Source organism: Stomoxys calcitrans, chromosome 1 (genome assembly GCF_963082655.1).
Source record: "Stomoxys calcitrans chromosome 1, idStoCalc2.1, whole genome shotgun sequence".
Classification (NCBI taxonomy): Eukaryota; Metazoa; Arthropoda; class Insecta; order Diptera; family Muscidae; genus Stomoxys; species Stomoxys calcitrans.
In genome coordinates, this window is record NC_081552.1 from 52,982,779 (window position 1) to 53,271,136 (window position 288,358).

A 288,358-nucleotide genomic window follows, 5' to 3' on the forward strand; every position below is an offset into this window, starting at 1 on the left:
TGACGAGTTCTTTTCCCGGTATCACTTTCAAGGAAAACAAAGGATAAAAGAGAAGAATTGCTCTACTAAAGGGTGATTTTTTTGAGGTTAGGATTTTCATGCATTAGTATTTGACAGATCACGTGGAATTTCAGACATGGTGTCAAAGAGAAAGATGCTCAGTATGCTTTGACATTTCATCATGAATAGACTTACTAACGAGCAACGCTTGCAAATCATTGAATTTTATTACCAAAATCAGTGTTCGGTTCGAAATGTGTTCAAATTTTGACAAATTTTGTTCAGCGATGAGGCTCATTTCTGGTTGAATGGCTACGTAAATAAGCAAAATTGCCGCATTTGGAGTGAAGAGCAACCAGAAGCCGTTCAAGAACTGCCCATGCATCCCGAAAAATGCACTGTTTGGTGTGGTTTGTACGCTGGTGGAATCATTGGACCGTATTTTTTCAAAGATGCTGTTGGACGCAACGTTACGGTGAATGAACACATTTCGAACCGAACACTGATTTTGGTAATAAAATTCAATGATTTGCAAGCGTTGCTCGTTAGTAAGTCTATTCATGATGAAATATCAAAGCATACTGAGCATCTTTCTCTTTGACACCATGTCTGAAATCCCACGTGATCTGTCAAATACTAATGCATGAAAATCCTAACCTCAAAAAAATCACCCTTTATTAGAGCTATATCAAGGTATGGTTCCATTCGGAGCATAATTGAATTATATGTCGGAGACAATATTCAAAGTCGCTGTGTAAAATTTCAACCAATAAGAATAGAGCCCTTTAGGGGCTCAAGAAGTAAAATAGGGAGGTCGGTTACAGACTATTAACCGATTCAGACCATTTTTGACAAATTTGTTGAAGGTCATGGGAAAAGCCGGTGTTTAAAATTTCAGCCAAATCGGATAAGAATTGCGATCGTTAGTGGCTCAAGAAATCAAGATCCAAGATCGGTTTATATGGCGGCTATATCAAATCATGCACCGATATGGCTCATTTACAATCAACCTGTACTAATAAGAAGTATTTGTGCAAAATTTCAAGTGGCTCGCTTTACTGCTTCGAAAGTTAGCGTGCTTTCGACAGACAGACAGACGAACGAACAGACGGACGTACATGGCTAGATCGACATAAAATGTCATGACGATCAAGAATATATATACTAATATTTGGAGGAGTTACAAACAGAATGACGAAATTAGTATACCCCCATCCTGTGGTGGAGGGTATAAAAATTTAAAAACTAGGAGATGAAGATAGATAAAGATCCGAAATTACACAAGAAAATAGTATGTTAAAGAGTCTTTCCTTCAACCATGCTCTTTAGACCAGCCACCCTTAATTTTACTCAACTCCTGATGGCCTATTTTTCATAACGAACATAAAAAATTTTTAATAAAAATTTCTGTGTGCCACGATCACCACATAACGTATTGTGGAAGAGCTCCACCATTCAGTCAGTCAATATTCAATGCTTTCCTTGATATAGATTTTTTAATAACCCACAACTGTGATGAAGCAAAAGTTGAGCGTAAACTAAAAATGTAAAGAAATCACATAAAAATATGGTGTCAAATTCGTTAGGGCTTGATTTCATTTAAAAAAAAGAGTTCTGCGATTTTGCCCACTTGAAATCTAAGTATAAACAAAAACCCAAACAAAAAAAAAACAATGAAAAAGAGTCCAGAGCAGAAGGAAAATGTGGTCTCAGACTCAAGCACAAACCTCACACCAACACAGTGCACTCACATACCCTAGAAAATTTATATAAGAAAAGACGTCTGGACAGACGAATGCGCGGACGGACACATTTCCATGTGTTGTGTTTTTGTTCGTTCTTCAGATTGACCATTCGAAAATCGAGCGATTCTAAAATGCGGACTCCCTCCGTAGCTCGCAGATTCAATTGAGAGTTCACAAGAGCAACAACGCCGCATATATAACAGAAAAAACATAAGACAAGCAACGAAGCGGAGGCATCCAGCACAGCATTAGCATAGTTTGAATTAAAGGAAACTCTTTAATTTTAGTTTCTTTTCGTTGTTGTTGGTTTATTTTCTATAAATTACTTTTTTGGCTTTTTTTTTTGTTGTCAATGATAAGAATTATTTTAAAAATAAAATCATGGATTTTGCAAAAACACATCTGAATTCAGACGTCATCCGTCATGACAGTGACAGTGACATATCGACAAAACTGGCACTAACGCCGCCCAAAAAATCGAGATCTTTAAGTCTGGAGGCTAGACATACCAAAACCAAGTAAGTATTTTGGAAAAGCATTCAAGAATATGGCTAAGTTTAAAAACGAATTCAAAGTAGTGGGAACTCTTTCTCTTGCCATGTGTATACGGAGAACTCGTGTTTTATTTACTACACAGAAACTTGTATTTATTTAGATTGCAAAATTCGTATAAAATCCCACATTTGTGATTTTTACTAAACGTTGAAGCCATAGGAAATAAGGTGGATTTATGGCTGTTGTTTTTCGATAAAGTGACCGAATTATTACAAAACAATAGTGACCCACATGGATGAGATGAAGAGTGGGTGGGAGTAAAGCGGGCGGATTTACCAACCACACAGGAAAAAATATTATAAAAAAAAACTAATATGTTAAAGTTCTGCCGGATAACCATCATTATGGATATATACGTAGGCGATCCCAAAGTAGCCTGCCTAACAAAAAAAAAAAAAAAAAACACAGCAAAATTGGGAAAATTTTTCCTTATTTGTCAACATCTCCTTTAAGCTCGACACACTTTATCCAGCGTTTTTCAATAGCTTCGATACCCTGTTTGTAGTAAGAATTGCCTAGCTCCTCAAAATAGTCAACAACCGCAACCGCCACCTCTTCATTACTGACAAATCTCTTTCTGTTGAGTCTTTTTTTAAGTTTGTTAAAAAAAAATAATCCGAGGGAGCTAAATCTTGCGAAAAAAAAGGTGTGTAGGTGTGAAGGAATTCGAACTTTAATTCATGGATCTTTGGCATCGCAATGGTGAATTTATGAATCGGTGCCAATTTTTTTTTTCATATTTACAAATTCACTGAGATCGTTTATTTTTATACCCACCATCATAGGAAATTTAGTCATTCCATTCGCAACACATCGAAATATCCATTTCCAAAGTCCGTGTGTCTGTCCGTCCGCCTGTTATAATCGCGCCACAGCCTTCAAAATCGATATATTGAGCCCAAATGTGCCTTTTTGGGTTTTTGAGTTGATTTAAGACTCCTGATATCCGACTCAAATATGGTTCTGATCGGACTATATTAATATATAGCTGTCATATAGACCGATCTGCCGATTAATTGTCTAAAACCCATTACTCGATTTCTCTGAAATTTGAAACAGTGAGTTGTATTTAGACTCCTGATATCCGACTCAAATCTCGTTCTGATCGGAATATTTTAAGATATAGCTGCCATATTGACCAATCTGGCGATTAAGGGTCTAAATCCCGACTTTGCTGAAATTTAAAGCAGTGAGTTGCATTTAGACTCCCGATGTCCGACTCAAATATGGTTCAGATCAGACTATATTCAGCATAGCTGCCATATAGACCGATCCGCCGATTAAGGCTCTAAAACCCATAAAAGCTGCATTTATTACCCGACTTTGCTGAAATTTTAAGCAGGGAGTTGCTTTTAGACTCCCGATATCCGACTCGATTATGGTTCAGTTCAGACTATATTTAGATATAGCTGTCATATAGACCGATCTGTCGATGAAGGGTCTGAAACCCATAAAAGCTGCATTTATTACCCGACTTTGCTGAAATTTGAAGAAGTGAGTTGCATTTAGACTCCCGATATCCGACTCAAATATGGTTCAGTTCAGACTATATTTAGATATAGCTGCCATATACATCGATCTGTCGATTAAGTGTTTGAAACTCATAAAAGGTGCTTTTATTTTCCGATTTCACCGATTTCGGTGAGTTGTGTTATGCCTCCTGATATCCGACTCAAATATGGTTCAGTTCAGACTAATTTAGATATAGCTGCCATATAGACTGATCTGCCGGTTAAAGGTTCAAAACCCATAAAGGCTGCATTTATATTTCATATAATTTTGGAACAGTGAGTTTTTTAAGTCCCCCGAAATTCAACCCAAATATGATTCAGATCAGACCATATTTAGATATAGCTGCCACATATACCAATCTTTCGTAGTTCCATAAAATGTGGATTTATTGCCCGATTTCTCTGAAACTGTGACTTGTATAAGAGTTCTCGGGACGTGAATCAAATATGAACCAGACCAGCTCCTATTTAGGTATAACTATGGATATGGTAATGGAGTTATAATAAAGTAGGATGATTAATATATCCATGGTTGTGGGTATCCAAAGTTTGGCCATTCCGAAATTGTTGAGTATGGCCGAAAAAAATATTTTTTTTTTCAAATTTTAGATCGAAACCATTTTAGGCTGGGATAACAAGGCTGGGAAAAAACGCCTTTTTTTACTAAAGATCCTGAATCGGAAGATAGGTCTATGTGGCAGCTATATACAAATATGGGCTGACCATAGTAGTCAGGGATGTCGAGGGGTAAAAAGCAATTAACTGTTCAACATTGAGCCTTTAGAGGCTCTATACACGCAAAAAAATAAAATGCTTGAAACATCTTTGCGACGAATAAATCTGTTTTATTGCGGAAGTACTATTTTTATGGTAACCGTGTAAAATTTCCCTCTCCTGTTGAATGTTAGTTGTGAATTTGTCACTTTTTGATTTAAAGTCGCTTCTTTTATGGTAAAACCTTAAGAAACTTCGTACGGGGACGAAAGCGCATGCAGACGAGGCTTTTACTAAAAGGAAGTAAGAAGGAGGTCAGTACAGCTGTGGTGTCATAACGGACACATACTACGAGCTCACTTTTGTAAAATCGGTCCGGCAAGTGATAGCATATGTAGGGCATGTGGGAAAGATGATGAGACGTTGGAGCATTTCCTTTATCATTGCCCGGCTTTCGCATCTAAAAAATACCGGCACTTAGGTGGGGACACTATACCAGACATGAACCAACTTAGGGGAGTGGCATGGAAAACAGTAAAGAATTTAGCAAGTTGCATGGAATTCCTAACTTAAAATTTTCTTTTTCGAGGTTACTTTTTTTTGTATTTAGAGCGCACAACAATCCGATTAATGGTTTAGAGGTATGTCCATAGTGGCATGGGGCGGATTGATATCTGCACCCTCTTTTCAATCTAACCTAGCCTCGTACGGGGCAAAAAATGTTTTTTTAAGCGAAAATACCATAAATTCTTTTAAGCCAAATATGTGTAGTTTACAGCAAATGATGCTTTGTTACAAAGAAGATTTGTTTGCTTTGTTTGGCTCTTGTGTCTCTCTCATTTGGCAGAGAGTGTGAGCGTATAGAGATCAACGCTCAAACTTCTCATTTTTACATTAAGTAATGGTAAATCAGCCAGGAGTCAAAATTGGAAGCTACGCAGGTGTGGTCGGATATAAAATTAATTTTGCAAAGTTCACTTTAGATAGAACAAGTAAAAGCGTGCCCAATAGTTTGGCCGAACCGAATCTTATGTACCCTCCACCTTGGATCCCATTTCTCAAGTTCTTTGCTGGGTATCTCTTTATAAGCAAACAAAAGATAATGAATAAGAATTGCTATGCTTATTATGAACCAATTCAACTTATGAACCAATTCGGGCCATACTTGGCTTGGAGGTGGGAGACCATAGTAGATACCAAATTGGATAAGAATTGTGCACCCTGTAGGGGCTCAAGAAGTAAAATCAGGAGATTGGTTTATATGCCAGCTATATCATGTTATGTATTATGTTAGTGGTCATAGATATAGTGACTGTGCAAAATTTCAGCAAAATCGGAAAAGAATTACGACCTCAAGAGGCTCAAGAAGCAAAATCGGAAGATCGGTTTATATGTCAGCCATGTCTGGTTTTACACCGATTCAAGCCATACTTGGCACCTATGTTAGAGGTCATAGAAGAAGTTATGGTGCAAAATTGCAGCTTAATCGGATAATATTTGCGTCCTCTAGAGGCTCAAGAAGTCAAATCGGGATATTGGTTTGCAATCCCAGCCGACCTACACCAATAGGAAGTATTTGTGCAAACTTTCAAGCACCTTGCTTTACTCTTTCGAAAGTTAGCGTACTTTCCACAGACGGACGAACATGGCTAGACCACTTAATGTTTCATGATGATCAAGAATATGGGGTCTAGGACGAATATTTCGAGATTTTACAAACGGGTATTAAAATGGTCTTAAAATACTACAAAAAAAAACAAATAAAAAGGCGTTAAGTTCGGCCGGGCCGAACTTTGGATACCCACCACCTCGGGTATATATGTGAACAACCTTTCGTCAAAATCCAGTGAAAAATGCATACCTTATTCCCCATAGCAGCTATATAGACATATCAAACGATTTAGATCAAATGCTTATAAGTACAAGTCATTGTCCAACCGAGAGATCGGTCTATATGGCAGCTATATCCAAATCTGGTTCGATCCAACACACCTCACTGTCCCAAATTTCGGCGACATCGGACAATAAATGCGCTTTTTATGGGCCCAAAACCTTAAATCGAGAGATCGGTCTATATGGCAGCTATATCCAAATCTGAACCGATCAGTTCCAAATTGAAGAAAGATGTCGAAGGGCCTAAGGCAACTCACTGACCCAAATTTCAGCAAAATCAAATTTTACCCTAAATCTGAGGATCGGTCTATATGGCAGCTATATCCAAATCTGGACCGATCTGGGCCAAAATGACGAAAGATGTCAAAGGGCTCAACACAACTCACTGTCCTAAATTTCAGCAAAATCGAATAATAAATATGGCTTTTATGGGCCTAAGACCTTAAATCAGAGGATCGGTCTATATGGCAGTTATATCCAAATTTGGACCGATCTGAGCCAAATTGACGGAGGATGTCGAAGGGCCCAACGTAACTCACTGTCCCGAATTTCATCAAAATCGGATAATAAATGTGGCTTTTATGGGCCTAAGACCCTAAATCGGAGGACCGGTCTATATGGCAGCCATATCGAAATTTGGACCGATCTAAGCCAAATTGACGAAGGATGTCGAAGAGTCTAGCACAACTCAATGTCCAAAATTTCAGCAAAATCATATAATAAATGTGGCTTTTATGGGCCTTAGACCCTAAATCGGAGGATCGGTCTATATGGCAGCTATATCCAAATTTGGACCGATCTGGGCCAAATTGACGAAGGATGTCGAAGGGCCTAACGCAACTCACTGTCCCAAATTTCAGCAAAATCGGATAATAAATGAGGCTATTATGGGCCTAAGACCCTAAATCGGCGGATCGGTCTATATGGGGGCTATATCAAGATATAGTCCGATATAGCCCATCTTCGAACTTAACCTGCTTATGAACAAAAAAGTCTGTGCAAAGTTTCAGCTCAATATCTCTATTTTTAAAGACTGTAGCGTGATTTCAACAGACAGACGGACAGACGGACGGACATGTCTAGATCGTTTTAGATTTTTACGCTGATCAAGAATATATAGAATATAAATATATACTTTATAGGGTCGGAAATGGATATTTCGATGTGTTGCAAACGGAATGACAAAATGGTGGGTATAAAAAGTGGTAAAGTGGTAGAGGCCGAGACGCCTTGGTAGTTATCCATCATTATTTTACAAAAAATATATCAGCAATTCATATTAAAGTGCAAGGCGACAACTGTGATAAATACAATAAAAAGCTTTTTTTGTAAAGCGAAAAAGAAAAGAGTTGCCACTCTTTAAATTAACTTAACCGAAGTTCAGTTGAGGGACTAGAACAGTAACTCAATTAACTTCAATTAACTCATTGACTTCATAGTTCAATAGATTTTCTTAGGACTTGAACTATAGTTTTAACTTAAAGCTGTTGAACGAGGTTGGACACATGTCAAGCAAAAAAACTTCATTATTTTCCTATCCTTGCTCTATCCTTGCTCTATTTTTAGCGAATCATCGCGGCAAATCAGATCGACCTTAAAACCCTGCATTTTTATACCGGTAAGTAAGAAGAAAATACGAGTATACATGTGTATGTGAGCCAAACAAATTAAAACTCTTCTTTTCTCTCTCTCTCTCTCTCTTTCTTTCAGAAAATACCCGCCAAACCATCCAAATTCCCATGGATCTCAGTGAGAAAACCCCCCAAACAACAGCAAAACCCAGTCAATTCAATTGAACTCATAACTCAATCGGTAAAAGACTCAGTAAGCTTTAGCGGTCTCATCGATTTGCAGAGAACTTTGCATAGAGTCAAGAGAAAATTAAAATGCCCTAGTCAGACGACGTTCATTAGAGCCAAATATAAAATAAATTCTAGAAAAATTGAAGAATATCGCAAACGATTACAAAAGGACTACCGTAGAAATGGCATAAAGACCAAAATGAAAACCATAAACAAAGATAAAGGGGAATGTGAGCAGAAGGATTCCATAGAGGATGATAAAATAGAGGAGGCTTTAAGAAATATGGGTTTGGAAATTACCTCTTGCGAAGTATTGGAATTTGCAGAACGCAGAGTAGACTCTCAAGATAACATTTTGGAATCTTTAAAAGCTGAAAATAGGATAGCGAGTGAAGAGAAGACCACAGGCCACAATGTGAATTCAAAAGTAATAGAAATAATTGACTTGGCTGATGCGGATGCTGAAGAACATAGAGACAAAGACTTGTTAGAGCATATAGAAACCACGGAACCAATTATTAGTTTGGAAGATGACCCAGACGAAGAAGAAACGGAAGATGAAAGTTTGAATATATCCATAGACGAGCCTATAGGCTATTTTACCCAGAATACAAATGAGGCTTCAGAAACAACTACTACAGAGACTATTCTTTTAGATGATGAGGATGACGAAGACTATGTAGTAGCAAGTACAAATACTAAAAACAAAGAATGTCAAACCAAGCATAGATTAGAAAAACCTCTTACTGAATTCAAAGTGACTCCTCAACTCACCCAAGATGCAATAAAAAATTCTAGTTGTAGTCCAAGTCATCATCACCAGACTAAAGAAAACTCCTCTATAACCTATATTGACTTATGCAAAGATTCTAGCTTGGAGGACCCTCAGAGGACTAGCTCAACTTCCTCACCAGTCCATGATTTCCATGAATCTCTACATGCTGTAAGGGAATTACAGCATATGCTCCAACCCTACAATAGTGACCAAGATATTTGCTCAAACCTTCATGGCATACAAGATTCCATAAATGACTTTGCAAATTTTCTACAAAAGACCCACCAGAACATAGAGCTGCTCGAGCGGGAACAAAGGTAAGATAGAATTGTAGTTTTTATATCCGCCACCATAGGATGGGGGTATGTTAATTTGTATACCCTCCACTACTCGAAATATTCGTCTAAAACCCCATAAAGTATATAAATTCTGGATCGTCTCGATGTTCTGAGTCGATCTAACCATGTCCGTCTGTCGAAATCACGATAGTGATCGAACGCGTAAAGCTAGCCGCTTGAAATTTTGCACAGATACTTAATATTGATGTAGGTCGTTGGGGATTGCAAATGGGTCGGTCAGATTTAGATATAGCTCCCATGTAAACCGATTTGACTTCTTGAGTCCTTACAAGCCGCAATTTTTGTCGGATTAGGCAGAAATTTTGCATGCGATGTTCTGCTACGACTTCCAACAACAGTGCCAAATGCGGCCGAAATCAGTCCATAACCTGATATAGGTCCCGGTTCGGTTCCTAGAAGTTTTAATTTTTGCTGGTTCAACAGATGTTTGGTTTGTGGAATAAAATTATGCCCTACAACTAAATTTATTTTGTATAAATTTTTAGCAGATTCCATGATGGTGGGTTCCCAAGATTCGGCCCGGCCGAACTTAGCACGCTTTTACTTGTTTTTGCTTTAAAACATAAACTGCACAAAATTCTAAGAAAATAAAATCATAATCCGCGTATCTCATGTTGAAAATGTACAAACCCGCCTTTGCCAAAAAAAAAAAAATAGATCCTAGAAATAATAGCTTTTTCCAAGACAAAAGTCTGGGAGTAGGATTTGATTTTAGATCCATGGTTTCTTCGGAGAATTTTCTTTGAATTCTATGTAGATTACGTTTTTGCTATACGATGTTTAATTTGTTTATTCATCCATACAAATCAACCCTCCTTAATATATATATTATGGATCTTTGTTTGTCCGTCCATCTGTCCTTCCGCCCGTTTGTCCTTTCGTCCGTTTGTCCTTTCGTCCATCTGCCCTTCCATCCATTTGTCCCTCCGTCCGTCTGTCAGTTGTTATCACGCTAGAGCCTTCGAAAATGTAGATATTCAGCTGACATTTTGCACAGATTCGTAATTTGTCCATGCACAGGTTAAGTTTTTGAACGAATCGGACTATATTTAGACTGACCTGCCGATTTTGGGTCTTGAGACCATAACTGCCTCATATCCTACCCCCATTTCTTGCCATATGGAGCATAGAGCTGCACTCGGCCCCCGATATCTTGTTATTGTAGCCACATTTTCATGTAGAGGTGGCGATTCTCGTCAAGCTTCTGTAGGTGAGCAAGCTCGTTCCGGTCCAAAGAAACGATCGCCGCGGGAACGGGGTGGCCATTGGTTATTTAAAGGCGCCAATAACTTACATTGTTATATCAACCATCATAGGCACTCAGGATTTGTGCAAGAGCCGGTGCCTATCGGCCTCTTACTGAGACTCCCCGGTCAATAGTGCTGATTGTTCCAGCAGTGGCGGTGCAGCTATTCTGTATAAAGCATTCTACTATTCTGTGGACGCGCCCGGTAGCTCGCAGCTAAGCTTCTCGTGACAGCAATGAACCACACGGATCGAAACCCAATTTTCACCTCACAGCCATCCCGTACCGCCCTCTTATTTTCTCATAACAAAAACCTATGCGCTTGTGTGTGTCTGTGTGTTTGCCCATGCTTTTCTAAAATCAAACTCGTTGCCTTCGAACGAATTTCGTACACGAAAGTAGACGAGAGGAAAAATACTTTATCTGAAGCAAGATGTATTGTACATCGTACACTCACTGAAATCTGAATCAATTTCTCATTTTGCTGAAGGTCTCTTTTGTTGCGTTCACTCATCTCGTTGTCTTGGTGTCTTGTTATCTGTTTTACTCAGTTCTCAATTGTCTCATACGATGTTGTATTTTTAAACGAACAGTTCAGTTCTTGAAAACTCTATGGTTGTTAGTGCGTCTTGAAAGCAGAAGTGAATGGTCTTGTGCAGACCTTTGATACATACCATACATATATATACAGGCATTAAAGGGCATATAAAACAAAATATATATTCAAGAGCTATATCTAAATCTGATCCGATGTTGTTTTGTACACATATTAATACCTCCTATGCTTATGGAAAATTTTGTAAAGATCGTACCAAAGTTACGTCGACTTACGTCGACAGCCATAACAAATAAAAGCGTGCTAAGTTCGGCCGGGCCGAATCTTGGGAACCTACCACCATGGATTCTGCTAAAAATTTATACAAAATAAATTAAGCTGTAGGGCATACTTTTATTCCACATACCAAACTTCTGACAAACCAGCAAAAATTAACGCTTCTACGAACCGAACAAAAATAATCGAGAGACCGGTTTACATGGGAGCTATATCAGGTTATAGACCGATGTTCGTACTTAGCACAGATGTTGGAAGTGATAACAAAATACTACATGCGAAATTTCAGCCAAATCGGACAAAAATTGCGGCTTGTAAGGGTTCAAGAAGTCAAATCGGAAGATCGGTTTATATGGGAGTTTATGGGAGCTATATCAGGTTAAAAACCGATTTGGATCGTACTTGGTACAGTTGTTGGAAGTCATAACAGAACACTACTCGCTCAATTTCAGCCAAATAGGTCAAAAATTGCGGCTTCCAGGGGCTCAAGAAGTCAATCGGTTTATATGGCAGCTATATCCAAATCTGAACTGGCCATACCAGTAATCCCCAACGGCCTAAATTGATATAAATATCTGTGCAGAATTTCAAGCAGCTAGCTTTACGCGTTCGATCTCTATCGTGATCTCGACAGACGGACGGACATGGCTAGATCGATTTAGAACGACGGGACGAACAAGAATACATATACTTTATTGGGTCTTAGACTGATATTTCGAGGTGTTACAAACGGACTGACTAGATTAGTATACCGCCATCCTATGATGGTGGATATAAAAATGTAACCGATTCTATGAAATTTGGCCGACGTATTGGGACGTGTCGATCACTCGGTTTTAAATGACTTTTATTTTCTAAAATACTACGCAAACAAAATGAAAACACTAAGCAACTGAAAATTTACTAATTTGCCCACGGGTCATATATAACTTTATATTTCGCTAAAATTTGAAACAGTGTATTGTTTTAAGCATTCCGACATACGACTCAAATATGGTTCAGATCGGACTATATTTATTAGATATAGCTGCCATATAGACTGATCTGCCGATTTAGGGTCTAAAACCCATAAAAGCTGCATTTGTTTCCCGAATTCGATAGAATCTTTAAGCCTCCCGATTTATTACCCAATTTCGATGAAATTTGAAACTGAAAGTTATTAAGAACTATATTTAGATATAGTTGCCATATGGACCGATCTGCCGGTTAAGGTCTGAAGCCCATAGAAGCTGTATTTATTATACGATTTTTCTGAAATTGAAAAAGTGAGTTGTGTTAAGCCTCCCAACATCTGACCTAAATATGGTTAAGATCGGACGATATTCAGATCAAGCTACCATATGGACCGATGTGCCAGTTAAGGGTCTGAAGCCCATAAAAGCTTACTTTATTACCCAATTTTGTTGAAATTGGAAATAGCGAGTTGTTTGAAGCCCCCCGACATCCGACCCAAAAATTATCCAGATCAGACTATATAAATATACCTGCGCTTTAGAACAATCCTCCAAAACTGATACTTGTATAAGAGTTCTCGGAATGGACAACCCTTGTGTTGCAATCTGCCAACTGACAGCTCCATCGTAAAACTTGACATTTTTGAGGTTGTACGTACTCAGAACGCTTAGACATATGAGCGCTATTTGTGTTGTTTACAGTAACTTGAAATATTCATCTCGCCCAAAAAATGGAATTAAATCGTGAACATTTTCGTGAGATTACTTTTTACAACTTTCGACGTGATTTAACTCAACAACAGTGCACCGATAAAGCTCCATCAAGGACCAGTGTTTATTGATGGTATGGTGATGTCAACCGAGGTCGTAGTTCACTCCAAGATGAATTTCGTGAAGTTCGTCCAAAACCAGTTGTTGTTGTTGATGAATCGTGAATTTCACGATTTCACATTCACATTCAAAACATCGATGACCGAATTACTTCTTTTTATTCCCGTACGTAAAAAATAAAATGAGAAGTCAACGTTTTTAAAACCTGAAGAAGCGGTTGATGAAAACATGCATTCTGAACGCATGCATGTTTTGGAGATACATCAATCAGAGTGGCAAAAGTGCTTCGACAATTGGTTCAAACGCATGCAAAAGTGCATAGATCTTAAAGGAGAATATTTTGAAAAACAATAGAGCGATTTTCGATGATTATATTAAAAGGCAACCCTCGTATAATAAAAAAGGATGATTAATATATCCATGGTGGAGGGTATCCAAAGTTCAATTCGATAAAATTTGGAACAGTGAATTGTATTAGAGCCCTTGACCTTCGTGTCGGGTACACTAGAGACCAGATTATGAATACGGATATATGTAGTTGCGACATGAACACGATCTTCCGATGCAATTTTGAATTGTGAGTGAGTAGCCCCCTCGACATCCTTACTTGATTTGATAGAGAACGCATTATATTTGACTGTATATTAGCTGTATATAGAACGATACCCCGAAAAACTTCTTGGCTTCACAAATGTTCATGAAATTTATATATGTAAGTTACATACATACATATTTATATCCATGGCGCACATATACCCATAGTTCGGCCCTGCCGCATGTGTTTATCATTATTCCAACAAATTTTAAACCTTATCTTTTGTTTTTTTTTTTAGAAAAATTCTTCGAAAATATGCTGCTTATCATACCTCTCACACAGAAGTTCCCTCAGAGATTGTGGTAAAAATTGAAGTGCCTGAAATGCCTAGACAAATTTTGAAATTCCCAACAACAGAAATTTTAAAATGTAGCCTGGAAAATATGGAGAGAAATCAAGAAGATGAAGAAAAGAAAGAAAGTACAGCAAAAAAAAGTTCCTCACCACCAGTAAAATCCTCTTATTCAACTTATTCAGTTACACCAAGTTCCGCAGAACATGCCATTACAACTCAAAGACATGCAAATTTCTTATTATCGCCTTCTAACAGACATTATGAGGCTGGTAGTGAAGCTTTCTCAACTTCTCAAGGAGAAGAATCCTTCTTTTCATCACCTGCTTACAGACTTTATAAGGCTCGGAGTGAATCATCAATACATGAATCTCAAAATCCCACACACCATTTCCAACAAAACATTTCATCACACCCTTGCAACTCCTTAATATCAAGAAATCAACCACAAGAAGCTGCTACACCAAATATGCAATCTCATAACAGGCCCTCAACTTCTTCAGATCGGCCTATGCCAGCTGTCTCAAATCCTGCCAGGATTTCCTATAGTTTAAATATAAACTCTACGCCAATCAGAGAAAATCAGCTTCAAATTCCCATACAAAATGTCACATATCACGATCCCAGAACCTTCCACCAACAAATTTCTCAGGATAAAGATCGCCAGCAACAAATTCAAAATCAGGATTTGCAAACAAAGATAAGCCCGCACCCCAGTACATCCCAAAACTCTTGGAATCAACCAAATCCTCGCCCAGATCATCTTGGTCCTTTAAGGGCCTCACCAAGAAATCATTCAATTCATATCCACAATTCACAAATAGGTGCATCACTATCGTCGCGAGAATCTTCTGATGCAGGTGCTACAACATCAAATTCTGGCAATCCACCATATTTTCCAGCAAATGATTCACAAATAAGCTTGGCAGAAACTTTTTACACTTTTTCTACAGATCCCAGATGGGCCCAATGCGCTCAAGATCAGCACCCAGAAGCGTCCACTGGTACAAATTCTGAACAAAAGCAAAGAAATTCTGCAAGTCCCAAAACTACTTTAGAAGCCCAAGGCTATTCTATGCCATCCACATGTACCCCTCAGCAAATCGAAGGTTCAATACTCAGACTACCCTCAAATAGTCATCTCCAGAGTTCTCGTTCTTCAAAATTGGCAAAAATTGTACAAAATTCGGAGCATTATTCGCTACAAACCGAAAGCGCTAACCCTAGAACGTGCTTAAGGACTCCAAGTAAAAGTTCTACACACTCAGGATCGGTTACCTCTCAAGCTACATCCAATCGTCTATCACCCACATCTTTGCCTACCAACAACTATCCCCCCGAAGATGCTACTGAAGCCAAAAAGAGAAAATTGGAACCTGAAAAAAGAAGTTATGTCTATGGTGGCAAACCCGAATCATTAGAGAGTGAAGCAAATCGCTGCCGTTCCTCTGTTATTCAAAGATGCAGTAATCAAAAAGAATCATCTCTGGAGAGCAAACACCAGGAGTTAGCAGGCTCAACAGCATCTCAAAGACAGCAGCCTAGAAAACCTACTACATCCTTACATACACATAAAGAAAAAATCGTAAAGACTAAGAAAATCTCAGCCAGCCGGCGAGAGCCTTGTAATCCTTCGACTAAGAAAAATATGGCAAACACTTCTGCAACAGCTTCCCCAACTGATCATCATGGTTGTAGGGATTTAGGTAACCCTTTACCTACGAACAAAATTATCAAAAATCCCCCAAATGATCATCATGTTGCTCTTAGGGACTTTAGAAAACCTGAAACAAGCTTCAAAGAGCAATTACCAAAGATAAGTTCTACTTTAACCATTCCATCAGCTATAGCAGGAAATTCTTCTCCTTCTTTTACACGGCCATATGCGAACAGCGAAGAGCCATTAACGACTCCTAGACATCCCCATGTCACACCATTATCCACAAAGCAACCTGAGCCACCACAAATGATCCGCCATTCAACATCCTCCTTTATACCTCATGCACCTATACCACCTATAAGACCTCATGCAATACATCCGCATCCATCCACACATGCAGCAAATCATTCACCAGCCAATCTTCCCAGACCCACTTTTGCACCATACACCATGCATCAGCCTAGCTCGCAAATGAGGGAGCATGCCTGGAATTTTCCTTCTGCCCCCTACCTTCATCATCAAGCCATGGATCATCGCTCAAATTGGTGTTTGAGGCCTAACTTTATGACAAACAATCAGCAAGCTATTCAAAATTCTTCCATAGTCAGTAATCCTTTGCTAACACCCCCACAATCAATGGATCAACAATCCTCAACTTTGTTTCGACCTCTGCCCTACCATCCATATGCCACTTCTAATGATCATCTATCAGCTGGCATACCCATGACGCCACCCGCCGATGAGGGAACTTTTCCCGTTTCTCCAATGAATACAGCAGGCTACAACCAAAATATTCCTAGACCTTATTTCCTTAAAAATATGGAATATCAAACATATACGTTCCCTCCACCCATGTCGGATGTTTATCATCATTGAGGCAAAAGAAGGGTCCCCACATATCGAATGCCTTCTCATGTTGATTTACATACGACCGATCCCACAAATTTTATGTCACTCGATTGAGCGATTGTTGTATCAACATCAACAATCGCTTCGAAATCAGCTGATTTGTTAATGGCAAACACATGTTACAATGAATCAAGTCGAGTGAACACAGAATAAGATGATTTGGCTGTTGCTTTTGTTTTGAGTTTCAAAGACTTTTTTAGATTTTAAATGTTAGCCTGACTGTGATGATGCACTGCACCAATGATTTATCTGCCTTTTAACTAAAACAAATAGTAATTTCTAAGTATTCCTTAGTACAAAATAGAATAAGTTTTTCTTAAAATAATAAAAATATGAGAATTTCTACCATATATATTTAAATTTCTTACCAGATTAAATTTATAGAAGGTAGCGGACCATTGAAAGTTGTTATGTGTGCGTACTTTATTTGCCAGCAGAAGAGAGCGGGAGAGTGCGTGAGAGCAAGCTAATTTTTGAGAGTTTGATATTGAGAGCTTCCAAATTTCTACTAGAGGTTTTTTTCCTGCAGCAATTGGTAGCATCGAAAAGCTGTTTTATTGAAATGCATAGCAAAAAAGAGTAAAGGCTGTTCTTACTCTCCTGCAAATTTTTACTGGAAAAATACGCGAACAGACCTATTATCGTGTTGTTTCTTCACGTTTTGATGACAACTAGTTCTCTTTCTACGTTCATACTTTGAGCGTGTGTCGAATGGTAGCAATCTCCTAATGTGAGATGTAAAAATGACGTAGTTTTTTTTTTACACTGGTGAGAAAAAAAAATCATTTTGCTGTGCCAATCGACCATTTTTTCTAACACTGACAAATTTTGACGTTTGTCAAAAATCAAAAGTAAACAAGATGTGCGCGTCACATAATAATACAGGAAAAAGCCAGACAATAATAATAACTTGCGTAATGAAAATTTTTCAAAAATATTTTCCATTACTGCTAGCAGTAATATTGCAAATGCGAGCGTTGCAATATGGAGTTATTTTAGGTCTTGCTTTGGAAAAGAGGAAAACACACAGTAAGCCAATATGTGGTTTTGGCAACCACAGAATCTCCAAGCAGACTAATCAAAGTTGGTTTAAATGAAACAAATCATTTGTAGGTTTATTTATTCAAGAGGGGATGAGATGCTCACCAATGGATAGATAACGCCAAAGTGAACAAGTTCTTAAGCCTAACTTGCCAAATTAGTTACTTTTTTTTTAAAAAAAATTCTATGTCTTCTAAATACTTGTTTAAATTAAAATAGTCATTCACAATAATTCAATCAATTTAATTGATTACAATGACTAAGGCAAGTACATATATGTAATAAGGGTAAAGGAAATTCAGTGGTGCTAAAAAACTAAGTCCAAACTCGAAGTTTGGACATTAACTATTTCCCAATTTTGGGAAGTTTTTACATGGAACCTTCATCACGAACCATTACTTCACGAAAAATAAATGCAAACGCTTCTATTTTTTATTGTTTACATGAAAATGATAAACGAAACTCATGCCAGGTAAAGAAACTATTGACGCCGTTATAGAAAAATCTCTAAACCACGGCGCCACCATTTCAATAAACTACAAACACAAAACTGTACTTCTGTCCATTATTGTTAAATAACAACCTTTTAGAATGATAATAAACAATAATTTTACTTATTTCATGCCAAATAAGTCGTTTGAATTTAGTGACGTCTGCCCACAATGTAGGCGGCTACGTTATGCCGCACGCAAGTTGGTTACCAAAACGCAAATGAATTTACAATTACTGACATGCGACTTTGCTTAATGCTCAGAATTTGCTGTGCGGTCAAAAAATCTTACTAGCCCCAGGGCTACTCAAAAATTATTCGCCACACTTAACATCATATTTGTACTATTCCTACAACTTTGCTACCATTCGAAATACAGCCATTGTTTATGTTTGCTCTTATTTGCGTCATTTTCAATCGGCACATTTTGACGTCCTAAATGTTCATGGGGCCTTTCCACTTTTAGATGTCGGCAAGCGACATAGCCTTCTATTCATTCGGCGGTATCCAATGGAGAGTCTCAGTGAGAGTCCGGACGGCTTCGGTTCTTGCTTAAATACTAACCCCAACTTCGTCGCAAAGTTCCTAGATATGGATAGTCAACAGAACCCAGCCAGGACATACAATTCATAATAGTACTTGGCATTGAGGATGTCAACTTGTTCCCTTTTTACATTCATTCCTTGTTTACGTTTTCTTTTATTTGTGTCATTTTCAATCGGCACATTTTGACATCCTAAAGGCCATAACAGAATGAGCGCGTTGAACTTTGGTTTTGAACATCGCGTTGCAAAAATGCGCACAAAATCCACAAAAGTAACGCGAAAAAGTTAAAAAAATGTCAACTGTGTTGCCACACGTGAAGTAGGGATCACAAAGTCGACATTCGACTAATCGATTAGTCGACTTTTTGGGTAAAAAAGTCGAAAAGTCGAATATCGGATTTCAACCATTCTAAGCCCAATCTTTGGAAGTCATACCAGAACACTTCATGCAAAGTTTCAGCCGAATCGGATAGAAATTGTGCCCTCTAGATGCTCAAGAAGTCAAATCGGGAGATCGATTTATATAACGGCTATATCAGGTTATCAACCGATTTAGACCATACTTGACACAGTTGTTGGAAGTGATACCAAAACACCACGTGCAAAACTTCTGCCAAATCGGATACGAATTGCCCCCTCTAGAAGCTCTAGAAGTCAAGACCCCAAATCGGTTTATTAGGCAGCTATATCAAAACATGGACCGATATGGCCCATTTACAATCTCAACTGACCTACACTAATAAGAAGTATTTGTGCCCCAAGAGCCTAGCCTTACTCCTTCAAAAGTTAGCGTGCTTTCGTCAGACGGACGGACATGGCTAGATGGACTTAAAATGTCATGACGATGAAGGATATATACTTTATGAGGTCTTTGACGCATATTTCGAGATGTTACAAACGGAATGACAAAATTAATAGAACCCCCATTCTATGGTGGAGGGTATAAAAATGGGAAAAATAAGTGGGAATGTGGAAACTTTTGAAATTTAGTAAAAAATATTAGCCATATTGGCTTTAAGTTGGCAGTGTGGTTTGATACAAAAATTATCCAATTTTGCATTTAAATTTTCTCTTAATACCTCCCCTTTATGAAAATTCAAAGAAATTATCATATTTTGATGGCAAAAGTTTACAAGAACTTGTAGGAAATGAAAGTATCTTATTTATAAAATTTTGCAAATTTTTGACAAAAAGTCAAAAGTCGACTTTTTGCAAAGAAAAGTCGACTTTTGCCATTTTGATAAAAGTCGAAAAGTCGACTTTTTGTCCCAACTTGAGATCCTAAAAACTAAAATCGGACTGCACTCATTGATATGTGAGAAGTTTGCCCCTGTTCCTTAGTAGAATGTTCATGGGCAAAATTTGCTTTTTGCTCCTCGCTCATTCTGTTTAGGCCTTTGATGTTTGTTCAGCTTTGTTGAAAAATAAATCAGGAATTGACCAAAACTCTAACTCTTCCCATCTCTTTAAATCCTATATTGTAACTTGGAATTATTGTTGGCAATTTTACTTTGTTGTCCTCTAAACTATACCCGACTCGGCCTCTTTTGTTAACGTCAGCCGAGAAAACATCGCATCAAAGGAAGGTGAAAATAAAATGCTCGTCTCAAAACATTATTTGGTCTTCCCTCTCCCTCTTCAGGCCAAAGGCAGTCATTTCCTACATTGGTTGTTAGGAGTTGTAGTAGATCTCTACCCTCTGAAATCTACGCGTCATTGCACTCCTTTTGGTAAATGAAAGTGCCTTGCTGCTTTCTGCTAGGTAAAGTTTTATTTAGAAAGAAAGTTTCCACTCAACTTTCTCCAAAGTTTATGGAGCCACTTTAAGAAATTGGCAAGTGACATAGCCATCTATCAGTGAGCCCTTGAACCCAGTAGACGAACGGACGAAACACAACACACTGATACAACAACAACCAATGCGGGCTTGTGGCCTCAATTCCCACCAGAGCCTTCGGTCTGTCGTTGCTAAACTAATCCATGTTAGGTATAAGGCATAGAAAACTTATGGATATACCATAGCACAGTACAAACTAACGCAAAAGAAAAAAGTAAGGAGAGAGCATGATCCAGTAAACCAATCCAGGTTCCTACAGAACTCCAAAATGCTGCGAAGGCTCAGCTGAGAGCTACCGGGCGCGGATAGTAGAATGTTCCATAGGTATAAGAGTCAACTGCAATTGCAATCGGGGACAATTGGCGGTATCAAGTAATGACTGTGATTGGGAGGCGGTGTTTATGGCCATAGTGTTCCAGCGGCTATCTGTCCATGGACCGTAATGATCTAGCTCACCTATGGAGCTTGATGAGGATCCCGAACCCCACATGCAAATATGTGGCTACAATAAAATTGAGATCGAGAGTGCCTGGAAGAAATCCAGGCACAGAAACCATTATCATGTCTTCCTCTCGTAATTGCGGGACAGTGACACAAAAGTGGTTTGACCGTTCGGAAGTTCGCTTCTTCCTGTGTCCAGCACCGTGTTGGATTCCTGACATTGCAATCATTAGTCAGTACCTCTATCAGTAGCTCGTGGTCATGCTTCTTAAGCCCTAGGATAAGTGAGGTCCGGTCCCGCAAAATGCTCAGCCACAGGGTCTTTGTCAACCGGCAACCAGTGCCTCAATCGCACGGTCATCGTAGAAAACGTCTCCCCTAGCTAGAAGCTCACACAGGGCAGTAACAATAACTTGTTAGCACGATCTTTGCTTTATAGTGATCCATTCCCGGCAAGCTCGTCGGCATCTTGTTCCCTGTCACTCCTTGATGCCCCGAGACACAGCAGAGCCTGACATCCTTCCCCATAGTTCGAAGAAGCACATTGCATTTTCTAAACAGTTTCGACCTCACATGGACCGACGATGGAGCCTTCGGCAGCGCGTGATTATTCACGTATATCGTGACGCCTTGATCTTTTGAAATCCACGTCAGTGCCTTCAGGATAGGGAAGATATCCACCATAAAGAAGCTACGCCCGTCCAAAAGCTTTTATAATTGCCTGAATCCAAGGCCATATGGCATGTGATAACGGGTAGGTATTTCTCATTGAAATTTGCAATGATTAGATCTGAGGTGTTAGCAAAAATTTGAGGTGTGCAAAATTTCAAGGCCCTAGGTTGTCCGGGCGCCTTTTGGCAGGCCCCTAAATTTGCTCAGCTCGGCCGCCAAATCTTTGTTTGTTGTTCGATTTTCAAAAATTTTTTTGCTGTATAGTGCTTAATATCTGTACAAAAAAGACAGCTAGAGGTCTACAATATCTTCGCTAATTTCGAAGATATTCGTCTTTTTTTTTGCAATTTTGACCGAGACTTGCTTTGTATTTTGCTGCAATTTACAATGGCATATGTGATTCGATTTTAAATTGAAATCTACGCAATTCTCTGTCGATTTGGCTGAAATTTTGGCAGCTTCTCCCTTCAACATACGTGTCCAATATGGTCTGAATCGATCAATAGCTTGATAGAGCTCCCATATAAACCGATCTCCCGATTTTGCTTCTTAATCCCCTATAAAGCGCAATTCCTATCTGAATGTACTGATATATTACATAATGACTTCTACAATGTTCAGCATTCAATTCATTTATGGTCCGATTAGGACTATAACTTGATATAGCTCCAATAACATAACAGGTCCTTTTTCATTATTCTTTGTTTGCCTTAAAAGAGATTCCGCGCAAAGAACTCGACAAATGCGATCCATGGTGGAGGGTATATAAGATTCGGCCCGGCCGAACTTAGCACGCTCTTATTTGTTTTTACTGCATATGTCTCTTTATATTAATCCGCCTCATGACACTATGGACATACACCTAAGCCAGTAATCGGCTTGTTGTGCGCTCTAAAAACTTTAAAGTAACCTTGAAAAAGAAAATTTTAAGTTAGGAATTCCGTGATACTTACAAAATCCTTGTTTTCTATACCACTATCCTAAGTTGGCTCCGGTCTGGTATTGTGTCCCCATCTAAGTACCGGTGGCTGTTGGCCGCAAAAGCCGGGCAATGACAAAGGAAATGCTCCAACGTCTCATCATCTTCCCCGCATGCCCTACACATGCTATCACTTGCCGCACCGATTTTAAATAAGTGAGCTCGTAGTCCTATGTGCCCGTTATGATACCAATAGCTATACTGACCTCCTTCTTACTTCCTTTCAGTAATAGCCTCGTCTTCTCACGATCTGTATACGGAGTATATGCAACTGCAGTCGCGGACACTCCGCCATCACGTTCCCGCAGGGACCGATAGCTGCGGGAACGTGTTGGACCAGAACGAGCTTACTCATCTTCAGGAAAAAAAAAAATAAAAATTGAATTGAAAATAAAATCGTTTTTAATTAAAAATTAATTTTGAATATGATTTTTTTTCAATTACAATCGTGATTGAAAATTTTGCCATTTTCAATTAAAAAATTCAGTTAATTTAATTTTAATTTTTTAATAGAATCTGAACATTTTTTCAATCATATTCGTGATTGAAATATTTTTAATTTTCTTTGCAAATGCAAAACGAAAGCCAGAGATCGCAACAAACACCAACCACCATGGCGTTTCGTCTTTGGTTAGAAGACTTTTCAACCATATTAGGTGTGATGGCTTCAAGGGCCGTGCGTTGGTATGTTGTATTTCAATCGTATTTATTGCGAAAACGCCTCTATGATACAAATACCACATTACTGTACTTTTCCCAATGCAAGTGTTTTCGTGTAATGACAGATTTTTTGTCTGCGACAATTACACTACTTCCATGGGGCACATGATTCTGTGCATCTGTTGGATGTATATTGATGGCTTTCAATTAAAAAATTAATTGATTTAAACTTTTTTTTTAATCGAATCTTAAAAAATTTTCAAATATGGTGCTTAAGTAAATTCAACTGAAGGCTATTTTGAACAACACAAAGGGAAGGAGGTTTCAAAGACCCATACATGCCACATTTCGACAAACCTATAGCAATATCATAGTAGCCGGTTCTACGTGCCGGATTAACCTGGTGGATTCCTTTGTCAACCAAAGGCTACCGCCTCAGTGCATAATACACCGCTACACGCCACGGGTGCCCACGGATCTTTAACCAAACAACGCATCTCAAGTTCATGTTCCGGGAGGTAAACATCTGCGTACCAAATATAGAAATTAAATCGAATTTTCAAAAATTTCAATAATTTTCTACTTGGATCAATTAATTGAAAGTGTTAAAAATTACAATAACTTTCAATCATTTTTTTAATTGAATATGCAATTTTTTTTTAATTGATATTTTTTCAATTACTTTCCCAAAACGGTGGTTGATATTATTATTTATGTGATTGAGGCAGTCTCAATTGAAACATTAATTGGGTCAATTAATTTCGTGATTGAAAACCGATTTTTATTTTTTTCTCTGCGGGATAACTCGAATCCCGGCATTCCGTTTGTTACACCTCCAAATATTGGTGGAAGACCCTAATGAATTCTCAATCGTCCTGACATTTTAACTGTCCATATATCTGTTGAAATCACACACAATTTTTATCTAGTACAGCTAGCAGCTTCCAATATTGTCCAAAGTACTTCTTATCGAAGTGAATCAATTGGAATTGAAAATGAGCCAAACCCAAATCGATCTTCCCATATGATTTCTTCAGCCCCTAGAAGGCGCATATCTTATCCGATTTAGCTAAACTTGTGCCCAGAGACTTCTGTTTAAACTTTCAATCTATAAAACCCGGTCTCTCAATTCGACTTGTTTAGAACCTGCAATGAGCTTAAATGAGCCTTTAATTTCAAAATATATTAGTACATTGAACATAACAAATGCTATCCTTGATAGGAGTTATGTACATAAGATTCGGTCAAGCTAAACATAATCCGATTTTATTTCAATGAAATATTTGTTCTAATACTAAATTAGGTTTTGGTATATTTGTTCAAATTAAAATCTATTTTGGTGCTGGGAAATGGTATTAAATACGCCATCCGTCCTAACGATCGCAAATCTATGAACTATTTCTGGCGCGAAGAAGTCTAGGCCGAGTATAACAATTAAAATAGGAATCTTAATTTACATTCTTACACCGATTAGGCGATCGTTTAGCACCGACTTATGCGATCGACTTTGGCGATTTTCGCCAAGAAACCATAACAAAGTATGTACCCATTAAGAAAAAGCATGGAGTGCAAATTGCAGGTGAACTATTGTAAATAATACTTGCACTCCATGCTTTTTCTTAATTACTCATTTGCCTCTCTTAATTAAGTTATTGAACTTGGTTTTAAGATGAATTAATTATATTCATGTCTTTTAACACTTTAATAAAACTACGTTTTTTTTTGCAAAACTAATTTGTGAACTTCGCGCTCGGGAAAATTGCTACTAACTAAACACGTGCACAGCTTTGCAAATGTGCACAAAATTTTAGTGGAAATCGTTCGCGTACTTTACATGCAACAGAAGAGAGTGCGAGAGAAAGCAAACTTTGACAGTTAAAAAATAGAGAACTTCTGGGACTTTTTTTGCCAGCAGAAATTAGGCCTTTTCGCATACATTTCCAGTAAAAATTTGCAGGAGAGTAAGAGGCATTTTGGGCGCCCCTGTAGCCGAGTTGGTAGCGTGCTTGGATTACCAGTGCAGGGGTCGTGGGTTCAATTCCCGCCAGAAGCCTTTGTCGCTTCTGTGGTATCACAATGGGCTAAACTTGTCCAATTGAGCCTGTAAAGGACTGCCACTCTTACCTAACATAACCTAAGAGCCATTTTATTCTCTTTAAAAAATTTGCGAGCAAAAGTACGCGAACGACTTCCAGTGAAAATTTGCAGAAGAACTGCTGATTTGTGTTATGGTTGATTTTTTAATTGCTTGCTTGAAACATTTTTTTTAACATAAAAAATGCTGGCGTTTCTTTTGAGGTAATTTCCTTAGATAAACGTCAATTTATTGATCCGAGGGTGAAAAGGCTAGAAGAGGAGCCATTCGTATATCCATGATATCTGTGCCGCTGGACAGGCATCACAAATTACAGTGCAATCACACACGTAGGATTTATTTACGGTCCTCGTGGCACTTGACCTATCGAAGGCATTCGACACGGTCAACCATGACAAATTATTTGACACGTCCCTCCAGCCAGGCCTGAAACGATGGGTCGCGAATTATCTGTGTGGTCGCCAGTCATTTGTGGAATTTAGGGATAAGAAGTCGAAACACCGTAGAGTGAAACAGGGAGTTCCCCAAAGTGGGGTGATATCTACGGCACTGTTTAACCTCTACCTATCCTCCATTCCACCCCCTCCAGACGGCATAGAGATCGTATCATATGCGGACGATTGTACGATCATGGCATCAGGCCCCCCACCCATTGATGACATCTGCGATAGGCTGAACGTCTACCTCAACGAGCTTGCCTCATATTTCGCTGCAAGAAATCTGAAGATATCCGCCACCAAATCTTCAGCCACACTGTTCACTACAATTGAATTATTGAAATAAATATTCAGATCTGTCACAATGCCGCCCTCCGAACTGCGACGAGCTGTCTCCTCAGTTCCCATGTGGACCACCTCCATCAGGAGACAAAGATCCTACCAGTGCGAAGACATAACTACATGCTGTCTAAGCAATACCTTTTGGCCTGTTATCGCAGAAACCATCCAAATCATCATCTTGTGGATAGATACCCAAGCCTTAAGGTAGATCTACACGATCTAGAGCGTGAGGTTCAGCGCTACAAGAGATAACCTCTAGATCAAGCGGGTCTGAACAACATTCATGCAGATACGGTAGCAGACGCGGTAATTGGCTACCGGGTGAATGTAGTCCTTGGAGAACGACCGCCACCCATTGCACCCGAAGAAATCGACCTCCCCCGGCAAACCAGAGTGGTTCTGGCTCAATTACGTTCCGGCAGATGCAGCCGCCTCAATTCCCACAGGGCTAGGATTGATGCCGACGTGCAAGATGTATGTCCCGATTGTAACCAGGGACCGCACGATACACGTCACCTGTTTAACTGCCCGGCCAGACCCACTCGACTCATACCCAGATCCCTGTGGACGCACCCCATCTTAGTCGCAAAATTCCTGGGTCTTGAAACTCAACAGAATCAAGCAGACGAAAGATAGAACACAATAAACTGTTACAACAACAACAGTGCAATCCCATGGCAGCCGGTTGTACGTACCGCATTGGCCCGATGGAGCCTTTCAGTGTACAACAACTGCTACAACATTAACCCTGCCCGAAGCTACAAATGTCATCCGTGGCGCCAAGTCGCACAAAGCGGAGTCTTTCATCGGCCCGATGGAGCCTTTCAGTGTACAACAACTGCTACAACAATAACCCTGCGAAGCTACAAATGTCATCCGTGGCGCCAAGTCGCACAAAGCGCTGGTTCCAGACAGAATCTCTACACTGGTGCTGAAGAATCTGGATTTGTCTGGAGTCGATTACCTTACAACTGTCCTCAGCCTATCTGAACACTATTATAGTACCCGATGTTTGGAAGATGGGCAGTCTGATCCCGCTACTGAAACCTGAAAAGGACACGAGCAAGGGGGAGTCGTGCAGACCGATCTCCCTCCTCTCGTCAGTAGCCAAGACGCATGAGGCACTACTCCTCCCGCTCCTCTCGTTGGACAATTTCCATTCGCCCAGCATCAGCATGCATTTCGAAGGCTGCATAGGACAACAACTGCTTTCCATGCCATCACCGTATACAAAAGTGCACTTGTAGTGCTGACAAAGATACCTTGGACTAAACATCTAATGCTTTTGGATATTGAGGCTAGATAAATTGCTACGACCACTGATGTGAGGCTAAGGGAATTTTCTATTTGGTCATGTGGCGGCTACGGACACTTTGTAATCATTGAAGTTTTCTGTATCCGTTCACAATTGGCAGACTAATATGCACAATTCTTTTCTAATCCCTTGCGCCACTTGTTTAATTGCCCAGCTAGAACCAACAACTTCAAAGGAACGGTGTTGGTTTCATCGTAGCTCTCCAATGAGGATGATTCCATCAAAACACTTAAGAAACCGATAATTGCTCTTTACTTGGTGTCTGGAAGGATGTAATGCTTTAATTTGTCCAGATTTTCCAAGATGCACTTACCTTCTAATGTAGAACAACCGACTTGAGGTAAAATTACAACTTCATTTGTCGAGTTTTCTGTACCTGAACACTAGCTGCTGCCATTAATCTTCATTAAAAGTACATAAAAATTAACCAAATTTAATAATTACCAATAAACAATATTTAAATTTTTTTTACTAACCTCTGCCTTTTTGATCCATTTTAGCGTTAACTTTAGTATTTTCATGTAACGGCTGCTTTTTATAAAACATCTGACCTTTACAAAACATTTGTTAAAAGTTGCAAATTTCTGCTGGCAAAAAAAGTCCCAGTAGAAATTTCTCGCGCTCTCTTTTGCTGGCAAATTAAGTACGCGAACGACTTACAGTTTGAGTTCCCGAAAGTTCCAGGAAGACTCCATCGGGCCAATGCGGTACGTTCAACCGGCTGCCATGTAATTATACGGTAATTTGTGATGGCTGTCCAGCGGCACGGTGGACAGCCATCACTCTCGGGTCAATAAATTGACGTTTATGTAAGGAAAATACCTCACAAGTATCGCCACCATTTTTATACCCTCCACCATAGGATGGGGGTATACTAATTTCGTCATAGAGCGCGCAATTCTCATCCGACTTAACTGAAATTTTGCATGAGTTGTTTTGCTATGACTTTCAATAACTGTGCTAAGTATGACGCAAATCGGCACATAACCTGATATAGCTGCCATATAAACCGATCTGGGATCTTGACTTCTTGAGCCTCTAATCCGATTTGAAAGAAATTTTGTAGAACGGCTTCTCTCATGACCTTCAACATGCGTGTCCAATATGGTCTGTACCGATCTATAGCTTCATACAGCTCCCATATAAACCGATATCTCGACTTGGCTTCTAGAGCCCCTACAAGGCGCAATTCTTATCCGAATGAACTGAAATATTACATAATGACTCCTACAATTTTCAGCATTCATTTACGGTCCCAATCGGACTATAACTTGATATAGCTCCAATAGCATAACAGTTCATATTCAATATTCTTTGTTTGCCTAAGAGATGCTACACATAGAACTCGACAAATGCGATCCATGGTGGAGAGTATATAAGATTCGGCCTGGCCGAATTTAGCACGCTCTTACTTGTTTATTTTAAATTATTTTTTTTTTCCTAACAAACAAATAAAAAACTAACCAAAACAAAAATCAGGTGTTTTTCTGCAAATTTTCACTGGAAGTCGTTTGCGAAATTTTACTTGCAATTTTTTTAAAGATTTTTTACTCTCCTGCAAATTTTTACCAGAGAAGCATGCGAACATACCTCATATTTTTGCAAAAGATTCAAAGACCAAGTAAAAAGAACTTTGAATACCCACCACCTCGGGTATATATGTAAAGAAGCTTTCGTCGTAATCCAGTGAAAATGCATAATTCATGGAATTAAATTTAGAACAAATTCGGCACGGACATTGAGTGGTCTAATAAATACAAGTCACTGTTCAATTTTGGTTTTTTTGGCAGTTATATCCAAATCTGAACCGATCTGTGTCATATTGCAGGAAGATGTCGAGGGGCCTAATTTAACTCACTGTCCCAAATTTTGGCGAAATTGGACAATAAATGCGCCTTTTATGGGTCCAAGACCTTAAATCGAGAGATCAATATGACAGCTATATTCAAATCTGAACCGATCTGTGCCGCATTGCAGAAAGATGTCGAGGGGCCTACCTTAACTCACTGTCTCAAATTTTGGCGACATCGTATAATAAATGCGCCTTTAATGGGCCCAAAAACTTTAATCGAGAGATCGGTCTATATGGCAGCTATATCCAAATCTGGGCCAAATTCAAGAAGAAAATCGAAGGGCCTAACGCAGCTCACGGTCACAAATTTCAGCAAAATCGGATGATAAATGTGGATTTTATGGGCCTAAGACCCTAAATCGGGGGATCGGTCTATATGGGGGCTATATCAAGATATAGTCCAATATAGCCCATCTTCGAACTTTACCTGCTTATGGACAAAAAAAGAATCTGTGCAAAGTTTCAGCTCAATATCTCTATTTTTAAAGACTGTAGCGTGATTTCAACAGACAGACGGACGGACATGTCTAGATCGTCTTAGATGTTTACGCTTTATAGGGTCGGAAATGGATATTCCGATGTGTTGCAAACGGAATGACAAAATGAATATACCCCCATCCTTTGGTGGTGGGTATAAAAATGTATAAAATAGCGGTACTAAGACGCTCATAACCACAATGTTGCATATAGGCGACATCGGGCATGAGAGGGTTAACCTGAATCACCCTGAGACTTTTTTACAAATAAAACACAATAGTTTTTTCTAAATAATATTTATGATTATTTTTTAATATTTCATTTTGTTTTATATGATTTCAGTTGTTTATCTCTCTATATATCCGTATGCATATATAATAATAATAATAATAAAATAATGGTACGTACTAGATTCATTATCATAAAGTATGAAATTCTCTTCTGGTAGCCAAAACTGCCTATCATCAATATGGAGATATTTTCGAAAGTAAAAAAGTTTGAAGAAAACAAAAAACTAAGTTTTTCATATTTTCAATATTGCAACATAACAAAAATAAAAAGAAAGAAAGGAAAAAAAACGTTCGCTTATGTTCTCTAGTTTTAAATTGAGGAAGAGATTGTTTTTGTTATGGTTTTTTTTTTTGTTATAGAAAAATAATACAAAAAAAAATATATAACTTAATTTAGTAAAATTATTATAAATAGACAGTTGGTGATATAATCAAACAAAGGAAAAAAAACTAACAATGAAATTTATATAATTAACTAAAACTTAGGCATAACATCATGATATAAAGATTTTGTTGTTTTCAGAAAAACGCAAAAAATCTTCCTTCAAGGCTTCGTCAAATTAAGAATTTACAAAGGGAACACCGATCTAAGGGTTTTTAATTATTTTCCATTTTTTTTTAATGAAGCCCAAACTTTCTATACATGTTTTGTATGCCAAATAAATACATAATCAAGGAATTGATTTGAGGGTGTGTTTGGAGTAGGGGTAGGCGCTTATGGACATGTCCATCAATCAATCAATCTTTAAAAATTTTTTTCACTATCCTTTGTCAGCTATATTTGTTTATGGAAAAGCACAACATTCCATGAAAATTGTTTTTAAATATTGTATTTCAAAAATAATATTAAAAAAAAATTGAATTAAATTGAAATCTAAATATTTACATAATTGGGCTTAACCATGGATTGATTCATTGTAAGGTTTAGCTTCAGTTTTTCACATGATTTCCCCAACATAATTTTTTAATAATATTTTAGGAAAACTATATTTACTACTAATACAATAAAATAATAGAGGACAAGGAGAGATGGGAAAAACGCATCACATTAATCAATAATTTCTTTCTGAAATCCTTTCTCGTAAATGTAATTTCTAAAATATATTACTTCAGTTTTCTAAAGACGGGGGTTTTCTAAGTATTCATTTCATGCTTAAAAGTAAATAAATTTTGATGCTTTTGGATTTTGCTTTTGTTCTTTTTTTCTATTTGTGTGCTATGATGATGAGTTTCTACGACTCGAAGCGTATTTAAGAGTTTTCATCGGTTACGTATATGTAGCCCTGTTGTTGTAGAATATTTAAACGTTTTTCCACAGCATCACGATCTAGAAAGACAAGAAGAGGAAAAATAATAAATATTAGATTTATTTTGAATCTGAATTTTTTCCACGGTAAATTATTTGAACTTTTAAAAATCTTATTTCTATAGAAAATTTTGTCGACCAGGGCTGCGGAGTCGGAGTGGAAAAATTACCTCGACACCGACTGCGGACAAAATAGAAAAAATGTTTCAACATAAAAAATTATTATATTGTATTAAACAAAAACAATAAATTCATTAAAATTTAGTCTTAGAAAAAAATAATTTGAAATTTGTCTATAAAAAAAAATTATTAACATTTTGCCTTTAAATTTTGTCATTGAAATTTTAACTCTAGAAAAATTTCTTAGAAACATTGTCTTAAGAAAAAAATTTATTGACATTTTGTCTTTAGAAACAATTTCACTGAAAAAATGTCATTAGAAACTATTTAATTGTTTGTTTAAAAAAAGTTCTTTTAAATTTTGTTTTATTGAAGTTTAGTTTAAATTTGGTCTTATTATTATTGAAGTTTTGCTTATAGAAAAAATACTATGGAAATTTTGTCTTTAGAGAAAATTTGATCGACATTTTTTTCTTTGGAGAAAGTATAACGAAATTTTGTCTTTAGAAAAAATTTAATTGGAGGAGTTAAGTCTTTAGAAACAATCCCATAGAAATTTCGTCGAAATAATCTTATTGAAAGTTTTTATTTAGAAACATTTTGGAAAAATATAATAAAATTTTGTGTTTACCCAGCAAAAACTTGGTAAGTACATTATTTTTGGCATGTAAAATAATGGATAACTCATTATCCTTAGATTTACTAGCTGCTAAAATATAACGAGTTACCAACAGGAATACCATCTGTGTTACCGTTAGTACAAATGTCATTACATATAACATTCGATGAAGCTCAAGAATAAGCACTTATTTGTAATAATAGAAAAAAACCATTATTATAACCTTGGTATTGATTAAAATGCCATTAAGAAACTGTGGACAAAATTATCTCATACGCATGAGTGCTGTCCGTTAAAAGATTAAGCTCAATGATAAGGGACCTCCATTTTACTGGCGAGTCCGAGTGGCTTGCGATACCACTTAGTAGCACTAGGAGGGAAATATTGTGGCGTTATAAACAATATTTTTAATCTTTTCTACCTCCCCACAAATCCGTTGATTGTTCCGCATGCTGTGGGCGTAATTTGAAAGAGTTCGAGATTCGAACTCGGGACCTTTGTATTGTAAATCTTCTGGTGTACGCTCTGTGCCACAAAACTATTAAAATCACTCCCATGCGTTAGAAAATTGTGTCTATAAACAGAATATGTCGAACATTAACACAAATGCCTGGCGATCTTTGATCAAATAAAATTTAAGTTTGCTTTTGTGTTGTTAGCTAATACTGAAATGAGAAAATAGTGTATTATTCAAACAATAGTATTGTGGATGAATGCGTAGAGCGTCTGCTTTGAAAACGGAAGGTTCTTGGTTCAACTCTCGGTTATGATGAAGGTAAAGTTTTAATGTCATTTATAATTTGGATTATTCATATAAAATTTGCTTGTATGCTTGTGCGGAAGGACTTTCCTCCTAGGACATCGCCATGTAAAAGTAATTAGAAATGATGTCTAAAAATAAGTAGTTGGAAAAAATTTCATTGAATTTTGTATCACAGGACTACAACTTTTTAGTTTTTCCATATTTATCCAACATATCCTGCAAGGGATACTTAAAAATTTTAGAAACTTGCAAACATTTTTTGAATAAGCTCAGTTTTCGAACAGTTTGAAAGACCAGTTCAGGGAAAAGTTGGCCCATTAATCACTTTAGAAACGTACGCAGTAGGAAACAATTAGTTAATTCTTTTTAGTTATTGTATGAATTAAAATCAATCTACCCAATAAGGCCTATATTGGACAGCAAACGACCCACAATAAGAAGTATCTATGCGAAATTTCATGCGGATAGCCTATACAAGACACTGATACTACCCGTGCTGTTATATGGTTCTGAAGCATGGGTACTTGTGAAAACAGATGAGGCAGTGCTTGGAGTATTTGAGAGAAAGATTCTTCGTAATATATATGGACCAGTTTGTGTTAATGAAGAATATAGGCGACGTATGAACCACGAGCTGTATGAGCTGTATGACGACGATAGCATATTTACACGCATCAAAATACAACGGCTGCGTTAGCTAGGTCATGTTGTCAGAATGGATGAAGAAGCTCCAGCAAAGAAGTCTTTTGAAGGCAAACACGGTGGTACACGCTAACCGGGAAGACCACAAGCCCGATGGAAAGATCAAGTGAGACACTTCGAAACTTGGTGTCAGAGATTTTAGAATGAGCGCAGAAGATCGAAGCGCTTGGAACGGTATTCTACGTTCGGCTAGTGGAACAAATGTTCTGTCATAGCCAATTTAAGTAAGTGACCTCATTCGTTCCGACGGTATCGTGAATACTCGGACGATAAAGAATATTTATTATAAATATTTCGAGGAGTTACAAACGATATGACGAAGTTTGAGGAAAAATGCACTTTGTAAGGCCCACTCCCTTGTTCTGAGCTTAGGAACGAAATTCTAAAGTCAGTTTCTGGGGCAAACGTCCCTCTATCACCTAACGACCAAAATGGCCCCTCGGGAGGCATTGTCGTTGACTTTACCCAGGGATTTCCGCGTGGATGTGGCAATCACATTTTAATGCCCTCAGGAGTATGTTTAATGTGAGCTATCTTTACACCCAAGATGTGATGTCTTCATACTCATCATCATCCTCCTTCCCCTCCTCATCCTAAATTTTGGAAAAAAAAATTAAATTGAAAAAAAATCGCCGTTGTCAACTCCTTGATATCTATCATTTGGTTGTTATTGTTGTAGCAGTGTGTTATACACTGAGGCGGCAGGCCTTGCCGATGAATAACTCCATCGGATCAATCCGGTACGTACAAACGGCTGGCAATATGAATACCAAATGAAAAGTCATTTGGTATTCATATTGCCTTGGGTTGGTTAAATGAGGTCCAAAATTCTCAATATCTCGTAGGTCCTTCCCAGGTTTACTTTTTACTTTTTGTTTTTACATATTCGTAATCGACTCGCTAATACCTTTCATTTGAAACCCATTTTGCCTAGGTTGGGTATTACCCCCATCCTTTAGTGGTGGGTATAAAATATAGCATCTTTAAGTGCTCGAAGTTGACTCCGGAGTCGGGTCAAAATTGCTCGACTACGTAGCACTGGTTATAATATTTTATTTCCATAAAAAAATATTAACATTTTATACCCACCACCGAAGGATGGGGGCATATTCATTTGCAACACATCGAAATATCCATTTCCGACTCCATAAAGTATATAAATTCTTGATCAGCGTAAAAATCTAAGACGATCTAGACATGTCCGTCCGTCTGTCTGTTGAAATCACGCTACAGTCTTTAAAAATTTAGATATTAAGCTGAAATTTTGCACAGATTCTTTTTCGTCCGTAAGCAGGTTAAGTTCGAAGATGGGCTATATCGAACTATATCTTGATATAGCCCCCATATACACCGATCCGCCGATTTAGAGTCTTAGGCCCATAAAATCCACATTTATAATCCGATTTTGATGAAATTTGAGACCGTGAGTTGTGTTAGGCCCTTCGACACCCCTTTATTGTCCGATGTCGCCGAAATTTGGGACAGTTAGTTGTGTTGACATCCTTATTTTGTTATACACAATTGAACAATGACTTGTACTTATAAGTATTTGGTCCAAATCGGAACATATTTCGATATAGCTCCTATGGGGCATAAGGTATGCATTTTTCACCGGAATTTGATGAAAAGTGTTTTACATATATGCCCGAGGTGGTGGGTATCCAAAGTTCGGGCCGGTCGAACTTAAAGCCTTTTTACTTGTCTACCACGTTTTCTATACAAATAAAATGTTGACAAAAATTTTTTATAGAAATTAAATTTTTACAAAATCAGAAAATAATATTATTTCTTAAAAATAATATTTTTCGAAAAAACCTTCTTAAAAAAAAACTTTCAAAAAGACATGTTTTAATTTTTTATGAAGCAAAAATTTTTGAATAAACAACAAAACAAAATAATATTTCTTTAAAAAAATTCTTTCGAACAGTTACAAATAGAACGGAAATAATTTTACTTTAGAAAAAAAAGCTACAAATCCGGGAGCAGTCATGTGGATATAAGCAAAGCGATGGTAGTGTAATAGAAGGATCTGTTGGTCAGGCAATTTATTTTCAGTAAATTTTCAATAAGCAATTTTTTTCGCTTAACATAATTCCCATGGTCATAAAGCTCAAATCCACTTTGGAGAAAATACAAATCTTTTTTCGTTGGATGAAAATATTTGGGACCTAAAGAGAGCGTTGGTTTGAATAGTCGCGTGGTTGCTCTCTTTGGGTCCCAAATATTCTCTTCCAATGACAAAAGGGAGGTTTTCTCTATTCAAAGCAGGGATGATTAATGGGGTTGGCGAAAAGGTTGTTGTTGTCGTAGTCACATTTTCATGTCAAGGTGGCGATCCTCAAGCTCCTGTAAGTGAGCAAGCTCGTTCCGGTCCAAAGGACCGATCGCCGCAAAAGCAGGGCCTCCATTGGTTATTTAAAGGCGTCGATAACTCGCCACTCAGTATTTATGCAAGAGCCCGTTCGACAAGTCTGTTCCGACATTTAAGAACGAAATCGTAACGATTTCCGTATGGCGTTCGGAGAAATGTTTTGTTTGGTTCATTTTTATTTGCCTTGGAATTTTTGTTTCGTTTGATCAGTTGTGATGCATTGGTCAAGAATTCGGACCGATTCGTCGGCAAGATCGTCCGCATTTTGTAAGACATTCTTCAAGAAATCGGTCCGAAATCGTCTAGAAATTCGGTACGTCGTAAAATTTCCCATTCAAATTTTCCTGGAATTTTGCTCCGACTTCGGTACGATATGGCGGTAAATATATCAGCTTTCTCTCAGCCGTGTCATTCCGACAACATGACAACCACTTCTCTCCTTTTTGGTTACGATGTCGGTAAGACGTCGGATCCAATATTGGATGATTCATCAGATTGTCGGACCGAAATAGGAAATTTTTGTTAGCTGGGTCTGCACTCGAAACCGCTAATTGTCTGCCACACAGATCGGACAACAAAGTTTCACCCTATGTGGTGCTCACAGCTAACCCGTGCCGGGCTGATAAAGCTCTCATACAAAGGAGTTTCTTCGTATCAAGTGTAAGGCTCTGCTAGTTCCTGGACCATCAAGCTGTGGCGGGAAAAGAGGTGGTTGATGAGCTGACCAAAATTGAAGCCAAAAAGGCATCAATAACTCGCCTTGTCATATTGAGCATCATTAGCACTCAGTATTTGTGCAGAAGCCGGTGTTGCCCGGCCTCTTACTGAAACTCTCAGCGCGATACCGCTGATTGGCCGTGACTGCCGTTGCAGCTACTTCGTACGGAGCATTCCACTAATGCATTAGCTGCGTCTCACTAGCAGCTAAGTTTCTCTTGAAATCAATGAACACCACACAGACCGGACCTCAATGCCCCAGCCTGTGTGGTGTTTACAGCTATCTTGTGCCGGAATCAGTGGAAGCTTCTTGGTAGAGTCGACGTTTTCTTCGATGACAGCGGGCGATGACCAGCCTACACCTGCTAGTGCTGGGGGTTGCAGGGCAGCGACGGCCCTGTGCTCGAGTATTTCGCGATGCAGAACGTCGCTTATCTATGACTTCGGACGGATAAAAGTACTGACCGCATATTGCAACGTCAAGTCTATGACCATGCGATGGACGAGGAAGAGGCGAACTTCTGTAGCGCCTGCGATGATGAGGTGAAGTTGGTGGCGGTCGAGTACCTTTTGTGTCACTGCCCCCTCAATTGCAAAAGAAGCCACATAATAATGGGTAAATAACAGAAATAAAACTAACGGTTAATGGATGATGGCACATTTCACCGTTTCCTCAAAAACAACATTTTTAAATGAATTCTATAAAATTCAAATTTAGAAAAATCGCTATAAAAGTGAGATCGTGTCCAAATTGTAAACATGTGGACTTTTAGCTTTAATTATTTGTTCTGCTTCTTCTTACTTACATTTATTTAAAAGCATTTTGTCTTGCGGATGATTGCATTTCTGGACCAAAGAATGTAACAAAATATGTGCGGTATTGTAGCGTTCAAAACAATTTTTGGTATTACTTAACAACTCATCCAAAGCTGCCGCTTGACACTGCAAGAAAAAAAATATAAATCAAAAATGAGCAATGCTGCCACTCGGAAAATCCAGACATTACACTTACCATATCTAAAGCATAATCATATAGAATCTTATCAGCGGTAATATTAAATGCATTGGCTTTCTGCAGTAGGCCAGTGCCATTTAGTTTTTTGGATTCAAATAGAATGTTGCGATATTTTGAATTCATTGTCAGCAAAGCTATATAGAAATTAGCGAATTACAATATATAAAAAATTAGCAAAAGTTAAGAACTGCGATTTAAAGAAAAATTATATGACAAGATTATTGCCAACGTAGGTCATCGCTGAAAATTAAAAATGTATTACTTTTGGTTTTACAATAGAATCCCTGGAGCCAATTGTATATCTCTAGCGTCATCCTTGCATTGTTATCCCGATGTTCTGAACAAGTGAGCCATTGTTGTACCTCTGAATTTCGATTTATTATTCGGACTATAAACTATTCTTAACATAAATAACTACTTGTACTATGCTTTAATGTCAAAACAATGAAATTTACCGTTAGACTAATATACAAACACAAAACACTGTAGTGTGGCCATATGGCAACACTCAGACGATGCAGTTTAAATAAATAAAGTAATGAATCAGCTGATTTGTATAAAGCAAGCCAACCATTAACCTTTAAAACAGTGATGGGCACACTATCCCTATAGCAAAGACCAAACTGCGTTTGTGTGAGTATCATCAAACACCCTACAGGATGTTTGGGGTTAATTCACCCCTATTAACACAAATTAAAGGTCGTCTTAGTCCATTGTGCGGCTGCTTGGTGTATTTTTCTCTTTGTAGAATAAACCGGTGAAAACACCGGTATAAAAGTCACTATGTTGGGGACAGATTGTTTTGTTCATAGAAATTCCATGCTACTTACAAAATCCTTAATTGTTGTCCATACCACTTCCCTAAGTTGTTCCATGTTGGTATTGTGCTCCCACCCTAAGTACCGGTGTCCGCGAAAGCCCGGCAATGACATAGGCAATGCTCCAACGTCTCATCAGTTTCCCCACATGCCCTACACAATCACTTGCCGCACCGATTTTGCATAAGTGCCCCGTTATGATACCAAAAGCTATACTGACATCTTTCTTACTTCCTTTCGTTAATAGCATCGTCCTCCCACGATACGGATCGCTAAAGGATTTTCGCCGTCCTACCGACCGTTCGTCGTCGACGCCCTTTACTCGGACTGCGTCGACCCGAAAGGCTTCGGGTTAACCAAGTTTATTCACGACAGTCCTCTGGCCTTCACCGCCAAATCCTCTGCCCTTTCATTCCCCCTTATTCCGTTATGGCCCGGCATCCAAATGATGCGGAATGGCGTTAATCTCCTTCTTACATTGCAAGACTGTTCATGTCTTTTCCTTCCTGGTAGTTATTGCCCTTATGACAATTTTACTATTCGTAAAGATGTTTACCTTGGACGTCCTCGAGTTAGCACCACACCATCTCAAGCATTCCGTGATCGCCCGAATCTCCGCCTGCAGGACCGTATTATGGTCAGGCAGTCTTAAACAGATCTCAGTCCCTGGGTTCTTAATGTAGACCCCCAGGCCCACACTGTCCTCTAGCTGTAACATGATCTTCCATCCCTGTAACATGATCTTCCAGATAACAGTACTAGGGTTCCGTCAGTCCAAGACTGTGCCGCTAGCTGCAGTGCCTCGCACTCGACCTCAAGTGTCGTCTCAGGTGTCCGATCGAAAACCTTTTCCCTTCCCATTCCAGACAGTTTTCTTATTGTCGCCTCAATTATACCGCGATGATATGAACTGCTCTCATCCTCAATCCTTTCTCCCATCGCCTTAAGTCTCATAGCCGCAGTGGCTGCCTCACACTTAATCTATATGTCAATGGGTTGGTTATCTAGAATAGTCTCCAGTGCCCTAGTGGGCGTGGTCCTTAGCGCTCCGCCCATGCCAAGACAACATGTTCTCTGAACCTGTTGTACGGTCCTTATGTTGCACTTTTTCTCCATAGCAGACCACCAAATTACTGAGGCGTAAGTAAGCATTAATCTAGTCACACTCCTGTAGATCCAGTGGACTATCCTCGGATTCAGGCCCAATTTCGAGCATACGGCCCTTCTCAGTACGCGCCTTAATGTGGCAGTTCCAATTAAGTTTTCTATCCACTCCTAAGTAATTGAACTCTTCAGATATCGAAATCGTTTTGTTCAGCAAACGTGGTGCGTCTGATTGTCCCACCTTCGTTTTCGGGGGTAACATTGAGACCCCTGGATCTAGCCCAGTAATATGCAAGACCATTTCGACCCTTCCGCATTGCTGGTTCGGATCCTTACCCCTAAGAAGTATTATAACATCGTCTGCATAGCAGACGGGTTCAAATCCTTCCTCAGTCAGCATCCGAAATATGTTATCTATGGTGGTCACATAAAAGAGTGGCGATAAAATGCCCCCTGTGGCGTGCGTTGTGCCACTTTCACCCTTATATTTATGTCATGGGACCCGCAATTTATCCACCTGCTCGTTGGCATATGGTGTACGTCTTGACATAGAAGACGCCAATGTGTACGTCTTGACATAGAAGGATTCTTCTATTTTATGCACAACCTCGTGCAGGGCAGTCTCTTCCGCCCCTGCCTTGAAATAGGCATGTTGTTTGTATTTGAGCAGTTCGCTGGATGTTGAACTCTTTATCATGGTATCCACAATACGTTTCGCGGTTTTGAGTAGAAGGAACGTAAGGCTTATAGGTCTGTAGGCCTTTGGTGTCGCATAACTTGCCTTGCCGGACTTGGGTATAAATACCACCATTGCCTCCTGCCAGACTTTCGGAGTATATGCAAGTCCTAGGCATGCTGTGAAAATAGTGGCTAGATAGTCGGCCTCCTTGTCATAACGCCGGAAATATTCCATCAAGGCCGGATGATTTAAATAGTTGGCAGATCCTCAAGGCTTCTTCGTCTTCGACCATAAATTCTGTTGTGCTGAGCCTTCGATCAACATCATTATTCCAATATTCCGGTGTCTTCGTGAGTCCCGTCATATGCTCGAACATGCGTTTTCATCAAAACCCTCAACATGTCCTCCGTTGTCTTTGCTCTCACTCCCATGTCGTCTACTAAAGTTTCAGTTTGGACATGGGTTTTTGAGAGAAACTTTTCATCTTAGCGGCGTCATTAACGCTATCCAACTGTTTGCAGAAAAGCTTCCAGGAGGCACGTTTTGCTGCTCCGATAGTCTTATTGTATTCCTTGAGCCGTGTGTAATACACATCCCAATACATGTCCGCTTTATTACGACGTGCTCTGCCATAAAGTCTGCGGACCTCTTTCCCATTGTTGCGAATCGAATTTGGCAGTGAAGTCCAGACAACTGCCGTCAATAAACTTGTTTAACCCCAAGCCTTTCGGGTCGACGCTGTCCGAGTTAAGGGCGTGGGCAACGAATGCGCATGCAAACTTGTGGAATAACGAAACGGTCGGTAGGACGGCGAAAATCCTGTGGGAGTTCCAGATCGTTAGAAGACGAGGCTATTACTGAAAAGAAGTAAGAAGGAAGTCAGTATAGCTCTCGGTATCATAACGGGACACATAGGACTTCGATGTCACTTATGTAAAATCGGTTCGGCAAGTGATAGCATGTGTAGGGCAGGCAGGGAAAACGATGAGACGTTGGAGCATTTCCTATGTCATTGTCGGGCTTTCGCGTCTGATACCGACACTCAGGTGGGGACACAATACCAGACATGAACCATCTTAGGGGCTTGGCATGGAAAACAATTAAGGGTTTTGTAAGTAGCACGGAATTCCTAATTTAAAATTTTCTTTTTCGAGGTTACTTTTTTAGTATTTAGAGCGCATAACAAGCCGATTGCTGGCTTAGGCGTATGCCTATAGTGGCATGGGGCGGATAAATATCTGCACCCTGTTTTCAACCTAACCTTAAACTATTCTGTGGTCTTATTTAATATTTTATATTGTCACCTACCTGCGGTTCACATTTGTGCGTGTTTGGGAACATAAAGTAGACTATAGTCTACTACATCTAGACCTCAGCTCACAGGTGTACAATACACAAAGACTTTGTTTAATTTTAATCTCTATTAGATCCATCCCCATTGGCCTTAACCTCTTCCTTATTAAGGTAATTACGTTTACTTACCATTTTTCACATTCGATGAAGGTTTCAAATTGCCACTCCGCAATTGTTGTGAAGCCAAATTTAAACCGGATGATAATAACTGCAAAGCTCTAACCAACAACACTAAGCGTTCGGCTCTCTTACAATGCTCGGGTGCATGCGGTGGGATTTGAGGTTGGTCATTGGAAACGGCAGCCATTAGGGCTGACAGTGGTGCACACCGAGAGTCCGCCACTTCCTGTATACAATCGGTAAGGGCTAGAACGAAGTTCAATTTCGATAAGGTTTCATTGTGTTCACGATCCATAAGGGTCTCCTCGGATAATTCGGGAGCATGGAATGCATGCAAGTGATGATGGACATCGGTTGAATTGCCTCCTCCGGCGCCAACGGCGGCATTTGTATCTAAAAGACTTTGTAGGCCTCCGGTGGCCCCTAGCTCGGGTAATGTAAAGGCTCTGGGACCTAACATGGGATGCTGATTGTTGTTCTCCGATGAAGAACCATTGCCAGAGCCCAAAGATCCCACCGAACCGGGGGCCACTATAAGGGTGGGGCTGCCCAATGTGGGTAATTTTGTGAGAGCGGACGGAAGCACGGGTGAACTATGTCCGGATCGTCTAAGTGGCGATTGTGTCTGCCCACCAGGACTAACTTGCCATGTACTCGGGGCCGAGGGTGGTGGTGTCTCTGATAGCGATCCACCCGAGGTGGAACGATGACGGCCAGTGGGTGGTGTTCCAATGGCAAACTGTACAGCCGGCGGTGATATTGAATTGATATCACTGCTAACACTACTTTTGCGATGATCTGGCCTTTGTTTAACACTTATGGGCTGTGAACGGGGTATCTGTGGGGTCGCCGTCGATATGTTCGAAAGTTTGGGCGAAGAGACTTGTTCATTTTCTGCTCGATAGCGTACTTGATTCTTATCCACTGGAGAAGTGCCAGTAGCAGCTGTATTGTTCGTCGAGTAACGTCTTACTGGTGCTGGTACAGGTTTTGGTTCTGAAATGGGTAAAGTGCTGGGTCTTGGAGGACTGGATTGATTTTGACCCGCTGTGGCAGCAGCAGTCATTTGTTTATTGGAATGTCTTTGGAAAAGTAAAGATAAAGAAATTCATTACAAAATCTTAAATGAAAGCGGATAGCTCTTGTCTTACTTCTTTTCATAGTCTATAACATTGGGATCTTCTGGAAGATTTTTGGGTACTAAAACAAAATCATCAGAATCTTCATGAGATCCGGAAGAATCTTCGGTGTTATTTTCGCTTTCACATAGAATGCCAACATTGGTGATGGTGGCACATATGGCAGGATTTTCCACCACAGACACTAAATGAAAAATTAATTTAAAGAAATTTCAAGAAAGCGAAAACAATTTCATAACCAGCATCAACAATTTGTTGAAATACCAATCCCATTTGAACTACTTACCAGCATTTTCATCTGGCACCTCTTCGTCTGCTTCTGAACGTTGATGTTGCAGCTGTTGCTTCTGTTGCTGTAAATGTTGTTGCAATTGCTGTTGTTGTTGTTCAAGTTGTTGTTGCAAAGGACTTTTCGATTTTGTAGGTGGCGTGGTACCCATAGCCAATGATGCTGGTATATCGCCTGGAAATTAAAAAAAACGAAAATCAATACTCGTAATGGGAATAAAAACAAATTTAAGAAAAATTCAACATACCTGGTGATGTGACCGCTTTTTTGCCCTGCAAAAAGCGATGAATGAAAAAACTTTCAAAAGAAATTCTGTCCTTGGCATTGCGCCTCAGCAAACACAATAACAAGTCACGTAATTCGGGCGACACTCCGTTGGGTATTCTACAGCATTATCAGCCAAAACAGAAACCCCAAAGCATAAATAATAGAAAACAAACAAAGAACCAAACACATGAATGAATATTTTGTTTTTAATTTTTTTCTTAATTTATTTTTAGATTCGAACAGCCGAGAGATAAAAGTATGGTCCATTCATTTTCTTTTTCACAAAGACCGCCAGACATTCAGTTAGACTGATAGATGTACGAGCATTTGGCAAACGGCTGTTCAATGTTTTAGTGGTAGATAGATAGCTGACTACTGGTACTCACTTGGGAGCTAAATTAGCATTTTGTTCATAGTAGAATTTAAGCTCATTGGGGGTTTGTGCATAGAAAGGTGCCTTTCCGGTCAAACATTGGTAGACAATTGTGCCCAAAGACCATAAATCGGCTTTAGCATCATATTGTAAAGACATTATAACCTCAGGAGCCTGAGAAAAAATACAAAAAAGTCACTCACTCATCTGCAAGATATTTAGGGAAAATTGTTTCTCTTAGAGTACTTACCATATACATGGGAGACCCACACAAGGTGGCTGCCATAACGCCTTCATTAAGGAAACGAGCAAATCCGAAATCGGCTGTTTTAAATAGATACCAGCGAAGAGAAATATTTGTAATAATAGGTGGCTTCTATTTATTTTTTGTTATGCGGGGATCTATTCTTACCTATTTTTAATGTAATTTTTGATGGGGCTGGCAGTGTTTTGCCATAATTGTGCGATAGTAAAATATTTTGTGGCTTGAGATCACGATGCACAATTCCTTTGGTATATAAAGCTTTCATGGCACCAGCTGGAACAAACCCAAAAATAGAAGATTGGAGGATTAGAATAATTAAAGAAAATATAAACAACAAGTAAAAGCGTGCTAAGTTCGGCCGGGTCGAATCTTATATACCCTCCACCATAAATCGCATTTGTCTAGTTCTTTTCCCGATATCTCATTTTAGACAAAGGTTCGGACCACAATTAAATTATATGTTGGCGACCTGTGTAAAATGTCACCTAATTCGAATACGAATTGCGCCCTTTGGGTGCTCAAGAAGTAAAATGGGAGATCGATTTATATGGGAGCTGTATTAGGCTGTAGACCTATTCAGACCATAATAAACACGTATGTTGATGGTCATGAGAGGATCCGTCGTACAAAATTTCAGGTAAATCGGATAATAATTGCGACCTCTAGAGGCTCAAGAAGTCAAGATCCCAGATCGGTTTATATGGCAGCTATATCAGGTTATGAGTCGATTTGAACCTTACTTGGCACAGTTGTTGGAAGTCATAATAAAATACGTCATGCAAAATTTCAGCCAAATCGGATAGGAATTGCGAAGTCAAATCCCCAGATCGGTTTATATGACAGCTCATCATCAGGTTAAGGACTGATTTGACCCATACTTGGCACAGTGGTTGGATATCATAACAAAATACTTCGTGCAAAATTTCATTCAAATCGAATAAGAATTGCGCCCTATATTGGCTCAAGAAATCAAGATTCAAGATCGGTTTATATGGCAGCTATATCAGGTTATTGACCGATTCGAACCTAACTTTGTACAGTTCTTGGAGGTCATAGCGAAACATGTTGTGCAAAATTTCATTCCAATCGAATAAGAATTGCGTCCGCTAGAGGCTCAAGAAGTCAAGACCCAATATCGGTTTATTTGACAGCTATAACAGGTTATGGACCGATTTAAACCATAATCGGCACAATTGTTGGTAATCATAACAAAACACCTCATGCAAAATTTCAATGATCTTGACTCAAGAAGTCAAGATCACAGATCGGTTTATATGGCAGCTATATCAAAACATGGACCAATATGGCCCATTTACAATCCCAACCGACCTACACTTATAAGAAGTATTTGTGCAAAATTTCAAGCGCATAGCTTTATTCATTCGAAAGTTAACGTGCTTTCGACAGACAGACGGACGGACATGGCTAGATCGACTTAAAATGTCATGACGATCAAGAATATATATACATTGTGGGGTCTTAGACGAAAATTTCGAGGAGTTACAAACAGAATGGCGAAATTAGTATACCCCCATCCTATGGTGGAGGGTATAAAAAGAAGAACACACAAACAATTATAAAACTTCAACAAATTCCTACAAAGCTTAACAACAGGATTTACAGTGGCGCTTGAATTAAATGGCCAACGATAGTGCAAAACCGATGTGATAGAGGCTCCATCCCACTGAATACAATGTCCTCTATGCGTTCAAAATTATCTCAAATCGTCTTTTTTAAATGCCGAATCTTTACGCATACTACGTTTGATACTTTTGTTTTTTAGAACGAGAGATAGAGAGAAAATTCATGGTTATAGCTCACATGTACGTACACCCATCGCTTGATATGAATACTTGACAACTTCAGAAGACTGAAATCTGCCTTTTTACGACGAAGTCAAAAATGGCCGATTCGAGGTATCACAATGTTATAAAAGAGCCGCAAGCTCGCCAATTTTAACTTTTACCTCGCTTATGTGGTGGACAGCTTTTAATAGCCCGACACGGGATAGCTATGAGCACCACACAGGCTGGAACTTTGAGCTCCAGTTTGTGTGGTGTTCACCGCTATCATGAGAATCTTAGCCGCGAGCTACCGGGCGCGTCCACAGGTTGCGGATAGTGGAATGCTCCATACGGAGTATGTGCAAGGGCAGTAGCGGCCAATCAGCAGAATCGAGCGGGGAGTCTCATCGAGAGGCCGAGCGGTACCGGCTCTTGCACAAATACGAGGGCGGTTCGTAAACTACTTAGCCTATCAATGAAAGAGAATAGTTAGTTTTTCAAAAATATTTTTATTTTTCAATATAATCTCCTAAAACTTCAATACACTTAGTCCAACGATTATCTAGCAATTCTATTCCTTGATTAAAATAGTTTTCCTCAAGGTCTTCAAAATAGTGATTTACAACTGTAATTGCATCTTCATTTTAAGTAAAACGCTTGCCAGCAAGGATTTTTTTTTAGATTTGGGAACAGGTAAAAGTCATTGGGAGCTAAATCAGGAGAATAAGGTGGGTAGTCAAGCAACTCATTCTTTAATTCGTTGTTTTTTGCCATTGTTAAAACAATCTTGTGCGCTAGTGCGTTGTCTTGATGAAAATTTATTTTTTTGTGTTGTAAGCCAGTACGTTTTTCTCGAATTTGTACATTAAATTGATCCAAAAGGTTGCAAGAGTACTCTAAATATATTTGAAGTCCCAAAAAAAAAACGTTGCCATAACCTTGCCAGCCGATTGAATTGTTTTTGCTTTCTTTGGGGTGATTCCTCCAGCTTCAGTCCATTGTTTGGATTGTTCTTTTGTCTCTGGAGTATAGTGGTGGATCCATGTCTCCATTTTATTTCGTTTAAAACAATCCAAACAAGTTTGAGATATGTTCATTCTTATGCGTTTCGGTCACAAATGTTAACAAATGCGGCACCCATCTTGCAGAAAGCGTTTTCACCTATAGTTCTTCATGCCAAATTAAATGGATACGATTATTTAAGATGCCCATGATATTACCAATTTCACGCACTTTTATTCGTCATTTAATACCATATCATGCACTTTCGATACAAATTCTCTTGTTGTTGCTGTTTTTAGACGTCCACTACGTGGTTCATCTTCAATGCTTGTACGACCACGTTTAAATTCAGCAACCCAATTTTTTACTGTTGCATATGAAGGAGCACATTCACCTAACACATTCACCATATCATTATGCATTTTTTGTCTCGATAAACATTTTTTATATAATTATTTAATGACACCACGCATTTCTAATTTTTCCATTGTAAAAAAATCGCGGATGCGTCTTTTGTGAACATCTGTTCTGTCTGAAGGAGTTGCCAGATCGAAACAAAATTTAACATGTGTTCACAGCAGAGATCGAAGTTTCCAAAACACTAAACTTTTTTCTTTTTATACAGCGCTTTTTGTGCTAGACTAAGAAGTTTCCAAACCGCCCTCGCACTGAGTGCCTATGATGCTCGATATGACTAGGAGTGTTATTGGCGCCTTCCAATAACCAATGGCAAACCTGTTCCCGCGGAAATCGGTCCTTTGGGCCGGAACGAAGTTGCTCACATACAGGAGCTTGACGAGGATCGCCACCTCCACATGAGAATGTGGCTCCAACAACAACAACAGCTATTAAAAGCAAATGCAAGGATATTTAAACAGGATGAAAAAAATTTTGAATTGGCATCGGAGGGACAATGAGAACCTAGAAGTAAAAATTCTAGACGGATTCGAATACTGGCGAGAACATCAGAAATTTTCCACTCCTAATGCGGTGGTTATCCCCTCTTAATGCTGGCGACATTTGTGAGATAAAAACTTCTTCCCTAAAGAGGTGACACACTGCGGCACGCCGTTCGGACTCGGCTATTGAGCTTAAACTTAAATTGGACAGCACTCATTGATATGTGAGAAGTTTGCCCCTGTTCCTTAATGGAATCATGCAAAAATTTTCAATTTTTGACCGATAGAAATACAGATTAGCTATTATAATGCCACTTTTGATAAAAGACTTAAGACAGTGGAAGAATGGATGGAAAATAGGATGAGGATCGCTACTACTTTAGGATCATACACTTGAGGTCAATTGGAAAAACAAAAAAAGCAACTGGCAGAAGCCAACATCTGACTCGGCACCGTCGTCACCGAAACAAATGACACCAGTTTTGAAATAAAACAAAGGATATTATAGGCTAAGGAGCAAAGCCATCTCTCGGCAGATGAAACTTGCACTATACAAGACACTGGTACTACCCGTTCTGTTGTATGACTCCGAAGTATGGGTACTTGCGAAAGTAGTTGAGGTAGTTCTTAGAGTAATTGAAAGAAAAATCATTCGTAAAATATATGGACCAGTTTGCGTTAATGGAGAATATAGGCGTCGTATGAGCCACGAGCAGTATGAGCTGAATGACGACGATAGCATCAAAATACAACGGTTTCGTTGGCTAGGTCATGTACCTATGGGTACATTAGCAGAGAATATGCGAGAAAGAAGATGACAACAAAGAGAATGCAAACAAAAAGCTGACATCTTCATACCGTCAAACCTGGCCGGCTGTGAACAGCTGTTCGTGTGAGACTACCTTTTTAAATCCGCCTTGGTGCCAGATAAAGAACGACCCATTTGATTTACCACCAACTTAAATTCTGTCATCGACATGGAGATAACACCAACGATTCATTCAAATTCAAAGACTGATCTTTAATGTTCGTTTGAAAATTTCAAACCAAAACATTAGAAATAAAAATTTAATTATTAAACATTAACACCGGTATTCACAAAACTTAAAGTATATTTAAAATATGTTTATTGACAGATTTTCTTTATAGAACTGTTAAATAAACAGTTCATAAACGTTACAGTGAGATATGAAAAGTTACTTGCTGTATAGGGATGATAATTTTGGTACTTTGGTACTTTTTTGATTGTTTTGAAACATCAAAAGTACCTCGGTACCCTTGCAAGTTGTTTGGCACTTTTTCGAGGTTAGCCAATCTTCATTATATGTATTCGAAGACGTCTAAACGATAAGTTCGGTCAATCCGAATCTTAGATTCCCACCACCGTAAATCAATCCTAGGTTTTCGGTCGACACTTTTTATATTTCACAAACATAAACAAATTTTTTTATTTTGTCCAGTTACTCTCGTTCAGCTCAAAATTTTAAATTTTTCGAAAAATTTAACATTGATATGCGATTTGTTGGACAACAAACAATAAATAATCGCTACATAGTAGTATTTTTGAACAAGTGGCACAAATATATGGAAAACTGGCGAGAAAATTTTAAAAGTATGGCATTTAGTATCAAAATAAATAAAAAAAGTGTCAAATTTGAAACTAAAGTGGCACAACGGTAGCGCTTTCATCCTGTTTTATTATAACTCCACTAATATATCCGTAGTTATATCTTAATAGGGGTCTGGGGTCGATCACATTTTATTCAGGTCTCGAAAACTCATATACAAGTAACATTTTCAGACAATAAATCTACTTTTTATGGGATTTAGACCCTTAATTAAAAGATCGGTCCATATCACAGCTATATCTAAATACATTCCGACCGTTACCATATTAGGGTCAGATGCCGGGAGGCTTAAAACAACGTAATGATTCAAATTTCAGCGAAATTGGGTAATAAATGCAGCTTTTATGGGTTCCAGATCTTTTATCGGAAGATCGGTCTTTATGGCAGTTATGTCTAAATATAGTATAGAATATGAACCATATTTAGGTCGGATGTTGGGAAGTCTAATTCTACTCTAAAACTACTCTCTGTTTCAAATTTCACCGAAATCGGATGAAACATAAAGCATTCGTGGGCATTATACCCTTTACCGGAAAATTGATCTATATAGCAGCTATATCCAAATATGGTCCGATATGGCCCGTTCAAGAACTTAACCAGCGTGCATCAAAAAGACGTATCTGTGCCAAATTTCACCTCAATATCTTAATTTTTGAAGGCTCTAGAGTGATTACAACAGACGGACGGACAGACGGATAGACGGACAGACACACGGACATCGTTAGAATTTTACGACGATCCGAAATATATATACTTTGTAGGGTCGGTGGTGGGTATAAAAATTAAAAGAGATAAAATAAAAAAAAAAAGATTTAAAAACAAAAACGAAAACAAAAAAAAAATAATAACAATAAAACAAAAATTACAATTTATTAATTAATTTTTTTGCTTTTTTCTTCTTTAAATTTAAATTTTGTTAATTATTTCTTTAATTTTTTTTTTAATTTTTGATGAGTAATTTTTGTTTATTTTTAAGTTACGTTTGTCTTTTTATTTTTGTTCAATTTTAATTTGCTGCTTTTTTAAATTGTTATTTCTAATGCTTTGGTTTATTTAATATCATACTAGCTGACCCGGGCCCGCTCCGCTGAGCCTTCTGTTACTTTATATGGAACAAAAGTTTCCTTGGAATATTTATTTTCGGCTATTAAAAAGCTTTTAGTGAAATACCATGCTACGAAAATAGTATCTCGTTTGACCAACAGTTTAACAATATAAGTGCCTTTACCTGAATCTCATATGATCTTTATTGGTCTACGAAATTAAGTTTGGATGTAAGGTGTACTCCATTCTAAAAATACTTTATTTCAGCCCGATATCCTCATGATATCAGATTTAGGGGTGGTCGCTCAGACACTTGGCCTTGAAAAAATATCAGAATTGTGCTCTTCTTTCAAATACCATTTATTTATACCCCATATTGCCATTGGTTTATAGGAGTTTACACTATGAGGCGTCCCACAAACACATGGCCCCAAAATAGGTTATCAAATTCTTTTTCTAATCTCAAATACTTTTCATTTGAGCCACATATTGGCATGGTCGAAAAATTTTTACCCTTTGGGGGGTGTTTTGGGGAAAGGGTGATGCCGTAAATACATACAGGGTGGCTGATGAAAGCCGCTACCAAAAAAAAATGTAATAACTTTTTTTCTATTTAATAATAATAATTTAATAATTAATTTAATTAATTAATTAATTAATTTAATTAATAATAATTTAATAATTAATTTAATAATTTAATTTAACATGAATAAAAGAAAAATGTATTCCATACACCGAAAAAAAAATGTAGCAATATTCATCATTGTAGCAATATTCATCAGCCACCCTGTAGTCCTACATTTGGATATCAAATTCGTTTTCTACTCCCAAATGAGCCCCATATTGCGATGGTCCGTAAAAATTGCTGTTTGTGGGGTATTTTGGGAAAGGGGTAATACCCCAATGCCTTTCATTTAAGCTCCACATTGACATGGTCGGTAAATATGCCCGATTTATTCTCGATTTAAATATATCAGCAATGTGCTCTATTCTCATATATCTATATATCACCATATTGCCATTGGCATCAAAATTTGATATTAAATTCGTTTTCTCATTTCATATAAACTCCTTATTGCAAAAGTCAGCAAATATGTCAGGTTTGGGATATTGGCCCTAAAAACTATAAATATTTAGTTCCCCTCTCTTGAAGACCCAAATTGTCGTGGTGAGCAAATACGTCCTATTTGGAGGTTGTTATGGTTGTGGGACGTCCCCTAGACAGTTGGTCCCTAATGTTGATATCAGATACGTGGTCTACTTCCAAATACCTTAATTTGAGCCCCATATTTCCACAGTCGACAAACATGACCGGCTTGGGGGGTGTTTTGGGGGATGGGCGGCCACTCAGTGAGTTGGCCTTATAAATATATATCGTATTCGTGTTCGACTTTCAAACCCTCTTATTTGAGTCTCATATTGCAAAAGTCAGCAAATACTTCCTATTTGGGTGGTGTGCGGGGGTGGGGTGGCCCCATAGACACTTTTCCAGAATATTGATATCAGATTCGTTCTTTACTCCCAAAGACCTTTCATTTAAGCCCCATATTTCTATGGTCGTAAATTTGTCCCCTTTGGGGGATGTTTTTGGGGAGATGCGGCCCCCTAAACACTTGAACTCATATTTGAATATCAGATTCGAATTTTACACTGAAATACCTTTTATTTAAGCCCCATATTCCCATGGTCAGTAAATAGGTCCTGTTTTGGGGTGTTTTGGGAAAGGGTAGGACCCCCAGAAACGTGGTCCCACATTTGGATATTAGATTCGTATTCTACTCGCAAATACCTTTCATTTGAGTCCCATATTGCCATGGTCGGTAAATATGTCCGATTTATGGGTGTTTTGGGGGTTGGGGTGGTGCCCCTAAGACTTGGTCCAACAATTGGATATCAGATAAGTTTTCTAATCTTAATTACCTTTCATTCACATATGCCTAAGTATATGTTTGGTAGGTTTTAAGGTGGGGCGGCCACCCTACGTACCCCATCCGAAATTCGGATACCAAATTTTTATTTCTAGGGTACTATATGAGAGCACACAAAATTTCGCTTAATCGCACCACCCATCTCCGAGATCTGATGTTTCTGAAAATTTTGGTAAGGGGGAGGGTCCGCCCCCCCCTTTCAGATATCAAAAATGTAGTACCCTATTTTCACCACGGGATCATTATGCACCATCTGTGAAAATTTCAAGCAAATCGATTCAGCCGTTTCTGATTCTGTAAGGAACACACAAACATACAAACAAACTGACAAACAAACACAAATTGATTTTTATATATAAGATATTTTAAGAACAATTACAAAGAAACCAAAACAAAAAATTAGATCAAAAAATTATAAAAAAAAGTTAAAAATTACTTTTCCCTTACTTCATTGTATCTGTTTTCACATATTTTATTAATGCAATTAAGTTATTATTAAAAATTTAATTGCTTAATCAAACTATTGCATTTTTAAAATTTATTTCATTTATTAGTTGAATCTCTTCAAATTCGTGTTACTTACCTAATTGTATTAGAAATAATCGTACTGTATCTTCACTTAATGTACCCTTGACACTGAGATAATCCGCCAAATCACCGCCATTACAATACTGCAAATAAATTTGGAAAACAAAAAAGAAGAAATGCAACTAAATTAAAATGTACGTTCGTGGTAGCAGAAAAAAATACAATACAATACAAATATTTATATCATTTAAAACAATGTCAAAACAATCTCTGAAGATTATAACGATGATCTTCCTGTGATCTGTCAGCAAACCATTTCAAACTTGACCCGTAGTCAGCAAATAAATCACTACAATATTAACACAGCGTAAATTCGGACACGTCGGAGACGTTGATAATGTTGTTCAAGTTGATCTTCATGGCAAATTACTTTTATAATTTTTGGAGGGTAATTCTATATAAGAACTGAAGCAACAATGGCCCCCTCAACCACATGTCGCTATCATAATACGCTAATTGTCAACAGCTACTGAAAGTCATGGATAACTTGATGGAACGTAAGAACCATACGTCTTGTGGATAAGTGGCCAATGTTCCCCTGCGTTCGAATGTGAATGCGCTGTATGCTAATAAATTAAAAATGTCTCATGCAAATTGAGACGTACTCGTATTATGATTATGTATGTTGAAGAACTTATAGGCTTGAACATACAAAACATTGGGTTGTAATGAATATTAAATTTTTTTCAAAATTTTCACATTTAATTTTTTTTAAAAAAACTTAGTTTATTTTAAATTTTCTACGAAAATAAAATTCCATAAAATCTTCTGTCTAAAACAGACAGTTGTTCTCTGCAGCAGAATATACAGGGTGCGCCAGAGAAACTTACTTATTTGAAAAAACTCTCGAGCGTTGAGTTGTGTTAGGGGAGGGTCGAGAGGTGTCGCATCTGGAGGAGACCGACCATCTGCAACTGGAGGAGACCATATAAACCTATCTCTCAAATTGCCTTGCACCATTTTATATAAACTTCTCGTATGAGCATCGACATTGTTCCCAAAAAAAAAGCAATATCTCATAAAGTTGCAGATGGACGCAGATGATTCATACCGCAAAATAATCACAAGACAACAAATTAATTTATGGGAAAGAAACTAGATTGAATTCCTGAGAATCCCGCCACTTCCAGTCAATGGAAGTTATAATTTGATTTTTTTTTCTATAACATATAAGCACAGTTCGCAAAAACATATATTTTTTTCAAGTTAATGCATAGCCTTCTCAATGAAAAACACAAATTTTTGTTCAAATACTTGACACAAACGCAAATGTATAACCTGCTATAACGCAGCTTACAGCTGGAGCAAATCAATCAATGTAGAATCGATTTCTTAAAAAAAAAAGAATTAAAGCAATAACTAAAGTACTTTTGTTTGTATTGACCTTTTAAATAAGTAAGTTTCTCTAGCGACTCTCTATAAGGTACCCAAGATGGCACCTTGCCTGCTTTCGTGGAGTGAATGTTTCATTTAAGGGCAAAATAAAATTTAATTTCAAATCTAAGATTTGGGATGCAACGAAAAAGGCAACTCTTGCCCTGTATTACATCTACAATAGATAGGATTTTAAATCACCTATCATATAATGGTTGTATATGGTCTTGGACCGGGTCCACACTTGAGGTGTGCACGTGAGTTGTCGTGTAACGTGCGAGTCACGTGATTCGTGAGTGAGATCCAAACCCAATCCTATGATCGTGCGTGACCGTGATTGAATTAAAATTCTTCGTGCGTCAGCGTGAGTGAAATCATGCTCACGATTCACGAAACGCTCAAGACTCACAAGACGCTCACTACTCTCAAAAAAATCACTACTAACTGTAAAAAGTAACGAAAAACAACATTTTTTTCATGCTCTCAAATCATACGGTACTAAGAGTACGAATCTACAGATGCATACAAATGAAAAGATCAAAGAAGCGGTGATACAGGTCTGATATATTTTATGCATTCATATTCGTATGTTGAAATGCTGTATAGTTTGAGACGCACGGGAAAAATATTATTCGCTTCATAGAAAAATATTTGTTTAACCATGACTCGTGATTTTCTCGTGAGTGTCTCGTGCGTCGTAATTGTCTCGTGAGACTTGAGTGCCTCTTGAGTCGTAAGTGTCTCATGTGTCGTGATTTTCTCGTGAGTCGAACGTGAGTAAAATGTTTGTCTCGTGAGCGTGCGTGAACATGAGTAGACATAAAAAGTCATTCGTGAGTTACATTTTTTCTCTTGAGCATGAGTGAAAAATTACTCACACACACATCTCTAGTCCATACTGCAAAAATCCACCAAGTCGGATCCAGAGGCTTGTTTGTGAATCAGAGTGTACTGAGGACAACACCAATCAAGAAGTCTAAAGGCTGAATAGGTTTATATAGGTGCTACATCAATATTTCAACCGATTCACATAATACTTAACGTGTTTTTCGGTCTTTCGGAAGTCACACCAAACTCTACAAGCAAAATTTCATCCAAATATGATAAGAATTGCGTTCTCAAAGGCTCGAATTATATGGCAGTTATATCAAAACATGGACCAATTCGGCCCATTTACAATTCCAAACGACCTACACTTATAGGAAGTACTAGCCGAGCCAGGTCCGCTCCGCTGCGCCATCTTTATCTCTAATACCCTGCTCGGCTCCTAGGCAATTTTTTACTCTACTCCCAAATGCCTCCCTTTTAAGTCCCATATTACGGATTGGTAAATATTTCGGGTTTAGGGGGTATTTCAGTTGGTCACTTGGCCGTTAAAGTGAATGGGTGGGTGAACCCCAGGGTCTTTGTCCCGAAAATGAATATAAATTTCCCCGAAAATCAATCAATCAACTCAAATAACTTTTATATAATAGGTAGGTTTTTTGTTGTGGGGCGGCTCTCCAAACACATGGCTCTATATTGTCGTGATTGGTCTGTATATCCATTTGGCGAGTTTTGGGCGGCCCCCGCGGCGTCCGAACCCAACAATAGAAACTATGTTTGTTTTTGGTGACTGTGGGGTGCGAACGAATCACATTACCAATGTCCGAGATCTGGTATTTTTGAAATAAGGGTAATGAGAAGTGCATTTCAAAGGAGACATTTCGACTCTGATATGGATATCAAATTTGTGCTCCACTCCCAGATCCATTTAATTTGAGCCCCATATTGTCATGGTCGGTAAGTATGAACCGTTTGGAGGGTGTTTTGGGGCTGGGGAGGCCACCGGCACTTTGCCCTGAAAATAGATATTCACTTCGTTCTTTACTCCCAAATACCGTTGATTTGAACTCCATATTGCTATAGTCGCACATAAAGTTCAGTTAAGGGGGTGATTTAGTGGGTGCCCCCAAACACATGTCTCCAAAATTCGATATCAAATTCGTTTTCTACTCTCAAATACCTTTCATTTGAGTCCCATGTTGCCATAATGGGTCAATTTACCTATTTGGCGCACTTTTAGAAGGAAAAGCGCCAACTAGACTTGAACGCAAATTTTAATGTCATATTTTTAATCTACTCTTAAATATTTTTCATTTGAGTCCCGTATAGCCATGGCGCCTGATATGCCCATTTGGGGTATTTGGTGGTGGGGCGACCTTCAATTACTTGGACCGATTTTGATAGGAACGTCGAATATATCTTCTTAGAGGCGATATATTCAGGTTGGGGCGGCCCGCTGGGTACTTGGACCCAAAATTTTATACGATATTCATTTTCTAGTCTCCAATATCTTTCCAGCCCAATATTGATATGGACGTACAATTTGTCTGCTTTTAGAAGTTTTGGGGTTAGGGCGACTTCCTGGGTAATTGGACCCAATCTTTAATAACCTATTCGCATTCTACTCTTCAATACCTTTCATTTGATATCCATATTGTCCTTATCGGTCCACTTTTGATTTTGGGTGGTGTTTTTGAGGAAACGGGGAAGGGTCCGCCCCCTTCCGATATCAAGAAATTATAAAGCCTATTCCTTCTTCTGTATTCGTAATCTACTCCCGAATACATTTGATTTGAGTCCCATATTGTCATGCTCGTCCAATAAACCTATTTTAGGGTGTTTTGAGGTTGGGGCGGCCCCCAGTTACTTGGACCCCATTTTTATTGTGAAATTCGTACTCTACTCCTTTCATTTGAGTCCCATATTGTCCCGACCGGTCCAATTTTATTTTTGGGTAGTACTTTTGGGGTAAGGGGGAGGTTCCGCCCCCCTTCCGTTATCAAAAAATCATAAAACCTATGTTTTCTTTTAGACCTACCTCCACAATCCTTGAAAATTTCAAGATAATCGGTTCAGCCGTTTTGAGTCTATGCGGAACAAACATACAAACTGACAAACAAACACAAATCAATTTTTATACCCACCACCGAAGGATGGGCGTATATTCATTTCGTCATTTCGTTTGCAACACATTGAAATATCCATTTCCGACCCTATAAAATATATATATTCTTGATCAGCGTAAAAATCTAAGACGATCTAGACATGTGCGTCCGTCTGTTTGTTGAAATCACGCTACAGTCTTTAAAAATAGAGATATTGAGCTGAAACATTGTACAGATTCTTTTTTTGTCCATAAGCAAGTTAAGTTCGAAGATGGGCTATATCGGACTATATCTTGATATAGCCCCCATATAGACCGATCCGCCGATTTAGGGTCTTAGGCCCATAAAAGTCACATTTATTATCCGATTTTGCTGAAATTTGGGACGGTGAGTTGTGTTAGGCCCTTCGACATCCTTTGTTAATTTGGCCCGGATCGGTTCAAATTTGGTTCTAGCTGCCATATAGACCGATCCTCCGATTTAGGGTCTTAAGCCCATAAAAGCCACATTTATTATCCGACTTTGCTAAAACTTGGGACAGTGAGTTGTCTTAGGCCCTTCAACATCTTTCTTCAATTTGCCCTTAATCGGACCAGATTTGGATATAGCTGCCATATAGACCGAACTCTCGATTTAAGGTTTTGGGCCCATAAAAGGCGCATTTATTGTCCGATGTCGCCGAAATTTGGGACTGTGAGTTAAGTTAAGACCCTTGACATACTTCTTCAATTCGGCTCAGATCGGTCCAGATTTGAATATAGCTGCCATATAGACTGATCTCTCCATGTAATGTTTTGGGCCCATAAAAGGCGCATTTATTGTCCGATGTTGCCGAAATTTGGAACAGAGAGTTAAGTTAAGCCCCTCGACATATTTCTGCAATTTGGTCGAAATCGATCAAGATTTGCATATAGCTGCCATGTTATACACAGTTTGTATTTGGTCCAAATCGGAACATATTTCGTTATAATTGCTATGCGACATAAGGTATGCAATTTTCATCGGGTTTTGATGAAAGGTGATTTACATATATACCCGAGGTGGTGGGTGTCCAAAGGTCGGCCCGGCCGAACTTAACGCCTTTTTACTTGTTATATATAAGAAAGATTTGTGCAAAATTTCAAGCTCAGTTACACTTTCAAAAGTTAGCGAACTTGGTCATATATAATTTGTTGGTTCTCAGATCAATATTTCGATGTTACAAACGGAATGACGAAGTTTAACCCCATTCTATGGTGAAGGGTATAAAAAGTGCCTATGCCCCATGAAAATTAAGATTCTTAATACAGAATGGCACAAATAAGCGAAAACATAAACAACGAGACTTAATGTCAAATACTTAAAAAAAAACCTGGCTGATTGCTTCCGCAACCTTCTATAAGTAAGCCCTACGACTTTGTGTTAAACTCTGTTGAAAAATAAATTAAGAACTAACTCTTCCCACCTCTGTATGTTATATATTGTAACTTGACATTATTGTTTGCAATCTTACTTTGTTGTCCTCTAAAATATACTCGAGTTGGCTTCTTTGATCAACGACAGCGAAGCAAACATCACATCAAAGAAAGGTGAAAATAAAATACTCGTCTCAAAACATTAAGTGGTCTTTCTTTTATATATGATAGAGTTGCACAGGATGTGACATCATCATCGCATTCGATCCACTTTGAGAGGTCATCAATAGAACATCCAGACGGTATTACAATGTCTGATTGCACTACTGCGGCATAGTTCGCATTTTCGTCATATTGGGACAGCAGGTTGTTCCAAACATTGCGTAACATTTGTGGTGTTACCTTGTCCCAAGATATAGCAGCTGTCCACTTGTCCCAAGATATAGCAGCTGTCCACAAAGCTGTCTATATATTTAAAGACTTGGCCTACTGTCTGCAACCAAAAGTTTTTGGACGATTTATTTTCGGTAATTGCATTTGAAGCTTCGAATTAGCCCTTGATCCATAGGCTGCATTAAGCAAATGCAATTCGGTGAAAGAAATTTTACTATAACGTTTTCTGATCCCAAAACATTTACATCGGGGTGTGCAGGACAAATATCTAGAAGCAAAAGCACTTTGCAGTTCCTATCAAATCCAATGTTTTGTAGATGTTCTCTTACTTCTAGCGCAAAATTGTTGTTGAACCACTTGAGGAAAAGTTATTGTGTTACCCAGGCTCACTTATTTGATTTATAAATTACAGGAAGGTTGGGAACATTTGTTTTTATGCTCTTAAATTTTGTGTCCCAACGTCTCCTTGGACGCTTTGTACCCATCGATGGATAATTCTTTACAAGTGACAAGCAAAGTCTGAGGCAAACACTTCCAAAATAAGCTTATTTCGTCGGCGTTATAAATTTGTTCAGTTGACAGATTGTCACTTTCAATATATTCGATTCATAATCTGCGCATTCTTTTTCGCTGTCATTTTAAGCCTGCGAATTCCATATCGTTTTTTGGAATTTTTCTAGCCAACTAGTTGAGTACTTGCATACCGAATTTATGTTTAGTTTTTCATGAAAATGTTTCGCCTTTTCAGTTATTATTTACCTAAAATTCACAAATTTTACCATTCGTATGTTGCGAAATCAACTTTTAGACTTTCAGATTTTTTTATGTATGTCATTTTTCTAAACCAATTTTAGATTCACTTCTAGAGACAAATTTTAAAATTGTTTCCTTATTTTCTATTAAATCACGTACAGTTTGTTTGCCAACACCGTATTTTCCTGATAACAAACCAATGGACATATTTTTACTGTGATCTTTAATCAGTTCTAATTTTTCCTGAATTGAAAGAACTTTACGTGATCTTTTTTTCTCCTTTGTTGTTGACCGATAAATTTTCAAATAGCGACTGAATGTGATTTAATATCCAGCTTAAATATTATATTGTGTATTGTTGACCTTTTTTGATTATAATTTCGTGGATAGTTCCGCTTGGGGTCATGTACAATTATTAGCCAGCTTAAACTAAAAATAATAAGTAATGCTTCTAGCAACAACACACTTTTGCTAACTATTAAATGATTTTATTCCCTCCACCATAGGATGGGGGGTATACTAATTTCGTCACTACTATATTCTTGATCGTCATGACATTTTAAGTCGATCTAGTCATGTCCTTCCGTCTGTCGAAAACATGCTAACTTTCGAAGAAGTAAATCTAGACGCTTAATATTTTGCACAAATATATCTTATTGTTGTAGGTCGGTTGTAAATGGGTCAAATCGATCCATGTTTTCATATAGCTGCCATATAAACCGATCGGGAGTCTTGACTTCTTGAGGAACTAGAGGGCGCAATTCTCATGCGATTTGGCTGAAATTTTGCATAAAGTGTTTTGTTATGACTGCCAATAACTGTGCTAAGTATGGTTCAAATCATCCCATAACCTGATATAGCTGCCATATAAACCGATTTTGGACTTGATCCACTAGAGGGCGCAATTTTCATCCGATTTGGCTGAAATTTTGAATAAAGTAGTTTGTTATGACTTCCAACAACTGTCCTAAGTGTGGTTCAAATCGGTATATAACCTGATATAGCTGCCATATAAACCGATCTGGGATCTTGACTTCTTAAGTCTCTAGAGGCGGCAATTTTTATCCGATTTTGCTGAAATTTTGTACAACGGTTTCTCCCATGACCATATACATGTCATAATTGATCTATAGCCTGATACAGCTCCCATATCAACCGATCTCCCGATTATGCTTCTTGAGCCCCTACAGGGCGCAATTCTTATCCGAATGGACTGAAATATTACCCATTGACTACTACTATGGTCTTTAACATTCAATTCATTTGTTGGTCCGAATCTGACTATTACTTAATATATCTCCAATAGCATAACAATTCTCATCCCTTTTTCCCTGTTTGCCTAAAAAGAGATACAGCGCAACGAACTCGACATATGCGATCCATGGTGGGGGGTAGCACGTTCTTACTTGTTTGCTTTACTATTCTTTGAATAGAAAGCATTAAAGCAATGGTCTAAAGCCGGACAATATCCTGCAATGGAATCTCAATAAGATTTTAAGATAGAAAAAAGAAAACGCAAAACAGCCAAATAAATTTATTTGAAGGGCATCATTTTATTCTACATACCAAACTTCTACCAAACCAGCAAAAATTAAAGCTCTAGGAACCGAACAAGAAAAATCGAGAGACCGGTTTACATGGACCGTACCAGGCACCGCATGCTAAATTTCAACCAAATTGAGTCCTTACAAGCCAAATTACGGCTTGTAAGGATTCAAGAAGTCAAATCGGGAGATCGGTTTATGTAGTAGCTATATCAAGTTAGAGACCGATTTGGACCGTGCTAGGCGCAGTTGTTGGAAGTCATAAGAGAACGTTCAATTTCAGCCAAATTGGACAAAAATTCCGGCTTGAAAGGGCTCAAGAAGTCAAATCGGGAGATCGGTTTATATGGGAGCTATACCAGGTTATAGACCGATTCGAGCCGTACTTGGCACAGTTGTTGAAAGTCTTAATAGAACACTACATGCTAAATTTCAGCCAAATCAAACAAAAATTGCGGGTTATAAGGGCTCGAGAAATCAAATCGAGGGATCGATATACATGGGAGCTATATCAGGTTATATTGTAAATCGATGCGGGCCGTACTTGTCCCAATATTTCGAGGTGTTACAAACGGAATGACAAGATTACTATACCCCCATCCTATGTTGGTGGGTATAAATGCGGGAATCCCAGAATTTTACACCTAACAATCATGTGTGTGGTGCACTGTTAATAGAAGGAGCATTATTGACGCACGGATAATAGAGGTAAAGCACGATTAATTGAGGTTCAAAATCAAAAGCATGACGGTTAATAAAGGCCCAGATAATCGTGTTTCAACTCTATTTAGAAAGAAAGTTCACATTTAACATTCTTCACTTTGTAAAGCTATCTGGCTGGTTCAACGGTAGGAACTAGAAGGCATCTGCCTTCTCTCACTTTCTAAGTGAGTCCGATTGCAGACAGTCACTCAGGATACACCAATAGAACGTAGCGCCACTTGAATAGGCACCACTAACATGAAGATTGTCAATACAAAATGACACCAATGAAAGAAAACGTAAACAATGAAACGCAAACAAATAATCAACAAGTTTAGAATCTCAATGGCAAATAATTTTATAAAATTAAAAAATTGTAAATTGTCTTCTGCAACCATCTCTTAGTTATTCCCGACTGTCACTAGAACCCAACTATTTAAATTTTATAATGTGACCTTAAATGTCAACAACAACTTTTATTGAATGGCGTCAACTGGATAAGTCTGCATGCCATTAAGAAAGCACAAGTGGCAATACACCTTATGGTAACAAAGAAATACTGTATAATAGTGATGACAGTGGTTATTTGCGATAAAAAGAAGCTCAAAAACGAGTAAATTTTAAATAGGTACAGCGGTCAAAAAAAGTATTCATCATTAGCAAAATTGATAATAAATTCACTTATTTTGGGTAATTGAAGAAAATTTAAAGTAAACAAATAATGCAGTTTTATGCAATAGTTTATTTTTCGTAATATGTTTTAAAATAAATTCAAAAAATAAATTTAATTAGCGCAAAAAATGCAATTTTATATAATAACACCAAAAACAGAACAAAAAAAGTATTCATCATTGATGTGCTATCATCAAAGTCAAATTCAAATATTATTTGGGAATCCCCCTTTTCTGTTTTATTTAGTAAAGGAGGCTTTGCCCTTGACAGCAAATATTTAATTTCATTGAAAATATAGTTTTTGTCAAAATGGGTCGTAAGCAAAACGAGGTTTCTGATGAGGTAAAAGTTTTGATAATAAAACACCACAGGAATGGTTTAACTCAAAAAACTATCAGTGAAATATTAAATAGACCACGATCTACTATACAATCCATCATCAGAAAGTGGACAGAAACGAAAACTGTTGACAATAAACCAAGATCTGGTCGACCAAAAGCACTTTCAGTTGGAGATGTGCGTTGGCTAGTGCGGCAAGTTCAGAAAACTCCGAAGACAAATGCGACCATTCTTCGTAAAAACACTATGGAATATTTAGGGAAGGAAGTTACTACACAAACAATTCGAAATACACTCAAAAGGCATAGTTACAGAGGAAGAACTGCACGTAAGAAGCCCTTTATAAATAAAATAAACCGAGTGAAAAGGCTAAACTTCGCAAAAATGTATGTAAAACAGCCCGAATCATTTTGGAAAACAGTCATTTTTGCAGACGAGAGCAAGTTTAATCTTTTTGGGTGCGATGGAAAGGTCATAGTGTACAGAAAACCAAATACAGAGCTTGAAGAACGAAACACAGTTGCTACTGTAAAACATGGTGGAGGTGGTTTAATGGTTTGGGGGTGTATGGCGGCTTCAGGAGCGGGAAATCTTGAAATTATTAATGGAGTAATGGATCATAAGTATTACATTGACATTTTAAAGAGGAATTTAAAAGATAGTGCTGTAAAACTTTGGCTTGGTAATAACTTTCAATATTATCAAGATAATGACCCCAAACATTCTGCTTTAAATACCAAGATGTGGATGCTGTATAACTGCCCCAAAGTCATTAAAACTCCTCCTCAAAGTCCCGACTTGAACCCAATTGAACATCTTTGGGAACATCTCGAACGCAAATTGAGAATGGACTAATATAGACCAAAATATAACCGCTAAATTAGTCCAATCGATGTCAAACCGTTTAAAAGAAGTTATAAGACGCGGTGGTCGAATAACAAGGTATTAATTTTTTTAAATTATGTTATTTATTTTTTTGTTTTTTTGCAATGATGAATACTTATTTTGTTTAATTTTTTGTGTTCAGCTGTAAAATGGCCCTTTTTGTTCCAATTAATACTATTTTTTTCTTTAAAAACAATGAAATTGTGTACATATATATCACACAAGCACTACTGCATCATTAGTTTAATATGTTTTTATTCCAATTGTCTTTTGTAGACTTATTAAAAAAAAAAACATTGAATGATGAATACTTTTTTTGACCGCTGTATGTTTAAAATAATAAATAAAAAAATTGAAAAATATAAACTTACACTTAATAATTTGAAAAATCTGTATAATTACACATGCTCATACATTTATCGTTACAGTAGAATATAAAAGTGTATGCGTTCCCTAATATTTTTGGATTAGTAAATATATGCGAGTAGGTATGTACAAGCAAAAAAAACGTCGATGTTTGCCTAAAAAAAATTAATTAAACAAAAGTGGCGTCAGCACATATTTGCAATTGTGTTATATGCTTAGTTAGGCATATGAATACAAATTTATTATGTTAAACCATCCTTTTTTTGTCATAATCAAAAACAAAATAACGGATAAAATTAATTCGCGTGAAAAACTCCACTGTACATTGAGAATATTTCTATTTTTAACTTTTGTTTACATTTCTATTGGTCCTTGCCCAACTCACTCGCATCAAATATCATCATATTTTTGGCTTTACACAGAAAACGGAAACACGAACAAAAGATATCAAACTGGTATTGACCTATCGAATGATTATGACGAAAGACCATATGGGTACTTCCATAGAAAACGTCAATTGATGTACTTTATCTTATATACAAAAATCAATTTGTGGTTGTTTGTAGGTTTGTTTGTTTGTGTGTTCCTTATAGTCTCTGAACCGATTTTCTGGAAATTTTACCAGATAGTGCATAACGATCCCGTGGTGGAAATGGGGTACTACAATTTTTGATATCTGAAGGCGGGCGGACCCGACTATGGAAATATGGGGCTCAAATTAAAGGTATTTGAGAGTAGACCACGTATCTGATATCAACATTAGGGACCAATTGTCTAGGGGAAGTCCCATCACCATAACAACCCCCAAATAGGACGTATTTGCTCACCAAGACAATTTGGGTCTTAAAGAGATATATATTTATAGGTTTTAGGGCCAATATATCATACCTGACACATTTGCTTTTGCAATAAGGAGTTTAAATGAGATTAGAAAGCGAATTTGATATCCAGTTTTGATGCCAATGGCAATATAGGGTTCAAATAAATGATATATAGATATATGAGAATAGAGCACGTTGCTGATATACCACCCCAATCCCCAAAACACCCCTAAATCGGGCATATTTACCGACCATGTCTATGTGAACCTTAAATGAAAGGTATTGGGCGGTAGAGCAAGAATTGATTCCCACTTTCGGGACCAATTTTCTGGGAGTCTACCCTTTTCTCAAAATACCAAACAGCAATTTTTTACTGACCATCGCAATATGGGGCTCAAATAAAGGTATTTTCCCCAAAACCCCGCCCAAAGGGTAAAATTTTTCCGACCATGCCAATATGTGGCTCAAATGAAAGGTATTTGAGATTAGAAAACGAATTTGATAACTTATTTTGGGGCCATGTGTTCGGGGGACGCCTCATCGTGTAAACTCCCCTAAACCAATGGCAATATGGGGTTTAAATAAATGGTATTTGAAAGAAGAGCACGATGCTGATATTTTTTCAGGGCCAAGTGTCTGGGTGGACCACCTCACTCCCGAAAACACCCCTAAATCAGATATCATGGGAATATCGGGCTGATATAAAGTATTTTAAGAATGGAATACACCTTACATCTGAGCTTAAATTCGTAGACCAATAAAGATCATATGGGATTAAACTGTTAGTCAAGCGATATACTATTTTCGTAGCATGGTATTTCACTAAAAGCTCTTTAATTGTGGAAAATAAATATTCCAAGGAAACTTTTGTTCCATATAAAGTAAAAAAAAGGCGCAGCGGAGCGGGCCCGGGTTAGCTAGTGGTTTTTTATATGGTTCATTTTTACAAGTAATGGCTATGTAACATCGACATTGGTACATGTACTATAAAATGTAATTCATTGAGTGTGTGCTAATTTCGCATTTGGACAAAACAACAATAACAAGAAATGGCAAAAAACAGTAATAAACTGCCAAACAAAAATTGCCAGAAATTTTGCCCTCTATGTTTTATCGTGTTTTATGTATGCATGAGTAATACAGTGTTAGGGGCGAGGTAGAGAGGAAGTCCATGTCTCATTAACTGACTAACCAGTTGACAATCATACCAAGTTTTCATTTTTAAGGCATACAAATATTTGAGTCTTCAATGAAAACGAATTTTTTACCTGTTCATAAGTTGTGATCGCACGTACATATATGCAGAAAACATGTCAAAACAAAAATCGACAAAAACATGGCATAGTAGAGACGAAATATTTGAATAATAAAAGCTGTGCTATATGTGTTGTGTTTTCTTCTCATATACCTACATAAGTATGCAGTATATATCTTGAAATCCATCCATATGTCAGTATCCATAATCATTTTGTTAAAATTCTATGTAGACATTCTTCTCCATTGGCGTACGCTCAGAAAAATGCTTATCGTAAATAGGAGTTAATTACATAATACTCGTTAATCCATGATATTTATCCACGATTACCTAAAACTTCCGAAAAAGTGAGAAAATAAACGTTGTACGAATAAAACTAACTACTCGTGAGTATAGATAATAAAGCTTACAATTCAAGTGGAGTTAGCAATTTTCCTTAAACGATTATTTTTGAAATAAGCGGGAATTTTACTAAACATTGGCAAAAGCGTATTATCATTGACAATACCTTTTCTGAAATTTATTACTGAATGAACTACTTAAAGAAATAATGATTTTTAGTTCAATATAACTAAAACGTTCATTCCGATTTCTTGAGTTCACTAATACATACTCGAAATTAAGGTCAATTTAATAAACACACTTCTAATGGTAATAAATTCTGTCTATAAATAGAACATGACAAAGCTGGACAATATAAGCTGGCCTTCATTGATGAAAAGAAGTGAGAAAATGTTTGCTTTTGTGTTGTTAGTAAATATTGAAATGGGAAAATAATCGAAGACTCAAACAATACTGATGTGGATGAATGTGTAGAGCGTCTGTGTCCAATTGGATGCTCCGGAGTGTTTGGAAAAATCGAATTTTTTCAATAATTTTATCTTTCATTTTCAATGCTCTTTAGATCATATTTTACCTGTGGGAAGTTGAAAGTGGACTAATACAATGTATAAACAATTTCGTAGCTATAAAAAAATTGATCAACTAGCAACGAGCATATTATTCTTTAGTGCCATAGAAAGTTCAACATTTCCAAAATTCAGTACATTTAAACTTTTCTTGAGGTTAAAAATTTTTTGAGTGTAGAAACACAATTATTTTTGTAGTATGATTATTAAAAATATTGTATTTATAATAAAAAAATTTAATTTGCATAACAATTAAAATTTGCATTAGAAAATTTTTATGAAAAACAAAACACTTTCTTAATAATTAAAATTTCATAAAAATTCAAATTTTCATAAACTTTATTTTTTTTGTTTCGTTGGTGACCTTTATTAATTACTAGCTAGACAGGGCCCTGGGGGTATACTAATCTAGTCATTCCGTTTGTAACACCTCGAAATATTGCGACCCCATAAAGTATACATATTCTGGATTGTCTCGTCATTCTGAGTCGATCTAGACATGTTCGTCCGTCTGTCGAAATCACGATAGCAGTCGAACGATTAAAGGTAGGTGCTTGCAATTTTGCATAGATGCTTGATGTAAGTCGTTGGGATTGCAAATTGATGTAAGTCGTTGGGATTGCAAATAGGCCATATCGGTTCAGATTTGGATATAGCCAGATATAGGTCCCATATAAACCGATCACCGGATTTGTCTTCTTGAGCCCTTAAAGCCTCAATTTTCATCGCATTTGGCCGAAATTCGGATCAAAGAGTTGAGTTATGATTTCCAACATCCATGTAAAATTTGAAACAGTCTAAAACAGGTATAGCCCCCATATAAACCGATCCTTCGAATTGAATTCTTGAGTCCCTAGAAGCCTCAATTTTCATCCGATTTGGCTTAAATTTGGAACAAAGACTTGTGTTATGACTTCCAACATCCATGTCAAGTATAATGCAGATCGGTCTGTAAACTGATATAGCCCCCATAAAAACCAAACCCCAGATTTTAATTCTTGAGCCCTTAAAAGCCTCAATTTCCATCCGATTTGACTTGTAACATCTGTGCCAGATATGATCCGAATCGGTCTATAAATAGATATATAATTCTTGAGCCCCTAGGCGCTCAATTATCATCTGATTTGGCTGAAATTTGGAACAAAGACTTGTGTTATGACTTTTAACATCCATGCCAACTATGATTCGAATCGGTATATAAACAGATATAGGCCCTTCTTGAGCCCTTCGAAGCCTCAATTTTCATACCAATTGGGCTAAAATTTAGAACAAAGACTTGGATTATGACTTCCAACTTACATGCCATGTATGTTCTGAATAGGTCTATAAACAGATATAGCTCCCATATAAACCGATTCCCGTATTTGAATTTTTCAGTCCTTAGAAGCCTACATTTTTACCTGATTTGGCTGAAATTTGGTCCAAAACCCTATCTTATGACTTACAACATCCATGCCAAGTTTTATCCGAATCGGTCAATATGGTGATATAGGCCCTCTAAGTACCGATATCACGTTATGACTTCGTGAGAACAATATAATTCTAATGCAAACTCAGTTAATAAGTGTATATTTTCAGCGGAATCCATGATGGTGTGTACATATGATTCGGCCCGACAGAACTTAATATCACAAAATTTTAATTTTCATAAAAATTGAAATTTTCATAAAAATTTATATTTTCATAAAAATTCAAATGTCCATAAATTTTAAAATTTTAATAAAATTAAAATGTTCATAAGAATTAAATTTTTCATTAAAATTAAAATTTTAATAAAAATTTCAATTTTAATAAAAATTTCAATTTTAATAAAAATTTTAATTTTAATAAAAATTAAAATTTTCATAAAAATTTTAATTTTCATAAAAACTAAAATTTTCATAAAAAATTAATTTTTATAAAAAATTAAATTTTCATAAAAAATTAAGTTTTCATATAAACCAAAATTTTTATAAAAACTAAAATTTTCATATAATTTAAAATTTTTATAAAAATTACGATTTTTATAAAATTATTACAGTTTCATTACAATTAAAGTTTCATAATAAAAATTTAAATGTTTATAAAAATTAAAAATTTCATAAAAATTAAAATTTTCAGAAAAATTTTAATTTTCAGAAAAATTAAAATTTTCAGAAAAATTAAAATTTTCAGAAAATTATTAAGTTTCATAACAATTAAAACATTAAAAAATTAAAATTTTCATAAAAATTAATATTTTTTATAAAATATATATTTAATATCTTGTCGCTTGGGCATAGTTTTTAATAATTGTTGTAATTTTTCTTTTAAAGAATAAAAGAACCAAATTTGTTCATTTTGAAAATGCTAAATTAGAACCTGCACCCCTTCTTTTATTTGTCAATAGTGTTGTCAATAGCGTTATGCAGTTGGTCAACTGTTGACTGTTTGCTAATCATGTCAATGACTTATTTGTTGACATCTGTCTGTGGTGTTGTTCAGAATGCAATGCTTGTGCATTTTTAAGCAAAACAAAGTAAGAACAGCAAAAAAAAAACCCAAAACCCCATAGATTAGGCACCAACAATGGACTGGTTGGCTAAAGAACAATCAACGACAGACCCAACCCTTCACCAACAAAATCCACATCGGAAGTCAATTGATTAGTGTGTAATTGCATATAAACAACAACAAAACTTAAAACAAGACAACGGTTGATAATGCATGTCATGGAACGCTTGCTTTATTCTTTCGTGGCAAACTCGATGAATTTCAGACTTTTGTTTTTGATTATCAAAATCAAAGAGAACAGAGAAGCACAACAAAGAGATCGTCTTTTCCTTCATATGTACATATATCCCCATCATATCTTCTTTGTTTGGGGGAATATTGTTGTTTGTATTAAATATACAAAACAAATCCATCAAAGTTTCATGCAAAGTGAACCAAAAATGGACCCAAACACACATCTGTCAAGTGTGTGAGAAACAACAAGTGTTTCGTCAAATATCAGCGTGAGAAAGATAGCAAGAAAAAGAGAGGGCAAGGTTATCACCAGAGCAAAACCAGCAAAAAAAAAAGAAGGGAGCGAGAGTCTGCCAATATGTTACTCAATAAACCGAGTTTTCAAATCAACATTCGATTTGTTGTTTTGCCTTTATTGAAAGGTATATATGGGGGTTTACATCATGTAAATGAAATGATAAGCGCGGAGATATTATTGTATACTGATTGGTAAATACTGACGCAAATGTAATCGTCAGTATTTACCGTTCAAAAAGCTTTCCAGAAAATAAATCACTTTTTAATTGAAGCTTCGAGGGGGTTAAAGTCAAAATGTAATAATTATTAATAACCTATCTGAAATCTATTTGGGGAGTGTGTTAAAGGTAATTAAGGTTGATCAAAATTAAATCGAAGAATTTGTGGTTTTATTTGTCGATATAGTCAAATTTTAACCGATTTAAATCCCAAAACCTACAGCATAAGAAGTATTTGTGCAAATTTCTAGGGAATACCTCGAGAGAAAAATTGATACCAATCTCGCAGAAGCAGCCCCGTTTGCCACCAAAACATCTTCGTATGGTTCATGATATATACATATACACATGCTCTACACATGCTATCACTTGCGGCACAGATTTTAAATTAGTGAGTTCGTAGTCCTATGTGTCCCGTTATGATACCGAAAGCTATACTGACCTCCTTCTTACTTCCTTTCAGTAACATTTTAGGATTATTTAAGGATGTTTACGGCAGAATTCAAACCCAGACGATGTTTTTGTTGTAGCAGTGTGTTGTGTCTCATCCATTCGTTCGCTGGGTTCTGTTAAGTATCCAGACTAAGGAACTTTTGACTAAGTTGGTCCAAAGACGGTCCTACTCCTGACCTTTTCATATATTGCAGTATCATGCTTGCAAGATATATAAGGGCTGTGACACCAAGGTTTTTGAAATATTCGGTGGTCGAAATTCTTACGCTTTTCACTATTACATTCAACTACTTTCCAGAGGTCCAGAGCCACGAGGACCGCCCTATCGCATGGTCTGACTTGATTTAAACCACGGTTAATATGTGTGATGAGGTGATGGCGTACAGAATAGTCGTCGTGCTATGCAATATACCGAATCCATATTGGTGCTCAGCAAATGGAAATTCTCCAACTAGGCTCAGCCGGAGAAGTACCTAAATCGTCTTGGTTACTGGCGAGTGAAGGAAGATCGTTCTGTACGAATTTGCTCTTCTCAGATGCTTTCCTAGTTTCAGTAGCGGGTCCATTTTCCAAACATAGGAAACTATGGCAGCGCTCATCGACAGGTTAATAAATTGTGTCATGTACTTGAGCCCGGTACATCCAAATACTTGAGCATCAGTGTAGAAATACATTCAAGACCTAGGGCTTTGGACGACTTGGCGCTGCGGATGACATTTATAACTTCGTCCACGCAAATTATGATGGTTGTTCATCGGGTCGGAGAATACGAATACGACGAATGGCTCTCCTCTTTTCCTTTTCACTTTGGCGCTCAACGTCATAAACGCATATGCTTTGCGAATACAACGGAAGAAAAAAATTTATGCAAAACGTGCTGTTGTCGAGCTAAGCAAATTTAATCTAAAGATGATTTATTTTCCAACTTTTTAAGGAAACATTTCCTTTGGTGAAAGATATTTTCTTTGATATAAAGGATTAATAATAAGTAGTTTAATAGATAAAGGGTGATTTTTTAAGAACTATGAGAAAGTTTTTCAAAAAAAAGCATAAAATCGAAAAATTCGTGAAATCTTTATTTGAATCGATAGTACGGTCCATATAATTTAATGTTCGAAGATTATTTCATGCAAATGTTGACCGTGACTGCGCCTCAAACATTTCGGTCGGTATCTCACGAATAAATGCTTCAATGTTGTATTCCAATGCATCAATTGAAGCGAGCTTGTCTACATAGACATGAACTTTAACATAGCCCCACAAAAAATAATCTAAAATCAAGCTCTTTCATTTTGGGCAAAAAAAAAATTGGACATCATATCACGATAATGCTCACCATTCCCAGTTACGTTACGATTCGCATCATCTTTGAAGAAGTATGGTCCAATGATGCCACCAGCCCATAAACCGCACCAAACAGTGACTTTCTGAACGCATTGGTAGCTCTTGCCATGCTTCTGGCTGATCTTCACTCCAAAATCGACAATTCTGCTTATTTACGTTCCCATTGAGTCAAAAATAAAACCAGTGTTGCCAAAAAGATAATAGCTAAGAAATCCCCCTTTACTTAATTTTGCGTCTTATTATTAAAGAAAAAAAATTTAAAACGAAGGTCAAAATATCGTTATGAAATTGACTTTGGGACAAGACAACAGTGTACCTTAATTAAAGACGAAAAATAGCCTAAGAAATAGGAGTATCTTCAAATGTTTAGTTTTTTAGGTTAAGATGCAAAGATTAATAAAAGAATTTTCAAAAAATAATAATTAGACAGTCATCGGTGTAGTCAAATAAGAATTAATCAGCGATCGAAATTCGGAATGGGTGGTCATGTCCGTTAGTAAATAGGAAATAATATTTAAAGATAACAAATTTATTTTAAAGTTTTGGTTTTTGGCTCGTTTTCATTGCTAAAATCCTACATATAATTTGAAGTTTAGGGCCAACTTTTTTTCGTGTGGCTTTATTCTTTGGATTATTATTATAATTTTGTCAAACAGACTGTAGGATAATCCTAAATCGAATTATAATGCATAGAAAATCAAACATGAATAGTGCATATTGATAAAGTGTGTGTGTCTATTATGGTGGGTATAAAAAATAATTATTAATTTCCTTAACATGGAATCGCCCATATTAATTTGTTTTCATAAAGAAAAACAAGTTTTTTCCATTACACTTATACATACATATGTATGTATAAACAAATGAAATGTAAAAAGAGAGGCAGAGAGCAAAGACAACCGAACAGCAATCAGAAACCGCGCAAATGATATGAATACAGTTTTGTTTTAACTTTAGCCAACAGCGGTAATAAACACTGGCGGCGGTGCGCGTAAATTTGCCGAACACAAAAAAAGAGCCGACTTAACGAAATCATCTCCTCATACTCTCGATAACCACATAAAAAGCCACAAAGAAGAAAAGCATGCAACAAAGAAGAAAATTGCAAAATAAATTTTATAAAAATTAATGAAAAAAATAAACATATGTGATTACAAAATAAATTTTGCTATCGAAAAACAAGCAAAAGTAACAAAGAAAATCAATAATTGAATAAAATTATATACCTACAGCAAAAAATCAATGAATGCAATTCTCCTCGGGTCATACAAGTAAAATAAATCAAACTTCGTTTTAATTGTGTGTGGATTTTTTTTTTTACATTTCTGATTGGAAAATGTTGTACTTTACCCCATTCATAAACATAGAAACCCGTATTAAAGGTCAATAAAACATCACGAGGAGCTATGGGGGAAAATCAACAAACCAGAAGTAACAAAGCAAAAAATAAATTCTACACGCAAAATTATTCAACATTCGATTTCAAGCGAAAATAATTTAAAGAACAACTCAAGGCTATGTTTACTATGTAAATGTATGTGGATGACGCTATCGGACCATTTCAAAAAAAAAACATATCCTTTCTCCGTGGCACGCACTTTGCCGGTTTCATGAATTCAATGAATATTTGAAAAAGGCGAAGAGTGTCAAACATTCAGAAAAAAACTTCATGAATAATCAATGGAATTGATGACAACAAAACAAATCCGAGAATAATGCAAAAAATATTCAGAATTAAATACTACTAACTTGAATCAGGGTACACTGACTTAAATGAAAGCGAAAAAAATATTGGATACACACAGTCTGCGTCAAGCGGTATTGTTTTTTATTTGCAGTCTTGGAATATATTTAAAATGCAATAGTTTTAATCCACAAGTTGAACAAGTGCATTAAAATAAACTGAGAAGACGTTCTAAATCATAGGCAATAAATTTAACAAAGTATAAATAATGCTAAATAACCTATCCCACGTTCTCTAAACACTTGAATACAATGCAAATTTAAAGAGAGAAGTTAGAATTTACTGTTATTTGTGGCACAACAATGATCTCAGTGGAATCTTAATGTATAAAAGTCCCATTAAGATTCCATATGAATGACTTTACAAATATGAATGACTTGACAAATAAAACATGGTCTTATATACATTTTTTAAAAATTCATGTAAATGAAATGAAGGGGAAAAGCTGAAGGTGGTATTGACGATATGTATTCTCATATGTATTTTCAAATGTGGCGAAACTAAAAATGGAATTTAGAAAGAGAAATTCTTTCGGGTTCTTATTCTTTTGAATTCTATTTACATGTAAACAGTGTCTACTAGACACATGTGTATTAAAAAAAGTATAATACATATGGGAATACATGCCGATTAGAGCGCGCTCTATTACTTTTACCAAACGAAAACATATCAATGACTATAGACTATACTAAAAAATGAAGAGACGCCATAAACCAATCGTAACTCTATCGCACATTCTATTAAATGCATAAATAGGTCTAAATAGGAGAAGAGATTATTTTGGTTACCTATACTGTCATTTGTATCACAGCATATCTTTATGGGTCGTTTATACGTTAAGATCGAAAGCAAGTATATGAATATAAAATTAGAGGAATTAGATGAAACTGCCACGCAGAACTAGTGGTTTAGGCTTTTAATTATTTTAACTCGTGCAATTTAAATTTAACTTTAAAAATAGTAGTCTTCTTTGGAGTAAAAAACAAAATGAATAAATCAAAAATTGACTACCATACATTTTTGCAAACATAATTTCTTTTTGTTTCCCTTTCCCACGATAATACAAACAAGCATATTAATGTCAAAATTTAGTTTAGCAAAATTGCAAACAGTTGTGACATTTCGATACAAAGTCAACACCACAATTTGGTTATTCTTATTTATATTTATTTATGGCTATTTTAAATTAAATGTTATGTTGTTGTTTACTTGGTCACTAGAAAAAAAATAATAATAGTCAATCATACAAATATCGAAGAGAAATAAAGGGTGATTTTTAAGAGCTTTAGGAAAGTTTTTCAAAACAAAAAAACACATAAATCGAATCGAATCGAATCGATAGTACAGACCATATAATTTAATGTTTGAAGATTATTTCATGCAAATGATGACCATGACTGCGCCATCCACTTTGTCCAATTTTGGCATACTCTTTCCAACATTTCGGTCAGTATCTCACAAATAAATGCTTCAATGTTGTCTTCCAATACGTCAATTTAAATGGGCTTGTATGTACAGACATGAGCTTTAACATAGGCCCACAAAAAATAGTCTAAAGGCGTTAAATCGCACGATCTAGGCGGCCAATTTATCGGTCCCGAAAGCGAAATAAAATGTTCATCGAACCCGCTTCACAATAAGTGCTGTGTGGCATGTGGCACCGTCTTGTTGAAACCACATGTCATGTAGGTCAAGCTGTTGCATGTTGGGCAAAAAAAACGTTGGATATCATCTCACGGTAGCGCTCACGATGAACTTAACAGAGTACGCACTTTGATAATAAAATTCAATAATTTGCAAGCGTCGTTGGGTTTAAATTATAGATCAAACTGAAGATGTTTGACAGTGAAACAGAACACGAAACGTGCGTGAGCTGTTTAAACTAGTGTTGCCAAAAAAGTTAAGAGCTAAAAAATCACCCTTTACAATGTGCCGGTGTAGACCATACCTTCTCTAACGACCTTGAAAGTTTTAAGCTAAGATGAGGGTTCGAATTGCTAATGATTAGTATCAGACTTAGGACTGTAACACATAGATGGGCGCGAACTTGCTTGCTTTATTCACTAAGAAATTTGCTTATTAAAAACCCAACAAAATTAATTAAAGTGAGTAGCGATTAATGTCTGTCTGACAAAATAAATACAACACTGTTCGACAAGGAAAACAACAATGCTGATAGACAGCGACTAAAGCAGTAGCAATTAAATGATAATATTCTAGGTTAAATATGACAACAACTTTTCAAATGGGAAAAAAAAGCTTAACAATTAAATGATTAAAATCCCCCCTCCCTTCTTTTCCGCAAGCCAAAAAGGGCAGCAATAGTTGCTGGCTCATAACTAAAAAGAAACATAAGTTAACTGCCGCCTTGCCTCAGCTGATAAGATTATGAGGCGAAAAAGATTATCACTTGTGTAAAACACTCAGAAGCAAAAAAAAAAAGAACTGTTAAAAATCACTAACAAATCTAACATAAGAGCGAAATAAGAAGCAAGAGAGAGAGAGTAAATGCCATGAAGAAATTGATTTTTTAATAGTGTTGCCACAAGCAGATGGCTTAACACACTTAATGCATATTTAAAATTAATTTATAAAAAAATGTCGTTATTTTTAAAATTATCAAATATATTTTGCAGTTTTTGGGTAAATATCACAAACAAATATATTTTTTTTTTTTGTGTTAGTTGCCTTGAAGTCCGTATTTAGTTTGGTACAGATCGGATCATATTGTGTAGCTGATACGAAGTGTTACCAACTAAAGAGAACAAATATGTTTGCAAGTATCTAAGTTTCAGAATCCATTCACTTTTGCTCGATATGACCATCTTTCGCCTTGACTATTGCTTCAGTCGGTAAAAATCAAGTTACAAGCTGCACGATTGTAATCTGTGGGTATTTGGCCCATACACGTACAATAATTTTCCTCAGCGCATCCATACTGACATATATTGGGTTGCGGATTTTTTAAAAGAACGTAAATGCATTTATAATAAAACTTAGAATGAACTTTAATCAAATATACTTTTTTTACACTTTTTTTCTAAAGCAAGCTAAAAGTAACAGCTGATAATTAACAGAAGAAAGAATGCAATTACAGAGTCACAAGCTGTGAAAAAATTGGTCAACACCGACTATATGAAAAATCCGCAATTACTTTTTGGGCAACCCAATATTTTACCTTGCTCTCTAAAATGGCACCAATAGAAAAGTCCATCCGATTGGCATCTGGCGATTTGGACAGCCACTGTGTGGACGAAATGAAGTGCGGAATATGATTTTTTATCCATTCTTGGTTTACACGAGCTTTATGAGGCGGCGCCGACCCTCGGCTTCAAAGCAGATTCCAAAATGTTTTCCCGATAATTAGTCGCCAGGCATAATGAAAACAATTGAAGAGCAGCCATCGGCGGCCACAGCTGCCCACACCATCACTTGAAATGAAAATTACTTCGGGTGGCCGTTCGTAGGCTCAAATTTTCGAACGTGCGCTCGTTAAGTAAACACGACCATCTAGGGAGTTGCAAGTATTGCTTAATTTTTTTCATCAGAAAACACAATGTTCGGAACTCCAACTCCTTTTTTAACCGATTCGGAGCAATAGTAAGACAATAAATGGTCATATCAAGCAAAAGTGAAAAGAAGTTTGAAATACTTGCGAACATTTTTATCATTTGAATCAATAAAAACTACTTCCACACATGTGCTCATTTAAATTGGTAATACATCGTGTCAACTATCCTATAGCTACTACGGATTTAAAAATGTAGCATTTTTCAACAAATTGAGGACATGTCGCATTCACGCCCCAAATTCGGCCCTACTGAACTTAATACGTTTTTCCCGATTTGTATGCTCATGGTTTTACGTTTAATCTTTTTTTCTTTTTAATTTATTTCATAGTTTTTGTACAAGTATAGCTACATATGGTAAGTGTACCAATAGTCAGCAGTTTAAGGATTTTGCCTTTTTCACATCCTACTTCCGGGTACAAATGTTCACCACAATTGAAATTTGGTTTTTACAATTCGAGATTTTGTTTTAGATTTATTCACCAAAAATTTCAATTTGTTTTCATAATTTTGTAAAATTTGCAATTCTTAAAAAAGTTATTTTTCACCAGCGGTCGGCACCATTTTCCAATGTTTGGCATGACATGTTCCTAAAGTCGGCATATAGTATTTTGGTAAAGAAAATTACTCATGCACCTATTTTAAACACACAGGTTTTATTTTATTAACTCATATATATAAGTAAAGGAAAAGCAAAACAAAAATCTGAAACTCACCCAAGCCAAAAATTAGATGCCCACAACCAGATACATTTCTCATCTGGAAATCGGTATATATAAAAGCTACATTCAACCAAGATTTGGTGTGGACCGTATTAGGAAAGGATGCAGAAAGGTCAATACTCCCAATTATCCAAATTTTAGGGAAATCAGTTAAATAATAATCAATTTATGAGGGCAAGAAGTTCAATCGAGAAGTAGATCTATATAGAAGGTATATCCAATATGGTCCGATATAAATAATATTCGACGCCAAGTAAAGGGTATCATACCCATTTCTCTCTACAACGCATTTATTCAAAACTTTGCGAATCCAGCTTAAAAATTAACCTTTTATATGCTCAAAACCTTAAATTGCAAGATCGATCTATGTGGCAGATTTTTCAAAATCGGATACGATATAGACATTTTCGAATAAAAGGCATTTTCGAATAAAAAATATTCCTTTTCTAAGCTGAAGACAGTATAAAGGGGTTCTATAAAGATGTAATTCGAAAATGGGCCTCTCTAATCGAACTGAACCTCACACTGGCTAAAAAAAATAATCTGTACCAAATTTCAGGTCTTAGTATTAAGAGGCTGCAGAGTGATTATATCAGTAAAGGGATATATTTTCGGACTTTCTCGCCAGGATACGAGCCTGGAGATTGAAATTCATAGGCGGTCAAATAACTCCTGTGCCACGGAGGCCTCCAGGTACAGGTTACTATTTCGACAAAGGTAGGCTACATCGGATAATATATTTATATATCTGAGTCATAAACCGATCTGGCAATTCGATTTCTGAAGGGCACAGAATAACCATTTTCCACTCAGTACTCAAATGGCGTCTACTGGAAAATCCGATTGTTGTATGGTCCCCAAATATTTTCTTAACTTATTAAGTCCATACTTCCACTAATTTTTCCTTAAGAACAGACACTTTCGCACTTGTTGATGGACAACCTCTCACCAAAAGCGAATTTCTGCCGTAATCTGTAATCTCAGCTCAAAAATTTTTGTTTGCAAGGAGAGCCGAGAATATTATTGATGTTTTTTTTTTTTTTTGATAGTTTTTTAAATAAAAAGTTTTACATATTCTAGTAAACTGAGTTTAAAAAACAAAAGTGCCGACTACTGGTACATGCTGAAGTAACATATACGTATATATTTTTGTAATAAATTTATTTTTTATTTAATTTCATAAAGTACCATAATACTTAAGAAAAAAAAATCAGTATGGCAACACTAAAATAAAGGAATTATTATTATTACCCAAAGTACAATTTTTTTTACAGGCAGTGCTTTCAAATTGTTAAGTTACTTAGCAGACACATGTTAATGGCAAACTTAGATAAAGTTAAAAAAAAATGGACCCCTAATATTTTATTACAATGTTGTATTTAATTTAAACTACAATACAATTATGTAAATTCTCTTCTTAAGTTTGTTTGGCTTTGGTCTATGGTTGACAGTATTATGTTAAGAGAGAAAGAGATTTCTCAGATAACATTTGTCAAAGGGAGGGAGAGTAGTTTCCGAATGAAGTAAGAACAAAATTATAATAACTTTTAGATTATTTCTGTTAACAGAATTATGATTGCCTTGGGGTGTTAGTTGGTTATCAAGTCCATTTAGCTCTAATATTTCATTAGCCCCCCCATAAACAAATACTCACAGCACTAGGTCTCATGTCTATTTCTAAAAGTGTGAAGGAGGAGAGAAGAAATTAATTTGTTTTTTTTTTTTTCGCAGAGCTCTATTCACTAAACATTGACATGGCTGTTGTTGTGCTGCCACCATATGCTGGTCAAAATACTCTCCAAAACACTGTTAGTTTAATGACAGCAGTCAAGCGGGCAGGTTATCCTCATAATAATTAATTAACAAACAAAAGAGCCACACACAACACGTGCACAACACTCAACTCAATTAAGGCAAATGTACCAGTTCCATCAATTGCGTTGACAAACAAAAATAAAAGAAAAAAAAAACAAATAAAATCATTCAAAAATCTTCGGCATTTCAAAAACAAACTACAAATAATCTGTGGAAACAAAATAGTGATTTTTAATTTAAAATAAATTTTGATTGCAGTGAAATGAATTTAATAAAGGAAAATATGTATAAATAAAGTGAAATAACATTTTCCAAAAAAGAAAAAAACCATAAGAAAAGTATTCATCTAAGTTCTAACTAAGAAACAACAAGCTGCCTTCACCAGCCAGTCAGACCGGTTTGAGAATGCATATTTCCTATAAATTTGGATTAGTTTTAATATTTATTTTAACTGTAAGGTAAGACATCTTAGAGGAAATATGGAAGTTTAGAAATGTATTTTAATTTTTTTTTTGCAGCTTATGATCCCCCTTGCATGTTGACCCCATTAAAACCAAAAATGACTTTGAATATGTTCCTCTTTAATGTTTAATTAGCTGATTTTAATTTGGGTTTTTCCTTATAGGTATATTACGTATTTCTCGAAGCAAATTCTGAGAAAAAAATAAAAATATTTACTCATGGCATGAAAGAATGTACCCGCCATAAAAAATCGGAAAAACTATTTGAAAGAATCGGATGGTTTTTATTTTCAGAAAGTAGTTAGCTGTAATTAATTTTTTCGCTCTATTGTTTAGTTATTATTAATTACAACACCTTTCTGAATGTACGCTAGTACAGCAGCCTTAAAGATGCTCTTCTCTAGTCAGTTCTGAGAATAGATTTTTCTTTTTGTATTATTATGGCAAAGGATGAGACAAAGAAAGTGCAAGAGTTTTTAGAGGGCACATTAAGCCCAACACCATGAACTTCCAACACAAATTAGAAGGTGTTTCACCCCAATAATAATACGTACAGAGTAAACATGTATTGTGGCAATATCTTTGAAGTAGTTTTAAATCGGTCTGGAAATTTCTAGCTTCTGTGAGAAACTACAACACAGTAACTTTGCAACAGTTAATCAGCTGATCAAGTTACATTACCTTGTTAAGTGTACGCTAGCAACTATTAAAAGATACTCTAAGGAAACAATCAAAAATTAAACAAAATAGGAAGACATTTTAATATTCCCAAAACAAAACTATCCTCTTATTTCTTCAAAAACTTAAACTTCTTATATGTACACTAGGCGTATTGCTACAACAAATCATCTATTTTGGGAACTTAATATGTCAAAATTTGTAAACAAGGCGAAGAAAATTCAATTCGCCGTGACAAATTTTCGGCAAATTTACTCCGACCAATTAGAGCAAGCAGAAAGAAGTTTATTAATTGTTGAGTGTTTAAAAATGTTCAAAATTCCTATTAGCTGCAGACAAAACCATCAAGATGGCATGTTTAAATAGTTTTCACTAGGTTGTAGCGGTACACTAGCTTCCAATAGCTATCAAGAATGCATTTAACCTTCCACGGTAGACCAGAGTAATTCTAGCTCAATACCAATGGGGATGGGATTGATTCCAACATCACTGACGTTTGTCTTTATTATAACCATGGACCACACTCACATGCGTGAAATGCATGACTCTCTAGTGGACATGAGGATTCCTTCTGAATTGAGTACGGTAAAGTACTGTGTCTGTCTGTGTTCTTCAGCGCTTTTTGAATCTTTTTCGGGGGCGATACAATGAACCTAAAATCCCTGAGTGAAGCTGATAGTGTTTGAAGTTGTTAGACGCGTACCATTTATAACCTAATTTAAGGAAAAAAACAGCAGCAAACACAAAAATCAATTTATAAAATATTTATTTTGAAGTTTAAATTTTTATAAGGCGAATTCAAAATGATTTGACATATCAAATTCCATCAGCTGTGCTGATGCGGCCACCTTTTTAAATACGCCTTGTGTGTATATTTACAAAGTTCGATGACGTAATTGATACACACATTTAAAGTGATGGTAAAAAATATGTTTGTGATTTAATATTCCTTTTTGGTATGTTTTCTAAAAAAGTTTATTCCAAGGCTTAACATTTGCCTACAAACAAGACCAACTAATCACAGTTAACACTGGCTAAGGCAACATTATCCCCCACAAGTGGTGGGCCATGTGAATAGAAGAGACGGAAAACATACATATGTCCCATTAACACGCTATTGTCTGACCAAGAGGATTTAAGGATGAACGAAATAAAAACAAACCCATAAAAAAGACATTTCTTAAAAATCTCACTCGTAGTGATGACAAAGACAACGGAACTGCTTTCTTGAATACAAATGAGAACAACTATGGAAGTTGTTGTATTTTCCAATAGAATTTAAATTGGAATGATTCAATCTGGCTTACAATTAATATTGCATGATTTTATTTAATCTGAAATTAATTATAAAAACTAGTAAAAATTGCATATCATGCTTAAGTACTACGAAATTTCCAAGGAAGGTGTTTAGGAAAATTAATGGAAAAATAACATCAGACGTTCAAAAATACTTGTGGCAGTTCCCAGTTTGTAGGAGAAAGAGATACATGAATTGGAAGAGAAGCGATTATGTAAATTAATATTAATGTTAATTTCCTCAAATGTATTGAAAAATGTGACAATAGGTTGTTGAAAATACAAACTGCTTTTTGGCTGCAATTATTGCCAAATTCAAGTAATGTCAACACCAAGTTTAATAATGTTGTAGAACCTTATAATTTAAGGTAGATCCGTTAATCCAAGCAACTGAATGGTTGTGTTAAAGAGAGAACAGTAAAATCAAAAGTTGAGAGCAACACCTTTATGGTCTTCAAGGTCTCTTCGCGTACTTTTCCAGTAAAAATTGCTTTTTTCTCTTTTGCTCTATTTATTTGAATTAAACAACTGGTTTTCATAAAACAGGCAAATAAATATGCGAACGACTTCCAGTAATAATTTGTGCAATTTTGCACGAATTTTTGAGTACACGAACAGACCGATACAAAGCGTGAATGAGGTGAAATTGGTCGTGTGGATGGAAGTGTTGCCATTTGGGCTTTTTCTAACAGATTTGTTGCTTGAATCATAACAAAATTAACGTTTTCAACTTTGGATAGTACAATAGTGTGCAACGATCTTCACTATGTTGTGTACAGGGTAGCTGAGACGATGTGTTTCCAAGTTCACTCTGGTAATGCAAATTTTGCCCATTAACATCCACATTAATCCACTTAGGAACAGGGGCAAACTTTTTACATATCAATGCGTGCAGTCCGATTCAAGTTGTAAGCTTGATTCAAGTTTTAAGCTCACTCTGGTACATCGTCAAACTAGAAATCAAAGGTACATGGTATTTGTTTTATTGAAATCTCATTATATTGTTTACAAGTCACCAAAAGCAATTGCTTCTGAGTTTATTTGGCATCTAGCCCACACATGTTTTGCAAACTTTAGTCATAAATTTTACAATTAATTTCGCTTTTTACCTCGTATGGCAAACAAACAGACTTGCACTGGAAACTTTCCTTCACGGTTTGTCTATCCAGTACTAAAATAAAACGCAGCAGATAGTCTGATTGCATTGGAAAATCAACAGCGACTATTGTTGGCGAACTCAGATACCTCAAAATTAACAAAATGTTCGTGTATCGCACCATAAAACGTTATAATAATACATACTGATAGCGTTGCCGAAGGCCATGGTGGCGGTAAACAAAACTATTACAACACCTGAAATTGTTCGGCTCGAATTCAACGAAATCCATGCCTTAATACACGTAGCAATGAAAAGGTTAAAGATCTGAAAACATCCAGGGAGAGGATGAAACATATAGATTACTTCCACATATTTTTTGTCATTTAAATTCTTTAAAAAAAAATCACACAAAGAAATGTGGCCGTTTGAGTTGGTAACACTTTATGTCTGCTACATTGTACATGTATGTATACCGAATTCACACTCATATCGCTATATTATAGTGTTAATTAATTATGCCGCCTTTGCCAAATCTGGAACTTGAATGTCTTATAACTATTTAAAATATTGATGAAATATTAATTTAGTTAAAAATTTTTGAAATTATAGTTCGAATTTTTTTTTCACTAGTGGCAACACTAGCGGGTGTTGTGCTGTTTTGCTTTAAGCAGCAGAGGCAGGATGCACTTATAAGGTGATGTCATGCGAACAGCTGAGTACTTTTTTTATTTTTGTTTTGATTTTGCAATAAATCTGAATGTCAAATGCTTGTTAACACAGATGTAATTTTTTTCAAAGATCCTAAAACGATGTTTTATTTGATCCGATATTCCACAGTGTTATAGTTTTATAATGATAAAAATAAAACTTTAAAACACATTTGAATAAGATAAATTGTAAAACAACGACTATTTCTAAAACCTCTTTGATAATTGCATTTACGACATTTGCCAACCAATGTAGTTTCGTTGGGCGTAGATTTTTGTTGTTTTATAAATTACGCTACATCTTATTTGTACCATGAGCAGATGTCATGTGTGACATTTGCTACTAAGGGTTGGTATTCTATACTGCTTTCGGATAAGCCAAAACATGTTTTTTTATCGGCACTTATTGTTTTCTCTATTTTATATATTTTTTATTAAATAAATAAAGAAAAACGAATCATTGAAACCAATAAAACAAACTAAAATGATGCCGGCAATGGTTTTAAGTGTCGCCACTGTAATAGTTTTTTGCCATTTTCCTCACTATAAACAGAGTACCACTTTTCCGCCTATTTTCAACCAACGTTTCGCCGACGTTTTTTTATAGAGTTTGACAGCATTCCGCTTGAAAAGCTGAACAGAATACTCTGCTTAAATTACAAGCATGCATTGTATGGTAAAAATGAAAGGCGATGAACAAAGAGATTTTGGTGGGTATTTTGCTTTTGTGATATTTTCGTTTGCATATATGAGATTTGCGCTCGTATAGTCTAACATTGTGGAAATCTCACCACCATCTTCGTTCGAAGGTGAATAAGTGTTGAAAATGAAAGGCGACAACCATAGAGATTTTGGTGTGTATAAAGCTTTTGTGATATACCTATGTATTTGCATAGTTGAGTAGTGTTTGTAGTCTCTCATGGGCAAGATATGCGTGGAGGTCAGTTCATTGGTGATCATGATCTATGGGGGGTTCATTTCAAGAAGTTGTTTAACCAATAGAGACTGAATGCAAGAACAACACAAGCCCATTTTATTTTATGTTAAGTGCAAAATCTTCAAACTTTACAAGAGAAGCTTTTGATGGACTAAGGACTTAAAAATGCAAAAATTATTAAAACTTGCATTATTGGTTTAAAATTGTAGAAAGTATGGATATACATAATTGTATATTATCATTTTCAATCAAAAATATGAAAAACCTCTGATTTCCTTTTTTTAAGGTTAGAATTCAATGTAATGCTCTCAATAAGCGTAATAAAATTGAGAAATTTGCTGTGTTTTATTTTAGTACTGGATAGACAAGCCCTGAAGGGCAAAAGTGGAATGCCAAAAATGTTTCCAGTGCAAGCCTGTTTGTTTACCATGAGGTGGTAATGCAATTTGCCAACCTGTCAAAACAATACGAGGAAAAAGTGTAAATAATTGTAAAATTTATAAATACATTTGGGCACAGTAGTCAAATAATATTTATGAAGATTTGTGAACGCAATTTAATAAATAATTGGTTTTAATTTTATTTTGCCATTCACAATAGAGGAGAGGATTTCAGGATTGCCATATCATTTCATATAAGACGACAAATGTTTTATATAAGCATGCACTGGTAATTTATCCAGAACTTCGTTGTCCTGGATAGATGTAATTTTCATACAAATTCCATTGCACTGCACTATACAGTACTAAAATTAAATACAGCAATGGGATTGGCGAGCATGTAAAACTCTACACGTCGGTGGCCATCGAGGTGAAATGTTAACTAATTCGTACATTGACGAAAGGTCATAATTATAAGTTTTCCAACAATATTTTTGGGCCATAGGTATAAAGAAATTTTGAAATGAGTAATTATAAGTATAAAAAACAACGTCATGAATTGTACCAATCTACAAGTTGATAATGTATATCAAATAAGTTGAAAAAAAAAAAACAACGAGAAGTGAATTGCATCATGACGTATGTAGTATATCTCAAAAATAGCTTTGTGTGCATTACAAATTGACTAAGTCATACAGTTTTAAGCAATTAGCAGATCACTAAAGTAAGCACTGCTAAAACAAATCACTTTTTATTCCCATTCACTTGAAGTTTAATTGATGAAAGTCTAAAGGTACTTCTGCCGTTTTTATATTTCAATGATGTCTCAAAATGTAATATCTGTTTTTTTCCACGTACCTATGTGGTAGGAATTGCTACTGCAATGTGTTAGTTTATCTTCAGGCAAGACATAAAAAAAACACCCAATATCTACTTGGAAAAAATGGCAGGCAATTACCAATGGACTTTGATCGAATATTAAATATTTGAAATTTACACTCTTTCGCTTCCATAACAACTCATGTTTTAGTCATAAACAAATAATAACAGCAAAATACAAAAACACTTTGTGTACTTCTAAGCGTCCAGCAATAATCATAATTATTGGAATGGCCAAGTTCAACTTTATCGCAAAAATTTTTCTTTTTAGTGATACGAAAAACATACAGGGAACTTTATATATTTTTTTTTTTTTCATTCTTTCTGAATTTGTGCTTATCAATATCACACATAAGAAATGTTAATCATTTTAATGTACGGCATTTTATTTCTTTCGTTATGTATTTTATATGTTCTATTGAATAATACAAAATAATATTTCTTTTCAAATTATCGGCACATAACTTAAAATGTTTATACTTAAAAAGTCTACATATAACTTGACATGTGACATGAGAACATTTTGTGGTTATTTTCTGAATTTTTTTACATGAGAAAATGGAATGCAATTTTAAAACCACAATTTTGTTAAGGTCGATTGTTATTAGTGTCCGTTCATAATATACGAAATAAAAATCCTAAGAAATATTGTTCAAATATAAGCACCAGAAAAAATCAGGGCAAGTTAAGGGTAAATGTGGAAAAAAATTTAATGTTTGTCACATTTTATTCTTTAATTTGCTTTTTGCACTGTTAAGAAATGAGTTTAAACCCATACATACATAAATACATTAATATAGATCTGTTAGGTCCAGCATCCACTAACAGTAGCGTAGGTCACTTGCGAAAACATTAAAGATGTCAAACCTGCCGATTGAAAATTCCATCAAATAGGAGAGCATGTAAACAAAGAATGAATGTAAGAAGAGAACAAGTTGACATCCTCGATGTACTGCCAAAAACATGTATGTCAGATGATCGTTTGGCTTAACCTTATTCGGTGTATCATGCGTTAAGCTGAATATTCTGTTCCGCTTTTCATGCGGAATGCTGTCAAACTCCATAAAAAAACGTCGTCGAAACGTGGGCTAAAAATAGGCGGCTTATAGCGAGGAGAATGGCAAAAAATACTATAGTGGCAACACTTAAAACTATTGCCGGCATCATTTTTGTTTGTTTTTTTGGTTTAAGTGGTCCGCTTTTATTTATTGGGTTGCCCAAAAAGTAATTGCGGATTTTTCATATAGTCGGCGTTGACAAATTTTTTCACAGCTTGTGGCTCTGTAATTGCATTCTTTCTTCTGTCAGTTATCAGCTGTTACTTTTAGCTTGCTTTAGAAAAAAAAGTGTAAAAAAAATATATATTTGATTAAAGTTCATTCTAAGTTTTATCAAAAATGCATTTACTTTCTTTTGAAAAATCCGCAATTACTTTTTGGGCAACCCAATATTTTTTGTGAGATAAAGTATATATAAAGCGCAGGTAAAGACGTGTTTTGTTATGGAAGCAAAAACATTCGATTGCTGTCAAATTTCGAAAATTTCATCGGCTATTCCGAAAGCAGAATAGAATACCAACCCTAAGTTCAAGCAACTGAATGTTTCTGTCTGAATGGGAAAGAAAGTGTAAAAGTTGAGAATTGCAAACTATGAGCATAGACAAATTACTAATTAAATTAGTTTGAAATTCGCACATGGTCTGGTTGGTGGCGCTTATGAATATAGATAAATGAGAGTTATCTAAGATCATGCCTCAAGCAGAATTCTGCTCTCAATGGCATGCAGGTTGCGTCGTTGGCATTTTCTAAACGGCGTGCCACAGTGCGACACCTCTTTGGAGAGAAGTTTTACATGGCATAGTACCTCACAAATGTTGCCAGAATTAGGAGGGGAAACCCACCGCTGAACATTTTTTCTGGTGGTCTCTTCGCATGGTCATGACAATTACAAGCAAGAGATAAAAAGAAAGCTGCTTACCAAGGCACAAGTGGAGGGTGATAGAATAATATAAATATTAACGACTTGTTGAAATTCCATATTGCCTTCAACTCTGCTTTGATCAAACGACAAGGAGTCAGGACTCGACAACCCTGTGGTATGAGTCATTCGGTTTTATAAAGCGCCGCCTATGCGCTAGAGGAAACTGAGAAGGCTCTTTGACAATAGCAGAAAAAATGGAGGACCTTGTCTGACAAATGGGCCTAGAAGAATCAATAATCGCATCATGACAAGCTTAAATAAATCTTATGGGAAATGCAATAGTGATGGAAAAGACGAACGCTGTTCAATCCCATGGCAGCCGGTTGTACATACCGGATTGACCCGATGGAGTAATTCATCGGCAAGGGCTGTCGCTTCAGTGTACAACACACTGCTACAACGAACTCTGACCATGATCCGGTTTTCGTAGATAAGTTAACTGTGATACTTAAGATCCTTCTGAGGGCACGAGTCGTGGCTCCTATGTCTCATTGCTCTTATCAGATTGAAGAACATAGTCCAAAGGCTGCAAATAAAGATTTCGGCAGATGCTTTGAAGATGACCAGATCAGCTTTGTGCGTTTCCGGCACTAGAAATCAGAAGAATTCCTCTTATCATTCCGCAAGTTATTAGAATTTCAAAATCCATATGGTTGGATCAACTATAGGAATTAGAAATATACTCATCTTAATGCATTTGTCTCACTATTAGCTTTTTTCACAATTTTTGGGATTTTTTACGTTGAAATTTTGCATAAGCACGAAGGCATCATTTTTAATGTATGGCAACACAGTTCTAGTCGAGAAGGGAGAAACCGAAACCTGGCATCGTAGAAAGGAGGCAACGAAAAAGAAAACGGAAGTTAGGTAGCAACTGCTCGCAAAATTTTACCCGACTCTGCTGTGCCAACCTGATTACTTTTAACTTACATTTTTAATCAACATTTTACAACGACAACTATAAGTGTATCATATTTTTATTTATAATATTTCTTATTTTTTATTTGTTTTCTAGTTTTTGCCATACAAGAGCCGCTCCAGCCACAAATAAAACTTCCACACGCCTCAATGATTATTCCGATGATGACTATGATGATGATTATTATGATGATAATCAAGCGGCAGAGGAACCACCATCACCAGATGCTCCCGTAACACCTCTAATTAATTTGGGCAATTCACTTTTGAATTTATTGGGTAAATATGCTAGACAAGACAATTTAGATTTACAACTGATAATTTTTTTTTTCATTTGCTTACAGACATACCCACGCGCAGCAATCATGTGGTGGAGCCGATATGTCCCAAGGCATGCCTTTGCCTGGAGGACTATAAATATATTGATTGTTCCAATGGTCGTTTGGTTGAAGTACCCCATGACATACCACCCACAGCTATGATTTTAGATTTAAGTCATAATCACATTAAGCATATAAAGGCGACAGACTTTTCGCATCGCCTCAAATTGCAAGAGATCAATTTGAGCAATAATTATATAGAAGAGGTGACTTCGGCGGTAAGTGCAAATGATGATAGCTGAAATTTGTGTATTTATTTACCGAAATGAATTTCTTTCTATTGACAGATGTTTGAAGATTTGCCTCGTCTGCAACGATTACGCTTAGCCTCAAATCGTTTGACTGACATCGATCCAGATACCTTTAGGGGTGCCTCCGATTTGAGTTTATTGGATTTAAATAACAATGCCATAAAATTAAGGCGAGACAAATCATTTCTGAATCAACCTTCCTTGCTGGAATTGAACTGTCGCAACTGCTCGTGGACAGAAATTTATGAGGATACATTTAAAAATACGTCCAGATTAACAGCATTGAGGATAGACAACAACGATTTTGATAAGGTAAGAAGTGATTTTATTTTTTTAAGGTTATATCAATTGCCTAAAACAAAATGGAAAGGCCCTATAAACGATGACAATGTCAAAATCTAACGTACACAAACGATAAATGTAAACAAATAACAAGTTGTCAACTTCAATAACAGATATTACCAAAAATGCATATATTGTATGTCGACTTGTCTCTTTCCGCAATCTTATTTAGTGAATCCTGTCATATACCTAAACAGGATTAATAGAAGGTTGTGGAGATCAATCAGCCGGCTTACATAATTATTTTTTATTATTAAAAGTTTTTGTAGCCGCATATTTATATGTGAAAATAACGATCATCGTCAAGCTCAATAAATGAACAAGCTTGTTCAGGTCATTATTTAGAGGCACCATGTTATATCGAGCTTCACAGGCACTCAGTATTTTAGCAAAAGCGGGTGATGCCGGGTCTCTCATTGAGACACTCCACTCGAAACCGCTGATTTTCAGCATTCTACTGTGGATGCGTCTGGTACCTTTCAACTGAGCGAACTTGTCGAGGATCGCCACCTCCACATGAAAATGTGGCTACAACAACAACAACGACATTCAAAAAATTTTATGTCGGCTGATCGCTTGGCTTAACTTGTTAAGTGAATCCTGGCAGTTAATGTTCATTGGGTCTATTCACTTTTTGTTTTAAAAAATATTTTTATAAAAATTAATAAAATTAAAAAAAAGAAAACATTTTCATATTTAAGAACTTTGATTAACATGATTAATATTCTAAACAATAATTAGAAACTTTACATATAGCTTGCTATATTTATTAAAAAAAAAAAAAAATAACGTCATTACTCCAGACATTCCATTTCTGTTACACGTTTCTTCATGCAATGGCCCCCTATGCCAAGTTCTTTTCACACTGGCAACACTGTCTCTGTTTTCAAAGAGAGCTTTTTGCTTTAAACACCCCCAGAAAAGCTCTCTACAAAACTTCAATTCTTTGCTTTGTTTATGCTTTCATTTACTACTGTTTGACAGTTTGCTTTGCTTTCGCATATTCTTTTCTCCAATTTAAGTCGTGCTGTTTGCTTGTTGCCTTCTGCCATTTCTATATCGTTTTTCCTTTTTCTCTTTTTTGCCCAACAGAAAATCAATACCAGAGCATTTATACCGCTGAAAAGTTTGATTAAACTTCGAGTTCCCGAATTAAATCAAAATAGCACAGAGGAGCTATGCAATCTCTTGAAATTCATTGATAATATTAGTTTTAAACATTTCGAGGTGAGCTGTTATGAATTGGTATTGGGAGCCTCATACAATGAGAGTATAATACTGGTCACGGATCCGCCCTACAAGCAGCCAACGGGCGTGGAATTGGAGACAACAACATACGATACTGTGGCGAACCCCGCAACAGCAAACACAAACGAAAAAGGTAAGAACAAGAAAAAAAAAACTTAATTACTTTAATTGCCCAAATTATAAATTATCTTTTTTCGTCTTAAAGCAGTTTTGAGCAAAATGTCTTCGAATATGACCTCTCTGCCTGAAGAGCATTTGGCCAATGACACAGAAATAGCCAAGGCCTCTGCGGGCCTTACAGAAACGGGGCCCTCCAAGGAGAATGTTAAAGGTGATGAAGAGGAGGCCTATAAGGTGCCCATATCACAAGAAGCTATCAACCAAATGTTAATAGGTAAGCAGACAAAATAACAAACCTTCCAAGACTAAAGTCTATTATATTTCTTCCACCTTTTTAGGCCTTATGATAATCTCAGTTATAGGCATTATCATAGGCATCTTATGCCGCAAAGATGTTTGGGGCATTAAGACTAAATGCTGTCGCACCAAAAAACCCATAGAAGATAAAGCTATAGATAGTAATGGTCAAGCTGCCGAAGAAATTCCCTTAAATAAGATAGCTTAAGTAAAAAAACTAAGTATAAGAAGACAAAAATAGATAGGAGAAGAATAATGCCAAAGTGGGTTAATTTGCAGAAGCACAACAAAAACTTCCAAAAAAGAATAATTATAATAAAATATGCAAATTTTGCCCATGAACATTCCACTAAGGAACAGGGGCAAACTTTTTCCGCATCAAAGAGTGCTGTCCGATTCAAGTTTAAGCTGTGTCCGTACGAGAGAAGTTTTTACATGACATAATATCTCACAAATTTAGCCAGCATTAGGAGGGGGAAAGCCACCGCAGAAAAATTTGAAAATAGTCTCGCCTGGATTCGAACCTAGGGGTTAAGCGTCATGGGGGGGAAATTCTAACCTCCGCGCTAAGGTGGCCTCCAAAATTATAATAAAACAAAGACAAAATAAATGTGTATGTCACACTGGACACGCCCTGATCAAGTGCAGAGTAAATAAAATGTTGGCTATTCCAAGGCAAGATTTTTGATACTGCTTATATTCGGCGGGAAGAACCTTCTTAAATGAAGTTTACGAAAATTTTGGGATTACGAAATCAATTTTCCCATATAACAATGCATAGCCAGAACTAAGAATCATATGTTAAGATGATCCCCATTGCATTGCAACTTAGTACCATTAATGACCAAGGTCAATTTCCCATTCGCGCTCATTTCCAGACCGTTTCTATGCACCGGAACGAACTAACTTGATCCCACAAGGAGCTTAACAAGGATCGCTTTCTCCACAAAAATAATGTGGCCACAACCGTAACCACTTCCCCTTGGCAAATGTGCCGTATAACAACAGCCGTTTTTATATGCAACCACATTCAAATTAAAAAAACTTCAAACATAAGTTTTAAAAATTAATTCTAGACCATACCACGCTATTCGGTAACCAGAATTGATTCGAACTCTTTGTAGAATGCATAGCCCAATTTTGACATTCCTCTTCCAGTGTTTATTCGATTTCGGGAAAGTGTTGTCTTGTCCGCTTTGGCATTTCTTTTATTTATAGACTAGGTGCTTATTCTCTCTTCTACATATATAAACATACCGCCCTCTCATGTATGTAGACAGAATGATGTATTTATTTCAAATATTCCATTCATAAAAACGAACAACAATCACAAACAAAAACCAAAACCCAAAAATTGAATTGTAAATATTTATTTAAGTATATAAAATATTAAAAATATTACACTTGCCAAAAAAAAAAAACAAAATGGAAAACTCTAATAATTTATTGTTTAACCCTTCTCCTTTAACCCCAATAATATTCGAATTTAGCATTATGAATTTTGCTAAATGTTGGTAATCGAAAAACTTCCTCTTTTTAGAGGTATGAAAGCCTAAGTTAATTTGTTAAGTTTTTCCCTCTTTGACAACCAAATCTAGCTTAGCTCATATCATTAGTCTTTACTCCTTGACTTAGTTTTGTTTTATTTTTTATATTGAATTTCTCTGGTGTATTAACTAGTCTGGTAACCAACTTTTCATTAAATGTAGTGATTTTTGAATTAATTTTACCCAAAATAGACTATAGAGCTAAGCATAATGTATAATGAATGTATTTAACATAAAATAGCAAAACTGCATTTTATAGCTTAAATAAATAAATTTAAGAAAAAATAAAAAAAAAAACTTAAATATTCACCCTTATTCCCGTTGTCGAAGGCGAAATCGACAGCAGGGAATTTCACATTTCGTGGTATTCTGTAACTTATTCGCCTTCGACAGTTTGAAAAAAAAAAAAAAAATAATAAAAGTGGGTTCCATACTCTTTCGACAAAAAGGCACGTTGTAGTTTAGAATGTTATTAACTTATATATCGATAGTTTTCTGATTCTGTTCCGTTTGCCGTATCCATGCATGGATTGGATGCATGTATGGGCGTGCTCCGGCTTCTTAGGTATACTTTAGTATAGACATACTCGGTGCTGTGCCGATACAATCAACAGTGGGTCCCTTTCGTCGACATCGGACTATGCGAGCCCTTCGACTTCTCTAAAGTTACTATATGATCGGCAGCGAGACCTAATGCCGAATCGGTACCAGTGCAGGGAAATTCATCATTCTTACAAATCAATTGCAATGGTTTGCAAAGGAAAGCAAAAATGCAGTTGTTTGAGCCGATGTGTGAGAAAGCTCGCATTGTCGTGGTGAAGAGTGATCCGTCTTCGGCGGTTGGTTTTCCTGATTTCTTGGAAGACAACTCGCAAACAAATGGTTGTATACCACTAAGAATTGACTGTTGTTCTAGTGGTACGATTGCGACATGTCCAGTTTTTCAAAAAAAAAAAAAGCCGATCATCTTGAAACACTCATACAGTCGACTGCTGTTTATTTTCTGGCTCATACGCGTAAATCTACGATTCATCACCTGTTGGCGCACAGCATCAATGTTTCTTGGAACAACAATTGATTTTGGACGAATTTCACGAAATTAGTCTTGGAGAGAACTACGACCTCGGTTGAATTCACCATACCATCGATAAACACTGGTCCTTGATGGAGCTTCATCGCTAAAAACTGAATTACGTTCATCGATGCACTCTTGTTGAGTTAATCCACGTCAAAAGTTCGAAAAAATAATCGCACGAAAATGTTCACGATTTAATTCCATTTTTTGGGCGAGATTAATCTTTTACGTTACTGTAAACAACACAAATAGCGCTCGTATGTCAAAACGTTCTGAGTACGTATAACCTCAAAAATTTCAACCTTTCCGATAGGGCTGTCAGTTGGCAGATTGCAACACAAAGGTTGTCCAATCCCGAAATATAATAGGCGCGATATTGGCGCCTTAAAATATTCAATGGCCATCATGTTCTCGCACCGATCGGTCGTATAGACCGGAACAAGCTTGGTCTATAACAGCTTGACGAGGATCGCCACCGGCCATCGGCATAGGTAAATATCTTTTCAGACAGCCAATAAATCTCTGGGGAACATATTTTTGAAATCAAAAAGCGCCCGACTGCGGCAGATCGCTTAAAGAGAACAGTTCAAAATTCACCTGTTCTGGGTGCCGGGCCACAGAGATATCCCAGGCAACTGTAGAACGGATGAGCCTTTAAGGAACTACCTTACACATTCCAGGGGAATTGGAATCTGTAAGGACTACCTTACACCTTCCAGGGGAATTGGAATCTGTGGGTATGCTTCTAGCGACATACAAGCTAATTATTCAGTATCAGACCCGAAGTGCAATGTGGCCCAATCTAGACTTTAAGAGGTCTACTGCTGTGCTGTCGCTGGCTAAACAGATGTCGTTGTGTCCGTCATGGCAGGTCACTGTCTGATCGGAAAACATACTGGCAGACTGAAGGTAGCAAGTAACGAAGACTTCTCTACCCGGCACGTGATAGCTGTCAGCACCCCACAGGCCGGAGCATTGATGACCGATCTGTGAGGTGTTTATTGCTATCACGAAAAGCTTAGCGTCCACAGGTTGCGGATAGTGGAATGCTCCATACGGAGTAGCTGGAACGGCAGTCGTGGACGATCAGCGGTATCGAGCGGAGAGTGTCAGTGAAAGGCCGGGCGGCACCGGCTCTTGCACAAATACTGAGTGCCTATGATGCTCGATATGACGAGTTATTGGCGCCTTTATGTAACCAATGGCCACTGTATCCCCGCGGCGATCGGTCCTTTGGACCGGAACGAGCTTGCTCACCTGCAGGAGCTTGACGAGGATCGCTACCTCCACATGAATATGTGGCTACAACAACTTCTCTACTATTCAGTTGCTCATTTAATGAACATTCCGAGAATGATAGGGCGTGAAGGCAATTTTTCGTATACATAGACTCCGAGCGAATGAACAACCATAACAATTTACCGTGAACGAAGTTTAAAATTTCATCCACAACGCCAAATCTTACCAGGCGCTGGGCTCGAATAGAAGCTCTACTCTGATGGTGAAGTCCCTGCATGTATTGGGAATCGACAGCCCGGCCAAGCCCCACAACCTGTCTCTAGACATTCTTATAGATCCCGATGTCTGTTCATGGTTATCATGAGAAGCTTAGCTGGGAGTTACTGTTGCGGATAGTGGAATATTCCTTACGGAATGGCTGCTACAGAAATATCAATCATGTTCATAACAAACAGCGATCGGTCTCATGGATCGAACGAGTTTGCCCAACTATAGGAGCTTGACGAGGATTGCTACCTCCACATGCAATTGTGGCTACAATAACAACGATGTCTGGAAAACGAGCAGTGTAAAGCCTGGGAAGGATTCGAACAAGGGAGTATGGTACCTTATCTCGCCAGTAGTTAGAGACTTTAAACACTGCTCCTCTACAGCCTTGTTGAAAATTCCAAGTGCTGAGCATCAGCAAGAATTAAGTAAATACCATATCACTACTGCTTTGACGACATTACTTCATACATAAGCCGAGGTTTTAACATCGCCAAGCCTTATCAAAGGACGCTGGCTCTTGCCATATGAAAGGCTTTCGTTTTTCTCTACAAGAACATAAGCCCATGGGATTTAAGATAGTGTACACATGCGTAGGTTTGCTCATCACTAATCTACAGCATTAGAGGTTTCATTAAAAATAAGCTTGCGAATTATTCTCTACTCTCAAGTACAAAGAATCGTTTATTCCATTGATTTCTATCAAAAATTTGGAATAATTTTAAAGGTTTTCCCACTAATAGTTTAAAATGTTCTTATCATCCTAAAACTATGCTATAAATTTTGAAATAATGGCCTTTTTGCCATTGTTATTTTCTAAAACTTGGTAAGATAGTGTGAAGATAATAAAAAAAACTTTTTTAAATCAAAAATAAAACATTTGCATAATTTTAATTTTTACAGAAAACAAAGTGAAGATGAAATGTTTCGAGTATATGTAGCAGATATATGTATCTATATATATTAAGGACCTTTGAAAAAAATAGAGATTTGTCAATAATTCTAAAACGGGTTTCAGGATATATGTAAGTAGGTAAAGCGCACTTTATTCTAAAATAAGGAGTCACTTGATCTACCTTAAAATCCAATATTGGTTAATTGTGGTTGACTGTCATCATAGGTCAACGGCTATTCTTTAAATTTGCATCTTCAAAACGTGTAGGAACGTGTATCTCTATTAGTTTCTCTACAACTGCATGGTATTTGTTTAGCTATCACCCATAGCCCAAGGATCAAATGCAGCAAGGTGTATCAAGGAGAAACAAGCGAGTTGTATTGGGTTGCCCAAAAAGTAATTGCGGATTTTTCATATAGTCGGCGTTGACAACTTTTTTCACAGCTTGTGACTCTGTAATTGCATTCTTTCTTCTGTCAGTTATCAGCTGTTACTTTTAGCTTGCTTTAGAAAAAAAGTGTAAAAAAAGTATATTTGATTAAAGTTCATTCTAAGTTATATTAAAAATGTATTTACTTTCTTTTAAAAAATCCGCAATTACTTTTTGGGCAACCCAATAGTTACATATAGAGAAAAACTAATCGACCAACAGGGTGCAATCTTTGGACATGCCTATGATCGTTGATGGATTACAATGGAAATATTTGAAATATTTGTACAGCATTATTTTCAGGAACGTCAATTCCGCCCCAGTCGGAAGGGGCGGAAAGTGTCGTCCCCACGATTTTGCTCATCTTTTTCAAATTTCTTTATTTTTGTCTTTAGTATTCACTCAACCTCATAAGGCAAAAATTAACTTTCTAACAAATACGACAAAATAGGAAATAACGATAAGAAAAACATTTTTTCAACCTTGAGGAAGACAAAGCAGCAAAATATGTCAAGGTATCATTGACTTAATGGAGGTGAGATTAAATGAAATTTGCAAAACAAATTTAGCTACTAAAAATAAAAGTGAAAAAGAACAACAAAAACAATAACAAAAAAAAAACAAACAAACAGTAGCCGGTCAAAGACTTTTACAAACTCAGACAAAAATATAGAATAATGTACGTCGAAATTGTTTTGAATACGCATTTTATTATAATGCAGGGACTGATTAGTCATTTAAATAAATGAGAAAAATCGAAGAGATACAGTTTCTTTCGTTGTTTATCATAAAAATAGGGGAATTCTAAAAATTTGCTGCGCAAGAAAGTCTACTATCGGTTAATTCCCTACTTTCTCATTTCAAAGACCACACATCCATGCCAACTTCTTGTTTGATACTTTTTTTATTTAAAAAAATCAAATCATGAGCAAGTATTTTATTTTAGCTTCTCACAAGACAATAATTCAATATAAAATGTAGGTCACTTCCCTATACAATGTAGCCATGAAAATGGGTCAATCGGTAAATGGAATGAGGAAATTAATATGGAACGACCATACCTAAAAATACGTTTCGAAATTTATAGGCGAAAAGATTTTCATTGATATCAAAAAATAAGAAGAAAATACAGAAATTTCATTATTGGTTATACACACAAACGATAGAGGCATCATTTTAAACGATCTCACAGCGAGAAAATGAGGAGGGGTTGTCAACAAATTAGGAATCGGACTGGCTTACCCAACGCATTCTTAGTGCAAATTCCTAGCAAAGCACAACCAATTATATGTGTACATAGAAAGGAATCCAGAAACTACGTGCCAGTTATAGAGGAATCTATTTCCCATTGCCTACATTAGATTACCAAGCATATTGTATGAGAGAGCTAAATTAACGGGCTTGTTCTTAAAAGCCTTTCTTTAAGGCTTTAAGCCTTTTGTCAATAAATTAGGAGTCGAACTGGCTTACCCATCGACTTCTTTATGCAAATGCCTAGCAAAGCACAGCAAATGATGGGTACATAGAAAGGAGTCAAGAAAATACGTGCCAGCTTTAGAGGAATAAATTTATTTCCCATTGCCTATATTAGATTACCGAGCATACTGTATGAGAGAGCTAAATTAACATGCATGTTCTTAAAAGCCTTTCTTTAAGGCTTTACGCCTTTTACATTTACAATCGACCATGTGAGAGACATCTACTACCTATTTGTCGATTACAGAGCACTTAAGATAGTTCATGCAATTTTTGAGCTTAATATGAGATGCGATCCTCAGTTTAAAAAGAGACATATTAGCCGGAAGTTGTCGTACTTCCGGCCAATATGCACTAAAAGAGCTATGGACTAGAAATTATAAGCGAGTGAATATGTTACAAATACGATTCTCTGTTAAGGGCATAAAACATCTTCTAGTCAGTCAGCACGTCCAGAAATTCAACCAAACGGAAGAATTTGGCAAATATAAATGAGGATATAATCACAAATAAAACGAACAACACATGTTTTGAAAATTCAAACAATTTTATGTCGGCTGATCACTTGACGTAACCTTGTTAAGTGAATCCTGACAATTATGCTTCAGCTGACTTAACCCCTCACTGGGTTTAATGCATTGTGAATATTATTGACTATGTTATTGTGAATTATATGTTTTATTTTAAAGATTTGTAATCTGTTGGTCCACAGATAACCAGCGTATGCTAAAAATATACCGTAAAGTGCGCACCCCCGATTTTTGGTGTACACCAGCAAAGTCCAAAATAAAAGTGTAAATTACTGTCTGTATGTAGTTTTAATTCTCTCAATATGTAAAAGATCAGTTTTTGAACTGAATGATTTGTGTTTTACAATAGTAAACATGAAATAAGAAAAATGTATACCTTCCAAGCGTTTAATCAATAAAAATTATTGAATGATTGTTTTCAAAATAAAAACAGAAAAACGATGCGTATACCTCTGGGCATGTTCATTCGTTGCTGTCTCAACAACGCCTAAAACAAAGACCATTGGAATATGTGTGTCAAGCCATCAACGCTATCGTAAAGGGCTGAGCATCGGCAAAGGCCTACACAAGACTTTTCACTTCTGCTTTCAAGATACAAGAACAATCAAAAAGTATTTCAGAACTGAACTTTTCGTTTAAAAATTCAACATTGTATGAGACAATTGAGAACTGAGTTAAACATATAACAAGACACGAAGACAACGAGATGAGTGAATGAATGGAAGAGAGATTGATTCAGATTTCAGTAAGTGCACGTTGAACAGTGCATGTATACGGGTACATTTTGCTTCGGACAAAGTATTTTCTTGTCGTCAACTTTCGTAGTATGAATTTCGTACGAAGGCAACGTGGATGTTTTGGCAAAAGCATGGGTGACACAAACACACACATATGAGACAGGCATAACAACGTTGTGTGATAAAAATATATGACTCAGTCGCTTATCTCAATGCACACAGAAAAAAAAACTGGTTTCAATGATCCCGAAATTAATTGATCCAATTAATTTCTTTATATCATCGTTTTTGAAGAAGTAACTAAAAAAAATTATTGAAAATGTTTAAACTTTCAATTAATTTATTGATCCAATTTAAAAATTTTTGAAATTTTTTGAAACGTTATTTTAGAAATCCGGTTCATACAATCGGCTGCCATGGGATTGCTATAAATTTACCGAAATGTGGGACGCATGGACCTTTGAAATCTCCTTCCAGTTATATCGTAGGGGACAATATGGTGCTTAAGTAAAATCATTTGAAGACTACATGGCAGATATTATAAAATAAGGGGTATAGACAGATACACAAATCTGTAATTCAAACATTCTTCGATTCAATTAAAAAAATTATTGATTCAATTTTTTTTGTGATTGAAAATTTCTTCAAATTTGCAAAAACTTCAATCAAAAATGAATGAATCAATTAATTATTTTAATCGAAAAAATTTTTATTTTCAATTAAATTTTTAATTGAAGAGTTTATCGATTTGTTTTCTATGTAGAGGGGATGAATTCGAGATAAAAATACTACCAAACACTGAATGGGAGTTGTTTTTCAATATGATCTACTCAACAGCAACCTGTGCGTTTTACTGTCTTCAGTGCCTCGCTCTTCAGTAGACTTAAAATACAATATGTGGGAATTCAGGGTTCAGCAGTCCAGTAAAAACAATCACAAATGAATGGTCTTTTGCAGGCCTTTGGTGTATCCCCTAATTTTAACCCACAGAACCCCCTAGAACAAGTGCAGGTTTACATGAGGTCTTTTCGCGTACTTTTTCAGTAAAAGTTAAAGTAAGCACAGCCTTTACTGTTTTGCCATTTATTTGAAATTAAACATATGGTTTTCATTAAGCAGCTGTTCGATGCCCACTCCATGGAAAATTTCGCGAAATCCGTACTTGGGTGCCGGAAGCCTCCTCCAAGAAACCCATGGTACGACCAAGAGTGTCGAGATGCTACTGAAGCCAAGAATGCGGTATATAGAGCAACCCCGCAATCAGTAGCAACGCGTCAGATGAAGGAGAGGTATCGGGAGAAAAGGAGAGAGGAGAAACGTCTATTCCGCAGAAAGAAAAAGATAATGGAAACGTGAGTGTGAGCGAATTGAGATGTACAGGAGTCAGAATGAAATCCGGAAATTCTATCAAAAAATTAAACATCAAACCGATGGATTTGGTGCAGGCACATTCTCCTGCAAAGACAAATAAGGAAATCTGGTAACTGACACAGATAACATGCTGAGGATATGGAATGAACATTTTACCCAACTGCTAGTGTCCGTCGTTGGCGGCGAAGAGGAGACCGCAGAACCAATCAATAATGATGGTATAGAATGTTTACCACCTAGATAGAATGAGGTCCAAGTAGCAGTGACCCGACTAAAAAACAACAAGGCAGCAGGAGCCGACTTGTTACCCGCTGAACTATTTAAGACCGGAGGCGACACGCTTATAAGGCGTATGCATCATCTTATCTGCGCAATCTGGCTAGAAGAACGCATACCCGATTATTGGAACCTCAGCATACTATGTCCCGTACACAAGAAAGGAGACTAGACGGAATGTGCCAACTACAGAGGAATAAGTCTTCTCCCCATCGCATACAAGATACTCTCGAGCGTACTGTGTGAAAGATTAAAACCTAAAGTCAATGAGGTAATTGGGCCCTATCAATGCGGCTTTAGACCTGGTAAATTCACCCTGGACCAGATATTCACACTGCACCAAATCCTGGAAAAGACCCGAGAAGGACAAATCAACACCTACCATCTCTTTGTTGACGGATGGAATGTTTCAACTCCCAAAACGTCTTGTACAACCGAGCAGATAAAGAAAATGGAGAAAGATTAACTTTATCTACCTCGGCACCGCCGTAACCGAAACGAATGACAAGGTTTTGAGATTAAGCGAAGAATAAAACTGGCAAACAGATGCTACTTTGGACTAAGTAAGCAGTTTAGAAACAAGGCCACCTCTAGACATACGAAGATTACACTATAAAAGACACTGAAGCATTGGTACTTGTAAAAGCAGATGAGGCAGTGCTTGGAGTATTTGAGAGAAAGATTCTTCGTAAAATATATGGACCAGTTTGCGATAATGGAGAATATAGGCGACGTATGAACCACGAGCTGTATGACGACGATAGCATAGTTACACGCATCAAAATACAATGGCTGCGTTGGCTAGGTCATGTTGTCAGAATGGATGAAGAAGGTCCAGCAAAGAAGTCTTTTGAAGGCAAACATGGTGGTACACGCAAACCGGGAAGACCAAAAGCGCGATGGAAAGATCAAGTGGCGGGAGGCACATCGAAACTTGGTGTCAGAGATTTTAGAATGAGTGCAGAAGATCGTGGGGCTTGGAAAGTCATAGCCAATTAAACTAAGTAAGCTGTTCGATGCTGCAAATTTTCGGCTGGAAAAGAAACCTCCAGTAAAAATTTGCAAGCTCTCTATTACCATCCTCTCAAAATGTTGATAGCTCCACGCACTCTTCTGATGGCAAATAAATTACGCGAACGACTTCCCGTAACAATTTGTGCAAACTTGCACAAGTTTTTGAGTTCGCAATGGGATGACCGTTATTTTGATTCAATTTATTGTGAATGTTAGTTAAATTATGATTTATAAGTTGTATGTGTAAGACATGGGTACTGACTCAAAGTCTACAGTGGGTTATGTATGTATTACGTCCAATTTTTTGTACTTAGAGCCGAACAAATGGCTGCCAACACAAAAAAGCACGCTACTAACTTTACCTCCGAAGCGCTATGGACTGTCCAAAGAATCATTGTTACCACTAAACAAGCTCTTCTTTCGTCACTAATCCTTAATGTACACGATTCGTTAAGATCGGTTATGGGCACACTATTTTCAAGCCCATGGTCTTATGTTTTTTTTTCTGGACGTACTTTATAATGGACAATAGTAAAATGAAAAACTTTCCAGCTTTCTTGAGCATATTTTACTGCAGACTAGTGTTTATATTCCATATATTTCTATTTTAATGCCATCCATGCAAAATTATTTATGTTGCTACAGATGCACACACATTTAGAATTTCCATGGAATCAAATTTAAAAAAAAAAATTATACCATTTATGAATGTTACTGAACCTTTAGAAATTTTTGCCTAGTCCGAAAATCCGCTGTTTCGTAAAAAATCGTTGTATATTTGCATCACGAACAACAACAGTAACAAAAGGCAAAAGCGTAAACATATTGGATACTCTGTATACAAAAATATAGAACAAAGTATTATGTCTGTCTTTTTGCTTGTTTGACTGTCCTTCAGTGCCATTAACAAAATGTGGTGAAAATGTAGAAACAACAAATACGCAAAAATGATTTCGATTGTGTGTGTGTTTTTTTTTTTTGACAAAAAACAACATAAAGGCCTCGTTGCGCACCAAGATTGTTTACTTTTCTTTTTGTGAATGAAATAATAAACGATGGCATGCCCGGCGTTGTTAAGTTCATGCTAAAGAGTGGCGGGTGTTGTGAATCACTCGCACCAAGCAGAGTGCAATGATTCAATTTAATATTAACCACCCTTTTGTCGAACCTTGTCTGCCTCTCCCTCAGCATGGTCTTTGTTCAATAATTGTTGTTATTGTTTTGTTTATACTTTTAAACTATTTCACAGATTTTGGACTTTCATTGCTGTTTACTTACCTCCATTACTAAATTTACGCAATCCTGAGATTCTTTGCAATCCAGTAGGGCCACAACATTCTCATGATGCAGTTCTGTCAATTCTTTTAGGATTTTTATCTCTTTCCCTAGGAGATTTTGTGTCTTTATGAGACCTTTTTTGGTGATGCATTTTATGGCAACCGGAAAATGTTTCTGAAAGTAAAAAAAAGTAAGGAAATTCAATATGTATGTATGTGAAGAGTTTATTTTGAATATTTACGACCGTATTCACAAATCTAATTGAAGCCTGTCGAATTAACCCATTTCAAACATACACTAAGTTTTGTGATTAATATATGGAGGAGAGTCTTCTCAGGAGACCATTTTTAAAATTCCATATAAATCTTCCAAGGAGTTCACAGAAAGAGTTTAAAAAACCAAGGTAAGTGCTAATGTAAATCATATGTGTGATTTTAAAGATTCTTAGTGTATTCGTTCACTGTTAGTTTATAGATATCAGAAGCATAGGCATTTGCCAAAGCGCCATATTAGTTTTAGGTATATTCGAAAGTTCTTACTGAAATCAGCGGAACTAATATCGAATATCTACATGACACTTATCGCTGACTGATAATCGTTGCCTTTGTTATATGCATTGTGAATGATTTTTGAATGTTATTGGTGTCATTGTGAATTATAAGTCGATTATACATTGATTTGGCTTCATTTATCCGCAATTTTCGCTTCAGCTTAGTTAAGCGGTATAAGCATAAGTGCAAGCGAATTTTGATGTCAACGTATTATATGTGAAAATACTTGATTTGAAAAACAACAATGCTCAATAGATTAGAATCAAACATTTCTAAAGGGAGCTATAGGAAAGCTGTTCAAGAAAAAGCACATACAATTCAGAAAAATTGAGTAGTATTTAATTCCCGATTTATTTTTAAGAAAACTTTTATGAATTGTTAATTTTGTAGCAAATAAAATTAAAAAAAAAAAATGCATGAAATCTTTACTTGAATCGATAGTACGGACCATATAATTTAATGTTTGAAGATTATTTCCTGCAAATGTTGACCGTGACTGCGCCTCAAATGGTCCATCCGCTTAGTCCAATTTTGGCGTACTCTTTCCAACATTTCGGCCGGTATCTCACGAAAAAAATGCTTCAATGTTGTCTTCCAATGCGTCAATTGAAGCGGGCTTGTCTCTATTGACATGAGCTTTAACATAGCCCCACAAAAAAGGCGAAAGTCGTTAAATCCCACGATCTAGGCGGCCAATTGACCGGTCCCGAACGCGAAATAAAATGTTCGCCGAACTCGTCTCTCAATTAGTCCATTGTTACGCGTGATGTGTGGCATGTGGCACCGTCTTGTTGAAACCACATGTCATGCAAGTCAAGCTCTTGCATTTTGGGCAAAACAAATGGGATATCATCTCACAGGCGTTCACCATTGGCAGAAGTACGATCCAAAGATGCCATCAGCCCATAAACCGCACGAAACTGTGACTTATTCTGGATGCATTGGTAGCTCTTGAAATGTTTCTGGCTGATCTCACTCCAAAATCGTCAATTCTGCTTATTTACGTTACCATTGAGCCAAAAAATGAGCAACGTCGCTCAATGGAAGAAGCGCGCGATGAACTTTCTTAACAGAGCACACATTTTGATAATAAAACTCAATAATTTGCAAGCATTGTTCGTTTGTAAGACGATTCATGGTTAAATTTTAGACCATACTGAAGTTGTTTGACAGTGAAACAAAACACGAAACGTCCGTGAGCTGTTTAAGCCAGTGTTGCCAAAAAGATAATAGCTAAAGAATCACCCTTTATTAAAATAAGAAAATATGGGTGTATTTTTTTCAGAAACAAACGCAAAATATTAATTGAATATAAATAGAAACCTTATTTGATTAAATAAATTAATGTAAAATAAATAAAATTACAAAATTACCGTTTACTGCAAGCCTCTTGACTATTTATTCACTAGTTGTTAAACTGTATAGAAAATATACACATCTGTTCCTACTACTCTATTAATCTGGCATTTTTGAGGCTATTTTTACATAACATGCCGCTCAAAATGCAGCTGACACTGACTGTAGCTCTAACATATTTTTTTGGCGACAGCTATTCAAGCCATATGTATTTACAACACTTTACACATGGGATGTTACACTGGGATGTTATTGCCTTCCTTCGACAGCAGCAGAACCGTTCTTACATATTCTTTAACAAAAGATATCTACACTCTCAATTGCATTTAATTTGTATAGCAAGAGGGGAGTTATTTTTATTTCGAAATAAAATCTCAGTCTGTCTGTCTGTGACAGACAGACTCAATGTAAACATTTGTGTTTATGCGATGGAATTTGCGTAGTATCTGGTCGGAGACCATGTGCTTCTTAATTGCGTTGAGAAATTGTTAAGATCAACAAAAATTGCAACGATAATGACGTTGGATTGACGACGATGTGCATGAAAGCAAACAAAAGAAGATGGAGAAGAGAAAGTATAAGGAATGGGAAAGCATTTAGGAAATATTAAATTCTTTCTAAGAAATAATAGGTTAGGTATTGGAGAGGCAATGGGGTAAAAATAGGGAAGAGAAACATTTATTATACAGTGAATACATACAAGAAAATGTGTGCACCCATAATTTTATGCGATCCTCTTTAACTCTCCTTTTTACAAACTCTCCCGAAGTCCTCGTCCGTCTGCGTCCAGCGCGATGTCAAAGTCCTGCAATAGCCAAACAAGAGCGACATTTGCCCGAGGTCTCCATGACCCTTTTTGGCCTTGCGACAAACCATAAGATCTTTACACGTTCTATTCACGTCCTCTTCATAGAAAGAGTATACGTTGTTGTTGTAGCCACATTTGCATATGCAGATGACGATCCTCGTCAAGCTCCTGTAGGTGAGCAAGCTCGTTCCGCTCGATACAGCTGATTGTCCGCGACTGTCATTGCAGCTGCTTCGTATGGAGCATTCCACTGTCCGCAACCTGTGGAAGCGGCCGGTAGCTCGCAGATTAGCATCTCGTGACAACAATAAACACCACACAGATCAGACCTCAATGTTCCAGCCAATGTGGTGCTCACAACTATCCCGTCCCGGGAGAAAGAGTATATTTTACCAAGGCGCTCGCAGAGGTGGGTTCACTGATTTCGTTGTTGTAGGTGTTGTGGCCCCATTTGTATGTATATAAGACCGATTGCCGCGGGAACGTTATGGCCTTAGTTTATTTAAATGCGCCAATAAATCGCCATATAATATCGAGTACTACAGGCACCCAGTATTTAGGCAAAACCCGGAGCCGGCTGGCCTCACCAATCATTAACGCTCATTGTCCCTGACTACTGTTGCAGCTTCTCCGTATACGGAGCATTCCACTATCCGCAATCTGCGAACGCGAGCGATAGCTCCCATCTGAGCTTCTCGTGATGACGATGAACACCACACAAATTGGAGCTCGGAGTTCCAATCGGTGTGGTCCGGCACGGAATAGCTGAGAACACCACAGGTTGGAACATTGAGGTCCGATCTGTATGATGTCCATTGCTGACTCGAGAAGCTTTGCTGTTAGCTACCGGGCGCGTTCACAGGTTGCGGATAGTGTAATGCTCCATACGGAGTAGCTGCAATGGCAGTCGCGGACAATCAGCGGTATCGAGCGGAACGAGCTTGCTCACCTACAGGAGCTTGACGAGGATCGCCACCTCCATATGAAAATGTGGCTACAACAACAACAACCGGTGTGGTGCTTAAAGTGCCGTCCTAATTTCATAGCATGACCAACATTCATAAGCAACCCATTCCCAGATTTCTCATTTCCCTCCACCCCTTGATGCCCTGAAGCCCAGCAAAGCCTAATAGCTTTCCGAAAGCTTCGAAGATGCTCCATGCGAGAAAAAAATTTTACTCACGCACGACTTTTTTATGTCAACTCACGTTGACGCACACTCACGAGACATACATTTTACTCACGCGCGACTCACGAGACAATCACGACTCACAAGAAAATCACGACTCACGAGACACTCACGACTCACGAGAATGTTACGACTCACGACACTCACGAGAAAAACACAACTATCGAAAAACTCACGAGAAAAACACGACTCACGAAAAACCCACGAGTCACGGTAAAACAAATATTTATCCATGAAGAGAATAATAATTATTCCATGCGTCTCAAAGCATACAGCATTTGAACATACGAATATCAATTTATAAAATGTATCAGCCCCGCATCACCACTTACTTGATCTTTTAATTTCTATACATCTGTACACAGATTCATACGTGATTGATTTGAAAGCATGCAAGAAATGTTGTTTTCCGTTATTTTTTTATACTTTAGTCGTGATTTAGCCCATGTTCATGTATGACTTGTCTATCCGCCTAAAAGACGCTACTCAAGTCCAGAAACTCAATAATCACACAGTTATCCAACTGAGATCCGCCCATATATACCAGTCTAGCGTAAGGCAAGATGTTTACCGTCCAACTCATCCACGTCGTTGTGAACGTAAAAGTGTGTTGTGTCCATATGCTATTTGCTTGCTGCTTCGAAATCTATAACTCGGGTGGAATACATCCAGAATAATCTGGTTGTAACTCTTCAGCCGGAGTAAAGGACGTCAAAAGGTCTCTAAAAATTACATTTACACGTTAGTGAGTTACCGCTTCCGCTACCATATTATTTTCTATTTTATGTCGCCATTGATGAAGGATCTCCTGAAACATATTGAGTGACACCATTTATACCGCGCAGTCAAACTTTTCTATTTCGCGAAAATGACGTCCAAGCCGCCATTGGAGAAGGATGTCTCTGAATGTACTCCGTGGCCTCACGTATAGCCCGCGGCTTTGTTATATTGGGTTGCTCTAAAAGTAATTGCGAATTTTTTAAAAGAAAGTAAATGCATTTTTAATAAAGCTTAGAATGAACTTTAATCAAATATATAATTGCCATTTTGTTCGATAACCTTTTGCCATCTTCCTGGCAAATTTAGTATTCCACGCTCATAGAACTACTGGCCTTTATCTGCAAAAAACTGAACCAAGTGCGATTTTTTAGTTCTGAGTTCGGAGTTCTGCAAAGATCGAAATAAATGGTAGTCTGATGGTGCAAGGTCAGGGCTATATGGTGGATGCATGAAAAGTTCCCAGCCAAGCTCACTCAGTTTTTGGCGAGTGACCAAAGATGTGTGCGGTCTAGCGTTGTCCTGGTGGAATATGACACCTTTATGATTCTGGTCGCTTCTTCTTGATGGCTGTATTCAATTTGTCCAATTGTTGACAGTAAACATCCGAATTAAGCGTTTGGTTCCTTGAAAGCAGCTCAAAATATACCACACCCTTCCAATCCCACCAAACAGACAGCATAACCTTCTTTTGGTGGATATCAGCCTTTAAAGTGGTTTGAGCTGGTTCACCATGCTTGAACCTTATTCTTTTACGACTTACGTTGTTGTAAACAATCCATTTTTCATTTCCAGTTATGATTCGTTTTAAAAACGGATCGAATTCATTTCGTTTAAGGTGCATATCACAAGCGTTGATTCGGTTTGTTAAATGAATTTCTTTCAATACATGTGGTACCCAAATATCAAGCTTTTTCACCAGTCCAAGACTTTTTATGTGATAATGAACGGTTGATTTTGGTATATTTAACTTCTCTCCTATCTCACGCTCAGTTACATGACGATCCAATTCGATTAATGCTTTGATTTGGTCATCATCAACTTTATTTGGCCGACCGAAAAATCAATGCAATTACTTTTTGGGCAACCCAATATATGCAGACCCTGGCCTATCTCCCTCATTCTAAGATTCTTCCTTCTTCTCGCTTCCAAAACGGCATTACCACGTTGGCCTGCAACCGGTCAATCGTCCTGAAAAGGCTTCAGCGCCTGATGCTAACTAGAAACCTATAGTCCCCGGCGTTGCTCTACAACTATGAGTCAGCAATAGGAGTAGATCGCATTTAGACCACCCTTGACCCCTTTCTCAAGGTTTCGTTTGCAGCCTCTGATCAATAATTACGTCCAGCATCTAAGCTAGTTCGCCGTCCAGGGTCGGGTTATTCCTTGTTGTTGTTGTCGTTGTTGTAGCCACATTTTCATGTGAAGGTGGCGATCCTCGTCATGCTCCGGTAAATGAGCAAGCTCGTTCCGGTCCAAAGGACTGATCGCCGCGGGAACAAGGTGGTTATTGGTTATTTAAAGGCGGCAATAACTCGCCTTGTCATATCGAGCATCATAGGCACTCAATATTTGTTCAAGAGCCGTTGCCGCCCGGCCTTTCACTGAGACTCTCCGCTCGGTACCACTAATTGTCCGCGTCTTCCGTTGCAGCTACTCCGTATGGAGCATTCCACTATCGGCAACCTGTGGACGCGCCCGGTAGCTCGCAGCTAAGCTTCTCGTGACAGCAATGAACACCACACAGATCGGACCTCAATGTTCCAGCCTATGTGGTGCTCACAACTATCCCGTGCCCTTGAAAACATTATACTTACTCTCTACAGATGGAGTTAAGTAACCGATTTCTCAAATTTTTTTACATTTCATTCAAATGTTTTTCCATGTTTTCGGTTTTTAACACAAAAAACACCACCTTCAACATAATTCTCCCATTGGCATTATCCATATCTGGTTTCTAAGCAAGTTTATTCAATTTATTATCTGATCCAAAATATACTACTCATTTAGAACGTTTTACGATAGTGCAACTCATAAATGTGGTTTATAAAAAATCACATCACATATGGATATGTTGCCATGCAGCACATATGGAAGGGTGGTGTGGTCGGATAATGAATATGGCAAGCATGGAACTACGCACAGACTAATGGACTGACAGACGTGTGTATAGAACAGGGAATATAATATGGGGAAAAAATGTTTACTTTATGCATTCATTCTGCGGTACATTTGTCACATTTACTTTCCTAGTCGTCTCGACTACCCCAATGGAAATGTGCTGTCGTCGTCTGTCCTAGGGTATGGTATGGTATGCATGGCACTGAGAAATGTGATAATATTTATAAAACGCAATATAAATATAGTCTCTGACATTATAGTTCGGTTCATGCTGTTGTTGTTATTGTTTATTATAGTTTTTGTTTTGATTTACACGTGGAGACTGTTAACAATACCCTCTATGTACACCCTACTCTCGATTTAGTGTCGGTGCTATCTGAGTTTGAATTCATCGCTCTTTCTAGTACACAATACCAAACTGCACGTAATGACTAACAATGAGACTTTTCGAAGCTAACAAAACAAAAGGCATGAAGTAGAAGTGACGTGCAAAAGAATTTGAATGGCAAGAAGTGTCTACTAGAGATGTGGGCGCATGTGTGATTATTCACCCACGCTCACGAGAAAAAAAATCTTACGCAAGATTTTTTATGCTGACCCAACTTCGCGCACGCTCACGAGACGAAAATTTTACTCAAGTACGACTCACGAGAAAATCACGACTCACAAGGCACTCACAACTCACGAGAAGATCACGAGGCACTCATGACAAAATTACGAGTCACGGTTAAACAAATATTTTTCCATGAAGCGAATAATAATTTTTTTACATGCGTCTCAAATTTGAACGTAAGAAAATTAATGTATAAAATATATGAGCCCTGCATAACCAGTTATTCGATCTTTTCATTTTTATGCATATGTAAACAGATTCGTACGTTAAAATACTGTATTTGAGAGCATGCAAAAAGTTTTTTTTTTCATTATTTTTTTAAACTTTAATCGTAGTTTTTTCGTGAACGTCTCGGGAGTGTAACGGGATAGTGAGTGTCTCGTGAGGTGTGATTTTTTCGTGAGTCGTGAGCATGATTTAACTCACTCACGCACGAAGAATTTTAATTCAATCACGGTCACATACGATCACCTGATTGCATTTGGAACTCGCTCACGAATTACGTGACTAACGCGTGACCTCACATGCACACCTCTACTGCTTACTGATGACTACACTCAACCAAATTTGTTATTCAAAACAACAAAAATGTTTGCTAAAACAGCAGTTTTTGTCTGCTGAAAATGGAAAAGCAGGCTTTACAGCAGTAATGTCTGCTGTCATGTCAGCAAACATAGGGCTGCTGTACTAGAAATCACTTCGGTCAGCTAAATCAGCAAACAAAATCTGCTGTTTTAAGTACAAAATTCTGCTGAAAAAATGCTATTTTTTATGTTTGCCTGTTACTTGTTTTGATTATTTCAGGCATTTTTTAGAAATTTTGTTGTAAGAGATGATTTTGATTTGTGCAATATTACTGTAAAGAAGATTGGTATACATTTCGAAATGTGGCTGCATTTGTTGTTATTGCTCTACTAATGTGTACATGACTGACATGGCCTTTTGTTTCCAATTTGAAAGAAATTTGAAAGATTATGGAAGGTATATATTCAGTGGTGATTATAAACATCCACTGAGACCCACATTTACATTTGGATTTTATTTTTTTCTTCTAACATCCCCTTCATAATTAAGCATCAGACATTTTCAGCAAACAACAGACTTTTCAGTAGTAAGCCTGCTGCTCTGAAATTGCAGAACTACTACTACAATAGCAACAAATTAACCACTAATATTCAACAGACAGTGTTTGCTGTTTTCAGCAAGTTGTTTCCTGAGTGTACCATTGTTTAATTAACAGACACATTTTTATAGAAATTTTCGTTGAAAATTTTGTTTCTATGTGAAATGTTCTGTGACGTCTAAGAAAATTTTGTCAAAATATTAGTTCTAAAAAAATTTTTTAAAATTTTATTTCTATAGAAAATGTTGTCAAAAATTTTCTTTATAGAAAATTTATTCAAAATTTTGCTTCAGTAATATATGCAAAAATTTTATAAGTATGCTTTCCTTACAAAATTTTCAGACACTTTGCCATTTCTTTTGAAAGTGTTTCACCATCAAAGTTTTGTCATTTATTTTGCTATGCGTTATTCTGGGGCCCATTATACTTTGAGTTATCTATATCAGCTAATTTAACAAAAATCGTTTGAAATCTTTTTTATTCGCAAAGTATTTTTGCATTATATTTCAAATTAAATAGAAGCTCATATGGATTAGTAAAAGGTTCGATAGAATAATGCCATTGTTAGTGGGTCAAGTTTACTCAAATACAGTAACATGAACGGATAGTGGATGGCATGTCCAAAGTAAATGTCATCATATGCTATAAATGTATGTAAGTTTATGTAGTATATGTATATGTATATATTTTTCATTTATTGTCTTTGGCTATTTATTTATAATAAACATACACTTGATGGAATCAATAAAAAGCCTAATTAATTGCTTATACCCTAGACAATCTCCAATCTGCTTTATGGACACAGAATAATGGAAAAAGTTAATGCCTTGAATGCAAGGAAAACTGTTTCACATTGATAACAGATTTCATTTAGCTAACTAGAAAAAAAATTTCATTTAAAAATTTAATTGAAAATTCTATTGTTTTCGATTAAAAAATAATAGATTCAATCATTTTTTATTTTAATATGATTTGAAATTTGAAATTTTTAATTGACTCAACCATTTTTTTAATCGAATCTTCTCAAATGTGGTGCTTAAGCAAATTCAATAAAAGTCTATTTTGTCCCCTACAATATAAAGGAAAGATTTCAAAGACCCATACGTCTCACATTTCGACAAATCTATAGCAATACCATTACAGCCGGTTCTACATGCCGGATTAACCCGGCACGTAGCGCTGCCACCTCAATACACAACACACTGCTACGACAACACCAATAAATCTCTAGGACACACCTACCCGCAACGAACTTTTTTTTTTATACGATTGCCCATGGACCTTTGCCCAAACAACGCACCTCAAGTTCATGTTCCAGCAGGTAAACATCTGTGTACCTTACTTAGAAATTAATTGGAATTTAAAAAAAAATCTATCATTATTCAATTGGATCAAATTAAAAAATAAATTGAAAATTTTAAAAAGTTTAATCGTTTTTTTAATCGAATCAATTAAAAAATTAATTGAAATTTTTAAAACACTTCAATCATATATTTAATTGAATATGCAACTTTTAATTTTTCAAAAAAGGTGATTGATATTAACATTTTCGTGATTGAAGCAGTTTCAATTAAAAAATTAATTGGATCAATTAATTTCTTGTTTGAAACCAATTTTTATTTTTTTCTGGGTAAGAGACTAAATGAAGCTGCTCTCAATTTAGAACAATAAATATGAATTTAATACTATATATACAATAACGAGGGATTTAAAATAGTATCAGGTTTGTCTAGTGGATATTCCTTAGTACACAGAAAAAATATCATGAAAATTTTTTCAATTAAAAATTTAATTGAAAGTAAAAATCTTTTCAATTAAAAATTTATTCAATTAATCATTTTTTATTGATTATGTTTTTTCTTCAATAACGATTGTGATTGAAATTTTTCATTTTATTAATGTAAAAAGGAAGCCTACAAGGTCCATTATTATAAATTAAATTGTAAGCAAAAAAGGCTCCCCAACCAGCCAGGTAAATTAGAAAAAGTAATGGCATAAGAAATCCCTTGCCAACATGCAATATTCAAATTAATGCATCGATTTAATGTATATATTGAGTTGGCCAAAAAGTAATTGCGGATTTTTTAAAAGAAAGTAAATGCGTTTTTAATAAAACTTAGAATTAACTTTAATCAAATATACTTTTTTTACACTTTTTTTCTAAAGCAAGCTAAAAGTAACAGCTGATAACTGACAGAAGAAGGAATGCAATTACAGAGTCACAAGCTGTGAAAAAATTGTCAACGCCGACTATATGAAAAATCCGCAATTACTTTTTGGGCAACCCAATAAAATCCAACGTTAAATTATAGCTATCTTATCTCCAATATAAGCTCAGTAACTTCCTATTAAAAGCATATGAAGCAAGTGAAAAACTTCGTAATTCAAAAGGCAATGTATTCCATATTTTTGCATCCCGAACTACAAAACATCGTTCTGCAACACCTGTAGATATCCGGGATAATTATATTTGTGTATTTCTACTTGACCTAGAAAATGAAAACCTACTACATAAGAGTGGTGGAATGCTCGATATAGTAGTTTTAAAAAAAAAATATATAATACTTTAATATTCACAAAATCAAAAATCGGTACTCCCAAAAATAGTTTCCCGTAATCCGATACAAGATCATATCTACGGAGATTATACCTTGTTATCCCCGCAAAATTTCTTTGGGACGTTGGAAGTTTGGTAATTTCCAAATAAAAAATTAATTGATTGAATCATTTTTTGATTGGATTTGAACTTATTTCATTTACGATTGTGATTAAAATTTTTTTCAATTTCAATTAAAAAATTAATTGGTTTCTAATTGGATCCTAATTGAATTTTTGAAATTTTTAATTAAAAAATTAATGGATTCAATAATTTCTTTTAATTGAATCTTAAAAATTGTTATTTATAAAATGTGATTGAATTCTTTGAATTTAGAAGGAATACGGCAGTCTTCATTGAATTGGAGAACAAATCGAACGACAAAAAGAAAAAAATGTTAGTGGTCTAGGCAGTAAATTCCTTCTTTTTTAATGTAATCAGAAAATACTGTTATGACTGTCCGTTATTAAAAAAGTGTAACCGCTCAAAATTTTGAAAAATATTCTTTATATATAGAAGACTAGCTGAGCCCGACCCGCTCCGCCGCGCCCGGTAGTGCTATGTTAGAGAGAAGTACTCTGAATTTGGAAATTTCTGCCTAATTTGAGTTGAAAATGTATTCCAATTTTCCTGTGGATTTTTCTACTCTCAATTACCTCTTATTTAAACCCCACATTGCAATGGTCAGTAAAAGTTATGTTTGGGTGTGTGGTGCACCCCAGAGACTTGGTGCCAAAAGTAAAAGTCAATTTCGTGCTCTGCTCCCAAAGGCCTTTCATTTAAGATCCAAAATGCCATGGTCGTGAAATATGTCGAATTTGAGGGGGTTTTCTGGGGGTTGCCCCCCACGAAACACTAAGCTCCACAATTAGATATCAGATTCGTTTTCTACTCTCAACTACCTTTAATTTGATACTCATATTGTAGTGATTGGTCTATAATTCCGTTTGGCGGGTTTTGGGGGTGGGCGGCCCTCCTAGGGACCCCACCCCAGATTTTTATACGAAATTTTTGTTTTTAGGTTACTGTAAGTGTGCAAGCAAAATTTCGATTAAATCGCCTACCTATCTCCGCAAACAACCACAACGTAATTCCTATATTTTATTTTTCTTTATTCAAATGACCGATAGGTTGTCATAACAAAGATAAATGCTGTATGATCAATTTTGACCACTCTGCCCTCTCTCTGTTCATGATGGCTTCTCCAAATTAGCGCAATCTACTGGCTGGTTTCTGAATCCAATTGAAAACAGCCAGTAGACTTAACTTAAATGTTAGTGCTGCTAATCGCTTGGAGTGGCTTAACGCCTATAACATTGATCATCATGTGGTAGTTGTCTATAAGTGACTATATGACTACCTAGTAAATAGTCATCGTTTGTTCCTTTTTTTAATCAAATCAAATTGTCATATTAAACGATGTTCTGTCGTAAAGAACTAAATTGCCGGTTTATATATTTTGTGCAGTGACACTTTCAACCATGTAACACAAACAAAGATTTGCCCAGCAGCACATCGTTTGGACATGTCTACGAAAAGAAGGCCCCGTATCCTATCACGCTGAATGTCATAATATTGGAGGTATGGCGGCCTACATTTATTTGTATTCCCAAACTAAATAAATCACACAGTGACCTGCAAATGCAAATTTTGTCCATAAACATTCCACTTAGGAACAGGGGCAAACTTCTCTCATATCAAAGAATTATATATCCTATACCTTCTTCCTGACCATATTCGTAATCTACTCCCGAATACCTTTCATTCGAGTCCCATATTCTCATTATCGTCCAATAAAACTATTTTAGGGGTTTTGGGGTCGGGGCGGCCCCCAGTTACATGGACCCAATTTTTAATATGAAATTCGTAGTCTAGTCCTGAATATCTTTCATTTGAGACCCATATTGTCCCGATCAGTTCACTTTTATTTTTGGGTCGTACATTTGGGGTATGGGGGAGGGTCCGCCCCCTTCCAATATGATAAAAATATATAGCCTATTGTTCCTTCCAGACCACTCCCCACAATTTGTGAAAATTTTAAGAAAATCGTTTCAGTCGTTTGCGAGTATATACAGAACAAACTAATTTACAAAATTTTTAACACAATTCTAATCTTATTAATGATCAAGATATGCATATTAATGACATAACGGCTTCTTCAGCAACGATCTAATTATAACATATTCCATATAAATGTTTTTCTGTTGGGTTAACCTCCCCAATTCATGTAATTCATACAGTTATCGCTACTCTTTCTTTTTTAATTCGGAAAACAATATTTCCGTTTCATTTTGAGAAACCCCCGAAATAAAACGCATTGTTTCTAAGTGAGTGACCATGGCCTCAAGAATATAAACCTCAAATTCGTGTTCCAGGAGTTTTACATATATGAACCATGTTGCATCGATATTGCATCGAGTGCGTCCTATACAGCAATCTATCGCAAAAAAGTTAATATAACATTTGCATATTTTCAATTAAATTTTTAATTGATCCAATTAAAAAAAAAGAATTGCTTATTTCGGAAATTTCAATCATTTTTTAATTGGATCAAATAAAAAATTAATTGAAAATGTCAATAATTTTTTTTAATTGAAATATTTTTTTTAAAACTGTTATCAATATCATGATTTAAGCAGTTTCAATTAAAAAATTAATTGGATCAACAATTTATTTATTTATTTGTAACAAATTCAGTAATACTAAGCCTACTCGGCCTGATATTTTAAGTGTATAACAACTGAATAATAGGATAATAATAAAGAATACGTTATGAAAGAGTCAAAGACAAATTATAACTGTAATTTATTTATTGACTCCCCAGCCACAAATACATAAACATGAAAAGTAGAATTTTACCAATTAGCGTAATAATGTGAAAGATGAAAAAATAAATTAAGAAAAACCAAATGGTATCTTTTTGGTCATTATGCCGATACCAGAACCACAAAATGTCTAAGAAGTTTTAATCGAAAAACATTGTTAGACTGGGAAACAATTCGCAGACCGGCCGGCAAAACATTACAACATCTACCAACACAAACAATGAAAGACCTTTCAAATATGGTTCTATAAATTCTTGGTATATTTAGCTGCGGGTTTCTACTTGAACGTGAACAAATTGAAAAAGCTACAAAGGGGAAATGGCACAACACTTCAAAAAACTTGTCTAGCCATAACCAGGGGTAGCAAAAAAATGCAAACCGAGTACAATGTTGTTGTAGTTGTAGTAGCAGTGTGTGGTACACTGAGGCAGCAGCCCTTGCCGATTAAGGAATTCATCGGGTCAATCCGGTACATACAACCGGCTGCCATGGGATTGTACGGAGTATAATCTTCGTAAATTTCAGTAAATTTTAGAATGAGTGGATTCAATGTGAGGTCTGAAACTTAGAGTTCTATCTAAAAGTACCCCTATGCTGCTCTACAAATTGCATATTCGTCTGACCCAAACTTCTATTCAAAACAGGTGCATATGAACCAAAAGAAATGGCCTTCGTTTTAGATGGATTAACAAAAAGGGAGTTGCGAGAAACCGATTTTAATTTTTTTCTCTGTGCGTAGCCTCCCAGTTGCCGCTTTGGCAAAAAACAATATGTGATGTGACACAATATTACAATACGCAGAAGGTAGCATGTCCGTCTATGACGCCGAACGCATGGATTCAAGTCACGGCATTGGAACATTGAGGTCTGATCTGTGTGGGCGCTTCCACAGGTTGCGTATAGTGGAATGCTATACTTAGCAGCTGCAACGGCAGTGGCGTACAATGAGCGGTATCGAGTGGTGAGTCTCAGTGATATGACCAGGCGAGTTATTGGCGCCTTTAAATAACCAATGGCCACCCTGTTCCCGCGGCGATCGGTACTTTGGACTGGAACAAGCTTGCTCACCTACAGGAGCTTGATGAGGATCGCCACCTCCACATGAAAATGTTGCTACAAAAACAACATAACAACGATGGTTATTCCTTTACAAATGCCGAGTCCGAACGGGGTGCCGCCGTGCGACACCTCTTTGGGGAGAAGTTTTTATATGCTGCCATACCATTTTTTAAATGGCATAGCACTTCACAAATATCGCCAGCATTAGAAGGCGATAACCACCGCTGAAAATTTTTTCTGATGTTCTTGCCAGGATTCGAACCCAGGTGTTCAGTGTCATAGGTGGACATGCTAACCTCTGCGCTACGGTGCCCTTCAATAACATGAATAAATTACAGCACATAAACATAAACGTATATCCCCGGCACGGGTAATTATAAGTACCACACAGGCTGGAACTCTGAGCTTAAATCTGTGTGGTGTTCATTGTTATCCCGTGAAGCGCCGGGCGCGTCCACGGGTTGCGGATAGTGGAATGCTCTATACGGAGTAGCTGCAATTGCAGTCGCGCACAGTCAGCGTTATCGAACAGAGTCTCAGTGAGTGGCCGGGCGGCACCGGTTCTTGCATAACTACTTAGTGCCTATGATGCTCGATATGAGAAGGCGAGTTATTGGCGCCTTTAAAAAACCAATGGCCACCATGTTCCTGCGGCAATCGGTCCTTTGGACTGGAACGAACTTGCTCACCTATAGGAGCTAGATGAGGATCGCCACCTCCACATATAGACATGTGGCAACAACAACAACAACATAGACTATTCGTGATCCTCCGAAACCAGCTTTGAACAGCTTTGAAGAGTTGTTCGCAGGATGTTTGAACAATTTATCTGTATTGCATCGGTCTTTATCTTCCATCGGACTTCGTAAAACAGGCTGTGAATCAATGTCACATTTGATTCAGAACTAAGAAATGTTGACCAAATCATGACAAAAACACCTCATGCAAACTTTCAGCCAAATCGGATAAGAATTGTGTCCTCTAGTGGTTCAAGAAGTCAAGATTTAAGATCGTTTTATATAACAGCTATATCAGGTTATGGACCGATTTCAACCATACTAAGCACAGTTGTTGGAAATCAAAACAAAACACCTTATACAAAATTTCAGCCAAATCGGATAAAAATTGTGGCTCAAGAAGTCAAGATCCAAGATCGGTTTATATGGCAGCTATATCAAAACATGGACCGATATAGCCCATTTACAATCCCAACCAACCTACACCTATAAGAAGTATTTGTGCAAAATTTCAAGCGGCTAGCTTTATTCCTTAGCGTGCTTTCAACAGACAGACGGACGGACGGACATTGCTAGATCGACATAAAATGTCATGACGATCAAGAATATACTTCATGGGGTCTGAGACGAATATTTCGAGGAGTTACAAACGGAATGACGAAATTAGTATGCCCCCATCCTATGGTGGAGGGTATAAAAAGCCTGCTCCTTAATGAAATATTCTTGGCGAAATTTGCTTTTGCGGAGATGGAAGCGAGCTCAATTAAGCGGCATCGTGGGTTCAATTCCCACAAATGGACAGCATTGTCTAATGGAGTCTGATTTACTTAAACCAAACAAAACCTAAGGTAAGAGTGGCAGACTCACTTAGACTATTTTAGTCCATTGTGATGCTACAGTGGGTATCAATTGTGTATTCAATTGTTTTTCCATATTCACATTCCATACTTCGGAAACTTAAGGTTGAACAGTGTTATTAATCATGACTTCGCCCCATTGATGTGATCTCATTGTCTATATTTTAAAGACAGCATCTTAGGCACCGACATCGTACTAAGCGATCACGATAGGTAATCTACGTTATCGCTCAAGTTTAGAACAGCCAGGGAAAAGTATAATAAAAATAGAGCTTATCTATATTGGGGGGGGAAGAGAGAATACTTACATTAAGCCAATGCAAACAAATAACTTTGTTGTTATCATTGCTCGCTTCTACGATGGTATAACTGACCGGGAGTTCGATTGCATCGTTGTCTATGCATAACCACCACGTTCACACCAGTAAGCAATGAAGACAGACAAAACACCGTCGTCTTGGTTGTTATCACAAACAAATTAAAATACAGAACAACAGACAGAAAAACAAACAAAGTGAATAAGTAATTCCGGCGCAGCAAAATACTTTGTTGCAATTTCTGTTTGATTTATCATACAAATAACTCTTATTAGGTCACCAAAAAAAATAAATGGTAAACAATTTTTTTCCCAAAAAGGAATACTTTGTTTAAGCTTAAAAAAAGGGGTTGAGCTCCAGTTCTCCGCATGTGTAATATTTATTTATTACTAGCTGACCTGGGCCCGCTCCGATGCGTCTTCTTTTACTTTATATGGAACAAAAGTTTCCTTGGAATATTTATTTTCGACAATTAAAGATTTTTTAGGTAAAAACCATGCTACAAAAATAGTATATCACTTGACTAACAGTTTAACAATATAAGTGCCTTTATCTGAATCCCCTTATGATCTTTATTGGTCTACGAATTTAAGTTTGAATGTAAGGTGTACTCCCAGATACTTGACCCTGAAAAAATATCAGCATCGTGCTCTCCTCTCAAATACCATATATTTAAACCCCATATTGCCATTGGCTTAAGAGGAGTTTACAGGATGAGGCGTCCCCCAAACACATGGCCCCAAAAATAGGTTATCATTTGGATATCAAATTCGTATTCTACTCCCCAATACCTTATCTGAGCCCCATATTGCGATGGTCACTAACAAATTGCTGTGTGTGGGGTATTTTGGGAAAGGGGCAGATCCCCAGAAAATTGGTTCCGAATTCTGGGTATTGATTCTTACTCTACCCCCCAATACTTTTCATTAAGGCCCACATTGTCATGGTCGGTAAAAATGCCCGATTTAGGGGTGTTTTGGGGATTGGGGTGGTCGCCCAAACACTAAGCCCGGAAAATATATTGGCCTCAAAATTGGATATCAAATTCGTTTTCAAATCCCATTTAAACTCCTTATTGCAAAAGTCAGAAAATATGTCCGGTTCGGGGTATTGGCCCTAAAAAGTATAAATATTTAGTTCCACTCTCTTTACGACCCAAATTGTCTTGGTGAGCAAATACGTCCTATTTGGGGGTTGTTATGGTGGTGGGACGTCCCCTAGACAGTTGGTCCCTAATGTTGATATCAGATACATGGTCTACTCCCAAATACCTTTAATTTGAGCCCCATATTTCCATAGTCGGCAAACATGACCGGCTTGGGGGAGTTTTGGGGGGATGGGCGGCCACTCAGTGAGTTGGCCTTGAAGATATATATATCGGATTCGTGTTCCACTTTAAAAACCCTCTTATTTGACCCTCATATTGCAAAATTGAGCAAATACTTCCTATTTGGTCGGTGTTGTGGGGGTGGTGTGGCCCCATAGACACTTTTCCCAAATATTGATATCAGATTCGTGCTTTACTCCCAAATACCTTCCATTTGAGCCCTATATGGCTATGGTCGTATATTTGTCCCCTTTGGGGGATGTTTTTGGGGAGAGGCTGCCCCCCAAACTCTTGGTCCCATATTTGGATATCAGATTCTAATTCTACACTCAAATACCTTTTATTTAAGACCCATATTCGCATGGTCAGTAAATAAGTCCTGGTTGGGGGGTGTTTTGGAGAAGGGATGCACCCGCAGAAACGTGATCCCACATTTGGATATCATATTCGTATTCTACTCGCAAATACCTTTCATTTGAGTCCTATATTGCCATGATCGGTATATGTCCGATTTAGGGGTGCTTTGGGGGTTGGGTGGTGTTGTGGGGGTGGTGTGGCCCCATAGACACTTTTCCCGAATATTGATATCAGATTTTGCTTTACTCCCAAATACCTTTCAGTTGAGCCCCATGTGGCTATGGTCGTAAATTTTTCCCCTTTGGGGGAGGTTTTTGGGGAGAGGCGGTCCCCCAAACACTTGGTCTCATATTCTAATTCTACACTCAAATACCTTTTATTTAAGCCCCATATTCCCATGGTCAGTAAATAAGTCCTGTTTGGGGGTGTTTTGGGGAAGGGGTGGACCCCCAGAAACGTGGTCCCATATTTGGATATCAGATTCGTATTCTACCCCCAAATACCTTTCATTTGAGTCCCATATTGCCATGGTCAGTAAATACGTCCGATTTAGGGGTGTTTTGGGGGTTGGGGTGCTTCCCCTAGCACTTGGTTCGACAAATGGATATCAGATACGTTTTCTTATCCTAAATACCTTTCATTTGAGTCCCATATTGCCGTGATTGGTGTAAATATATGTTTGGTAGGTTTTAGGATGGGGCGGCCCCCCTAGGTATCCCATCCGAAATTTGGACACCAAATTTTTATTTTTCGGGGACTATATGAGAGCACACAAAATTTCGCTTAAATCGCACCACCCACCTCCGAGATCTGGCGTTTCTAAAAATTAGGGTAAGGGGGAGGGTACACCCTCCCCCCCCCCCCCCCCCATACTCAGCATACTTGGATTAACATTGCGTGGGTTTTGGGTTAAATTCACACCAGTTAAGGCGCGAACTCAACGAAATCCAAGCAATAATGGCAATCAAATGGCTGAAGATCTGAAAATATCCTGAGAATGCATGCAATATATATTGAAAAACGAGCTCGACGTAAAACCCTACAAGTTTCAAAAGGCACTCGATCTTAAAGCAAAGTAAAAAAAGTAAGACTTGAAAGACAAAGTTGAATTTTTGAACATCGTCCTCTCTGACGAGGAAAAGTTTCCCAATTGAGCAATTTGTTAACTCCAAAAATGATCGTGTGTACTTAGTGCAAGTGTGCACTAGCTAGGCTTCAATAAGCCTACGAACGTCCATCCGAAGTAATTTCCATCTCAAGTGACAGTAAGGGCAGCAGTGGCCGCCGATAGACGCACTCCAATCGTTTAATCGAGCCTTGTGTCAAAGTAAATGCGACTTGTTATAGAGAAAACATTTTGGAGCCTGCTTTGGAGTTGAATGAATTTGAATAAACTTTTTGTTTCTATTCGAGTTTGTTCGGGACAATTAATTGTTCTAAATAATAACAACAAATATTTAAATAACAACAAATATTTGTTAGTTTTTCTGTTTTCTTTGTTTGAAGTGGACGAAAAATCTGGAAGTGTGCTTTAAAATTTTGAAAGTGGAAACTACACACCGTCTGGCCAACACAAAGGTACGAGTTTTTTGCGGAGCATTTTAGCCGACATTATTAAATCAGATGGTCCAGGTACTGAATCCGTCACCATCGACATGTGGGCGGACAATTATGTTAAGCCAACTTTTTTAGGCATGACACATTCCACTACCAAAAATACCTTAAGATAATTGAGTTGGTATTAGGTAGGAAATCAATGGATTTCGAGCGGTTCACCAGAGCACAGTGGGGGAGAATCGAAAGAAATACTAGTATGGGGTAAAAAACATGTGCCAAAACGGGGGATTTGAGCTTTGAGAACTCGAGGAGTTTTTCCAATTTTTTAATAAAAATATGCCTATTTTGAAGTACAAAGAAGAGAAGCCGTTTAAGTTAATACATCTCCTTTAAATGTAAGTACAAAGAGAAAAAAAATAAGGTTTTCAATCAATTTTTTTGGCTTACAAAATACCACATCCAAATCATGCATAAAAATGAAAATCGAACCACAAATCCCTTTGTAAATTACAAAATTCGAGGCTAATCTCGGCCAAAATTTCAACAAATAAAAATTAAAACGCGGTTATCCCTGAAATCATTGGATATACTAGTGGTCTAGCACTATCTAGCAAAAAAAAAAAGAATTTTGAAAATCGAACCACATATGGAGATTTAACAGCCCGAACATTTTTTCGAAAGGAGGCGCCCGCACAACATAGGGCCTTGAAATTGTGCACTCGACTTAGCTAATATCTTAGCTCTACCATTTCAAGTTTCAAAGAGAAACTTTTACCCGTTTTCACACGACATATTTTTTAAAAGTTTTCTCTTTCGATCTTCTCCCACTGTACAGCGTAAAAGTTCTAAAGAAGCTTATATGGATTTTTAATGCATTCGGTGTCCCAAATATCGAAAAAGTAAAATTGGTAAATTTTTAGTAAATTTAATGAAATTAAATTTCTAATATTAGAATTAAGCCATAGGTTAGGTTGAAAAGAGGGTGCGGATATTAATCCGCCCCATGCCACTATAGACATACACCTAAGCCAGCAATCGGCTTGTTGTACGCTCTAAAAACTAAAAAATAACCTCGAAAAAGAAAATTTTTAATTAGGAATTCCGTGCTACTTCCAAAATCCTTAATTGTTTTCTATACCACTTCCATAAGTTGTTTCATGCCTAGTTTTGTATTCCCACCTAAGTACCAGTGTATTTAAGCCGCGAAAGAGGGCAATGACAATCTTCAGTTTGATCTATAATTTAACTATGAATCGTTTTACAAACGAACAACACTTGCAAATTATTGAATTTTATTATCAAAATGCGTGCTCTGTTAAGAAAGTTCATCGCGCGCTTTCTCCATTGGGCGACAAAGTTCGATTTTGCCTCAATGGTTACGTAAATAAGCAGAATTGTCGATTTCGGAGAGAAGATCAGTCAGAGCTGGATGCATTGGTAAATGCATTCGGAAAAAGTCACAGTTTGGTGCGGTTTATGGGTTGGAGGCATCATTGGAACGTACTTCTTCAAGGTGATGCGAATCGTAACTTAACTGTGAATGATGAGCGCTACCGTGAGATGATATCCAACTTTTTTTTGTCCAAAATGCAAGAGGTTGACTTGCATGACATGTGGTTTCAACAAGACGGTGCAGGCCTAGATCGTGCGTTTAACGCCTTTAGACTATTATTTGTGGGGCTATGTTAATACTCATATCTACAATTGCGCTTCAATTGATGCATTGGAAGACAACATTGAAGCATTTATTCGTGAGATACCGGCCGAAATGTTGGAAAGAGTATGCCAAAATTGGACTAAGCGGATGGACCATTTGAGGCGCAGTCACGGTCAACATTTGCATAAAATAATCTTCAAACATTAAATTATATGGACCGTACTATCGATTCAAAAAAAAAGATTTCATGAATTTTTCGGGATTGCATGTGTTTTTTTTTCTTGAAAAACTTTCCTATAGCTCTCAAAAAAATCACCCTTAATAAGCAAAGTACTACTTTTTCGCCTATTTTTCTCCTACTTTTGTTGTTGTTGAGCAGTGTGTTGTACCCTGAGGCGGCGGACCTTGTCGAAGAAGGACTCCATCGTGTCAAACCAGTACGTACAACCGGCTGCCATGACATTGCTCTCCCACATTTCGCAGACGTTTGCAAAAAAAAATTTCGCTTCATGGAAAAAAAACGGTTGACAAATTTTTTCAACCGTGATTCCCAAGTTTTTCGCGAGTCGTGATTTTTTCGTGAGTAAATTTTTTGTCCCGTGAGCGTAAATAAACGTGATTTGACATAAAAAGCCGTGCGTGAGCGAATAATTTATTTAAATAAATAATAATGTTTCGTGAGCGTCGGTGAAAAATCACTCACGTGCACATCTGTAGTAAGGACTTTTCAGTATGAAAATATGCCAGTATGGATGCGCTGAAGAAAGACATTGTAAGGGAATTTACCAATATACTGGCAGATTGCATTTGTGCAGCTTGCAAATCGTTTTTTGACCGACAACAGAAAAATAGGCAAAGCAAAAGCTGGTCGTATGGAACAAAAGTGAATGGGTTCTGAAATTTAGAATACTTCCACACATTTTTGTCATTTGAATCTACAAAAAATATTTTTACACAAAAAATGTGATCATTTGCATTGGTAACACTTCGTGTCAGCTATTCTGTGCATCGTAGGCACTCGGTATTTTTGCAAGAGCCGGTGCCACCCGACCTCTTATTGAGACTCTCCATTCGATACCGCTGATTGTCCGCGACTGCAGTTACAGCTACTCCGGATGGAGCATTCCACTATCCGCAACCTGTGGCAGCTAAGCTTATTGTGACAGCAATGAACACCACACAGATCGGACCTCAATATTCCAGCTTGTGTGGTGCTCACTACTATCCCGTGCCGGGTAACAGTGTAACAATATAACAGAATAATAGCATAACAGTATAAAGATATAATAGTATGACAGTATAACAGTAAAACAGAATAGGTCTGTTCGCGTACTTTTCTAGTAAAAATTTGCCAAAAGTTTTCAGTAGAGTAAGGGCAGCCACCGTAGCGCAGAGGTTAGCCTGTCCGCCAATGACGCAGAACGCCTGGTTTGAATAATGGCGAGAACATCAGGAAATTTTTTTTTAACGATGGTTATCCCCTAATAAAGCACGGCACGGCCGAACTTTGGATACCCATCACCATGGATATATTAATCATCCTATTTTATTATAACTCCTCTATCGCTTCTATATTTATATCTAAATATCATATTTCTTTCAGTTCTCGAGAACTCTTTAAACAAGACACTGTTTCAGCGAAATCAGTCAATAAATTCGCTTTTTATAGGATTAAGAAATCGATCTATACGGCTGCTATATCTTTAAAGTCTGATCTGGATTATATTTGGTTCGGATGTTGGAAGGTTTAAAACAACTTACTATATCAAAGAAATCGGGTAATAAATAAAGACTTGATGTGCTGGCAGCTAATTTAAATATCGTCCGATCTGAACCATATTTGGTTCGGATGTTGGAAGTTTTAAAACAACTAACTATTTCAAATTTCAACGAAATCTGGTAATAAATGCAGCTTTTATGGGTTTCAGACCCTAAATCGGAAGATCGGTCTATATGGCAGCTGTATCTAAAAATAGTCCGATCTGAACCATATGTGAGTCGGATGTCGGGAGCCTAAAAACAACTTACTGTTTCAAATCAGGTAATAAATGCAACTTTTATGGATTTCAGGCCCTTCATCGGCAGATTGGTCTATATGGCAGTTATATCTAAATATAGTCCCATCTAAACCATATTTAAGCCGAATGTTGGGAGGCTTGAAACAACTGACTGTTTCAAATTTCGACGAAATCGGGTAATAAATGCAGCTTTTATGGGCTTCAGACCCTTTATATTCAGATCGGTCTATATGGCAGCTATATCCAAATGTGGTCCGATTTGGCCCGTTCAAGAACTTAACCTGCGTGCAGCAAAAATACGTATCTGTGCCAAATTTCAGCTAAATATCGCAGTTTTTGAAGGCTTTAGTGTGATTACAACAGATGGACGGACAGACACTCGGACATCGTTAAATCGTCTTAGAATTTTACGACGATCTGAAATATATATACTTTGTAGGGTCGGAATATCCATTTCGACGTGTTGCTAACGGAATGACTAAATGAATATACCCCCTATACTACGGTGGTGGGTATAAAAATGGTATGGCAGCCATGTAAGAACTTCTTTCCAAAGAGGTGTCGCACTGCGGCACGCCTTTCGGACTCGACTATAAAAAGCAGGCCACTAATCATTGAGCTTAAACTTGAATGGGACAGCATTTATTGGTATGTGAAAATTTTGCCCCTGTTCCTTAATGTTCATGGGCAATTTTGCATTTGCAAGAGTAGCCTTTACTCTCTTTTGCTATTGATTTGAATTAAACAGCGGATTTTTATAAATCAGCTGTTCTATGTTCAATTTCTGCGGTGAAAAAAGCTTCGGTAGAAATTTACAAATTCTCAATTACAAAACTCTCAAAATTTTGTTCACTCTCACGCACTGCCCCGCTCTCTTCTGCTGGCAAATAAAGTACACTTAATAATAAAGGGTGATTTTTTTGAGGTTAGGATTTTCATGCATTAGTATTTGACAGATCACGTGGGATTTCAGACATGGTGTCAAAGAGAAAGATGCTCAGTATGCTTTGACATTTCATCATGAATAGACTTACTAACGAGCAACGCTTGCAAATCATTGAATTTTATTACCAAAATCAGTGTTCGGTTCGAAATGTGTTCAAATTTTGTTCAGCGATGAGGCTCATTTCTGGTTGAATGGCTACGTAAATAAGCAAAATTGCCGCATTTGGAGTGAAGAGCAACCAGAAGCCGTTCAAGAACTGCCCATGCATCCCGAAAAATGCACTGTTTGGTGTGGTTTGTACGCTGGTGGAATCATTGGACCGTATTTTTTCAAAGATGCTGTTGGACGCAACGTTACGGTGAATGAACACATTTCGAACCGAACACTGATTTTGGTAATAAAATTCAATGATTTGCAAGCGTTGCTCGTTAGTAAGTCTATTCATGATGAAATGTCAAAGCATACTGAGCATCTTTCTCTTTGACACCATGTCTGAAATCCCACGTGATCTGTCAAATACTAATGCATGAAAATCCTAACCTCAAAAAAATCACCCTATAGCATAACAGTATAGTCTTCTAACAGTATAAAAGCAAAGCAACGGCACATCGTTCACATGCGGCTTCAAAAAGGAGCTCTCTTATTAATGAGCTTCAACTGTAATCGGATAGCACTCACTCATTCATATGTGAGAAATTTGCCCCCTGCTCCTTAATAGGATGTTCATGCGTAAATGTGCGTTTGTGCTTAATAGCATAAAATTGTAGCCTAATACCACTAAAACACTTTGCGAATGGTTGCTTAATGTTCTAAAATGAATATAAATAATATTACAATTATATTTTTTAAAAGAATATTTGCCCGGTCTAATGATTTAGGGGCCCCCAATACAAATTTCAAAAAGAAATCTCCTCAAGAGTCTTCACATAGACATGTTCAAGTGCAAGTTTAAAAAAGTTGTCTGTATACATTTGCACATAAAAAACAAAAAACACAACAAAGACTTTGCTTGTTAGTTACTGAAGGCGGATTTGCGAAGGGAAAAACGCTACAAATAGATAAACCAAATAAGTTGGTGGCTGTCTTATTATTGCTGTTTTTCTTCTTTCCACTTCATGGCCCATCTGTTGTTGGTTACTTGGCTGATAGTTTGCTTTGTTTCACCAGCCGGACAGGCAGAAAGATCGGTGGTGGAGCACAGATCAACTATAATTAAGCGAAACCGAGTGAACAAAGAAATTGCTTATATGGGAAATGTTTACAAAAATAACCACACAAATATTATAGGGCTGTAACCTGAATTTAATAATAGTAAGTGCAAAATGGTGGTCTAACCTATAAAAAACGTATTATATACCATTATGCCGGAACTAAAGTGGGACGAACATTTTAACAGAGCAAATTTTATTTGTATGCTTCAAAGACTCTTGGTGAAAAAATTTGCTAAATTGCAATATAATGATGTAAGTTTGTACTTTTTCAAATCAGTGTAAATAGGTATCATGAATATTGTCATGTCAAAGTGAAAAAAAAAATAAACTGCGAACACAAGGCATGGATGGTGAGCAAAAGCTCTTGATGAGTTTTAAAAGCTCAAATACATCAACATGCAGATATACATATCAAAAGGCTCTGTGGGTTATTTTACGTATGTGTAAGGTCCTTTTGTTTGTACTATACATTTAAATTCACAGCTGTGCTGTCCGATTCAAATTTGAGCTGACATTTTTTCTAATGCTACCGTTCAGCGTTAAAGGCGGGCATGTTAACTCCGGTAGCTTCCATATGTCAACAAAAGTGGGTTATTTTATGTGCAAGGAACATATTGTTTGCAACGATCCAAGAAACAAAGCTGGCCAACGCCTGCACAGTACTAACAGATACAATGTTCTACGTAAGGATCGCTTAAGAAGTGGAGGTGGGGATTGGCTTTCTTGATACAACATTTCGAGAAGTATAGAACCATCCCGCCTACGCCTGGCCCTTGTGACCCCTACATGGAATGTATAGGGATAGCCAGTTGGTTGTTGTGACCCAAATAATGGTAAGTTTTCAGGCCCGACATTAGGTGCCCATTTTCTGGCCATAATCGCCTGGTTCTAGGAGACTTTAATGCCCATCATGTTTCATGACATTCTCCTCTAGGTAACGGCCAGTTAGGCAAAGCGTTGGCAGAGCACATTGAAGGCTCCAACAGCTCGATTGACATTTCCATTGCTTACCCTGATCTCCGAGTGACATATCCGTCATTTCTTTGGCTCAGACCACCTCCCCATAATACTCACCATCAGAGAGTACAACAATCGCCGCTTCAGTAAGCTAACACCCCCTTCAAATGTACTAGTTGCCGAGAGGAAATTGCGAGACATCATTTACCCAGCAGCCACTCGCTTTACACCAGCCGGTCGAATAACCCAAGTGTGGCCCAACTTCCCGACGCAGGCAGTGGTACTCACAGACGAACGTGATGATATTCGTTGCACGGATCCCACTAACCCCTGGAAATAAACAGGGAAGTCTGGATGATGGGCAGAGTGAATCCGCTACAGTAACCTGGGAAGAATCCGAATAAGGAGGAGACGTACAGACCGATCTCCCTTCTCTCACCAGTAACCAGGACGCTTGAAGAACTACTCCTACCGTTGGAGAATTTCCTTTCGCCGAGCATCAGCATGAATTTCAAAGATTGTTTAACAAAACAACTACTACCATAACCCCACAAATTTGCCGTGGCTTCAATTAGCCCAGCCCATATGATAGGACGGTACTCGTGGCACTGGCAGGCATTCGACACTGTCAACAGTGCCAAACTAAATGAGGACATCGCCAATACGTCCCTCCAGCCAGGCCGGAAACACTGGGTCGCGATTTATCTATCTATCATTTGTGGAATTTAGGTATAAGAAGTCGAAGCATCGTCGAGTGAAACAGGAAGTTCCCCAAGGCGGGGTTATATCTCCGGCACTGTTCAACCTCTATCTATCCTGCATTCCACCCCCTCCAGAGGGCATAGAGATTGTATCATATGCGGACAATTGTACGATCTTGGCATCAGGCTCTCCACCCATTGTTGACACCTGCGATAGCTTAAACAGGTAGACGTTTGACGATCCTGCCGCTTATTTCGCTGCAAGAGATTTGAAGATATCTGCAACCAAATATTCAGCCACAATATTAACTACAAGTACGCGTAAGGTGATTAATGAGCTCAATATGAATGTCGGTGGAGTAACAATTCCGACCATCAAGTGTCCCAAACTACTTGGTGTCACATTTGACAGCTCTTACACATTCTCCATATGCCACAGCTAATTGCAATAAGGTAAAAAGTAGATATACAAGTCATCTCGTCAGCTATGTGACAAGCTGTGGAATAATTTTCAGAATGCCGCGTTTCGAACTGCGAGGGATGTATCCTCAGTTCTCATGTAAACCACCTCCATCAGGAGATCATCTTGTAAATAGGTATACACCGCCCAGAAGCCAAAAGGTGGATCTACATGATGTGGAGAGGTTCAGCGCTACAAGGGAGAACCTCTATATCAAGCGGGTCTACACGACATTCATGCAGACACGATAGTAGGTGCGGTGAATAGTTACCGGGTGAATGTGGCCCGCCTCCCATTGCACCTGAAGAAATTGATCTCCCCCATCGAACCAGAGTATTTCTGGCTCAATTACGACCCGGCAAATGCGACGCCTCAACAAGGATTGATGCCAACCAAGCAGACGAAAGATAGAACACAACACACTGTTACAACAACAACATGTTATTTGTGGAATACAGGTCGAAATTCTCGAAAAAGTTGTGGTTGTGTGTTGGACCATTTGAACCGGTGCCGCGCGCAACGGTGACATGAATCATGCATGGTAAAAACCAATTTATTGATTCAAAAAAAAATTTAAGTTTTATTAGATTTAAAAAAAACACACAATTTATAAAATCACCCATTATTTTGAAATTATTTAATTTGGTTCCTTCTCATTTTAAAACCAGCCTTATTTTTGTCCACCACTGTATACAAACAATAAGAAAATGTCCACAAGAGACTGATTGAATACAAGAGAAGGCATTTTAATGGCTTGATGCGTGAGAAAGTGGCCAAAACAAGTGAGCCAACAAAATCTCACAAACGAACACATACTTGCCAAACAAGTGACCGCCTTCTACCTCATAGGTATATTGCCACTGCCACAACGTTATAACAAAGTATAAACATTAACGAGAGGCTGATGTGATATGGGCATAAAGACAAAGCAAAAAGAAACAGCTGTTGAACTTGAAAAAAAAAAATATTGACAAAAAAACTTTCAAAAGAGATAAACAAAATTAAAACAGCTGACGAAATTTGTTTTTAAAATTAAATAATTTTTTTTATATTTACCGACAGATTTTGGGACATTATTTTTAAGAATGGGAAAAAACGAAAACATTTGAAATAAGAGCAGTGCCGCCTTTGCTGTTGTCTATTGTTTTGGCCTACATCTAAAATGAAATTTTATTAAATTAACCTACATTTCAATGGAATAAGGTAAACAAAGTTGTTTACAACTGGGGTTTGTTGTAGCAAGCATCTTTTTAAAAACAAAATTATTTGTTTACTTTTGCCCAAGCTCACTACGGATTGGAAATGAATGGCCCATATTAATAGGTTGTGCCACAAGAAAAAGTTATATATATATATATTGGGTTGCCCAAAAAGTAATTGCGGATTTTTTAAAAGAAAGTAAATGCATATTTAATAAAACTTAGAATGAACTTTAATCAAATATACTTTTTTTACACTTTTTTTCTAAAGCAAGCTAAAAGTAACAGCTGATAACTAACAGAAGAAAGAATGCAATTACAGAGTCACAAGCTGTGAAAAAAAAATGGCAACGCCGACTATATGAAAAATCCGCAATTACTTTTAGGATAACCCAATATATTTAGGGGTTTGCTATAGGCATCTCTTCCTGAAGAAACCTGTCTGGTAGAGATGTAGGCAGTGAGCTGAGGAAAGAGCAAGTTGGTGAAAAATTAAGAAATATGGTGTGAGAAGAATGAATGAAATTGGTGTGAGAAGAATGAAAGTTGGAGAAAGTAGGTCAAAAATTAGTTTGAGACAACAATTTTCGATTGAAAATTAGTTTGAGACAACAATTTCCCATGTAAACTCTTTTTGGGACAACAATTTTTATTAGAAAACTATATTAAGACATAAATTTTCTGCAGAATATTACTTTGGAAAAACAAACATCTACAGAAATTTTGTTTGGGACAGCAATTTTCTACAGAAATGTTGTTTGGGACAATAATTTACCAAAGAAATTTTTTGCGAGATTCCTTTAATTTTACAGGGGAACTGTAATCTGGGGTATGTCTTTAGTGATATGCAAGCTTCTTCTTCGAAATAGATTTAAAACAGGAGTCTAACTCATCATATCTAACTTGTCTGTATTCTAACATTAACAAGTTATGAAGTTTTTTAAGGCATACTCCTTCTATAGTATTTAACTTTTGCAATTTCTCTTTTTCAAAATCCGCAGTGATGGCTCAGCAAAGCTCTTATTGCTTAAATATGTTTTTTCAAAAAAATGCATGTTACTTCCACATAAATGGCTACGCCATCACTAACCCAGGCAATGGAATTAAAATTGCCGTATGCACCAAGTGACCTTCTTCAAAGTGCATTGGAGTCTGTTTTACATATCAGCACACAATCCATGAAGAAAAAAATTAACAGGTTTACTGCTTCAAGTTGTTCCGCTGTTCCCAGAGTTTCTCTTTCTACATTGCATTATGCATTAGACGGTTAATGACTTGTTGAAATGAGTTTATGCTAATACGTTGTTATTAGAAAATTATCCACTTAGTTATGAGACATCCATCGATTAACTGGTTTCACATGGGAAACATAAAACAAGTAAAAACGTGCTAAGTTCGGCCGGGCTAAATGTTGGGATTCTGCGTATCATGCATTCTGCTAAAAATCTCTACCCAATAAGGCACTAATCACGATTGTTGGAAGTCGTAACGAGACACTCATGCAAAATGTCAGCCTAATCGAAGTCAAGAAGTCAAATCGGTCAGCTTATAAACTGATTCCATTCATACTTGGAACGATTGTTGGGAGTCGTGCATAATAGGACATAATTTTGAAATTAGTTTTTCGAAATTTAGCTTTCACATAGCTTCTCAACTAACTTAAGGTTGTTGTAGCCACATTTTCATATGGAGGTGGCGATCCTCGTCAAGCACCTATAGGTGAGCAAGCTCGTTCCGGGCCAAAGGACCGATCGCCGCGAGAACAGGGTGGCCATTGATTATTTAAATGCGCCAATAACCGCCTTGTCATATCGATCATCATAGGCACTCAGCATTTGTGCACAATCCCACGGCAGCCGTATCGGATTGACCCGATGGAATCCTTCATCGGCAAGGGCTGGCGCCTCGGAGTACAAAACACTGGTACAACAACAACAACAACAACAACAACACAACAACAATATTTGTGGAAGAGCCGGTGCCGCCCGGCCTCTCACTGAGACACTACGCTCGATACCGCTGATTGTCTGCGACTGCCATTGCAGCTACTCCGTATGGGACATTCTACTATCCGAAACCTGTGGACCCGCCCGGTAGCTCGCAGCTAAGCTTCTCGTGATAGCAATGAAAACCACACAGATCGGTCCTTAATGTTCCAGCCTGTGTGGGGCTCACAGTTATCCCATGCCGGGATACACTGAAACTCGCAGACGAGTATATTGGAGTTCATCATTCCCATCCAAGTGAGCCCAGAATCAGGAAACAAAATCCAAAAATCATTGGATATTTGTCGGCCGATCAATCTCAAACTCCAGAAGAAAGTGTGATAGGAGTCCACTTAGTAGTGACTTATAAGAAAAAAGGCTTTCAGGAGGTCACTGTAGCGCAGAGGTAAGCATGTCCACCTATGACGCTAAACTATGCATTTTGGGACCCGATGCATTTTCTACTCTAACGCTACAAAATTTAACGGTACCGAAAATTTCTTCAAATCCTTAAGTTACACACCCTTGACTTGTCACTAAAATCCCGCACAGGATGACAAATGGCACCACACAGTTTGGAATTTTGAGGTTAGATCTGTGTGGTATTCAACGCTATCATGAGAAATTAAGATGAGAGCTACCACAGGTTGCGAATAGTGGAATGCTTTGTATATGGAGTAGCTGCATCAACTGTCGCGAACAATCAGCGGTATAGAGTGGAGAGTAGAGATTCGCTCACGAGATAAAAAATGTTACTCACGCACGATTTATTGCAGATTTTATGCAGACTCACGTTCACGAGACAAAAATTTTACGCGCGACTCAAGAGACACTTACAACTCACGAGAAAAATAACGACTCACGAAGCACTCACGAGACAATCACGACTACGAGACACTCACTAGAAAAATCATGACTTACGAGATACTCAGAAGTCACAAGAACTCACAACTCAAGGTTGAAAATATATTTTTCCATGAAAGGAAAAATATTTGTTTCCAAGCATCTCAAATCATGCGGTATTTTAGCGTACGTATATTAATGTATAATATGTTTCACCCCTGCACAAACACTTATTTACTCGTTTAATTTGTATGCATCTGTAGACAGAATTGTTTCTACTTCTTCCATACTTTTCCAATAGTGACAGTGTACGTACGTACTGCCGCATGATTTAGGACGCATGCAAAAAACTGTGTTATGTAGGATACTTTTTAACGGTTAGTCGTGATTTTCTCGTGATTCGTGGGTGTCTTGTGAGTCTTAATTTTTTCGTGTGTCGCAAGCAGGATTTCACTCACTCACGCTCACGCACGAAGAATTTTAATTCAATCACGGTCACACTCGCACGTGCACACCTCTAGTAGAGAGTCTCAACGAGAGCCGGCCGGCACTTACTCTTGCTTAAATACTAAGTGTCTGTGATACTCGTCATGACAAAGCGAGTTATTGTCGTTTTTAAATAACCAAAGGCCATAACATTCCCGCGGCGATCAATCCTATGGGCCAGAACAAGCTTGATCACCTATGCACCTTGATAAGGATCGCCACCTCCACACACAAGCACCACACAGGCCAGAACATTGAGGTCCAATCTGTGTGGTGTTAATTGTTGTCACGAGAAGCTTAGCTGCGAGCTATCGAGCGCGTCCATAGGCTGCGGATAGTGAAATACTCTATACGGAGCAGTAGCGGGCAATCAGCGTTATGGAGCGGAGATTCGCAGTGAGAGGCCGGGTGGCACCGACTCTTGCACAACTGCTGAGTGCCTATGATGCTCGGTGATGGAACCATGACCGACTTTATAAAGAATTGGAAGACTAGATTAGGCAAAGAGTCTAAAACTATGACATCAGGCAGTACAGTGACAGAAAAGTCAATGCTGTCTAAGAACAGGGAGCAGACGATGAGATCGTCACCTACTCCCAAGATGCCCATTTACTGGAGGACCATCCAGATAAACCTCCACCGGAGCGAGACTGCTACACACGCTCTGATGAAGAAAATCGGCAAGGGCAAGATTCATTTTGACTTAATTCAGGAGCCATGGACGACCCGAAACAAAGTTTATGGACTGAACCATATCACTGGAGGGTCTTCATGGAACACTCTTTCTCTGACCATCGCTACCTTAGGTTTGGAATAGCACGGCTAGCGCCGAATCCGACAAACTTCAGGAATAAGTTGAAAATCAGAAAACCGGAAGGCTACTCAGAAGAAGACTTGGGCAAGAAAATTTAGATTGTCCAAGCATAGAAGACATTGACGAAAATGTCAAGAGGACTACGACTGCAATGGTGGGGTCCTTCCTTGTTCTCTTCGGGAAAGGAAATTAGCCCAAGAAAAACCCTGGATGATAAAAGTGGAAGTATTACACACGGCTCAAGGAATACAATAAGATTGCCAGAGCGGAAAAACGTGCCTCCTGGAAGCTTTTCTGTGAACCGGTCGATAGCGTTAATGACGCCGCCAAGATAAAAAAGTTTCTCTCAAAAACCCATGTCCAAACTGAAACTTTAGTAGACGACATGGGAGTGAGAGCAGAGACAACGGAGGACATGTTGAGGCTTTTGATGAAAACCCATTTTCCACATGACACGATGGGACTCGCGGAGACACCGGAATCTTGGAATAATGACGTTGATCTAAGGTTTATAATAACGGAATTTATGGTGAAAGAATCCTTAAAGAGCTTCAAACAATTTAAGTCACCCTGACCTGATGGAATATTTCCGGCGTAACTACAAAAACAGGCAGACTATCTGGCGCCTCATCTGACCAAAATTATCACAGCGTGCCTAGGACTTGCATATACTCCTTACGTCCTTTCTACTCAAAACCATGGAACGTATAATGGACACCATGATAAAGAGTAGGACATCCAGCGAGCTGCTCAAATACAGCATACCTATGTCAAGGGAAGGTCGGTTGAGACTGCCCTGCACGAGGTTGTGTATAAAATAGAAGAATCGTTAGATGCCAAAACGTACACCCTGGCGGTATGGATTGACATCGAGGGGGCTTTTAACAATGTGCGGACCGACACACTGATCCAATCCTTAGACCAGTACCGGGTGGACCCGGTCCTTGGAGACTGGATAAACTATACGCTAAGGAACAGGTGGATAAATAGTGTGTCCCATGGCATAAATGTAAGGGAGAGAGTGGCACAAGGAACGCCACAGGGGGTATATTATCGCCACTCCTATGGGTGACCACCATAATCCAATCCCATGGCAGCCGGTTGTACGTACCGGATTGACCCGATGGAATCTTCATCGGCAAGGGCTGCCGCCTCAGTGTACGTGTTCGTCTTTTTTCGTCATGGGAGAGGCACATCCCGGAGTGCCTTCTCCGTATGCTTTTGGTCCGTGCCGGGATTGAAAAGAACCCCGGACCCTGGTTCTGTTCCGTTTGCCAGAACCGCCTTCATCATCGGTCAGTGTCGGTGAGGTGTAACAGGTGCTTGGAGTGGGTACATTTCCGTTCTTGCTCTGGCCTAACTTCGCTACGGGAGTATAGTCATACTGGCTATGTCGCTAGGTGCTGTGCGAACTCAGCCAGCAGTGGGTCACAAGCGTCGCCGTCGTCGCCTTCGGCGTCCTCGTCGTCGGACTATGTGACCCCCCCGACCTCTCCCGTACGGCAATTTATGCAAAGACAGCACCCTAGCCCTACTATTGCCAGGCCAGTGTCGGGAAATGTATCGTTCCTGCAGTTAAACTGCAATGGACTGCGAGGCAAGATTGATGAGATTGTGGATTTTATGAGTCGGAAGAGCATATCGGTCGCAGCGATCCAGGAGACAAAGCTGACTAACACCTGCAGCTTGCACAGTTGTCACGGCTACAATGTGCTACGTAAGGATCGCTCAAGGAATGGAGGTGGGGGATTGGCCTTCGTTATACACCATTCCGTGCAGTATAGACCTATCTCGCCTGCGCTTGACGCTAGTGACCCATACATGGAATGTATGGGGGTAGCAGTCAAGTCTGGTACTGCCGAGATAGAGATATACAACGTGTATATACCGCCGGTTGGCAGCTGTGTCCCGATTAATGGCCAGGCCTACAGCCCCGACATAAGTGGGTTGCTATCTGGCCATAGTCGTCTGGTTCTGGGGGATTTCAATGCACATCACTCGTCATGGCATTCTCCCCTAGGCAACGACCAGCGTGGCATAGCTTTGGCAGAGCAGATAGATAGCTCCACGTTTTGCACGGTGAATGAGGATGCCCCCACTAGGATTACGAGGAGGTGCAGCAGCTCGCCAGACATCTCAATCGCATCCCCTGATCTCCTGAGTGACGTATCCTGGCAAGCCGTCATCTCTTTGGGGTCAGACCACCTCCCCATAATCCTCACCATCGACCGACCACCCGACTTCATAACCTCTGAGCGCCGAACGTTCATCAACTATAAGAAGGCCAATTGGACTGGCTTCAGAGAGTATACCAATCGCCGCTTCAATGAACTGCCACCCCCCTCTGATGTGCTTGTGGCCGAGAGGAAATTCCGAGACATCATCAACGCAGCAGCCGCTCGCTTTATTCCAGCCGGTCGAATACCGCAAGTGCGACCCAATTTCCCGGCGCAAGCAGTGGTACTCGCAGACGAGCGTGATGGGATTCGTGCTATGGACCCCGCTAACCCCAGAATCAGCGAGCTGAATCTGGAAATAAACAGGGTAGTCAACGAACATAAGCGGAATTTGTGGCTGGAACACTTGGAGCAATGTAACTTAGGCACCGGTGCAGGCAAATTGTGGGCCACTGTTAAGTCTCTCTCGAACCCCGGTAGACGGGACGACAGGACCTCAGTCACTTTTGGCGAGTTAACCGTGACTGATCCGAAGAGATGCGCCAGGTTGTTCAACCGTCAATTTATCGTGCATCCCGAGAGAGACAGGGCAAGGAGAAGAGCCATTCGCCGTATTCGTGGTCTCCGAGCCGATGAACAGCCATCACAATTTACCGTGGGCGAAGTTACGAATGTCATCAGTGGCGCCAAATCTTCCAAGGCGTTGGGCCCCGACGGAATCTCTACATTGATGCTGAAGAATCTGGATTTACCTGGAGTTGAGTACCTTACCACTGTCCTTAACCTGTCATTGAACACTCTTATAGTTCCCGATGTCTGGAAAATGGGCAGAGTGATCCCGCTACTGAAGCCTGGTAAAGACCCGAGTTTGGGGGAGTCGTACAGACCGATCTCCCTTCTCTCACCGGTGGCTAAGACGCTTGAGGCATTACTCCTCCCGAGCCTCGTAGGAGAATTTCCATTCGCCGAGCATCAACACGGATTTCGGAGACTGCACAGCACAACAACAGCTTTGCATGCCATCACCACACACATTTGCCGTGGCTTCAATCAACCCAGGCCATGTGATAGGACGGTCCTCGTGGCATTGGACCTATCGAAGGCATTCGACACGGTCAGCCATGCCAAATTATTTGAGGACATCGCCAACACGTCCCTCCAGCCAGGCCTTAAACGTTGGGTCGCGAATTATCTGTGTGGCCGCCAGTCATTTGTGGAATTTAGGGATAAGAAGTCAAAACACCGTAGAGTGAAACAGGGAGTTCCCCAAGGCGGGGTGATATCTCCGGCTCTGTTTAACCTCTACCTTTCCTCCATTCCACCTCCTCCAGACGGCATAGAGATCGTATCATATGCGGACGACTGTACGATCTTGGCATCAGGCCCCCCACCCATTGATGACATCTGCGATAGGTTGAACGTCTACCTCAACGAGCTTGCCTCATATTTCGCTGCAAGAAATCTGAAGATATCCGCCACCAAATCTTCAGCCACACTGTTCACTACAAATACGCGTGAGGTGAATTCTGAGCTGACTGTGATGGTCGATGGAGAATTGATTCCGACCATCAAGTGTCCCAAAATACTTGGCGTCACATTTGACAGCTCCTACACTTTCTCCCCACATGCCACAGCAATCTGCAATAAAGTCAAAAGTAGAAACAAGGTCCTCAAGTCACTCGCTGGCAGCACTTGGGGTGCAGACAAAGAAACCTTGTTGACCACGTACAAAGCAATTGGCCGGTCTGTGGTAAGTTATGCAGCGCCAGTGTGGTCACGTCAGCTTTGTGACACGCAGTGGAATAATATTCAGATCTGTCAGAATGCCGCCCTCCGAACTGCGACGGGCTGCCTCCTTAGTTCTCATGTGGACCACCTCCACCAGGAGACAAAGATCCTACCAGTGCGAAGACATAACTACATGCTGTCTAAGCAATACCTTTTGGGCTGTTATCGCAGAAATCATCCAAATCATCATCTTGTGGATAGATACCCACCGCCCAGAAGCCTTAAGGTAGATCTACATGATCTAGAGCGTGAGGTCCAGCGCTACAAGAGAGAACCTCTAGATCAAGCGGCATATCAAGCGGGTCTGAACAACATTCATGCAGACACGGTAGCAGACGCGTTAACTGGCTACCGGGTGAATGTAGTCCTTGGAGTACGACCGCCACCCATTGCACCCGAAGAAATCGACCTCCCCCGGCAAACCAGAGTGATTCTGGCTCAATTACGTTCCGGCAGATGCAGCCGCCTCAATTCCCACAGAGCTAGGATTGATGCCGACGTGCAAGATGTATGTCCCGACTGTAACCAGGGACCGCACGATACACGTCACCTGTTTAACTGCCCGGCCAGACCCACTCGACTCAGACCCAGATCCCTGTGGACGCACCCCATCTTAGTCGCGGAGTTCCTGGGTCTTGACACTCAACAGAATCAAGCAGACGAAAGATAGTACACAATAAACTGCTACAACAACAACAACAACAACCACCATAAATTACCTATTACGGATGCTGACTGAGGATGGATTTGAACCCGTCTGCTACGTAGACGATGTTATAATACTTCCAAGGGGTAAGGATACGAACGAGCTATGCAGAAGGGCCAAAAGGGTCTTGCATATGGCATATGACTGGGCTGGACCCGGAGGTATCAATGTTTACCCAGGGAAGACTGATATATGCTTGTGCACGAGGAAGACGAAGGTGGGCCAATTTAACGCACCCCGTTTCCTCAATAAGACGATTTCGATATCTGATAAGGTCAAATACTTAGGTGTGATCTTGGACCGGAAACAGAATTGGAAGTGTCACATTCAGGAGCGTACTGAAAAGGTTTACAGATGTTGGGTACTATGTAGACGGAGGGTGATTAGACCAATACTTACATACGCCTGAATTTCCTTATATTCAACACCATTTACTCCACCTTTTTAATACCATTATAATGACATGTCAATTTCCTTTGGCTTCGAAACTAGCACGGGTTACACCTCTAAGGAAGAAGAATATTTCTGGCTTTAACTTTTCAGATTATCGGCCTATTTCCATTCTTCCTGCCCTGTCTAAGATCTTTGTAATTTTAAGTAAAGACCAATTAATTGATCACCTAAATCGTTTTTCTTTAGTTGCCTCCTGTCAAGATTCAGGAAATTCTTCTTTGCAATAAACGCAAATATGAATTTAATGTTTCGCATTCATCATGTAAGCTTATAGCATCTTTTCTTTCTGATCGTAGACAGTTTGTTTTATGCCGTGACCATAGCTCAAATATCAACTCAATTCAAGCAGGTGTACCCCAAGGGGTCTATTTTGCGCCCGTCTTATTTACTTTGTATGTAAAAGATGTGTATCGTTGTATACAAAATGTTGAGCTAGCTATATATGCCGATGACTTTCAATTGCACTAGTGCAAATTGTTCTATAGAGACTTGTGTGTCAAATTTGGATTCTGATATTGATCGTATATGTGAATGGGTTACTTAATCGGTCTCGAAATGATTATGCAGAAAAAAGTACAATTGTCCAGAATAATGTAGTTAGTTAATTTTCTTCTTTAAACTCACTTTGCTTCGAACTTGATAGTGATCTTTCGTTTACATCTCATATCTCTCATATTTGTGCAAACTGAATTTAATTATTAAGAAACTTACAGTCTAAGTGTTATACTATCAACACAAATTAAATATATGTTAGCACAATCCCTGCTCATGCCTCATATTTTATATGGTGCCGAAGTTTACATGGGATCAAATTGTTCTAAAATCGCCAGATTGCAATCCTTTTTTCACAGCATTCTCCGGTTTCATTTTATGGAAAATGTTGTGGACGTGACTACCTTCATTTTACAAAGGAATTGCTAGGTTGTCCCTTTGAACAGTTTTTGGACACTAGATGTCTCTGTTTCTCTGTTTCTTTTTTAACGTTATTCCTATCTTTTATCGCACTTTCATTTTTAAAATTTAAATTAAATTTAATTTAAACTCTCAACTTCTTGCGGAGAATTTAACCCACAATATATTCGAAAAAGCTTTCGTAGTTCGCATCGCAAGTCTCTGGAATAATCCACCTGCTGATATAAAATATTTTTCAGTATGTTCTAGCACATTTAAAAAAAGACTGGTTTCAAACTTTCAAAATAACTAAATATTAAAAAAATAACCTAATTAAAGTATTTATTTTTATTCATTCATTGACAATTACCACATTTACGTTTCATAAAGATATATTTTATTATTGTCAAAAGGATGTGCGTTAAGGTCTAAGAGTTTAAGTTTTAATTTAATTTCAGGGTCTTTTTTAGTTTAGGATGTTAGATCATAATTTTTCTTTTGGTTTCATCAAAATTTTGTACTAATAATTAAAACTTTTTAATATTTATATATTTAAGTATCATTATTAAATAAAGAAATTAATAAATAAAAAAATGCTAACATTACTGTATGGAGCATCTTAAGCAGCAGACGGGTACTGCTGTCCACATTTTGAACAACCATCTTTTTCCATGGGGTCGCTGTGGTTACATTTTTCGCCAGGATCAAATTTTTCTATAAACAGCTATTATTCACCTAGTTTTACCTTCTTCTCGGACTAAGTGCTTACTACAATAGATAGTCACAAGATAGATCTATCTACTGTCTAAGTTTTGAACAGCCATCTTTTCCCAGATGTCCATAAATTCTCCAGAAGCATTGCTTTGCATAAATCGCCATATTCGACCTAGTCAAACGATCTATTGGGACTACATGCTCTTTTAATTCTGGATAGAGCATCACCTATCTTTTGTCCGAATTTCGATCGGTCATCTATTTCCATGTGACCATAGTCAAGGATCAAATTTTCCTATTAATGACCATATTCGACCATTACTGGATAGGCCATCAAAAAACCGACCGATGTCCGAATTTGAATTTGCCATTTTTTTCTACTTTTTCCACGATGGCCAGCCACATTTCTCTATAGGAGAACATTTCTTTTTACAAGCTTCCATTTTCGACCTAGTTCAACCCTGGACAGTTAGCCAAAACGACGACGCGCAGTTTTATTTTCGACTCAACTGTGTTGTTTTCTTTGTTTTGATTCCATTTTTCGTACAGCGTTAGTGAATATTTGAATGAATTTTTATTGAATATTAATTAAAAATAAACTAAATAAAAAAATAAACTAAATAAAAAAATAAACTCATTTTGGTTCTCATTTTTGCTCACAATGCAATTTTTTGCGGCTAGAAATAGGTCGACGTCAAAATGACAACGGATGACGTTAGTGTACAAAAAATAGGACCGGGTAAACGACCCTTTGGGACTAAAAGGTTATAAATATTACTATATATTGGATTGCCCAAAAAGTAATGGCGGATTTTTTAAAAGAAAGTAAATGCATTTTTAATAAAACTTAGAATGAACTTTAATCAAATATACTTTTTTTACACTTTTTTTCTAATGCAAGCTAAAAGTCACAGCTGATAACTGACTGAATAAAGAATGCAATTACAGATCCACAAGCTGTGAAAAAATTTGTCAACGCCGACTATATGAAAAATCCGCAATTACTTTTTGGGCAACCCAATAGTACATTCCAATACCTAACTAGTGTCCAAATTGAAGAGATCATATTTTACATTTGGTTATTGTGGTAATTTTTTTTGTTTCAAACAAAAAATTGCTTTAGCCTGTTGAAAATTAGTCCGGGTTTTTGTCTCGACTAATTATATACGAGCTTATCTTCCTACACATAGAAACATAGTATTCCAGTTTTTTTCCATGAATTTAAATGTAGACTTTCCCTGCCAACATTTTGAAATTTTTTTTATTTTTAAATCATTTTGTTAAGGTATAGACAATTTTACGTTTTAAAGCTCATAAAACATCATCATCCTGACGATTCATTAGTTATTCTTCAAAAACGAGCAAACACGATTATTAGAACATTTTTCTATACCTTTTTTAAAACACATTGAACATTTATCCTGACGATTCATAAGCTATTCTTCTTGAAAAAAAAAGATCTAACAAGTAAAAGCGTGCTAAGTTCGGCCGGGCCGAATCTTATATACCCTCCACCATGGGTCGCATTTGTCGAGTTCTTTTCCCGGCATCTCTTCTTAGGCAAAAAAGGATAAAAGAAAAGATTTGCTCTGCTATTAGAACGATATCAAGATAGGGTTCGGTTTGGACCACAATTAAATTATATGTTGGAGACCTGTATAAAATGTCAGCCAATTCGAATAAGAATTGCGACCTTTGGCGGCTCAAGAAGTAAAATAGAGACATCGATCAGATCATAATAAACCCGTATGTTGACGGTCAAGAGATGATCCGTCGTACAATACAAATTTCAGGCAAATCGGATAATAATTGCGATCTCTAGAGGCTCAAGAAGTCAAGATCCCAGATCGCTTTATATGACAGCTATATCAGGTTATGAACCGATTTAAACCTTATTTGAAATAGTTGTTGAAAGTTAAAATAAAATACGTCATGCAAAATTTCAGCCAAATCGGATAGGAATTGCGCCCTCTAGAAGCTCAAGAAGTCAAGTTCCCAGATATGTTTATATGACAGCTATATCAGGTTATGAACTGATTTGAACCATACTTGGCACAGTTGTTGGACGTCATAACAAAATACTTCGTGCAAAAATTCATTCAAATCGGATAAGAATTGCGCCCTCTAGAGACCCAAGAAGTCAAGACCCAAGATCGGTTTATATGACAGCTATATCAGGTTATGAACCGATTTGAACTATACTGGGCACACTTGTTGGACATCATAATAAAACACGTCGTGCGAAATTTCATTTCAATCGGATAAGAATTGCGACCTCTAGAGGCACAAGAAGTCAAGACCCAAGATCGGTTTATATGGCAGCTATATCAGGTTATGTACCGATTTGAACCATACTTGGCACAGTTGTTGGATATCATAACAAAACACGTCGTGCAAAATTTCATTCCAATCGGATAAGAATTGCGCACTCTAGAGGCTCAAGAAGTCAAGACCCAAGATCGGTTTATATGGCAGCTATATCAAAACATGGACCGATTTGAACCATACTTGGCACAGTTGTTGGTTTATATGGCTGCTATATCAAAACATGGACCGATATGGCCCATTTACAATACCAACCGACTTACACTAATAAGTAGTATTTGTGCAAAATTTCAAGCGGCTAGCTTTACTCCTTCGGAAGTTAGCGTGCTTTCGACAGACAGACGGACGGACGGACATGGCTAGATCGACATAAAATGTCGCGACGATCATATAGAATATATATAGAATATATATATTGGGTTGCCCAAAAGGTAATTGCGGATTTTTTAAAAGAAAGTAAATGCATTTTTAATAAAACTTAGAATGAACTTTAATCAAATATATAATTGCCATTTTGTTCGATAACCTTTTGCCATCTTCCTGGCAAATTTAGTATTCCACGCTCATAGAACTTCTGGCCTTTATCTGCAAAAAACTGAACCAAGTGCGATTTTATACCCTCATCATTGCCGAAAGTTTTACCATTTAAGAAGTTCTGCAAAGATCGAAATAAATGGTAGTCTGATGGTGCAAGGTCAGGGCTATATGGTGGATGCATCAAAAGTTCCCAGCCAAGCTCACTCAGTTTTTGGCGAGTGATCAAAGATGTGTGCAGTGTCTAGCGTTGTCCTGGTGGAATATGACACCTTTACGATTGACCAATTCTGGTCGCTTCTCCTTGATGGCTGTATTCAATTTGTCCAATTGTTGACAGTAAACATCCGAATTAATCGTTTGGTTCCTTGGAAGAAGCTCAAAATATACCACGACCTTCCAATACCACCAACAGCATAACCTTCTATTGGTGGATATCAGCCTTTGAAGTGGTTTGAGCTGGTTCACCATGCTTGGACCATGCTCGTTTTCGACTAACGTTGTTGTAAACAATCCATTTTTCATCTCCAGTTATGATTCGTTTTAAAAACGGATCAAATTCATTGCGTTTAAGGTGCATATCACAAGCGCTGATTCGGTTTGTTAAATGAATTTCTTTCAATGCATGTGGTACCCATGTTAAAATTGACGCCAAACAAACAAATGTAAACAAAATTTCGCGCACTTTTTTTCTAAAGCAAGCTAAAAGTAACAGCTGATAACTGACAGAAGAAAGAATGCAATTACAGAGTCACAAGCCGTTGAAAAAATTTGTCAACGCCGACTATATTACCGACAATTACTTTTTGGGCAACCCAATACTTTATGGGGTCTCAGACGAATATTTCGAGTAGTTACAAACAGAATGACGAAATTAGTTTACACCCCATCCAATGGTGGAGGGTATAAAAATTGTCATTTAAATTTTGGCAGCGAAAGTGAATGGTCATAAAAAAAAGCAAAGTGAGTTTTAATGTTACAAAAATTAATATAGTGATTTTTGATTCATCTCCTTTTTAAGCGTCAAATTGCGCATTCAAAAAAATGCACAGCTCCTCGCTTGCTACGCATTGTTATTTGGAGTTTTTATTATTCTTATCAGCATAAATACGATGTGTTTCTCAATCGCAATCAATCGCAAACACTCACAACATCCACAATCCCATACACCTTGAATTTATGCCATAATTTTTTATAACGCCACATAGTTTTTGTTCTGCTGCAGAAACTTGCTTAATGCTCTTGTTCTTGTTCTTGTTCTTTTTATAATTATTCATTCTCTTGATTTGTTTGGTTTTCTTCTTTAGTTTCGCGTTTCGTTATTTTTTTTCTATAAACATTCTAGACATGTGTTGTGTGTGCGATAAGTGGCTATATAAAAACAAAATAGGTACATGTATGCATATACATACATATCTATATATATACATATATACTTCTTAGAACGTTTATATACCTCTTGATTTGTTACGTAGTTTTATTTACGTATTCAAGTCTACATAAGCAAAGCAAATAAAAAACAAAACATCAACACAACAAAAACCGAAGATTGAATGAAATAAGAAGACAATTAAATAGAAAAACAAAATCCGCGTTACTTCAACTTAACCATATCACCCGATTCGAAATCGATCGCCTGCTTGTGGGCGTGGGCTGCAGTTGCTATAAGGTGAGAAGGGGCAACAGTTGTTGGTTTATAAAAGAGAAAAAACAGCAGAAACATATGGTATAAGCGTAATGAATTTTAAGTATCTCTGTCTGGAAGTGTGTAATTAATAATGTGAGCTTTTTTATACCCACCACCATAAGATAGGAGGTATATTCATTTGTTCTTTCCGTTTGCAACATATCGAAATATCAATTTCCAACCCTACAAAGTATACATATATCGGATCGTCGTAAAATTCTAAGACGATTTAACGATGTCCGTGTGTCTGTCCATCAGTTGTAAACACGCTCAAGTCTTTAAAAATCGAGATGGTTAGATGAAATTTTGCACAGATCCGTATTTCTTTTATACACACGTTAAGCTATTGAATGGGCTAAATCGGACTATATTTGGATAAAGCTGTTATATAGACCAATCTGCCGATTTTGAGTTTTAAACCCGCTAAAGTCGCATTTTTGTTCGATTTCGCTGAAGTTTACAACAGAAAATTGTACTAGGCTCCTCGATATTCAAACTGAATATGGCTCATATCGGAGCATATTTACATATAGCTGCTATATAGACCAATACGTCTTAAGCCCGTAACATTCGCATTTATTATCCGATTTCAATGAATTTAGAAACAGTGAATTGTTTAAAGCCGCCCGACATCGGACTCAAATGTGTTTCAGATCGGGCCATATTTAGTTATAGCTGTCATAAAGAGCGATCTGCTGATTTAGGGTCTTAAGACCAAGAAAGCCACAATTATTACCCGATTTCGCTGAAATATGAAATAGTGAGTTTACACAAGCTTCCCTATGTCCGATCTGCCAATGAAGGGTCATAAGTCCATATAAGCTGCATTTATTACCTTATTTCGGAATTTGATACAGTATTAAACCTCCCGTCAACCGACCAGCATATGGTCCACATCAGACTATATTTACGGTCTTAATCCAATAAAAATCGGATTTGTTGCCCGATTTCGCTGAAACTGTGATTTGTATAAGAGTTTCGGAACCTGAATTAAATATGATCCAGACCAGCCCCTGTTTGCACAATACTATGGATATGGTAGTTGAATTGTTATAAAAGAGGATGGTTAATTTATCCTGGGGGTGGGTATCCAAACTTCGGCACGGTCAAACATTTTTACTTATTTAACTTAAAATAATCATTTTCTTGAGAAAAGCCTCCTGCATAAAAGTTTGAACGTTGTGTATGTATGTGCGTATTATACGCGTATATACATATTTATATGCATGTTTATTCAATTATCTAGCGACACTTTTGATCTTTTGCTTTATTATCTAAGAGTATGAGTTAATAGGCAAAGAATTGGGATGGAAGAAATTTAACTAGGCAGATTTTGCTTTCAATAATAACGTAAAGATTATATATCTATATGGACCTATTTGCAAGTAAAAATAAACACTTATCGATTTGAAAATGTTTATTTTGCGACCTTCAGAAATCGTATGCCATATCGGTTTATAAGGAAGATATATTGTCCGATGTAGCCTATCTTTGAAATTACACCGCCTATGGGCAAAATCATAATCTGTACTACGTTGGAGGCACCCGTGGTACAGAAGTTACTTGTCCGCCTATGAATCTCAATTTCCGGGATCGAATCCTAGCGAAGTAGTCCGAAAAAATGTCACTTAACTGATATAATTACGCTGCAACTTCTTAAAATTATAAGCTGAAAATTGGTGTGTGAGGTTCAGTTCGATTATAGAGGGCCATTTTCATTTTATTCAGATAATGCAACTTGAAGCCTCGCAGTGTCCCATTTTAAACAAATTACAACGAATGTGCTTTATATACAAAATATATTATAGTAATGACTTAAAGGATAAAATCGCAAAAATAAACTACTCATTATATTTGAATACAATCAAAAAGTATTTAATATTATTATTTGAAAAGATCGTTAATAAAAACGAAATAAAGTAATTTAACAAAATAAAAAAAAAAAATTTAATATGAAAAAATATTATAGTTCTCAACTAGATTATAAAAAAGAGGATGAAAAAGAAGAAAAAAAAAACATAAACTTATTCGAATGTATGTAAATGTATTGGGTTGCCCAATTGCGGCGTTGACAAATTTTTTCACAGCTTGTGACTCTGTAATTGCATTCTTTCTTCTGTCAGTTATCAGCTGTTACTTTTAGCTTGCTTTAGAAAAGTGTAAAAAAAGTATATTTGATTAAAGTTCATTCTAAGTTTTATTAAAAATGCATTTACTTTTTTTTAAAAAATCCGCAATTACTTTTTGGGCAACCCAATATATATAAATACATAAGTAATTCATTGAGGTAAAATTATCAACACAGCCCAATCCCATGGCAGCCGGTTGTACGTACCGGATTGTCCCGACGGAGTTCTTCATCGGCAAGGGCTGCCGCCTCAGTGTATAACACACTGCTACAACAACAACATCAACACAGCCAAACTACAAAAAAAATTTTCGAACTACATCTTTAACAGCCCCTTTATAACTGAACAACCAGTTTACCGTCTTCAGCTCACAAAAGGAATAGATTTAACACAATTTGTTCGAAATTTCAAAAAATATCCTTTTATTCGAAAATGTTCATATTGTATCATAGTTTGATAAAGCTGCCTCATAGATCGATTTCGCAATTTAAGCTTTTGAGCTTATCAAAGGCGAATTTTTTAACCGATTTCACAAAATTTTGCATGAATGTAGAGAATAGGATCCATATCATACTGTATTTGGATAAACCTTCTAAATAATGTAATATATAGATGGTTTATTTTTTAACCGATTTCCCTGAAATTCGAATAGTTGCTTAATATTGACCTTTCTACATTCTTTTCTAATACGGTCCACACCATATCTTAGTTCAATAAAGTTTTATATATACCGATCTCCAGATGAGATAATGCACTTACAATTTTGGATAAAAGGTTGAATAATCACCTTGCACAGCTTTCATGGCTATAATTTGGTACGTAGGAATCCCACATAGGATGGAGATGTGGAATTGGCTTCTGCGATAGAACATATAGACAACATGTTTATTATCTGCCGATTGGTTTTAGTAGGCCCCAAGTTTTATGTCTCTTGATGCTAGGTGACTTCAATGTCCAACACGCCCCAAGAATTATATCACTTGGTGCTAGTTGACTTCAGTGTCCAATACGATTAATAACACTCATTCCTTAATGTTGATGTAGCCACAAGTTTGTAAGTGGAGGTAGCGATTCTCGTCAAGCTTCATACGTCACCAAGCTCGTTCCGGTCCATACGATCGATCGACGCGGCAATGTTATGGCATTTAGTTATTTAAAGTCGCCAATAACTCGCCTTGTCATATCGAGTACCATTGACACTCAGTACTTAGCCATGAGGCATTGCCGCCAGGCCTCTTATTAAGACTATCCACTAGATACCCCTGATATTCCGCAACTGCAGTTGCAGCTTCTCCGTAAATAGCATTCCATTATCCGCAACCTGAGGACGCGCCCGATAGGTCTCAGCGAAGCTCCTTCTATTGACCATGAACACCATACAAATCGGAGCTCAGTTCCAGCCTGTGTGGTGCTCATAGTTATCCCGTCAGTATATTGTAGGGATTACATTTAGTTCTATTTTTGGATTATTGGATTAATCGCTATCTGAAAATTAAGTTTGAGCGATTAATCGAACAAGACCAGTGTCTAATGAAACAAAACGGGTCCGGTTTAATTCACATTCCGATTGAAATTTAGTGAAAATAACTACAGCAAAAAAAATTTCATATAAATCGAATACTACTAAATGAACATTCCATTAAGGGGCAGGAGAAACTTCTCTCATATCAATGTGAAGACCGATTAAAATTTAAGTTTTTATGAAAAAAGCCCTCCGTTTTATGCCTAGTCCGAACAGCATGCCGCATAGCGACACCACTTGGTAGAGAGTATTTAACATGGCAGGATATCTCACAAATGTAGACAGCACAAGTAAAACGATAACCACCGCCGAAAATTTTTTCTTATGTTCACGCCGGAATTTAAACCTTTTACAGCGTTTTAGGCGGAAATGCTAGCCCCTGATAGCGGTCGAAAAAAAAAATTGCAAAAAAAAATATTGTGAATTGTTACACCAGTACCATGAAGGTCCAAAACGTCGCGCAAGTGTCCCAATAATATGTTTTTCTAAGATTTTTTAACATCTAAACGGTTAATCGATTACCCGTCGAAAATGAAATAGTCTTTAAATCAAAATGCGTTTTAGGCAGGCATGAACAGCACTCAGCATTAGTGTCTATTCAGTGTTTTTCGTAGTGTCTGTTGAGTGCCAAATACTGGGTATTAAGCAGTTCTCTAATACGCAGGCCGACTACTAGCTGCTTATTGTTTCTTTTACGATTTAATGATCCGATCTGTGCGTTGTTCATCGCTATGACGAGAAGCTTAGCTGCGAGCTACCGGGTGCGTCAACATGTTGCGGATAGTGGAATACTCCATACAGAATAGCTGCAACGGCAGTCGCGGACAATCAGCTGTATCGAGCGGAGAGTTTCAGTGAGAGGGTGGGCGGCACCGGCTCGACTACCGAGTTCCAATTATGCTCGATCTGACTAGGTGACTTATTGGCGCCTTTAAATAAACAATGGCCACCCTGTTCCCGCGGCGATCGGTTCTTTGGACCGGGCTTGCTCACCTACAAATTGACGAGGATCATCACCTTCACATGCAAATGTGGCTCCAACAACAACATTGCCATTTAAAATGGTAAATGCTTCACTGTTGATAGAAATTGGCAAGACAAATTGTTTTTATTAGAGACATTTTAAAACGCTGTGTGAAATATTTGTTGGATGGCATCGGCAATCATTCGCCTTTTATATGTTAATGAAATCTTGGTCCAATAAAGCCGTTAATCCAAAGTGACTTTTTTGTGAAAAATGCCCAGTATTTAACTATTCTTATTGCTAGTTTACCAAACAAAGCACGTTTTGGGCGATTTTCATTCAAAATGGAGTTGTTGTTGTTGATGTAGCAATGGGCTGAGGCGGCAGCCCTTGCCGATGAAAAATTCCATCGGGTTAATCCGGTACGTACAACCGGCTACCATGGGATTGGAATGGCTTGGTTTGCTCTGGCAGAAATGACAAAAAATTTTATATTGAAAAAGTTACCGTTTGGCATAGCAAAATGTAATTTTATTCTAACCAATCAATTTATTCAATTGGCACACACCCTTAATCCATTTAATAAAGTGACAAAAAAATAGTCATTTGAGGCCTTTTCATACCCAATGGGTTAAATACATCGTGGGCCCCTTTAGATATAATTGGACCTTAAGCTGATCTTTCACATAAAATTTATAAATTATTTATCCATATTCCAAAATGTGTAAACAATTTCAATAAAACGGAACCAATGTTAACTCTTGCCAGTTCTTTGGCAACACGATGCAACATTTTCACAATAATTTTATATGTATGTTCGTATATACATATTTACAATTCAGTTATTTACAAATGCATTAAAAACCACAAAAAGGAGGGGTGGGGTGTGGGGGTATACAAAAATCCTCCTGCTGCATATGCCAAAAAGAACGGAGTGGGGATTAAGTTTTCATGCATAATTTACCTTGCGATGACGTCCTTTGTAGACCACAGCAAAAGCGCCATGACCCAACATATCCTTCGAACTATACTCATAATCGCCGACAATATTCATGGTTGCGAATTGGAATGACAATGGTCAGCAAAGAGAGGAAAACGTCTATGAAGACGTTGATGAAAAGTTGAAAATTTTATAATTTTTGGCAGCTTTTAAAGTTTTTTAAGTAATATTTTCTTTAAATTCTTCACTTTGTTTAATTTGTTGAGATTGAGAAATAAGGGGCCTTTCAGACTAGTGAAGCAAACGCAAGCATTCATACACTCACACACTTTCAATCACTATATACGTTTTTTTTATTCTGCACTTTTTTCCGTAATTCAACTACAGCTGATTGGTTGGTTGGGGAAAATCAATTTTTAGGGTTCTTCTTCGGCTCTCTACTATACACATACGGACTTTTAATTTTTATATCGCTTTGTACACTTTAGAATACTTTTTGATAATTCAATAGGAATTTCCTTATTTTGCAATAATATAAAATGCTTTCACAATATTAATATGATTTTATATGTATAAATATGTGTATACTCCTTTTAATCTTTCTGATTTGTTGTCACTTGTGCAAGTTGCAAGTTACTTTTCACTTTTTCTTTCTACGTAATTTTTGTCGTATCGAAGATTTTCTTTGGAATTTCCTGGCGTTATTTTTCGCATACAAGACTTAAAAACAATTTTTATATAAAATTTTGTGTATTTGGCTACAAAAAACAACAAATAAACTTCGAAAATTACGAAGATTATATTCTTTGCTTCCGATCCCGAGCGTTGCGTTTTTGTTATTACACCTTGGATGATAAATCTCGGTTGTACAATTTGGTATGTCAGGGATGGTAAATTTTGTCTATTATTATCTTTTAAATAATTTTCCAACAATGAAAGTTCCTTTGTACCTTATGGAACATGGTTGAATGATGAAATTGTCCATGATATAATTACCAGGTAGGGTACCGTAAACAGCTGAGTACAATTTCTTCTCGCGAAGTGCACTATCCGTCAACGAGCTTTGAATGTGTGTGTGTGTATTATAGTTAAGAACGATAACAACGAAAAATAGCGCGAACAAGAGTTGCACTAATCACTGATTTTGACAAATAGTGCACTCAATATTTTGTTGTTGGGCAACTACCACTACCTGTAAATGAATATATCATGGAATTGTCCAATTCCAGAGTTGTATCCAAATCCTACTAGAACGTCCAATGCCAAGGCGGACTTTTGAAGGTGGTCTCACGTCAACAGCTGTTAACAGATAATCAGGTTTGATGGTACTAACGTGTTTGCATTTTTGTGATGTAATCTTCTTTCTCGCACATTCTCTGCTCATGTACGCACTTGTATACACACACACGCACAAATTTCTTTGTGCGTTAGCAAAACGTCGATCAGCTTGATGGCAAGATGGCGGATTGCACCATATGATTTATGGTTATTGTACAAATGAGGCCACCTTTAATTGTTTCGCTATAGTCAAACGCTTGGTTTGGATTTTAATTTTTTCACATTTTGTTCCTTTTTTACATTAAATTGTTTTAATTTGTAATTTGCACGTTTATAACCCTGAATCTTTTGATTGTATGATAATGCAAATAAAAACTAAAATCTCAATTGGGAAGTGCCCTGAAATTTGACAGCATAGTGAGAATTTGCGGCACCATCCCGACAGGGTTTTATAGTTGATTTCGTTGCTGTTGAGCTAATGACTTTACGTTGCATAATCTTACCTAGATAATAGCAAAAGGTTGCTACTCTATTCGGCTTTTCACGTGAACAACCTGCAAACTCCATATAAAAAAACGTATAATCTAAAAACATGTGAAATTAATACATTTTTCAAGCTAAAGGTTGGTACAATAGTCGGTTTTCACGGTGAAACTCCATATAAAAAAATAAGCAGAAAATATTGATGAAAAGTGTTAATTTCGCTATAACTCGTTTTTTTTCTTTGAAAAATTTACATTTCACTGAGGCCAACCACTGTCATTGCGCAACAAGTCGTTTTCTTTCGTAAAACTCCGTTTAGACTGCTCATTAAATCCGGATTTAAAGAGCAGTGTAAACGGGGTTTAAAATAAACGCTTTTTCTAAACTTCTAATTGTAACCATGGTACAATTAAGATGTAGTGTCATTAGCACAACAACAAAAATCTACCCTAACGAAACTACCTTGAGAAGAAAATGCCGTAAATTGAATCGTCAAAGTGGTTTTAGAAATAAACTTTGTTTTACAACCATGGTACAACTAAAAGGTAGCGTCATTAGCAAAACAACCATGGCGAAACAATTAAAGGTGGTCTCATTTGTACAACAAACACAAATCATATGGTGCAATCTGTCATCTTGCCATCAAGCTGATCGACGTTTTGCCAACACACACAAAGAATTTTGTGTGCGTGTGCGTATACGTGTGCGTACATGAGCAGAGATTATGCGAGAAAGAAGATAACAACAAAGAGAATGGAAACAAAAATCAGACATCTTAATACTGTCAAATCTGGTCGGCTGTTAACAGCTGCTCGCGTGAAACCACCTTATTAAATCCGCCTTGGCAAAAACAAAAATCTACCCCAACGAAACTACCTTGAGTGGCAAATGCTGTAAATTCAAATGTCAAAGTGGGTTTAGAAATAAACTTTGTTTTACAACTTAACTTTTACAAATGTTTATTTGTACTTGCATCATTATAACACTGTTTTGTTGCTAATGTGTGGAATATCGGATAAAATAGACCATCTTTATAAGATTTAAAAAAAAAATCACAGCTGTGTTATCCAGCCTTTGACATGATTTACTGCAAAATCAAAACAAATATAAAAAAAATTGTACTCAGCTGTTCGCATGACCTCACCCTACAAGTGCATCCTGTTTTACAACTCATCTTCTTCAAATGTGTTTTATATTTGTATTTTTACATCATAACACTTATTTGTTGCTCATGTGTGGAACATCGGATCAAATGGAACATCTGGTGTGCGTGTGCGTATACGTGTGCGTAAATAAGCAGAGAATATGCGAGAAAGAAGATAACAACAAAGAGATTGTAAACAAAAATCAGGCATCTTAACACCGTCAAACGTGGCCAGCTGTTAACAGTTGTTCGCGTGAAAACACCTTATTAAATCCGCCATGGGTCAAATGGTGGACAAATTTATACAAGGTAAAGCCACAAACCCAGCTGATGGAATTTTTCCAGAGTTGTACCCAAATCCCACCGAAACGTCAAATGCTTTATTTGGAATTTTAAAATTTAGTCACATTTTCTACATTTTTCACATTTTAATTGTTTTAATTTATAATGTACACGTTTATAATCGTAAATCTTTTGATCTTGCGGCTGCTACACATGGTAATGCAAATAAAAACTAAAAGGTCAATAAGGAAGTGTCCAAAAATTTGACCGCCTAAAGGCTGGAACTACTTTTTTTTGGGAAAATTTTCAGAAAATCCTTTTTTCATTGGTTTGACAAGGTTACCATATATGACTTTTGTTTTGGATTCTTTGGCCAAAATATTGCCATTTGAATATAAAAATTACTATGGCACAAACCAATTTATCAGCTGCTTACGTGCATGTGTACAGTGTGGATCTTACGAGAATTCATGCATGTGTTGTGATTTCAAACAAAACCCACCCCTTCGAAATTGATAAATAATGAAACAAAACTATATAAAAAGAAACGAGCGCAGTTTTTTTTTTTTTTTTGTAAAAATAATTAGATCTTGTAATATTTTCAATGGTAAAGGTAAATTAAGCACAACTTTACAAAAGCCTTTGCAGCATCTTTTTATACCCACCACCGAAGGATGGGGGTATATTCATTTTGTCATTCCTTTTGCATCACATCCAAATATCCATTTCCTACTCTATAAAGTATATATAATCTTGATCATCCTAAAAATGTAGACCGATCCGCCGATTTAGGGTCTTAGGCCCATAAAAGCCACATTTATTATCCGATTTTCCCAAAATTTTGAACATTGAGTTTTGTTAGGCCCCTTGACATCTTTTTGCAATTTGGCCCAGATCGGTCCATTATATCCATTTAGCTGCCATATAGACCGATCTAAAGTCTTGGGCCCATAAAAGGCACTTTTACTGTCCGATTATTTATCCGATTTTGCTGAAATTTGGGACAGTGGGTTGTATTAGCCCTGTCAACTTGGACAAGATCGGTTCAGATTTGGATATAGCTGCCATATAGACCGATCTCTCGACTTAAGGTTTTGGGCCCATAAAAGGTGCAATTATTTTCAGGCTTTTCGACATCCGTCTCGTATATTGTTCAAATCGGTCTATATTTGGATATGGCTACCAAAAACACCAATATTTTGATCTACAAAATTGAACAATGACTTGAACTTATTAGGCCACTCAATGTCCGTCTCGATTTTTTTTCCAAATCAGACCATATTTCGATATAACTGCTATGTGAGCATAAATTATGGATTTTTCAACGGACTATGAAGAAAGGTGGTTTACATATATACTCAAGGTGCTGGGTATCCAAAGTTCGACCCGACCGAGCTTAACGCCTTTTTCCTTTTTTTATTGTTGGAGATTCTAATGAACTCAGATATGTATGTCGACGAACCCCGGAAAACCATGCTGAGCGATCAAAAGCGTCCCGCAATGCAAATTTTCCCTAGATGAAAAAACAAGTTATGACGAAGCGAACACATTTCGGCAAATTTTTCCATTTATTTTTTTTTAAATGGAGTTTCAACGCGAAACCCGAATATAGTACCGGCCTTAAATAAAGAAAAACGAACCATTGACATCACTAAAACATATAAAAATGATGCCTGCAATGGTTTAAAGTTTTTTCATCGAACTGGTAACACACTAAAAAATTAAGAGTTGCACTAAATACTGATAGGTATATTCATTTAGTCATTCCATTTGCAACGCATCGAAATATCAATTTCCGACTCCACAAAGTATATATATTTCGGATTGTCAAATTTTCTAAGACGATTTAACGATGTCCGTGTGTCTGTCTGTATATCCGTCTGTTGTAATCATTCTACAGCCTTCAAAAACTGAGATATTGAGCTGAAATTTGGCACAGATACGTCTTTTTGCTGCACGGAGGTAAAGTTGTTGAACGGGAAAAATCGGACCATATTTGTATATAGCTGCTATATAGACCCATATGCCAATAAAGGGTCTGAAGTCCATAAATGCTTTATTTACCACCCGATTTCCCTGAACAAAACAAACCAAATAAGTAGTTTTAATTTCAAATAAATGTTTCTCGGAGATCATAATTGATTCCATTCCAGAACGTTTAATCATTGAATTAATATGTTGCGTTCTTCCTCTTTTAGTTTTGTAATTCAAATTTAATTATGAAACCGTATGTTCAAATAAACGGCGATAAGAACCGCTGAGCTAAACGGGGATAGCATTTTGCTTACCAACATCCAAGATATATTTATTTACAGGTAGTGGCAGTTGCCCAACAACAAAATATTGAGTGCAACAACAAAATATTGACCGAATCTTATATACCCTCCACCATGGAGTTCTTTTTGTCGAGTTCTTTTCCCGACATCTCATCTTAGGCAAAAAAGAATAAAAGAAAAGATTTGCTCTGCTATTAGAGCGATATCAAGATATGGTCCGGTTCGGACCACAATTAAATTATATGTTGGAGACCTGTGTAAAATGTCAGCCAATTTGAATAAGAATTGCGCCCTTTGGGGGCTCAAGAAGTAAAATAGAGAGATAGATTTATATGGGAGCTGTATCAGGCTATAGACCGATTCAGACCATAATAAACACGTATGTTGATGGTAATGAGAGGATCCGTCGTATTTCAGGCAAATCGGATAATAATTGAGACCTCTAGAGGCTCAAGAAGTCAAGATCCCAGATCGGTTTATATGGCAGCTATATCAGGTTATGAACCGATTTGAACCTTATTTGACACAGTTGTTGAAAGTAAGAATAAAATACGTCTTGCAAAATTTCAGCCAAATCGGATAGGAATTGAGCCCTCTAGAAGCTCAAGAAGTCAAGTCCCCATATCTCTTTATATGGCAGCTATATCAGGTTATGGACCGATTTGAACCATACTTGGCACAGTTGTTGGAAGTGATATCAAAACACCACGTGCAAAATTTCAATCAAATCGCACCAGAATTGCGCCCTCTAGAGACCCAAGATCGGTTTATATGGCAGCTATATCAAAACATGGACCGATTCGGCCCATTTAAAATCCCAATCGACCTACACAAATATGAAGTATTTGTGCAAAATTTCAAGCGGCTAGCTTTACTCCTTCGAAAGTTAGCGTGCTTTCGACAAACAGACCGACGGACATAACAAAACATGTCGTGCAAAATTTCATTCCAATCGGATAAGAATTGCGCACTCTAGAGGCTCATGAAGTCAAGACCCAAGATCGGTTTATATGGCAGCTATATCAAAACATGGACCGATTTAAACCATACTTAGCGCAGTTGTTGGAAGTGATATCAAAACACCACGTGCAAAATTTCAATCAAATCGCACCAGAATTACGCCCTCTAGAGACCCAAGATCGGTTTATATGGCAGCTATATCAAAACATGGACCGATTCGGCCCATTTAAAATCCCAACCGACCTACACAAATATGAAGTATTTGTGCAAAATTTCAAGCGGGTAGCTTTACTCCTTCGAAAGTTAGCGTGCTTTCGACAAACAGACCGACGGACATGGCTAGATCGACATAAAATGTCACGACGATCAAGAATATATATACTTTATGGGGTTTCAGACGAATATTTCGAGTAGTTACAAACAGAATGACGCAATTAGTATACTCCCATCCTATGGTGGAGGGTATAAAAACGAAAAACACCATGGCGAAACAATTAAAGGTGGTCTCATTTGTACAACAACCACAAATCATATGGTGCAATCCGCCATCTTGTCGTCAACCTGATCGTCGTTTTGCCAACACACACAAAGACATTTGTGTGCGTGTGTGTATGCGTGTGCGTAAATGGGCAGAGTATGAGAAGATAACAACAAAGAGAATGCCAAAAAATATAACATCTTAATACTGTCAAACTTGACCGGCTGTAAACAGCTGTTCGCGTGAGACCACCTTTTTAAATTTGCCTTGGAAAATCACAAAGAGGAATCGACAAAAGTCTGAAATTTTCCCTTAATTAATTTCTTTTTTTTACTTTTGGGGGACATTTTTCCCCATATTAAGAAACGCACGCTACCACGCTTATTAATTTATCGTCATTTATGTCGTTAAAGTAAATACCAAGTAATTGTCCGTCGTTTAGTTAACGAATTTCTATTCGTTAGTAAAAACAGCTGATTGATGTCGATTATCTTTAAAAGTGTCAACTGAATACCAAATTAGTTAACTTTTCTGTAATCGCTTTTTAACTAAACGATTTTCGTTAAAACACTTTACTGAATTCCACTACTGTATTCACAAAACTTAACGTAGATTTGAAATAGGTTTATTTGACAGATTTCCTTTATAGAACTGTCAAATGAAAATTTTTTAAGACTTTATTAAGTTTTGTGAATACGGCCGTAAAAATATTTGTCTTTTTATTTAGCCATTAAGCGGATTTTCTCGCTTAGTTTGTATGGAGAAAATTCTATACCCGATAAGCTAAGCGTCTAATCATTTCGCCGCTTACCATCGACGTTTTTTAAAACATATGTTGTCATCATTCAATTTGAATGACAAAACTATAAGAGGAAGAACGCAACATATTTATTCAATGATTAAACGAATATAATACTAGCTAGCGAATCCTCTAGAATGTCAAATAAAACATCCTATTGTAAATAGTTGCTTTGCCTAAATTCTGCATATGTAAAGCCCCTTCAGATCATTCGTTTTTTCCACAGCTGACTCTTACGTTCCTTCCAATACGTTCGGCTCTAACCAAAGCTTATTGTAAACTGTCAAATCAACCAGAAGTGAGAAATATATTTTTTTATTTCGCAAGACGTCATCGATTTGGACAATTGGAATTATATTATTGAAAATATCTTGGTTTTCCTACATCAGTTAATTGATTATTAGTTAAAGACTAAAATAAAACAAAACCTAAAAAACAACAATGGGTGATAATGAGGAAAAAGCTTTGCAGTTAATGGCTGAAGCTGCCAAAAAGTTAACACAACAAAAAAGTTTCTTTGGAATGTTGTTTGGGTTGGTATAATTAATGTTCTTGTTTTTTTGCCAAATTTTAATAACGAGATATACGTAAAGAAACAATTCTTTTGTTTTGCTCCCTATATATTCCAAACAAGATGTTACCTGCTAGTTTGCTGAAAACAAAAACATTCTGATCATTTCCACAATTCTAGTCATACCACCATATCCATTGTTCATTGATAGTATATTTAGCATACAGCTGGTGCCGTAGAAAATCGTTCATTGCGCTTTTGTGCACAGATGATTTGTGGCTAAACATTACCTTTTATTGGTCTCCCTTAGAAACCCTCATTTCATAATTGAAGTGCATTAATTCAATTATTTTTTTAGGAGCTCTAATAAAGTGGAAGAGGCCATAGAATGTTATCAACGTGCTGGAAACATGTTTAAAATGTCGAAAAATTGGACAAAAGCTGGCGAGTGTTTTTGTGAAGCTGCAAACTTACATGCCAGAGGAGGAAGTCGTCATGATGCTGGCATTGCTTACGTGGATGCATCAAACTGCTACAAAAAGGTAAGTGCTACCGAGTCTCGCTGTCCTTTTTCGTTCTGAAAAATTGTAAAGGCCTGGAAATGCTAGATAAAGAGAACTAACGTTCTGTCCCAGTTTACCACCCTCATCCACTTTGTAAACCTATACCTACTCTACCTGTCTTAAAACCCAACCTAAACAAAGAGCTTACTGCAAATGTTGCCCCAATATTCCATTAAGGGTTGGTATTCTATTGTGCTTTCGGAATAGTCGGTGAAATTTTAAATTGTTCCGCGAGCGGAATTTGACAGCAACCAAGTGTTTTTATTTCTATACCAAAATATGTTTTTAATCTGCACTTATTGTTTTCCCTTTTTAATTTATTTTTTCCGCAAATAAAGAAAAACGAACAATTAAAACCAATGAAATAAGACAAAAATGATGCCGGTTGCTTTCGGAATAGTCGCGGAAATCTTTAATTGTTCCGCTAGCGAAATTTGACAGTAATGTTTTGTTTTTATTTTCATACCGAAAACGGTTTTACCTGCACTTATGGTTTTATTTTTTCGCAAATAAAAGCACAAAGAAGAAACGAACCATTGAAAACAATAAAACAAAAATATTGCCTACAATGGTGTCAAACGTTGCCATTAAAATTCCTTTAGCAATTTTCCGACATTTTTTTGTATGGATTTTGACATCATTCCGTCTGAAAAGCTGAACAGAATACTCAGCTTAAGGGAAACTTGTGACATATATGGTAAAACGAAAAATGTGCCGTGTTTACCAATCACTTGCCGTGATACAAAAGGAAATCGAATTTCTATATCAAAAAATTTACATTTTGTTTGAAAAATTTTTTATAAGTCAATACCATATTCAATCAGTCAAATATCGAATTTCTATATCAAAAAATTTACACTTTGTTTGAAAAATTTTTTATAAGTCCATACCATATTTAATCGGTCAAATATATTGGGTTGCCCAAAAAGTAATTGCAGATTTTTTAAAAGAAAGTATACGAGCTTGACAAGGATCCCTGTACGTGGATATAGGGATCCTTGTCAAGCTCCTATACGTGAGCAAAGCCGTTCCGGTTCATAATATCGATCGCCGGGAACGTGATTGTAAATGGATATTTAAAGGCACCAACCCCTTGCCTGGCTGAAGTGCAGCTTACGGGGAAAATCGCAAAAAACGTAATATCTTGCATGCCCCCTAAAATGATCCCAGGAACATGAATACGAAGACTGTTTTTGGGGCTCGGGTCTGGGAGCCTTCCACCTCATCAAGTGAAATGACGCCAAATATAGGAAATATTGGACTCAAATTAAAGGAAATTTTCCGTTGAAACGAACATGGTTTTTTTTTAAAGCGCCATGTGCCAAAATTTTTTTGAAAAAAAATCGCGCGATTTTTATAAATTTTTTTTCCATGCGACGCTATTTAAAAAAAATACATATTTACCATAAAAAAATCACGATGTTTATGCATTTTTTTCGTTTTATTTTTTTTTTGAATAGCGCAATTGGCAAAAATTTTTCAAAAAATCCCAAAGAACGCGCAATTTAATTTCTGGTAACGCTTACGATGGCTGTACATATTTTCATTATATTAAAAGGAGTTTTCAATGCCCTGCAGCCTCGGGATTGACTTTTTTCCACTAAATTCGTATTCTACTCAAAAATTTCTTTAATTTGAGTACCAATATGCCTATATTCAATGTTATTTCACTTAATGAGGGAGTCCCGGAGTCCCAAAAACGGACTTCATATTCGTGTTCCTGTGGTCAATTTAGGACGTTGTGCAAAAACTGAGTGCCTATAAGGCGATACCGTCACCTTCTAACTGAGACTCTCCACTCAATAAAGCTGATTTTTCGCGACTCCAGTTGCTGCTACTTCGTATGGAGCATTCTACTATCCGCAATCTTTAGATGCACCCGGTGGTTACCGGGCGCTCTCAACTGAGCTCATGATAACGATGAACAGCAAACAGTTCGAAGCTCAAAGTTTTAACATATGTGGTGTTCATAGTTATCCCGTGCCCCGAAAAGTTTTCAATAACATTGCTGGAAAAGGCTCTATTTATTATTATTTTATATTGTTCCTTCTTCCAGGTCGATGTGGAAAGTGCCGTGGCATGTCTATTAAAATCAATTGATATCTACACCGATATGGGTAGATTTACAATGGCAGCCAAATATCATCAAAGCATTGCCGAGATGTATGAAGGTGACCCTAATACATTGCAAAAGGCCATAGAACAATATGAAAAAGCAGCCGATTACTTTAAGGGTGAAGAGTCCACCAGTTCGGCCAATAAGTGTTTGTTAAAAGTAGCACAATATGCAGCACAATTAGAAGATTATGAAAAAGCCATATCAATATATGAACAGGTAAGCTCAACAAATAAAAAGAATCGTAAAACAACTCAGACCCCCATTCTTTTTTTCCAGGTGGCTGCTACATCACTTGAAAGTTCATTGCTCAAATACAGTGCCAAGGAATATTTCTTCCGTGCTGCTTTGTGTCATTTAAGCATTGATCTACTAAATGCCCAGCATGCTATTGAAAAATACTGTCAACAATATCCAGCGTTTCAAGACTGCAGGGAATATAAATTGGTTAAGGTAAGTGGTTTTATGATTATATTTATTTTTCAAAGTGGCTTTTTGCTTGGTCTGACCTCCATGTATGGCCCAAATTTTTATTGCGCTACAGGTGCTATGCGAGCATTTGGAAGATCAAAATATTGATGGCTTCACCGATGCTATCAAGGATTATGATAGCATTTCACGTTTGGATCAATGGTACACCACCATATTGCTGCGCATTAAAAAAGCAGCTGATGAGAATCCTGATCTGCGATAAAATGTCTAATAGAGTATTGTTTGTTTTTTTTTTGCCTAATTAAGGTTTATGCGTTTTTTCTATTTGTAATGACTTATGATGTATGGGAGCAAAAAAAACTAACTTTAACAATATTCATTAATAGTAAATGAAGGATAAAATATGTTTTTATTTTTATCATATCAAGTGGTTTAATCCACTTGACAAATGTCCTTCTTTTTTGTTAAGCTTTAATCAGTAAAAATAAATACCTAGATTTAGTTTTACACCATGAAACAATAAAAATTCCTAAAAATGCACAAATAGCCTAATAATCGAAAGAATAGGTAGTAAAAAAGATGCATGAACAAAAATACAACAACTAATTAAAGTAAGATGGAAGAAAAACTATTGGGTTGTTCAAAAAGTAATTGCGGATTTTTCATATAGTCGGCGTTGACAAATTTTTTCACAGCTTGTGACTCTGTAATTGCATTCTTTCTTCTGTCAGTTATCAGCTGTTGCTTTTAGCTTGCTTTAGAAAAAACGTGTAAAAAAGTATATTTGATTAAAGTTCATTCAAAGCTTTATTAAAAATGCATTTACTTTCTTTTAAAAAATCCGCAATTACTTTTTGGGCAACCCAATATATATAAAAAAGCAATAAGTCGGTTGAATTGTGTTTTTTTACAATTTGGAGGTTTTAATAAGAATTTTGAGTTAAGAATTATAGTGTGTTTTCCCGGTTTCACTTTTCCCCTAAAATGAACTGCTTATTATCACGTTAATAAAGTTTCAACATTTCCCAAATTTTCCTCATGAGTTTCCTTAGAAAAAAAAAACAAAAAAAGGATCTTACAACAAACAATTATTTGAACTTTTTGTTTGCATGATAATAACAAATTGATTTGAGGGCAAAAGTGAAAAGGAAACAAAACACACCAGTACGTTCGCAAATAACAACGGCCAGCGCAGTAACATGCCACACATTACCAAATTACTCTAGAAGCACGGGTACACAAAGTAATGGAGATAAAATGATATGCGGCATAAAATAAAAAATATTTAAATAACTGAAATATCAACTGAAATTAATTTTTTTTTTACAATAAGTGGGGTTGAGGAGAAGCTACAAGTATTTTAAGTTGCCAAACGCACAGTTAAAACATGTTTTTTTATAATACAAAATCGTTTTCTCATTAAATCGTCAACCTAATATTCGCATTGTTCAAAAGGAATTGTGTGGAGTCGGCTATAATGTTATTCTACGATCTTTGTATGTTAGGTTATGTGGAGCATGACGCTTAAAAACCTCATGTCTTAGCAACCGCGCAGGCCATCATATGTCATAATAGACCTTTATCTGTATCATAATAGACCTTTATTTTGTGTGATTCGAACAGAAAAATGTGTGAAAGTTATCTAAATTTCGGAATACATCGTTTGCCTTGGCTATACTCTGAGTCGGTCCAACAACGAGTTGTAACCTGCACGCAAACTCCAAAAACGACCTTGTTGACTTAACCGAGCGCATGTATGAGAGTTTCAGACTACGAAAGTCCACCCTAAGCCATTTTCTATCTCCGTAGACCATGGACGTACCAGCCAGATCCTGCGCTGTCACATAAAGCTCTGATAACCAAGAATGGCTATAAAATCATATTCCGCACTTCATCTCGCCAACATAGTGGTTGTTTAGTTCGCCAGATGCCAATCCGATGTACTTTTCTATTTGGGTCTTTTTGAGTGCAACGTAAGAACATAAAACAAGTAAAAGCGTGCTAAGTTCGGCCGGGCCGAATCTTATATACCCTCCACCATGGAGCGCAGTTGTCGAGTTCTTTTCCCGACATCTCTTCTTAGGCAAAAAGTGATATAAGAAAAGATTTGCTCTGCTATTAAAGCGATATAAAGATATGATCCGGTTTAGACCACAATTAAATTATATGTTGGAGACCTGTGTAGAATGTCAGCCAATTCGAGTAAGAATTGCGCCCTTTGGGGGCTCAAGAAGTAAAATAGAGAGATCATTTTATATGGGAGCTGTATCGGCTATAAACAGATTTAGACCATAATAAACACGTATGTTGATGGTCAAGAGAGGATCCATCGTGCAAAATTTCAGGCAAATCGGATAATAATTGCGACTTCTAGAGGCTCAAGAAGTCAAGATCCCAGATCGGTTTATATGGCAGCTATATCAGGTTATGAACCGATTTAAACCTTATTTGACACAGTGGTTGAAAGAAAAAATAAAAAATAAAAAAGTCATGCAAAATTTCAGCGAAATCAGGTAGGAATTGCGCCCTCTAGAAGCTCAAGAAGTCAAGTCCCCAGATCTGTTTATATGACAGCTATATCAGTTTATGAGCCGATTTGAACCATTTTTGGCACACTTGTTGGATATCATAAAAAAAACATGTCGTGCAAAATTTCATTCCAATCAGATAAGAATTGCGCACTTTAGAGGCTTAAGAAGTCAAGACTCAAGATGGGTTTATATGGCAGCTATATCAGGTTATGGACCGATTAGGACCATACTTGGCACAGTTGTTGAATATCATAACAAAACACGTCGTGCAAAATTTCATGCCAATCGGATAAGAATTGCGCACTTTAGAGGCTCAAGAATTCAAGACCCAAGATCGGTTTATATGGCAGCTATATCAGATTATGGACCGATTTGAACCATATTTAGCACAGTTGTTGGATATCATAGCAGAATACGTCGTGCCAAAATTCATTCAAATCGGATAAGAATTGGGCACTCTAGAGGCTCAAGAAGTCAAGACCCAAGATCGGTTTATATGGCAGCTATATCAGATTATGGACCGATTTGACCATACTTGGCACAGTTGTTGGAAATCATAACAAAACACGTCGTGCCAAAATTCATTCAAATCGGATAAGAATTGCGCACTCTAGAGGCTCAAGAAGTCAAGACCCAAGATCGGTTTATATGGTAGCTATATCAGATTATGAACCGATTTGAACCATACTTGGCACAGATGTTGGATGTCATAACAAAACACGTCGTGCAAAATTTCGTGCCAATCAGATAAGAATTGCGCACTCTAGAGGTTCAAGAAGTCAAGACCCAAGATCGGTTTATATGGCAGCTATATCAAAACATGGACCGATATGGCCCATTTACAATACCAACCGACCTACACTAATAAGAAGTATTTGTGCAAAATTTCAAGCGGCTAGCTTTACTCCTTCGGAAGTTAGCGTGCTTTCGACAGACAGACGGACGGACGGACGGACGGACAGACGGACGGACATGGCTAGATCGACATAAAATTTTACGACGATCAAGAATATATATACTTTATGGGGTCTCAGACGAATATTTCGAGTAGTTACAAACAGAATGACGAAATTAGTATACCCCCCATCTTATGGTTGAGGGTATAAAAATATGCCAGTATGGATGTACCGATAGCATGTGTAGGGCATGCGTGTAAGATGATGAGACGTTGGGGTGTTTCCTGTGTCATTGCTCGGATTGCGCGTCTGATAGATACCAGCTCTTAGGTGGGGGCACAATACCAGACATGAACCATCTTAGGGGCGTGGCATGGAAAACAAGAATTTTGTAAGAAGCACGGAATTCCTAACTTAGGTTTTCTTTTTCGAGGTTACTTTTTTAGTATTTAGAGCTCACAACAAGCCGATGTTGTTGTAGCCACATTTTCATGTGGAGGTGGCGTTCCTCGTCAAGCTCCAGTAGTTGAGCAAGCTCGTTCCGGTCCAAAAGATCGATCGCCGCGGGAACAGGGTGGCCATTGGTTATTTAAAGGCGCCAATAACTCGCCTTGTCATATCGAGCATCATAGGCACCCAGTATTTGCGCAATAGCCGGTGCCACCCGACCTCTCACTGAGACTCTCCGCTGATTGTCCGCGACTGCCGTCACAGCCACTCAATATGGAGCATTCTATTATCCGCAACCTTTGGACGCGCCTAATAGCTCGCAGCTAAGCTTCTCGTGACAACAAAGAACACCACACAGATCGGACCTCAAAGTTCCAGCTTGTTTGGTGCACACAGCTATCCTGTGCCGGGTCGATTACTGGCTTAGGTGGATATCCATAGTGGCATGGGGCGGATTAATAGCCGCACCCTCTTTTCAACCTAAACTTACCTAACCTATGGATGCGCCGAAGAAAGCCATTGTCCGGGAATGGACCAAAAATTCAGGCAGATTACATTCGGGCAGCGTGCAACAGGTTGTATGAAGGACGCAGAGCAATAGTCAATGCAATATATGCAACAACAGCATCCCAGTCCTAATATAGCCAGGCCAAATCCGGCAAGTGTATCTTTTTTGCAATTGAATTTCAATGGTCTGAGAGGCAAGATCGACGAGACTTTAGATTTTATGAGTCGGAAGAACATATTAGTTGTGGCGCTCCGGGAGACAAAGCTGATCAACACCTGTAGCTTGCACAGTTGTCACGGATACAATGTAATACAAAGGATCGCTTAAGGAATGGAGGTGGGGGATTGGCCTTCGTGAAACACCATTCTGTGCAATCCCATGGCAGCCGGTTGTACGTACCGGATTGACCCGATGGAATCCTCATCGGCAAGGGCTGCCGCCTCAGTGTACGTGTTCGTCTTTTTTCGTCATGGGAGAGGCAAAAGCATACGGAGTGCCTTCTCCGTATGCTTTTGGTCCGTGCCGGGATTGAAAAGAACCCCGGACCCTGGTTCTGTTCCGTTTGCCAGAACCGCCTTCATCATCGGTCAGTGTCGGTGAGGTGTAACAGGTGCTTGGAGTGGGTACATTTCCGTTCTTGCTCTGGCCTAACTTCGCTACGGGAGTATAGTCATACTGGCTATGTCGCTAGGTGCTGTGCGAACATAGCCAGCAGTGGGTCACAAGCGTCGCCGTCGTCGCCTTCGGCGTCCTCGTCGTCGGACTATGTGACCCCCCCGACCTCTCCCGTACGGCAATTTATGCAAAGACAGCACCCTAGCCCTACTATTGCCAGGCCAGTGTCGGGAAATGTATCGTTCCTGCAGTTAAACTGCAATGGACTGCGAGGCAAGATTGATGAGATTCTAGATTTTATGAGTCGGAAGAGCATATCGGTCGCAGCGATCCAGGAGACAAAGCTGACTAACACCTGCAGCTTGCACAGTTGTCACGGCTACAATGTGCTACGTAAGGATCGCTCAAGGAATGGAGGTGGGGGATTGGCCTTCGTTATACACCATTCCGTGCAGTATAGACCTATCTCGCTTGCGCTTGACGCTAGTGACCCATACATGGAATGTATGGGGGTAGCAGTCAAGTCTGGTACTGCCGAGATAGAGATATACAACGTGTATATACCGCCGGTTGGCAGCTGTGCCCCGATTAATGGCCAGGCATACAGCCCCGACATAAGTGGGTTGCTATCTGGCCATGGTCGTCTGGTTCTGGGGGATTTCAATGCACATCACTCGTCATGGCATTCTCCCCTAGGCAACGACCAGCGTGGCATAGCTTTGGCAGAGCAGATAGATAGCTCCACGTTTTGCACGGTGAATGAGGATGCCCCCACTAGGATTACGAGGAGGTGCAGCAGCTCGCCAGACATCTCAATCGCATCCCCTGATCTCCTGAGTGACGTATCCTGGCAAGCCGTCATCTCTTTGGGGTCAGACCACCTCCCCATAATCCTCACCATCGACCGACCACCCGACTTCATAACCTCTGAGCGCCGAACGTTCATCAACTACAAGAAGGCCAATTGGATTGGCTTCAGAGAGTATACCAATCGCCGCTTCAATGAACTGCCACCCACCTCTGATGTGCTTGTGGCCGAGAGGAAATTCCGAGACATCATCAACGCAGCAGCCGCTCGCTTTATACCAGCCGGTCGAATACCGCAAGTGCGACCCAATTTCCCGGCGCAAGCAGTGGTACTCGCAGACGAGCGTGATGGGATTCGTGCTATGGACCCCGCTAACCCCAGAATCAGCGAGCTGAATCTGGAAATAAACAGGGTAGTCAACGAACATAAGCGGAATTTGTGGCTGGAACACTTGGAGCAATGTAACTTAGGCACCGGTGCAGGCAAATTGTGGGCCACTGTTAAGTCTCTCTCGAACCCCGGTAGACGGGACGACAGGACCTCAGTCACTTTTGGCGAGTTAACCGTGACTGATCCGAAGAGATGCGCCAGGTTGTTCAACCGTCAATTTATCGTGCATCCCGAGAGAGACAGGGCAAGGAGGAGAGCCATTCGCCGTATTCGTGGTCTCCGAGCCGATGAACAGCCATCACAATTTACCGTGGGCGAAGTTACGAATGTCATCCGTGGCGCCAAATCTTCCAAGGCGTTGGGCCCCGACGGAATCTCTACATTGATGCTGAAGAATCTGGATTTACCTGGAGTTGAGTACCTTACCACTGTCCTTAACCTGTCATTGAACACTCTTATAGTTCCCGATGTCTGGAAAATGGGCAGAGTGATCCCGCTACTGAAGCCTGGTAAAGACCCGAGTTTGGGGGAGTCGTACAGACCGATCTCCCTTCTCTCACCAGTGGCTAAGACGCTTGAGGCATTACTCCTCCCGAGCCTCGTAGGAGAATTTCCATTCGCCGAGCATCAACACGGATTTCGGAGACTGCACAGCACAACAACAGCTTTGCATGCCATCACCACACACATTTGCCGTGGCTTCAATCAACCCAGGCCATGTGATAGGACGGTCCTCGTGGCATTGGACCTATCGAAGGCATTCGACACGGTCAGCCATGCCAAATTATTTGAGGACATCGCCAACACGTCCCTCCAGCCAGGCCTTAAACGTTGGGTCGCGAATTATCTGTGTGGCCGCCAGTCATTTGTGGAATTTAGGGATAAGAAGTCAAAACACCGTAGAGTGAAACAGGGAGTTCCCCAAGGCGGGGTGATATCTCCGGCTCTGTTTAACCTCTACCTATCCTCCATCCCACCTCCTCCAGACGGCATAGAGATCGTATCATATGCGGACGACTGTACGATCTTGGCATCAGGCCCCCCACCCATTGATGACATCTGCGATAGGTTGAACGTCTACCTCAACGAGCTTGCCTCATATTTCGCTGCAAGAAATCTGAAGATATCCGCCACCAAATCTTCAGCCACACTGTTCACTACAAATACGCGTGAGGTGAATTCTGAGCTGACTGTGATGGTCGATGGAGAATTGATTCCGACCATCAAGTGTCCCAAAATACTTGGCGTCACATTTGACAGCTCCTACACTTTCTCCCCACATGCCACAGCAATCTGCAATAAAGTCAAAAGTAGAAACAAGGTCCTCAAGTCACTCGCTGGCAGCACTTGGGGTGCAGACAAAGAAACCTTGTTGACCACGTACAAAGCAATTGGCCGGTCTGTGGTAAGTTATGCAGCGCCAGTGTGGTCACGTCAGCTTTGTGACACGCAGTGGAATAATATTCAGATCTGTCAGAATGCCGCCCTCCGAACTGCGACGGGCTGCCTCCTTAGTTCTCATGTGGACCACCTCCACCAGGAGACAAAGATCCTACCAGTGCGAAGACATAACTACATGCTGTCTAAGCAATACCTTTTGGGCTGTTATCGCAGAAATCATCCAAATCATCATCTTGTAGATAGATACCCACCGCCCAGAAGCCTTAAGGTAGATCTACATGATCTAGAGCGTGAGGTCCAGCGCTACAAGAGAGAACCTCTAGATCAAGCGGGTCTGAACAACATTCATGCAGACACGGTAGCAGACGCGTTAACTGGCTACCGAGTGAATGTAGTCCTTGGAGAACGACCGCCACCCATTGCACCCGAAGAAATCGACCTCCCCCGGCAAACCAGAGTGATTCTGGCTCAATTACGTTCCGGCAGATGCAGCCGCCTCAATTCCCACAGAGCTAGGATTGATGCCGACGTGCAAGATGTATGTCCCGACTGTAACCAGGGACCGCACGATACACGTCACCTGTTTAACTGCCCGGCCAGACCCACTCGACTCAGACCCAGATCCCTGTGGACGCACCCCATCTTAGTCGCGGAGTTCCTGGGTCTTGACACTCAACAGAATCAAGCAGACGAAAGATAGTACACAATAAACTGCTACAACAACAACAACAACAACCATTCTGTGCAATATAGACCCATCTCGCATGCGCCTGGCGTTAGTGACCCCAACATGGAGTGCATGGGTATAGCAGTCAAGTCCGGTAATGCCGAGATAGAGCTATACAACATGTACATACCGCTATTTGGTAGTTGTGACCCAGTTAGTGGCCAAGCTTACAAGCCCGACGTAAGTGGACTACTGTATGGCCACAATCGTCTGGTTCTGGGAGACTTTAACGTGCATCACGTAGCACACGAAGCGCATAGCTTTACCAGAACAGATTGAAAGCTCCACGTTTTGCACGGTGATTGAGGATGCCCTACTAAGATTACGAGGAGATGCAGCAACTCGCCAGACATTTCCGTTGCATCGCATGATCTCGTGAGTGACGTATCGTACCTACTCCCCATAATTCTCACTATCGATTGACCTCCAGACTTCACAACCTCTGAACACCGGACATTTATCAATCAGATCAACCAGTAAACCCTCAAGCCAATCGGCCTTCTGATTGGCTTGAGGGTTTACCGCTTCAGTGAACTGGCACCTCCTCGAATGTGCTAGTTGCCGAGAGAAAATTCCAAGACATTTTTAACGCAGCAACCACTCGCTTTATACCAGCCGGTCGAATACCCAAGTGCGGTCCAATTGCCAGGCGCAGGCAGTGGTACTCACGGAGGAGCGTGATGGGATTCGTTGCATGGACCCCACAAACCCAAGAATCAGCAAGGTGAATCTGGAAATAAACAGGGTAGTCAACGAACATAAGCGGAATTTGTGGCTGGTACATTTGAAGCAATGTAACTTGGGTACCCGTTTAGGCAAGCTGTGGTCTTTGGCAACGTAACTTTTACTGATCCGAAGAGATGTGCCGAGATGTTCAACCGTCAATTCATTGTGCATCCCGGGAGTGACGGCCATTCGAGAAGAAATTCCAAGACATCATTAACGCAGCAGACGCTCGCTTTATACCAGCCGGTCGAATACCCAAGTGCGGCCCAATTTCTCGGCGCAGGCAGTGGTACTTGTAGACGAGCGTGATGGGATTCGTTGCGCAGACCCCACTCAACCCAGAATCAGCGAGCTGAATCTGGTAATGAAAACAATGGTGTATCACGAAGGCCAATCCCCACCTCCATTCCTTAAGCGATCCTTACGTAGCACATTGTATCCGTGACAACTGTGCAAGCTGCAGGTGTTGGACAGCTTAGTCTCCTGGATCGTCGTAACCAATATGATCTTCCGACTCATAAAATCTACTTCCACATAGTCCGACGACGACGCTTGTGGCCCACTGCCGTCTTTGGTCGCACAGCACCTTGCAACATATTAAGTGTGACTATATTCCCGTAGTGACGTAAGGCCAGAGCAAGATCGGAAATGTACCCACTCCATGCACAGGTTACACCTCACCAACACTGACCTATTATGGAGACGGTTCTGAGGTTCCAATCATCGGGTATACGTTTTTCTAGCCAAACAGCGTGTCGCCTCCGGTCTTAAACAGTTCAGCTGCTACGTAGACCTCGTTTTGATTAGGTGGTACACAACTATACTATCCTTAGGGATTAGTTCTGCGGTATACTCATGGTCACCATCATCGGATAACAGCGATTGGGAAAAGTGTACTTTCCATATCCTCAGCACACTCTCTGTATCAATTACCAGTTCTTTTCTTTGTCTCTGCAGGAGGATGTGCCTGTACCAAAGTCATCAGCTTGATGTTTTATTCTTTGGTAGAATTTTTGACTCCTGAACATCTCGATTCGCTCACACTTAGTTCTTTCAATTTCCTTCTTCTTGCGGAAGAGACGTTTCTCCTCATTTCTTTTTTCCCAATACCCCTCCTTCATCTGGCGCATTGCTATTAATTGTATTGTTGCCATGTATGCCGTATTCCTGGCTTTAGTAGCTCTTTGGCACTCCTGGTTCTACCATGGATTCCTTTGGGGAGGCCTTTGGTACCCAAGTACGGATGTAGCGGATCTTTTCATGGAGTGGGTAGTGGCTTGCCATGGCGCTGCTATACTATCAGCCGAGTGGAGTATGCCGTTGTCACCTGTTGTGTTTACCGCTTTCCGGTGTCCAGCTTTCGTGCAGTGTCAGATCGTACGTTTCTCGCCACACTAAGGGGCAAACCTTTGCTGGAAAAAGGTAGTGATCCGAATCGATATTCACCCCTCGGATCGATCGTACATCTAACACGCTGGTGACAGCCATGTGGCCGTGTGAATCCTTCGTCGATGGAATCTGGTGCTGCTAATCACCATGTTCTTTGCCGCGGGAAAGTCAATTAGCCTCAATCCATTATCGGAAGTTTCTTCGTGTAGGCTAAATTTTCCGACTGTTGGGCGAAACATATTTTCCTTCTCTATTTTCGGATTAAAATCTCCCAGAACGATTTTAATATACATAATGGGCGGGGCAGCGGTCATATTCTCTTTCTAGGCGCTCGTAGAAAATATCCTTGGTCTGTCTGTTGTTGGTCGCGGTGACTTGGCGATGTTGGAAACCAAGTAACATCTCTAATTGGTTTTGACTTGGCAAAATCCAGGTTTATCTTGGTCTTCCTTCATCTCAAATGTGGGCACAAACCTCACCTCGGTGTCACCTGTGTAGCTGCCTTTAACATCCGTTAAAGGGTTGGAGTTTTGGGTCTCAGCGGGGATCCTTATTGAAATTCTGAGTGCCGTTTGAACCTCCATTTGACATGGCGAGACATTGGCGCCATCAAATAACCAATAGCCACTCTACGCAGCGTCTGTTCCCGGCAATGGAAAACCACTGGAGTATTATTTCCATGAAAATCATGCAAAAATGGAACATACAATATATAGCTTACGGCACTCATTCTCCGGCCCAACGAGGGTGCTGAGAATCCCCGGAGGAAAAACAAGAAATAAAATGAAAACTAGAACTTGGAACTTGGCATGTCCGTAGTCTTCATGATGTTGGAAAGCTAAGTAACACCATATGTGAGATGAAAAGACTTGGAATAGACATACATGGGAAGGGTGAAACATGAAACAAATACCCTTTTTAAATTACATCCTAGAAGGCTGTACACTTGGAAAGCACCAAGAGATAGCCAGGAAAATATAATGAGGAATGATTATATTTTAGTGAACATTAGATACTGTACATGTGTCACAAAATGGTCCACATTCCCAGGAGCAGATGTTCCATCGGACCACAACCTCTTGCTGCCAAATATACGTACGACACTAGCTGTTATCCGAAAGAAACCCAGACAATCCAAAATCAACATGAAATGGAAATAAAAGAGAGTACAAACGCTGAGCTTTGGGAATATCAACAGAGAGGACCTGGAAAACATATGGAGTAGTGTAGGAAATCACATCGTCCCAAGGCGGAAAGAATGAATCGCTGAGGAAATCAAGGATTTGCGAACGCAGTAGATACAAAAATATTAATTACTTAATTATTACTCAAAATGCGAAAAGTATATGGAAACTGCACCATTTGGCTTCAGAAAAGGAAAGGGAAGCACTAATAAATATCAATTGCTGACCCCAAACTGTCGTGATGTACAAAAAAAGGTCTTCATTATTTCATCGATTACGAAAAACATTTGATACCGTTCAACATAGCAAACTCTTACAAAATTTGGTTTAAATCGGTATTGAAGGAAAAGAGATACGATGCATTAAAACCTATACTGGAATCGGACCGCACGTATTGATGTAAACGGCGAACTTACCGATGAAATCATTATCTCGAGAGGCGTTAGGCAGGGATGCATCCTGCGAAAACCTTTTTATTCAATATTTACTCCCAAAAAATATTCATGGAAGCAATTGAAAATGATAGAATGGGAATACGGACAAATGGAGCCCTCATTAATAATAAAGGGTGATTTTTGAGCTTATATAATGATCGGGGATGCAAATGGAAAAAGGAAAGCCAAAGATAGCAACACACACCAACCATTATGGGATGCGTTTCGTCTTTGGTTAGAATACTTTTCAACCATATTAGGTGTGATGGCATCAAGGGCTGTGCGTTGGTATGTTGTATTTGAATCGGAACAACAGCGAGTTCCATTGCCGTCGTTTTAGCGTTCGAAGCCATCAATACAACTTCCAACAGATGCACAAAATCATGTGTAGTACGGAAGAAGTGTAATTTGCCACAGAAAGAATGTCTGTCATTACACAAAAATACATGCATTAGGAAAAGTACAGCTAATAAGCAGCTTGGTTAATGTGATAATTGTATCATAGATGCATTTTCGCTATTAATACGACTCAAATATTGAGTTGCCTAAAAAGTAATTGCGGATTTTTTAAAAGAAAGTAAATGCATTTTTAATAAAACTTAGAATGAACTTTAATCAAATATATAATAGCCATTTTGTTCGAAAACCTTTTGTCATCTTCCTGGCAGATTTAGTATTCCACGCTCATAGAACTTCTGGCCTTTATCTGCAAAAAACTGAACCAAGTGCGATTTTATAGCCTCATCATTGCCGAAAGTTTCACCATTTAAGGAGTTCTGCAAAGATCGAAATAAATGGTAGTCTGATGGTGCAAGGTCAGGGCTATGTGGTGGATGCATCAAAAGTTCCCTGCCAAGCTCTCTCAGTTTTTGGCGAGTGACCAAAGATGTGTGCGGTCTAGCGTTGTCCTGGTAGAATATGACACCTTTACGATTGACCAATTCTGGTCGCTTCTCCTTGATGGCTGTATTCAATTTGTCCAATTGTTGACAGTAAACATCCGAATTAATCGTTTGGTTCCTTGGAAGCAGCTCAAAATATACCACACCCTTCCAATCCCACCAAACAGACAGCATAACCTTCTTTTGGTGGATATCAGCCTTTAAAGTGGTTTGAGCTGGTTCACCATGCTTGGACCATGATCGTTTTCGACTAACGTTGTTGTAAACAATCCATTTTTCATCTCCAGTTATGATTCGTTTTAAAAACGGATCGAATTCATTGCGCTTAAGGTGCATATCACAAGCGTTGATTCGGTTTGTTAAATGAATTTCTTTCAATACATGTGGTACCCATATTAAAATTGACGCCAAAAAAACAAATGTAAACAAAATTTCGCGCACTTTTTTTCTAAAGCAAGCTAAAAGTAACAGCTGATAACTGACAGAAGAAAGAATGCAATTACAGAGTCACAAGCCGCTGAAAAAATTTGTCAACGCCGACTATATTACTACTATATTACCGACAATTACTTTTTGGGCAACCCAATACAACATACCAACGCACGGCTCTTGAAGCATCACACCTATTATGGTTGAAAAGTCTTCTAACCAAAGACGAAGCGCGTAGTGGTTGGTGTGTGCTGCTATATTTGGCTTTCTTTTTCCATTTGCATCTCCGATCATTGAGCTCGTCTCGAAAGAGAAACAAAGATTATTGCATTTTATTATCATAATGGGTGCTCTGTTAAGAAAGTTCATTGCGCGCTTCTTCCATTTTACGGCAAAGCATTGGCAAAAGGGTATGTAAATAAGCAGAATTGTCGATTTTGGAGTGAAGATCAGCCACAAGCATAGCAAGGGCTACCAATGAGCTGGTGGCATCATTGGACCGTACTTACTCAAAGATGATGCGAATCGTAACGTAACTGTGAATGGTGAGCGCTATCGTGAAATGATATCCAACTCTGTTTTTGTCGAAAATACAAGAGCTTGACTTGCACGACATGTGGCTTCAACAAGACGGTGCCACATGCCACACAGCAGGCGTAACAATGGATTTAATGAGAGACGAGTTCGGTGAACATTCTATTTCACGTTCGGGACCGGTCAATTGGCCGCCTAGATCGTGGGATTTAACGCCTTTAGAATTTTGTTGTGGGGCTATGTTAAAGCTCATGTCTATACAGACAAGCCCGCTTCAATTGACGCATTAGAAGACAACATTGGATGGACCATTTGAGGCGCAGTCACGACCAACATTTGTATGAAATAATCTTAAAACATTAATAAAGGTATAAATAAAGTTTTCATGCATTTTTCTGAGTATAAATAAAGTTTTCATGCATTTTTATGTGTTTTTTTTTGAAAAACTTTCCCATAGCTCTTAAAAAATCACCCTTTATATCAAACATGTGTACCAAAAACGAAAATCGAACATACGTAACTCACTAAATTTTAAAATAACGGTTATTTTTGTTCAATGTTTGTAAAAATTTGTATGGTGCCATTTTGAAACACTATACATTGGTCAAATACAAAGCAACAGCCGAAGTCAGCCCAACTCTGCTTATTTATGAATGCGGCTTTTTTCTTTTGAAATTTTCGAATTTAACCTCGAGTAGTTGAACAACTGATGTTCTATTGTGAATGGAATCAATTATCTCACGTTGGTCTGGTGTATGCTGTATGCTTAAGTCATAAAATAGCAACTCTGCAATGGCAATGCCGTTTAAGTTGCTAACACCGTTCCATATGTTGCCACTATTGTGATTACAAGTTTAGTATTCACAATAGCCTACATAGTTCTTAGCTTTAAACAGAGTTTTTTAAATATAGTAACAATGCCACCTATAAATAACTTTTAGCTTAAGAAACCGAACAGCTTTTGGTTTTTTAAGTTTGAAGCTTTCAAAAGTTTAAATAAAAAGAGAATATGTGTATTAAGGTCTCTAAGTTTTTTTTATTTTCACCATAGTGCGGCTAATAACGTAATGACTTAATTTTTAAGGGAGAAGTTTGCAAATATGTATGTTCTCTATAAGAGACAGAAAAATGAAGCAAGCTTATGCTCTTATGATCGGTATTTCCTTTAGCTGTTATTTTTTTTGTTTTTGATTTTTAAAACATCAAAACAAAAAATATTTTTCTAAAAAAATGGATCGCATTCTATTATAAAAAAAATTGTAATATTTTTGTTCTATAATTTTTTAACTCAATTTCCTATCTTTATTAAACCTTTACTTTTTTTGAAGTATTTAAATTTCTTTGTTTGTTCAATACTTCCCAGTGAAATCCATTGTCTGTTCATGTGCTTGACACACATAAATTAATTCGAAAACAAACAGAAAGAATAGGCTTTAACTTGATTTGAAATTCAATCAGAATGTTTTATTTTATTTGTTTTTTCTTCTTTTTTTATATATATATAATCAAAAATATTTGCATGTGTTCCTATTCCAAGGCTTACGGAAGAATTTAGGCCTATGAATAATAAGAAAGGTCAATGCAATTGATCGATGTAAAAAAGAAATCAGGTGGTGGTGGTGAGTCAAATAGTTCACACACGCGCAGCTCACATGACAAGGCGTAAAATGCAAGTGTCAATGCAATGCAAAAATGGAAACTCAAATGCGTAATTGCCAAGAGGGTGAACGGTGATCATGTTCTATTTTCAATGTATCCGACGTATTTGCAAATGCATTGTCAACAATTTATTTCTATAGATTTATTTTTTAATTTTGTATAAATTTTTATTTCTATAGAAAATTTTATCTGTAGAAAATAGTGTCCAAATTTATTTTTATAGCAAAAAATGTCTATGAAAAATTTTGTCAAAATATTTCAACAATACAACAATTTTTCAAAATTTTATTTATATTGAAATTTTGTCAAAATTTTATTTTTTAGAAAATATTGTCAACATTTTATTTGTATAGAAAATTTTGTGAATTTTTTTTTCTATAAAAATTTCTATTTCTTCAGAAATTTTGTCAACATTTTATTTTTGTAGAAAAATTGTCAAAATTTTTTCTATAGAAAATTTTGTCAAAATTTTATTTCCATAGAAATTGTGTCAAAATTTTATTTCTATAGAAAATTTTGTCAAAATTTTATTTCTATAGAAAATTTTGTCAAAATTTTATTTCTATAGAAAATTTTGTCAAAATTATTTCTTTTTATTTCTATAGAAAATTTTGTCAAAATTTTATTTCTATAGAAAATTTTGTCAAAATTTTATTTCTATAGAAAATTTTGTCAAAATTTTATTTCTATAGAAAATTTTGTCAAAATTTTATTTCTATAGAAAATTTTGTCAAAATTTTATTTCTATAGAAAATTTTGTCAAAATTTTATTTCTATAGAAAATTTTGTCAAAATTTTATTTCTATAGAAAATTTTGTCAAAATTTTATTTCTATAGAAAATTTTGTCAAAATTTTATTTCTATAGAAAATTTTGTCAAAATTTTATTTCTATAGAAAATTTTGTCAAAATTTTATTTCTATAGAAAATTTTGTCAAAATTTTATTTCTATAGAAAATTTTGTCAAAATTTTATTTCTATAGAAAATTTTGTCAAAATTTTATTTCTATAGAAAATTTTGTCAAAATTTTATTTCTATAGAAAATTTTGTCAAAATTTTATTTCTATAGAAAATTTTGTCAAAATTTTATTTCTATAGAAAATTTTGTCAAAATTTTATTTCTATAGAAAATTTTGTCAAAATTGTATTTCTATAGAAAATTTTGTCAAAATTTTATTTCTATAGAAAAAATGTCACGCAAAGCTTAGCTGCGAGCTACCGGGCGCGTCCGCAGGTTGCGGGTAGTTGAATTCTCCACACGGAGTAGCTGCAACGGCAGTCGCGGACAATCAGCGGTATCGAGCGGAGAGTCTCAATGGGACGCCGGGCGTCACCGGCTCTTGCGCAAATACTGAGTGCCTATGATCCTCGGTATGACTAACCAATGGCCACCCTGTTCCCGCGGCGATCGGTACTTTTGATCGGAACGAGCTTGCTCCCCTATAGGAGCTTGAAGAGGATCGCCACCTCCTCATGAACAATAGAAAATTTTGTCCCAATTTTATTTCTATAGAAAATTTTGTCAACATTTTTTACTTCTACAGAAAATTTTTTTAAAATTTTGTTTCAATAGCAAATGTTGTCAAATTCTATGTTGATAAAATGATTCATCGCAAATTAAAAAAAAACAAGTAAAAGCGTGCTAAGTTCGGCCGGGCCGAATCTTATATACCCTCCACCATGGATCGCATTTGTCGAGTTCTTTTCCCGGAATCTCTTCTTAGGCAAAAAAGGATATAAGAAAAGAGTTGCTCTGCTATTAAAACGATATCAAGATATGGTCCGGTTCGGACCACAATTAAATTATATGTTGGAGACCTGTGTAAAATTTCAGCCAATTCGTATAAGAATTGCGCCCATTGGGGCTCACGAAGTTAAATAGAGAGAGCGATTTATATGGGATCTGTATCGGGCTATAGACCGATTCAGACCATAATAAACACGTTTGTTGATGGTCATGAGAGGATCCGTCGTACAAAATTTCAGGCATATCGGATAATAATTGCGACCTCTAGGGGTCAAGAAGTCAAGATCCCAAAAAGGTTTATATGGCAGCTATATCAGGTTATGAACCGATTTGAACCTTATTTGACACAGTTGTTGAAAGTAAAAATAAAATACGTCATTCAAAATTTCAGCCAAATCGGATAGGAGTTGCGGCCTCTAGAAGCTCAAGAAGTCAAATCCCCAGATCTGTTTATATGACAGCTATATCAGGTTATGGACCGATTTCAACCATACTTGGCACAGTTATTGGATATCATTACGAAATATTTCGTGCAAAATTTCATTTCAATCGGATGAGAATTGCGCACTCTAGAGGCTCAAGAAGTCAAGACCCAAGATCGGTTTATATGGCAGCTATATCAGGTTATGGACCGATTTGAACCATACTTGGCACAGTTGTTGGATATAATAACAAAACACGTCGTGCAAAATTTCATTCCAATCGGATAAGAATTGCGCACTCTAGAGGCTCAAGAAGTCAAGACCCAAGATCGGTTTATATGGCAGCTATATCAGGTTATGAACCGACTTCAACCATACTTGGCACAGTTGTTGGATATAATAACGAAACACGTCGTGCAAAATTTCATTCCAATCGGTTAAGAATTGCGCCTTCTAGAGGCTCAAGATGTCAAGACCCAAGATCGGTTTATATGGCAGCTATATCAGGTTATGGACCGATTTGAACCATACTTGGTACAGTTGTTAGATATCACAACGAAACACGTCGTGCAAAATTTCATTCCAATCGGATAAGAAATGCGCACTCTAGAGGCTCAAGAAATCAAGACCCAAGATCGGTTTATATGGCAGCTATATCAAAACATGGACCGATATGGCCCATTTACAATACCAACCGACCTACACTAATAAGAAGTATTTGTGCAAAATTTTAAGCGGCTAGCTTTACTCCTTCGGAAGTTAGCGTGCTTTCGACAGACAGACGGACCGACGGACGGACGGACGGACGGACGGACGGACAGACGGACGGACATGGCTAGATCGACATAAAATGTCACGACGATCAAGAATATATATACTTTATGGGGTCTCAGACGAATATTTCGAGTAGTTACAAACAGAATGACGAAATTAGTATACCCCCCATCTTATGGTGGAGGGTATAAAAATTACCTATCCGATATCGTATTCAGAGAAGTAGAAGTTCATAGACCTTTTGAATCACTTGCTTTGTTATTGTTGCCATTGTGTGTTGCGGTGGTGACACTATGAGTTGATATCGTCACCAACGCCATTTGCCAGTCAGCCACAAAGCCCATGATGCAGTGTGGAATCACATTATAAATCTATTTTTTTTTTTAATTTAAATATTGTCATGCAATGGAATTTTCTTTCATTACAAATTCACAAATACAAGTAGATAAACGAGTGTGTGTGTGTGTGTGGGCATATATGACTGGACACTTATTTATAGGTGCATTCGAGGTATTGTTTTTTTTGTCGTAATGGAGTTGAAATTCAATACCTTCTTGATTGTAGCTGTGCATAAACAAAGCCACCAAAACAACCAAAACTGAAGCCATTATGTTCCACTTTCATTGCAACCCAAAAACTGCATTTTCAGCGAAAGTCAATGCGAATACTTGGTCTAGAGTTTTTTTATTGTTTTTGTTTCGAGTTTTTTTTGTTTGTGAAATTCATATGAATTGTTTATTTGGGTTATTGTCTTCACTTGCCCCCAAAGTGGCAATGCATAATCATGTGAACTTGATTTTGACTATTAATTTTATTTTTTTTTTTGGTTTTAAAAGGTTGAAAATGCAACGAATTGTCTTTGTATGGCATAATTTGCTGATCCCCGTTGTCTGGGCAGGAAATTGTAAAAAAAGGCGCAAAAAAGTAGTGCAGGCAAAATAACAAAAAAACTAAAAATTCTATAAAAAATGCTAAAATTTTCCGAAAATTTTCTATAGAAATAAAATTTTCCGAAAATTTTCTATAGAAATAAAATTTTCCGAAAATTTTCTATAGAAATAAAATTTTCTGAAAATATTCTATAGAAATAAAATATTCCGAAAATTTTCAATAGACATACAATTTTCCGAAAATTTTCTATAGAAATAAAATTTTCCGAAAATTTTCTATAGAAATAAAATTTTCCGAAAATTTTCTATAGAAATAAAATTTTCCGAAAATTTTCTATAGAAATAAAATTTTCCGAAAATTTTCTATAGAAATAAAATTTTCCGAAAATTTTCTATAGAAATAAAATTTTCCGAAAATTTTCTATAGAAATAAAATTTTCTATAGAAATAAAATTTTCGAAAATTTTCTATAGAAATAAAATTTTCTATAGAAATAAAATTTTCCGAAAATTTTCTATAGAAATAAAATTTTCCGAAAATTTTCTATAAAAATAAAATTTTCCGAAAATTTTCTATAGAAATAAAATTTTTCGAAAATTTTCTATAGAAATAAAATTTTCCGAAAATTTTCTATAGAAATAAAATTTTCTATAGAAATAAAATTTTCGAAAATTTTCTATAGAAATAAAATTTTCTATAGAAATAAAATTTTCCGAAAATTTTCTATAGAAATAAAATTTTCCGAAAATTTTCTATAGAAATAAAATTTTCCGAAAATTTTCTATAGAAATAAAATTTTCTATAGAAATAAAATTTTCGAAAATTTTCTATAGAAATAAAATTTTCTATAGAAATAAAATTTTCCGAAAATTTTCTATAGAAATAAAATTTTCCGAAAATTTTCTATAGAAATAAAATTTTCCGAAAATTTTCTATAGAAATAAAATTTTCTATAGAAATAAAATTTTCGAAAATTTTCTATAGAAATAAAATTTTCTATAGAAATAAAATTTTCCGAAAATTTTCTATAGAAATAAAATTTTCCGAAAATTTTCTATAGAAATAAAATTTTCCGAAAATTTTCTATAGAAATAAAATTTTCTATAGAAATAAAATTTTCGAAAATTTTCTATAGAAATAAAATTTTCTATAGAAATAAAATTTTCCGAAAATTTTCTATAGAAATAAAATTTTCCGAAAATTTTCTATAGAAATAAAATTTTCCGAAAATTTTCTATAGAAATAAAATTTTCCGAAAATTTTCTATAGAAATAAAATTTTCCGAAAATTTTCTATAGAAATAAAATTTTCCGAAAATTTTCTATAGAAATAAAATTTTCTATAGAAATAAAATTTTCGAAAATTTTCTATAGAAATAAAATTTTCTATAGAAATAAAATTTTCCGAAAATTTTCTATAGAAATAAAATTTTCCGAAAATTTTCTATAGAAATAAAATTTTTCGAAAATTTTCTATAGAAATAAAATTTTCCGAAAATTTTCTATAGAAATAAAATTTTCTATAGAAATAAAATTTTCGAAAATTTTCTATAGAAATAAAATTTTCTATAGAAATAAAATTTTCCGAAAATTTTCTATAGAAATAAAATTTTCCGAAAATTTTCTATAGAAATAAAATTTTCCGAAAATTTTCTATAGAAATAAAATTTTCCGAAAATTTTCTATAGAAATAAAATTTTCTATAGAAATAAAATTTTCGAAAATTTTCTATAGAAATAAAATTTTCTATAGAAATAAAATTTTCCGAAAATTTTCTATAGAAATAAAATTTTCCGAAAATTTTCTATAGAAATAAAATTTTCCGAAAATTTTCTATAGAAATAAAATTTTCCGAAAATTTTCTATAGAAATAAAATTTTCTATAGAAATAAAATTTTCGAAAATTTTCTATAGAAATAAAATTTTCTATAGAAATAAAATTTTCCGAAAATTTTCTATAGAAATAAAATTTTCCGAAAATTTTCTATAGAAATAAAATTTTCCGAAAATTTTCTATAGAAATAAAATTTTCCGAAAATTTTCTATAGAAATAAAATTTTCCGAAAATTTTCTATAGAAATAAAATTTTCCGAAAATTTTCTATAGAAATAAAATTTTCCGAAAATTTTTTTTAAAAATTTCCTAAAAATCTGAGACGATCTATTCTTTTTTTTGTCTATTTTTTTTTTCTTGTCCATAAGCATGTTAAGTTCGAAGATGGGCTATATCGGACTATATCTTGATATAGCCCCCATGTAGACCGATCCGCCGATTTAGGGTCTTAGGCCCATAAAAGCCACATTTATAATCCGATTTTGCTGAAATTTGAGTGAGTTGTGTTCAGCCCTTCGACATCCACCTTCAATTTGGCCCCGATCGGTTCAGATTTGGATATAGCTGCCATATAGACCGATCCGCCGATTTAAGGTCTTGGGCCCATAAAAGGAGCATTATTTATCCGCTTTTGTTGAATTATTTCTTTTCGACATCCGTGTCGTATATGGTTCAGATCGGTCTATATTTCGACATAGTTACCAAAAAGAATTTGGCTCACATTGGCCCAGATTTGGATATAGCTCCCATATAGACCGATCTCTCCATTTAAAGGTCTTTGGCCCATAAAAGGCGCGTTTATTTTCCGATTTCGTGGGTTGTGTTAGGCCCCTCGATATCTTTCTATAATTTCGCTTAGATCGGTCCAGATTTGGATATAGCTGCCATATAAAGTTTGCTTAAAGTTTGGGACCATAAAAGGCGCATTTATTGCCCGATTTCTCCTAAATTTGGGACAGTGACTTGTATTAGGCTCTTCGACATCGTTCTGCAATTTGGCCCAGATCGGTCCAGATTTGAATATTTCTGCCATATAGATCGATCTCTCGATTTAAAAGGCGCATTTATTGTGGGATTTCACCAAAATTTGGGACAGTGAGTTAGGCTTTTTTGACGTCCCTCTTCATTTTGGCCGAGATCGGGCCAGATTTGGATATAGCTGCCATTTAGACCGAGCTCTGGAATTGAAGTCTTGGCCCCCTATAAGGCGTATTTATCCGCTTTTGTTGAAATTTGACACAATGACTTATGTTAGGCTTTTCGACATCCGTGTCGTATATGGTTCAGATCGGTCTATATTTCGATATAGCTACCAAAAAGACCAATATTTTGATCTAAAAAATTGAACAATGACTTGTACTTATTAGACCACTCAATGTCCGTGCCGAATTTGGTCCAAATCGAGCCATATTTCGATATAGCTGCTATGGGGGCATAAATTATGCATTTTTCATCGGATCATGATTTAAGGTCTTGGGCCCATAAAAGGAGCATTATTTATCCGCTTTTGTTGAAATTGTTGAAAGGTGGCTTACCCGAGGTGGTGGGTATCCAAAGTTCGGCCCAAAGTTAACGACTTTTTACTTGTTTTCTCTCAAGTACCTTTCGTTTGAGCTCTATTTTATGGTGATTGGTCTATATATCCATTTGCCAGGTTTTGGACGGCCCCCGAGGCACCTGACCCCAATAATAGAAACCATGTTTTATTTTAGGTGACTGTAAGAGTGCAAAAAAATTTCGAACGAATCGCATTACCAATCTCCGAATTAGGGTAATGAGAAGTGCTTTCTAGGATGGCACCTTAGACATTTCGACTCAAATATCGATATTAAATTTGTGCTTCACTCCCAAATCCCTTTAATTTGAATCCCGTATTGCCATGGTGCAATGGGGCGCCCGCCGCCTTAAATTTCAGTTCCATATTGTCATAAAAGGTCAATGAACCTATTTGACGTATTTTTAGGAGAAAAATCGCCACCATTTGGGGGTATTTGTGGTGCGCCCTCCCATTACTTGGACCTAATTTGTTATGCCATATTTGTGATCTACTGCCGAATACTTTTTATCTCTTTGTCCCATATTGATAGAAACATCAAATATATCTGTTTAGAGGATACTAGGACCCAAGATTTAATACGACTAAAATTGGTTAAAATTTTGTGCAACTACTTCTTCTATGATCTTAAACATACGTGTTAAATATGGTCTGAATTGGGTCATAACCTGACATAGCTCCCATATAAATCGATCTCGGATCTTGACTTCTTGAGCCGCTAGAGGGCGCAATTACAATCCGATTTGGCAAAAATTTTGCATGAAGTGGTTTGTTTGGACTTCCAACCATTGTGCCAAATACGGTTCCAATCGGTTCATAACTTGACATAACTCCCATATAAACCGATCTCCTAATTATACCTTTTTGGCCACTAGAGGGCGCAATTCATATTCGATTTGTTTGAAATTTCGTACAACGACTTCTTCTATGACATTAAACATACGTGTTTTATATGGTCTGAATCGGTTCATAACCTGACATAGCTCCCATATAAACTGATCGCGGACCTTGACTTTTTGAGCCGCTAGAGGGCGCTATTATTATACAAATTGGTTGAAATTTAGCACGCAGTGCTTTGTTTTAACTCCCAATTTTAGCTCCCATATCCACCGATCTCGGTTCAACCGTTTTTGAATCTACGGAACAAACAAACCGAGTCTCATATAGTCATGATGGGTCATAAGCCCATTTGGGACTTATTGATCTGACTTTGTATGCCAGATTCGTAATCTACTCCCGAATACCTTTCATTTGAGCCCCATATTGATGTGGACGTTTAATTTGTCTGCTTGGAGGAATTTTAGGGGTAAGGGCGACTTCCTGGGTATGTGTACCCAATTTTTTTATACCATATTCGTATTCCTCCTGAATACCTTTCAATTGATATCCATTTTGTCCTTATTGGTCCACTTTTGATTTTGGGTAGTGTTTTGGGTCCGCCCCCTTCCAATATCAACAATTTGTAAAGCATATTCTATCTTCGTGACTATATTCGTAATCTACTCCCGAATACCTTTCATTTAAGTTCTATATTGTCATGCTCGTCCAATAAACCTATTTTAGGGTGTTTTGTGCGGCCCCTCAGATACTTGGACCCAATTTTAAATATGAAATTCACTTTTATTTTTTGGGTAGTACTTTTGGGGTAAGGGGGAGGATACGCCCCCTTCCGATATCAAAAAATTATAAAGCGTATGTTTCCTTCCAGACCAACCAATACACAATCTGTGAAAATTTTAAGGTAATCGGTTCAACGGTTTTTGAGCCTATACGTAACAAACAAATTTACAAACCCACAAACAAATACAAATTCATTTTTATATGTATAGACTAGCTGGGCAGGGCTCGCTCCGCAGCGCCTTCTTTCACTCTGAGCCTTATATTGGCACGGTCAGGAAAAAAGTCCTGCTTGGTGGTGCTGGTACGGCCTTTCAGATATTTCGCCCCAATGTGGATATGATATTGGTGCTCTACTCCCAAATTTCTTACATTTGAGCCTTACATTTGGTCGTTGAATATGTCCGTTATAAGAATTTTTTTGGGGGTGAGGTGGACCCCCTTGTATCTGATTCGTGCTCTAGTCTTAAATACCTTTCATTTGGGCCTAATATTGTCATTATTAGTCTATATTTCCATTTGGCGGGCTTTAGAGCTGGGGTGGCCGCCCTTAAAAAATAGGTATAACAAATTTCTGTTTTCGAGTTATTATAAACAAACTAAATTTCGCGTAAATCGGTACACCCATCTCCGAGATCTGTCGCGGCACGCCGTTCGGACTCGGCTATAAAAAGGAGGCCCCTCATCATTGAGCTTAAACTTGAATCGGACTGCACTCATTGACAGGTGAGAAGTTTGCCCCAGTTCCCTAGTGGATTGTGCAAAATTTTCAATTTGCAATGTCCAGTTTGAGGGGTGTGTGTGGTGGGACGGCCACCCACGCACTTAGTCCTGAAAAATATTATCATTGAGCTCTACTGTTAAATTCCTTTTATTTGCGCCGCAATTGCAATTTGTTTAGGGGGAGTTTATGGGGTGACACAACCCCCAAACACTTGGCCTCATAATTGCATATCAAATTCGTTTTCTACTGTCAAATACCTATTATTTGAGCCCATTGTTGCCATAGTAGGCAAACATTACCGGTTTAAGGCGAGTTTAGTGGGCGGACCCTGAAATGATATCAGCATCGTGCGAGAGCACGATTTTGTTTGAGCCTCATAATGTCAAGCATTTTGAAGGTGGCGATCAAGATATTCAGGGCTACGGGTCTCGTTCAAAGCCACACTAATATTAGACCCTCCACCATAGGATAGGGGGTATACTAATTTCGTCATTCTGTTTGTGACTACTCGAAATATTCGTCTGAGACCCCATAAAGTATATATATTCTTTATCGTCGTGACATTTTATGTCGATCTAGCCATGTCCGTCCGTCTGTCCGTCCGTCCGTCCGTCCGTCTGTCTGTCGAAAGCACGCTAACTTCCGAAGGAGTAAAGCTAGCCGCTTGAAATTTTGCACAAATACTTCTTATTAGTGTAGGTCAGTTGGTACTGTAAATGGGCCATATCGGTCCATGTTTTGATATAGCTGCCATATAAACCGATCTGGGGTCTTGACTTCTTGAGCCTCTAGAGTGCGCAATTCTTATCCGATTGGGATGAAATTTTGCACGACGTGTTTTGTTATTATATCCAACAACTGTGCCAAGTATGGTTCAAATCGGTTCATAACCTGATATAGCTGCCATATAAACCGATCTTGGGTCTTGACTTCTTGAGCCTCTATTGTGCGCAATTCTTATCCGATTGGGATGAAATTTTGCCCGACGTATTTTGTTACGATATCCAATAACTTTGCTAAGTATGGTTGAAATCGGTCCATAACCTGATATAGCTGCCATATAAACCGATCTTGGGTCTTGACTTCTTGAGCCTCTAGAGTGCGCAATTCTTATCCGATTGGAATGAAATTTTGCACGACATGTTTTGTTATGATATCCAACAACTGTGCCAAGTGTGGTTCAAATCGGTCCATAACCTGATATAGCTACCATATAAACCGATCTTGGGTCTTGACCTCTTGAGTCTCTAGAGTGCGCAATTCTTATCCGATTGGAATGAAATGTGTTTATTATAGTCTGAATCGGTCTATAGCCCGATACAGCTTCCATATAAATCGATCTCTCTATTTTACTTCTTGAGCCCCCAAAGGGCGCAACTCTTATTCGAATTGGCTGACATTTTACACAGGTCTCCAACATATAATTTAATTGTGGTCCAAACCGGACCATATATTGATATCGCTGTAATAGCAGAGCAAATCTTTTCTATTATCCATTTTTGCCTAAGAAGAGATGCCGGGAAAAGAACTCGACAAATGCGATCCATGGTGGAGGGTATATAAGATTCGGCCCGGCCGAACTTGTTTGTATTGTTTATCTATTGTACATTAAAAATCATATTTCAAATCACTTGGGATGCCACATATTTAAAAATCCGCAAGGTCTCGTGTGCCTATCCCAATTTGAGGGTAAAAAGACCTTTTATTGCTGTTCTATTCTATCCTGATCGGCCTTCATTTATTATTATACCCTACACCACCACTGTGGTACAGGGTATTATAACATTGGTGGGGATACAATATATTCTCGGTCGTCAGGCCTCTCGCCCTCAGACACCAAAAAATAAACTTTTATATCAGATTTATATTCTACTTTTAAATACTTTTCATTTAATACCCATATTGCCCAAAGCGGTGAAAGAGTCCTGTTGGGGAATTTTTTTGGGGGTGGGGGACCACCAAATTCATACTCTAGTCTTAAACACCTTTTGTTTGATATCCCAATATTGTCCCAATCGGTAAACATGTCCGTTCGGGTGGGTTTTAGGATGGGGCGTCCCCCCAGGTTATTTGACCCCAAAATTGTATACCAATTTCGTGTTTTTGGGATACCATAAGGTGACATACAAAATTTCGCTTAAATCAGTGCACCCATCACCGAGATCTGGCGTTTTGAAAATTGGGGTAAGGGGGAGGGTCCGCCCTCCCTTCGGATATCAAAAAATATAGCACCCTATTTTAAACGGGGGCTCAAACTCTACCATTTCAATTTCATGAAAATCGGATCAGCTGTTTTTGAGTCTATACGGAACAGACAAACAAACTAACAAACAAACAAAGCGCAACAATTTCTTTTTTATATAAAGGGTGATTTTTTTGAGGTTAGGATTTTCATGCATTAGTATTTGACAGATCACGTGGGATTTCAGACATGGTGTCAAAGAGAAAGATGCTCAGTATGCTTTGACATTTCATCATGAATAGACTTACTAACGAGCAACGCTTGCAAATCATTGAATTTTATTACCAAAATCAGTGTTCGGTTCGAAATGTGTTCAAATTTTGACAAATTTTGTTCAGCGATGAGGCTCATTTCTGGTTGAATGGCTACGTAAATAAGCAAAATTGCCGCATTTGGAGTGAAGAGCAACCAGAAGCCGTTCAAGAACTGCCCATGCATCCCGAAAAATGCACTGTTTGGTGTGGTTTGTACGCTGGTGGAATCATTGGACCGTATTTTTTCAAAGATGCTGTTGTACGCAACGTTACGGTGAATGAACACATTTCGAACCGAACACTGATTTTTGTAATAAAATTCAATGATTTGCAAGCGTTGCTCGTTAGTAAGTCTATTCATGATGAAATGTCAAAGCATACTGAGCATCTTTCTCTTTGACACCATGTCTGAAATCCCACGTGATCTGTCAAATACTAATGCATGAAAATCCTAACCTCAAAAAAATCACCCTTTAATAGAAGATTATATTTCTTAGAATATTTTTGTTTTTGTTTATGTGATCGTTAGTAATGCCCTTTGCAGCTTCCTCTTACATTACATTCGTAATTGGTTTTGATAGCGTCTCATAGATAGCCAACCAAGCATTCGTTACTGTTGTAAGGGGATACCGTTTTGATTAATCGCTTATTTGTCGGACCTGAGAAAAAAGTAGTTAATCAACTCCACCTATATAACATTTCTCGATATGTACACTAATCTGAGGAGAAAAACAAGCGAGCAAAAAGCTGCAACGACTATGACCGCGACGATATTGTTTTGCGATAATTGTTTTTTGGCGCGTAAGCACGTATTTGAGACTTTATTAAATGAATTTGCCATTTCCTATTTACCCTCACTTGTCTGAATTTTTTCTACTCGACACGTGTTGTTGATGATTGTGGTGATTGGGAAAACGATAGCTGCAGCAACATCAACGGTAGCAGCAGCAATAAAAACTGCAGCAGCAACACCAACACTGAGTCAGAAACAAAATCAAAGTTTATTTGTTTTTTTTTCTATTTATTTAATTTTCGTTTCGATACTCATTTATCATGGGGAAAAGAACAAGTTCTACAACGGAGCATTGGCTGAGGCACTGCCAACCGCCTGTCCGTCCTTTCGTCGGCAGCATTGACCGCGCAGTGGCCACGTTATGATGGTGGCGCCCCACCAACAACATCATCATCATCATCACCATCAGCTTACTCGAAAACGACGTATAAATGTTTAATAAAATTAAAATACAGCTACATATAATACTTTCAAGGTCATTGGATTTGTTTTCGTGTTTTTTTTTGTTTACTGCAAATTATAAAAAAAAACAACATTTATAGCTAGTGCTACTATAACTTGTAGTAGTAGTACTACTACTACCACAACTGCCCCTCATCAGCAAAATGAAAAACAAAACAAATTCTTAAGAACAACTACACAGAATCTACAATAGAAAGTATGGTGGTATTATCAAACAAAATAGAATTCCCACAAAACTTTCTAAGGAAATAACATTTTGAAAAAACTTTCCAAGAAATAAAAGGATTTAGCAATTTTTTTTTTCCAAAATTTTCTATAGAAATAACATTTTCCCAAAAATTTCTATAGAAAAAAAAATTGCGAAAATTTTCTTTATAAATAATATTTTGCGAAAATGTTCTATAGAAATAAGGTAATAAATTTTTCCGAAAAGTTTCTAAGGTAATAAATTTTTTCAAGAAATTTCTAAATAAATAAAACTTTCCAAAAACTTTCGAAAAATCTTATATATAAAAAAAAAATAATTTGTGTTTGTTTGTAGGTTTGTTTGTTTGTTTGTATGTTTGTGTGTTCCTTATAGACTCTGAAACGGCTGAACCGATTTTCTTGAAATTTTCACAGAAGGTGCGTAATGACCCCGTGGTGAAAATAGGGTACTAAATTTTTTGATATTTGAAGGGGGGCGGATCCTCCCCCTTACCCTAATTTTCAGACACGCCTGATCTCGGAGATGGGTGGTGCGATTTAAGCGAAGTTTTGTGTGCTCTCTTATAGTACCCTAAAAATAAAAATTTGGTATCCAAATTTCGGATGGGGTACCAAGGGGGGCTGCCCCACCCTAAAACCTACAAAACATATATTTAGACCAGTCACGACAATATGGGACTCAAATGAAAGGTATTTAGGATAAGAAAACGAATCTGATATCCAATTGTCGGACCAAGTGCTAGGGGGACCACCCCAAGCACCAAAACACCCCTAAATCTGACATATTTACCGACCATGTCAATATGGAACTCAAATGAAAGGTATTTGCGAGTAGAGTACGAATCTGATATCCAAATGTGGGGCCACGTTTCTGGGGGTCCACCTCTTCCCCAAAACATCCCCCAAACTGGTCTTATTTACTGACCATGGCTTAAATAAAAGGTAGTTGAAGGCAGAATAGGAATCTGATATCCAAATATGGGACCAAGTGTTTGGGGGGCCGCCTCTCCCCAAAGGGGACAAATTTACGACCATAGCAATATGGTGCTCAAATGAAAGGTCTTTGGGAGTAAAGCACGATTTTGATATCAATATTCGGGAAAAGTGTCTATGGAGCCACTCCACCCCCATAACACCACCCAAATAGGAAGTATTTTCTGACTATTGCAATATGAGGCTTAAGAGGGTTTTTAAAGTGGAACACGAATCCGATATACATTTTTAAAGCCAACTCACTGAGTGGCCCCCAATTCCCCAAAACACCCCCCAAGCCGGTCATGTTTGCCGACTATGAAAATATGGGGCTCAAATTAAAGGCAATTGGGTGTAGACCACGTATCTGATATCAACATTAGGGACCAACTGTTTAGGGGACGTCCCACCACCATAACAACCCCCAAATAGGACGTATTTGCTCACCAAGACAATATGAGTCTTAACGAGATATATATTTATAGTTTTTAGGGCCAATATCCCAAACCGGACATATTTGCTGACTTTTGCAATAAGGAATTTGATATCCAATTACCAATTATCCAATGAACTAAACATTATTTCCGACTATAGCAATATGGAGCACAAATCAACGGTATTTGGGAGTAAAAAACGATTTCGATATCGATTTTCAGGGCAAAGTGCCGGTGGCCTCCCCAACCCCAAAACACCCTCCAAACGGTTCATACTTACCAACCATGACAAAATGGGGTTCAAAGTAAAAGGATTTGGGAGTGGACATGAATTTGATATCCATATTTGAATCGAAATGTCTCCCCTAAAAAGCATTTCTCATTACCCCAATTTCAAAAATACCATTTCTCGGAGATTGTTAATGCTATTAGTTCGAAATTTTTTGGTCTCTAGCAATCACCAAAAAAAAAGACATGGTTTCTATTGCAGGGGACGGGTGCTGCGGGGACAGCCCAAAACCCCCCAAATGGATATATAGACCAATCACGACAATAAAGAGCCATGTGTTTGGGGAGCCGCCCCACCCCAAAATACCTCCCTATTATATAAAAGCCATTTGGGGTGGAAATTTATTGATTTTCGGGAAATTTATATTCATTTTCGGGACAAAGACCCTGGGGTCCACCTATATTCTATAGAAATAAAATTTTTCAAAAATTTTCTATAGAAATAAAATTTTCCGAAAATTTTCTATAGAAATAAAATTTTCCGAAAATTTTCTATAGAAATAAAATTTTCCGAAAATTTTCTATAGAAATAAAATTTTCCGAAAATTTTCTATAGAAATAAAATTTTCCGAAAATTTTCTATAGAAATAAAATTTTCCGAAAATTTTCTATAGAAATAAAATTTTCCGAAAATTTTCTATAGAAATAAAATTTTCCGAAAATTTTCTATAGAAATAAAATTTTCCGAAAATTTTCTATAGAAATAAAATTTTCCGAAAATTTTCTATAGAAATAAAATTTTCCGAAAATTTTCTATAGAAATAAAATTTTCCGAAAATTTTCTATAGAAATAAAATTTTCCGAAAATTTTCTATAGAAATAAAAGTTTCCGAAAATTTTCTATAGAAATAAAATTTTCCAAAAATTTTCTATAGGAATAAAATATTCCGAAAATTTTCTATAGAAATAAAATTTTCCAAAAATTTTCTATAGGAATAAAATATTCCGAAAATTTTCTATAGAAATAAAATTTTCCGAAAATTTTCTATAGAAATAAAATTTTCCGAAAATTTTCTATAGAAATAAAATTTTCCGAAAATTTTCTATAGAAATAAAATTTTCCGAAAATTTTCTATAGAAATAAAATTTTCCAAAAATTTTCTATAGGAATAAAATAGTTCGAAAATTTTCTATAGAAATAAAATTTTCCGAAAATTTTCTATAGAAATAAAATTTACATAGATTTTCTATAGAAATAAAATTTTCGATAGAAATAAAATTTTTCAAAAATTTTTTATAGAAATAAAATTTTTCGAAAATTTGCTAAAAATTTTCCATAGAAATAAAAGTTTCCGAAAATTTTCTATAGAAATAAAATTTTGGGTAGAAATAATTTTTTCCGAAAATTTTCTATAGAAATAAAAATGTACAAAACTTTTCTATAAAATAAAATTTACATAGATTTTCTATAGAAATAAAATTTTCCGAAAATTTTCGATAGAAATAAAATTTTTCGAAAATTTTCTATAGAAATAAAATTTTCCGAAAATTTTTTATAGAAATAAAGTTTTCACAAATTTTTTTTTAATAAAAGAGCTGCTTTACATTGTAGGGTATTTACAATTTCCCTTATTTCTAAGTTTTCTATAAACCCCCTATCCGCTCATAATTTATTTACTTTTTATGTTTTCAAGTGGCTTTTGGCGCGAAAATGGAATGCAGACGTATGTTGTGCGTGTATTATGCTGAGAAACCAAGTGTTTGTTGTTATTGTTGCTATGATTTGTATGCGTGTGCGTGAGTGTGTTCGTTATGGACAAATGATATCATTTAGATTTTTGCGTACATGGCGTAATAGTTTCGGTTTAGAACATTTCTTTTTGAGTTCATTCGAGGCGATAAAAAATGCTTAAAAAGGGGCCGGGTCTTTGAGTGTTCTGAGTAAGTACAAAAAAAAATTATATTTATATATAAAATAACAATAATAATGGAACTACAACAACAGCAAAAACAAAAATGGCAAACGGCAAATAAAATTTTACTCAAGGTCATATGACAATTATTTCCGCATTTCTGAGAATAGTAATTAACAAAGCCAATAAACCCCATATTTGATGTGGGAAGGAGGGTCGAGAGTGAACAACAAGACAGCCAACGAACAAACAGGGAAACAGGCAAGGTTGTACAGGGAATTCAGTGGAGGTTGCACAGGGAGTGAGAAATCTCTATCACGAGAGGTGTCTTGGGAATCGAATTATATATTCTAGTAATTATAGTCTTAATATGTTGATGTATTCATAAAAAAGATAAGCATGCTTCATTATAACACTATCATCAAAGTGTACCAAGTCGGAAAGAAAAAAAAATAAAAAAATAGATTATTTCTACAAACAATTTTCAGAAAATTTTATTTCAATGAAAAATTTTATTTCCGTAAAAAATTACCGACAAATTTTATTTGTATTTTTCTGAAAATTTATTTCCATAGAAAATTTTCTACAAATTTTGCGTCCATAGAAAATTTTCTGAAAATTGTATTTCCTTAAAAAAAAATCGAATAATTTTATTTGTAGAAAATTTTCCGAAAATTTTATTTTTATAGAAAATTTTATTTCTATCGAAAATTTTATTTCTATCAAAAATTTTATTTCTATCGAAAATTTTATTTCTATAGAAAAATTTCCGAAAATTTTATTTCTATAGAAAATTTACCGAAAATTTTATCTCTATAGAAAATTTTCCGAAAATTTTATTTCTATAGAAATTTTCCGAAAATTTTATTTCTATAGAAAATTTTCCGAAAATTTTATTTCTGTAGAAAATATTCCGAAAATTTTATTTCTATAGAAAGTTTTCGGAAAATTTTTATTTCTACAGAAAGTTTTCGGAAAATTTAATTTTTTTAGAAAATTTTCGGAATATTTTATTTCTATAGAAAATTTTTGGAAATTTTTAATTCTGTAGAAAATTTTCGACAAATTCTTTTTTCTGTACAAAATTGTCGAAAAATGTTGTTTCTTTTTTATATTTTGATATCAAGTTGGTGCTTTACTTCCAAATACCTTTCATTTGAGCCCCATATTTCAATACTCGGTAAATATGTACCGTTGAGAGTATGTTTTGGGATTTGAACGGTCCCGTTCTGCAATTTGGCTCAGATCGGTCTAGATTTGGATGTAGCCCGATCTCTCGATTTAAGGTCTTGGGCCGATAAAGGGCGCATTTATTGCCCTATGACATCGCAATTTAAGACAGTGAGTTGTGTTAAGCCCTTTGACATCCTTCTTCAATTTGGCCCAGATCGGTCCAGATTTAAAGTCTTGGTCCCATAAAAGACACATTTATAATCCGATTTCGCTGAAATTTGACACAGTGACTTATGTTAGACATTTCGGCATCCGTGTCGTATATGGTTCAGATCGGTCTATATTTGCATATAGCTATCAAAAAGACCAAAATTTTGTTCTACAAAATTGAACATTGACTTGTACTTATTAGACCACTCAATGTCCGTGCCGATTTTGGTCCAAATCGGGCCATATTTCGATATAGCTGCTATGGGGGCATTAATTATGCATTTTTCACCAGATTATGATGAAAGGGGGCTTATATATACGCCCGAGTTGGTGGGTATCCAAAGTTCGGCCCGCCCGAACTTAGGCCCTTTTCACTTGTTTTTTGTTTATTATAAGAGTGCAAACAAAATTTCTCTTAAATCGCATCACCCTTCTCCGAGATCTGGTGTTTTTGAAAATAAGGGTAAGTGAGAGGGTCAGCCACCTTCCGGATTTTGAAAGGCATATGCGTACTTAATATCCAAATTTTCTGACAAATGAGCCAAAAATTGAAGATTCTAAGGGCCGTGCAATGCTAATCGGGATATCGGTTCAGGTTATAAACCGATTTGAACCATATTTATTATGGGTGTTGGAAGTCATAACCGAACACTACGTGCAACGTTACAGATAAATCGAACACCAATTGCGGCTTCCTGGGCCTCAAGATGTAAACTCGGGAGATCGGTTTATATAGAAGTTATATGAGGTTATAGACCAATTTGGACCTCACTTTCCACGATTGTCCCCAAGGACCTACATCAATAAGAAAAGTCTGAAAGCTAAACGAGTTGGACTGCTACAGTGATTTTAACAGACATACAGAGGGACGGACGGGCGGATATGGCTAGATCGACCGCAAATTTCGGAACGATCAGTATTTAGATTGACTATATTAGTATTTCCCTTATCATATTGTGTGTTGTGTACTTCAGTACACCAGTTTCACCACAACATCTGTGAAAGTTTAAGGAAAATAGTTTCAGCCGTTTTTGAGTCTATACGGAACACACACAAACATAGATTGATTTTTATATATAATACTAGCTGGTCCGGGCCCGCTCTGCTGCGCCTTCTTTTACTTTATATGGAACAAAAGTTTCCTTGGAATATATCATTTACTGAAATACCATGCTAACTTGACTAACAGTTTAACAATATAAGTGCTTTTATCTGAATCCCATATGATTTTCATTGGTCTACGATTTTAAGTTTGGATGCAAGGTGAACTCCATTCTTGAAATACTTCATTTCAGCCCGATATTCTCATGATGTCTGATTTAGTGGTGGTCCCCCAGATACTTGGCCCTGAAAAAATATCAGCATCGTGCTCTTCTCTCGAATACCATTTATTTAAACTCCATATTGCCATTGGCTTAAGAGGAGTTTACAGGATGAGGCGTCCCCCAAACACATGGCCCCAAAATAGGTTATCAAATTCGATTTCTAATCTCATTTAAACTCCTTGCAAAAAACTTGCAAAAGTCAGCAAATATGTCCGGTTTTGGGTATTGGCCCCAAAAAGTATGAATATTTAGCTCCACTCTCTTTAGGTCCCAAATTGTCTTGGTGAGCAAATACGTCCTATTTGTGGGTTGTTATGGTTGTGGGAAGTCCCCTAGACAGTTGGCCCCTAATGTTGACATCAGATACGTGGTATACTCCCACATAGCTTTAATTTGAGCCCCATATTTTCATAGTCGGCAAACATGACCGGCTTGGGGGGTGTTTTGAGGCATGGGCGGCCACTCAGTGAGTTGGCCTTGAAAATATATATCGGATTCGTGTTTAACTTTAAAAACCCCCTTATTTGAGCCTCATATTGCAATAGAAAATACTTACTATTTGGGTGGTGTTGTGGGGGTGGGGTGACCCCATAGATACTTTTCCCGAATATTGATACCAAATTCGTGCTTTACTCCCAAAAACCTTTCATTTGAGCCCCATATTGCTATGGTCGTAAATCTGTCCCCTTTGGGGATGTTTTTTGTGATAGGCGGCCCTCCAAACACTTGGTCCCATATTTGAATATCAGATTCGTATTCTACATTCAAATACATTTTATTTAAGCCCCATATTCCCATGGTCAGTAAATAAGTCCAGTTTGGGGGGTGTTTTGGGAAAGGGGTGGACCCTCAGAAACGTGGTCCCACATTTGGATATCAGATTCGTATTCTATTCGCAAATACCTTTCATTTGAGTCCCATATTGCCATGGTCGGTAAATATGTCCGATTTAGGGGTGTTTTTTGGGGGTTGGGGTGGTCCCCTTAGCACTTGGTCCGACAATTGGATATCAGATACGTTTTCTTATCCTAAATACCTTTCATTTGAGTCCCATATTGTCGTGATTGGCCTAAATATATGTTTGGTAGGTTTTAGGGTGGGGCAGCCCCCCTAGATACCCTATCCGAAATTTGGATTCCAATTTTTTATTGTTAGGGTACTATATGAGAGCACACAAAATTTCGCTTAAATAGCACCACCCATCTCCGAGATCTGGCGTTTCAGAAAATTAGGGTAAGGGGGAGGGTCCGCCCCCCTTCAGAAATCAAAAAATTTAGTACCCTATTTTCACCACGGTGTCATTATGCACCATCTGTGAACATTTCAAAAATCGGTTCAGCCGTTTCTGAGTCTATAAGGAACACACAAACATACAAACACAAATTGATATTTATATATAAGACTAGTTGGACCGGTGCGCTTCGCTACACCCTAAAATGATTTTTGGAAAAAAGATTGCTTTGTAAATATTTTAAAGTTTGCTCCAAGGGTCGGCTACCAAGACACTTGTCCTAAAATTGGATATCAGATTCAAACTGCATTCTAATGTGAGTACAATATATCCCTGGTCGAGCTACATGATCGTTTGGTGTGATTTTATTGGAGGTAAGAGGTTCGATTCCCCAGACACTTAGACCCAAATAAAAATATCAAATTTGTATTCTGCTGTCAAAGAAATTTTTTGTTCGAGAGTTTATTTTTTGGGTGGTGCGCCCCAGACAATTTGTCCCAAATCTGGTATGATTCGTAGTCTTCTTCCTACTAGATATTTAATTTCATACCCATTTTGTGTCGATGGACGTATGTACAATGAACCTTTTGGGTAATTTTAGGGGTGAGACGGCCCCCAAGAAACCCTTTGACCAAATTTTTTATTTGAGAATTTAACTCTATCTCCAAATACCACTCATTTGATACTCATATTGTCACAATCGGAAAATATGTCTCTTTGGGGATTTTTAGGGTTTGGGATGGCTCCCAGACACCTGTGGCTAAAATGTGTTGTCGGAATCAGTACTGTGCTTCCAAATACTTTTTATTTGATACCTATATTACCCATGTCGCTAAATATGCCATTTGTGGGCGGTTCTTTGGGGGTGGGGCTGGCCCCAATCACTTGGGACCACATTTTTATATCAAATTCCTTCTCTCTACTCTCAAATATCTTTCATCAGATATCCATGCTGTCCTATACGTGTTACTTGTAACTTCAGGGGTTTTGTAGGTGGGGCGCTCCCTCAGATCATTTGACCCCTAAGTTTTAAACCAATTTTGTGTTTTTGGGTTACCATAAAAGAGCTTACATTTCGTTTAAATCGGTGCACAAATCTCCGAGAGCTTTTGTTTTTAAAAATTCCATGAGAATTCGTTCAGTTGTTTCGAGTCTATATGGAACAAACAAACAAAGCGCAATACTTTTATTATACCATAGGATGGGGTGTATACTAATTTCGTCATTCCGTTCGTAACACATCGAAATATTCATCTGAGACCCAACAAAGTTAAATATTCTTGATCGTCTTGACATTTTGAGTCGGTTTAGCAATGTTCGTCTGTCTCTCGATAACTTTCGAAGGAATAAAGCTAGGCGCTGAAATTTTGTACAACGACTTCTCCCTTCTCACCTTTAATATGCGTGCAATATATGGTCTGAGTCGGTTAATAACCTGATATAGCTCTCATATTAACCGATCTCCCGATATAATTTCCTGAGCCCTTATAGGACGCAATTCTTATCCGATTTGGCTTATCGCACAATGACTTCTACATCGGTCTTCAACATTCGAACTAAGTATGGTTCGAGTCGGTTCATAACCTGATATAGGTCCAACAGCATGGCAATTTTTATCCATTATCCTTTGTTTCCTTAAATATACCGGGCAAAGAACTTGACAAATGCGATTCATGGTGGAGGGTAAACAAGATTCGCCCCGGCCGATTGTTTTTATATACATAATAGATTTTGTGAATTTTTTTGCAAATATTTTTCTATACAATCTTTTTGTAAATTTTATTCCTATAAAAATTCTTATTTCAAAAATTTTTTTCTAAATTTTTTTTTCTGTGGAAATTTTTGAAATTTTTTTCTTATGATTTTATCGATTTAGCTTGTTTTGCAGATAACGCTCAAATATGTTTTTGTATTGATTCCCTCCAGTGAGATGTTTTGACCTTGAAGCTATCAATAACTTGTTTTAATGTTTTTTTTTTCAATAAAATTTAGCATTATTAGATACTTATTTATTAAGGAAAGTTTAGAGCAGGTCCTAAATAAATTATTTGAATGTGAGGTTTTTTTTTGTTCATTTCCATTCGTTTTGATTTTTCCATTAATGGCAAATGAATGCGACTTAGAATTATATAAGGAACAAAAATATATATTTTATTTATAACGCAAAGTGAATGCTTGAAAATAATTTTGTTCTCATTACAAACACAAAAAGTCAAATGTCATTGTTCTCTAGGGCATATGCCCCAATTCCAGCAACACAATTTTCATATTTATTGGCAGCTTGCTTATTTCATTCATTCTTTCAGCGTTCTTTTTGGTTTTGGTTTGTTATAAAAGTAGGTCCGCGTTAATGCGGGGGTTATTGGCACTTGGTTTTGTAGAACATTGTGGATAATAACCTCCGGGGAATGTCCTTGATACTCGTAACAGAAACTCGATTTAAAATTAATTAAATTTTTGAACTTGTCTGTTGGGAACATCCAACTCGATATTAAGAGGAGTTAATACCATTCTAAGGTAAAAATTCAATGAAATTCAGAAAAACAGTCAATAATTAAGTTTTAACAATAAACAAGTAAAAGCGTGCTAAGTTCGGCCGGGCCGAATCTTACATACCCTACACCATGGATCGCATTTGTCGAGTTCTTCCCCCAGCATCTCTTCTTAGGCAAAAAAGGATATAAGAAAAGATTTGCTCTGCTATTAGAGCGATATCAAGATATGGTTCGGTTTGGACCACAATTAAATTATATGTTAGAGACCTGTGTATAATGTCAGCCAATTCGAATAAGAATTGCGCCCTTTGGGGGCTCAAGAAGTAAAATAGAGAGATCGATTTATATGGGAGCTGTATCGGGCTATAGACCGATTCAGATCATAATAAACACGTATGTTGATGGTCATGAGAGGATCCGTAGTACATAATTTCAGGCAAATCGGATAATAATTGCGACCTCTAGAGGCTCAAGAAGTCAAGATCCCAGATCGGTTTATATGTCAGCTATATCATGTTATGGACCGATTTGAATCATACTTGGCACATTTATTGGATATCATAACAAAACACGTCGTGCAAAATTTCATTCCAATCGGATAAGAATTGCGCACTCAGAGGCTCAAGAAGTCAAGACCCAAGATCGGTTGATATGGCAGCTATATCAGGTTATGGACCGATTTGAATCATACTTGGCACATTTATTGGATATCATAACAAAACACGTCGTGCAAAATTTCATTCCAATCGGATAAGAATTGCGCACTCAGAGGCTCAAGAAGTCAAGACCCAAGATCGGTTGATATGGCAGCTATATCAGGTTATGGACCGATTTGAATCATACTTGGCACATTTATTGGATATCATAACAAAACACGTCGTGCAAAATTTCATTCCAATCGGATAAGAATTGCGCACTCTAGAGGCTCAAGAAGTCAAGACCCAAGATCGATTGATATGGCAGCTATATCAGGTTATGGACCGATTTGAACTATACTTGGCACAGTTGTTGAATATCATAACAAAACACGTCGTGCAAAATTTCATTCCAATCGGATAAGAATTGCGCACTCTAGAGGCTCAAGAAGTCAAAACCCAAGATCGGTTTATACGGCAGCTATACCAGGTTATGGACCGATTTGAACCATACTTGGCACAGTTGTTGGATATCATAACACGTCGTGCAAAATTTCATTCCAATCGGATAAGAATTGCGCACTCTAGAGGCTCAAGAAGTCAAAACCCAAGATCGGTTTATATGGCAGCTATATCAAAACATGGACCGATATGGCCCATTTACAATACCAACTGACCTACACTAATAAGAAGTATTTGTGCAAAATTTCAAGCGGCTAGCTTTACTCCTTCGGAAGTTAGCGTGCTTTTGACAGACAGACGGACGGACGGACATGGCTAGATCGACTTAAAATGACATGACGATCAAGAATATATGTACTTTGTGGGGTTTCAGACGCATATTTCGAGGTGTTACGAACAGAATGATGAAATTAGTATACCCCCACCATTTGGTGGAGGGTATAATAATAATCGATTTCTATTTATTATCCTTCGATAAGGGGACTGCTGAAATAAAAAGTTTCAAAATATTTAATTTTATGTTCGATAAACAAAGTATTTCGATATTATCGGCATTGCAGGTTCCTCTCAATGAGATTGAGCCCGCTCCGCTGCGCCTTCTTTCACTTTATATGGAACAAAATCCCATATGATCTTTATTGGTCTACGAAATTAAGTTTGGATGTAAGGTGTACTCCATTCTTAAAACACTTTATTTCTGCCCGATATTCTCATGATGTCTGATTTAGGGATGTCTTCGGGGGTGAGGTGGTCCCCCAGACACTTGGCCCTGAAAAAATATCAGCATCGCGCTCTTCTTTCAAGTACCATTTATTTAAACCCCATATTGCCATTGGTTTAGGGGAGTTTACACGATGAGGCGTCCCCCAAACATATGGTCCCAAAATTGGTTATCAAATTCGTTTTCTAATCTCAAATACCATTCATGTGAGAAACATATTGGCATGGTCGAAAAATGTTTACCCTTTGGGGGGTGTTTTGGTGAAGGGGTGATGCCCTAAATACATGATCCAGCATTTGGATATCAAATTCGTATTCTACTCCCAAATACCTTTATTTGAGCCCCATATTGCGATAGTCTGTAAAAAATTGCGGTTTGTGTGGTATTTTGGGAAAGGGTTAGACCCACAAAATTTTTTTCGGAAAGTGGGTATCAATTGTTGCTCTACCCCCCAATACCTTTCATTTAAGCTCCACATTGACATGGTCGATAAATATGCCCTATTTAGGGGTGTTTTGGGGATTGGGGTGGTCCCCCAAACACTAAGCCCGGAAAATGTATCAGCAACATGCTCTATTCTCATACATCTATATATCATTTATTTGAACCCCATATTGCCATTGGCCTCAAAATTGGATATCAAATTCGTTTTCTAATCTCATTTAAACTCCTTATTGCAAAATTCAGCAAATATGTCCGGTTTGGGGTATAGGCCCTAAAAACTATAAATATTTAGTTCCACTCTCTTTAAGACCCAAATTGTCTTTGTGAGCAAATACGTCCTATTTGGGGGTTATTATGGTGGTGGGACGTCCCCTAAACAGTTGGTCCCTAATATTGATATCAGATACGTGGTCTACTCCCAAATACCTTTAATTTGAGCCCCATATTTCCATAGTCGGCAAACATGACCGGCTTGGGGGTGTTTTGGGGGATGGGCGGCCACGCAGTGAGTTGGCCTTGGTCGTATTTGTGTTCTACTGCAATAGTCAGCAAATACTTCCTATTTGGGTGGTGTTGTGGGGGTGGGGCGACTCCATAGACTCTTTTCCCGAATATTGATATCAGATTCGTGCTGTACTCCCAAAGATCTTTCATTTGAGCCCCATATTGCTATGGTTGTAAATTTGTACCCTTTGGGGGATGTTTTTGGGGATAGGCGGCCCCCGAAACACTTGGTCCCATATTTGGATATCAGATTCGTATTCTACACTCAAATACCTTTTATTTAAGCCCCATATTCCCATGGTCAGTAAATAAGTCCAGTTTGGGGGGTATTTTGTGGAAGGGGTGGCCCCCAGAAACGTGGTCCCACATTTGGATATTAGATTCGTATTCTACTCGCAAATACCTTTTATTTGAGTCCCATTTTTCTATGGTCGGTAAATATGTCCGATTTAGGAGTGTTTTGGGGGTTGGGGTGGTCCCCCTAGCACTTGGTCCGGCAATTGGATATCAGATAGATAGATTTTAGATAGATAGATTTGGATAGATTTTCTTATCCTAAATACCTTTCATTTGAGTTTCATATTGTCGTGATTGGTCTAAATATATGTTTAGTAGGTTTTAGGGTGGGGCGGCTCCGGCGGCGGTACCTCATCCGAAATTTGGATACCAAATTTTTATTTTTACAAAATTTTCACAAAATTTCGCTTAAATTGCACCACACATCTCCGAGATCTTAGGGTAAGGGGGAGGTTCCGCTCCCCCTTCAGATATAAAAAAATGTAGTACCCTATTTTCACCATGGGATCATTATGCACCATCTCTGAAAACTTCAAAAAAATCGGTTCAGCCGTTTCTGAGTCTATAAGGAACACACAAACAAACCTATAAACAAACACGAATTGATTTTTATATAAAGGGTGATTTTTTTGAGGTTAGGATTTTCATGCATTAGTATTTGACAGATCACGTGGGATTTCAGACATGGTGTCAAAGAGAAAGATGCTCAGTATGCTTTGACATTTCATCATGAATAGACTTACTAACGAGCAACGCTTGCAAATCATTGAATTTTATTACCAAAATCAGTGTTCGGTTCGAAATGTGTTCAAATTTTGACAAATTTTGTTCAGCGATGAGGCTCATTTCTGGTTGAATGGCTACGTAAATAAGCAAAATTGCCGCATTTGGAGTGAAGAGCAACCAGAAGCCGTTCAAGAACTGCCCATGCATCCCGAAAAATGCACTGTTTGGTGTGGTTTGTACGCTGGTGGAATCATTGGACCGTATTTTTTCAAAGATGCTGTTGGACGCAACGTTACGGTGAATGAACACATTTCGAACCGAACACTGATTTTGGTAATAAAATTCAATGATTTGCAAGCGTTGCTCGTTAGTAAGTCTATTCATGATGAAATGTCAAAGCATACTGAGCATCTTTCCCTTTGACACCATGTCTGAAATCCCACGTGATCTGTCAAATACTAATGCATGAAAATCCTAACCTCAAAAAAATCACCCTTTATAAGATTCAAGATTACCAACGCATTTTCAAGCCTATCTGCTTATTCTCGATTACAAACTGAATTTTCATGGTGTTACCCTATTAGGATGTATATCCATAAACGATACTGAGAATACCTACATTTATTCAATTATTTGATAAATTTTTTCGATAACTTTGGTATTCGATAACAATTATTCTTGATAACAATTACCTATATAAAGCGGCTGTATAGGATTATTATATTAAAATATTTTTAATTCTCAAATTTGGCGGTGGCGCGGCCCCGCTTGATATCTCACCCTAAATAAGGATACGACATTTCGGTTTTTAACCCGCCCGTTAAGTTTTGGATGTTAAATCTACTTCATTCTCTTGGTTTTGATGGTTGATTGGACTAGCGAAACCCTTTGCCCGGAAAGTGCATATCATATTCATACTATACTCTCAAAAACTACATTTGAGCTCCATATTGATATAGTCGGTAAATATGTGTGGTTGAGAAGGAGTTTAGGAGATGAGGCGTGTTATAGGGACGCCATAAAACAGATATCAGATTTCAGCCCCTTTTTGCCATAATCCACAAATATGTCCAGTTTGAGGGGTATATAGGGTGGGGTGGCCACTCACTCTCAAATTTCTTTTATTTTAGCCCCAATTGCCATTGATTGAGGAGGAGTTTATGGGTGAGACGACCCCCAAACACTTGGCCACACAATTGGTTTTCAAATTCGTTTTCTACTATCAAATACCTATTATTTATTGCCATAGTGGGCAAATATGGTTTAGGGGGCGGAACCTGAGATAATATCAGTATCGTGCTTGAGCACGATTTTGTTCGAGCCCCATAATGCCAAGCACTTTGCAGGTGGCTATCAAGATATTCAGGGTTTCGTTCGTTCGGGGGGTTTGCAACACCTCGAAATATTGATCTGAGACCACAAAAAGTATATATATTCTGGATCGTCTCGACATTCTGATTCGATCTAGCCATGTCTGTCCGTCTGTCGAAATCACGATAGCGGTCGAACGCGTAAAGTTAGCCGTTTGAAATTTTGTACAGATACTAAATATCGATGTAGGTCATTGGCGGTTGCAAATAGGCAATATCGGTTTAGATTTAGATATAGCCCCCATATAAACCGATCTCCCAATTTGATTTATTGAGCCCTTACAAGACGTGATTTTTATTCGATTTGGCTGAAGTTTTGCATATAGTGTTCTGTTTTGACTCTCAAAAACTTTGTTAAATCGGGCAAGAACCTGATATAGCTCCTATATAAACCGATCTACCGATTTGACTTCTTGAGCTCCTGGAAGCTGCAATTTTTGTCCGATTTGGCTGAAATTTTGTATAGACTTACTTTACTTTAATTGGCTATGACAGAACATTTGTTCCACTAGCCGAACGTAGAATAGCGTTCCAAGCGCCTCGATCTTCTGCGCTCATTCTAAAATCTCTGACACCAAGTTTCGAGGTGTCTCCCACCACTTGATCTTTCCATCGGGCTTTTGGTCTTCCCGGTTTGCGTGTGTTTGCTTTCAAAAGACTTCTTTACTGGAGCTTCTTCATGCATTCTGACAACATGACCTAGCCGACGCAGTCGTTGTATTTTGATGCGTGGAACTAAGCTATCGACGTCATACAGTTCATACAACTCGTGGTTCATACGTCGCCTATATTCTCCATTAACTGGTCCATATATTTTACGAAGAATCGTTCTCTCAAATACCCCAAGCACTGCATCATCTGCTTTCACAAGTACCCATGCTTCAGAACCATATAACAGCACGGGTAGTATCAGTGTCTTGTATAGTGTAATCTTTGTCTGTCGAGAGGTGGCCTTGTTTCTAAACTGCTTACTTAGTCCAAAGTGGCATCTGTTTGCCAGTATTATTCTTCGCTTTATCTCAAAACTGGTGTCATTCGTTTCGGTTACGGCGGTGCCGAGGTAGATAAAGTTACTGACTATCTCAAAGTTGTGGTTCCCAACTTTCTCCATTTTCTTTATCTGCGCGGTTGTACAAGGCTTTTTGGGAGTTGAAACCATCCATTTCGTCTTATCTCTATTTACTACCAGACCCATTTTCACTGATTCTCTTTTCATTCTTTCAAAGGCAGCAGTGACCGGTGACCGACCTATGATGTCGATGTCGTTGGCATAGGCGAATAGCATGTGTTCTCATGTGATTAGTGTGCCATATCTCTTGTGATTAGTGTGCCATATCGTAAAATCTTCTCCAGCAGGATATTAAAGAGATCACACGATAGGCTGTCTCCTTGTCTGAAACCTCGTTTGGTATTAAATGGTTCGCAGAGATTGTTTCCTGTTCTTAGTGAGGAACGCGTATCAGCGAGTGTCATCCTGCAGAGTCTTGTTAATTTTGCAGGGATACCAAACTCAGACATGGCTTGAAATACCTTTGAACGTTAAGGAGTATCGAAAGCCGCTTTGTAGTTAACAAAGAGATGGTAGGTGTTGATTTGTCCTACTCGGGTCTTTTCCAGGATTTGCCGCAGTGTGAATATCTTGTCCTCGGTGGATTTACCAGGTTTAAAGCCGCATTGAAAGGGCCTAGTTATCTCATTGACTTTAGGTTTTAATCTTTCACACAGTACGCTCGAGAGTATCTTGTATGCGATGGGGAGGAGACTATTCCTCTGTAGTTGGCACATTCCGTCTTGTCTCCTTTCTTGTGTACGGGACATATTATGCTGAGGTTCCAATCATCGGGTATGCGTTCTTTTAGCCAAATTGCGTAGATAAGCTGATGCATACGCCTTTATCAGCGTGTCGCCTCCGGTCTTAAATAGTTCAGCGGGTAATCAGTCGCGTCCTGCTGCCTTGTTGCTCTTTAGTCAGGTCACTGCTACCTGGAACTCATTCGGACAAGGAGATAAACATTCTATACCATCATCATTGATCGGACACTAGCACTTGGGTAATGTGTTCTTTCCACATTCTCAGCATGTTATCTGTGTCAGTAACCAGATTTCCTTCTTTGTCTCTGCAGGAGGATGTGCCTGCACCAAAGCCATCGGTTTGATGTTTAATTCTTTGGTTGAATTTCCGGACTTCATTCCGACTCCCGTACATCTCAATTCGCTCACACTCACATCTTTCCATTTTCTTTTTCCTTCAGCGGAATAGACGTTTCTCCTCTCTCCTTTTCTCCCTATACCTCTCCTTCATCTGACGCGTTGCTATTGTTGGCAGGGTTGCTCTATATAACGCGTTCTTGGGTTCAGTAGCATCTCGACACTCTTGGTCGTACCATGGGTTTCTTGAAGGAGGCTTCCGGTACCCAAGTACGGATTTCGCGGCATTTTTCATGGATTGGGCAATAGTTTGCCACTGCCCCATTACATCATCGGAACAAGGAGTGCTTTCATCAAGCAGTTGGGTCAATCGAGTGGAGTATGCCGCTGCCATTTGTTGTGTTTGCAGATTTTCAATGTCCAGCTTCCGTGAAGTGGCGGATCGTACTTTCCTCGCCATGTTCAAACGAGTGCGAACCTTTGCTGTAACAAGGTAATGATCCGAATTTGTATTCACTCGATCGAACATCTAACATGCTGGATGAATGCCTTCCATCTATCACAACGTGATCAATTTGGTTCCTCTTGTTTTGACCGGGTGACAGCCATGTGGCTTTGTGTTGTTAAAATCTGGTGCTACTAACTACCATGTTTTATGCCGCGGCGAAATCTATCAGCCTCAACTCATTACTGAACGTTATCTCGTGGAGGCTAAACTTTCCGCCTGTTGGACGTTTTTACTATTCCTTTGTAGTTTTCATAGTTTTTCGGGGGCGTGTTACTGGTCCAGCGCCCCAACCACAAGGGTTTTGTGGAATTGCACATGTATCCCTCGTTGTAGCGAGCCGCTGCTCCAAGATCAGACGCTCGCCCTCAGCCGCTCTTAACCTGGGAACAGACGCTAATGTTGGTCATTGGTTATTTGAAGGCGACAATAACTCGCCTTGCCATCTCGAGTATCATTGGCACTCAGTATTTAATTAAGGGGCAGTGCCACCTGACTCCTCACTGAGACTCTCCTCTCGAAAATCAAAACTTTTAGAAAAATTTCAAATAACGATTATATATACTTTGTTGGATCTCATATCATTATTCGATGAGCTACAAACGGAAGGACGATGGAAGTATTACTTTCAAGGGGATAAGATAGTTATTGATGTATAAATAAATACTTCTCGAAAAAATTTTAAATAGCGGGTAGTTTTTGATAAGGCCTCGTATAATACTAAAAATAAATATTAGATTTGACTTTTTGAGAGTCTGAAAGCCGCAATTTGTGTCCGATTTAAGTAAAACTTTGCACATAGTGTTTTTTTATGACTTCCAACAACTGTGCCAAGCACGGTTGAAATCGGTCTATTACTTGATATAGCTCCCATATAAACCGATCTCCCAAATTGCCTTCTTGAGTCCTTACAAGACGCAATTTTTGTCCGATTTGGCTTCAATTTTGCATGCTGTGGAAGTCGTCCAACAACTATGCCAAATACGGTCGAATTCAGTCTTGAACCAGATATAACGGCCATGTAAACCGGTCTCTCAATCATCGTTGTTCGGTTCCTAGAAGCTTTAATTTTTGCTGGTTTGACAGAAGTTTGGTATGTAGAATAAAATTATGCCCTTTAACTAAATTTATTTTGTATAAATTTTTAGCAGAATCCATGGTGGTAGGTTCCCAAGATTCGTCCCGGACGAACTTAGCACGCTTTTACTTTATATGAAAAAGGCTAGCTGAGCCCGGTCCGCTTCGCTGCGCTTTCATTAACACCAGGCGAAAAATAAGTCTCTTAATCTTACGGTCTTATTCACAAAACCTAATGAAGCCTTATAAAGGTTTATTTGATAGTTCTATAAAGGAAATTTTGTTTGATAACAACTATTTACAATTTTTGTTTGTTTCTCTTTCGAGACGAGCTGCATGGTCGAAGATGCAAATGGAAAAGGAAAGCCAAAGGTAGTGACACACACCAACCACTATGGGACGCGTTTCGTCTTTTTTTTGCATCTTCGATCATTTAGCTCGTCTCGAAAGAGAAACAAACAAAAATTGTAAAATTTAATGATCTCGCCCTAACAGGCAAAAAAAAACTTGAAAAACAACTATTTACTTCAACAATTATTTTCGATAACAATTATTTTCAAAAACTGTTATTTTCGATAATAGTTATTTTCGAAAACAATTATTTTCGATAACAACTATTTTCTATAACTATTTCCGAAAACAATTTTTTCTCGCTATTTAAACAAATATAGATTCTTATCCTTAAAACTAGTAATCAACTTACTTTCGATTTCAAACGAAACGAAATTCACAATTTGACTATTGTTTTTTTAGAATTATGATAGTAAAAATTTACATGGTTAAATTAAAAATGTTAGACTTATCGATATCGATTTTTCGTATCAAAAAGTTATCGAAAACCTTATAAATTTTTTCTTCTTTTGAATCAAATTTTGCAATCTCATATAAGTTTTTTTGATATTTAAACATTTATCGATTTTTATCCACTTTATCGCTGATAAACTGGATTTACGTAATCCACTTTCTTAAACTCATCAATATTCAACTGAACTAAAAAAATTCTAAATCACAACTATTTAAGATTTATTCTTTTGTGCCAAATTTGGGGCCAACAGCAGCGGTAGTAACAACATCTATAGATTCTCCTCCATGAAGGTTCAGAGATTTAAGCAAGTGACTAGTTTTGAATATGAAGGTTATGAAATAGGAAAAAAATGAATCATTTTTGGAAAACCTTGTTCTCTTGTTCTACGGGTCTTCCTTATTGCACAGCCGGTCGGTCATTTAAGGCTGATGATATTCTGGTTGACTGATCTTCTTAATGATTTTGTGCACGTCTCTTGGACAAATACAAACGTTTAAGACAAGTGTTAATTTCATGATTTACTCTTAGAATAAAATACAAATTACACACTAAATATTATTTTTGTTTATATTGATGAGTATAATGATGACATATGGTACAATATGTGATGCCATATGGAAAGCTGACAGAATTAAGTTTTGTTTTTGTCTTCCTATACGCATCAAACCAAGTGCCTTCTATACATGGATGAAATCAAATTAATATTCAAATTGACAAATGAGTATAATCAAAAAATTTTATATAAACCAAAGGTATATATTAAAGGTCAATGAATGCTCTGTGGTGGGCTTGTCTAGAAACAACAAGTAAAAGCGTGCTAAGTTCGGCCGGGCCGAATCTTATATACCCTCCACCATGGATCGCATTTGTCGAGTTCTTTTCCCGGCATCTCTTCTTAGGCAAAAAAAGGATATAAGAAAAGATTTGCTCTGCTATTAGAGCGATATCAAGATATGGTGCGGTTTGGACCACAATTAAATTATATGTTGGAGACCTGTGTAAAATGTCACCCAATTCGAATAAGAATTGCGCCCTTTGGGGGCTCACGAAGTAAAATAGAGAGATCGATTTATATGGGAGCTGTATCGGGCTATAGACCGATTCAGATCATAATAAACACGTATATTAATGGTCATGAGAGGATTGGTCGTGCAAAATTTCAGGCAAATCGGATAATAATTGCGACCTCTACAGGCTCAAGAAGTCAAGATCCCAGATCGGTTTATATGACAGCTATATCAGGTTATGAACCGATTTGAACCATATTTGGCACAGTTGTTGGATATCATAACAAAATATTACGTGCCAAAATTCATTCAAATTGGATAAGAATTGCGCCCTCTAGAGGCTCAAGAAGTCAAGACCCAAGATCGGTTTATATGACAGCTATATCAGGTTATGGACCGATTACAACCATACTTGGCACAGTGTTGGATATCGTAACAAAACACGTCGTGCAAAATTTCATTCCAATCGGATAAGAATTGCGCACTCTAGAGGCTCAAGAAGTCAAGACCCAAGATCGGTTTATATGGCAGCTGTATCAGGTTATGGACCGATTTGAACCATACTTGGCACAGTTGTTGGATGTCATAACAAAACACGTCGTGCAATATTTCATTCCAATCGGATAAGAATTGCGCACTCTAGAGGCTCAAGAAATCAAGACCCAATATCGGTTTATATGGCAGCTATATCAGGTTATGGACCGATTTGAACCATACTTGGCACAGTTGTTGGATGTCATAACAAAACACGTCGTGCAAAATTTCATCCCAATCGGATAAGAATTGCGCACTCTAGAGGCTCAAGAAGTCAAGACCCAAGATCGGTTTATATGGCAGCTATATCAGGTTATGGACCGATTTGAACCATACTTGGCATAATTGTTGGATATCATAACAAAACACGTCGTGCAAAATTTCATCCCAATCGGATAAGAATTGCGCACTCTAGAGGCTCAAGAAGTCAAGACCCAAGATCGGTTTATATGGCAGCTATATCAAAACATGGACCGATATGGCCCATTTACAATACCAACCGACCTACACTAATAAGAAGTATTTGTGCAAAATTTCAAGCGGCTAGCTTTACTCCTTCGGAAGTTAGCGTGCTTTCGACAGACAGACGGACGGACGGACGGACGGACGGACGGACGGACGGACAGACGGACGGACATGGCTAGATCGACATAAAATTTCACGACGATCAAGAATATATATACTTTATGGGGTCTCAGACGAATATTTCGAGTAGTTACAAACAGAATGACGAAATTAGTATACCCCCCATCTTATGGTGGAGGGTATAAAAACAAACAAAACTAAAATACATAAAATGTCATTAAACAGCTGTACTATAAAAACTTTGATAACTCTCTCAATGGCTTAAGCTCTTCTGGTTTCAAATACGCTCAGAATATGCTTTAACTCGACTAGACCTGGTTGACGGGAAGTTGCTTAAATGACAGTCATGGCTAAACTAGGCCTAACTTAGATGGCCAATGGCCAGGCCTTTTATGCGGCTTATGAGTAATTGTAAAGCTCTAATAGAAAGATCTTTTTCGAATGATTTCCCGCCCGTAGTCAAATGTAGGCTTAGCTGTAGCTGCTGCTAGTGATATCAGCATAAAAAGTCTATTCAAAGACTTACCTTGACCATAACCTTTCATTGGGGAGCGTGTGCTTGAGTGTAAGGCTACGTAAACGTAGCAACACATATTTGGTGGGTTAATGACGCTGTGACGTTTGAGTCATTGAGGAGACCTCAACTGGGGGCATTATCATTGACGTAAGCACTAACTCAAGTGATTCTTCATTGTATCTTACATGGTTCTTAATTTAAGTTTCAAACCTACGAGGGTGGTATGAAGTGTTAGGAAAGTGAGATAGAATAATCATTGTAGAGGTTTTTTTTTTTTTAAACGATATTACCTGAAAAGTAGTATTGTTGGTAAACATTGTTTGTGAAAAATATTCATTAACCATGCTAAGGTTGTAGGCTGGATTCCCTACAGAGGCTATTGTCTGTCGCCTATCTGGTATCACAATGAACTTGAAACTTGTGAAAAAATTGTGTGCAAGTAAGTCTGTTACGGCCTGCTACTGCTACCAAATCTAAGCTGTGTCATAAGTGATTTTATAACTAATTTATGTTTTGATGAAAATGAAATGGAACATTTAGTATCATAGTTCAAGAGACGTGTTCACATTGAATGAAATGTGCGTTAACGGTTGATCGATTGATAAAAAAATATTTTCGAAAGTTATCGCTAATTATTAAAAGTTTTCGCTGATTATAAAAACGTATCGGTAGTTATCGATATTTATGGGAATTTATTGGTAGCTATCGATATATATCGACACTTATCGTTAATATCAAATGTTATCGGTAGTTATCGAAAGTTATCAATGCCAATTAGGAACATCGGAGCCAGGTATAACATATGTTTGTTTGAATAAGAAAGCTTCCACTAATTATTAAAATGATCATTAAAATTATATGCAAATTATGAAAATTGGAGCTAGGTATCAGGGACGTAAGCAGGGGGAGGGGTGTGGGTGGTCCTATCGGGCCCAACATAAATTTGTAAATTTGTTTGTTCCGTATAGACTCAAAAACGGCTCAACCGAATTCTTTGAAATTTTCACAGGTTGTGGGGAGTGGTCTGGAAGGAGCAATAGGCTATATAATTTATTGATATCAGAAGGGATGCGGACCCTCCACCTTTTCCCAAACGTTTTTGCGTTTAGCCGAACGTAGAATAGTATTGTAAACGTTTGATCTTCTGCACTCATTTTAAAATCTCTGACACCAAGTTTCGGGGTGTCTACCACCTGCTAAATGTACGACCCCAAAATAAAAGTGGACCGATCGGGACAATATGGGACTCAAATGATAGGTATTCAGGAGAATATTAAAAATTGGATCTAAGTAACTGGGGGGGGGGGGGGGGGGGGGGCACCCCGACCCCAAAACCACCTAAAAATATGATTATTGCACGTTATGACAATATGGGACTCGAATGAAAGCTATTCGGGAAGGAGGAAAAGGCTTTTTAATTTGTTGACTTTGGAAGGGGGCGGACCCTCCCCCATTACCCCAAAAACACCACTTAAAATCAAAAGTGGACCGATAGGGACAATATGGGTATCAAATGAAAGGTATTGGGGAGTAGAATACGAATATTAAAAATTGGGTTCAAGCATGCGAGGGGTCGTCCAAGCATAAAACTCCCCCAAACAAACATATTGGATGTACATATCAATATGGGACTCAAATGAAAGTTATTCGGGAGTAAACTATGAATATGACATACAAAATGAGGTCCCAGTAATTAGGGGTCGTCTCACCCCCAAATGGGAATATAATTCCATCATAGCTAGATGAGACTCAAAGGTCATATATTTGGTAGCAGATTACGAATATAACATTAAACTTTGCGTCCAAGAATCTAGGCGGCGCTTTTCTTCCAAAAATCGCTTCCAATAGATTATTTGACCTATTAAAACAATGGAGGATCAAGTGATAGATATTATTGAGTAGTGTGCGTCATTTAAATTTATGCTGAAGTGTCAGATGGCGTGTGGCGCACAATCCTCATATAGATTTTAGAGATAAAATTTTAATGAAATGTTCTTTAAAAATCTAATGTAATTTTTCGGAAAAAAATCTGATATTTTTAACAAAAAATTATACAAATTATCTTAAGGCCAAAATTTTCATGAAATTTTTCAAAAAAAAAAATAAGAAAAGTTGTTCCGAACAAGAAACATTTAACATCCGTCCGTCTGTCGAAAGCACGCTAACTTTCAACGGAGTAAAGCTAGGCTCTTGAAATTTTGCACAAATACTTCTTATTAGGTCGGTTGGGATTGTAAATGGGCCAAATCGGTCCATGTTTTGATATAGCTGTCATATAAACCGATATTGGGTCTTGACTTCTTGAGCTTCTAGAGGGCGTAATTCCTTTCCGATATGAAAACTTGCACGTTGTGTTTTGTTATCATTTCCAACAACTGTGCCAAGTACGGTCTAAATCAGTTCATAACCTGATATAGTTGCCATATAAACCGATCTCCCGTTTAGACTTCTTGGGCTTCTAGAGGGCGCAATACCAATCCAATATTGTTGAAATTTTGCATATGTCGTTTTGGTATTAATTTTAAACAACTGTCTCAAGTATGGTCTAAATCGGTTGATAACCTGATATAGCTGCCACATAAATCAATCTCCCGATTTGCCTGAAATTTTGGAGGTGGTGTTTTTCTATGACTCCTAATTCCTAGCTATGGCAAGTATTGTCCATATCGGCCAATAACTTGACCGATATGGACAAGTACTGATATGTATTTGAAAAACTCATTCAAAGACCTTGACAAATGAGATTCATGGTGGAGGGTATATAAGATTCGGACAGGCCGAAGTTAGCATGATTTTACATGTTTAATTATAAAAAAAATAAAAAATGAACCAATTTAAGGATTCGGAAACACAATTTTACATTTAAAATAATTATTTAAAATTATGCCATTGGGTTTTTTCTCGGAATTCCATAATTCACAATATAGTATCTAACCCATTAGCGATTAATGGTTATATAAATATCCATGAATAGAACTGTCTTAGAAAAACTCTAGCTAGAGTAAGGAAAGAGGTATGAAATTTGGATTGGCGTAAAGTAGGCGAATGAAATGGCGAATGGATATTTGGATTGTGGAAAGTCAGCGATTTTTTATATTCAAGAAAAAACAAAAATCCAAACAAAAATTTTTCTCAAAATTCTTAGGAGTGAGATTTCTGGAAACCGTTTTAGAGTTGCACTTGATGGTATCTAAAGAAAAAATAAATTTATGGCGACAAGTCTGCTATTTTTAACAGCAGGTGCGATTTTACATTAAAGTCATTAAAATCCACTTTTCTTCGGTAAGTGGTCATAAAATATTGAGAAAATGAGTTTTTGTTTTGTTGTAAAAACATAATTGCTTAGGAAATAATTTATTTTTTTAAGGTTTAATTTTTTTTAATTTCTCATATAAAAATTTTGTTAAAAAATTTTTTAAAAATTATGGCGTCAATATATAGATGCTCTAAGTGAAGAATATATATGAAATTTCATCAAAATTCGACAAGGGAATTGAGGGTTAGGCGTTATTGGGTTAAGGCAATTGATGCGGAGCTAAAAGTGATTAAGAGCCGAAATCTATTAGTCAATAGCAATAGCAAGCAGCGTTGATTCTCGTAGAAATTTGTATTTCTGTATGCTTTTGCCGTAGATTTGAGCACAGTTAAATATTTCAAAATTTACTTTTTGATTTTCTGCCAAGAAATTTTTTTTACGATTTTTTTAGGTGTTACAAAAATTTTAATTGGAAGGGTGTGGTATATTTTGAGCTGCTTCCAAAGAACCAAACGATTAATTCGGATGTTTACTGTCAACAATTGGACAAATTGAATACAGCCATCAAGGAGAAGCGACCAGAATTGGTCAATCGTAAAGGTGTCATATTCCACCAGGACAAGGCTAGACCGCACACATCTTTGGTGACTCGCCAAAAACTGAGTGAGCTTGGCTGGGAACTTTTGATGCATCCACCATATAGCCCTGACCTTGCACCATCAGACTACCATTTATTTCGATCTTTGCAAAACTCCTTAAACGGTAAAACTTTCGGCAACGATGAGGCTATAAAATCGCACTTGGTTCAGTTTTTTGCAGATAAAGGCCAGAAGTTCTATGAGCGTGGAATACTAAATTTGCCAGGAAGATGGCAAAAGGTTATCGAACAAAATGGCAATTTTATATTTGATTAAAGTTCATTCTAAGTTTTATTAAAAATGCATTTACTTTCTTTTAAAAAAATCCGCAATTACTTTTTAGGCAACCCAATACGACTCAAATTCCATATTAACAAAAAATTTCGAACTCTCTAAGTAAAGTAAAGGAAAGGTATTAAAATAGGAAAGATTTGTTTTAACCCTAGCCCGCAGACTTTTTTCAATGCGAGCAAGTTTTATAAAGGGTGATTTTTTTGAGGTTAGGATTTTCATGCATTAGTATTTGACAGATCACGTGGGATTTCAGACATAGTGTCAAAGAGAAAGATGCTCAGTATGCTTTGACATTTCATCATGAATAGACTTACTAACGAGCAACGCTTGCAAATCATTGAATTTTATTACCAAAATCAGTGTTCGGTTCGAAATGTGTTCATTCACCGTTCAGCGATGAGGCTCATTTCTGGTTGAATGGCTACGGAAATAAGCAAAATTGCCGCATTTGGAGTGAAGAGCAACCAGAAGCCGTTCAAGAACTGCCCATGCATCCCGAAAAATGCACTGTTTGGTGTGGTTTGTACGCTGGTGGAATCATTGGACCGTATTTTTTCAAAGATGCTGTTGGACGCAACGTTACGGTGAATGAACACATTTCGAACCGAACACTGATTTTGGTAATAAAATTCAATGATTTGCAAGCGTTGCTCGTTAGTAAGTCTATTCATGATGAAATGTCAAAGCATACTGAGCATCTTTCTCTTTGACACCATGTCTGAAATCCCACGTGATCTGTCAAATACTAATGCATGAAAATCCTAACCTCAAAAAAATTACCCTTTATTACACTTACGTTTGCCGCTAGCACATTTAACGTCAATTAGTGGGCATCTTGGGCTTATTGCATGAATTTTTGTAATCAAGGTACAGGTCGCTTTTTGTTGTCCGATTTTCACCAAATTTTGCACAAGTCTCTTTTTTGGTCCAAGGACGAACGCTATTGATTTTGAAAATAGTTCCAGATTTAGATATAGCTCCCATATATATCTTTCATCCGAGATGCCCTTTTAAAGCTGTAGGAGTCACAATTTTAGTCCGATCTTTAAAAAGTTTGGCAAAAAGTGTTGTTTTCGACGTTCCAATATGTGTGCAAAATCTCATTGAAATCGGTCCAGATTTAGATATAGCTCCTATATATATCTTTCATCCGATATGCCCTTTTGAAGCTGTAGGAGCAACAATTTTAGTCCAATCTTTACCAAATTTACCATGAGATGTTCGTGTGACGTCTTAATACATGTGCAAAATTTCATCAAAATCGGTACGAATTTAAATATAGCTCCCATATATAATTTTCATCCGATATGATCTTTTAAGGCTGTAGAAGGCACAATTTTTGTCCGATCTTAACTAAATTTGGCACGAAGTGCTTTTTGTGACGTCCCAATATGTGTGCAAAATTTTATCAGAATCGGATCAGATCTATATATAGCTCCCATATATATCTTTCATCCGATATGCCCTTTTAAAGCTGTAGCAGATACAATTTTGGTCCGATCTCTACAAAAATTTTCATGAGATGTTTTAGTTGACATCCCAATACGTGTGCAAAATTTCGTCAAAATCGAATTAGATTTTGATAAAACTCCCATATATATATATTTTATGCGTTTCGACTTTTAAGGCTGTAGAAGCCACAATTTTCGTAGCATCGTAAGAAAATCCTACAAGGTTATATTCGATTTTTCAATAGGTATGCAAAATTAAAGTCTAACTAGATTTGGATATAAGTGCTATATATTAAAAGTATTACGTATACTCGGTGGTGTAGGCTATTATATAGTCGGCTCCGCTCGACTTTTGTTTGCCTTTCCTTACTGGTTAAGCATTATATTGCCCTATAACAACTATCCGATAACTGAATAAATGTTGACATGGCATTAACCATGGACATTAATGGATAGTTTGCATCGATATCAATCGATAACGCTTATTTCGCATTTTACAGTACAACAGCAAGGTTAGTTTATAGATTTTAAGTGAAAAATTACATAGGATAATTATCGATATCATGCGATAACAACCGGTAGTAGTTACTTTGCATTGTGCAGTACTACAACCAGACTTTAAAATAAAAGCTTCACGTAATAAAAATATTGGTAAATTGTATAGAAATTTTAAATTACGAATCTATAATGAACATTTTGTATAACATATCCGCATAGGTTGGCAATCGACATCGTGCGATAATTACCGATATCAATTAATTTTCACAGCATACGACAAAAGCCGATTTTTTATACCCTCCAACATAGGATGCGGGCATACTAATTTCGTCATTCTGTTTGTAATACCTCGAAATATGCGTCTAAGACCCCATAAAGTATATATATTCTTGATAGTCTCGACATTCTAAGTTGATCTATCCATGTCCGTGTGTCGAAATCACGAAAGCGGTCGAACGCGTAAAGCTAGCCGCATGAAATTTTGCACAAAGACTTAATATTAATGTAGGTCGTTGGGGATTGCAAATGGTCCATTCGCAATTTGGATGTAGCTCCTATATAAACCAATCTCCTGATTTAACTTCTTGGGTCTCTGGAAGCCGTAATTTTTGTTCGATTTGGCTGCAATTTGTGTATAGTACGGTCCAAATCGGTTCCCATAAAAGAAAAAACCAGTAAGAGCGTTCTAAGTTCTGCCGGGCCGAATCTTATATACCCTCCGCCATGAATCGCATTTGTCGAGTTCTTTACGCAGTATCTCTTTTTAGGCAAACAAAGAATAATGAATAAAGACTGTTATGCTATTAGAGCTATATCAAGTTATAGTCCGATTCGGACCATAAATGAATTGAATGCTGAACATTGTAGTCATTGTGTTATATTTCAGGCCCCTACAAGGCCCAATTCTTTCCATTTGGATACGAATTGGACCTGGTAGGGGCTCAAAAAGCAAAATGGGGAGATCGGTTTATATGGGAGCTGTATCAAGCTATAGATCGATTCAGACCATATTGCAAACGTATATTGAAGGCCATGGGAGAAGCCGTTGTACAAAATTTGTGCTAAATCGAATGAGAATTACTCTCTCTAGAGGCTCAAGAAGTCAAGATCCCAGATCAGTTTTTGGAAGTCATATCAAAACACCTCAATTGTAGCCAAATCGGATGAGAATTGCGCGCTCTATTGGCTCAAGAAGTCAAGATCCAAGATCGGTTTATATGACAGCTATACCAGGTTATGAACCGATTTGGACCATACTTCGCACAAATGTTGGAAGTGATATCAAAATACTACGTGCAAAATTTCAGTCAAAACGGGCGAAAACTACGCCCTCTAGAGACTCAAGAAATCAAGACCCAAGATATTGATAGCTGCTATCTATATTAAAACATGGACCTATTTGGCCCATTTACAATCCCAACCGACCTACACTTATAAAAAGTATTTGTGCAAAATTTCAAGCGGCTAGCTTTACTCCTTCAAAAGTTAGCGTGCTTTCGGCAGACAGACGGACGGACGTACATGGCTAGTTCGACTTAAAATGTCATGACGTTCAAGAATATATGTACTTTATGGGGTCTTAGACGCATATTTCGAGGTGTTACAAACAGAATGATGAAATTAGTGTACCCCCATAATATGGTGGAGGGTATAACAATTGTAGGCGTACATTGACTTGCTCTTAGACGGCTTTAAGTCGATAGTCTTAGCTATTAGTATCGAAATTCTTTTCAGTCAATATAAACTTCAAATTCAATCCTCTCTCATATTTGTAGTTCCCCTACTACGCATTCATCATTCATGCTTTGGTTTTCTTCAATTGCCTTAAAGAATTTTAAATTAATTCTCCAGACACCTTTATTTGGCAGCTAAACTAAATATCTTCAAATAATATATATATATTTTTTTTTAACACAAACACGACGAAAAGAAGTATCAAGCCAAGAACCTAAGAAAAGAAAAAAAAAACAGCGAAAAAACATTAACTAAGAAAAAACCAGTAAGAAAAGACAAAAGTTGGGCGGTGCTGACTTTATAACACCCTACACCTACACTATGGGTACAAAGTAGGAGCTACATATAATTCTGAACCAATTTTGATGGACTTCGGCTGATGTTTTCAGATGGGTCATTACAATCCGTATCAAATTTCGAGCAAATATATTCAATCTGTTATAAATACGGTTGACAAATGACAACGTTAGCCAAAATCTGACGAACATATATATGGGAGCTACATCTAAATGTGAGCCAATGTTGATTTAACTAGGAGTGAAAATCGGGCGATATATATATATACATATATATATGAGAGCTATATCTAAATCTAAGAAATTCACTAGTAATGTCGAGAGTCATAAGAAAATCTTTCATGCCAAATTTCGAGAGATCATTGTTACTGCAAATTGGACAACCATATATATGGGAGCTATATCCAAATATGAATCGATTTTTTCCAATTTCAAAAGGATTCGTCTCGGCCGAAAAACATGCCTGTGCCAAATTTGAAGACGATCGGATGAAAATTGCGACCTGCACTTTGTACACAAATTAACATGGACAGACGGGCAGACAGACGGACATAGCTAAATCGAATCAGAAATTGATTCTGAGTCGATCGGTATACTTATCAATGGGTCCATCTCTCTTACTTTTGGGTGTTACAAACTAATTCACTAAGTTATAATACCCTGTACCCAAGTAGTGGTGTAGGGTATAAATACAAAGGCGGCAAAGACAATGACATCGGGGCATGGGGTGTATGCCGCTCATACATTCATACACTAATAACGCAAATATTCATTTGTATTAAACAGTCAAAAGAACAACAACAATAAGCATACAGAAAAAAAGCAAACGAATAACGATATTAGCCGGCGTCGTATTTGTCTACAACAATAACAACAACGAAAGCAATAAACACATTGAAAATGTTCAAGGTTAGGGTTATCATGTTGCCAAGATCAAGGCAAACAGCGCCGGTAACAGCACAACAATCGCAAGCTAACACAACAGAAAAGAGCAGCGGCAGCAGAAAATAACGTGCACACAATACATACAACCAATTCAACAACTCAGCTCGCAGTTGTAGAGCAATAGCAACAACAATAAAAAGTAAAATACCTCGTCGCCACAATACTGAGAGCAGTTACTAGTACTGAGAGTATATAAATACTACACACGCATAGCAATGAAATGCTGTTTGTTTTTCATTACTTAGCTTTGCTTTGACAAATTAGAAATTTCACACATAAACACATGCACACACCAACATTAAGATGATATCCCCATGATATACTGATTAATTGCCGTAGAGATGATATTAGGAAAATCGAAGTTAACACCCACTCTTTCGAAATTATGACAGTAAAAGAGAGAGAGAGAACGTATGTGATGGCAGTCAGTCAGTTGGGAAAAATGATGAGCGAGAATTTTGAAGAGTGATATTGACTTATCGATTGTAGTGTTGTCATTAACGTGTTTTTTTTTTGCCCACTGGCTTCGGTCTCTTGGCTGTCGTTGACGCACAACCCGGCACACACGTAGCTACGTGCAAGCATACAATGACGGCGACAAAACCAGTCTATTAGTTGGAGGTGATAATAAATTTTGACACTGACAATAATTTTTGCTTTTGCTATGCACTGTGTGTTACAAAAACCAAAAAAAAGGACATTTTCCTGAACGAATCAATGATCATAAAAAAAAATTTTAAATATGACTGCAAATGCAAATTTTCTCATAGTATTCTAATACGTAAAGAAAATGTGCACAAAATTGTACTTTGTATCCAAAATTGCATTAAAATTTAATTGGAAAAATGTGTCAAAATTCTTATTTTCAATCGGTAGTTTTCTCAACATTTTATTTCTATTGAAAATAATATTTCTACGGGAATTTTGTCCAAATTTTACTTCTCTAAAAATTTTTGTTTAAATTTTATTTCTATAGAAAAATATTTTTGAAAATTTTTATTAATAAGAGAAAGAGAAATAAAATTTGGTAAAATTTTTCGTATACGAGGTCTGATCAAAAAATAATCAAAAAGTATTTATTTGTAGCTACCTTGTCCACTTCAAAGTAATTCCCCTCAGATATTTTTTCCATCCCTCAAAACACTTCTGAAACGGGCTTTTTGGTTACACAAAACTTAATACAGTTTCTTGGGTCCATTTTTCCGAATAGTAAAAAATCGAAGAGCACACCAAAACACGACTAACCTTTTTATTGGTCAAAAACTGGCATTCCAAAATCGCAGATATTCCCAACATATATAACAGGTCATGTGAACCAACATAACCGATAAACAAATACAAAAATCAAACATACGTAACTCACGAAATTTGAAATTAACGGTTTTTATACCCTACACCACTACTGTGGCACAGTGCATTTGTTTGTAACACCCAGAAGGAAAAGAGATAGACCCATTGATAAGTGTACCGATCGACTCAGAATCACTTTATGATTCGATTAAGCTATGTCCGTCTGTCTGTCCGTCTGCCTGTCCGTCTGTCTGTCCGTCTGTCTGTCCGTCTGTCTGTCCGTCTGTCTGTCCGTCTGCCCATGTTAATTTGTGTACAAAGTACAGGTTGCAGTTTTATCCTATTGTCTAAAAATTTGGTTCAAATATGTTTTTTGGTCCAGAGACGAAACCTATTGAAATTAGAAAAAAACCGGTTCAGATTTGAATATAGCTCCCATATATATGTTCGTCCGATTTGCAGTAATAATGCATTAAATGGTCGTTTGTTAACCGATTCTTTCGAAATTTAGCAAGAAAGATTTTCTCTTGACTCCCCACGTTACAAATGAATTTCATGGAAATCGGTTCAGATTTAGATATAGCTCTTCTACAGTCACAGCAAGCGCATTTGTTAACCAATCTTGCCAAAATTTTGCACAAAGCTTTCCTCGGCGACTACGACAATATCTGAGAAGTTTGGTCGAAATCGGTTCAGATTTAGATGAAGCTGTCATAAATATGTTCCTCCGATTTTGAGAAATATTGCAATAAAGTGGGCATTTGTTAACCGATTGTCTCGTAATTGGCTGGTGGGATTTTTCTATGACTTTCGCCATTACTGATGAATTTTATATTGTAGAAATCAGTTTAGATTTAGATATAGCTGTTATATATTTATATCGCCCGATGTTCACTTCTAGAGCCACTGCAAGCGCATTTATTCACCAATCTTGCCAAAACTTTGTACAACGCTTTCCTCGACCACTACAGTTTCAACGAAATTTGGTTTAAATCGGTTCAGATTTAGATTCCATATATATGTTCGTCCGATTTTAAGAAATATTGCAATAAAGTGCTAATTTGCTAACCGATTCTCTCGAAATTTGGCAGAAAAAAATGATTTTCTTATGACTCTCGACATTACTGGTGAATTTCATAAAAATCGGCCCAGATTTAGATATAGCTGTCATATATGTATATCGCCCGATTTTAACTTCTACAGTCACAGCTAGCGCATTTATTGACCAATCTTGCGAAAGTTTTGCACAACGCTTTCCTTGACGACTGCCACAATTTAGGAGAAGTTTGCTCGAAATTGGTTCAGATTCAGATATAGCTCCCATATATTTTTTCGTCCGATGTGCAGTAATAAGGCAATAAAATGGTCATTTGCTAACCGATTTTCTCGAAATTTAGCAGGAAGGATTTTCTATTGACTTTCGACGTTACTGCTTTATTTCATGGTTCTGATTTAGATTTAGCTATCATATATAGATATATATCGCCCGATTTAAACATCTAGAGTTGCTTTAATGACCAATTTTGCCAGCATTTTGCACAACGCTTACCACGACGACTATCACAATATCTGAGGAGTTTGCTTGTTTTTTGATCAATTTAGTGTTGGTTGCTTGTCGGTTTGTTTGTTCTGCATAGACTCAAAAAGGGCTAAACTGACTTCAACAATACAGGATTTAAGTGAAATTTTTTGCACTCTTTAAGATACCTAACAAGAAAAAGCGTGCTAAGTTCGGCCGGGCAGAATTTTATATACCATACCCCATGGATCGCATTTGTCAAGTTCATTAAGGTATTGAACGGTATGGGCCGTATTTGTCATGGTTGTTAGAAGTCATAGAAAAGTACTACCTCCACAATTTCAGGCAAATCGAGTAAAAATTGCGCATCAGAGTGTCAATCATCAGGTTTTCAACTGATTTAGACCATACTTGCCACAGTTGTTGAAAGTCAACCAAATTGGATAAGAATTGCGCCCTATATAGGCTCAATAAGTCTAATCGGGAGATCGGTTGCCATATATATAGTTACCATATAATCCGATCTAGGATCTTGACTTCTTGAGCCTCTAGAGGGCGCAATTATTATCCGATTTGGCTGAAATTTTGTTCAACGGGCCCATGACCTTCAACATATGTGTCAAATATGGTCTGAATCGGTCTATAGCCTGAAACAGCTCCCCTATGAACCGATCTCTCTATTTTACTTCTTGAGCAATTATTATTCGATTATGGTCCGAATCGGACCATAGCTTGATATAGCTCCAATAGCATAGGAATTATTTCTTTTTATCCTTTGTTTGCCTAAAAAAGAGATACCGGGAAAAGAACTCGACAAATTCGACCCATGGAGGAGGGTATATAAACTTAGCACGCTTTTACTTGTGTTATTAAACCTTATAACACATGGCCGAAGTAAAAGATATAAGAGACTTGAAGAAGGCGCAACGAGTCGGGTCATTTTCGGATAGTTTTCTATAAAAATACATAAATACACCTTCCCCCTTGCCCTAATTTTCAAAACTGCTAGATGTCAGAAATGGCTGGGTCGATTCTAACGAAATTTTGTTTGCACTCTTATAGTTACCTAATAACAAACATTTGAAAGTGGTGACCAAAATATGTATATTTCGGATCGTCCTAAAATTCTAAGACCGTCTGTTGTAATCATTCCACAGCCTTCAAAAATTTAGATATTGAGCTGAAATTTGGCACAGATACGTCTTTTTGATTCACGCTGGTTGAGTTCTTAAACGGGCCAAATCGGATCATATTTGGATATAGCTCCTATATAGACCGATCTGCCAATAAAAGGTCTGAAGCCCATAAACGCCTTATTGTTTATTCGATTTCGCTGAAATTTGAAACAGTTGGAAGTTTTAGGCCTCCCGACATCCGATCCAAATATGGTTCAGATCGGACTATATTTAGATATAGCTGCCATATAGACCGATAAGCCGATAAAAGCTTTATTTATTACCCGATTTCGCCGAAATTTCGAACATTGAGTTATTTTAAGCCTCCCAACATACAATCTTAATATGCTTTATATCGGACTTTATTTAGATATAGCGTCCATATAGACCGATCTGCCGATTAAGAGTCTGGAACCCATAAAAGCTGCATTTATTGTCCTATTTCGCTGAAATTTGAAACAGTGAGTTATTTCAAGCCTCCCGACATCCAACCTGAATATGGTTCAGATCGGACTGTATTTAGATATAGCTGTCATAAAGACCGATATGCCGATTAAGGGTCTGAAGCCCATAAAAGCTTTATTTATTACCACATTTCGTTGAAATAGCGAATTGGTTCAAAACTCCCGATTGCAATTTGCAAATTTTGCCCATGAACATTCCACTCAGGACCAGGAGCAAACTTCTCACATACCAATGAGTGCAGTCCGCTTCTAGTTGAAGCTCAATGATAAGGGACTATTTTTATAGCCGAGTCCGAACGGCGTATCGCAGTGCGACTCTTCTTTAGAGAGAAGTTTTTACATGGCATAGTACCTCTTAAAAGTTACCCGCATTAGGAGGGGAAAACCGCTGAAAATTTTTTCTGATCGTCTCGCCAGGATTCGAACCCAGATGTTCAACGTCATAGGCGGACATGTTAACCTCTGCGCAGCGGTGGCCTCCCGATATCCGACCCAAATATGAATCAGATCAGACTGTACAACAAATAAAGCTGTCATATAGACCGATCTTCCAATTTTGGGTCCTTATCCCATAAAAAGCGGGATGCCTGATTTCGCTGAAACTGTTACTTGTATATGAGTTCTCGGGACCTGAATAAAATATGATCGAGACCAGCCCCTATTTAGATATAACTATTGATAAAGTAGTTTGCCCCTGTTCCTTAGTGGAATGTTCATGGGCAATATTTGCAATTTGCAATTGATAGAGTAGTGGAGTTATAAATAATCAAATAGGATGATTATTATATCCTTGGTGGTGGGTATCCAAAGTTCGGCACAGCCGAATTTAACAAGTTTTTACTTATTAAAGAGTGTAGCGTGATTTCAGCAGAGACCGGACAGACATGGCTGGATCGTCTTAGATTTTTACGACGATCAATAATATACATACTTTATAGGGTCGGAAATGGATATTTCGATGTGTTGAAAACGGAATGACAAAATGGATATACCCCCATCCTTTGGTGGTGGGTATAAAAACGTGCTAAGTTCGGCCGGGTCTAATCTTGGTAACCCATTTCCATGGATTCGGCTAAAAATCTATACAAAATAAATTTGAATAAATTTATCAAACCAAGGATAATCGAGAGGTCGGTTTATATGGGAGCTGCATTAGGAGCCGATTTGGATCGTTCTTGGCTCAGTTGTTGGAAGTCATAATAGAACACTATCTGGAAAATTTTAGACAAATCGAACAAAAATTGTGTCTTCTAGGACCATAAGAAGTCAAATCGGGGGATCGGTTTATATGGGAGCTATATCAAAATCTGAACCGATATGGCCCATTTGCAATTCCCAACGACCTACATCACTTTTAAGTTTCTGTGCAATATTTCAAGCGGCTAGCTTAACGCGTTCGACCGCTATCGTGATTTCGACACACGGACGGACGGACATGGTTAGTGCTAGACTTTATGGGGTCTGTGGAAGAATATTTCGATGCGTTACAAATGGAGTGACGGGATCAGTATACCCCCCATCCTATGGTGGTGGTTATAAAAACATTGATATGGTTGGGGTATGATATGTGACATTTTTGAACATTTTTGTATACAATTGTTTCCTTTCCCCACCACTGTGCCTCTTTTAGCTTCGTCATCATTGAACGATAGTGGTTGGCGGAACAAACATTTTATTGTTGTTAATATTTTGCTAAAATGAATGACAAATTATGCGGCAAAGAAATCTAATGTGATTGGTGTTTAATAGCAAATGATCAAGTTCATTTTGAAAACAAATAGTGTTATTATGTTAATCAAATGTATGGGAGGGTGTTTGTCTGTTGGTCGGTCGGTGGTTTTATCTCTTCTTTATGAGTGTGTGTTTGAAATGTTTGCTTTTATTTTTGGTTTTGTGTCTTATTTTTTTTTTTTTGTCATCATCGACAATAGCAAATGGTAGTCATTGACAATATTGTGAATTTAAGATTTAAGGTCTTTTCCTTAATTTTTTTTATTTAAATGAAAATTGCCTTAGATCTTGGGATCAAATTCAAAATAAATTTAACCCATTAATGACCAGTTGGCAAAAATTTAATGGGGATAGATAAAAGAAATCCCAATTTGGGTTTGGAAAAAAACAAAAAAAAAAAATGTAATTAAAAAAATTAATTAAAATAATTTTGGATATTAGCTTAAAAATAATTTTAGAAAAAATTTTTTAAAAAATAATTTGAGAAATAATTGTAGGAATTAGTTAAAGGAATATTAAAAAAAGTATTAAAAAAAAAATTAAAAAATATTTATAAACTAATTTCAGAAATAAATTAGAAAGAATGTTAAAAAATATAAAAAAATATAAAGGACTATTAAAGCTAAAAAAGAAAATCTTTTTTGTTTAAATTGTTTTTTTGTTGTTTGTGTTTTTTTACTTTTTTTATTTTTGTACCCACCACCATAGGATGGAGGTAAACTAACCTGGTCATTCCGTTTGTAACACCTCGAAATATTGATCTGCAACCCCATAAAGTACATGTTCTGTGACTTCCAGCAACTATGGCAAGAACGGTCCAACTCAGTCTATAGCCTGATATAGCTCCCATATAAAACCGGTCTCCCGACTATCCTTGTTCGGTTCCTAGAAACTAGAACAAAATTATGCCCTTCAACTAAATTTAGTTTGAATAAATTTGGGTTGGTTGGGTTCCGAAGATTCGGCCCAGCCGAACTAAGCATGCCTTTACTTGTTTAATTTAACGGCATTTTTTAATTTTTCCATTTTAATTTCATTTTTCATTATTTAATATAATTGTTTTGTTTTTAATTTTTTCCGTTTTAAGTTTTTATTAATTTTTATTTTATTAATTTTATTTAAATTTTTTTGTTTGTTTTTTTCCCTTTTTTACACTTTTATTTATTTTTTAATTTTTATGTATTTTTGTTTTTTTTTTCCTTTTCTAATTTTTATACCCTCCACCTTAGGATGGGGGTATATTAATTTCGTCATTGTGTTTGTAGCTACTCGAAATATTCATCTGAGACCACATAAAGTATATATGTTCTTGATCGTCGTGATATTTTATTTCGATCTAGCCATGTCCGTCCGTCCATCTGTCAAAAGCACGCTAACTTTCGAAGGAGTAAAACTAGCCGCTTGAAATTTTGCACAAACACTTCTTATGAGTGTAGGTCGGTTGGGATTGTAAATGGGCCATATCGGTCTGTTTTGATATAGCTGCCCTATAAACCGATCTTGGGTCTTGACTCTAGAGGGTGCAATTCTTATCCGATTGGAATGAAATTTTGCAAGAAGTATTTTGTTATGACTTTTAACAACTGTGCTGAATTAGGTTCAAAGGTTCAAATTGGTCAATAACCTGATATAGCTTCCACATAAACCGATTTTGATTCTTGACTTCTTGAGCCACTAGAGGGCGCAATTCTTATCCGATTTGAATGAAATTTTGCAAGAAGTATTTTGTTATGATATCCAACAACTGTGCCAAGTATGGTTTAAATCGGTTCACAACATGATATAGCTGCCATATAAACCGATCTGCGATCTTGTCTTCTTGAGCCACTAAATGTCGCAATTATTATCCGATTTGCCTGAAATTTTGTACGACGGATCCTCTCATGATCATCAACATACGTGTTTATTATGGTCTGAATCGGTCCATAACCTCAAATTAAATTGGTGTTCCACTCTACATTTGAGCCCCATATTGCTATGCTTTTGGGGGATGTTTTTAGGAAGAGGCGGCCCCCAAACACTTGGTCCCATATTTGGATATCAGATTCGAATTCTACACGCAAATACCTTTTATTGTTGCCCCATATTCCCATGGACAGTAAATAAGTCCTGTTTGGGGGAGAGGTGGACCCTCAGAAACGTGCTCCTGCATTTGGATATTAGATTCGTATTCTATTCGCAAATACCTTTCATTTGAGTCCCATATTGCCATGGTCGGTAAATATGTCCGATTTAGGAGTGTTTTCGGGGTTGGGTTGGTCCCCCTAACACTTGCTCCTACAACCGGATATCAGATAAGTTTTCTTATCCTAAATACCTTTCATTTGAGTCCAATATTGTCGTGATTGGTGGATATATATATTTGGTAGGTTTTGGGGTGGGGCGCGCTCCCCCCCTCCCCTAGGTACCCCATCCGAAATTTGGATACCAAATTTTTATTTTTAGGGTACTATATGAAAGCACACAATAGGGTACTATAAATCGCACCACACGTCTATAAGTCAATTTCGTTAGACCTTCCATTTAAAATAAATATCGGCATGGTCCGTAAATAAGTCCGATTTGAGGGGTTTTATGGGGGTGGGGTGACCCACGAAGTACTTAGTTTCACAATTGGATATCAGATTCGTTTTCTACTCTCAAATATCTTTAATTTGAGTCCAATGTTGTAGTGATTCGTCTTTAAATCCGATTGCGGGGTTTTGGGTGTGGGCGGCCCTCCTAGGCACCCCACCCTCGATTTCGATACCAATTTTATTATTTTTAGGTCGCTGTTGGAGAGAAAACAAAATTTAGCTTAAATCGCCCTACCACGTAAGGGGGAGGGTGCCCCCATCGTCACATAACAAAAAATGAAGTACCCTATTTTCCCCACGGGTCCATAATGCACCTTTTGTGAAAATTTCAAGAAAATCTGTTTAGCCGTTTTTGAGCCTATATGGAACACACAAACAAAGAAACCAAAAAACAAACAAAAATTCATTTGTATATATATAGAAAGCTGAACCCTGCCCGCATTGCTATACCTTCATTTTCACCAGGCGAAAAATATGTTTTTTATTCTTACTCTAAAATTTTGACAACATTTTAACTAATAAGATTTTTCTGTATTTTTTTTTTCTATAGAAATTTTTTGTATTTAAATCGATTTTTTTTCTATGGGAAAGATTGGAAATTAAACTACCTTAAACACCGCCTTAGGTGGAAAAGTTGAATAATAATACCGCAAACAACCGCAACGAAATTCCTATATTTTATTTTTCGTTATTCAAAGGACCGATAGGTTGTCATAACAAAGATACATGTTGGACGATTAGTTTTTACCACTCTGCCCTCTCTCTGTTCATGTTGGCTTCTCCAAATTATTGCCATTTACTGGCTGTTTTCAATTGGATCAACTAAATCCAATTGGATCAAGTAAATTCAATTGAAGACAGCCAGATGGCGATAATGTAAATGTTAGTGCTACTCTCTTAGAGTGGACCCTAATGTGGTGGTTGTCTATGAATAGTCATTCATCGACAACCACCATACCATATGACTGCCTATTAAATAGCCATAATTTGGCCTTTTTTTAATCAAATCAAAATGCCATATTATACGGTTTACTGTGGTAAAGAACAAATTTGCCAGTCTATATATTTGGTGCGGTGGCGATAGTTCTTACTACTGAACCATGTTAAACTTTTGAAGAAAGAAATGTTGCCCAGCAACACGTCGTTTGGTCTTGTCTATCGATGAGCTAAAAATGGTTGTAACCTTAACGTTAAGGTTTGCAACTCCTGTTATCACGCTGAACGTCACAATTTCGGGGCTATGGTGGCCTGCATTTATTTGTGTACCCAAACATTAATTAAATCACACAGTGTCCTGTTAGGTCATTATAATTTATCTTCTGCTTTGGGGTGAGGTGGCCCGCTATATATCTGAGTAGAATAATGAGATCAGAGTCGCAGTTCACAACCTTATACCTTTAATTTAACCTCATATTGTCATGATTGGTGTATACAGCCGTTTGGTGGGGGGCGTCTATATGGGGGTTGTGCGCCACACTGCCACTTGAGCACAAATTTGAATGACGCAAATTAATAGGTCAAATAACCTATACAAATACAAATACAAATTATGCCCATGAACATTACACTAAGGAACAGGGGAAAACTTCTCACATATCAATGAGTGCAGTCCGATTCAAGATTTAGGCTCAATGATAAGGCACCTCCTTTTTATAGCCGAGTCCGAACGGCGTGCCGCAATGCGACACCTCTTTGGAGAGAAGTTTTACATGGCATAGTACCTCACAAATGTTGCCTGCATTAGGAGGGGAAAACTACCGCTGAAAATTTTTTCTGATAGTCTCGCCAGGATTCGAACCCAGACATTCAGCGTCAGGCGGACATGCTAACCTCTGGGCTACGGTGGCCTCCAAATAACTTATTGGAGGCGATTTTAGGAGGTAAAGCACCACCTAGTTTCTGCTCTCAAATGCCTTTCATTTGAGTCTTATATAGCATGATAGAGTAAAATTCTTATTTGGGGGTGGGGCGATACGCAAATACTTAGACATCATTTTTATACCCTCCACCATAGGATGGGGGGTATACTAATTTTGTCATTCTGTTTGTAACTACTCGAAATATTCGTCTGAGACCCCATAAAGTATATATATTCTTGATCGTCGCGACATTTTATGTCGATCTAGCCATGTTCGTCCGTCCGTCCGTCTGTCTGTCGAAAGCACTTTAACTTCCGAAGGAGTAAAGCTAGCCGCTTGAAATTTTGCACAAATACTTCTTATTAGTGTAGGTCGGTTGGTATTGTAAATGGGCATCGATCGGTCCATGTTTTGATATAGCTGCCATATAAACCGATCTGGGGTCTTGACTTCTTGAACCTCTAGAGGGCGCAATTCTCGTCCGATTTGAATGAAATTTTGCACGTGGTGTTTTGGTATCACTTCCAACAACTGTGCCATGTACGATTCAAATTGGTTCATAATCTGGTATAGCTGTCATATAAACCGATCTCAGATCTTGACTTCTTGAGCCTCTAAAGCGCGCAATTATCATCCGATTTGGCTGAAATTTTGCATGAGGTGTTTTGTTATGAATCAAAAATACTTCACTGTGAAACAATATTCGAAATTTTCGAAAATTAGGAAAAATTTAAGTAAAGTAAGAGAAAGGAGGTAAAAATAGTAGAAGAAAGGCAATATCTCCCCTTTTAGAAATTGTTTTGTAAATAGTAAAGGGTCTTAGGAAGTGGTTAAATCTTTGCGGTGCTATCAAGTCAAAATATTTCACATAAAATTTTAAAACAGGCTTTTTCAGGGTTAACATTTTACGAATTCAAACGTTTTGAGGTGTTTTGTTATGAGTTCCAATAACTGTGCCAAGTATGGCGTAAATCGATAAATAACCTGATATAGCTGCCATATAAAGCGATCTGGGATCTTGACTTCTTGCAATTCTCATCCGATTTGGCTGAAATTTTGTACAACGGCTTCTCTCATGATCTTCAACACACGTGTCTAATATGGTCTGAAGCGATCAATAGCTTGATACAGCTCCCATATAAACCGATCTCTCTATTTTGCTTCTTGAGCCCCTACAAGACGCAATTCTTATCCGAATGAACTGAAATATTACACAATGACTTCTACAATGTTCAGCATTCATTTATGGTCCGAATAGGACTATAATTTGATATAGCTCCAATAGCATAAGAGGTCTTATTCTATATTCGTTATTTGCCTAAAAAGAGATACCGCGCATAGAACTCGACAAATGCGATCCATGGTGGAGGGTATATAAGATTCGGCCCGGCAAAACTTAACACGCTCTTACTTGTTCATACTCTTTCTATCTATCGCCTTTATTCCGCATTTCGAAGTTCTAGCTCAACCCATTCGCCCTATGTAAAGTTCACCTGTTCACCACAAAATCTTTTGGCATACCAATTTAGGTTGCCAAAACTCAAAGCTCTAGCTCAGTTAATAAACAAGGTACCAAAAAGTACCATTGCGGTACTAAACGTACCATTTTTTCCCACTTCCGGTACTATTTTGGAATATTTTTTTTAGCAAATTAAATTTTTTTGAGACGCTCTTTAATTTGAGACCAAAGTCATAATTCTAGCCCCATTTGTTCGCGCTGGGTAAAAAATCACCGTTTAGTACTTTTTAGTACCTAAACGTACGAATATCACACAACCCAATCTTATCGCGCGCCTATGAACCAAGACCCTCATTCGTGCCAAATCTCTTGACTCTAGCTTTAGCCGTATGGGCTGGGCGTTGATTAGTCTGTCAGCCAGTCAGTCAATGACGTGTCTCTTTCATATATAGAGATGAAATTTCACCAAAATCGGATAATGGAATCGTGGGTCAGGCGTTAAATGGGTTAAAAATTTTATCTTAAAAAATATTTATGGAAATTTGTCCATAGAAAAAATTTTATGAAAATGTTGTATGGGACAGGTAAGCATAATAAAAAAACTTTAAAAATTTTTATGCAAAATTTAAATTTTGGTTTATAAAGTAGTCTTTAAAGAGATTTTTCGTTAAAAGGTAATCATTAAAAAATATTCATTAAAATGTAGTCTTTAGAAAAAATTTTATCAATATTTTTTTTTATAAAAATGTTGTCTTTAGAAGAAATTTTAAAGACATTTTGTCTTAAAAAAATAATTTTGAGGGGGGTCCGGCCCGCGCTGAAGTTTTCTCATAAGAGAATATTACGCTGAAATGTTGTCTCTAAAAAATATCATTAAATTTTTTTTTAGAAAATATGTCATTAAAATTTTGTTTTTACTAAGAATTCCATTATAATTTTGCCCTTAAAAACAATTATTTTAAGGCGGACCTGGCCTCAGCAAAATGTTGTGTTTGCAGAATATTATAAATATAAAATTTTGTCAATGTAAAGAATGCAAATGAAATTTTTGTTTACAATAAATTAAATTTAATTTAATATTTTTCTTTAGACAAAATCATTTTGTTGGGTACTCGGCCCCGAGCCCCCCCCCCCCCCCTCCCTAGCTACGTCCCTGGCTCCCATATATATGATAATCCGATTTGCAGTAATATTGCAATAAAATGGTCATTTGTTAACCGATTCTCTCAAAATTTGGCTGGAAGGATTTTCTCTCGAAATAATTGGTGAAAATCATGAAAATCGGTTTTTTTACCAATCTTGTCAAAACTTTGCACAACGCTGTACATGACGACTACCTCAATATCTAGGAAGTTTGTTCGAAATCGGATAAGATTTAGATATAGCTACCATATATATGTTCATCCGATTTTGAGAAATATTGCAATAAAATGCTCATTTGTTAACCGATTCTCTCGAAATTTGGCAGGAAGGATTTTCTTAAGACTCTCGACATTACTGATGAATTTCATTCAAAAACGGGTTAGATTTAAATATAGCTGTTATATATGTATATCGCCCGATTTCCACTGCAAGAGCCCCTGCAATCATTTTTTGATCAATCTTGCCAAAATTTTGCACAACGCTTACCCCGACGAGAAGTTTGCTCAAAATCGGTTTAGAGTTGGATTTAGTTCCCATATATATGTTCGTCAGATTTTTGGGTAATTTGCAATAATGTTGTTATTTGTGAACCGTAGTTATTACAGTTTGAACATATTTGCCCAAAATTTGATGGGGATTGTTTAATAACCCATCCGAAAACATCCGCCGAAGTCCATCAACATTGGTTCAGAATTGGACATAGCTTCCACATTGTACCTATATGGTAGGTGTAGGGTATTATACAGTCGGCAATGTCGGACTTTTGCCCTTCCTTACTGGTTTCATTCAGCTTTTGTTTTCATTTTTCAAAGATTCTGAACTTTTAGCCCCATATCTGTCCAAACCAGTTATAATATCTCCATTTCAGTTAAAATCATATCATGGTTATTTCACCTATGATTTATTATAACCCATATAAGATTCTGATATATTGACAAATTTTGTTCCCACATTTTGTATGCAAAACTATTCCGTGGCTTTATGTTGCGGCAAAGTCATATTGAATCATAGCCTACTCGCCTTTGAATTTTTTGCCATTATTTAAATGTTCTTTTAAACTAAGCTTTGTATCTTTTCTGTATTTGGTTATACTCGTACTCCAACCTTGATCTATGTCAATCTATGTAGACGATTGGCATTTATATCGTCTTCCAAAACCAATTTGCCTTTAGCCATTAAGCGCATATGTGTGACCTCTTTGCTAGCATTTTTATACCCTCCACCATAAGATGGGGGGTATACTAATTTCGTCATTCTGTTTGTAACTACTCGAAATATTCGTCTGAGACCCCATAAAGTATATATATTCTTGATCGTCGCGACATTTTATGTCGATCTAGCCATGTCCGTCCGTCTGTCCGTCCGTCCGTCCGTCCGTCCGTCCGTCCGTCCGTCCGTCCGTCCGTCCGTCCGTCTGTCTGTCGAAAGCACGCTAACTTCCGAAGGAGTAAAGTTAGCAGCTTGAAATTTTGCACAAATACTTCTTATTAGGGTAGGTCGGTTGGTATTGTAAATGGGCCATATCGGTCCATGTTTTGATATAGCTGCCATATAAACCGATCTTGGGTCTTGACTTCTTGAGCCTCTAGAGTGCGCAATTCTTATCCGATTGGAATGAAATTTCGCACGACGTGTTTCGCTATGAAGTCCAACAACTGTGCCAAGTATAGTTCAAATCGGTCCATAACCTGATATAGCTGCCATATAAACCGATCTTGGGTCTTGACTTCTTGAGCCTCTAGCGTGCGCAATTCTTACCCGATCAGATTGAAATTTTGCTCGACGTGTTTTGTTATGATATCCAACAACTGTTCCAAGTATGGTTCAAATCGGTCTATAACCTGATATAGCTGCCATATAAACCGATCTTGGGTCTTGACTTCTTGACCCTCTAGAGGGCGCAATTCTTACCCGATCAGAATGAAATTTCGCACGACGTGTTTTGTTATGATACCCAACAAGTGTGCCAAGTATGGTTTAAATCGGTCCATAACCTGATATAGCTGCCATATAAACCGATTTTGGGTCTTGACTTCTTGAGCCTCTAGAGGGCACAGTTCTTATCCAATTTGAATGAATTTTTGCACGAAGTATTTGGTTATGATATCCAACAAATGTACCAAGTATGGTTGAAATCGGTCCATAACCTGATATAGCTGTCATATAGACAGATCTGGGGATTTGACTTCTTGAGCTTCTAGAGGGCGCAATTCCTATCCGATTTGGCTGAAATTTTGCATGACGTATTTTATTTTTACTTTCAACAACTGTGTCAAATATGGTTCAAATCGGTTCATAACCTGATATAGCTGCCATATAAACCGATCTGGGATCTTGACTTCTTGACCCCTAGAGGTCGCAATTATTATCCGATATGCCTGAAATTTTGTACGACGGATTCTCTCATGACCATCAGCAAACGTGTTTATTATGGTCTGAATCGGTCTATAGCCCGATACAGATCCCATATAAATCGTTCTCTCTATTTTACTTCGTGTGCCCCAATGGGCGCAATTCTTATACAAATTGGCTGAAATTTTACACAGGTCTCCAACATATAATTTAATTGTGGTCCGAACCGGACCATATCTTGATATAGTTTTAATAGCAGAGCAACTCTTTTCTTATATCCTTTTTTGCCTAAGAAGAGATGCCGGAAAAAGGACTCGACAAATGCGATCCATGGTGGAGGGTATATAAGATTCGGCCCGGCCGAACTTAGCACGCTTTTACTTGTTTGTATTTTTTTTTGTTCTTGGTCTATCATGTTTGTCATTGTTTTCAGGGTTCTTTAGCCACATTGCTCCAACTTCCGCCAATCCAAATTATTTTGTTCCAAACTTAATTAATTACTAGTTGCCATTGTTCTGATGTTAAATTTGAACTCAATTATAAGTTCTGGTATGGTTAATACGACCTTAAGAATTATTCTCAAAATTAGTCAAAAAGAAAAATATCGCAAAAGGAACAAAAATAATTTTATTTTTTTTTTTAGGTCAATGAAGAGGAAGGTGCGAAAAATATTCAAATTTTAACTGACTTTAAACGACTTTTAGAATTTAAAAACTCAAATTTTAATGTGTCCTTCAGAATTGAGAATCAAAAACACTTCACTGTGAAACAAAATTCGAAAATTAGGAAAAATTTAAATAAAGTAAGGGAAAGGAGGTAAAAATAGTAGAAGAAAGGCAATGTCTCCCCTTTTAGAAATTGTTTTGTAAATAGTAAAGCGTCTTAGGCAGTGGTTAAATCTTTGCGATGCTATCAAGTCAAAATATTTCACATAAAATTTTAAAACAGCCTTTTTCAGGGTTAAAATGTTACGTCTTCAAACGTTTTTCCAAATCATTCCAAATACTTCATTTTGGGGAAAGAAAATTATTGTGGATAGAATTTTACTAAAAAACACGAGAAAGAGAGATGTGTATGTGTAACACGAAAATGTCGGGATAACTAATACTCGTACAGGCAAAACTAAATTTTTGTACCCTCCACCATACGATGGGGGTATACTAATTTCGTCATTCTGTTTGTAACACCTCGAAATATGTTTCTAAGACCCCATAGAGTATATATATATATTTGTGATCGTCATGTCATTTTAAGTCGATCTAGCCAAGTCCGTCCGTCCGTCCGTCTGTCTGTCGAAAGCACGCTAACTTCCGAAGGATTAAAGCTAGCCGCTTGAAATTTTGCTCAAATACTTTTTATTAGTGTAGGTCGGTTGGTATTGTAAATGGGCCATATCGGTCCATGTTTTGATATAGCTGCCATATAAACCGATCTTGGGTCTTGACTTCTTGAGCCTCTAGCGTGCGCAATTCTTATCCAATCAGAATGAAATTTTGCACGACGTGTTTTGTTATTATATCCAACAACTGTGCCAAGTATGGTTGAAATCGGTCCATAACCTGATATAGCTGCCATATAAACCGATCTTGGGTCTTGACTTCTTGTGCCTCTAGAGGGCGCAATTCTTATCCGATTGGAATGGAATTTCGCACGACGTGTTTTGTTATGATACCCAACAACTGTGCCAAGTATGTTTGAAATCGGTCCATAACCTGATATAGCTGCCATATAAACCGATCTTGGGTCTTGACTTCTTGAGCCTCTAGAGGGCGCAATTCTTATCCGATTGGAATGGAATTTCGCACGACGTGTTTTGTTATGATACCCAACAACTGTGCCAAGTATTGTTCAAATCAGTCCATAACCTGATATAGCTGCCATATAAACCGATCTGGGGTCTTGACTTCTTGAGCCTCTAGAGGGCACAATTCTTATCCGGTTTGAATGAATTTTTGCACGAAGTATTTCGTTATGATATCCAACAACTGTGCCAAGTATGGTTGAAATCGGTCCATAACCTGATATAGCTGTCATATAAACCAATCTGGGGATTCGACTTCTTGAGCTTCTAGAGGGCACAATTCCTATCCGATATGGCTGAAATTTTGCATGACGAATTTTATTCTTACTTTCAAAAACTGTGTCAAATAAGGTTCAAATCGGTTCATAACCCGATATAGCTGCCATATAAACCGATCTGGGATCTTGACTTCTTGACCCCTAGAGGTCGCAATTATTATCCGATATGCCTGAAATTTTGTACGACGGATCCTCTCATGACCATCAACAAACGTGTTTATTATGATCTGAATCGGTCTATAGCCCGATACAGATCCCATATGAATCGTTCTCTCTATTTTACTTCGTGAGCCCCAATGGGCGCAATTCTTATACGAATTGGCGGAAATTTTACACAGGTCTCCAACATATAATTTAATTGTGGTCCGAACCGGACCATATCTTGATATCGTTTTAAAAGCAGAGCAACTCTTTTCTTATATCCTTTTTTGCCTAAGAAGAGATGCCGGGAAAAGAACTCGACAAATGCGATCCATGGTGGAGGGTATATAAGATTCGGCCCGGCCGAACTTAGCACGCTTTTACTTGTTTCTTTTTTTTTGCTAGAATTTATGTTATTTACGAGAATTTTATAGCCTTTCTATGTTTCCGTTCCATGATTTTTTAAAATTTAAAATTTTTAAAAATGTTTTACATTTGCATACCGAATTTACAAAAATTAAAGTAGACTTGAAACAGTTTTATTTGACAGATTTCCTTTTCAAATAAACCAATTTCAAAGTTTTAGTTAAGTTTTGTAAATAAAGCCCTTAAAGTTTTAACTATATTTTAAATTTATCGTTCAAAAAAATCAATTTAATACAAGTAAAAGCGTACTAAGTTCGTCCGGGCCGAATCTTGGGTACCCACCACCATGGATTTCGTTAAATTGCACCCTTATTAACTGAGTATGTATTTGATTTATTTTGGTCTCCAGAAGTCACATCGGGATATCGGTACTTAGGGGCTCTATACCACCATATTGACCGATTCGGATAAAAATTAACATGGGTGTTACAAGTCATAAGATAGGGTTTTGAGCCAAATTTTAGCCAAATCAGTTGAAAATTTATGTTTCTAAGAGCTGAAGAAGTCAAATACGGGGATCGGTTTATATGGGGGCTATATCTGTTTATAGACCGATAGGGATCATACTTGGCATGGTTGTTGGAAGTCTTAACGTGAGTATTTGTTCCCAATTTTGGTTGCCCAAAAAGTAATTGCGGATTTTTTAAAAGAAAGTAAATGCATTTTTAATAAAACTTTAATCTTTAATCAAATATACTTTTTTTACACTTTTTTTCTAAAGCAAGCTAAAAGTAAGAGCTGATAACTGACAGAAGAAAAAATGCAATTACAGAGCAACAAACTGTGAAAAAAATTTGTCAACGCCGACTATATGAAAAATCCGCAATTACTTTTTGGGCAACCCAATAGATTAGTATACCCCATCCTATGGTGGTGGGTATAATAAAAAACGAATTAAAAACAAAATCGATCTAAAAAATTGATTTACACAAATTGATAAAAAAAACTTAAATTTAAAAACAGTGCTAAGTTCGGCCAGGCCGTATCTTATATACCCTCCACCATGGATCGCATTTGTTAAGTTCTTTTCCCGATATATCTTTTTAGGCAAACAAAAGATAAAAGAAAATAAATTAAACTATTCGGACCATAACTTGTTATATCGACGACTTCTACTATGGAGACCATAGTAGAAGTCATTGTGAAAAATATTATCCAGTTCGAGTAAGTATTGCGCCATTTAGGATCTCAAAAAGTAAAATAGAGAGATCGGTTTATATGGGAGGCTATGGACCGATTCGGACCATATTTGACACATATGTTGAAGGTCATGGAAGAAGCCGTTGCACAAAATGTGAACCAAATCGGATAATAATTACGCCCCCTGGAGACTCAAAAAGTCAAGATCATAAAACGTTTTATATGGCAGCTATATCAGGATATGGATTTATTTAAACCATATTTGGCACAGTTGTTAGAAGTCATAATAAAACACGTCATGCGATTTTCAAATCAGGCAAATCGGATAAAAATTACGCCATCTAGTGGCTCAAGAAGTCAAGATTCAAAATCGCGAGGCATTATAAACAGAATGAGAAAATTAGTATACCCCCATTCTATGGAGGAGGGTATAAAAATTTCTCAAAACTCTTACGAGTGAGATTTCTGGAATCCGATTTAATGTCTTGTTGCATTTGTTGGTTTCTATAAAAAAAAAATAAATTTATGGCAATAACCCTACCTTTATTGACAGCAGTTTCTATTTTATGCCAAAGGAGCTTAGGAAATAAATTTTTTTTTTCACAAATTTTTAAAATTCAATTGAAAATTTGAAAAAATTGCTACGTTCTCTAAATTATAAATACACTAGCATATGCCCGGTCGCTTTGCTGTCCCCGATGGTACGCTTAATATCAAGGTGTAACTGTGTCGCAATTTTTATAGTTTTATCCTTATCCGTGAGGAAGGAACAAATTGAAAGTTTTACTAATTAACAAGTTATATAGTCCGATTCGGACCATAAATGAATGCTGAACATTGTAGAAGTCATTGTGTAATATTTCAGTTCATTCGGATAAGAATTGCGCCTTGTAGGGGCTCAAGAAGCAAAATCGGGAGAGCGGTTTATATGGGAGCTGTATCAAGCTATTAATCGATTCAGACCATATTAGACACGTACGTTGAAGGTCATGAGAGAAGCCGTTGTACAAAATTTCTGCCAAATCGGATGAGAATTGCGCCCTCTAGAGGCTCAAGAAGTTAAGATCCCAGATCGGTTTATATGGCAGCTATATCAGGTTATGTACCGATTTGCGCCAGTTATAACAAAACACCTCACGCAAAATTTCAGCCAAATTGGATGAGAACTACGCGTTATATGGGCTCAAGAAGTCAAGATCCAAGATCGGTTTATATGACAGCTATACCAGATTAAGAACCGATTTGTATCATACTCAACACAGTTGTTGGAAGTGACACCAAAACTCTACATGCAAAATTTCAGTCAAATCGGACTAGAATTAGTTTTTTAGTAGCACTGAATTTCCTTTACTCTTATTATGTTATACTTGCCTTAGTCTTAAAGTCATTGTTATGAATTAAATTGATTGAATTATTGTGAATGACTATTTTAGTTTAAACGGGTACTTAGAAAACAAAGAAATTCCAAAAAAGGAGCTATCTTGGCATTTTAGGCTTAAGAAATCGTTCACTTTGGCGTAATCTATCCATTGGTGAGCATCTCAACCCCTCCTGAATAAACATACCTACAAATCTAACCCCATGATTTGTTTCATTATACCCTCCACCATGGGATGGGGGTATACTAATTTCGTCATTCTGGTTGTAACTACTCGAATTATTCGTCTGAGACCCTATAAAGTATATATATTCTTGATCGTCGTGACATTTTATGTCGATCTAGCCATGTTCGTCCGTCTGTCCGTCGGTCCGTCCGTCTGTCTGTCGAAAGCACGCTAACTTCCGAAGGAGTAAAGCTAGCCGCTTGAAATTTTCCACAAATACTTCTTATTAGTGTAGGTCGGTTGGTATTGTAAATGGGCCATATCGGTCTATGTTTTGATATAGCTGCCATATAAACCGATCTTGGGTCTTGACTTCTTGAGCCTGTAGAGTGCGCAATTTTTATCCGATTGGGATAAAATTTTGCACGACGTGTTTTATTATGATATCCAACAACTGTGTTAAGTACGGTTCAAATCGGTCTTTAACCTGATATAGCTGTCATATAAACCGATCTTGGGTCTTGACTTCTTGAGGCTCTAGAGTGCGCAATTCTTTTCCGATTAGAATGAAATTTTGCACGACGTGTTTTGTTATGATATCCAACAACTGTGCCAAGTATGGTTCAAATCGGTCCATAACCTGATATAGCTGCCATATAAACCGATCTTGGGTCTTGACTTCTTGAGCCTCTAGAGTGCGCAATTCTTATCCGATTGGAATGAAATTTTGCACGACGTGTTTTGTTACGATATCCAACAACTGTGCCAAGTATGGTTGTAATCGGTCCATAACCTGATATAGCTGTCATATAAACCGATCTTGGGTCTTGACTTCTTGAGCCTCTAGAGGGCGCAATTCTTATCCAATTTGAATGAATTTTGGCACGTACTATTTTGTTATGATATCCAACAACTGTGCCAAGTATGGTTTAAATCGGTTCATAACCTGATATAGCTGTCATATAAACAGATCTGGGGGCTTGACTTCTTGAGCTTCTAGAGTGCGCAATTCCTATCCGATTTGGCTGAAATTTTGCAAGACGTTTTCTATTGTTACTTTCAACAACTATGTTAAATAAGGTACAAGTCGGTCCATAACCTGATATAGCTGCCATATAAACCGATCTGGGATCTTGACTTCTTGAGCCTCTAGAGGTCGCAATTATTATCCGATTAGCCTGAATATATAGCCCGATACAACTCCCATATAAATCGATCTCTCTATTTTTCTTCTTGAGCCCCCAAAGGGCGCAATTCTTATTCGATTTAGCTGACATTTTACACAGGTCTCCAACATATAATTTAATTGTGGTCCAAGCCGGACCATATCTTGAAATCGCTCTAATAGCAGAGGAAATCTTTTCTCATATCCTATTTTGCCTAAGAAGAGATGCCGGGAAAAGAACTCGACAAATGCGATCCATGGTGGAGGGTATATAAGATTCGGCCCGGCCGAACTTTGCGCGCTTTTACTTGTTTTAGTTTTTAAAGTTATACAAATTTTAGAAATGTTTAACAAATTTAAAATATTTAAGATTTTCTATATTTTAAACATATAACCACCGTATCGCACAGGTCAGCATGTCCGCCTATGACGCTGAACGCCTGGGTTCGAATCCTGGCGAGAACATGAGTAAACATTTTCAGCGGTGGTTAATTCCATTATTATTGAAATTCGAGGCGCTTAGAACGCTATTCTTCATTCGGCTAGTGGAACAAATGTTCTGTCATAAGACAATTTCAGTAGAAGTAAGTAATTATTCAAATTTGTATGATTTTGAAAATTTTTGTAATTTTTTTAACGTTTAAACGATTTTTTAGCGTAAACGATCAAAAAATCGATTTAAAAAATTAATTTTACCGATTTTTGAAATTATAAAAATTTTGGGGGAAACTAACTTCGTTATCCTTTCGTAACATATAGAAATGTTGGTCTCATACCCCATAAAGTACATATTCTTGATTGCCCTAATATTCTAAATCTACCTTGACACGTCCCTCCGTCTGTCTGGAGTAAAGCTAGGCGCTTGAAATTTTTGCACCAATACTTCCTATTAAGGTACGTCGATTGGGATTGTGAATGAGCCATATAGGTCTATGTTTTGATATAGCTCCCATATAAACCGATCTCACGATTATACTTCTTGAGCCTCTAGAGAGAGCAATTCTTATCTGATTTTGCTGAAATGCTGACTTCTAGCATTGTCTCCAATATCTCCACGTAACGCCACAAACGTTTGATAACAAGATATAGCAATTCTTATCAATTATCCCTTGTTTGCCTATAAAGAGATATTGGGCAAAGAACTTGGCAAATGCGATCCATGGTGGAGTGTATATTATATTCGACCCCGTCGAACTTAGCACGCTTTTACTACTTTGTCTCGATGTTCTGAGTCGATATAGACATGTCCGTCCGTCTGTCGAAATCACGACAGCGGTCGAACGCTTAAGGCTAGCCGCTTGCAATTTTTAAAAAAAACTCACTATTGATTTACATCTAGCTCCCATATAAACCGATGTCCCGATTTGACTTCTTGAGCCCTTGGAAGCCACAATTTTTGCCACAAAATTGGCTGAAATTTTGCATGCAGTGTTCTTTGCTAAAATTTTGCATCTACTTTTCAGTTATGTCTTCCAACAACTGTGCCAAGTACGGTCCAAATCGGTCTATTACCTGATATAGCTCCCATATAAACCGATTTTCCGATTTGACTTCTTGAGTCCTTACAAGCCGAAATTTTTGTCCGATTTAGCTAAAATTTTGCATGCTGTGTTCTGTTATAAGTACCAATAACTGTTCCAAGTAGGGTCCAATTCGGTCTATAACCTGATGGGAACTTTTAATACCATATTCGTAGTCTACTCTCCAATACCTTTCATTTGATACCCATATTGTCTCGATCGGTCAACCTTGATTTTGGGTGGTGTTTTTGGGGTAACGGAAGAGGGTCCGCCTCTTCCAATATCAACAAATTATATAGGCTATTCCTCCTTCCTGACCATATTCGTAATCTACTCCCGAATGCCTTTCATTCGAGTCCCATGTTGTCATTATCGTCCAATATGCCCATTTGAAGGGGTTTTGGGGTTGGGGGAGCCCCCTAGGTACATGGACCCAAATTTTGATATCAGCTCCTATATAAACCGATTTGACTTTTTGAGCCCTTAAAAGGCGCATTTTTTGTCCGATTTGGCTTAAATTTTGCATGTAGTGGTTTGCTATGACTTCCATTTCATAGCAAACCACTACATGCAAAATTTATGCCAAATCGGACAAAAAATGCGCCTTTTAAGGGCTCAAAAAGTCAAATCGGTTTATATAGGAGCTGATATCAAAATTTGGGTCCATGTACCTAGGGGGCTCCCCCAACCCCAAACCCCCGGTGCTAAATATTTAATGATGAATATTTTTCAATAAATTTCTAGCTCATATGATTTTTTTTTTATCTGTTATCGATAATCAGATGCAAAAGTTGTCTCTCATCGATCATTTATCTATTTTTTCTCCAATATTTAGTTACCTAGTGTTTTTATTTATAAAACCTAATATATTCGCGAATTTTCTGACTCATCTAATAATGACTTAAGAAGGTGTTGGCGGACATATGAATGTTGCACATTTTAACCATTTAACATTTTTATTAATTAATCAGTGTGTTGTTTGGACCTCTTTTTCATCATTAATTTTCCTATTGGTTCAAATTTTTGGGTTTTGGTTAGCGATTTTCGTTTTTTGTTTTGATCGTTTTTTTCCTACGATGTTTATTTTAAGATCTACTCTACCTGCTACTGGTAACTATTTATTACGTCCGTTTTTTTACTTCTTGCCAATTTTGCATAATTTCATTTTTAAAGACCAACCGATGAATTGGTTAAGGAAGTTGAAGTTTTATTTCATTTGTCGTTTAGTTAGCTTGAATGCTAGCTGAAACTATTTTAAATTCCGTTTTTATACCCTTCACCATAAGATGGGGGGTATACTAATTTCGTCATTCTGATTGTAACTACTCGAAATATTCGTCTGAGACCCCATAAAGTATATATATTCTTGATCGTCGTGAAATTTTATGTCGATCTAGCCATGTCCGTTCGTCTGTCCGTCCGTCCGTCTGTCGAAAGCTAACTTCCGAAGGTGTAAAGCTAGCCGCTTGAAATTTTGCACAAATACTTCTTATTAGTGTAGGTCGGTTGGTATTGTAAATGGGCCATATCGGTCCATGTTTTGATATAGCTGCCATATAAACCGATCTTGGATCTTGATTTCTCGAGCCTCTAGAGTGCGCAATTCTTATCCGATTGGAATGAAATTTTGCACGACGTGTTTTGTTATGATATCCAACAACTGAGCCAAGTATGGTTTAAATCGCTCCATAACCTTATATAGCTGTCATATAAACCGATCTTAGGTCTTGACTTCTTGAGGCTCTAGAGGGCGCAATTCTTATCCGATTGGAATGAAATTTTGCCCGACGTGTTTTGTTATGATATCCAACAACTGTGCCAAATATGGTTTAAATAGGTCCATAACCTTATATAGCTGCCATATAAACCGATCTTGGGTCTTGACTTCTTGAGCCTCTAGAGTGCCCAATTCTTATCCGATTGGAATGAATTTTTGCACGACGTGTTTTGTAATGATATCCAACAACTGCGCCAAGTATAGTTCAAATCGGTCCATAACCTGATATAGCTGCCATATAAACCGATCTTGGGTCTTGACTTCTTGAGCCTCTAGCGTGCGCAATTCTTACCCGATCAGAATGAAATTTTGCACGTCGTGTTTTGTTATTATATCCAATAACTGTGCCAAGTATGGTTCAAATCGGTCCATAACCTGATATAGCTGCCATTTAAACCGATCTTGGGTCTTGACTTCTTGAGCCTCTAGAGTGCGCAATTCTTATCCGATTGGAATGAATTTTTGCACCACGTGTTTTGTTATGATATCCAACAACTGCGCCAAGTATAGTTCAAATCGGTTCATAACCTGATATAGCTGCCATATAAACCGATCTTGGGTCTTGACTTCTTGAGCCTCTAGCGTGCACAATTCTTACCCGATCAGAATGAAATTTTGCACGTCGTGTTTTGTTATTATATCCAACAACTGTGCCAAGTATGGTTCAAATCGGTCCATAACCTGATATAGCTGCCATTTAAACCGATCTTGGGTCTTGACTTCTTGAGCCTCTAGAGTGCGCAATTCTTATCCGATAGGAATGGAATTTTGCACGACGTGTTTTGTTATGATATCCAACAACTGTGCCAAGTATGGTTCAAATCGGCCCATAACCTGATATAGCTGCCATATAAACCGATCTTGGGTCTTGACTTCTTGAGCCTCTAGCGTGCACAATTCTTATCCGATCAGAATGAAATTGTGCACGACGTGTTTTGTTATTATATCCAACAACTGTGCAAAGTATGGTTCAAATCGGTTCATAACCTGATATAGCTGCCATATAAACCGATCTTGGGTCTTGATTTCTCGAGCCTCTAGAGTGCGCAATTCTTATCCGATTGGAATGAAATTTTGCACGACGTGTTTTGTTATTATATCCAACAACTTTGCCAAGTATGGTTTAAATCGGTCCATAACCTGATATAGCTGCCATATAAACCGATTTGGGGTCTTGACTTCTTGAGCCTCTAGAGTGCGCAGTTCTTATCCGATTGGAATGAAATTTTGCACGGAGTGTTTTGTTATGATATCCAACAATTGTGCCAAGTATGGTTCAAATCGGTTCATAACCTTATATAGCTGTCATATAAACCGATCTTGGGTCTTGACTTCTTGAGCCTCTAGAGGGCGCAATTCCTATCCGATTTGGCTGAAATTTTGCATGACGTATTTTATTTTTACTTTCAACAACTGTGTCAAATAAGGTTCAAATCGGTTCATAACCTGATATAGCTGCCATATAAACCGATCTGGGGACTTGACATCTTGAGCTTCTAGAGGGCGCAATTCCTATCCGATTTGGCTGAAATTTCGCAAGACGTTTTTTATTGTTACTTTCAACAACTATGTCATATAAAGTACAAGTCTCTATTTTACTTCTTGAACCCACAAAGGGCGCAATTCTTATTCGAATTGGCTGACATTTTACACAGGTCTCCAACATATAATTTAATTGTGGTCCAAACCGGACCATATCATGATATCGCTCTAATAGCAGAGCAAATCTTTTCTTATATCCTTTATTTTGCCTAAGAAGAAATACCGGGAAAGGAACTCGACAAATGCGATCCATGGTGGAGGGTATATAAGATTCGGCCCGGCCGAACTTAGCACGCATTTACTTGTTTGTCTTACTAAAGTCGGAACTGGTTTTTGAAGTTTTGACGTACTATGTCTGTTACCCTTTGGCACTTCAAAAAAAAAGGAGTATTTTTGTTGTAGTCCATGAATAGGTTTGAAGGAAAACAAAAACCTGAAATTGAAGAAACAAATCGTAGACATGCGGCCCAAAATGACCTAGTTATCGATTTCAGAGATTTATATAAAACTGCTCTTGTAGGTGGATGTGGGTTTTATAGATATTTTGAAATAAAATGACAATGTAATGATTTAATTCATGCAAATAACTCAAAAACGTTTCAAAATCACATACCTTAGCCTTATTTTAACTTGTCCATCTTTTCAGTTTTTTGCATATGATTTTTGTTCATCATATAACCTATTATGCCATATTGCCCAAAGTTATCGATAGCTAAGCTAGAAAATTGTTGACTATTTTGTGATTTGGTCTCTAATACTTTATAAAATAATTGGATTATCGATAACGATAAGTGATAATTTTAGATTATCGATAACTTTAATTGATGGATAACCAAAGACTTCAGAATATAGATAATAAGTTCCCATTATCGATAATAAGAATATATAACATTACTCGGTACTTTGAAATTATTGATAAGCAATGCTTTTAGACTATCAGTAACGACCATCAACACTTTCATCGATAGCAATAATCGAAGCATTCATATTCTTCATAGCAACAATCGAGCTTGTAGGTTTCAGGCAGGGCTTCGGTGCGGAGCGGAGCAGGCCTATTTTAGCCGGAGCGGGAGCGAAATTTTTTTGAACCCGGAGCGGAGCGGATTCCAATGTCTAAATCCGCTCCGCTACGACACAATAGAAATTTTAAAACTACACAATTTTTTTGGTTTACGGAAATGTTATTTTGGCGCATTAAAACAAAAATTTGAAATTATTACATTAACATGAGATAACTTTAAAGTTAACTTTCCTTAAATAGTTTCCGGACTAATATTGTATACCATCCACAATTGATCGCATTTGTCAAGTTATTTTACAATCGGAAACTTAAAAGGATCAAGCAACAAACTCCATGGGCTATTACATCCACCTCCATAGGAAAGGAGGTATATTCATTTAGTCATTCCGTTTGCAACACATCGAAATACCCATATCCGACCCTACGAAATTATATAATCTGGATAGTCGTAATATTCTAAGATGATTTAACAATGTCTGTGTGTCAGTCTGTTTTAATCACGCTATAACCATCCAAAATTGAGATATTGAGTTGAAGTTTGGCACAGATCCGTTGTTAGGCTGCGTGTGAGAACGTGACGTGGTGAGACGGGTGGGTGTATGTAAAAGGGATTTGGGAACAAATAAATCACCGGTGATTAGGTTTTTACTTTAAACAAAGGGTTGTCTTTATTAGTGTGTGACATTTTAACACAGGCGATAGTTACGTTAAAGACAAACGTTGAGAGATGTCTGCAGTGTGAGACTTAGATTGCGAGTGTTTTGGGAAAAAGCATTGAAGTTGCTTCAAGCGTCGTTTTGATATTGGAAGTCTCTCTCTCTCTCCGAACTAGGCGAACACGCTCCTAAAACAATTGTAGAAAGAGAAAGTGCACTTAATAAATCTTCCTACAGTCCGGCTCAGCGAACAAGGCCAAGATAAGGTTGTAGAGGAATTTCCGCGAATGGAAAGAATCTCCCTACGATCCGAGCTAGCGAACAAGCTCCATGGCAGGTTGTAGGAAAACTATAAGAGTTCTTCCCTCTACGTCCAGCTATGTGAACAAGCTCAAAGGAGGGGGTAGAGAAAGGAACAAGCCAATCGTTTGAACTTAAACATCCGTATTTTGTCTACACGCAAGTGAAGTTCTTAAGCGAGCAAAATCGGATCATATTTAGATATAGCTGCCAGATTGATCGATCTCCAGGTTTAGGGTATTAAGCCCATAAAAGCAGCATTTATTGTCCGATTTCATTGATATTATAAGGCCCCCAATATCAGAACCAAAAATTTTTCATATCGGCCCATAATTAGATATAGTTGCTCTGTAGACCGGCCTACCGATTTAAAGGTGCGTTTATTACTCGATTTTGTTGAAATTTAGAACGGTGACATGCTATCGCCTTCCGCAACCAGTTCGGTCCAGATCGAACTATATTAAGATATATCTTCCATGTAGACCGATCCTTGAATTAAGGGTCTTAGACCCATAAAATTCCCATTTATTACGCGATTTCGCTTAAATTTGGAACAGTGTGTTACAGTAGGCCTCTTGTTGCCCGACCTGAACATAGTCCAGATCGGATCATATTTAGTTGTGGCTGTATTATAGACCAAATTAGGGGTTTTTAGCTCATAAGAGTCCCGTTTGTTATCAAAATTCGTTGAAATTTTAAACAGTTAGTTCCACTGGGCCTCTCATTGTCCAAACTGAACATGGTCCAGTTCGGAACAAATTTGGATGTACAGACCTATCTACCGTATTGTATAAAGTCGTATTTTCCTATTTCGCTGTAATATAGAGCAGTGAGTTGAACTAGATTTCCTGTTGTCCCAACCAAATTTGGCCCATACTTTGATATAAATGTGGAACATGGAGTTGCACTAGGCCACCCGATATCCGAACCGTGTATGATCACTATCAGACCATGTTTGGATATGGTCGGAGTATTAAGCCGGAGTCGGGGCTAACGTGCTCAACTCTCAATCAAACTCCGATACCGGATCAATAGTCCGACTCCGAATTGGGCCTCAAAAACTCGACTACGGTCGACTCCGCAGCCCTGGTTTGGATGTAGCTGCCATATTGAGCGATCTTGCAGATCTGGAATGTTAAGACATAAAATCCTCATTTATAACCTGATTTCCTTGAAGTTTTAAACTGTGGTTTGTATACAGTTATACTTGCATGTAATGAAAGTAATTGAAGACTGACTACAGAAATGATCCTGTGAAGTATAGTCTTATAGTCTATATTTTCAAACTAAGGCTGGCGTAAAACAAGGATGTTTGCTATCACCCCTGTTATTTGCATTATACATCAACGATTTGCATGATGACATGGAGGGAGGACTGCAGTGCATTGGTATCAATCTGAGTTTTCAAAAGCATGTAGAAAAGAGGAAAACTTGCAGGCTACAAATGCTCTTTATTCGACTTGGAACCACATAATGAAGGAGATCCACAGCAGTCTATGTATGAAATGGAAGGTGTACTAAGCAGTTTGTAGAGCAATACAGAGCTACGCTTCTCAAATATGGGGTTTCAGACATTTTGATGAAGTAGACCAACTTCAACGCTTAATGAAAAAAAAAAATAATTACGGTAGCTTAAAAGTACAACAAATTATGTACTGATGTTGGAAACTAATGCTGAAGAAAGTCATATATATACGATGGGTCTATGTTATTGATAATGTTTGGCTACATAATCACGATAATCGTTTGCCAAAGAAGCTAACGAGAGCCCTAATTGAAATGAATTCGTTTTGGGGGAAAGACTTGAGAAATATAGCAAGAGATTCAACATTGATTAATAAAGATGATTTATCTAAAACAAGTAAAAAGGCGTTAAGTTCGAACTTTGGATACCCACCACCTCGGGAATATACGTAAACCACCTTTCATCAAAATCCGGTCAAAATTGTATACCTGAATTTCGGCGACATCGGATAATAAATGCACCTTCTATGGGCCCAAAACCTTAAAAAGAGAGATCGGTCTATATGACAGCTATATCCAAATCTTAACCGATCTGCGCCATATTGCAGGATTATGTCGAGGGGCTTGACGTAACTCACAGTTCCAAATTTCGGCGACATCGGACAATAAAAGAGCATTTTATGGGCCCAAAACCTGAAATCGAGAGATCGGTCTATATGGCAGCTATATCCAAAATTGGATTGATGAGTGATATCAAAGGGCCTGAAACAATTTACTGTCCCAAATTTCAGCAAAATCGGATAATAAACGTGGCTTTCATGGGCCTAAGACCCAAAATCTGAGGATCGGTCTATATGGCAGCTATATCCAAATCTGAACCGATCTGGGCCAAATTGACGAAGGGTGTCGAAGGGCCTAGCACAACTCACTGTCCCAAATATCAGCAAAATCGGATAATAAATGTGGCTTTTATGGGCCTAAGACCCTAAATCGGAGGATCGGTCTATATGGCAGCTATATCCAAATCTGGACCGATCTGAACCAAATTGACGAAGGATATTGAGGGGCGTAACACAACTCACTGTCCCGAATTTCATCAAAATCGGATAATAAATGTGGCTTTTATGGGCCTAAGACCCTAAATCGGAGGATCGGTCTATATGGCAGCTATATCCAAATCTGAACCGATCTGGGCCAAATTGACGAAGGGTGTCGAAGGGCCTAACACAACTCACTGTTCCAAAATTCAGCAAAATCGGAGAGTAAATGTGGATTTTATGGGCCTAAGACACTAAATCGGAGGATCTGTCTATATGGCAGCTATATCCAAATCTGGACCGATCTGAACCAAATTGACGAAGGATATTGAGGGGCCTAACACAACTTACTGTCCCAAATTTCATCAAAATCGGATAATAAATGTGCCTTTTATGGGCCTAAGACCCTAAATCGGAGGATCGGTCTATATGGCAGCTATATCCAAATCTGAACCGATCTGAACCAAATTTACGAAGGATGTCGAGGGGCCTAAGTCAACTCACTGTCCCAAATTTCAGCAAAATCGGATAATAAATGTGGCTTTTATGGGCCTAAGACCCTAAATCGGCGGATCGGTCTATATGGGGGCTATATGAAGATATAGTCCGATATTGCCCATCTTCGAACTTAACCTGCTTATGGACGAAAAAAGAACCTGTGCAAAATTTCAGCTCAATATCTCTATTTTTAAAGACTGTAGCGTGATTTCAACAGACAGACGGACAGACGGACAGACGGACAGACGGACGGACATGTCTAGATCGTCTTAGATTTTTACGCTGATCAAGAATATATATACTTTATAGGGTCGGAAATGGATATTTCGATGTGTTGCAAACGGAATGACAAAATGAATATACCCCCATCCTTCGGTGGTGGGTATAAAAATCATATACAGCTGTTGGTACCTGAACCGAATATGATCCGAATCGGCCCATTCATATAGATATAGTAGGTTTTTAATAAAATCGGCTAATAATAAATCCATGGTGGTGGGTATCCAAAGTTCGGCACGGTCGAACTTAATTCGTTTTTACTTGTTTTTTTAAACCCTCCACCATAGGATGGGGGGTATATTAATTTCGTCATTCTGATTGTAACTACTCGAAATATTCGTCTGAGACCCCATAAAGTATTGTATATATATTCTTGATCGTCGCGACATTTTATGTCGATCTAGTCATGTCCGTCCGTCTGTCGAAAGCACGCTAACTTCCGAAGGAGTAAAGCTAGCCGCTTGAAATTTTGCACAAATACTTCTTATTAGTGTAGGTCGGTTGGTATTGTAAATGAGCCACATCGGTCCATGTTTTGATATAGCTGCCATATAAACCGATCTTGGGTCTTGACTTCTTGAGCCTCTAGAGTGCGCAATTCTTCTCCGATTGGAATGAAATTTTGCACGACGTGTTTTGTTATGATATCCAACAACTTTGCCAAGTATGGTTCAAATCGGTCTATATAACCTGATATAGCTGCCATATAAACCGATCTTGGGTCTTGACTTCTTGAGCCTCTAGAGTGCGCAATTCCTATCCGATTTGGCTGAAATTTTGCATGATATTTTATTCCTACTTTCAACAACTGTGTCAAATAAGGTTCAAATCGGTCCATAACCTGATATAGCTGACATATAAAAAGATCTGGGATCTTGACTTCCTGAGCCTCTAGAGGTCGCAATTATTATCCGATTTGCCTAAAATTTTGTGCGACAGATCCTCTCATGACTATCAACATACGTGTTTGTTATGGTCTGAATCGGTCTATAGCCCGATATATGCCATGAGCCCCCAAAAAACGCAATTCTTATTCGAATTGGCTGACATTTTACATAGGTCTCCAACATATAATTTAATTGTGGTCCAAACCGGACCATATCTTGATATCGCTCTAATGGCAGAGCAAATCTTTTCTTATATAAGATTCGGCCCGGCCGAACTTATCACGCTTTTACTTGTTTTTTTAATTTGGTTAGGATTTGCTTCCGGTATATGGTTAAGAAGTAAAGTCGGATGAGCGGATGAAGCAATAGTCACGCATTCAGAACATATTTGGCATGGATACTGGAGGTTAAAGGAGTAATCACTATTCAAAATTTCGGTCAAATCCGATGCTTATGGCGTAAAATCGGGAGGTCGGATTATACGGGAGTTGGAGGTGTCGGGAGAAATTATGTAAAATTTCACCGCCCCTCTAAGGCCGTTTTATATGGGAGTTTTATAAGGATTAAGCCTGATATAGATGGCGATCAAAAATACCCTTTTGTCTTTTCAATGCCTAAATATCCATTCCATTATTATTGGCTTGTCATAACTGTATAACCTAGAATCGAATTTTGAAACTACGAATTTGATTTAATTCTTCATTTGTGTTTCATTATTGTTTAATTTTTTTTCTTGTATGGCTTTGAATTTGTTCAACCTATTAAAATTTAAGCAAACATCTATGGCATTCATCAAACTTTCAAAAATGTTTGTAATTTTTAGGTAGCACTAGTGTTTTGAGCATGTGAATTTTCTATGATTTCTATGTCAAGTATGTTGATCTCTTTTCAAAAAATTCAATCACCCCACCAAAAATTTAATTAATTTGTTAATCCTCCACCTTTAATTGGTGCTGTTGTTATTGTTATTACATACGGACAATGGTGTTAAACATTTATTTCTATTGTCCGTCCATGAGGTGTATTGTATTGCCGTTTCAACGTCCATCGATTTGTACTTGCATGCCCAAAGAAAAAAAAAACTAAACCGAATTGTTTAAATTCAACTTGGAAAAGAGGACGGTTGAACCAGTGAGGGAAGGCATGAAAAACAATTTTATTTATGTGAAAAAAGAAGAACAAAAGAAAGAGAAGAAGGATGGAGGTATAGAAATATGGATGACAGGAAGGATGGATGTTAAGAAGGATGGAACAAAGGATTGAAGGAAAAATGGAAGGAAGGATGGAAGAAAGGATGGAACGAAGGATTGAAGGAGAAATCGAGAGAAGAATGGAAGGAAGGACGGAAGGCAGGATTGAAGGAAGAATGGAAGGAAGGATGGAAGGAAGGATGGAAGGATGGAAGGAAGGATGGAAGGAAGGATGGAAGGAAGGATGGAAGGAAGGATGGATGGAAGGATGGAAGGAAGGATGGAAGGAAGGATGGAAGGAAGGATGGATGGAAGGAAGGATGGAAGGATGCAAGGAAGGAATGATGGAAGGAAGGATGGAAGGAAGGATAGAAGGAAGGATGGAAGGAAGGATGGAAGGAAGGGTGGAAGGAAGGATGGAAGGAAGGATGGAAGGAAGGATGGAAGGAAGGATGGAAGGAAGGATGGAAGGAAGGATGGAAGGAATGATGGAAGGAAGGATGGAAGGAAGGATGGAAGGAAGGATGGAAGGAAGGATGGAAGGAAGGATGGAAGGAAGGATGGAAGGAAGGATGGAAGGAAGGATGGAAGGATGGAAGGAAGGATGGAAGGAAGGATGGAAGGAAGGATGGAAGGAAGGATGGAAGGAAGGATGGAAGGAAGGATGGAAAACAGGATGGAAGGAAGGATGGAAGGAAGGATGAAAGGAAGGATGGCAGGAAGGATGGCAGGAAGGAAGGAAGGATGGAAGGAAGGATGGATGGAAGGAAGGATGGATGGAAGGAAGGAAGGATGGAAGGAAGGATGGAAGGAAGGATGGAAGGAAGGATGGGAGGAAGGATGGAAGGAAGGATGGAAGGAAGGATGGAAGGAAGGATGGAAGGAAGGATGGAAGGATGGAAGGAAGGATGGAATGAAGGATGGAATGAAGGATGGAAGGAAGGATGGAAGGAAGGATGAAAGGAAGGATGGAAGGAGAGATGGAAGGAAGGATGGAAGGAAGGATGGAAGGAAGGATGGAAGGAAGGATGGAAGGAAGGATGGAAGGAAGGATGGAAGGAAGGATGGAAAGATGGATGGAAGGAAGGATGGAAGGAAGGATAAAAGGAAGGATGGAAGAAAGGATGGAAGGAAGGATAAAAGGAAGGATGGAAGAATGGAAGGAAGGATGGAAGGAAGGATGGAAGGAAGGATGGAAGGAAGGATGGAAGGAAGGATGGAAGGGTGGAAGGAAGGATGGAAGGAAGGATGGAAGGAAGGATGGAAGGAAGGATGGAAGGAAGGATGGAAGGAAGGATGGAAGGAAGGATGGAAGGAAGGATGGAAGGATGGAAGGAAGGATGGAAGGATGGAAGGAAGGATGAATGGAAGAAAGGAAGGATGGTATAGATATATGGATGACAGGAATGACGGAGTAACAAAGAATGGAAGGAAGGAAGAATGGATGAATAGATGGAAGGAAGGATGAATAGATGGATTGATGGATGGAAGGATGGATGGGTGTATGAATGAAAGGAAGGAAGGATGGAAGGAAGGAAGGAAGGAAGGAAGAATGGAAGAAAGGATGGAAGTAAGGATGGAAGTAAGGATGGAAGTAAGGATGAACGGAAATATAGAAGAAAGGATCGACTTTCTTGTCGATTTTTCTGCACGTTTTCTATTGCTGGTTCTTCCCACACCATAAAACTTCTTTCTACGAGTTTCCTAAATTTTTTCTTATTTTCCCTTTTTTGTACACTTTCCTTCCAATTTTTCCCAGTTCTAATATTCATCCTTCATTCTTTGTGTTTTATTGTGGGAATTTCTTCCCATCATAATTCAATCGGTCATTACTTTGCTCTTTCTTTTCATATACCTTTTCTTTTCTCTTTCTCTCCATACTTCTAGTGCATTTTAAGATTTGGTTGATACTTTCTTCCAGAGTTTTTTTTATTCCGAGTATTTCTTCAGATTTCCTATATACATTCTGTCGTTCTGTCTTTCACTTCTCCATAATTCTAGACTATCTGACTTTTATTCTAATTGTTTATTTTTCCTTGACTGTTATTTTGTCGCCTAGTATTCTTTTCGTTTCAGTCTTTAATTCCTGTTTGCTCTTTTCCCATTTCCTGCAGACGGGTCTGCGAAATCAACAGTCCTGACTTCGGACCATCGAAATTTCTTTCCTAAACATTCTCATACCTTCATAACGTTAGAATCGATTAACTTAATTTATCGAGTCGGCCTCGTTGCTGAAAAATACTTTGGAGTATTATCAAAGGTCAGTAAAGTTTAACTACATTATTGAAATGTGCCTCCAATGGGCAAACTCATTGAACACACTTACACATTGTGCTACGTACATGCTAACTTAGGTAGGTAGATAGGTCGATAGTTGAGGTACTCAAATCGTCAGATTGTGACTCTGATGACGACAACGACATGGTAAATAAATCACTGTGAGTAACCGATACGCACGTCTTGTCTAATTGATGCTTTTATTTCATTGGCGTTTGTATTCCAATACCTGTTGACTGTCGGTCCGTCTTTCTTAATGACGGGCGGTGGCGCTGCTGTTGCTGCCTCTGTTGTTCAATGCTCAATGAAATCCAGCCAAAGTCAAGTCACAATCGAGACAACACCAGGCCAAGACAACAAACTTTATAAAAGTCAAATCTTTTTGGGGGTCTAGCGCAAACGCCATCGCTTGTTAGCAGAGACGAAATAGAAAAATTTCGTTTTTTTGTTTCATTGGTGGGCGAAACCTTCAAAATGTGTTAAATTTTTATTTGTATACTGGCGGTCGTCGTGTTATTATTTGATTTAGTTTTGGTTTACGAATTGAATCCAAAGTACCTTGAGTTTTTAGCTCAAATATTTTTAGTGGAGTGTAGTGGGTAAAACAAAGATCAGGGATTTTTACTTGCCATTCAAAGTGCCGCAAGTACATGATGGTGATTCTCTTTGTTTCCTCTGTCCTCTGAATAATGATAATGCATAAGAAGTTGTAGGAAAAGACGAGACATTCTGTCTGTCTGTCTGTCCATAGTCATCCGTTTGTTCGTCCCTCAGCCTTCTAGGTTTTCTTCTCCCTTGTTGGTGTTGTTGTTGGTGCTGTAGTCTTAAAGTCGCACCTCTTCATCTTGGTGGATTTGCTGACTCGCTAACTGACTGACTGGATGTATGGAGTTTCAGTGTTTGTTGGCTGTCTGGCTTGCTGGGCTCTTAAAATGTTTTTTATGTATACTTGACCTAGTTTTTTATATTATTTTTAGGAAGAAAACAACGAAAAATATTTCAACTACTCCCCAAGTCACAGTCACTCAGTTGCTGCTGCACTCTTTGCGTCTGTATGGCTGGCATTTTTCGGAGGTCTCATTTTTTCCTTGGTTTTTGAAAATTTGGTGACCTTTTTTGTTTGCGCTGTTAACATGGCGTTGTATGTTTCGGCGATCGTTTTCACATTGAAAATTTTTTTTTTTTTTTTTTTTTTGTAATTTTTATTAATGCGATCTATCTAACATTGATATTTAACATTATTCTGGTGTTTTAAATTTCTTTTAGATGGTATTAACCCAGTGGTCAATCCATTTAACATATACATACATAAATTTCAGTTTGAGGAACAATATTTATACAAAGATTTTATTTATGCGATTAGATCTTGTGGTGCTTTTCGTTTTAGCCTTGTAAAAATTTCCCGATTTGACATTAAGTTGGCCGCTAGGGGGTTTGGATGGTCGTCAATTCTTAATTTATATGACATTAATTGCGATGAAATCTCTTCCTTTACTGTTTTTATGTTTAGATCCTTATGTAGGCGTTCGTTGGTAACGTATGTTGTGGCATTTGTAATTATTCTTAGTACTTTAGATTGAAACTGTTGCAGTAATTTTATATTGGTATTTGAGGCGGTCCCCCATAATTGGATGCCATATGTCCAGATTGGTTTTAATATGCATTTGTATATGAGGATTTTGTTTTCCAAAGAGAGTTTCGAGCGGTATCCAATTAGGTATTTCATTTTTCTCAGTTGAATATCGAGAGCCTTTCTTTTAGTTTGGATGTGTTTCTTCCATTTAAGTTTTCTATCTAGATAAATTCCAAGATATAGGGCTTCATCTTTCTGTGGGATCTCAATTTGGTTCAATTGAACAGGGGGACATGTGGCATGTTTCAATGTATATGTAACTTGGGTAGATTTTGACTCATTGGCTTTTATACGCCATTCACGTAGCCATACCGATAACGTGTTTAAGTACTTTTGGAGGGCATTACTCGCTTTTTGTGCATCTTTACTGACAGCTAATACCGCTGTATCATCAGCGAAAGTCCCGATCACAGCATTCTGTGATCGTGGAAGGTCAGCTGTAAATAAGAGATATAGCAGTGGACCAAGTACACTACCTTGTGGTACACCGGCACGAATATTCTTGATGGTACTTGCTTCACCGGCTTCTTGAACATAAAAATGCCGATCGTTAATATACGATTTAATAAACAGATAAAAATTTATTGGTAACAGCTTTTTTATTTTGTAAAGTAAGCCCTCGTGCCATACCTTATCAAATGCTTGCGATATATCCAGGAATGCAGCTGTACAAAATTCTTTGGATTCAAACGCGTTGTGTATTGTTTCAACCAGACGATGGATTTGTTCTATTGTGCCGTGATTTTTCCTGAACCCAAATTGATGGTCAGGGATAAGTTCTTTTTGATTTACAATTGGCGTTAATCGCTTTAAAAATAGAATTTCAAGAACTTTGGAAAGTACAGACAGCAGACTAATTGGACGATAAGACTTTACTTGGTCTGTGGGTTTGCCAGGTTTTTGAATCATTGTTATTTGCGCAACCTTCCATTGCGGGGGTACAAAGCATCGAGTCAAGCATGCGTTGTATATGTAGGTCAATAAATTTAAAGCATTTGCAGGAAGTTCTTTTAAGATAGTTGGTGTAATCAAATCATAACCAGGTGCTTTATTTGCTTTAAGGGTGTTGATAACTTTAATAACTTCAGCCTTCGAAAATTTTTTAATGGGCAGATCAAGTTGGTGGGTTTCATCTAGGATTTTTTTAATATTTTCTGGTACAACTTCATTTGTATTTGGGGTAAATACATCAAATAAGTGGTTTGCAAATGTAGTTGCTTTTTCTAAGTTACTCTTTGTCCAAGAACTATCGGGTTTTCTTATTGGGTGATTTATTTTTGGGTATCTCTTGATAGATTTGGTCACTTTCCACAGGGAATAATCTGTAGACTTGTTTGGACCAAGACCCTGAATATTTTTTTCAAAATTTTCATTTTGTATATTCTGTAGAAGAAGTTTGAGTTCGGCTGTTGCTTTGTTTAGTTTCCTCTTATCATCAGGAGATCGCGTTCTTTGCCACGTTTTCTTCGCTTTCCGTTTAATGAAAAGTTTTTTCAAGACGTTTGTTGGAGTAGTGTGATTTATGGAGAAACTTTTCTGAGGTGTTGCATTCCATGACGCTAGTTGAATATTGCGGACTAGATGTTCCACTGCATCTACTAAATCTTCGTCTGTTTTAAGAGGAATGTTCTCACTTAGATTCGTACTTAAAAGATACCGAAAATAGTGCCAATTGGTTTTCTTATTGTGTAATGTACATTTTTGGTCCTGTATTATATATTTGCAATGCACGGTAAGGAGAACCGGTGAATGGTCGGAAGAGAGTTCACAGATCGATGTGCAATTTTGTGATCCATTTGAATCACAAAATTGCACATCACATTGAAAATAAGATCACAAACCATGATCATGAACAAATCAACATTGACGGTGCAACAAACACCATAGCATTCAGTACTCAGCATACAATTGGGCTACACATACCAGTGGATACACCCTAAGTGATTTGATGAGGAAGTAATGTGCACTTTGTATGAAAAGCAATTGCTTTTTTTTTCAAGAAAAGGGTGGGACAAGAATTTGAAATCAAAGTAATTTTTTGAAGTCAGCAGAATGGAGTTTTTTTCCTTATCGCTAATCGCAGTTTCGTATTTGTTTGGTCTTTAAATTTGGGTTTAGTTTTCTTTTATAAAATCCTTCATCTTCACCTATTCATCGCCATATATACGCCTTATGGGGATTGTACTACCATTATGTTATTACCTCACTATAACTTAAGTATTTCGCACGAACATTCAATAACTTATTTATCAATGTGTGCTAAAACCCCGAGTTTAAGTTCATTTTATAAGCGAGTCGGAATGTATTGTAGTACGGCAGAGTAACACTTTTCGAAAAAAAATTTTATAACTCAGAAATTCTCATATATGTCACCAGCTTAAGTAACCACAAATGAAAAATGTATCGGATGAACCTTTTACAAATAATATTTAAATTAAATTTTCAGTTAACCCTCAAGATTTTGCTGGACTCACGAGTAATCATACTTTTTAGGTTAGAGAAATATTTCAGGAATTAAAAGCATTTTTAAGTTAAAAACTAAAAATTTTGGGTTTTATAGATTTTTACCTAATTCATTTCCAAATATCTTTATTTAAATATTTTTTTTTTATTTATTTCTCGATAATTACTTTCGTTGGTTCTTCATCTTCCTTACACCCTTGACTTTTTTTGTCGCTTCACTTTTTATCATCTATCCACCTAACTATTCTATCTGCTTTTACTCGTTGTTTTCGTGTTTTTTCTAACCTTCCATTAATGTGTTTTTCCGTCCTATTCACCTCTTCTTCACCCCTTCTTACACCTATTCATCACTTGTTGCATCTTTTCATCCATTCCTAAACGTATTCATCCTTTCTTACATGAAAGTTGTAACATATTTTAAAAATAGTCCCATCCTTCTTTCATCCTTCATTGCAACCTTATATCCAACTTTCTTTCAAATCTTCTGTTCTTTCGTCGCCCCTTCGATACACCCCTTCTTTCACCATTCCTTCCAGGGATGTCCATACTTCCTTTTAAGTTTTCTTCCTTCCTCATTTTTTCCCATAATATTGCCTTTATACACGCCACCATAGGATGGGGATATACTAACCTGGTCATACCGTTTGTAACATCTCGAAATATTCATCTAGTACCCCCATCTGGATCGTCTCGAAATTCTGATTCGAACTAGCCATAACGCGTAGACCTAGCCGATTGAAATTTTGCACAGATATTTTATATTGATGTAGGTCTTTGGGGATTACAAATGGGCTATATCGGTTCAGATTTGGATAGCTCCCATATAAACCGATCTCCCGTTTTGACTTCTTGAGCTCCTGCAAGCCGCAATTTTTCTCCGATTTGGCTGAAAATTTTGCACGTAGTGTTCTATTTTGATTTCCAACAACTGTCCCAAGTACGGTTTAAATCTGTGTATAACCTGATATAGATCCCATATAAACCGTTCTCCCGATTTGACTTCTTGAGCCCTTACAGGCCGCGATTTTTATCCGATTTGCTGAAATTTGCCATATAGTGTTCTGTTATGAATCTCACCAACTGCGCCAAGTACGGTTCAATTCAGTCTATAACTGGATATAGCTCCCATATTTTGGCAGAATCCATGGTGGTGGGTTCCCAAGATTCAGCCCGGCCTAACATTGCACACTTTTACTTGTTTTTCTTTCTTTCTTTCTATTTTTTTTGCCTCTCTTGCTACTTTTGTTCTTCTATCCGTTTTTCCTTTCATCTTTCGTTCCGCCTTACCAACCTGCATCCATGCTCTTCCCATATTTCCCTTCATCCTTTTTGAATTCATCTTTTCATGCTAATTACAAACCTTTTCTCCTTCTTTCCATCCACCCTTCCAACCCTCTTTGCATCTTTTGTTCTACACTCATAGAAAAAAGTTAGCTGAAAATAGCAAGGACTGTCTGCTGAATATTAGTAGTTAATTTTGCTGCTATTATGGCAGTAGTTCTGCTATTACAGCAGTAGTACCCCAATTTCAGAGCAGCAGGCTTATTGCTGAAAAGTCTGTTGTTGGCTGAAAATGACTGCTGCTTAATTGTGAATGGGATGTTAGAAGAAAAAATAAAACACAAATGATAATGTGTGTCTTATTGGATGTTTATTATTACTACTGAATTTATACTTTCCATACTCTTTTTTCTTGAAATTAAGATACAAAAGGCCATGTCTGTCATAAACACATTAGTAAAGCAATAAAAATAAATGCAAGCTAGGTTAGCCACATTTCGAGATGTATACCAATGGCTGGATTAGGTAGCTTCTTTTTTTCAGCACATTTGTGTATTCAAAACAGCAGATTTTTTAAGTTGAAATAGCAGTAAGAAATGTTTGCTAACACAGCAGTAATGTCCGCTTTCCCATTTTCAGCAGACAAGAACTGCTTTTTAGCAATCATTTTTGCTGTTTTGAATAACAAATTTAGTTGAGTGTATCCTATGTTCTGCCCCCATTCCACCTTTCGTTCCGTGCTTTCATCCATGCTTACTTTTATTCATCCTCTCAAACGGATATGTTCGAAGGGGAGAATAAAAGGAGGGATGTTTCCTTAAATATCTCCATACTTCCTTCACGTACATAGTTGTTGTTGTCTGTATCTCTGTATGTGGAGGTGCCGATCCTTGTCTATCGTCTGTAGGTGAGCAAGCTCGTTCCGGCCCAAAGGACAGATCTATGCTTACTTTAATGTTTTCGTTCGAATCCATATCATTATTTATGCTTCATCATTCATTAAATCAATTTTTCCATATTACCATCCTTTCGTTTTGGCTTCACACATCCATTTTCATGCAACCTTCTTTCCATCAATACTTGCATGTCTTCTTCTTTGATCCCTTACTATCTTTCCTTCGCCCTTCCATCTTCCTTGCGAACCGACATCCTTCCTTTCACCCTTTTCATTATTACTTCCATATTTCGTTCCATACATCTTTTCAGCCTTATATCATTGCTTTCGTTTTTCCTTCTAATGTTCTTCAATGCATTTCTTTTTACCTTTCTTTACTTCCATTCCTCCTCCCACATTAGTTGTCATTCTTACAAGTTTTGATTTATACTTCCATTCAATCGTACTTCTATATATCCATTAATCCTTTCTTACATTTTTTCCTTCTATTCATTTTTCCTCATACTGACTACCTTCCAGGTTATTTCCTCCGTCAATTCTTGTTCGCCTGTTTTTGTCACCGTTCATAATTTTTTTTCGATTCTTTCTTCTCTTCCCTTTGTATAATGGATCGTTTGACATTCTGAGACGATTTAGCTATGTCTGTCCGTCCTTCCGTCCGCCCGTCTGTCGACACCACGACAGCGGTCGAATGCGTAAAGCTAGCCGCTTGAAATTTTGCACAGATACTTCCTATACAATGGGTCATATCGGTTCATATTTGGATATATCCCCCATATAAACCAATCCCCCAATTTGACTTCTTGAGCCCCTAAAAGTCCCAATTTTAATCCTATTTGGCTGAAATGTGGAACAAAGACTTGAGTTATGACATCCAACATTCATGCCAAGTATAATCCCAATCGGTCTATAAACAGATACAGCCCTCATTTAAACCGATGCCCGAATTTGACCTCTACGAATTTGGCTCCAACCCCTATTTTATGACATACAACATCAGTACCAAGTTTTGTCTGAACGGTCAATATTGTTATATAGGCTCGCTTAAGTACCAATATCCCGATATGACTTCTTGAGACCAAAATAATTCAAATACCAATTCAGCTAATACTGGAAAATTTTTAGCAGAATCGGTGGTTGTGGGTACCCAAGATTCGGCCCGGCAGAACTTAGCAAGCTTTTACTTGTTTCTTGTTAGTTCTGCCTTTCCTTCGACTCTTATCTTTAATATTTTCAAACATTGATTGTTCAAGTTATGCTCCATTCTTCCATTCTTTAACATTTCCATATCTTATCTCAATCTTCCATTCGTTTCTCCATTCCGTCTTTGTTTCAAGCTTGTAACTTTCATTTATCCTTTATCCTTCTATCATTCGTTTCATCCTACCCTCTATCCTTTCTTTCCCTCCAACCTATCTTTCGTCCTTCCTTCCTACCATTCTTACTTTCTCCATCCTTCCTTTCGTCCTTCATTCTACCCTTCCATGTTTTCTTTCACCTTTCACTCAATTGTTCCAACCTTCCTTTCATCACTCTTTCCATCCTTCCTTTGATTCATCCCTCCTTCCGTCTATTCTTCCTTTCATCCATTCTTCCATAATTCCTTCCATCCTTCCTTCCATCCTTCCTTCCATCCTTCCTTTCATCCTTCCTTCCATCCTTCCTTCCATCCTTCCTTCCATCCTTCCTTCCAATCTTCCTTCCATCCTTCCTTCCATCCTTCCTTCCATCCTTCCTTCCATCCTTCCTTCCATCCTTCCTTCCATCCTTCCTTCCATCCATCCTTCCATCCTTCCTTCCATCCTTCCTTCCATCCTTCCTTCCATCCTTCCTTCCATTCTTCCTTCCATCCTTCCTTCCATCCTTCCTTCCATCCTTCCTTCCATCCTTCCTTCCATCCTTCCTTCCATCCTTCCTTCCATCCTTCCTTCCATCCTTCCTTCCATCCTTCCTTCCATCCTTCCTTCCATCCTTCCATCCTTCCTTCCTTCCATCCTTCCTTCCATCCTTCCATCCTTCCATCCTTCCTTCCATCCTTCCATCCTTCCATCCTTCCATCCTTCCATCCTTCCATCCTTCCATCCTTCCATCCTTCCATCCTTCCTTCCATCCTTCCATCCTTCCTTCCATCCTTCCATCCTTCCATCCTTCCTTCCATCCTTCCTTCCATCCTTCCTTCCATCCTTCCTTCCAATCTTCCTTCCAATCTTCCTTCCATCCTTCCTTCCATCCTTCCTTCCATCCTTCCTTCCATCCTTCCTTCCTTCCATCCTTCCTTCCATCCTTCCTTCCATCCTTCCTTCCATCCTTCCTTCCATCCATCCTTCCACCCTTCCTTCCTTCCATCCTTCCTTCCATTCTTCCTTCCATCCTTCCTTCCATCCTTCCTTCCATCCTTCCTTCCATCCTTCCTTCCATCCTTCCTTCCATCCTTCCTTCCATCCTTCCTTCCATCCTTCCTTCCATCCTTCCTTCCATCCTTCCATCCTTCCTTCCATCCTTCCATCCTTCCATCCTTCCATCCTTCCATCCTTCCATCCTTCCATCCTTCCATCCTTCCATCCTTCCATCCTTCCTTCCATCCTTCCTTCCTTCCATCCTTCCTTCCATCCTTCCATCCATCCTTCCTTCCATCCTTCCTTCCATCCTTCCTTCCATTCTTCCTTCCATCCTTCCTTCCATCCTTCCTTCCATCCTTCCTTCCATCCTTCCTTCCATCCTTCCTTCCATCCTTCCTTCCATCCTTCCTTCCATCCTTCCTTCCATCCTTCCTTCCATCCTTCCTTCCATCCTTCCTTCCATCCTTCCTTCCATCCTTCCTTCCATCCTTCCTTCCATCCTTCCTTCCATCCATCCATCCTTCCATCCTTCCTTCCATCCTTCCTTCCATCCTTCCTTCCATTCTTCCTTCCATCCTTCCATCCTTCCTTCCATCCTTCCTTCCATCCTTCCTTCCATCCTTCCTTCCATCCTTCCTTCCATCCTTCCTTCCATCCTTCCTTCCATCCTTCCTTCCATCCTTCCTTCCATCCTTCCTTCCATCCTTCCTTCCATCCTTCCTTCCATCCTTCCTTCCATCCTTCCTTCCATCCTTCCTTCCATCCTTCCTTCCATCCTTCCTTCCATCCTTCCTTCCATCCTTTCTTCCATCCTTCCATCCTTCCTTCCATCCTTCCTTCCATCCATCCTTCCTTCCATCCTTTCTTCCATCCTTCCTTCCATCCTTCCTTCCATCCTTCCTTCCATCCTTCCTTCCATCCTTCCTTCCATCCTTCCTTCCATCCTTCCTTCCATCCTTCCTTCCATCCTTCCTTCCATCCTTCCTTCCATCCTTCCTTCCATCCTTCCTTCCATACTTCCTTCCATCCATCCTTCCTTCCATCCTTCCTTCCATCCTTCCATCCTTCCTTCCATCCTTCCATTCTTCCTTCCATCCTTCCTTCCATCCTTCCTTCCATCCTTCCTTCCATCCTTCCTTCCATCCTTCCTTCCATCCTTCCTTCCATCCTTCCTTCCATCCTTCCTTCCATCCTTCCTTCCATCCTTCCTTCCTTCCTTCCTTCCATCCTTCCTTCCATCCTTCCATCCATCCTTCCTTCCATCCTTCCTTCCATCCTTCCTTCCATCCTTCCTTCCATCCTTCCTTCCATCCTTCCTTCCATCCTTCCTTCCATCCTTCCTTCCATCCTTCCTTCCATCCTTCCTTCCATCCTTCCTTCCATCCTTCCTTCCATCCTTCCTTCCATCCATCTTTCCATCCTTCCTTCCATCCTTCCATCCTTCCATCCTTCCTTCCATCCTTCCTTCCATCCTTCCTTCCATCCTTCCTTCCATCCTTCCTTCCATCCTTCCTTCCATCCTTCCTTCCATCCTTCCTTCCATCCATCTTTCCATCCTTCCTTCCATCCTTCCTTCCATCCTTCGATCCTTCCTTCCATCCTTCCTTCCATCCTTCCTTCCATCCTTCCTTCCATCCTTCCTTCCATCCTTCCTTTCATCCTTCCTTCCATCCTTCCTTCCATCCTTTCTTCCATCCTTCCTTCCATCCTTCCATCCTTCCATCCTTCCTTCCATCCATCCTTCATTCCATCCTTTGCTTCCATCCTTCTTTCCATCCTTCCATCCTTTCTTCAATCCTTCCAACCTTCCTTTCTTACTTCCATCCTTCCTTCCATCCTTTCTTCCATCCTTCCTTCCATCCTTCCTTCCATCCTTCCTTCCATCCTTCCTTCCATCCTTCCTTCCATCCTTCCTTCCATCCTTCCTTCCATCCTTCCATCCTTCCATCCTTCCTTCCATCCTTCCTTCCATCCTTCCTTCCATCCTTCCATCCTTCCTTCCATCCTTCCTTCCATCCTTCCTTCCATCCTTCCATCCTTCCATCCTTCCTTCCATCCTTCCTTCCATCCTTCCTTCCATCCTTCCTTCCATCCTTCCTTCCATCCTTCCTTCCATCCTTCCTTCCATCCTTCCTTCCATCCTTCCTTCCATCCTTCCTTCCATCCTTCCATCCTTCCTTCCATCCTTCCTTCCATCCTTTCTTCCATCCTTCCTTCCATCCTTCCTTCCATCCTTCCTTCCATCCTTCCTTCCATCCTTCCTTCCATCCTTCCTTCCATCCTTCCATCCTTCCATCCTTCCTTCCATCCTTCCAACAACTGTGCCAAGTATGGTTCAAATCGGTCCATAACCTTATATAGCTGTCATATAAACCGATCTTATGTCTTGACTTCTTGAGCCTCTAGAGGGCGCAATTCTTATCCGATTTGGCTGAAATTTTGTACAACGGCTTCTCACATGACCTTAAAAAACGTGTTAAATATTGTCCGAATCGGTCTATAACCCGATACAGCTCCCATATAAACCGATCTCTCTATTTTACTTCTTGAGCCCCTTAAGGGCGCAATTCTTACTCAAATTGGCGGAAATTGTACACACTGACTTCTACTATGGTCTCCAACATTCAGATCAATTATGGTCCGAATAGGACCATAACCTGATATAGCTCCAATATTATAGCAATTCTTTTCTTTTATCCTTTGTTTGCCTATAAAGAGATTTTGGGGAAGAACTCGAAGTTCTGGGAAAAGAACTTTCCATCCAAAGAACTCGCGATTTATGGGGGAGGGTATATAAGATTCGGCCCGGCCGAACTTCGCACGCTTTTACTTGTTTTTTTTTTTTTACATTCCACCTATGCATGCGTTACATGATTTCCTCTTGATTGGCAAAAATGTGTAGGGTATGCAAAGAGTTCGTCTACCACAGTTCGTTTTGGTTGATTTTCACTTAGCATGGTCCTTCTTTTCCTGTGGTTGGTCCTCTTAAAGCAGAACTCTTAAATCACTTAAGAGTATTTACCATGACTTAAGTGTGCAGACACAAAACGAAGCATAAAAGAAAAAAAAAATAAATTTGGTTATTTATGCAAGTTTACATGGGAAGACAAATGTTTCATTGGCATTGTTTGGATGTCGTCGGAGCTTCATTTGACTACATATTGACTTAATGTGGCAACACATCAAAGTAATCATCATTGTTTAATCCTTGCTTTAGTTACCCGAACTTGGGCAAAGTTGGTCCATGTCTTGAAGGTTATTGGAGGTTCATGTTTTTCATATTTCGTTTTTTTTTCTGTTGTGTTTGGAGGATTGAGTAAAATTATGATTAACTTCTTGTGGTTGTAAACCTAAGGGAGTTATCATGCCAAAGGTTATGTAGGTAGGCATGACTCATCATAAAGATGAGGGAAAAAGCAATGTTGAGGAGAGAAGAGTTTTGTAGGGTACTGCAAAAGCTAATTATTTTTTAGGTTTAAGGTCAGCTTTAAGCCATTTTTGGATAATTTGTAGAAAGTGGTATTCTCATGGTGTAAAGTGCAGGGTCTGTGTTCCCTCATTTACTAGGTTCAAACACTACAGAGAATATTTACAAACAAAATTAATATAATATTGACTATGCTAGGTTAGGTTAGGTTATAGTGACAGTCTATTACAGACTCACAATATGTAGTCTATTGTGATTCCACAGTAGCGCCAGGCCAAAGCCTCTCGTAGGAATCCAACCACGACCCCGAATTGATAACTCGAGTTGGCTACCGAGGCTCTCTTATTTAGATTAAATTCTTTTAAACTATTTCGAGGAAAGTTTTCTCAAAAATTTGTTTTAAGGCTTAGCTCACTTAGATCTGAATGAAAGAGTAATACTCTGGCTTAATTTTTTCTTTACATGCCTACATCTATGTCCCTTACACAATAACTGTTTGTGGTTGGTCCTGATTAAGGAAATTTCGCGATTATTACAATATTTTTATACCCTCAACCATAGGATGGGGGTAAACTAATTTCGTCATTCTGTTTGTAACTCCTTGAAAGATTCCTCTGAGACCCCATTAAGTATATATATTTTTGATCGTCATGTCATTTTAAGTCGATCTAGCCATGTCCTTCCGTCCGTCCGGCTGTCTGTCGAAAGCACGCTAACTTTCGAAGGAATAAAGCTTGCCGCTTGAAACTTTGCACGATTGCTTCTTATTAGTGTAGGATGGTTGGGATTGTAAATAGGCCAAATCGGTCCATGCTTTCAATATAGCTCCCCTATAAACCGATCTGGGATCTTGACTTCTTGAGCCTGCAAAGGGCGCAATTCTTATCCGATTTGGCTGACATTTTGCAAGAAGTGTTTTGTTATGACTTCCAACTACTGTGTCAAATATGGTTTTAATTGGTCCATAACCTGATATAGCTGCCATATAAGCCGATCTGGGTTCTTGACTTCTTGAGCATATAGAGGTCGCAATTATTGTCCGATTTATCTAAAATTTTGTATCACGACTTCTATCATGAACTTCAACTTACGAGTCAATTATGGTCTGAATCGGTCTATAACCTGATACAGATCCCATGTAAACCGATCTCCCTATATTACTTCTGGATTTATTTTCGAATTGGCTGAAATTTTACACATCGACTTCTACTATGGTCTTCAACATTTTCAACCGATAGTCCGGACCATAACTAAACTGAATATATTTGCCTAAAAAGAGATATCGGGAAAAGAACTCGACAAATGCGTCCATGGTGGAGGACATATAAAATTCAGCCCGGCCGAATTTAGCACGCTTTTACTTGTTTTATTTTTAAACTAGCGACCCGCCCCGGCTTCGCACGGGTGCAATGCAAAATATACCTACTACAGAATGTCCTTATACACAACGTTCACAGCTTTTTTGTCATTAGCCAATACAAACATGTTTTGCTTAGACGTTACTCTTGACAGCGCGACATATAATTGGCCATGTGAAAAACACTCAACACTCAAGTCTAATCCTGCAACGTTAAAAGTTTGACCCTGCGATTTATTAATGGTCATTGCAAAAGATATCTTTACCGGAAATTGTAGGCGTTTAAATTGGAACGGTAAATCTGATGGTATCAGAGGAATTCGGGGAATTAGTACATCTTCTCCGGTACCACATCCGGTGAGTATTGTGCACTCTATTATGAATTTTTTTAGTGATTTTACCAGCAAACGTGTGCCATTGCAGAGCTTAGGAGGATTCAGATTTCTTAATAAAATTACAGGACAACCTACTTTCAATTCCATTTTATGAGGAGGGAGTCCAGAAGGGTTCAAAGAATTAAGAAATTCTGTAGGAAAATGTACAGCTTCTTCCGAGTCGAGAACAGTATCGACCGAGTAGTATATTTGCGTCTGCGTATCAATTTTTGCAAGAATCAAGTTGTTTGCCTTATCTACTTGTTCGTTGGTTGGTGACAGGATGGCTCTTTCTTTGAACCAAGATAGAGTCTTACAACTTATGTTATGAATGTCAGGATAGACATTGTTGACCAAATCTTGGATGTTGTCTATCAAAACACAAAGGTTATCTAGGTTAATCCTTCCATCACTTTGAGTTAACTTTCCATTGCCAACTTTTAGCAGCATCTCTGAAAAAAGCCTGTTCTCACGTGAAGATAATGAAAGCCTCATGTTAGTTTTAAGCTCTAACTTATTAACGTATGGCCAAAGGTTGGATCTTTTTAGGGAAGCATTTATTTCGTCCGCACGTGTTCCTCTAGGGACAACCGGTAGGATTTGACGAAAGTCTCCAGAGAACAGAATTGTACATCCACCCATAGGTGCATTTTTACTGCGCAAATCGCGCATTGTCCTATCCAGTGCTTCCACAGATGTCTTGTTTGACATGGTGGCTTCATCCCAGACTATTAATGAGCAGTCACGGATCAATTTTCCTGTATTGCTCTGTTTAGAAATACTACAGATGCTTTTATTATCATCGGTAGCGATTTTCAGCGGGAGCTTGAATGTAGAGTGTGCAGTTCGGCCTCCTTCTAAAAGCGTAGCAGCAATGCCGGATGACGCGACAGCTAATGCAATTTTTCCGGTGGATCTGACTTTTGTTAAAAGCAAATTAATTAAAAATGTTTTACCTGTACCTCCTGGGGCATCAAGAAAAAATATTTTTCCTTCATTGTTATCAATTGATGATAGTAATGTAGTAAATACTTTTTTCTGATCGATGTTCAATCGTGGCTCATCTTGGGCTATATTTTGTAAAAGTTTCGATTGATCGTATGATGTTTCTCTTGTGTATTCGGCATTATTCGTTAAATCTGAGTTAATATTAGCTGGCATCGGCAGTCCAAAATCATTGATCGATTTACTCGTCAGTAGTTGCACTACTTTGTTCAATTCAAATAATGCTTCATCAAATATGTTTTGGTCATATTGTAAATCATCTGAAACTAATTCTCGCCGTTGCCGAATCAGAATATCACTGGCCATATTTTCTCTAAATTTATTCCATAGACTAACAGAATCAGTTACTTGACAAAACGCAACTATGATGGCAAATAAATATCTTAATGATGTAGCGGAACTGCAAATAGCTGCTTCTGATAATGTATTTTCCCAGTGAGAATCGTCTTCCAAGAGTCCCATAGCTTTACATGCCATTTGATAAGTATTGTAAATAACACCTTGTACAGTTCTCAGGTGTGCAAAGGATGTCGGGCCTTTTACAACATGGAGTAACATTCTCAAATGAAAGCATTCGCTGTTGTTGGGATGAATCGCGTAGACTCTACCAAGAGCATCAGTTTTTTTTATTCCGGGGAAACCATCGACCGCAGTTCCTTGTTTTCGTCGTTGGAATGTTTTAGAACTCTGGTTCCATGTATAGTAAGTTGGAACTCTGTCATATGTCAGTGTTTTCGCGAAATCATCTTGAGCGCATAACTTGAAGAATGCTGTTAATGTAGTGTCCCGCGGGTTATAGACAACTTCTTGTATATTGTTCTCAGTGAAATATACTCTTTGTCCATTTTCTAAATGAACTGCAAGGTGGACAATAGTGGGAGCTCGGTCGTGAACTTCGAATGATAACATCCTCCATACTGCTTCAGAACTGCATATGTAACGTCCAGACTGATATGTTTCCACTTCATTTGGTGATTGTATGCTGAAAGTAGCTTGATCGCTACCTTTATTAATGTATTTAGTAACATATTGGATCGACTTTATTGAACTGCACAACTCGACGTTGATGTGGGCATCAAAAATTTTTAAAAGGAGCGGATTATGTGGAACGATCCATCGGTTATCAATATCGTAGTTTCCGACTGTGGCACTTTGCCCACCCTGATCTGGCGATCGTCGTCGATATTTGGGATATCCGTCATCGCTAGTAGATGTTTGTATTTGAAACGGCTTCGGAAATTTTTTGCTGCATTTGGAATCTCGCATACATGCAGAATTACGATTTAAAGTCCCGCAGGGACCGTGTACCATGTGTTTTTTTACTATTTCAAACAGGACGGGATCATCTTCCTTAACCGGTAATTCAGCTGAAATTACGCTGTCGATTTGATTTGGTCTAATTTTGTTCACTAACCACACCAGCAGATGTACATGTGGCAAACCACGTTTCTGCCACTCTATAGTGTACATATGACAGCGCGGCGGACCGAATATATGAGACTTGTTAATGAGGTGTAGGAGTTTCTGTACTTTTAAATGGAAGACTCTATTAACTATATCATATCTGTCTTGTGGAGTTAAATTGGTATTAATATTTTCTTTGATTTCTGGCCAATTTGGGTTACATGTTGCAGTAATGAATAAATCAGGTTTACCGTAATGTCTGACATAAGTCATTGCGTCCTGTGATTTTTCATGTAAATATCGAGGTCCACCTGTGAATGATGAAGGTAGTATAACCAACTGTCCAATGTTGTTGCTGTGTTCATTCGCCTGTAAAGCATCCTGAAGGTGAACGTAATTTTCTGCTCTCAATTTAGTTTGATTGTTACGAATGTAAGCCAATCTCTCAGATTCAATTTTCGCATATTGATCGACAAAGTATTGGTTTGTCAACATTCCATATCTAAGCAAAGAGTTGAAATTGTTTTGTCTTGTCATTATACGGTAGCAATAGTAGTTCATACACGACACTGTCTTACGCAGAGGTGCACTACTGGTTGGGTCAACTTGAGGAACATTAATGGTATAACCATCTTCTCCGCGACATAGCATCAAAGGATATTGTAAGCTGTCATAAGATCTGTGTAACTCTGATATTTTTTGCAAATTATCATCACGACTGCGCAACACAATATCTCTTTTGTCGAATTGCTGTCCAGCTATTACCACTGCTACTTCACTCGTGGACGGCGCATTATATCGCCCTCTGTGTTCTCCAACAGGAACTTTATTTGCATGGATTACGACATTGTAGTCTGGAGTATCTACTGGAACACTCTCAATAGCAGTTTTAAAAGACTGAATGTAGCTGTTATGAGAATGTAACATATCTTGAAGAGATCTGATCAAATCTATATCTATTGGCTGTGCGACAATCGAACACCGCGTTGATGCTTGTGTATCTGGGTCTGCAATAAAATAAATTTGCAGAAATTTGTGATCATCTGGTCGAAGTGGTAGCAAGCTCCCAGCCAAGTGATACACTTGCCCTTGAATTTTAAATGTAGGCATAAAACCGCGCTCAACAACTTGCTTACTTTTGAAAGACGTCATTTGAAATGCGTTATTGTAACGGCGGATATTGCGTATGAATTGTTTGGATTTCGGATGATCACCCGTAAGCAGAGAGTGAAGTGGTTCAGGTGGAGGAAGAATTTCTTCTAATTTTACTTTTCCTTGTAAGCAACACAAACCTTTCGATTCGTCCTTGAACTTCAATGCCAAACAATATTCACACACTACTGACATAGTACCTATGGACACAATACGATCATCCTTGTAACAAATCAAAGGATCGTAATTCATGGCAGAATATTCTTTATTTACCCATCTGTGGCTGATCGGTTGTCCGTTTTGTTCAGCGTTACTATGTGTCTGTGCTGATTCTCTCGTTCTCTGTATTCGATTTCTATTCTGGCTGAGGCGAGCCTCATGATCTACAGAGGATTCTCTGGCTCTCTGAACTCTACGTCTAACCCGATCCTGGCTGCGGCGAGCCTCACGCTCCATTGAGGATTCTCTTTCTCTCGCAGTTCTATTTCTTTCTCGGAGCTGGCTGAGGCGAGCCTCGCGTTCCGTTGACGATTCTTCATCTCTTGCTGAACGTGCTCTTCTGGCATTCACTGTACTACGACCTATGTTCGCACGACGACGTCTTCCGGACATGACTTTATAATGTCTGTTCAAAATTTTATACTTAGGTACTCAGTACTTGATTAAACTCACAACTTAAAACTATACGTATGATTATGAACTAATTGCACTAATTATTGGTTAGTGCTGGAGTGAAAAATATTTACTTACTATTCGTTAATTTATCTTTTATAAGAGTATGTAATTTATGTCAAAGAATATATTTATAGTTAATTAATATATTACAAAAACAAAAGATTATCAACAACAAAATATACCTATTCTATTCAGTTCTTCTATTGAAAATGCTCGCCCTAATACTAAATAGCCTTAACTCTAAATTCAAATCAAAGTCTTAATGGAAGAAATACCAAGAAATATGGTTTTAAGCTAATCATATCTAACCTAATGTACTTACAATACTACTAATATAATAAATTTGTAATATCTTCGGTAATATTCACTTAAATTACATGCTGTAAAAAGCATATTGATCTATAATAAATGCACAATTTATTTAAGGTACTTAATTGGATAAGGATTAATGCTGTATTGTTTAAAATCACTTCGTAAATAACCATTTTTTAGTAAAGAATAAAAATGGTTATGCTGGGTTATCCCTAAGAGATAGACATATACCATCGCGGACTTTTTTGTTGAACTTTTTAAGGTGAACGATACTGTAGTACATTATTTTGGTCTATCTCGTAGGGTTCAGCCAGCGTTTGCAATATAAGCGCAAAAAAACGTTCTTATTTACGACATCACATTAGAAACCTTTAAATTTATCAGTGTTTCTCTACTATATTATGCATTTATTATACATACAAACCTTCCTTAAGAATCACTCTATCTATTAAAAAAAACCGCATCAAAATCCGTTGCGTAGTTATAAAGATCTATGCATACATACGGACATACAGCGAAAGCGACTTTGTTTTATACTATGTAAGGATTCTCCCACAGCATAAAAGTCATCAAGCATTGGGAGTCACGACGAAAAACGTCCATTGTCCAAAGGCAACGATAGCGACAACAGCAACAGCAATAACAACAACCGCAATCATGATCGATGTAGAAGAGTCAAGTAATACTCAAGGTCAGTCTGGTGGTATTGTCTGGTATTTTATGATCGCCAATATTTTTTTTCTTCTACAAAAAGAAATTAAATGAATTTGGACAACAAGAGCAAAGAATGGTAGAAAAAAAGGTGCCTTGGAAAAGAACTTCCAGGGAGCATGGCTTTCTGTCATATTGAGATTTTTAATCATTTCCTGTGACCCTGTCGCTGCATGTCTTTTGCTGCATTTGCTCCAATGTCCGTCTTTCCATTGGTTGACGCATCTGCATCTTAATCGTGAGGCACAGTGGAGGACTTACAAAAAGAGCCAAAATCTTAAAAAGAAGTAATATAAAAATTTTGAAATATAAACATTATATAATTTTTTTGTGGAAACAAGATTTAGGAAAATTCTTCAGTAATTTCAATTTTTTTTACAGAAAAAAAATTTCGAAAAAATTTCTGTAGACAATGTTGTAAAGAAAATTTTACTATAGATTTAGACAAAATTGTTTTGGAAAATTAAGACCAATTTATACTCAATTTATTTTTGAAAAATGTACACTAAATGTTTTAAAGAAAAATGTAGACAAAATTTCTGTAGAAAGTAGAAATGTATGGAACATCTAGAAAGAATTTGCTGTGGAAAAATTTTGACATAATTTGTAAAGAACATCTAGAAAGAATTTTCTATTTAAAATCTTCCATTGACAAATTGTGCCAAAAAATGTCAATTGAACATCTTGCCTCATTCATGAATTTATAACAAATTTTTTGTAGAAAAATGTGGACAATATTTCTATTCAAAAAATGCTCCATTGAAAAATTGGCAAAAATTTTCTATAGAAAAATTAAGACAAAATTTTGTATAGAAAAATTTAGACATAATTTTCTATACATAGATTTGGACAAAGTTTTTTATAGAAAAATTCAGATACAATTTTCTGAAAAAAATTTAGAAAAAATGGACAAAACCGTATGTAGAAAAAATTAGACAAAATTTTCCATAGAAAGATTTTGACAAAATTTTCTATAGAAAAATTTAGACTACATTTTTTTGTTCAAATTTGTGCCTGTTAGGGCGAAGATAATTAAATTTTACAATTTTTGTTTTTTATCTTTCGAGACGAGCTCAATGATCAAAGATTTTCTTTGCAAATTTTTATGCAGAAAAATTTAGAAAAAATTTTGTTTAAACATTTAGACAAAATTTTCTATAGAAAAATTAAAAAAAATTGTTATGGAAAAATCAAGCCAATTTTTTTTTTTGAAAAACGTAGACCAAGATTTTTTAAAGTTTAGACAAATTTTTTTTATTTTAAAAATTAAGACAAAATTTTATGCAAATTTTTTTTATAGGATATTAAAACTAAATTTTCTATTGAAAATTTAAAAAAAAAAAATCATTTGAAAAATTTTGCCAAAATTTGAAAAAAAAACGTTGCACTAATTATTGAGGGAAAACTTTAGTCTAAATGTTTCTATAAGTTATTTATACAAAATTTATATATAAAAAATTAGGAACAAATGCCAATAAAAAATTAGACAAAACTATTTATAAATAAATTTAGAAGAAATTATTTATAGCGTAATTTAGAAAATTTTTTATACAAAAATTTAGAAAAAATTTTGTATACAAATTTTTTCGTAGAAAAAATAAAAAAAATTTTATAAAAAATGTTCTTTAAAAAAATGTTGACAAAATTATTTATAGGAATATTAATACAGAATCTTATATATAACAAGTAAAAAGGCGTTAGGTTCGGCCGGGCCGAATTTTGGATACCCACCACCTTGGGTATATATATAAACCACCTTTCATCAAAATTCGGTGAAAATTTCATACCTTATACTCATATACCTCATACCGATCTGAACTATATAGGACACGGATGTCGAAAAGCCGAACATAAGTCACTGTGTCAAATTTCAGTGAAATCGGATTATAAATGCGCCTTTTATGGGGCCAAGACTTTAAATCGAGATATCGGTCTACAAGGCAGCTATATCCAAATCTGGACCGATTTGGGCCAAGTTGCATCAACATGTCGAAGAGCCTAACACTAAGCACTGTCCCAAAATTCGGCGAAATCGGACAATAAATGCCTCTTTTATGGGCCCTAAACCTTAAATCCAGAGATCGGTCTATATGGCAGCTATATTCAAACCTGGGCAAAATTGAAGAAGGACGTCGAAGAGCATAACCAAACTCACTGTCTCAAATTTCAGCGACATCGGACAATAAATGCGTCTTTTATGGCCCCAAAACCTAAAACCTAGATATCGGTCTATATGGCAGCTATATCCAAATTTGGACCGATCTGTGCGATATTGCAGAAGTATGTCAAGAGGCTTAACTTAACTCACTGTTCCAAATTTCGGGGACATCGGGCAATAAATGAGCATTTTATGGGCTCAAAACCATAAATCAAGAAATCGGTCTATATGGCAGCTATATCTAAATCTGAAGCGATCTGGACCAAATTGAAGAAATATGTCAAAGGGCCTAACACATCTCACTGTCCCAAATTTCAGCAAAATTGGATGATGAATGTGGCTATTATGGGCCTTACACCATAAATCGGAGGATCGATCTATATGGCAGCTATATCCAAATCTGGACCGATCTGAGCCAAATTAACGAAGGATGTCGATGGGCCTTACAAAATTCACTGCCCGAATTTCATCAAAATCGGATAATAAATGTGGCTTTTGTGGGCCTAAGTCCCCAAATCGGAGGATCTGTCTATATGGCAGCTATATCCAAATCTGAACCGATCTGAGCCATATTGACGGAGGATGTCGACGGGTCTAACACAACTCACTGTCCCAAATTTCAGCGAAATCGGACCATAAATGTGGCTTTTATGGGCCTTAGACCCTAAATCGGAGGTTCTGTCTATATGGCAGCTATATCCAAATCTGGACCGATCTGAGCCAAATTGACAAAGGATGTCGAAGGGCCTAACACAACTCACTGTACCAAATTTCAACAAAATCGGATAATAAATGTGGCTTTTATAGGCCTAAGACCCTAAATCGGCGGATCGGTCTATATGGGGGCTATATCAAGATATAGTCCGATATAGCCCATCTTCGAACTTAACCTGCTTATGGACAAAAAAAGAATCTGTGCAAAATTTCAGCTCAATATCTCTATTTTTAAAGACTGTAGCGTGATTTCAACAGACAGACGGACGGACATGGCTAGATCGTCTTAGATTTTTACGCTGATCAAGAATATATATACTTTATAGGGTCGGAAATGGATATTTCGATGTGTTGCAAACGGAATGACAAAATGAATATACCCCCATCCTTCGGTGGTGGGTATAAAAATCAATTTGTGTTTGTTTGTAGGTTTGTTTGTATGTTTGTGTGTTCAGAAACGGCTGAACCAATTTTCTTGAAATTTCCACAGATGGTGCATAATGACACCGTGGTGAAAATAGGGTACTACATTTTTTGATATCTGAAGGGGGGGCGGACCCTCCCCTTACCCTAATTTTCAGAAACGCCAGATCTCGGAGATGGGTGGTGCGATTTAAGCGAAATTTTGTGTGTTCTCATATAGTACCCTAAAAATAAAAAATTGGTATCCAAATTTCGGATAGGGTACCTAGGGGGGCTGCCCCACCCTAAAACCTACCAAACATATATTTAGGCCAATCACGACAATATGGGACTCAAATGAAAGTTATTTAGGATAAGAAAACGTATCTGATATCCAATTGTCGGACCAAGTGCTAGGGGGACCTCCCCAACCCTCAAAACACCCCTAAATCGGACATATTTATCGACACATATTTACCGGACATATTTGCTGACACATTGCTGATATACTTTCCGGGCTTAGTGTTTGGGGGACCACCCCAATCCCCAAAACACCTCTTAATCGGGCATATTTACCGACCATGTCAATGTGGAGCTTAAATGAAGGATATTGGGGGGTAGAGCAAGAATTGATAGCCATTTTCGGGACCGATTTTCTGGGGGTCTACCCCTTTCCCAATGATAAGGGGCCTCCTTTTTATAGCCGAGTCCGAACGGCGTGCCGCAGTGCGACACCTCTGTGGAGAGAAGTTTTACATGGCATAGTACCTCACAAATGTTGCCAGCATTAGGAGGCAACTGAAAATTTTTTTCTCATGGTCTCGCCTGGTTTCGAACCCAGGCGTTCAGCGTCATAGGCGGACATGCTAACCTCTGAGCTTGAACTTGAATCGGACAGCACTCATTGATATGTGAGAAGTTTGCCCCTGTTCTTTGGTGGAATGTTCATGGGCAAAATTTGCATTTGCATTACCCCTTTTCCAAAATACCCCACAAACAACAATGTTTTACTGACCATCGCAATATGGGGCTCAAATAAAGGTATTTGTGAGTAGAATACGAATTTGATATCTAAATATAGGACAATGTATTAAGGGCATTACCCCTTTCCCAAAACACCCCCAAAGGGAAAAAAATTTTTCGACCATGCCAATATGTGGCTCAAATGAAAGGTATTTGAGATTAAAAATCGAATTTGATAACCTATTTTGGGGCCATGTGTTTGGGGAACGCCTCATCCTATAAAATAGCAATATGGGGTTTAAATAAATGGTATTTGAGAGAAGAGCACGATGCTGATATTTTTTCAGGGCCAAGTATCTGGGGGACCACATCTCCCCCGAAAACACCACTAAATCAGAAATCATGAGAATATCGGGCTGAAATGAAGTATTTCAAGAATGGAGTACACCTTACATCCGAGCTTAAATTCGTAGACCAATGAAGATCATATGGGATTCAGATAAGAGCACTTATATTGTTAAACTCTTAGTCAAGTTTGCATGGTATTTCACTAAAAGATATATTCCAAATATTCCAAGGAAACTATTGTTCCATATAAGCCCGGGTCAGCTAGTTTTCTATAACAAATGCATGCAAAATTTAGACAAAATTTTCTATTTAAATTACATTTTTTATAAAGAACATTAAAAAAAATTTTAACAACAATTTTTCTACAAAACTTTCTGCAACATTAAAATTTTGACAAATTCTTAAAGACAAAACCTTCAATAGAACTAAGATTTCCTTAAAAAATTTCTATTAAACTTGCTTTATATTTTTTTTAATGTTAAATGTTACTAAATTTTGTATACAACCCAATGTCCTCCACTTTGTGTCCCTAGAGGAAACAAAAGAAAGCCCTTGGCTCTTTCGCTTCGTTATTGCCCTTTTTGCATATGCCATTTTTGTCGGCCGAACTGAAAGACCCTGAGTTTTAATTTATTTCTTCATTCATTGATGTAGCATGCATTGCTCCGTCAAAACCGTCGCGGTCATACCAGAGTAATGGCCTATGAAGTGGAGCTGAAGATTTCCGTTCTTTTAATGTTTATTTTTTCTGCGCAAAGTTTTGTATGGATAACCATACATTTGTGTTTTAATTAAATCAGTGCCATTTTTTAAGAAGGCATGAATAAAAACGGCTCAGCCCACATAAAATTAAAGCGAAAAAATCGTCGGTTTTTATATATATATATTTTTTTTGGTTTTTTTCAACATTCCAGCAAACCATAAGTTCGAATTGCAAGGAGGAATTATAATGGGATCAATGAATGTATTGGCAAAGTATGTGTACTTGTCGCTGCACTCTGCACAGGGCAGCCAGACATGATCAATAATTGAGTTCAAGCCTGAAGTGAAGTAGCAGCATCAGCTAAATGTGCTGTGGCTGGAGGTTGGATGACTAGCTGGTGTCATCATATACAGATGATATGGATTTTGATGGAGTTAAGATCGCCTTGGGGGCCAAACAACATATAAATGTTACAAACATGATTGCACTACGATGACCTTGTTGGCCAGGCGAATGACATTTGATATCGTTAAAGGCCTAGGAGATATTTGGGTGGCAATTGAGGTTCAATAAAATAGGCAATTAATTGATTTTTTAGAAACATGATATTCTTTTAAATAAGTTTTTGTAGGAAAATTGCCGATAAATAAGAATTATCGATAACCTTGTTTTTAACATTATCTAACATCATACACGTCGAAAAACAAAAGTGACATAAAACTGTTCTTTATCAATAGAAAATTTTCAGTTTTTATATACGGAAATAGAAGAAAAGTTATGGGTGTACGCAAGTGTTATCGATAACTTTATCATTTTACAAGCGGGTATTCTTAACATAAAATACATAGAGACGATTTTTATACCCGCCACCATAGGTGGGGAGGTATACTAATTTCGTCATTCTGTTTGTAACTACTCGAAATATTCGTCTGAGACCCCATTAAGAATATATATTCTTGATCGTCGCGACATTTGATGTCGATCTAGCCATGTCCGTCCGTCTGTCCGTCCGTCCGTCTGTCCGTCCGTCTGTCCGTCCGTCCGTCTGTC

At 37.5% G+C, this 288,358-nt stretch overlaps 5 protein-coding genes and 1 non-coding gene across 12 annotated transcripts; 3 read left to right on the top strand and 3 right to left on the bottom strand.

Annotated features, from left to right (window-relative positions):
* Nucleotides 1–2,126: 2,126 nt before the first annotated feature.
* On the top strand, nt 2,127–16,689 carry LOC106090094 (mucin-2). Its single transcript, XM_013256178.2, has 4 exons — nt 2,127–2,263; nt 7,985–8,036; nt 8,129–9,312; nt 14,050–16,689. The coding sequence occupies exons 1-4, from the start codon at nt 2,127–2,129 to the stop codon at nt 16,637–16,639; spliced, it is 3,963 nt and encodes a 1,320-aa protein (XP_013111632.2). The 3' UTR covers nt 16,640–16,689.
* Nucleotides 16,690–30,948: 14,259 nt separating this feature from the next.
* LOC106090097 (serine/threonine-protein kinase unc-51) lies at nt 30,949–155,475 on the bottom strand. The gene is made up of 13 exons (XM_013256181.2): nt 154,652–155,475; nt 104,351–104,524; nt 53,034–53,121; nt 44,313–44,438; nt 44,151–44,224; nt 43,914–44,074; nt 43,508–43,644; nt 43,258–43,434; nt 42,984–43,155; nt 41,842–42,914; nt 37,756–37,892; nt 37,550–37,685; nt 30,949–31,472 (listed from the first exon to the last, which is right to left on the bottom strand). Exons 1-13 carry the CDS (start codon nt 154,739–154,741, stop codon nt 31,396–31,398), a joined length of 2,622 nt encoding a protein of 873 aa, XP_013111635.1. The 5' UTR covers nt 154,742–155,475; the 3' UTR covers nt 30,949–31,395.
* On the top strand, nt 73,339–93,482 carry LOC106090098 (phospholipase A2 inhibitor beta). 7 transcript variants are annotated; one of them, XM_013256183.2, is made up of 8 exons: nt 73,339–74,210; nt 80,501–80,700; nt 89,675–89,856; nt 89,922–90,175; nt 90,245–90,520; nt 91,643–91,931; nt 92,004–92,192; nt 92,257–93,482. In XM_013256183.2, exons 2-8 carry the CDS (start codon nt 80,648–80,650, stop codon nt 92,421–92,423), a joined length of 1,410 nt encoding a protein of 469 aa, XP_013111637.2. In that variant the 5' UTR covers nt 73,339–74,210; nt 80,501–80,647; the 3' UTR covers nt 92,424–93,482. The 7 variants fall into 7 exon arrangements, with proteins under 7 accessions (XP_013111637.2, XP_059226902.1, XP_059226906.1 ...); XM_059370919.1 differs by having other exon boundaries at nt 73,339–73,926; nt 80,159–80,700; XM_059370923.1 differs by having other exon boundaries at nt 73,339–73,823; nt 80,159–80,700.
* Nucleotides 155,476–162,628: 7,153 nt separating the features above from the next.
* On the top strand, nt 162,629–167,260 carry LOC106090089 (alpha-soluble NSF attachment protein). Its single transcript, XM_013256165.2, has 5 exons — nt 162,629–162,860; nt 163,197–163,380; nt 165,458–165,736; nt 165,797–165,970; nt 166,062–167,260. The coding sequence occupies exons 1-5, from the start codon at nt 162,769–162,771 to the stop codon at nt 166,209–166,211; spliced, it is 879 nt and encodes a 292-aa protein (XP_013111619.2). The 5' UTR covers nt 162,629–162,768; the 3' UTR covers nt 166,212–167,260.
* An 89,283-nt stretch (nt 167,261–256,543) lies between these two features.
* LOC131994517 (small nucleolar RNA U3) lies at nt 256,544–256,628 on the bottom strand. Its single transcript, XR_009396807.1, has one exon. It is a non-coding gene; the product is annotated as a small nucleolar RNA U3 (small nucleolar RNA).
* Nucleotides 256,629–276,455: 19,827 nt separating this feature from the next.
* On the bottom strand, nt 276,456–280,934 carry LOC131995857 (uncharacterized). Its single transcript, XM_059365082.1, has one exon. It carries the CDS (start codon nt 280,932–280,934, stop codon nt 276,456–276,458), a length of 4,479 nt encoding a protein of 1,492 aa, XP_059221065.1.
* Nucleotides 280,935–288,358: the final 7,424 nt, after the last annotated feature.

Excerpts from the sequence above, each read along its gene's own strand:
- LOC106090094 (XM_013256178.2), top strand. The coding sequence starts at position 2,127 with ATGGATTTTGCAAAAACACATCTGAATTCAGACGTCATCCGTCATGAC. Across the intron at positions 2,264-7,984 it reads GCTAGACATACCAAAACCAA|CGAATCATCGCGGCAAATCA; the intron begins GTAAGTATTTTG and ends CTCTATTTTTAG. Across the intron at positions 9,313-14,049 it reads CTGCTCGAGCGGGAACAAAG|AAAAATTCTTCGAAAATATG; the intron begins GTAAGATAGAAT and ends TTTTTTTTTTAG.
- LOC106090098 (XM_013256183.2), top strand. The coding sequence starts at position 80,648 with ATGCATATTTCCTATAAATTTGGATTAGTTTTAATATTTATTTTAACT. Across the intron at positions 90,521-91,642 it reads ACAACAACGATTTTGATAAG|AAAATCAATACCAGAGCATT; the intron begins GTAAGAAGTGAT and ends TTTGCCCAACAG. Across the intron at positions 91,932-92,003 it reads AGCAAACACAAACGAAAAAG|CAGTTTTGAGCAAAATGTCT; the intron begins GTAAGAACAAGA and ends TTCGTCTTAAAG.
- LOC106090097 (XM_013256181.2), bottom strand. The coding sequence starts at position 154,741 with ATGAATATTGTCGGCGATTATGAGTATAGTTCGAAGGATATGTTGGGT. Across the intron at positions 53,122-104,350 it reads GCGTAAATTTAGTAATGGAG|TATTGTAATGGCGGTGATTT; the intron begins GTAAGTAAACAG and ends ATTTATTTGCAG. Across the intron at positions 37,686-37,755 it reads ATGATTATGCTTTAGATATG|TGTCAAGCGGCAGCTTTGGA; the intron begins GTAAGTGTAATG and ends TTTTTCTTGCAG.
- LOC106090089 (XM_013256165.2), top strand. The coding sequence starts at position 162,769 with ATGGGTGATAATGAGGAAAAAGCTTTGCAGTTAATGGCTGAAGCTGCC. Across the intron at positions 165,737-165,796 it reads CCATATCAATATATGAACAG|GTGGCTGCTACATCACTTGA; the intron begins GTAAGCTCAACA and ends CTTTTTTTCCAG. Across the intron at positions 165,971-166,061 it reads GGGAATATAAATTGGTTAAG|GTGCTATGCGAGCATTTGGA; the intron begins GTAAGTGGTTTT and ends ATTGCGCTACAG.
- LOC131995857 (XM_059365082.1), bottom strand. The coding sequence starts at position 280,934 with ATGTCCGGAAGACGTCGTCGTGCGAACATAGGTCGTAGTACAGTGAAT.